Source organism: Podarcis vaucheri, assembly GCF_965113315.1.
Source record: "Podarcis vaucheri genome assembly, chromosome: Z".
Taxonomy (NCBI): domain Eukaryota; kingdom Metazoa; phylum Chordata; class Lepidosauria; order Squamata; family Lacertidae; genus Podarcis; species Podarcis vaucheri.
The window spans coordinates 4,210,497-4,447,501 of record NC_138758.1 but is presented as its reverse complement, the minus strand read 5'-3'; the positions used below and the strand labels follow the sequence as shown (position 1 = coordinate 4,447,501).

The 237,005-nt window shown below is 46.1% G+C and overlaps 4 protein-coding genes and 1 long non-coding RNA gene across 22 annotated transcripts; 4 read left to right on the top strand and 1 right to left on the bottom strand.

Moving 5' to 3' along the window:
• Positions 1-14,337: 14,337 nt before the first annotated feature.
• On the top strand, positions 14,338-124,842 carry DLG3 (discs large MAGUK scaffold protein 3). 13 transcript variants are annotated; one of them, XM_082207400.1, is made up of 24 exons: positions 14,338-14,454; positions 19,665-19,796; positions 24,188-24,306; positions 27,502-27,639; positions 65,753-65,806; positions 68,704-68,754; positions 69,462-69,586; positions 71,631-71,800; positions 73,338-73,474; positions 74,205-74,349; positions 75,994-76,153; positions 83,460-83,616; positions 84,375-84,477; positions 110,984-111,098; positions 114,445-114,621; positions 115,017-115,092; positions 118,009-118,054; positions 118,977-119,018; positions 119,754-119,804; positions 119,951-120,052; positions 120,403-120,575; positions 120,997-121,106; positions 121,645-121,736; positions 122,379-124,842. In XM_082207400.1, exons 1-24 carry the CDS (start codon positions 14,439-14,441, stop codon positions 122,483-122,485), a joined length of 2,598 nt encoding a protein of 865 aa, XP_082063526.1. In that variant the 5' UTR covers positions 14,338-14,438; the 3' UTR covers positions 122,486-124,842. The 13 variants fall into 13 exon arrangements, 12 of the variants coding, with proteins under 12 accessions (XP_082063526.1, XP_082063525.1, XP_082063529.1 ...); XM_082207393.1 differs by lacking the exon at positions 118,009-118,054 and adding an exon at positions 115,792-115,891 and having other exon boundaries at positions 14,339-14,454; XR_014215445.1 differs by lacking the exons at positions 118,009-118,054; positions 121,645-121,736; positions 122,379-124,842 and adding exons at positions 115,792-115,891; positions 121,214-121,638 and having other exon boundaries at positions 120,997-121,177.
• Positions 124,843-125,602: 760 nt separating this feature from the next.
• On the bottom strand, positions 125,603-169,007 carry TEX11 (testis expressed 11). Of its 5 annotated transcripts, XM_082207385.1 has the most exons (30): positions 168,902-168,984; positions 165,926-165,980; positions 165,016-165,125; positions 162,027-162,111; positions 160,811-160,890; positions 156,884-156,964; positions 156,660-156,779; positions 156,314-156,394; positions 156,069-156,154; positions 154,270-154,327; positions 154,054-154,149; positions 153,036-153,117; positions 152,461-152,539; positions 151,803-151,954; positions 150,868-150,953; positions 149,594-149,731; positions 146,856-146,958; positions 144,757-144,872; positions 140,661-140,746; positions 136,326-136,379; positions 134,764-134,804; positions 134,506-134,592; positions 133,662-133,732; positions 130,285-130,395; positions 129,711-129,783; positions 128,356-128,505; positions 127,722-127,827; positions 126,979-127,099; positions 126,374-126,547; positions 125,603-125,955 (listed from the first exon to the last, which is right to left on the bottom strand). In XM_082207385.1, exons 1-30 carry the CDS (start codon positions 168,917-168,919, stop codon positions 125,893-125,895), a joined length of 2,763 nt encoding a protein of 920 aa, XP_082063511.1. In that variant the 5' UTR covers positions 168,920-168,984; the 3' UTR covers positions 125,603-125,892. The 5 variants fall into 5 exon arrangements, with proteins under 5 accessions (XP_082063511.1, XP_082063513.1, XP_082063512.1 ...); XM_082207387.1 differs by lacking the exon at positions 149,594-149,731 and having other exon boundaries at positions 165,926-165,982; positions 168,901-169,007; XM_082207386.1 differs by lacking the exon at positions 156,884-156,964 and having other exon boundaries at positions 165,926-165,982; positions 168,901-169,007.
• On the top strand, positions 165,932-178,037 carry LOC309523572 (nuclear cap-binding protein subunit 2-like). The gene is made up of 5 exons (XM_082207503.1): positions 165,932-165,982; positions 168,901-169,343; positions 170,731-170,912; positions 173,730-173,868; positions 176,155-178,037. Exons 1-5 carry the CDS (start codon positions 165,952-165,954, stop codon positions 176,251-176,253), a joined length of 894 nt encoding a protein of 297 aa, XP_082063629.1. The 5' UTR covers positions 165,932-165,951; the 3' UTR covers positions 176,254-178,037.
• A 10,182-nt stretch (positions 178,038-188,219) lies between these two features.
• SLC7A3 (solute carrier family 7 member 3) lies at positions 188,220-218,527 on the top strand. Of its 2 annotated transcripts, XM_082207439.1 has the most exons (13): positions 188,275-188,342; positions 192,587-192,652; positions 207,072-207,481; positions 208,352-208,510; positions 209,440-209,617; positions 210,284-210,396; positions 211,249-211,471; positions 213,853-213,992; positions 214,482-214,584; positions 214,723-214,934; positions 215,807-215,973; positions 217,636-217,744; positions 217,880-218,527. In XM_082207439.1, exons 3-13 carry the CDS (start codon positions 207,112-207,114, stop codon positions 218,008-218,010), a joined length of 1,905 nt encoding a protein of 634 aa, XP_082063565.1. In that variant the 5' UTR covers positions 188,275-188,342; positions 192,587-192,652; positions 207,072-207,111; the 3' UTR covers positions 218,011-218,527. The 2 variants fall into 2 exon arrangements, with proteins under 2 accessions (XP_082063564.1, XP_082063565.1); XM_082207438.1 differs by lacking the exon at positions 192,587-192,652 and having other exon boundaries at positions 188,220-188,342.
• A 9,331-nt stretch (positions 218,528-227,858) lies between these two features.
• On the top strand, positions 227,859-229,703 carry LOC309524260. The gene is made up of 2 exons (XR_014215875.1): positions 227,859-228,195; positions 229,057-229,703. It is a non-coding gene; the product is annotated as an uncharacterized lncRNA (long non-coding RNA).
• The last annotated feature ends 7,302 nt before the right edge of the window (positions 229,704-237,005 follow it).

Here is a 237,005-nt window from a genome sequence, read left to right as displayed (position 1 = left end):
CCAACACTTTGAATTGTGCTCGGAAACGAACTGGGAGCCAATGTAGGTCTTTCAGGACCGGTGTTATATTGTCTCGGTGGCTACTCCCAGTCACCAGTCTAGCTGCCACATTCTGGATTAGTTGTAGTTTCCAGGTCACCTTCAAAGGTAGCCCCACATAGAGCGCATTGCAGTAGTCGAAGTGGGAGATAAGCAGAGCATGCACCACTCTGGCGAGACACTCTCTTGGGCAGGTTGGGTCTCAGCCTGTGTACCAGTTGGAGCTGGTAGACAGCTGCCCTGGACACAGAATTGACCTGTGCCTCCATAGATAGCTGTGAGTCCAGAATGACTCCCAGGCTGCGCACCTGGTCCTTCAGGGGCACAGTTGCCCCATTCAGGACCAAAACAAAACAAGAAACCCAAAAATTTGAAACTATTTTAAAACATTTAAAAACATGAAGTATTTTTGACATTTGCCCCAACCCCAGAGTTTGTTCCGGTGAGTCTGAGCTCTTCAGCACTCGCAGCACGGCAATGTCCCTCTGGTCTCCCAGGAGTCTTTGGAGCAGAGCAGAGTGAATCTGGTCCCCACCCCCTAGGCCAGGTGGAAAAGGGCCTTGCAGGGAGTGGTCTTCAGCACTCACAGCTGGGCAACGTACAGTGGAAGCACTACATTTCCACTTTAAACAGCCATGGATCCTCCCCCAAGTATTCTGGGAATTGTAGTTCATTAAGATACTGAGTGTTGGTAGGAGACCACCAAGGCCCCTCAGGGAGCTACAATTCCCAGAGCAGTTTAACAAATCAATGCCTCTTCCCAGGGAACTCTGGGAACTGTACCTCTGTGTGAGGACTAGGGGGTTTCCAAACAACTATTGGCACCCTTAACAAACTAGAGCTCCCAGGATTCTCTGGCAGAGGCCATGGCTGTTTAAAGTAGTACCATCAAGTTTTCAATGTATGGTATGAATGTGCCCATTCTCTCCTCTTCCTCTTTCTTCCTCTCTCTCTCCCTCTCTCTCTAAATGAAGACAGGGAATCTGGAGATTATAATCCATATTGGGAATAGAGAAGACCTGCCTCCCATGGCATTCCATCTCTGTGTCTATTCCACATGGTAGACCATTTGCTAGCTTATTACAAATAAAAAAGGAAGAATACATTTTCCTGTAACATTTTTATTCATATAATTTTTTCTAGGCCCTCTCTTCATCAAAAGGATTCTAGGGATATATATATATATATATATATATATATATATATATATATATATATATGCTTTCGTAGATTTTCACGGGTACAGGAATGCAGGTTTTGACCCACCCAGTGATATTCAGAATATCACTCATGAAATCACTCAAGATATCCCTCAAGTAATTAAGGAACAAAAGAAGAAAAGGCACACTAATCTAGGAACTTCCTCTCTGCCTAGAACGTTGGAGGCTATACACCACACCCCTCAACAGTATTTATAGGAACTCAAACACCAGATTCTGCTCTGTTCCAGTAACAAGAAGCCGAAAGCACCAGCCTGAAGATGACGAGTGAGACCTCGTCGAAACGTCGCCCAGACACCCCGACTCTTACACGGGAAGACACCCGAAGACACCAAAACCTGCAAATACATCCTGGACCTGACCAACCACTGCCTAACCAACACGTACTTCATCCACAATGGACAAAGATACAAACAGATAGAAGGAGCACCTATGGGATCACCCCTCTCACCGGTCATCGCAAATTTGTACATGGAACACTTTGAAACCAATGCTTTAGACAAGTCAGAACACAAACCCAAACTTTGGCTCAGATATGTTGACGACACCTTTGTAATTTGGCCACACGGGAAAGAAAAACTAGATAGCTTCCTCACACATCTCAACAGCCTACACCCCAAAATACAATTCACTATGGAAATAGAAGACAACAACCAACTCCCCTTTCTTGACGTCCTAATCTACAAAAAACCTGATGGCTCCCTAGGACACACTATCTACCGGAAAAAAACACACACCAACCGCTACTTACATGCACAATCACACCACCACCCTGCACAAATAAACTCCGTAGCCAAGACTCTCATCTCCAGAACCAAACGCCTGGCTGACAAAGACCACTTGACAACTGAGTTACAGAATCTCTCAAATGTGTTAATCGCCAATGGATACCAGAAAAACAGGGTTACGAAGCTAATCCAAAAAGAAACACCCCCCAAAAACCAAGACACAGAAGAAAACAATGGCATGGCCCTCCTTCCTTATATCAAGGGCACTACAGACAAAATCAGCAAAATCCTCCATAAACACAATATCAAAACAGCCTTCTGCACCAACCAAAAAATAGCCAATATCCTCAGAAACCCAAAAGACAAAATCCAGCTGGAAAACCAAGGGGTCTATGAAATACCCTGCAAAGTCTGCCCAGCCACGTACATTGGGCAAACAAACAGACGAATAAATGCACGTATCGCAGAACACAAGAATGCCGTCAAAAAAGAAGAAAAAACTTCCTCTCTTTTCCAACACATGAAAGAAACAGGACACGAAATTAATTTTGCAGATTCCAAATTGCTCTTTAACATGGAACATCACCACAAGAGAATAATCATGGAAGCCATCGAGATAGAGAAACACCCTCACAACATGAACAAGCGTGACGACACGTCCCGCCTGCCAGACATCTGGAAATTAGCCCTCCCCACAAAAACCGACACCAGAACCAGAGGCACACAGAACGCCGTCACCAATCAACCACACCAGACCCAAACCCAGACCCTCTCCACAGACATATTACAGACTCCATCCAGTAGCCAAACTATAGTGGCACCTCCGGATGCTGCACCCCCCTGCAATCCCTACACAGATCTGGCTGGCACAAGGCACAAAACCACAGCTCGCCCCTATACACGAAGCCAAGCCAGAGCACAACTAAATGCAGCACAGCCATCTTCTCAGAAAAACTCTTCACAAGCTCAAGAGGTCAAGACACGAAAGCTTTAGCAACTAATCTACACTTAATGACCCACCCAGTGGTATTCAGAATATCACTCATGAAATCACCCAAGATATCCCTCAAGTAATTAAGGAACAAAAGAAGAAAAGGCACACTAATCTAGGAACTTCCTCTCTGCCCAGAACGTTGGAGGCTATACACCACACCCCTCAACAGTATTTATAGGAACTCAAACACCAGACTCTGCTCTGTTCCAGTAACAAGAAGCCGAAAGCACCAGCCTGAAGATGACGAGTGAGACCTCGTCGAAACGTCGCACAGACACCCCGACTCTTACACGGGAAGACACCCGAAGACACCAAAACCTGCATTCCTGTACCCGTGAAAATCTACGAAAGCATATATATATATATATATATATATATATGAATGAAATTAACCTGTGTATCATAAGTGAGCATAGAAATGAAATACATCAAGGCAAAACAGAATGGAACTCAATTCAAAAATAATCCACTATCTAAAATGCCTAGGAAAACAGAAGGATCTTCACCTGGGCCAGTGCTTCTAATCCCAATGTATGCCTCTTTGTGAAGGTCATTCCAATGCTGGGATAGCCTACCACTACCAAAAGGATGTTCTTGGGATAGGGTCTTTCCAGAAGGCCTTGGAAGATGGGTAAACTGGCATGGGAAGAAGCTCTTTTTCCAGGCATAAATCAGCTCTAAAATAGACATATATATGCCAAATTTTGGTGTGCTTACTTAACCAAAACCATTTTTTAAAAAAGATAAAGGACCCCTGACAGTTAATTCCAGTTGCGAACGACTCTGGGGTTGTGGTGCTCATCTTACTTTACTGGCCGAGGGAGCCGATATTTGTCCACAGACAGTTTTTCTGGGTCATGCGGCCAGCATGATTAAGCCGCTTCTGGCGAAGCAGAGCAGCACATAGAAACACTGTTTACCTTCCCGCTGGAGTGGTACCTATTTATCTACTTGCACTTGATGTGCTTTCGAACTGCAGGAGCAGGGACCAAGCAACGGGAGTTCACCCTATCACAGGGTTTCGAACCGCTGACCTTCTGATCAGCAAGCCCTAGGCTCAGTGGTTTAGACCACAGCACCACCCACATCCAAAACCATGCTTAGCAGCTGCCAAAAACAGAACAATGAAGTTTCAATGGGCAGGGGGTTCCAAAGTATTCACTACCATGCTGAAGGATAAGCATCAGTCTGCTTAGCTGAACCAGCTGACTTCTCTCCCTCCTGTTAGGAAAAGGCTTTGTAGGTAGGCTAAGTTTGGGCTACCAATGTTCTCTTCATCCCTGCCCCCTATAATTATGTTGACAGATCTCCCCACTAACAACCAAAGCAAGGTTGGTGACAAAATAAAAGTGCTATTCTTGGAAGTTTCTCAAGCCAACCACCTGCCCTGAGGCTGAGAACAACCCAAGCTGCATCTCCTAAATTCCTGGGAGTGATAATCTGCCCTGTCCCAAAGGGTCATGATTGCTTCCTTCTACTACTTTGCATTTGTCTGTGATGATGACTAAAAGCTCCTAATGGAGAAGGCCTGCATGTTTCATGCAGCAGTTCCCTATTTTCTAAGGGGCAGAAATAACACTGTTGAGTATTAATGTGAGTTTGTTACATAGCTAGGCTGGAGATAAAGCCACTCAATGGGAAGGTTTCGGTAAATCTTTAACAAAAAGAGGGCCTGAAAGCAAAATGATTTCCTTAAAGCAGGAAGGAAGAGGTGTGTGGGTGGTGTATATTTTGCTTCAAAAATGTTGATTCAGCACCCAGCATCTCCGTGATTTCCACTGAATGCCAAATATTGATTCTGCTTCTGCTGTCAGAAATGTTTTTTTTTTTTAAAGAACAACACTTCTGCATCAGACCAATGATCAAACTTGGCCTGCAGCCTCTTATTATAATTGCCACCAAGATGTCCACGGAAAGACAAGAAGTATTTCATGAATGGGGGGCAGGATGTCCCTAAAAAAAAAAAAAAATTGTTGGTTGATTGGGTTGGGTAAAGGAAAAACATAAGATAAAATAAAAAGGAATTCTCTGGATGCCTAAGTACTTTTTTGGTACAAGTCCTCTTCAGCGAGAGAGCCATAGTAGAGATATAATATCACAAAACATGCAGCAAAGTAAAATATAGCCTGTTAGACCTTTAAAATATCCCCTTCTAGGTTACTTCCAAATTTTCCCACCTCCTTTAGCATAGAAAGAGACCACATGTTTGGTAAGTTAAAAATGGCTTACTTACAAACTTTTGAATGGTCAGATTCATGTGCTTTTCCATACAGCAGCAAGACAGGCAGCATAACTTAGGTTCAAAAAATGGTAAATGTTTTTAAATCATTTGTATAATAACACAAAGATGGATTGCTTACACCATGCAGTCTTAAGCTTGGAGAATCCAAGCACCTGGTAGACTGTGCTATTTTTTAAATATAAAAAAGAGGTGCCAGAACTTACCATGAACACCTCCCTTGTTCTCTTAGAATGGCAATGGCACCCACCTGAGAGGTGCCAGAACTGAGTTCTGGTGGGTTCGTGCTGAAAATAAGCCCTACTGGCTGGGGTCACATGATGGAATATGGGGGATTGAAGAGTTTGGTTTGCCTTTGTCCCAAGCTGGGGAGAATGACCTCCTTAAACCTGGTAGGACAGCTTACTTTATGGTCTTAACCCCTTCATGCATTAATTAGACTTCAGCATGTTGGTTATATGTATGAGGCTGATTTATCCCACAAAACCTTCACAGGAACCCTGTAAGATAAATTAGACTAGTTCCCAAACCTTTTCAGTCTCACCCCCCTTTGGTTCCATAAACTCACCCCCAATGCCCCATACCATACCTCATAAGAAGCATTATTCAGAATAGCATATTGCACAACCCAGTAAGGAAGTTAATAACGCAATAAAATTCAGAACCGTAACAACTGTTTGTTTATTAAAAATCTAATTAAAACTGTTTAGTTTAATTAAGTCAACAAAACTGATGAACTACACCAGTGATATTAGCTTTTCCTGCTACCCCCTTGCCTCATAGCACACATCCCTCCCCCAACTAATCCCACCACCTACTTTGGGAACCCCTGAGTTGGGCTAAGAGAGATTGACCTGCCCAAGGTCACCCAGACACCTTTGTGAGCGAGTGGGAATGAAACCTGTGTCTACTCAGTTTTAGTCTGCCAAGGTCCCATTTTGAACTTTGGCTGCGTTCACAAGGCAGTTAATTCCACTTCCCTGGTAGTTTCCTTGCTAAATTCCCACATTATACTGTATTTGAGATATGATATGATGTAAAAGCCACTTCTGGAAAAATTCATGGAAACTAGTGCTGCGTGCCACCCCTAATCTCCAAGTGGTGCAAGATTTCAGGGGTTCCAGAAGCTTACCCAGCATTCCTGTTTTCTTTTGGAATCAGATGCAGTGGGGACTATGTTGTCTTTCTAATATATGGTTTGTTTACACAAATACAGGGGCATAGTGGGGCGGGGGTGGGGGGAGCACGAACCAGGAGCCCCTACACAGGCACCTCCAGTGCAGCATGGCCCAGTGCTCCTCTCCATGGGCACCACTGCATTGGATGGGGGGGTGTCCATAAAGGGTTGCACCAGCTGGGTGGGCTTCCCCCTGAGAGGGCAGGCAGGCAATCAGCTCAGCATAGCCCTGCTTTGCTTTTATGGGGGTGGATTCGCTCTGGCAGCATTGGTGGCGAGGGTATGGGCTGGTGCGGCAGGCTCTTACACACACACACACACACACACACACAGTGTGTGCCCATATGCGCAGGACCACCAGCAACCAACACTATGCTGCTGCACATCTTTGCAACCTGAGCCTGCAATGGAGAGCTTCACAGCATTGATACCCAAAAGGGTGGTCTTGCTACTGCCTTGGATTCAAACAGAAATCAAACATTGCTCTGTTTCTCTTTGTCCCCAGCTTGCAGCTTTGCTTCTAGCTCACATCACTTCACTCTCAGCTCTCAACTTTGTCATAATCTTCCCATGAGTTGATGGAGGGGACTCCGCTCCACCTTCTTGCACAGAACCTTTTCCTTTGTTCCTTTTAGTGGTCTATCACCTCACCAGAAGCCAGCTTGGCTGTTCCAGGAATCTGAAGAGGACTCAGGCATTCATCCTAATCCTCCCCCCAAAACTCATAACATCAGTGTATGTTTAGCACTCATTTCCATATTGCTAGATTCTGGGGAGTAAATCTGCTTTCAGCCCCCTTAACCCAAAAAACTTTGGGAATAAAGCAACAAAGTAACAGTATACCAACATACTGTTGTTTCCTGCTCTTATCATGGGGATCTGATTTGATCCCAGAATCCCTTACGACGTCCCTATTTTCATCGGAGAAATGTTGGAGGGTATGGAGTCATCCGACCCCTGAGCTATCTGAAGGCAGCTGTGAATAGGCAATTTTTAAAATGTTTTATTTTATTTTTATGTGTGTTGGAAGCCATCCAGAGTGGCTGGGGAAACCCAGTCAGATGGGTGGAGTATCAATAGTAAAATAATAATAATAATAATAATAATAATAATAATAATAATAATAGAATAGGATGTCCCTATATTCATCAGAGAAACGTTGGAGGGTATGGCAATGTTGTCCAATGATGCTTGTTGTTGTACCACAACAGACCCACTGGTGTGAATAAGAGAGATGGGGACAGGGTGCAGATTTGAACCCAGCTCCCCCCCCGCTTCTGTCGTAATCTGGCCCTTTTACCTTTACGCCACAATAATTCTGAGTAAACTGTTGGTTTCTGCTCTCTTCACTGTGCAGCAAAGTGCTTGTCACAAGACAATGTTTACATTCCACAGTCAGAGCACTGTTGGGTTTTCACACGGGAATGGGAAGCTGGATGTGACGTACACTGGTTTCCTGTTTTTCACTGTTCTCTCGGTGTTCTTTATTCCGAGGAGAAGGATGGTTGCTTCTCTGCTCCAGCAGAGGCAAGATGCATGTTTGTAATTTCTCAACTCTGATCTGAAAATAAAGCAACATTAAAGCATGTGGCATGTACTGTTCATCATTCCGTTGTGCAAAGGACTCTGCAATATCAACATTTTGGTTATGGGCCCAGAAAGACGTAAATCAAACTGAGAAGCTGAGTCGGAATGCCGGCAGAGGTACAGAGGAACGGATCGCGTTATCTGCTCTGCGCGTCAAGTTTGATTGATGAAGGTATGTGCTCATGCTGCCCGGAGCAGCCTGGCAGCCTGCCAGTTTCTAATTTATGGTTTTATGGCTGGACTTTGTACTTTTAAAGCCGTTTTGCCGCGATATAGATAAAGGCACAAGCTCACAGGCTTGGATGACTGGGAAAGCGAAAGTACTTTTCACAAGTGCTTTTGGACGCTGCTGTAAGTGTTACGCAGCTTGGTTAAAACAGCAGAGATGGAAAATGCAAAGCTGGTTGATGCTTTTGGGATTCCTAAGCTCAATAAGAAAAATTACACGGAGTGGGTGCAGTATGCAGAGGCAATTCTGCGGAAAGAAGGTCTGTTTAATGTTATTACAGACAACCCCCCAGCTCCAATTACAGCTGAATGGGCAGCTAAGGATTCCAAAGCAAGGGGAACACTTACATTGATAGTATCCCCAGAAGAGCTCTGTCTGTTGCGTGGAAAGACCACAGCCAGAGAAATTTGGGACTCTTTAAGAGAGGCTCACTTGAGGACAGAAGCTGGTTCCTCAATGTACTACTATGCCAGGCTGCATGGCATGGCTCTTGCTGAAGGTGGAGATGTGCGTACACACCTGATGGAGATGCAGAATCTGAGACATGAGCTGCAACAGAGAGGACTCAACTTTCCAGAGGCTGTGTATTCCTTCATGATACTACATTCTTTGGGACCAAGTTGGGAGTCCGTTGCCACTCAGATTGCTGTTCAACCAACTGCTCAGCTCACAGTAGCCTATGTTACTGCCGTGATCCAGAATGAAGCAGATCGCCGGGGTGCTAGCTGCATGGGTAAGGGGGAGTCTTCACAGACGTCATCCCAGAGTGCAGTGGAACCACCAGAGGGCGCCAAAGCTTTGAAGGCAGTGAAATGCTACTCGTGTGGACGTCTAGGCCATATGAAGAGGGAATGCAAATATCCCAGGGCCAGGACAGAGCAGCGCAGCGGAAGTTCATCGCGTGGAAAAGGCCAAAGCAAAGGCAAAGGTCCGGTGTCCAGGACAACGCAGCACAAGGCAATGGTCTCACGCTTCACTCCAAAGGTCGCAAAGGTCCAGAAGACGTCTAGATCTTTCTTCGTTGTTGATTCAGCAGCTACCCACCACATGTGCAACGATAAGAGACTGTTCGTGTCTTTTACACCGCAGGAAGGTGCGATTCACCAGGCGGATGACCACACGATCCCCAGTCAAGGCTACGGAACTGTTGTTCTTCACAGTTTGGACTTATCGATACAGGATGTACTTTACGTTCCAGATGCCACACACAATCTTCTCAGTGTGATGCAGCTGAATGAACGGAACATTGACGTTTCCTTCAAGAACAAGAAATGCACCATCACAAAGAAAGACGATTATGTATTGCATGCTGAATGTGTTGATCGTTTGTTTGTTTTGTATTATGATGATGTTGTGCAGAATGATACTTGTTGCATTGCAGGTTCTAACAAAAGTTTGCATGCAGGATGTATTCATGATTTTCACAGGAAATTTGGTCATTTGCATTTTGAGGCAGTATCTAAAATGCCTGCCTTAGTTGAAGGTATGACTGTTAAACCCTGCAGGTACCACATGAAGTGCAAAGCATGCGCAGCAAACAAGGTGAAAATGGCTGCGAAAGGTAAGGTGTCTAGTAGGCAAGCTACAGAACCATACCAGATTGTTCATGCTGATTTAGTTGGTCCACTATCGCCCTCTTTGGGTGGCAATAGGTTCTTCATGGTTCTCATTGATGCATTTTCCAGGTATATTTATGTGTATAATCTCAAGCAGAAATCAGAGGCTTTTCCAAGGTTCAAGGAATTCTGTGCTTGGTTGGAAAATGTGCATGGTAAGAAGATAAAAATTCTTTTCACAGATCGCGGGGGAGAATTCACTTCTCAGCAGTTTGAAGCTTTTCTGACTGAGAAAGGAATTCAACACGATTTGTCCAGTCCTCGCTCGCCATGGCAGAATGGACTTTGCGAAAGGGCAAATCAAACATTGCTTCAAGGGTTAAAAACCTTGCTGCATGATACCAATCTTCCAGAGAGTTATTGGGCCAAATCTCTCTCGTGTTTTGTTTACAGTTACAATCGCAGGTTATCTTCAGCGATTGGTTGTACCCCCTATGAAAAGATGTTTGGTAAGAAACCGTACATCAAACACATGAAAATATTTGGTTCTGATATGTGGATTCATTCACCACAAAGCTCCAAGTTAGGCAAGCGTGGATTGCATGGTATCTTTCTAGGTTATCAAAAAGGTTCTTACAGAATAATGATGACTGACTCTAAGACAATTAAACTCACAAGAAGTGTTGAGTACAATGCCAAGTGGGGGGAGAATGTGGGAATTTTCCAATGTTATCCTGATGACAGTGATGAGACTGAGGATAAGCAACAACAACCCACACCCACTGATGAAGGTTCTGATTCTGAGTCTGAAACTGAATCGGATAATTCAGAGGATTTCAAGAGTGCGAAAGCCTCTATGCGACCCTCTGAAAGCTCTGATCAGGAATTGGAAGAACCATTGTTCACAATAGGTCACTTTTCTCCTAAGAAGGAAGAGGAGAGTGTTGAAGACCAAAGGCTAATTCGCAGGTCACAAAGAGCCACAAAAGGCAGACCTCCAAAGAGATTTGCTGATGAATATGCTAAGACAGCAGTAGCAGCTGTTAAAAGCTCCAAGAAGGTATTTGAACCTTCAAGTTTCCAAGAAATCCAAGATTTGGATTCTAAGGAAGCTGAGCCATGGTTAAATGCTATGAAGGCTGAGCTTGATTCCTTAGAAAGGAACAAAACTTGGGAGCTAGTTCCAGTAGTTCCAGGAATGAAACTGCTTGGAAGCAAATGGGTCTTCAAAGCAAAGACTGATCAAAATGGCAAGATAGTCAGACACAAAGCCAGATTGGTAGCCAGAGGTTTTGTACAGGTACCAGGTGAAGACTATCACGAGACCTACTCACCCACGGTGAGATATGAGAGCATTAGGCTTATGCTCAAGCTAGCTGCAGAGGAGAATCTACACATTAGTCACCACGATGTGAATACAGCATTTTTGTACGGATCTCTAGGTGAATCACTTTATATGCTTCCACCTGATGGCGTACAGGTAAAACAGGGATTTGTTTGTGCTCTAAAGAAGTCCCTTTATGGTCTCAAACAAAGTGCACGGTGTTGGCACACAAAACTCACTGAAGCATTGTTTTCTCTAGGTTTTCAGCAAGGGAAAGCTGATCCATGTGTATTTGTCAAAGAGGAGGGGCAAAAGAAGCTGTATTGTTTGTTTTATGTTGATGATATTTTATTCTTTTGGAAAGATGTCACAATGTACAATAACGCCCTAGCTCAACTGAAAGAGCACTTTGACATGAAAGATCTTGGTGAGGTAAACAACTACCTATCTCTGGAAATAGAGAAAGACCAAAGTGGTAACATTCTAGTACACCAGTCAAGGAAAATTGCTGATGTGTTAAGCAAACTAAACCTGATGGATGCTAACCCTGTAGACACACCGATGACAACAGGTTATCAGGTAGAAGACACTGAAGAAGCATTTTCTGACACTACACTGTACAGAAGTGTGCTAGGCAAGCTAAACTTCATTGCCAGATGTTCAAGACCTGACATTGCTGTTAGCTGTAATTTGCTAAGCAGACAAGTCAACAATCCTACTGTTAAGGATTGGAAAGCTCTGAAACGCATAGCACGCTATTTGAAAGGCACTATGCATTACAGACTGAGATTTAACAATCAGAAGTCTGGTGGTCTTGAGATTTTTGCAGATGCAAGTTTTGGAAGTGACACTACAGACAGGAAAAGTACGTCTGGAGTTTGCTACATGTACAATCAGGGTCTATTTGATTGGTCATGCAAGAAGCAAACAACAATTAGCTTAAGTACTTGTGAAGCTGAACTGAATGCACTGTCTTATTCACTTTAGGATTGTGAATGGTTGTTACAATTGTGCAAAGACATGAAAATTCCTGTCAAATGTCCAATCCAGGTTTACCAGGACAACAAAGCATGTTTGGCTTTGCTGAATTCGGAAGGTTGTAAGCAAAGCACGAAGCACTTGCAATTGAAGTTGCAACATGCTAGGGAACATATTCAGAAGGGACTCGTAACGGTGTCCTATATGCCAGGTAATGAAATTCCTGCTGATGTATTGTCCAAGATTGTATCAAGGGATCAACACTGTACCTATGTACAGAAGTTGGGTTTGTACTGATATTGTACGAACACGCTGCCCAGTGATGTTCACGGAAAGGGGGAGGATGTTGGTTTCTGCTCTCTTCACTGTGCAGCAAAGTGCTTGTCACAAGACAATGTTTACATTCCACAGTCAGAGCACTGTTGGGTTTTCACACGGGAATGGGAAGCTGGATGTGACGTACACTGGTTTCCTGTTTTTCACTGTTCTCTCGGTGTTCTTTATTCCGAGGAGAAGGATGGTTGCTTCTCTGCTCCAGCAGAGGCAAGATGCATGTTTGTAATTTCTCAACTCTGATCTGAAAATAAAGCAACATTAAAGCATGTGGCACGTACTGTTCATCATTCCGTTGTGCAAAGGACTCTGCAATATCAACATAAACTGGATACACCCCAATGCCTCACTAGCCTTTATTTTAAGTTTCCTGACTAATCTCCATTCAATATATATGGATAAATTGATTCCTATCCCCAAACTAACAAACAAAACCACCTTTAGAACACACAAATGCTTTTAAAAGTTATTTTGGCAACCGTTTCCATGGTAAAATTACAGGTGCCCCATGATACTCATCTGGCATTTGTAAGAAATCAATCTTTTAATGTGGTAGCCCTACATTAAATCCTATTTAAACACCCTAGGAGCCAACTCCTAGGGGCTAAGGTCCCTTTGTGCCCCCCCAATAAAATATTTTAGGGGGCTGCTTGGTCCCCCAGAGTTGATGGGCACTGTCATTCAAAGGGTGTGAATGTGCAGCGTCATGCGATCCATCTATTACGTGGGGCGGGGCGTAGCTGGGTCTATTTTATTGAAGTTGGCACCCCTGGTAAGTGCTACAAGCAACTCTCTAAAATGTTTGACTTTACCCCCGATGGTACACTCTTTCATTATATCTGAAGGCAGGCAGATGCCAGCAATAAGTGTGGCAGCACCCACACTTTAGAACTCCAGGCCGAGTGAAACATCCCCGTGGCAGTAGTGAAACATCCCCGTGGCAGTAGTGACATCAGGCGGCGAGCCACCTTCGTTGTACTCTTTCTGGCTTGTGCTAAAACATTTTCCGTTAGGCAATCCTATCCAGATACGCTGAATGTTGACACGTTTCAATCTGGTTTTTAGCTCACTGATTTAAAAGAACAAAACACCCGTATATTTAAAATAGTTGTTCTTAAATGTTTTTACTGATAATTTTTATTGTTGTATTCTTTTTGTAAGGTTTTGTGACAATCAAGCCTTACAATAAGACCTGAAAAATAAATATGATGCTTGTTTTTTCGCCCCAGGACACAGTCGCTCAACCTTCCCGCTCCCATTAAAGGTCCAGAGTAACGATGAGAAACGCGCGTCTACTTCCTCTTCGCCCCACCCCCTGCCTTCACCTTGGGACGCGCGCATTGCCATTGGACCGTGTCCATGCACGCGTGGCAAGGCCTGGGCGGCGCTTAGGCAAGCATCTGTTGATCGAATAGTGAGGGAAACACATGGCAGGTACTCGCTAAGCTTGGACACTGAAGGGGGAAAGTTTTGGGTGGTCACTTTTAGTTATCAAAGGGTGCTGGCAGCATCCTGGAGGTGGGACGAAACTGGACACGGCATGGGGTGCGTGTGTCCGGGGCCGGGGCTACGTTTCCTGGCTTCAGAGCCTCCGTCTCCACTGGCAAAGCATTTGCAGCTCTCGCATCCTCTGCAAAGCCCTGGGATCGAGGGGTGTTTTCCCGTCTCGTCCCGTAGGTTTGGTGTGCGTGGTATCCAGCGTCCGTGAGTCTCTTTGGGAAACGAATCGCAAAAGCGAACGTGGCTGCCCTTTTGGGGTGCGTTTGGAAGAGTGACATTTCCAGCCCTCTTGGAGAAAGGGTGGGCAGGGAACACCTCCATCGCTCTTTGGGCGCGTGAACCCCGCCGGCCGGCCGACTGTCCCGCCCAGAAAGTCGGAGCCCGGCCCCTTTGCCCTCCTCCGCCTCTTCCCCGCCCTCCGTCCCTCCGTCTGGACAGGGCGGCCCCTCAAGGCAACGCCACCCGCCCAGCCTCCTCCCCTCTTATCTCGGAGAGCGTAGTGGAGATAACGGCGGGGGCGCCCCCGCCCGGGCCATGACCAGCCGGAGAGGTAAGAGGGTGCCGGGGGGCGGCGAGTTGTCGTGCCCGGGCCCTGAGGCGGAAGGGGGCGGCTGTGGTGCGCACTGTTCTCTGTGCTCTCCCCCCCTCAAGGCCTCTGGACCCCTTCCGCGGCTAGAGAGTGAATGCCCATGAATGGGGCCGTGTCTTTCCCAAACTTATTGCAAGGCAGTAATTTCCTGCTGCCACCTGAGATGCCACCTTTTGATCTTCCTGGCAGGGCTGGTGTGAAGCTTTTCCCGGAGACAAAGTTGTGGGAAGCCCTTCTGGGGGGACCTGCCTGGCATCCTGTATGGGGTTGCCTCCAGAATTTCATTGACAGGGTTTCTGTGCATGTTAACAGCTGCACCTCAGGGAGAAGCATTTTCCAGCAGGGACAAAGTGCTGGAGTCAAAGGCCCAGAAGCCACTCTCTAACTTTGCTACCTGCTACTGCACAGTAATGTGATTTGCACACCCAGCCACGATTACAGCCATTGAAGGCCTTGGCTAAGAGACCCCGGGGAGGCTCAGACTTAAAAGCATCTGATCATGAGAAGCAAAACCCAATTCTTCCCTATATCTATTCAGTGAAAGTAGAACATTGCTGAAATCTTGGCATTGATAAAAAGACTGCTTATAAATTTATAACCTTTATCAAGTTTACAAAAGTATGGAATTAATGGAGACATTCACCACATTCATAGAGGAATCATTGTACTACAGCATATACAAAGTCAGAACAGTTTCTATCAAGCTCTTTAGGATGCAAACTTCTCAATTATACTATTAAAATCAGTAACTAAACTTACCAGTAAACTTACAATATCTCTGTTTGAGGGTTGAATAAAATAATTGGTTTACACAAGGTGGAATTGTTGGGTATAATTTTGAATAATGTTTTGAATAATTTTCTATAGCTGTTTCTTTTGCAGGTTATTATTAAAACTCCCCCCCTTTTTTTTTTGCAAGAGGCTGATGCCCTCTAGTTTATGAGGCTGTGGGCTCTAGCCTGCTCAGCTCATACGTAAATCAGGAACTGTGCACACGCATCCAGGTCTGGGATTGTCACTGCCACTGCAGTGCCCATCAGATTTGTGGACTACAACTCCCATAATCCCTGACCATTGGCCATGCTGTCTGGGGCAAATAGGCGTTGTAGTCCAAAATGTTTAGAGGGCAACACATTGGTTACTCCTGGGATAGAGTCCTGGATTGTAGGTGGTGAGATTCAAATCCCTGCTCAGCCCCAAAGGAATAAACCTTTGACCTGCCACTGCCTCTCAGCTGACCTGCCTTGCAAGGCTGTTGTGAGGATATAAAAGGGAGGTTGCTTAAAGAGTGGGGTAAATAATATACCGTATTTTTTGCTCTATAAAATTCACTTTTTCTCTCCTAAAAAGTAAGGGGAAATGTGTGTGCGTCTTATGGAGCAAATGCAGGCTGCGCAGCTATCCCAGAAGCCAGAACAGCAAGAGGGATTGCTGCTTTCACTGCGCAGCGATCCCTCTTGCTGTTCTGGCTTCTGAGATTCAGAATATTTTTTTTCTTGTTTTCCTCCTCCAAAAACACGCCTTGTGGTGTGGTGCGTCTTATAGAGCGAAAAATACGGTAATTAACAACTTCTTGCTGTGCTTCTCTATCCCTGGTCATGATCTGACTCAGTCCATTCTCCAAGCAGCCTTGGTCTCTTGTAAAAAAAAATATGTAATGGGCGGCTTAGATGCCCTTTATTTATTTCACAAAACTTACATACCGCTCAGCTGTGATAAAACCTTAGAGTGATTTACAAAAAGAAGAAACCCATAGGATTATCAGTAAAGAAAGAAAGAAAAAACAGTTGAAAATAAGTGTTTAAAACATTCAAAAAATAATTGAGATCAACAGCAAGTTAAAGAGCAGCTTAAAGCACATGTTAACATGTCTGGCTAAGCTTGCCTAAAGAAAAATGTTTTTTAGCAGGTGCCAAAAAAAGTACAGCGAAGGCACCTGCTTGATGTCAATAGGTAGGGAGTTCCAACCTGCAGGTGCTGTTGTGCAGAATGAGTATTATGTGGCACCTGCAACAGACCTAGTTCTCCAGATCGGTGCAGTCGAGTGGGCATTTGGTAGGGTAAGGCGATTTTTCTTAAAATAGAATGCCCACCCAGTGCCTGCATGGAACAGAGAAGCAGGGTCTGGGTGACTTAAGGTAAGGACGTGTGTTTCTGCACTTGGAAAACCCCTTATATTGCTCTGATCTCATGAAGCCTTCCAACAGTGTGAACTAGTGTCTTTTTAATTCTGAGGGTGGCACAGGAAGTGGGTGAACCCTTTTGCAAGGGTTCTGGGCAGAGAGGTTGTCCACCCCTACAGCAAACAGCAGATAGCTGCAGGTGAGTAATAAGTGCTTTCCTAGGATGCACTGTCCATTTATGGCAGGGGACACAATGTGGGTCCCAGCCTAAGAATATCAGAAGAGCCCTGCAACTAGACCTGGCCAAAGGCACATTTAGTCAAGTATCCTGTTCTCCCAGTAGCCAGAAGGATGCCCCGATAGGAAATCTGCAAGCAGGACCTGAGTGCAACAGCAGCGCTCTCCCTGCTTGTGATTCCTGGCAACTGGTATTTGCACTGTTCAAAATTAGCCAGTCACATTGTGCACCTGCCTTTCAACCACTTGTGACCAAGCGAAGATGCCTAGGTGCCAGGATGGCACCTGATATCTCCACCATCTGGGGATCATCGGATCTGGACTGCTTTCACACACTAATACCCCCATCCCATAGAGTTCTGTCAGTTATATTTTATTTGCACAATTGGGACGAATTCCTGGAACCAAAATGCCTATTTCTGTGCAGCCTGAGCAAGAGCAGTCACCATTAAGAAACAGAGATCGGAAAAAGCCAGTGTATATGTGGACTGTGCCTGGATCAAGTGATTCTTCTTCTGTAAGTTCTCCAAGCTCACTAGTCATATCAATCACAGTCAGTCCATCATTTGAAAAATAAGACTTTAGAGCCAGCTGCCCCCAAGATGGCAACTAGATATTCCATTTTGACGACTACAACATTGGTTTAAAGAGCCATTTGGCACCTAACTTATATATCTGAGTTTCTAACACAGTGAAGCATGCTGCCTCCAACCGTGAAGGCAGAGCTTAGCTGTGTTCGTTGTCCTCCACGCAAGTAAAGCACGATCCATAGCCCACTTGAGATTCCATAGCAGACAAATAATAATAATAATAAAAAATTTTATTTATATCCCGCCCTCCCCAGCCGAAGCCAGGCTCAGGGCGGCTAACAACACTCAATGCTTATGTGGCTGGCTTTGAAACAGAAAGGTTTGCAAACTCCTGTACTGGAAGAAGGAAATCTCCCAACATCTCCAGCTTTCTTCCTGAGGTGTGGTGGCATGTTGTGAGAAGTGATTGTCTCAGGGTCCTGAGCACTTGCAGACACAGCCCTCTTGTTCTGGGATCTGTACCCCCTGCTGGGAGCAAAAGAGCTACAAGGTCAGAGGATGGGCTCAGCTGCCCTCTTGTTTGACTCCTCCCAGGAGCTGGTACAGACGCCCTTTGTTTTAGGGCTGTCCCTCACAAAGGGAAGCCCCCCTCCATGCGCTGGTCTGGGGGAGAGATGCTTCTTGAGGGCAGCAGAACCCACAGGAGGCTAGGGAGGCATCTGAACTTAGCCGCTTGGTTGATCAGGATCTCTGAGAGCCCTTTTCTAGAGTTTTAAGAAGCTCTCTTGGTTTTTTTAGGGGGACAAAATAAAAGTGAGTGAGTGTTTCAAATTAAAAATGCCAAGTATATCAGAATGAGAGTAAATAGGGAGAGAACTCCAGCCCTCCTGTAGCCAGACAGCTTAGGCACTGGCTGGTGGTCCGAGGGGCTCAGAAGGGCCCTCCACCAGCCTGACCCAGCTGCTGCTGCTGCTTCTTTGGCAATCCCTCATAGCCGAGTAAGATTGTCTTCCCTAAACACGGTTTTAACAATGAGTTGGGAAGTGACTGTGGAGGCCAGTTCTGGACCCACATGTCCTTCCACAGTGGGGACACAGTGGAGTTTGAGTGTCTCCAAAGCCCATGGCACCTTTGGTCAAGGCTGTTCTCCAACTGGAGCACTTGCAGGTCAGTGTTTCCCAGTTGTCGGTGTTTATACTACATTTTTAAAGATTTGCCTTGAGAGAGTCTTTAAACCTCTTTTGTTCACCACCAGCATTACGCTTTCCATTTTTTAAGTTCGGAATAGAGTAGTTGCTTTGGAAGACGATAATCGGGCATCGGCACAACATGACCAGTCCAACGAAGCTGATGTTAAAGAATCATTGCTTCAACAGAGGTGATCTTTGCTTCACCCAGTACACTGACCCAGCTGCACTGCTGTTCTCCACCCTCCCCATGCATTTGAGAGGCAGTGTTGCCTTTGGATGGGAGTCAGTCTGAGCCCCCATCCACAGGGGGACTCCCTTCCACAGTCTGGTTAGGGCTGTGGATCTGTGGGCCAAAGCATTGTGTTTTGAATGACTTCCAAAGGGGGAAAGGCCATAACTAAGTGGTAGAGCCTCTGCTTGGCATGCAGAAGGTCCAGGTTTGGTTCCTGATGGCATCTACAGGGAGAGAACCCTGCCTGAAATCCAGTAAGTGCTGTCACAACCACACCATGCATTTAAAGCACTTTCAAAGGGCACTTAAAGCGTGTGGCTTTCCCTCAAGGAATCCTGGGAGGTGTAGCTTGTTAAGAGTGATGGGGACTGTAGTTTGGTGAGCAGTTAAACTACATTTCCCATGATTCTTGGGGGGTGGGGAGTTGTGTTCTTTAAATGTGCATTGAATGTACAGTGTGGATGCAATGTGGATCCATGGTCTGATTCTGTATAAGGCAGATAAACCAAATATACCAGCAGTATAAGACTTGGTCTAAGGAAATCCTGTTTGTTTGTTTGTTTGTTTGTTTGTTTTTAAACAAACAAACAAGCACACACTGGAACCAAGTTACAAACGTGGTTCATTGTAAGGTGGATATAAAACAGGGTTAGGTGAATTTGTGGAGAAGGGCAGCTGTTGGCTGTGACAGTGAGATGGAACCTTCCTTTCCAAAGGCAGTCTACCTCTGCCCACATAACAGGGGCAAACGATGTCAGCAGTGGGGCATGAGGGGGCGTGGCCTGCTGCCTAGTTAGGGCCGGCAGCACCTGCCTGTGTGCAGGCATTGTGCTTTATAGCTCTGGTCCTGTCTTGGCAGACACCCAGCGGGCTGTGGAGATCCTGGCAAGGTACCAGGGGAGTCTGCAGTCCCCGGCGGAGCGGCCTCTGCAAGTCTCCATCGAGAAAGTGGTTCACGTCTTCCAGAGCGAGCTCTTCCAGGCACTGCTAGGTAAGGGCGCCTTGCAGCTGTACAGAGCCAAAGCACCTGGGCATGCTTTGTGGGCAGATGGGCAGGGGGTGGAGGGCGGAGAGCAGTAGCTGTTTCTGCACCTCTTGCAGGTCTTCCCGTGCTAGAGCTGTTCATTATACAGGTGCTCGGATGAGCGGCTTCAGCGATTTGTACACATGATCACAGGGTTTTGCTACCTTCTGTCAAGCTGGCAGGAACTAGAGCGGGCTGTGCTGTCTGAGCAGAGCTTCCTATACAGCTGTTGATGATTTACCTGGCCATAGCCATGCCCCAAATCAAATTTGATTGGCAGGGGAAACATTGGTTCCTTCCCTCCCCCCAGCTGGACTATAGAGCAGCCTTTGCTGACCTGAGGTCCTCCAGCTGTGCTGAACTGCAACTTATTTGTTTATTTATTGCTCCATATACACCTTCCGTCTCTCTCCCTCCAAGGGCTTCTCCTGCCCTTCATTTAACCTCCACAGCAATCCTGTGAGGCTGGGTTAGCATGAGAGGCAGTGACTGGCCTAAGGTCATCCAGTGAAAGCTTCATGGCCAAGTGTGGGGATTTGCACCGTGGTTTCCAAGGACCTGGTCCAGTGCTCTGACCACTGCACCACCACTCGCTCCATCAGCCCCAGTGATGGGAGTTGTAGTCCAACACATCTGGAGGGACCCTGGTTGGCGCTTCCCACGGTTCCCCCACGCCCTCGGTTCAATAAACTTATCCCCAATGCCCTCACCCATCCCTCTAAGAACCATTATTCATAATAGCAGCTTGCACGACCCACTGCTGTTGGCATCCCTATGTCCTGAGAGACAGTGGGGTGTGCCTCTGGGGGTGAAGTCAAACTGCTGCATTAGCAACACCAAAGGGATCTCTTTGGGGGGCAAGCCTGGGCGGTGTGTCTGGAGGCCCTGAGCTGCTCAGATGACAAGACCCCTCTCAACCTCGTCAATCTGGTTCAAAGGAAAGCAGAGCAAGGTGTTTGACACCCACTTGGCTGCAGGAGTTGCCGGAAGGAGGCCTACAAGGCACCATCCAACCATCTTAGGGACACCACTCTGGATTTGTGTAGGGTTCACTCCTTAAGGAAAATAATAGCACAATAATATTTTTTAAAAAAGAGAATTAGTTGCATGTTTATTCAAAATCCAATTAAAGCAGTTGAGTTTAATTGATTCAGTGGTGCCAGCTTTGCAAATTCTGACAGTCAATTAGACCCTGCTCCCCACTTTCCTTTTAGCACCCCACTTTGTATTCCGCCTCCAGGGGGCAGTACCTCCCATTTTGGGAGCCACTACTCTGTAGCATCAAATGGCAGCTGCTCTATGTAGGACACAGAACATTGTTGGTCTATGTCCCTCTCCTGCCCTCTGGTAACAAATGCTTGAATTACCTGGGAAATTATTGATGCAACCCTCAAGCCCCACTTCCTCCTTGACTCCCCTTTTTTAGCCATATCCTCCTCCCCACCCCAGTCTTCTTAAAAAACAGTAACCAAGGGGAGTGTCCTAAGAGGTAGGGAAATAGGTAAGGTGCCATTCATGCTAATAATAGTGTTTGTTATCTTTCATTTTCAAGTGCTTTACACAATTTTAGCTACTGGTAGTACTATCAGCAGCCCTGTAGCATGTCTGTATGGTTGTGAATTCAGGGGGATTGGTCTGCATGATGCCCAAATCTCCTCTTAATTCCTGGGGTCCTGGATCTATCAAGGGTTACAATCTAATGGAGGATTCAATTGTTGGGCTAGTCAGGCAAGGGTCATAGTTGTCATCTAAGTACCTAAGTCTAACAAAGAAAATGGCTCTGTGCCAGAGAGCAGATGGGTGGCGTTAAGTTAGAAAGAGAAAAGCCAGAGTGGAGAGTTGTGTGAGAGAGAGCGCTGGAAGTTAGAAGCAGGTGTAAGCCAGAGAGGGAGAGCCGTGCTTGATTTCTCCTGGAATCCAAGGCTGTGATTGGGACAACAAAGACTTTCTTGGTTGTTAATGCTGTGAGCCCCTCCAGCGTAGGCTCAGGTTGTGTATATGTGTGAATAAGCCATATGTCATAAAGACACCACGGTCTCCACTGAACCTCATTCCTAGGAAACTGAGCCATGGATATACCGTATTTTTCGCTCTATAACACGCACCAGACCATAACACGCACGTAGTTTTTAGAGGAGGAAAACAAGAAAAAAAATATGCTAAATGAAATAGTAGATATATGATTTTTGTGGTTCATGCTGTGGCCACAGACATGTGATCTGACAGTGAGTTTGGAGTAGCCCAATGCAAAAATCCTGATCCATGCTTTGTAACCACGGAGGAGGGAAGGAAGGGGAACCATGGATCCTCTCTCTGCTCACGACTGCAGCAGATCCCCCCTGTCACCCACAGGCATTCGCTCCATAACACGCACAGACATTTCCCCTTACTTTCTAGGAGGAAAAAAGTGAGTGTTATGGTGCAAAAAATACGGTATATATCCTGGAACCCATGCTTTATAGAGTTTCCTAAAAACAAGGATAGCAATAAGCTCTGTTTCAGTTGTTGACTTTAAAAATTGGGGAGGTGGTGGGAGGAGATTTTGAAGAAGGTTTTGGTGGACCTGAGCCACATTTACACCATTCATTTAAAGCACTTTAAGAACTCATGGCTTCCCCCAAAGGATTATGGGAGCTGTAGTTTGTTAAGGGTGCTGGGAGTTTTCCAGAGATCCCCTATTCCCCTCAAAGCTACAATTCCACTATGTGTGGTTGGACCATCAATCCCTCTTCACGAGGGACTTGGGAACTGTAGCTTTGCAAGGGGAATAGGGGACCGCCTAAAACCAATCTTCACCCTTAACAAACTACAGCTCCCAGAGTATTTTAGGGGAAGCCATGGTTGTTTAAAGTGGTATTGCCATGCTTCAAATGTTTTGTGTGAATGTGACCCTAGAGCAGGGGGATGGACCTGCACCACTCCCCAATCGTTGGCCTAACATTCTGGGGAGAAAAGGGGCTGACCATTCCCAGAAAGAGGCACACCCTACTCCCCTAGTTTGCAATACTGCTCTAGGAGCACCAGTTGGCATAGCAATAAGAGCTGTCCAGAGCCTATGCCCCCTGGGCAGGATACATGAGGGGGAAGTTTGGGGGATACTAAATGGGATACTGTATGTGGGTTCCTATCCAGTTAATTATCAGGCCAAGGCTTGCTCTGATGGCGTTTCCAGGTGGGAGCCAACTGAAGGAGGGATTCAGCCCTGCCCAGCTCAGTGGGAGCAACCAGCACAAGAGAGCAGGGCATGTCTGGTCGTAGCAAAGCCACCAGCTGCTGCTGTTGCTGCTTCCACTCAGGAATGTGAGACCCCGGCCCTGCGCACAGAGGAAATGCCTGGGCCTCCACCTCCCCACTGCCTCCTCCTCCTCTCAGCTTTTCCTGGCTGAGCTTGGGTAGCTGCCAAGTTGCTCCCATTCTCCTTCAATAGGCACAGTAGTGGTGGTGACAGCAACACACCAGCCAACCGTGATAAGTGAGGGCACATGTCAGGTTCTCTGGGAAGCCCCTGCTTGCTGCCTAGTTGGCGTTTCCACGTGGACTCTGCTGCTCCAAGAAGATTATCAAAGGCAAATGTGGAAAGGCGGTTTCTGCACGTGCTGTGGAGGGAAACTTGGGGCAGGTGGGGCTCATCCACTTGGGAAGGTAGAAAATCCAGAAGGAGGACTACTCTGGTCCTAAACCTCCACTGCCTTGTGGAATATCTTCAGGAGAAGAAAAAGCTAAGAAGCAAACTCTACATAAATCCAGAGAGGAGTCCCTAAGATGGTCGCCTACTTCTGGCAACTCCAAGCTGGTGCCAAATGTCTTGCGCTGCTTTCCTTTGAACCACATCAGTGAGGCCGAGAAGGGAGTCTTGTCCTCTTTGCAGCCCAGGACCTCCAGACTCACCACCCAGGCTTGTGCCCTGGAGAGGTCACTTTGGTGCTGCTAATGCAACAGCTTGACTTCACCACCGGAGGTGCACTCCATTGTCTCTTGAGACAGATGGATGCCAGCAACAACTTAAAGGGCAACTTAAAGTGACCTCTTTTGCTGGCAACTCCTTCCTGTAGGGCAGGAATGATTCTGCCTTCCTCTGGCTCTGAGCAGAGCCCCAGGTCTTCCAGATGTGCAAGAGCTGGGAGTGGAAAAGAGAAGTTAGCAATGCATAGCTGTAACCATGGAGTTGGTTGTGTTGCTGCTGAACTTCCTGCCTTGTGGGCAAATCTCACTGAGCTTGCTGTTGCTCACCTTGCTGGCTATGCTGACACCCCTGACTCATTCACCCTGCCCAGGCCTTGAGTGTTAAGAATCTCCCAAGGCAGCTGGAGCAATTCTGTTTCCTTTTGCATCTACATCTTTCTCGGCCTGTTTTTCAGATATCCAAGAGTGTTATGAGCTGAACTTGCTCTCTGCTTGCAAGCAGGATGGGGCCATGGATCTGGAGAATGTGGGCGATGCCAGCAAGAATCATGACCGTAACAGATATGGCCTACAGGTGAGAGTGTGGGCTTCTGCTAAGGCCACCTTCAAGTTCCCCCCACCTCCATCCTCCAAGTCCAAGAGTTAGGGAACCCTTTGTGGAAAGACTGTGGTTTCATCATAGAGAATCTGTCTTCTCAGGTTCAACTCCTGCTATCTCCAGGTAGCACTGGGAGAGACCCCAGAGAGCCTCTGCCAATCAATGTTGACAATGCTGAGCTTGATGGTCTGACATAGCCTTCTCCTAGGTGTGCTGTTTAAAGAGCATTCATCCTGATAAACTTGAATAAATGTTTGTGGGTTGGTTAGACAGTGTCAGCTATTTAATAATTTTGATGTGTTTGCACAGAGGTTAGATTATATTGCATCAAGGGATTGTTATCCCACACTTTCCTGTCACTTTTATAAAAAGTCCAGTGGGGGGAGGAGAAGCAGGTTCACAGAGCACCAAACCAACTTTAATGGTGCAATCTGAACCCTCGGGTGCCTTTTTCAATTCCACCCGAAAACCAGCCTGGGACTGCCCAGCCTGGGATAAAGCAACTTCCTATGCCAACCTTCAGTCTCAGCGACTGCTTCATGGGGGCAGACCTACTGAGATGAGCTGCTGTGCTCATGCTCATTTGGCCTGACACTCCAATAAGTCTGTGCAGATCACATTTTTTTGCAAACGAAGTGTTCACTCCATCTTGCATGGTATTGTTTACTGCCTGCTTGCTCCTGACTACTAGATGGACCAGCCATCTAACACTGCATTAGATGGCTTCATTTGTTTCTGTACAATCACTGTTAAATGATGCAGGAGAGGTGTTCTAGAGGTGGGCTGGGTGAACATAAGTGCCCTCCTGGATTAGGCCAAAGGCCCCCCCTAGACCAGCATGGTGGTCAACCAGATGCCTTAATGGGAAGCCCGCAAGCAGATGGTGATAGCACTCTCTCCAGCTGCATTTCTCAGCAACTGGTATTCAGAGGCATCCGGCCTGTAGAGGGAGACAGTAGCCACCATTGGTAGCTTGGTGTTCCACTGGGTTTCACTTTTGTGCATTCTCACATCCCTTTCTCATAGCATTAGGAATTGTGGATATCCAAAGAAACTGAAGATTGGAAGGTTCAGGACAGGCAAAAGGAAGTACAACTTTGTGAAGTGCATAGTTGAACTTTGGTCCCACCTGAGTCAGTGACAGCCACCAATGTGGGTGGCTTTAAAAGAGGATGAGACAAATTCATGGAGAATAAGACTTATCAACGGCTTTTGCCTCCACGGCTGGAGGCAGCGTTGCTTCTGAATACCAGCTGCAGGAAACCACGTCAGGGGAGAGAGCTGCTCTTGTGTTTGGGGCTTGCACAATTTGCCACATTTTTTCTTAGAACCACATGAGGGTGCCTTGTATGCCTCCAACCAGCGACTCCTGCAGCTAAGCTGGTGCCAAACCTCTTGCTCTGCTTTCCTTTGGACCACATCAGAAAGGCAGAGAGGGAGGTCTTCTTGTCTGGGCAGCCCAGGACTTCCATACACACTGCCCAGGCTTGCACCCCAGGGAGGTCACTTTGGTGCTGCTAGCACAGCAATTTGACTTCTCCTCTCCATCAAGGTGCACTTTATTATCTCTCAAGACAAACAGATGCCAACAAGGTATGATCTCCCACCCAAAGCCAGGTTCAAAGGCATGCCATTAGAATTATAGAACAGGTTGCCTCTGAGCAAATTCTGTGCCTAGGAATTTGTTTTCAGTACCAGACCTGAACTAAGGTAGGATAAACAGCTTTTTTCTTGCTATGGCTACAGAATCCTTGCATATCTAGTGGGATGCAGGTGGCGCTGTGCTCTAAACCACTGAACCTCCTGAACTTGCAAACGGGGTGAGCTCCTGTTGCTGTGTCCCAGCTCCTGCCAATCTAGCAGTTCAAAAGCATACCAGTGCAAGTAGATAAATTAGTATCTACTTCTCGCTGAGGTGGGAAGGTATACGGTGTTTCCATGAGCTCTTCCACTCGTCATGGTATTCTGTGCACCAGAAGCAATGTAGTCATGCTGGGCACATGACTCAGAAAAGCTGTGTGCAGACAAATGCCAGCTCAACTCACCCTGAAAGTGGAGATGAGCGCCGCACCCCATAGTCGAATTCAGCTGGACTTAAGCATCCCGGTGTCCTTTACCTTAGCTTGCATATCTACTATAAATTACCCATAGACTTTCCAGCAGATCCCAAACTACTTTCTGCCTTTCCCTGCTGAAATTATGTCTGCCAGGTGAAGTGTGCATAAGGTTGTAACCTTAGGTTGCAGAATCTAGCTTTTCTTCCAAAAAGGTTGAATTCCCCTTCCATTTCCTTCAGGACAACCAATCTTCAGTTAAGAAAAAAAGCAAGTAAGAGGTGACTTTATAGAAATGTATAAGATTACACATGGCATGAAGAAAGAGGATAGAGAAAACTTTTTCTCCCTATCATGACACTAGACCTCATGGACACCTATGAAGCGGAATCTTGGAAGATTCAGGATGGATCTTCAGGATGGATCAGAAAGGACTTCTTCACGCAGCGTGTAGGTAAACTATGGAACTCCCTCCCAAAGGAGGCAGTAATAGCCACCAGCTTGGATGGCTTTTAAAGAGGACTGAACAGATTGATGGAGGAGAATGCTATCAATAGCCACAATTCCTATGCTCTGCCTTCATGGTCAGAGGCAGTAATATTTCTGAATGCCGGTCACTGAAACCACAGGAGGGCAGAGGGCTCTTGTTCTCGGGTCCTGCTTGTGGGTTTCCCATTGGGGCATCTGGTTGGCCACTGTGAGAACAGGACGATGCACTAACTGGGCCATTGGCCTGATCCAGAAGGGCTCTCCCAGTGGCCTTATACAGGTATGGAAGGAATATGAAACTGGTTATGCCTATTACAACTTCATCAATGCAGTGGGCGTAGGGGTCTCCTGTTGCATTTAACAGCGTGAGTGAAGGCGGCTTGCCCGTGAGGAGCCCACAGCTCAGCCCCGCAGCCATTCCTGTGGCTTGTGTCCTTGAAGAGCCTGGCTTCCCCCCAAATCTGTGACAGCTGCTGGTGTAACATGAGGGCAGCCAGCGCAAAGTCACTGGTGCGTCACGATAACATGTTTCTTTTTAATGCAGCGGAAGCTGCTTCCCTCACCATGGTTTCTGGGCTGCTGCCTGTGCCATCATTGTCTCTCTCTCTTTTCCTGTTTTACATTTCAGGGGAAGCTGCAAGGAGGAGAAGCCTGGGGCCAGGGCTCAGGGCAGGTACTGCGGCTGGTGAAAGTGAAAGAGAGCAGGACCGAGTTGCTGGCTCAAGTCTGCAGCCTGGTGGTGGGTGTCTGCAGCACCTTGCCCAAGGTGAGGTTCCTTATCATGCTGGGGCAGGGCAGGGCCCAAAGTCTTGGGCCACATTTCGTCCATATATTTAATGCTGTATCGTATCACTTTAAATCAGTCATGGCTTCCCCCAATGAATTCTGGTTGCTGTAGTCTGCTAAGGGTGCTGTAAGTTGTTAGGAGACCCCGTCCCCTTACACAGAGCTACCATTGCCAGGGCGGGCATGATAGAGTTTTGCATGGCAGGGAGAGAATGAATAGAGAAAAATTTGTCTCCCGCTCTCATAACACTAGAACTTGCGACTATCCAGTGAAGCTGAATGTTGGAAGATACAGGCAGATAAGCGAAAGTCCTCCTTTATGCAGTGCATAAACTATCCCTCTAGAGCTCCTGCAGAAACCGCCTTCTTGACCATTGGACCCATTATCAGTCTCATCCACTCATCCACCAGACCCTGTTTTTTTGCACGCAGATGAAGTCCCTAACTCACTGAGGGTTTAAAAAAAATTGTTGCTATTATTATTTTTAAAAAATCAGTTATAGAAAATAAAGTAATGAAAGAAGAAGAAGAAAAAAGAAAGGGGGAAAGTGCAAAAAATACATTAAGAAAGAGTATAATACACTAAATATACTCAGTTACATTTCCATACATTATTATGTAAATAAACAGATAATATGATTGTCCTAATACATACATGATAATTAATAACCCACTGTATCCTGTATAAACTTGTTCCTGATTTCAGTATATTTGTCCAAACAAAGACTTTGTCTGTAAGCAACCCGTTCATATGTTCTCATGTTATCAATCCATTGGGATCATATCTTTATTCTCCCAGTTCATCAATTCCAGTCTCTTGGCCACTGTTAGGGTGTGTAGAATCCATTTTTGTTGTCCAATTGTCAGCTTCTATACAATAGGTATATAATTGAAAAGAATATTTTCCTCCAAAAATTTCAAAATTGCCCCCACAGTCATATTTATATAGTCCACAATTTTCTCCGCAAACTTAGTGAGTATGGAGCACTGTAAAAACATGTGTTTCAAAGAGGCATTATCCTTATTACATCTCCACCTAACAACTACAAGTCTTAGACAAGTCTTTTTTATACAAACATAATGGAGCCAATAAATTCTAAATATTATTTTCTGTTGTGTAAGTCACAATTTAAGATCCATTGATACCATTGCTACAGAAGCTAAAATGTTTTCCCACTGATTAGGTGGTATTGGACAATCCAGTTCTTTATTCCAATCATTTCTTAAAATCTGTATATCAAATTTATTGATAATAAATATCTGTAGAAAGTGATCAGTGGTTTATTTTAGTTTCAAAAGATTTATCCAATTGTTCCAATATCTCCAGTGTTTCAGAAGTTGAGAAAGCTGCTAGTCCAAACATGGCTGGTAGAGGATGTTATAATGGCAAATATTGCCATTGGGCTTCATCTGATAGATGTTATTTATCTCTTACAACTCGTGTTCACTTGCATGATTCCTGTTCCTGACCTTGGACAAATGTGCAAATTGGTGCATTTCCCTTTCCTATTTCCAGATCTGACAGAATTATCTGACATCCCTAGTCTAGATAGACAAATAGCCTGACCAGGTGTAAGGCAGTTTTCTGTGCCTTAGAGGGAAGTGTAAGATGGAAGCGCTTCATCTTGGGGGGGGTGTTATCATGAAGACTCCTTGTGCTATCATGGGAGCACCAGCCGGCTTACTAAGGCTTGTGCCCTCACTTTTAGATCTCTCTGTGTTGGACCAATGAACTCCTGAGAGGAGAACAAATGTTTTGCACTGGTATCTTTGTGGTGATTCAGTTTCCTAGCAGAAAAATCCATGGAACATCCTTTTTTTTTTTTGCAACACAAATGGGAGAGAACCAGGGGGGCAGGGGATGTAGGCTGTCATATCCAAGGCTTGCGCAAGAGATGACCTTGACGGCTACTACTGTGGCTTCTCTGAGTTTTCCAGGCAGCCGTTATTTCTGGGGCATAGTGGAGAGAGAGGGGGTGCGTGTGTGTGTGTGTTCGTGTGTGAACTCTGTTTTCGCACAGAGACAATTGCGCCCAAGCTTCCTCCTCCCAGACCAGACTTTGGGATAACCATTTCCTGCTTCTCTCATGGCAGAGCTTCGCGGGCTGTTAGAAAGTGGAAGCATGCTGATATAATAGTGCCTCTGTAACATACAGTGTGTGTTCTGGAGCTGGGGGTGCTTAGTGGAAAGAGCTTTGAAGTTCCTTTGTTTCTGGGGTCAATGGCAGGAGCTAGGGGTTACTCTCACTGTTGTATTGTTAGTGTCTGGAAACAGGCCTTTGCTGTGACAGTGCAAAGGACCCACCTTAAGAAGGACATACTTTGACCTCCCACTGGAACACCACGGAATAAAGTGCACCTATGTGTGTTGGACCAGTGCCATCATGTGCAGTGTCTCCATGTCATGAAAAGGTGACTGTGGTAACAGAGCTGTTGTAACTGAGCAGGTGGTACCATATCACAGACCTCTGCAAAGTTTCTGGTGTTTGCTTACAACAGGGGTAGTGAACCTTGGGGGGAATGTGACTCTCCAGTCCTCTCTAGGTGGCCCTTGGGACTCTCCCCAGGCCACATGCCCTTTCCTGCCACAAACACCCCCTCAGCCACACCCTCCTCCTCAGCCATGCCTCTCAATAGCCTTGCTTTGAGGATATTTGCCTGACTGGAACGCATCGTTGAATTCTGATAATGCCTCTTGCTTGCCTCAATGGAGAATGGTCAGGGCTGTGTGAAGAAATTAGCCTACTGTGCAAAGGTAAATTTTATATGCGTTGCTGCACCCGTTTTTGCATCTGGCTCTGCCCACCACTGGGAGGTAGGCCTGTCAGAAGGGAATGTGGCCCCTGAGCTAAAAAAAAAGAAGTTCCCCGCTCCTTGCTTAGAGGAAGAACAACATGCCAGTTTAGATGGATGACAAGAGCAAGCCAGCAGTAACTCACACTAAGCAAACTAGATTTAACTATTCATTAGCAAAACAGGATCTGCACAGGAGTGTCAGGCCTAATGAGTACAGCAACTAAGGTCTTGTCCCCATGAAGCAGTTGCTGGGACTAAAAGTCCCCGCCCCCCCTACAGCCGGCTATGTCTCCTCCTTTCCAGGGTTTTCCCCAAGCAATCAGAGACTGTGCCTGCATGCAGCCAACCTCTCCTCTTCCCTTTTCATGCATCTCCTGGTTCTGGGAGACAAGTGGGGAGGGGGAGCTTGTCGCAGCAGGAGAGGGAGACACCCTTGCCTCTTCACCAGCCTGCCTCATCCCTGCCTCTTGGCTTCCCTCAGCCCACTCTCCTGCTTCAGCTTCTGCCTCTGATTCCGGACTTCTCTCTGCCACAGACTTTCCCAGCGCACTAAGATCTGCTGCCTCTTCCGCTTCTGACACATCCTCTTCCCAGTCTTCTCTCTCTGACCATTTATCTTCATCCCACCACCAGTCCCTGGGCTCTGAGCCTTCTTTCCTTGGGGGTTCCCCAGCTGGTTTCTTCCATCATTCCTCTGTGTCTAACTAGTGCATAAAAACTGAGGAGCCATCTAGATCAGCCCATGTTTTGTCCCATCTGGGGAGCACTGGTCTAGTCAAGCGGGGCCTAGTCACAGAACACCAGGAACACCAAGAACACCAGGTCACATATCACTAGCACAAGTTCCAGTTTTAAGAAGCAGAGTCAGCACAAGCATAGGTCAGAGTGCAGCTAGGCAAGATCAAAAGCAAGAGTGTAAGTCCAGCTAAACAAAGTCAGGGACAGCCCCAAGGCAAACAAACGAGGTGGGTAGCACCATGGAAAGCTCCAAGTGACAACAAAAGCAGACTTGAATGTTGGTCCAAGAACCATCAAACTCAAGTCCCATCTACACCAAGTCATTTAAAGCACTGTAGTTTGTCAAGGGCACTGGGAATTGTAGCTCTGTGACAGGCAAACTACAGTTCCTAGGATTTTTTTTTTTGGGGGGGAGCCATGTACTTTAAATATGTTTGGTGGAGATTTGACTTATCAATGGCTATTAGCCATGATGGCTATGCTCTGCCTCCTCAGTAAGTGGCAGAATAGCACTTGCTGGGAGAGTACTGTTTTGCTCAAGTCCTGCTTCTGACTTTCCCACTGGCATCTTGTGGGCCTGAGGATCCCCTCCGACCCTCCCTCCAAGGAGTGAGTTTTCAGAGCTTATGTGCCTTGTGCACCCATGTGCTCCCTAAACCCACTTCGGATAGTGGGCTGAACAGCTTTTCCCATGCTATCGCCCAACAGCTTGGAATCCCAAGCATTCTGTAACTCACAACCCAGCAGAAGAGGCTGCCGTTTTTTTGTTCCATGTGCCAATGCATCAAATCATCCCAGTGCACTTCAAGCATGAAAAAGGTTTTCTCCAGAAGGTCAAATTCACTAGTTAGTGACCATGCAAAGCCATTGTTGGAGTCTTAAAGGCCGTTTTGTGGATTTATCTGCTGTGGCTAATGGTCAGCGGTAGATCACTCCTTCCTGCATGTATTTACTTAATCCTTGAAGAAAAAAACTCTTAACGCTTTTACTGCCTTTCCTGGAGTTCCATTCATTAACCATGCATTTCACAAAGTAATGCTTTCTCTGCTAGCAGTTCTGTGGTTGCACTTGTCTTGAAGGTAGGTTTGAGCTGGATGGATCCTGAGGGATAAGCCCACCCTAAGCGAGGTTTTTCATCCAGGGACCAGAATTTTGGGGGTGCACAAGGCAAGAATCATTTCGAAATGCCATGCTTCCAAGGGAAGGGTCATGGCTCAAGTGTTAGACCACCTGCTTAGAATGCAGAAAGCCCCTGGTTCAGTCTCTGGCATCTCCAAGGTGGGCAGGCAGAGACCCCTGTCTGAAACCCTGGGGGAGCCACTTCCAATCAGTGTAGACCCTACTGAGCTAGATGGGCCCAGTGACCTTAAGTCAGCATAAGGCTGACGGTCTGTGTTTCCAATTGGGTTGGAAATCCCTGTTTCTCTGCCAGGTTGGTTTGGCTTTAGGGCAGGGGCAGAAGGAGCGCAATGGCTCTTCTGGTTCAATCTCTGCATTCTCCAGTTAAGCAAAGTTTCAGGTAGCTAATGACGAGGAAGACCCTTCCTTCCCGCCGGCCGGTTTAGGCAGTTCTAGCCTAGATGGGTGGATAAAACCCAGCTTCCTGTGTTCACCTGCGAAGAGGAAAAGGGCCGATCAGATCAGGGGGAGATGGGCATGTGAATTGGCCCAGGCGTCCTTGGGGGCGGGGGCAGAGGGGCTATACTAGGCCACAAGTGGATCCCCAAAGCGTTGCTGATTCACGTGGGCTTCTCTCCCCTCCTGACATGTTCCTGCTGCTGCCTAGCAACCCAGCTGCTGTCTGCATCAAGCCAGGAGACAGACTGCGGCTGGGCCCAATCTGTGTGCCTGGCCCGGATTTCTTTCTTTTGGGGAGGGGGTGGGGAGAGGAGAAAGGGTAGATTTGGAATCTGGGGCTGCTCTCTCTTAAGGCTTTGGAAGGAGACGAAAGCCCTCAGCTCACAAAGAATTACCATGCTGTGGTAAGCTCATCAAGTCCCCATGATCACACGGTGCTATTAATTAGAATTATTACTCCTATTAGCCACAGGGTTTTTCTTATTATTATGGGTAAGACTGCAGGCACAGTCCTCAAGGTCTTGCAATATTCTCACTTGAAGCAGAGGCATTTGAATATTGCTGTCGCCATTTATATATAAAATGAATTTTATATATAAATCTTTATTTCTTTATTTTATATGTACCAAAAAGCTTCAGGGGTGGGGAGCCACCAAGAGAACTCCCAAAACATCTCAGTGGAGGTGGTGCATGTTCAGAGGGCTCTGAATGCTGACTGTTAGGGGAAACAGGAGGGGAGGCATCATGGAATGGCATTACCAGAGTGGGAGACTCTCTACTGCAACATTTTGTTGCGGCTTCCACTTCTATATGTTAATATTGGGTTCCTCCAGGCGACATGTATATTGAGCGTTTGTCTGGATTTGCTTGCACAAAGCTTGCATGGAGGTTAGATGTTTCCAACTATTTACTGAGCATTCAGTCCGATTTGTTTGTGGGGAAGAGGTTTGATGACAATGCATCAAGCAACTATTCAAGTGCATTTTCCTCTACTGCACTTTCCTCATCACTTTCCTTCCTGCAAAAGGTCCAGTTTTCCAAGGGGAAATAGGTTTTGTTGCACAGGGCCATTGAATGAGCATTGATTGCTTCATCTAAATTTGCCTGGATGTGACTGAATCCCAAGATCACCACAGTCTGGAAGTGACCAGACGTGAGAGCTCCCCCTGGAGGCATTTACGAAAGCATTCTGCCATGCGCAGAATGATTTAAGAGTGGAGCAAAGTCCGAACCACATGCTCCTGCTGAATATTTATACAGTGGTGCCTTGCAAGACGAAAAGAATCCGTTCTGTGAGTCTCTTCATCTAGCGGTTTTTTCGTCTTGCGAAGCAAGCCCATTGACGGCTTAGCGGCTTAGCGCTATTAGCGGCTTTTAGCGGCTTTTAGTGGCTTAGCGGATAAGCGGCTTAGCGGCTTAGAAAGGGGGGGGAGGGGGAAAAACCCGCAGGAACTCGCAAGACATTGTCATCTTGCGAAGCAAGCCCATAGGAGATTCGTTTTGCGAAGCACCTCCAAAACGGAAAACTCTTTCGTCTAGCGAGTTTTCCATCTTGTGAGGCATTCGTCTTGCGGGGCACCACTGTATATAATATTACACACACACATATAAATATTATCACATAATCTTAATATAAAGTCGTAATATCACACTATCATAATAGGATATCACACAATCATACATAAAATCATTACACAGTCATATCATGTAATATGAGCATTAGTGAAGGAAACTAACCCCTTCCTATATCCAGCTACTCCAACAAATGTTGCTGGTGACCAGCATAAAATGGGAGATACTTCCTTTGCCTCTGCCTTTGCGTTGACCGGCCTAGGTGTGCAGGGTGCGTTGATGAAGGCTATGATATTCAGTGATGCTATTATGATATGATTGTGTATGTGATATTGTGATTGTGTGAAATTGTGACGTCGTGAGTGTGTGATCGTATGACATTATGATACTGCAAATGACTGTGTGATATTATGATCGTATGATATGACTGCATTATTTATGTGATTTATGATATTATCATATGAACTTGTAAACAGGGGTATTTGCAAGGGCATTTAGTGAGGGAGTTTGAGGTGGGGACCCAGAGTGCTGTCTAATGGCGCACGTAGGACCAAGATACAGCAATGTTTAAATGCCTCCAGGGAAATATGCTCCTGTTTGGAACTCTTAGTAACTTCTCTGCTTCAAGTGAGAATATCGTAAGACCTAGAGGACTGTGCCTGCAGCCCTACAAATAATAATAGTAAAAACCCTGGGTTTCTCAAAAACAAGTCATGCCAGACAAATCTCATTCCTTTTTTTTTAAATAGAGTTACAAGCTTGGTGGATCAGGGGAATGCTTTGGATGTAGGGCATCTTGATTTCAGTAAGGCATTTGGCAAAGTCCCTCATGATATTCTTGTGAAGCTGGTCAAATGTGGGCTGGATAAGGTATCTCTTAGGTGAATTTATAACTGGTTGGTTGACTGAACCCGAAGAGTTCCTCATCATCCTGGGGAAAAAGTGACAAGTGGGAATCTGCAGGGGACTGTCCACCCAACCCACACTGTGCCAGTGGCTGGTTGGCTATCTCTCTGCCTTCAGCTGAGTTGGTCTAGTATCCAAATGGTGGTCACAAAGGGCACAAGATAGGAGGTATTCTGTCCAACAGACATTTCAGTGAGCATGTTTGTGAGGCTGGGAAAGGGCTCCTCCCGCATCTCTGACTTGTGTGCATAGAGGAGGGAAGAAAATACCTTTATTCCCAAATCTGTTGACCCCGCCATGAAAATGAGGCTTGAAGCCATGGTTGTCTAACCCCTGCTGTGTTTTTTTTTTTTTTTTGTTTTTTTTTGCTGTCTACTGCCCCTCTTTGAGCTTTCTTGTCAGTTCCACCCCAGTGGCATGGGGGAGAAGTCTCAGATAGTGGCTTAGGAGAATAGGCCCCACCCCCAAAACCCCACAGCATTTCTGGCTTATTACATTTTCAAGCGTGTCAAGTAACACACAATATATCATCAAGCTTTGGGGACCCCTGGGCCAAATTGCAAGTTGGAGAAAGACATGGGCACCATCCCTGCTGCCCCCCATGCCAGCAATTACATGGAGAGGGGGAGTGCTTTGGGGTTTTTCAAGCCAAAGTTGTTTTTGGGTGGGGGGAGATTTGGGGGAGGGTGGCAGCTAGAGAAGAGGCAGTTATCTCTCTCCTCCTAACCCCCCCCCCCACACACCAAAAGTCAGCTCTTTACCACTGTAGATAGGTTTGGGGAAAGCCTTCTGTTGGCTACAGCAGGCCTCTGTTATTCTGGGCCATCATGCCGGGGCTTCAACTATATCACATCCAGCAGTTACGGTATGTTCTGTGCGCTCAGCAGAGCAGCCATGATGGATCAAGATGGATGACACTGCAGCATGTCTATGTCTCTCTTGTACAAGCTTGTTTGGTCCTTTGCGGCTGTAGCACTTGGGACTTTTTAGTGTATGTAAAAGGCAAGTAAGAGGCAACATGATAGAAGTTCATAAAAACAAAGCATGGCATGGAGAAAGCAGACAGACAGAGAAGAGTTTCCCTCCCTCTTTCATAACACTAGAACTCACAGACATCCAGTGAAGCTGAATATTGGCAGATTCAGGACTGATCAAAGAAAGTCCTCCTTCATGCAGTACAAAGTTAAGCCATGAACTCGTTTCCCCAAGAGACAGGGATGGCCACTAACCTGGACAGCTTCAAAAGAGAAATAGGCAAATTCATGTAGGATTAGAGGGCTATCAATGGCTACTGGCCATCATGGTTATGCCCTGCCTCCATAGTTGGAGGCAGGAATGTTTTCTAATACCAGCTCCTGGATCTGCAGGAGGGCAGTGTGCTCTTGTGCTCAGTTCCTGCTTGCCAGCTCTCCTTTGAAGCCCCCGGGTGGCCTCTGAGAGGAGGAATGCTGCATGCGGTGGGTCTTTGGGCTGATCCAACATCTTACAGTTGTGCACATATTTCCTGCTTCCGATAAGGTTCCAGGAGACCTTGACGTTCCAATCCGAGTTGCAGAAAACAGCCCTGTAGCCTAAACAAAGATCTGTGGCTTTTCTTACTCCCTATTCCACCAACTCTTGGATGAGTAAAAATTGAACCTCACTAGGATCCAGTGATCATTTTGGGCATTGATCAGATTTGGCATGGGATGCAGTGGTGTTGATTGTCATCACTGCTGCTATTCTATTCTGTTGCAAGTCGCCTGGAAATCTATGGGATCGAGTGACCAACAAGTCTAATACTAATGATATCAATAATATTAATATTTCTTACAAGCCTAACTTCAACAAGATTGAAGAGCAGTGAGGACAGCACTCTGTGGGTGCCATGGAAGGCTCATATGCCCCACATTATCAAGCCATGCAATGCACCACCTAGTGAATCCAGAGTAAAAAAATGGCCCAGCTGCATCCATGTTATCAGAGGGCCCTGGTCAGTGTCAGCAATGAACCGGTCCAGGCCTCCCTTGCTGCCTCCCTTACACCTGAGGAGCCTCATCTCAGTGGTAGGTGATGATAACGACCACTCCTTACGTGCATTTATGCCAAGAAATGGGGAGATGAGAGAGTAAGAGCAGGCCCTCTTTACACTGCTTTTCTGGAAATAACAGTACATAATGGTTGGGTGCTTCAATGGTAGCGCATCTCCTTTGCATGCAGAAAGGCTCAGATTCAATCCCTGGCAGCTCCAGGTGTGGCTGGGAGAAAACCCTTGTCTATAAACCTGAAGTGCTGCTGCCAGTCAGGGCAGGCAGTACTGGGCTAGATGGATCAATGACTTAAATGGCTATAAGGCAGCTGCTTATATTCACAGCTAACACAGATTTGCATTGTATTTTGGCAGGCAGTTATTGGGTGACAAATTAACTGCAGCTCTTGCTGTTTTATCCTAATGCTACCAGCCATGGGGAGCAGAGCTCCAGAGACATGTGTGTAGCCTACAAAAGCAGGTTGTTTTGTGAGAATCTGAAGTAGCCTTGCAACATTGGTTTTGCCCTGGACTAAATTTGCTGTGGTGCTAAGAAGTATGAAAAGTGACACCACAACTAAAAATACACTTTGGGGCTTAATTGCTAGGAGGAAACCCCCGTGTAGTGCAGGGCTTCTGTGCAGATGTTGTCCACTTCTTACTACCAGCTGCAAACTGCAGCTGGAAGCTGAACACATGTGAACATCTGCAAACCAACCAGAGATGCTCTTTCACACCACCAAGATGGAGCAGGCAAGCCCTGCTGGTGTCAACTTTGTATGCAGTTTGAGAGGAGTAGCTACAAAGGAATCTTAAAAATAGTGAGCAGTACGAAAACAGGTCAAACTCAAAATATGGTTATTTCATTTCTGCATGTGATTGTTGCCTACGTGTGGGGTGCTTCATGTACCTCACAGCTTCTGCATCCAGGCTATCACACCTTGTCGAATTTGTATGAGAAAGCTAAGAAAGCAATGCGGGTCAGTGGTTAAAGTGCTGCACCTAGGAGACTTAGGTGCAAACCTCCACTTAGCCGTGGGGCGTGGAACCCGCTTCGTAATCCGATGTGGGAATGTTGGGAAACGAATAGGACTGGAGAAGTTAGAAGCCCAAATTGACAGTTTTGTGACCCGAGTCCTTTAATTCTTCCTCAATCACATTTCTCCCATCTTCCTCCCCACCCCCACTCCCCACCACGTTCCTCAGGATGAGCAGGGAGCTTGCAGCTGCTGAGTTAAAATTAAACTTGTGTAGATTAGCAGCTTGGCCCAACGCCCTCACCTCCCTCTGCGCACCCTCCCTGCATCTCTCTGGCATCCTCATCTAGCCTCACCCTCCTCCTCACCATCACAGCCTTCGCATCCTCTGTGGGCTGAGGATTTCCTCCCCACTCCCCAAAACAACAACCACCCACGACTGATACCTATACCAGGACTCTCGAAATAACGCAAAAGCAACCGCAGGCTAGGCTAAAAGGGATTTTCCTTTTGTGGATCACCACAAAGGAAATGGAAGGCCAGTGTAATTAACTCCAAAGTAGAGAGAGAAACAGTGGTAACCTCCCCAGGGGTGGCACACTCAGAAGTGGCACAGTAGGCTTTAGCTGAGGGTGCTCCCCCATTCATTCACAGGAGCCTCCTGGGTTTTCCACAGTGAGGAGGTAGACTCAGTGAGCGAGGAGCACTTCCCCTACCCTGCACCTGAATAACTATCTCAGGTGTGGGGGAACTTTTCAGCTCTCCAGCAGGTGCCAGGGATGATGGGAGTTGCAGCTTAGCCACTTCTGGAGGGCTGGAATTTTCCCCATACCTAATCTATATGGTGCTTGGTGTCTGGCAGAAGAGTGGCGTTATTTGTGAGCCTAGGCCCCCTTCCTGGAGATTTCTGAATTCCTTTCCATCACATGGGAAACCAAGAGATTGGCTTTCTGGGGCCTCCTTGCAGCAGCAGAGCTTAGAGTTTGAATTGTGCTCTGCTGCTCCCTTTGATATACATATCCATGTCTGCTGGAGGGGTAACTCAGCCTGTCACAGCAAAAACAGCAAATGGTCTTGTGGCAGCTTCCAGCATACACAGTTTTGCAGGACTGTAATCACGAAATAGTAAATCTGTGTCATCTTTAAGGTGTGCCACAGTACTCTTTGTTGTTTTATTCACACCTGTGATATCAGGTGAAAATGCTGTTGCAATTCATTTTATTATCTATTTAAATAATTATGTGCTATCCTTCAGCAAAAATGATCACAGCGTGGTGGGGTTTTTTTTAAAGTGCTACGGAAACATAATAATCTGCAGTATATTTTGGAATACTGTTTGTTTGCCTCCTTGCTGTGCATTGGGACACTTGCAATAGTCAAATTTTGCATGATGGCTCCTGAGATCAAGGCGGAGGTTTTTGACTTAGTTTGGATGCAATTGGATGCCAGCTTGAATCAAAATGGCTAGCTAAACCTCCAAAAGTTGCACTGATCTTAAGCACTGATTGCAAAACTGCACTGGGGTTTTTGGGGGGTGGGGGGGCATTTCTTATAATTCCCAAGCAACGCTGGGTTTGAGGCTGGCACTAATACATAATAAACAGAAACGTTAAAGTAATTCTCATAAAATTGTATAATTAGCGACATCATAAAAATCCCCACTGCTGTTTTATGCAGCTTCTTCCTCCATGTATCCACATGGCACATTCAGGAATGTGTGTTGGTCCCTGGGCTGGACTGCGAGGCGGCTGTCAAATGCACAGCTATTGCTTCTGATGAGAAATGTACCCTTCATAACAGACTTATTAGAGGCTAAGCTGCACACATGGCATAGCTGGGGAAAGATTTAGCCAAACCTCCTTTTCCAAGGTAACAGTGGCAGAATATTTCTTCTGCAAGCAACAGAAAACCTAAAAATGGTTTCTAGGGCCTAGGTGCCTTTAAGAACTGTTGGCTGCTGCAATTCCAGTTCTCCTGCTGATTGGCTAGCGGGTGAGTGGGCAGGGAAGAGGAGGGAGCAGCCATTCAGAAATCTGCTGCATTACGTCCCTTATTTAAAGGAGAAAGAGCAGGGGGTGGCTGAAGGAACAGCCTAGCTCTCCATTGCTACTCTGCTCCCCTCCCATTCACTGTTGGCCTGGCTGCATTCCCAAAGGTCTGTGTGACATTGCCACACCAGTTTTATCATCCCAGAATACAGACAACAGCTTGCTGGGGAATGTTCTGGGGCTGTAGGGCTGCTCTGGGACTGCCCGGGGGAAGGGCCAATTTTCCCTAAAATTTTGAGTGGTGGATGAGCACATCCTCCAGAGACACCCACCGTTAGAGGCATACTGCCTCTCAGCACCAGCAGCTGGGAACCACAGGGAGGGAGAGTTGCTGTTGCACTCAGATTCCTGCTTGTTAGCTTTCCACAGACATCTAGATGGTTCACCACTATGAGCACAGGGTGTTAGACTAGGTGCCCACCCGCTTAGCCTGATCCAGAAGGGCTTTTCTTTTCTTTTCTTTTCTTACTTTCTTTTCTTAAGACAGGTGGCACCTTAAAGCCTCAGCCCATCACATTGGAAGCCTCTGGCTGGCTAAGCCTGTGAGGTGTCTGTTGCATTATATGAACATTGAGGATTTGCAGTAGTATTTCGCTTTCCCTCTAAGTTGAAACCCAGGAAGTTTTACAGTATCGCTTTCTACTCAAAGCATCTCTCTTGCAGCCATGTGTGTCAGTTTTGGGAGGGCACAGGAAGGTAACAGGCAAAGGCAAACTTAGGCTCCCTTGCACCCTTGGTGAGGTGCTATATCAGCCTCCTCCTCCCTTGTGCCCTTGAGAAGGAAAGAGCTCTGCCAAGGCACCCAAAGGAGCTTGGGCATCTTGCCTGGCCACCCAGAGCAGTGGAAGAATGGCCTGGGGAGCATGCAGGGGGGGGGCTCCTAGCCACTATAAGCCACAGTGGAGAGGTATGAATTTTGCACATCTGCTGCAGGCCTGCACCCTTGGTGGGGGCCAACCTAGGCTACCCTTAGGTACACCTCTGGTATCAGACCCTTCTTTGGGGGTAAGATTGTGAGCTAAGACAACTCACCTCCTTTCTGTCCTCTTTTTCCAGGTTTCATTCTTTCCACCCTTTGTGATTTGGCCCCTGTTTCCAAGCACCTTAAGAATGTGATGTATTGCCCAACAATCCAGCAGGGAAGGTCAAGCAACCCCCCCTCCCCCAACAGTACGGAAGCTGGTAGCTCTTTCCCTTGAAGCATGATATGGAAGCAGTAGCTTATGCGCAAGAGGAAACTGCTACAGAAGAGGGTTAGCTCTGTGGTAAAGCATGTTTTGCATGCAAAAGGTCCCAGGTTCAGTTCCCAGCATCTCCAGGCAGGGAACTGATTCTGCTGAGTGGGGCCCTGGGCTTGTGCCCCAGATTCCTGATCTGACACCACCAGTTCACCCCACCCCACCTCCACCACCACCCTTTCCATATTCTAAATGTGGGTCTAGGTTGAGCTGGATCAGGCATAGGCAGACTCGGCCCTCCAGATGTTTTGGAACTACAACTCCCATCATTCCTGACCACTGGTCCTGTTAGCTAGGGATTATGAGAGTTGTAGTCCCAAAACATCTGGAGGGCCGAGCTTGCCTATGCCTGAGCTGGATGGAAGAGGCAGTTGGAATAAAAGCCTTGGAGTTGGTCCTAGCTAATGTCCGAAAATGGTGCCTTTTCATTATTATTTTTTAATAAAATTTTTTTATTAAATTTTCCATAAAAAAACATTTTTACAAAATTATACATCCATTTTTAACTTAAACCCTTTTTTCCAGAACTTCCCTCAGGATGTCTGATAATTTTTCGTTTATTTTTTATCCTCATCTCACATTTCCCAATATTATATTGCACTCAAATACTCTTAATCACATCATATTTTTTAAACAATATTTCTAACAGTAATTTCACAGAGCTTCTTGAAAGCCAACGAACGTTATTTGCTCATCACAGAAATTTTTGATATACTCTGTAAATTTATTCCAGTCCTCGGAGAATCTCTGGTCACGTTGGTTCCTAATTCTCCCCGTCAATCTGTCCATTTCTGCGTATTCATCAGTTTCATCCTCCATTCTTCTTTCGTGGGCATCTCTTCCTGTTTCCATTTCTGTGCCAGCAAAATTCTGGCTGCTGTTACTGCATACAAAACTAATTTCACATCTTTTTTACTAATTTCATTATTCAGTATTCCCAACAAGAGAGCTTCTGGTTTTTTAACAAAAGTACCGTATTTTTTGCACCACAACACTCACTTTTCTCCTCCTAGAAAGTAAGGGGAAATGTCTGTCCGTGTTATGGAGGAAATGTCTACGGGTGGCATGCCTACGGATTTTCCTCCTCTAAAAACTACGTGCGTGTTATGGTCGGGTGCGTGTTATAGAGCGAAAAATACGGTATATTTCAGCATTTTGTTTAACTCATTATATATCCCAGAAGTTTTTTACCTTCTTCATTCCCACCACATATGGTAAAATGTTCCTTCTGTCTCCTTACACTTCCAACATTTATTACACACTTTATACATTTTACCCAGTTTTACTGGTGTTATATACCATCTATATAACATCTTCATAACATTTTCCTTAATCGTTGTACAAGCTGTAAACTTTAACCTATCCTTCCATAATTTAATGGTGCCTTTTCAAAGTCTTCATGGCTTAAGAGCACAGCTATTCTATGCAAAACCCAAACAGGTTTATGGCCATGCACAGCCAACCTAGTGAGATGCAGTGTCACCCAGTTTGCAAAGTAGAAACATCAATAAATCACACCTTAAATCAGGGGCTTGCAGAACTTTAGCTTAGATGTTTTGGGGCTTTTTAGTTTAAACAAAAGGCAAGTGAGAGGCAACATGATAGAAATGTGTAAAATGGTGCATGACATTGAGAAAGTGGAATAGAGAAAAGCATCTCCATCCCCATCATTTAGCCCGGACACTGAGGTCCACCTTGGAGGGTTTTCTGGTGGTTCCCTCACCAGGCCCTGTCAAATGTCAAGGTGATAAATAACTGTGTAACCTTTAGAAGACATCTGAAGGCAGCCCTGTATTGGGAAGTTTTTAATGTTTGACAGTGTGTGTGTGTGTGTGTGTGTTTATTCTGTTGGAAGCTCCCCAATCAGGTGAACAGGCTATAAGGAATCTGTTGTTGTTTTTATTATTATTATTAGAACTTGGGCTATCCAGTGAAGTAGAATGTTGGAAGTTTGAAGACAGACAAAAGGAAATCCTTCTTTACACAGTGCATAGTTAAACTATGGAACTCTCTCCCACGGGAGGCAGTGATGGCCACCAATTTGGGTGGTTTTTATAAGAGGATGAGAGAAATTGGTTCTACCTGCGCTCTCAGAGGCAGCAATGCTTCTGAATTCCAGTTGTTGCAGAGAATGTTGTTGCACTCAGGTCCTGCTTGTGCGCTTCCCATAGGCCTCTGTGAGCACAGGATGTTGGGCTAGATGTGCCATTGGTCTGATCCAGCCATGGGTGTAGCCAGGATTTGTTTTAGGGGGGCAAGCTTTATATGCTGGGTGGGCAAAACCAAGTTATCTGCAATTCAATTGTTCTGTTAGTTAAGTATTTATTTACTTAATTTAGGAGAGACAGCTGCCCCCCTGGCTACGCCCATGGATCCAGCTGGCTCTTCTTACAGTCTTAAAAGTTAATCACGCAGATCTCAGCTTTTGTGGGGTCAGCTTCCGACATTATGGGGTGGTGATTTGCTTCTTTCCCACTCACACCTACTAAGCGAGAAGAGGATTGGAGAAGAAATGCAAGCAGGTGGGCTGAAAATGGGTGGTGTTTCTCTGGTAGGTGGGGAAGAATATGCAGGGAGGTCTGTGCTGGGTGAAGAAATGCCACCTTTTTGACTACTAGCAGGCCTAGCTTTTTTGGGGGGGGGCAACTAAGCCCATAGATGCAACCTCTGGAGGGAACCGTGTTGCTAACCCTGGGTAAAAGGGTAGTTAAGGCTTGCAAGTCGGAATGGAGGAATGAACACTGTGTCCTGGCATAGGAGATCAGAATGCAATAGGGCAGGCCTAGGGATGTGGAAGCTTTAGATTGTTGAAGGGGGTGGGGGAGGGTGGACTAGTCTTAGTCCCAGGACTAGTTCTCTGCACAGATTTGTTTGTTCCATTAAATATTCTATATGTGACCACTGGATAGATGTTAGAGCATGGTGCTGATAACATCAAGGGCACAGGTTCGACCATTGTACGGGACAGCTGCATATTCCTGCATTGCAGGGGGCTGGACTAAAAATGACCCTCAGGTTCCCATCCAAAGCTGTGATTCTATGTATCCCACCTTCCTGCAAGGAGCCCAAGGCAAAGTAATAGTTCCCTTCCGCCATTTTGTCCCACAACAACGCTGGAAGGCAGGTCAGACTGGTCCAGATTCACCCAGCGAGCTGTCCCTGGGCTTCTGGTCTGACTGATCCCTACCTTGCATTGCAGTCCCGTAAACCCACTTGGAACCTAAGGTCCTAATATGCTTAAGAACCCAGCTTGGTGCAGGGGTTTAGAATTCACTATGAAGACCTGAGAAGTCAAATTCCCTCCCCCGGGGCAGTGACGGCAGAGCTGGCTGGGTGGCCTTGAGGCAGTAGCCTTATCTCAGGCTGACGTACCTCACAAGGCTGTAGTGAAGATAAAAGGCGTGCGGGGGTTGGTTGGAGAAGCGAGAAATGTCAAGCTAAGGGAAACCTCGGCGGGCTGCCTCTGTGCCTTTAAGGACCCCCCCATTAACATTCTCGGCGCTGCCGCGGTCCCGTGCTCTCATTGGCTGCGGCGCGCAGAACGGGGAGGCTGGCGAGCCAGGGATGCGCTCGCCTCCTTCCTTTCCCGTCTAGGGACCGAACGCAGCATCAGCACCGTCCTCAGCATCCTCGCCATCCTACGGCCCGGGTGAAGCCGCCGCTGCCTCGCAGCAGCGCCTGCCTTGGCGCCTGACCTCGCCTGGGCAGGAACGGGGCTTGCTTTGCCTGGGCGACCGATCCACGCAGCAGCGGCAGGCGACACGCAAGGGGAGGCTGCCGCTTCAGCGAAACCTCTCCTTTTTATTCCTCCGGCTTGACAGGGGCTGAAGGGCTGGGCGATGCGGCGATGCCGCCGCGATGATGCGCTGACGACGCTGCGCCTTCGGAACTAACCGGGGTGTGCGCGCTCGCTGCTTGCCCTCCCCCCGCGCCGCGAGGAGGAAGAGGAGGCGGAGGGGAGACGGTGGTGGCGGCGGTGGTGGGGGGCTCTCCCCCCATCCTCCCCTTTGTTTCTGGGTTGCTGCGCGTAGGCAGGCTCGGCTGGACGGCGACGCCAAGATGCACAAGCACCACCACTGCTGCCGGTGCCCGGAATGCTACGAGGTGACGAGGATGGCGGCTCTCCGGCGCATGGAGCCCCCCAGCTACGGCGAGTGGCAGCAGCAGGAGCAGCAGTACGCGGGCGGGTATGGGGGCTACGGCTCGCAGACCCTGCCCTCGCAGGCAGGGGGCGCCACCCCCACAGCCCGCGGCAAGGGCAAGCTCATCCCCACCTCCCGCTGCGACAACGCGCCCCCTGCGCCCCCGAAGCAGGGCCCGACCAAGAGCTGCGGAGGAGGTGGAGGTGGGACCCCCAAGATGAACGGAGGCAGCCCCGGCTGGTGGCCCGAGTGTACCTGCTCGAACCGCGACTGGTATGAACAGGTGGGTGACTCTTCGGAAGAGGAGAAAAAGGCAGGGCAAGGCGCTAGTCCGGAGAATGGCATCCCTGCCAGGCGGAAGGGGGCTTTTCTTTTGGGCACATGGCTTGCCCACGGCGCCACGGTTTGTGCTACCCTTACTAGCGTGCCCGGGAGGGCACCCGCACACCCAATCAGCTGCGGGCACCTCTTTGCCCCAGTGCTCCATGTCTATCTCCTTCTTATATAATCCAGCTGAGGCTCTTGCCCCCGTTCCCATCTCCCGGCTCCTTCTCCAAGAACCTGGAAGACACCCCCTCCCTTATTTGCCTCCTGCACCGGCAGCCACCCCCACCCCGCGCACACCCCAGCCAGCTGAGAAAATGGATGGAGCCCGCATGCTTTGCGAGGCAATAAAATGGAGGCTGGGTTTGTCCACCACCTTTCCTGAGCCTGCCACGGTCTCCGGGCTGTCATCACCACCTCCCACTCGAGGTCGTCTGGCTTCTGCCAGCCTCCGAGCGGGGGTCAGAATGTGCCAGGGCGGGTGAGCAGGTGGGCCAGGCAGATGCACTCCGATGACCCATCCGCCCCCGCTGTATTCTTCATCCCAAACCCACGCATCCACCTTGGCAACGGAGACCCCTGCTTTGCCTAATCCCATTTCTCCATGTTTTCTCCTGGCGTTTGTACCCTCAATGTGCCCCATTGCCATAGGTCTAAGTGCCTGGAGGACCACACTGGGGGAATGTGGTGTGTGTGTGTGTGTGTGTGTGTGTGTGTCGGGGGGGGGTGCCTTCTGCCTCCCCCTCTCCCGTTTAGCTGTCAGATGGATTTCAGGAAGTGCAAGCATCCCTCCCAAGATGGCAGTGATAAGATGCGCGCGGGTGGGGTGGGGGGGGATAGAGAGAGAATGATAACAGCTCTTCTGCTGATATTGCTGTCCAACCGAGCAGTGCTGGTCAAAGAACGCTGCCAAGAAAGAAAGAAAGAAAGAAAGAAAGAAAGAAAGAAAGAGCCAGATCTGATTGCCTAAAGAAACGTGCTCCCCCCCCCCCAGGCCATCCATCAGGCAGAGCGAGGGCTGGCCCTGGTCGTGCACGCTGCATGCACAGTACGCGACGCGAGGATGTGCGCTGCGCCTGAGCATGTGCTGGACCGGAGCAGGCAGAATTGCTCACTGGGGTGTAGTGCGTGTAGGCAGTGCGCTCTGCTAAGCTGCCTCAGACAAGGAAGGAGCGAGCGCCAAGCTTCTCTCTCCCTCTTTCTCCTCCTCTGCCGCGCCAGGCTGACAGTCAGTGGGGAGCAGAGCCCGGGGGCGGCTGCTGGTTGGTATTACCTGTAATTGCTTGCCAAGCATCAGAGAGAGAGAGAGAATGTGCGCGCGTGTTTGGGGAAGGGGTGTCGCTCCCTCCTAGGCAAAAAGGAAAGGTGGAGCTCTGCCCCTCACTGCCCCCTTTCTGCCACACGTGCTCAGAAGCGTGTGTGTGTGCGCGCGCGCGCAGGCGTGCATGCGCGGGAAGAAGGCTATTTCCAGGCTATGATGATGATGGTGATGATGATATGTGCTTACCCCCCGCCTGCTGGGAGCCTCTGACACAAAGCCAGAACCTCCACAAGTTCCTTTCTGCCCCGCTCAAAAGTCAAGCGTATGCGATGCTCCCAAACACCGCCTCCTCCTCCTCTGCAGCTATGCAGCCTTCCCACCCGCTCTCAGAAGGGGGGTGGGGGTGGACAACACCCCTCTGAGCACCGACTCCCCTCATGGACCCGGTTATCACCCAGGGCTCCCTTTTTCTGGCCTGTGGTTTGCAGCGGAGCAGCAGAGGCATGTGAGCGAAATCTCTCGCATATGCCGAGCTCTGAAAGCGCAGCGTGGCGGTCCTGAGGCCCACCTCTCGGGCGGCTCCTGCGCCCCACTGGAGTTGATGTCAGCAAGCCTTACTCATCTATCATCCCTGTAATGTGGGGTCGGGCAGGGAAGAAGAGGTATTTCATCTTCTGCAGTGTTACTTTTAAACATGCCCTCCCTTCTCTATCCATAGGAATATTCCCTCCCTCCCTTATCCTTAGGGAAATTCTGCAGTCGGGCATGCCAGGTTCTGCAAGCAGAATTAAGTTACGTAAAAAGCTGCCTTATGCGGAGTTAGACCATTAGTTCATCCAGTTCAGGATTGTCTACTCTGACTGGCAGTGACTCTCCAAGGTTTCAGGCTGGGGACATAAGAAGCACTACCTGGAGACTGAGGATTGAACGGGGGGGCATTCTGCATGCAGAGCAGATGCTCTACCACTGAGCTATTTACAGAAGTGATTCCAATGGGAAGAGAGCATGGCCTTATCACAGAGCTGACGCCACTGCACTTTCAGCCCCATCCAGCTCTGTGGGAGGAGGGGGGCAGGTTGCTGCTGCTAGGGAGTGGACAGGCACTTTGCCACTGTTGGCAAGCCAACCTGGAGGGGGGCACAGGTGATGTGACAGAAAGGGGAAGCAGACCCAAAAGAAAGCTGCTTGTGTGTGTGCATCTATGTTTGTCCTGGAATGTATGCGAGTCCAAGGCATTTGTAATAGCTTAATTAGGTATCTGTGCTTGATATCAATTAGCTCCCCCCCCCATTAATGTGTATGCATAGGTTTGTGCATGGGGTCCTAAATATGGGGCAACCATAGAAGGTTGGCAGTGAATGACAACTGTTAGGATCCCTGCCTGCTGCTTGGATCCCAGGAGGTGGGGTGGGGTGTCAGAGCACCAGGTGGAGATGGAACTGCTTTTGCCTCCCATCTCCTCCAACGTGGGTCTCTTTCTGAAATGCTGCTTTCAGCCAGATGTTGGCCCAGAGGTTCTGACATTTTTACCCACCTAAGGAGACAACTCAAATATGTTCATGATGCTACAGTATATTGTACCTCCATCCACAGAAGCAGTATACCTTATGAATACCATTTTCCTGGGGAGCAACAGCAGTAGAAAGCTATTGCCCTACTTGTGGGCTTCCCACCCTTAAGCACCTCAATAGGGACAAGTCCCTCTTGCTCAGCCCTTTAACACCTAAGGTGCATATTTTTAGAATCCCATCTTATTCTTGTGATTGTTCTGAATGATTTTTTAATGTTGCATTTTAAATCGTTGTCACCCATCTCGGTTAGCTCAGTTGGTTAGATCGTGGTGCTGATAACGCCAAGGTCACAGGTTTGAGCCCCGTATGGGTGCATATTCCTGCATTGCAGCGGATTGATGATCCATGGGGCCCCTTCCAACTCTATGATTCACACAATTTATTCTCGTGATTGCAATTTGTTTTGAATGGTTTTCAATGTTGCATTTTAAATTGTTGTGACCCACCTTGGGAATTTGGGGTGAAGGGTGGGTAAGTAATGATGATGGTGGTGATGATGATGGCAGCTTTGTCTACAGTGACTGACACCAGTTCTACCTGGGGGTTGAACCTGGGACCTTCTGCATGCAAAGCGGTGCTCTGTCACTGAGTTGGACTCTTCCCCTGAAAAACAAAGCAAGATTCCACTCTGCATGGTTCTGAAAAAAGGGTTGATTTAAACAGGTGCCTAGGAAGCTGCTACTGAGCCAGACCCTTGATCCATCTAGCTCCATACTGTCTACATGGACAGGGTTTCAGGCAAGGGTTTCCTTTCAGCCCTACCTGGAAATGCCAGGGATTGAAAATGGGGCCTTCTGCATGAGAAGCAGGTGCTCTGACACTATGTTGGTCTGGACTGGTCTAATCTAGTGGGGCTCTTCTTATGGTGGAAGTTAGACTATGCCTGCACTAATTTTAACACATTACTGTGGATGAAATAGTCTCATGTCCTTATATCAAAAACAGGCAGCCAAAATGTAAATAAGCTGAACTGGCTAGTAGCTGATCCTTAAGACTCTGGAGGGGGCACACCTTGACCTCGACTTGTGGACATGGGGCACAGGACACTGCCTTAAACTGAATCAAGCCATACCTAGCCCAGTGTTTTCTACACTGACTGGCAGCAACTCTCCAGGGTTTCAGACAGGCAAGATTTCCAGAAGGGACACCAGGAGCCTTGAAGATGCCCATCAACAACTAGCATCTAAACAGGAGACCTGGTTGCTGTTCTCCCCATTGTGACAAGGCACATTTATTTATTTTGGGGTTTTTTATGAATTTGCATCTATGTATAGAGGAGGAACATAGGAAGCTGTCTTATACAGAGCCAGACCGTCGGCCCAGCCAGCTCAGCATTCTCTATGCTAGACTGGCAGCAGCCCTCCAAAGTTTCAAGCAAGGGATATTCCCAGCTCTGACTGGAGAGGCTGGGGATTGAACCTGGGGCCTTCTGCATACCAAGCAGGTGCTCTGCTGCTGAGCTATGGCCCAGGGCATCTGAGAGGAACATAGGGAAGCTGCCTTGTGCTGTCAGACATTTGGTCCTCCTAGACCAGCTATTGGCAGTGGCTCTCCAGGGTTTTTGGAGGGGAGGAGGAACACCCCAGCCCAGCCTGGGGATGCCAAGAAATTAACCTGGGATTTTCTGCATGCAGAGCAAATGCTCTGCCACTGAGCAGCAGCCCTCCGTGTGTGTGTGTGTGTGTGTGTGTGTGTGTGTGTAGGCAATATCTAGGTTATAAAGTTTGATTTCCCAGGAGTGGTTGGGTGGGGTGGGGTGGAGAAGAGCTGTCCCCCCCATTCTTCTGGTTCCAGTTGTTTAGCTGGTGCTCCAGCTGCGAAGTTCTTCAGGGGCAAGAGAGCAAAGAGAGCCTTGGGTTGGGGGTGTCTCAGGACACCTGAAAGCGACCGGCCTCTGAGGTTGCCTGAGGCAAAAGGAGTGGGTGGCGAAGTTAGGAATGTGACTTCAAAAAAGAAAAGAAAATTGGGGCGGGTGGAGGCGGCATTGGGGGATAGGAGAGGTGGCAAGGCGGTTCCTGGGGTATTAGAGACGGATGCGCCAGTGGGGGGGGGGGGCAGCAATGGGCAGCCAAGGGCGGCAGAGCTCATTTCCATAGGAAAGTAACTGTGGGGAGGTGGGCGGGGTGGGAGAATGTGAAATTATGGGGACGGAGAAGCGCTGGAGGTGGGGAGGTTGGCAGGGGGAGGTTGCTATGGCTACTCCTGTTCTATTCGGGAGAGGAATTGAGTTTCATCCTGGCTCTGGGAGGCGGAGGCGGAGGAGGGAAGGGAGTTCTCAGAGGAGGATGTGGGAAGGAGGGAGCGCGGGGCGGGAAGGCGAATGGAGAAAGCAGCAGAGACTGGAGGTGGCGAGAGGTGGCGGGACGAAGCCCGAGTTTCCCGGCTGGCATGAGCGAAAGCCACGCGTTGGGCACGGAGCGGTGCGGGACGCCAGGCTGCTTTGGCGGCGGCACGGCGCGGGGGCAGGGGGCGGAGCAAGAAGCCCCGCAGCAGCCTGGGCGGAGTGGGAGCGAGACCTCTTTCTCTGGTGCGTCCAGCGTGCCTTGTGCCAGGCAGGGCGTCTGCCACGATGAGTTGGTTCTGGCAGTCACCGTGACGGAGGGTGGAAAAGCCCCCACAGCCTCTCCCGGCAAGCTATTTTTAGCGATGGTGGTTCGTTGAGCAGTGACAAAGGAATGTCGGTCCTGGGCCGCCCCTCCTCGCAGGCTTTTAAGCGCGCGCGTTGTGTCATCTTCGAACTCCTGATCGTGCCCCGGCCACGGGCCCCTTGCTGTCTAGGTCGTCTGCTTTGCTCCCCATAAGAGGCAGCGGTGGTCACCAGCTTGGATGACTTTTGGAGAAGGGGAAAGGATGGCCACCAACCTGGGCTTCTGTGTTCTCCTTTCAGGGGTGGAGGCAGAAAATGCTTCTGAATACCAGTTGCTCGAAACCCCAAAACAGGAGAGTTTGCTCTTGCTCTCAGGCCCTGTTTGCAGGCTTCCTCTCCCTGGCATCAGAGGTGTGTTGATAAGCTATGGGGCACTTCCTACCTGTAGGGTGCCACTGCACAGTTACTTGTGCTAAGTCGGCAGAGCATAGGAGGAGTATTTTTGGGGGGGGTGCTTCTTGCAGCCTTTGCACCCCCTGCTTCAACCATTCTCTTCTCTACCTGAGACAGAGATGGCAAACGTCTGTAGCTCTCCACGTGCTCCTGGAGATGAACTACCATAAGTCCCATAAGCAAGAATGGCCAAGGGTCAGGAAGGAAAGTGGAAATCCAGCAGTTTCTGGAGAGATACAGGTTTCCTAGCCAGGCTAAGAGCCTGTTCCCTAGCACACACAGAGTGAATGGACAGTCCCCACCTGCCTAACAGCAGCAGGTGTGGCTCTGTAGCTCCACCTCTTCTCTCCATGACACACCTGCTGTTCCATTTCTGTGATCACATAAAATATAACTTGCCCAGATTCTTACATGGGCAAGTTCTCACTACACCCCTCCCCTGAATCCTCACTTTAGCCCGTTCCAGCCTTAGCTGTGGGAATTGACCAAGGCCAGCCCAGTCATCACCATCATCATCTTCATGAACATCAATAATAATGTCTGCCCTTGTTTTGTGGAATAGTAGAGTGCTCTTGTGTTCAGGTGCAGCTTGTGGGCTTCCCACAGACATCTGGTTGGCCACTGTAAGATGATGCTAGACCAGGGGTCAGTCGTGGGCCGGTCCACTGTCCCTCAGACCATGTGGTGAACCGGACTATATTGGGGGGAGGGGCGTGAACGAATTCCTATGCCCCACAAATAACCCAGAGATGCATTTTAAATAAAAACTCACATTCCACTCATGTAAAAACACGCTGATTCCCGGACCGTCCGGGGGCCACATTGAGAAGGCTATTGGGCCACATCCGGCCCCTGGGCCTTAGTTAGGCTACCCCTGTGCTAGACTGAAAACAACTACTAAACTGATCCAGCAGGCTCTTATCTTTTAAACAGGAAACAACCAAAGATGTGTTTGTTTCAGTGGAATTTCCCATCTGGATGAATGGGTCTCTGCCATGGGTCTCTGTTTTGTTTCCGTCTTGTTTTGCTTTTAAAGGTACCTGTCGGTTTTGAACTCATAAAATCATTAATCGCTTTCTACACAACCGTCTTAAGATGTACAGTAAATGTAGCAAAAAGAGAGAGTTTAAAACACTAAAAAAGCAGATGCTGTTCATATTGTTATTTCATTCATGAATCACTTCCCATGAGAGATCTCATAGCGATTTGCAGTATAATAACATAGATAAAACAGTCATCGATAAAAACAGTTAAAGCAATTACTTGCATAATAGCAATTTTTTAAAAATTTAAAACAACAGCAGGACATACAGACGTAAAATCAATTTGAACTCAAAGCAGATGCTGGCAACTAGGATAAAGATTTTTGAAGGCTTTTTGAAAGAGAGGCATCTTTAGCCAAAAAGACAAAAGAGATGGTGGCGCCTGTCTAACATGCAGCAGCAGGGAGTTCCAAAAGGTATGTGTCACCACCCTAAAGACCTGATTCTGACACTGTGCAAAATTGATTTCCTTTTTAAAAAAATATTTTTTATTAAATTTTCAAATTGTAACAACAAATTTTCCCCAAATCTTAATTGAACAATTTATATATCCATATTTCTCCCCTCCCCCCTCTTTGGCTTCCCCTATATTTCCATATTGATTTATTAAACAAATTCTACACCCTGCTGGTTTAACCTCTTATATAGTTGTGAAAGTTTAGTCAAAACCTCCCAATGAGTCCAAATCTTTATACTGTCTTTTTATATAGTTTAGAAATGGTTCCGACTCCTTTTTGAAATTGATGTTGTCTCTCTCATGTATCCGCTCTGTCAGCTTAGCCAATTCCGCGTAGTCCATAAGCTTGGCTTGCCATTCTTCCTTTGTTGGCATTTTCTCTGTTTTCCATACTTGTGCTAGTAAAATTCTTGCTGCATTGTCTTATATCATGATCTAAAATTCCAAGCAGGAAAGAGTCTGGTTTTTGAACAAAGGTTTTTTAAAACATTTTTTTCAATTCATTATATATCATTTCCTGAAATTCTTTAACCTTCTTGCATTCCCACCATACATGAAAAAAGTACCATCTTTCTTTTTGCATCTCCAACATATCCTGTTTTGTACATTTTTGCAATTTTTTCCGGTGTGATATACCATCTATATATCATTTTGAAATAATTTTCTCTTAATAATATACAATCTGTGAACTTTAAATTTGTTTTCCATAATCTTTCCCATTCCTCCAACTGTGTATTATGCCCAACATCCTGAGCTCATTTTATTTGTGCCAATTTTACCATCTCATCTAAAGTCTCTCCATATAGCAAAATATTATATGCTTTCTTCAATAACTTGGAGTTTCCCTCCACAATTTCCTTTTGGAAGTTTGAAATAGTATAACTAAACCCTCTTTTGTTATCTTCTTAAAACTGCTCATTAATTTGTCTGTGATGCAACCAACTTTGTAAAGTATCTTTCAAGTTTTCATAACTTTTAAATTTCAAACCTTTCTCTTCTTCTACTAACAAATCTCTATGTGTTGGCCATATCTTACTCGGACGAAGCCCCAGGTGTTGCCATTTCCTCCGCGAAGCAGACCGGAAGCCTCCAAAATTGATTTCCTAATGGGATGCTATCTTCCGGCTGCCCTCTCCTGAAAGAGCCATTAAGCAACTGCCTCAAGCAGCAGATGTTGGGGAGGTGGCACAAGGTGTTTGGGGACAGAGCTGTTTGTACCTAGACCCCCTCCCCAAAGCTTACACGCTGCTTTCAGGTACAGTGGAGGATGCTGCCCCATCATCACCATTTCTGAACAAAGGCTCAACTGCAAGCATCCTGTAAGTGGAATGAGACAGGGTGCCGTAGTTATCACACACACACACAAAATTGATTTTAAGGTTAGCATTGATAGAATAATAAAAGAAAACCAAATACTAATTAACCAAACATAATTCAAAAATAAATAAATGGTGAGGAGCAGAAAGGGATAGAACAGGTCAGAACAATACATTTGGTAGAGAATTAAACTGAGCTTAATTAATTATAAGGAGACACTTATTATGCCAGAATTGGATAAAGAGGGTCCAAGGACTTCTTCTTTTCCAGCTGGAACTCACCGGAGCTCAGCTCCAGCACCTCTCAGGTAGGCGGCATTGCCGTTCTAAGAGAACAAGGGAAAAGATCATGGGGAGCTCCAGCATCTATTTTTCTAGAAAATAGCACTGACAGGGTCTATTATTTCAGTAAAGCTATTGTACATAGTTTTGTTGTTTTATGTCTGCTTTATCCCACACTCGAAGGATTTTCGCTTTTCTAGAACTGGTCGATATATATATATATATATATATATATATATATATATATCTCAGATGTCAATAAAATCTCTGTCAGTTGAAGATTGGCTTTTATTACTTCAGGCCAGAGCATTCCAACATTGTTTCAGAACTCTTGGGCAGGACTGCATCTTGCCTTTTGCTTCAGACAGCAAAACGTCTGGGGCCATCTCTGGATCCAATGCTCTAGAAACAAACACACCTTGGAATGAGGCAAGTCCATTCCATGGACTGTCAAAAACCCACTGGCAGTGTTGATACGGCTCATATCACCCAGGTTCCTCTTCCTCTCCGTGGGCCATAGCCGCCTCATCCTTGGAGAGCGTCTTGCAGGAGGTAGTGATGGCCAGCAGTTTGGGTAGCTTTAAAAGAGCATTAGACAAATTCATGCAGGTGAAGGAGGAGGCTATCACAGGTACTAAACACAATGGCTATTTCTGCCACCACTGTCAGAGGCATTATGCCTGTGAACACCAGTTGCTAGGAATCACATCTGGGAAGAACTTTGCTGCACTCCGGTCCTGCTTCAGATAGGTAGCTGTGTTGGTCTGCCATAGTCAAAATAAAAAAAAAATTCCTTCCAGTAGCACCTTAAAGACCAACTAAGTTAGTTCTTGGTATGAGCTTTCGTGTGCGTGCATACTTCTTCAGAATTGTGCATGCACATGAAAGCTCATACCAAGAACTAACTTAGTTGGTCTTTAAGGTGCTACTGGAAGGATTTTTTTTATTCCGGTCCTGCTTGTGAGCTTCCCATTGGGACCTGCTGGACAGTGTTCATTTGGTCTGGCAGATCTCTTTTTATTGACAGCTCTTCAAAACCTCAAGGCTTCAGAATATCTGGACAGGGTTGGGGCTTTGAAAAGATATGGTTTTTTTAAAAAAAAATCACACTTGTGATGTGTTCTAGAAAAGTTTATATTGCAATTGTAATATTCACCAGATCCACAAGAGGCAGAGCAATAGCAAATTGTTGATTTTTAACAGCTGAGGGGGGACTTGAGGCTGTTATTTGAGTTGGTGTCATGGGCTGGTTGGATGCAGAGGAATAGTGGGAGGAACCAGCTGGGGAACAACAAAGGCAAGTAGGCTCAGAGCCCAGGGAGTGGCGTTGGGAAGACAATAAGTGGTAAGAGGAAGAAGACAGGGAAGATGAGGTGTTGGAAGCTGAAGAGGTAACAGGGTTTAGTGAGCAGGGAGAATCTGTGCCAGAGAGAAGTCCAGAATCAGAGGCAGAAGTGGAGGCTGAAGAGGAGGGGGACCAAGAAGCAGAGATGAGTTAAGCTGGTGAAGAGACACAGGTGTCTCCCCCTCCTACGATGATGAGCTCCATCTTGTTTTCCAGAACCAGAAGAGACAGGAAAAGAGTGGCGGGAGAGGTTGGCTTCACGCACACAGGTGCCATTTCTGATTGCTTAGGGAAAGCCCTGAAGAGGAGAGGATTTAGACAGCTGGAAAGGATTTAGGAAGCAGGGACTTTCAGTCTCAGCAACTGATTTTCCTAGAGGAAGATCACCAGGAATGAGCTGCTCTGCTCATTAACTAAGTCTGTGGAGATCATGTTTTTGCTAATAAAGAGCTATCTCCATCTTTGAACTGTATGATTACTGACCAGCACTCTCTTGTGACAGTTGGTAACCTAAGGGAAGTTGATCGTGTCAGGGCCAGGACTGAATCCAGATCTTCAATTTCCAAAACTATGTCCATCCACAGACCTCACCATACAAGTGTCACACAACGTTTGTTCTGCGCTAGCAAAGATTGATCCTTCTCTCTGGAACTCCCTGCCTGTTGATATTAGGCAGGCACCTTTACCATGTGTTTCTCAGCGCAAACTCATTAGTTAACTCAGCCTTTGCCAACCTGTTGCCCTCTGATCTTTTGGACTGCAGCTCCCATAGCCCCCATCAAGTGCTGTCTTGATGAAGTCTGATAAATAATGTATTTGTGTAGGCTGTTCTGCAATCTTTGCTACAATTACTGGTCAATAGTCCTGTTTTTCTGGGTAAAATGCTTTTCGCTGAGAGTGTCTGCCATTAAAGCTACTTCTTTATAATCGATGGTTGTTTTGATGTTGGAATTTTGAACTAGGTAAATGTTTCTGAACCCAAAATAGGCATTGGTCACAGGCAGAGTGTTCCTGGACCTTCCTTCCTGCGTTTGCTTTCCCAGAAACATGCCTTGGTCTCCAGGTGGCACAATTAGGCACTTTGGCGTGGGTGAGAGCAGCAAATGGAGCATTCTAGGAAAGCCCGAGAGACCAGCTGGTTATTTGACATATCCCTTTGGAGTTGACCCTGGCTTTCTCTTTTATTTTTCTGCTGAGGCTCTGTAGTTCTTTTTCCTCCATGCATGGTTTTTGAAAGCTGCCACAGAGCACAGCATAATACATTTTTATTCCTTTTAGTGCTTTTGGAGGTCATGTGTTCCCAGCACAATTTCCTTTCTCAGAATCTTCTTCGGTATCTCTATATCCTGGTAAAAACACAGTGCCCTCCACCCTCAGCACCCTAACCAGCAATTAGTCTGCCGTGTGTCTTCTTGAACCTTGTTTGCGCTAATGCCCATTATTTTTCATTTTCATGTTTATCCTACTCTTCTTCCAACGAACTCAGGACTGTATGTACTGGGTGTGGGGCCAACTCTCCCATCATTGCCCAGCCAGCATGGCCACTGGTCAAGAATGAGTTTTAGGCAGCAAACACACCATGCATTTAAAGCGTGCACCCCTGACCATTGACTGTGAGGGCTGGGGCTGATGGGAGTTTGGAGTCCAGCAACATCTGGAGCTCACCAGGCGCTCTATCTTTGCTGTACCATTTTGTACATTTGGCAGCCTTCTCAGGGAGCTGTATGGTTCCTAGCTGGGATGGTTTAGTCAGTCGAGCATGAGGCTCTTAATCTCAGGGTTGTGGGTTTGAGCCCCACATTGGGCAAAAGATTCCTGCATTGCGATACCCTCCAATATTCTTCTGATGAAAATAAGGATGTCCTATTCCTTAACAACATCAATAATATTTATACCCCACCCATCTCACTGGGTTGTCCCAGCCACTCTGGGCAGCTTCCAACATATTTAAAAACATAAGAAAACATTAAACATTAAAAAACTTCCTTATACAGGGCTGCTTTCAGATGGCTTGCGGGTCTGATAACTCCATACCCTCCAACATCTCTCCTTAGGGACGTCCTAAGGAAAAGCAGGACATTCTGGGATCAAATCAGAAACTGGGACGGCTTCTGTAAATCCAGGACCGTCCCTGGAAAATAGGGACACCTGGAGGGTCTGTATTGCAGGGGGCTGGACTAGATGATCCTTATGGTCCCTTCCAACTCTACAATTCTAGGATTCTATTATGTACGCTACATCAGGGGTGGGGGGGACATTTTTCATCCCGAGGGCCGCATTTCCTCCTTGTCAATCTTCTGAGGGCCATTTGTCTGTAGTAGGGAGGGCCAGAATCAAAAGTGGGAGGAGCAAGGAATGCTTATTTCACCTTTACACATTAGTCTTGCATCTCAAAGCAATATCAGAGATGGGGGCCACATTCTAGCCAAGGGAAAATGCTCCGGCTGCAAACCAGGACCTGTGAAGGGTGTGGCCTGAGGAGAGTTCCAAGCATCAGATAAAGAGATATGAGGGGCTGCATTTTGCCCCTGGGTCTTAGGCACCTGCCCCCTATGCTGCTTTCCCTCAAGTGCCCCAGACTGCAAAGGGTCATTCCAAAACCTTAATCCTATTCTTTTGTTTAGATAGTGTTCCCCACCCTTCCCCCATTTCCCAGGTTTAGTGTCATTTGCAGATCCATGTTTTCATGGCTCCATCCCCTTTTGTTAAAACTGGCCTTGATACAGACCCAGCCATCTTTTCCTATTACACTAAGGATATTCATGGCCACTTTCTAGCCTAATCCTGTCAACAGTAAACCCTAGTGAATCCCAGAGAGATGTGCTTCCGAGAGAGAGAGAGAGAGAGAGAGAAGAAAACAGTGTGGAACCGTGACAGGATCTTAAAGAGCAGACTTGCTGGATCAGGCCAGTGTCCATCTGTCCAGTGTCCTACAGCCAGGTGCCTCTGGAAATTCCCCAGCAGGGTAAGGAGGTGATGGCCTTCTTCTCTTCTTGGCTGCCAGCATTTGGCAGTCAGGGCTACAATTGCTTCTCAGCATGAAGCTTCTGCTTGTTCCACTATTGTGGCAAAAAGCTGTGGAGAGATGCATTTACTCCGAGAGCTTCTGCCCTCTGCTGCTGTCCTGCCAGATTCACCTTTGATCATTCCTTGCCCCCCCCCCATACCTTTGCTCAACTCCCCCAGTCTGCTGTTGGTGTAACACAACTCTTCTTTGTGCAACTGGGGCTGGAACCGTGTTTCTGTTTCTGCCTCCTGGCTTTGGACGTCAGGTGACAGCAGAGAACCAGTCTGGTGCATCTTACTGATATATAAACAGACCCTCAGCCTTTGTTCTGTCACCTTTCTCATATATATCTCCCCTCTCCCCACCTTCCAAACGGAGCCAGTGTGAGGCAGTGGTTAGAGTGTTGGACTTGGACCAGGGTGGCCTGGGTTCCAATCCCATCCATGAACCATGAAGCTCACAGGTGACCTTGCACCATTCATTGTTTGACAACCCAAAAAATTGTCTCATACCTTTATCACTGTGCTCTGCAGGAGACGGTGTCCTGCAGATACCAGCTTATCAGGAGGTCTATTCCTTGCAGTATATGAATTGGGCTTTCCATTGTAACTTCCTCCACATTTTGGAACTGCCTCCATTGCCTTTTCATAGTCCCTCTTTCAACAAGTCTTCCAAGTGGTGCTTGCTATTGTGGCAGTTACCTCAATTAGTATCTGTCTTGGATTTGAAGTTGTTTTTATATGGGTCACTCTTTTAACTCTGTGGGTGGCCTTGGGTGGGAGTATAATGGTTTTAGATGCACTATTGAACTGATTTTATGTACGTACGTATGCATTTGCTTCATAAAATTTATATGCAAACAAAACAACAACAACCTTGAAACATACAAGTTTAAAATACTAAAACAGATTAAAATTTACACCAGCTTTTCTGGGTAGGCTTGACTAAACTTGGCTTTCCCCAGGAAGAAGGAAAGAATACAGTGAAGGCACCTGCTTGGTCTCAAGAGGTGGGGAGTTCCAGTGTGTAGGTGCTGCCACACCAAACAATTGAGTTCCTGCAAATGTAGAATGGGCTTTATGTAGCACTTGAAGTAGTGGCAACTCCGCTGACTGAAACCATTGAGTGGGTATGTGTGAGTCAAGGCGATCTTGTAGGTAAACTGGTCCCAAGTTGTTAAGGACTTAAAATACTAACGGTAACACCTTGAACTTGGCCCAGTAGCAAAACAGCAACCAGTGCAGATCTCTGAGCACAGGTGACAAGGCCTGACTTCTGTCAGCAATCATGCTGCAGCATTCTGCACTAACTCCAGCTTCTGGATCAAGCATGAGGGAAGCCCCATGTAGAATGCACTGCAGTAATCTAGTCTTGAGGTAACTAATGCATGAAGTACTGTAGATATGTTCGTGGCTGCCAAACCTGCTGTAGTTGGTAAAACTGTGGTACCTCTGGATGCGAACGGGATCCGTTCCGGAGCCCCATTCGCATCCTGAGCAGAATGCGACCCACATCTGCACTTGTCCGGGTCGCAATTTGCCGCTTCTGCGCATGCGTGTGACGTCATTGTGAGCGTCTGCGCATGTGCGAGCGGCAAAATGCAGAAGTAACCCCTTCCGTTACTTCCAGGTCGCTGTGGAACGCAACCTGAAAACACTCAACCTGAAGTGTCTTTAACCCGAGGTATGACTGTACTAGCCATTGATGCTACCTGAGCCCCCAGTGACTGAGCTGGATCCAGAGGTGCCCCAAACTACGAGCCTGTTCTCTCAGTGGCAGAGCAACCTCATCCAGGGTGGATAACTGACCAGTTTCTCAGACAGAGGAGCTACTCATCCCACAGTGCCTCCACCTTGCCAGGATCCAAGCTCAGCTTGTTTTTCTTCATCCATTTCCCCATTGTATCCAGGCTGCATGGCCCATCCTGATTCAGTTGTTATGGAGAAATAGAGCTGTGTGCCACCTGCATTTACCCCAAGCCCCTAATGATTGCTCACAACAGATATTAAATAGCACTGGAATTAAGATAGCGTCTCCACCCCCATTGTTCTGTCCGGACGCTGAGGTCCAGGTCCGAGGGCCTTCTGGCGGTTCCCTCATTGCGAGAAGCAAAGCTACAGGGAACCAGGCAGAGGGCCTTCTCGGTAGTGGCGCCCGCCCTGTGGAACGCCCTTCCAGCAGATGTCAAAGCGATAAACAACTACCTGACATTCAGAAGACATCTTAAGGCAGCCCTGTTCAGGGAAGTTTTTAACGTGTGATATTTTACTGTATTTTTGGTTTCTATGGAAGCCGCCCAGAGTGGCTGGGGAGGCCCAGCCAGATGTGCGGGGTATAAATAATAAATTATTATTATTATTATTATTATTATTATTATTATTATTATTATCCTGTGGCACCCCATAGCATAGCCACCAGGGGGCAGAAAGGCACTCTCTCAACACTGTATGATTGGAATCGCTGTAGTACGGTGCCCCCAAGTTCTCATTCCCTGGAACTGGTCCAGGAGAAAACCATGGTTGATGGTATCAAATGCTGACGAGAGATCAAGAAGCAGGAACAAGGTCACACTCCCATGTCTCACTCTCTGCAAAGGTCATCCATCAAGGCAACCAAGGTGGACTTAGTCCTGAACCCAGATTAGAATTGATCTAAATAATCTTGTGTCCTCCAAGAATGTATGCAATTGCTTTACATACGACTTTATTGTGTTTTAAAAGTGTTTTGAGTTGCTGCAATTCATACATGAAATAAACCATGGCAATAGCAATTACCTAACCAACATCTTAGGGATAAATTGGAGTTGAGGGTAGGGGTGTAGCTGTAAACACCACCCTTGAGCTCCTCGAAGGAAAGTCAGGATACAAATATAGTAAATAAATAATTTAGGTGGGTGGGTGGTGACTTGACAGAGCCTTTTTGGTTATGGCACCATATCTTTGGAAAGCTCTCCCAGGGAGACCTGCCTAGCATGTACTCTGATGCTTTTTAAGGCATCTGGACCTTTTAAAAATCTGGTCTTATCCTAACTCTAGTTTTAATGCTAGATACCCACTTCTCTTCTTGTTATATCTGGTTCCAGGTTTCTTTCTGTTCCTGGTTTTTTTCTTTCCTTTTTTACATTTGCCACCTGGGAAACATAAGAAGCTACCTTATGGCAGGTCAGCTTATTTGTCCATCTGCAACTGATATTATTGCCATTGTCATCTTAAATCTGGAAATGGTGGGGATTGAACCTGGGACCTTCACATTCCAAGCAAGGGTTCCGCCACAAAGCAATGGCCCTTGAAGTTTCTTTGAGAAAGAAAGGTGGTTATGCAATGTGTCAATTAAAGAAATAAATTAAGGTCCTCCCTCTGTGCCATCAGACCAGTGTCCCCCTATATGCTTAATGGTCTCTCAGTGGCCAGCTTCCAATTCACCAGCCCAATACAGGCCAACTGTTCAGAGATGCTGGGGACGGATGGCTTGGCCACATTGCTTACTGCTTCCCCTTCCTGATTCCTCTGCTTATCCCTCCCCTATTGTGTTTTTCTTGCCCCTTCTCTCATGGCCGGTTGCCCTCTGAAGCATCCCTCCACATTTTTTATGTGAGCTCAGAATCCCCTAGAAGCTTTCCCTGGTCTGCAACTTCTTCACAGCCGCACCAGGGACAATCTGCCCATTCGGCTGGAAACCAGGCTGGGATGGGGAGCTCTTCAGGGTCCTGAGTGCTGCCTTGAGCATCTCAGGGAGATTGAATGAGCAACAAGAATGGGAGGCAGTGGCCTGGATGGAAGGGATGTGACAAGGCCTTTCAGCAGCACGCGGCTCAGTCCTCGGGGACCAACCTGTTCACCCTTGGGCAGGGAAAATCTCTTCCGATAGCTGGAAGAATCCAGGGCAGTATTCATCAGCCAGCCTCTTGCCACCTGAATGGCAGTGGCCGTATTTCTCTCTCACACACCCAGCAGGCATGCGTACATCCTGGCTGTGTTCTCTGGAGGTGCCTTGGGCCTCTTCCACCCACTCCCCTTCTGTGCATGTTAAAACTCCATTGCCCTGGCTTTTGGCAATGTCGATCATGCCAAGATCAGGGGCAGCTTATTTTGTTCTCGGGAATGCTCTTGGTACCCCACAAAGCTGCTTTATATGGAGCCCAATTCAAGGTGCAGACAATAGAAACCACAATCTCCTTCCTTAATACCTTATTAGGTACTAATGCAAGTAGAGGCATCTCTCTTAATTGTTCCTTTTCAAAAATATTTTCCCATTTCTGCATTTTACAACATTTCAACAACAAAAATTAAATCGAAACAAATGTAAACTGCATTTTCTTTGACTCCCCCCCCCCGCAATTCCTTACTTTATATCATAATCTTACTGCATAACCCCTCTTAGTTGTTCCACTTCTCTCATAATCTTGGGGGGCGGGCTGCCTAGGAGAGGGAATGTCCTGCGGCAGCCCCTAAGATATGGATCTCCAATGCGCTTGGCACCTTCGCTAGGCATCTTGGGTGGGTGCTGAAGACTCACCTATTTCCCCTGGCTTTTGAGATGGATATCTTTAGGATCTACCTTTCTCTGTGGTTGTAAGGTGTTTCTGCAATATTTTAATATTGTGAAGTGTTTTTAATAATGTGTAACATGTAATTATTGTAACCCATCCAATTTAAGGTTAAAGGCAGGTTGTTAATAATAATAATAATAATAATAATAATAATAATAATAATAATAATAATAATGGCTTTGACAGGCAATGGCTCTCACAGTTAGAGAAAGGTCTTCTTCATCCCTTCCCAGCTGGTCCTGGAGGCTTGATCTTCTGCTTGCAAAGTGTAAAAGTGTATGCTCTTAACCACTGAGCAAGCCTCCCTCCTCCTCACTTACCTTCAGCAGGTTCTTGTGCTGAACAGCTCCCAATTGCTTAATCAGAAGAGAGATGTAGCCCTGGGTTGGGGTAGGGATTTTGTGAACAGGGGTTTACAATCCCAAGGGGTTTTTTGGTGGGCGGGCGGAGATCAGACTTGCATTGTACTCAACTACCTGTGGTTTTAAAAAGACCATGAACGTGTTTTAATATTTGCCAGATTTTTGATCCACCAGGTGTGGAGAGCTGGAAATTTTCTTTTCGTTTTTTAGAGTTACTAGTAAAAACTGGCGTGTGTCCTATTTATTATATACGTTTAGTATTTCAATAATGCATGTTTAAATGTGCTTTTAAATTGCTCTTTGAGCTGTTTTTTTTTGAAAAAAATTACAATTGCTTGGAATGTCTGGAAAGCAGGGCTAGAAATTCAGAAATAAATGCCAAATCATTTTTTATTTTTTGTTGTTGCAAAAACATTACCCTACAGTACAGGATTCAACTCTCTCTCTCTCTCTCTCTCTCTCTTTTCTAGGAGATACCTTACATTTGCTTTAGAAGGGGAGGAGGGTAAATTGGCTCAGCACATGCATTGCATGTGAAAGGTGTTATATCCAGCTACCTGCACCAGCAGTGCTTGTTGCAGTTATCATTATTATGATTGATTCAATAATTGATTGCCTTTCACACCCCATGTCTCAAGACAATGTACAAAATGCAGTAAAAAGCAGCATAAAAAGCAATTAAAAAACACAGAGCAGAGATCTTTTCATCCAGCCAAGGTGGCTTGTTGGAACAAAAATATATTCAGTTGTTTCTGGGAAATGTAGGAACGCTGTTCCATAGAACGGGGACATGTTTGCAGCCCTGCTCTGGGTTACAAGGACCTTTGGTAACAAGTCCAACCAGAATCACTGCCTGGGGCTGGAGAACTAGCAGTCAGAGTAAACCTGCCTTCTTCAACCTGGTGCCCTCCAGCTTTTTGGACTACAATTCCCATCATCCCCAGCCAGCATGACTGATGGGTGTGGTAGTCCAAAATGGCCAAGCTGGTTGGGGATGATGGGAGTTGTAGTCAGACAAATATCTGAAGGCCCTCAGTTGAAGAACCTGGGATAAGGCAGTTCCTTAGAATCCATATGCGGAAAGCTTTCGGTTGGTTCCTAAGAGGCAGGGTAATTGCTGGACTGGGGAAAAAAGGTGGATTGATTTCCTGCTGTTGCACAATAGAGAAGCTGGGGGAATTTGCTTCCTGGGGAGAACCGTAGATGGGAATGTGGCTTTTCTGGTGGGGGCAGATTGAGTGGTTGCAGGAAGCCATTCTGGGAAGGGAGGGCCTAGGTTGATTTGGTTGAAGGGATGTAGCTTAGTAGTGGATCACCTGCCTTCAAAAGTTCTCATATTCAATCCCTGGCAATTCCTGGTATGGCTGGGAGAGAACCCTCCCTGAAACTCTGGAGAGCTGCTGTCTGCTGGTGCAGATAACCATGGGCTAGATGGACCTGCAGCCGGGCTCAGTATAAGGCAGCACTTCCTGTCTTCTTATCATGGGAATTTAAATGAACAACTGTGGCTTTTTCTTTTTGTCTCTCTTTCAGGCCAGCCCCTCGCCCATTATTGTGAACACAGAAACCCTGGAGCCTGCCCTCTCTGTAAGTCTGCGTCTTTTCTTGTGCGGTTTGTGCCTTGTCCACAGGGTCCTACAATGTCCTGTGAAGGGAAGGAAGTTTCTCTTTCTTGCCAACAGTGGCATGGGGCTCATTGCCGAAGGTGAAATTAGGCTTTATTTCACCCAGGTCAAACACCCACTTCGGCACACACACCCAAGACACATTTGCCTACACCCACACAGGCTGCACTCGGGGCAAAAACCAGGCTAGTCCCCCCTTCCCCGTAGCTAAGGCACAGCTCATTGCACAAAACCTGTCTCACAACTCCAAGGCATGGAGAACTTAGCATTCCTGGGTGTGTCCTCCCATATCACTCCTAGATATGGAGTGACCACAGTGTGTCAAGAATCTGCGTTATGCATGTGTTAAAAGAAAATAAAAACGGGACTGGGCATTCCTGACAAATTCCACCTGGAAATTCTAGAATATTCTGTTTGCTGGCCACAGAAATCTGTTGCCTTTGGGACATAAAACTCTCAGCTTTTTCTCTGGTTTTGGTGAGTGAGATTAGGGATGGGCATTTTAGTTTCTCTCATTCTCATTTTTCCAATCTTGAGTTCAGTTCTCTGCATTCCACATCAGTTTAGAAACATTTTTAAAAGGAAATTATTAACACATTTTAGTAAGCATTTTTCCAAAAAAAATTGTATGTAGTTTTGCCTAATGTTCACATTTTTTTGTATAGCTGTTTCCCCTGACACAATGCATTTTTGTACATTATCTTCACTAATATATGCATTTTTATGCACGCTTTGCCCCAGTGTATGCATTTTTGGGTGCACCTTACTTGGCTAGAATACTGCGCTGCAAAATTTGGGAAAGTAGATGCCTGTGTTTCAGGATGCATATTTTTTTAAAAAAATCACAAATTTGTAAGGTTTGCCTTTAAACGTGAACTGAATCTAATTTCTCCCAGGTACACTTTGCATTTCAGTGCCCTTCAAAATTGCTCCTTTCCCCCACCTGCTTCTGCTGGTCCCTGGTCTCTTTCCTCCCCATCCCATCTGTCCCGGCCCTTCTCTGCTGATCTAGAAAGCAGAATAAGCGGTGCAAGTTGTGGTTATGTGCAGAATTTTTGTTTAGTTAATGCAGAAGCTGCATCGTGCTCCTCTCCCTGGCAGGGGAGGCATATTTGTGCAGAGCCTACAAAATTCAGAATTGGACTTTTCATGGCCATTTAGTCACCACAATCAGTAGTCCTTTGAGGATGTAATGATGCAACAAAATGGGCACCCCAAAAAGGAACTTGAAGTGGGAGTGAATTGGAATGGGGTTGTCAAAGGAGGGATTTAATAATCCAACTTGTTTCAACCCTAATGGCCCTTCTTTAGGGAAATTCAGATAAATCAAAACAAAACATTTAGATGTGCTGTCTCTTCTAATGTGTTGGATTAATAAATATCTCTTTTGTTTTTCCCCCTTAGCTTCCAGTGCATTTGAATATGTCCCATCCACTTCTTAGCTTCTTGTTGAGGCTGTTAGGATATTCTTCAGATCTCTCCCCTTCCTTGCTTCTGCTTAGCCTGCCTCTGATGTGATATATTAAGGGCTCACCCAGTGTTCTACTTTAAAATACAAGTGGGTCTGAGCACTGGGATTTTGGTTTTTTGTGTTTTTTCGCCCCGGAGCTTTGCACCTGCTCTTTACCACTGAATCTGAGCAAACAACAAATCTGTGGAAAATCTGAATTGTTGTTTATTCTGATTCAGTGTTAAATGGGGGGTTTTCCTGGGGAAAGTAATGTGTGTGGGGGGGGGAGTGCTCAGATGCAGCACTTCAAAGCACAGACCCGTGTCTAGAAAGTGTTAGGCAAAATGTAAGTGTGGATGAGCCCTTACAATTAGGACGTACAGTGGTACCTTGGTTTAATGACAGCTTAGTTTATGAACAACTTGGATTAAGAATGCTGCAAACTCGAAAGTAGGTGTTTTGGTTTGTGAACTTTGCCTTCGAAGCAGAACATGTTTTGCTTCCTGTTGAGTGTAAATTGAGTCCCGCACGACTATGTATGGGAAAGCACACCTTGGTTTAAGAACGCTTTGGTTTAAGAACGGACTTCCTGAACAGATTAAGTTCGTAAACCAAGGTACCACTGTATATTTGTGAAGGCAGGGAGCCTTGTGCCAGAAAATCCTGTGTCCCAGAAATTGTGTCTAATCACAATAATAACCCCAGATACTACTTACATAGGGGACGCGGGTGGCGCTGTGGGTAAAAGCCTCAGCGCCTAGGGCTTGCCGATCGAAAGGTCGGCGGTTCGAATCCCCGCGGCGGGGTGCGCTCCCGTTGCTCGGTCCCAGCGCCTGCCAACCTAGCAGTTCGAAAGCACCCCCGGGTGCAAGTAGATAAATAGGTACCGCTTACCAGCGGGAAGGTAAACGGCGTTCCATGTGCTGCGCTGGCTCGCCAGATGCAGCTTTGTCACGCTGGCCACGTGACCCGGAAGTGTCTCCGGACAGCGCTGGCCCCTGGCCTCTTGAGTGAGATGGGCGCACAAACCCCAGAGTCTGTCAAGACTGGCCCGTTCAGGCAGGGGTACCTTTACCTTTACCTTTACTACTTACATGCCAAGACAGGTTCTATATGGTTTACAAGTATAAAATCAATGATAAGCTATCCACACATAATTAAAGATCACAAAAAACAATTCCATAAAAAATATCAAAAACATCCATAATTAAAACTTGCAGTAAAAAAAGGCTTTTAAAAAGCACAACAATTAAAAAGGCAATTAAAAAAATTAGGTCAGGAAGTCCAAGTCTAGGGAAATGCTTCTGCAAACAGGTGTGTCTGCAAGGGTGAGTGGAACGCCAATACTGATTTGGGGCATCTCATATTTCAGCATCTGTTTGTTAAACTTTTCCTGTTTGTTTCCCCAGGTGAATGGCAGTGACGGGATGTTCAAGTATGAAGAGATTGTCCTGGAAAGGGTGAGTGAGAGCCAGTGGACTCTTGCCATGGATGTGGTGCCAGGGCTAGCGCTACTTGTCTCTGGACTGTATTGGGCTTTGTTAGTCCTCCCACACAGGCCCATGCATCCTGGCTCTGTAGGTACAAGCATGGGGAGCACAGAGAGAAAAGGGCAGCCTTTCCTCAACCTGGTGCTCTCCAGATATTTTGGACTGCAATTCCCATTAGATTGGATGGCTGACTATGGTTGATTGAAGTTGTAGTTCAAAACATTTGGACAACACCACGTTGGGGATGGCTGGGCAAGGGGATCTAACATGCGTGTTCCCTCTTTCCTCTTTCCACTGTTGTGGTCTTGGAAACCAGAGCTTATGGTATTGAGAACTGACCCAGCTATATGTGGTAGGACTGTGCTTTTCAACAGAGGCTAGGAGATTTTTTCATTTTCCACATCAGGATACCTGGCAGACTTCAAGTTTTACATTCATGTCCATTGTTATTTTCTGTTGAATGTTTTCAGTGCCCTTGAATTGCTGTATTGTTCTAATTATCGTTAGCATATAAGCTCAGCCTGGGTAGCTCAGTTGATTAGAGCATGGTGCTGATAACACCAAAGTTTCAGGTTGGATCCCTGCATTGCAAACGGTTGGACTAGATGATTATCAGGATCCCTTCCAACTCTATGATTCATCCCATTTATTTATTCCTTTTTTTTAACACTTGTCAGGGAAATTCTGGTCTTGGATTTAGCATTGCTGGAGGGATCGATAATCCACACATTCCTGATGATCCTGGCATTTTCATAACCAAGATCATCCCAGGTGGAGCAGCTGCCATGGATGGGCGTCTGGGGTGAGTGTCCTGCCATAGGGTGGATCTTGAGCCTTGTGGGGGGGTGCGGGCGGAGGGAAGCAGATACAGATAAGCAACCTAAAATGAGATGTTTGTTGATGAACTGTGTGTGCGTGCGTGCGTGCCGTAAAAACAAAACAAATTAAAAAGTGTGCTTTAGACTCTCTGTAGACACTCACAGCTATTCATTCAGCCATTTCCTGACTGTTAATGCACGGTCGTACCACTCAGACTATTTTTAGATTGTGTTTTTTGTATATGCATGTTTTGTTTCAGTGTACGCTTAACACAAAGTTGCCAACATGGCACCTGTGGGCTCAAGGGCGCCCATGAAACCTCTGAGCCTCCTCACTCACCTCATCCTTGGTCATGAGGTAGTGAGGATGGCTGCCTTTTTCTCTCCTGAGAAGCACATACAGCTGAAGGAGGAATTTGGAAGGGTGACGCTCTTCCCAACTTCCTATTTCAGCTCTATGTGCTTTTCAAGGTTCAAGTTAATTCCACTGGACCTGACTTTTGCCCAGATCCCTTGGAAAAGGGAAGTGTTTCCATGCATGTCCCCTCTCTTTCTCAGAGATGGTCCTCATCTAGGGAAGACGTAGAGAAGTGATCAGAAGTGGGGTGGCACCCACTGCAGCTGCTCAAAAGTCCAAAAGTGCCCATGGGCCCCATTTTAACATGTTGATTTAACCACTTTGAGATGCTTTTTCGTTCTTTCTTTCGATATTTTATTAGAATTTCACTTATAAAAAAGTGATGAAAACAAAAAAAAGGAAGGAAAACATGAATGGAAATAAAAAGAAAAAAAAATACTCAATTACATTTCCATACATTAATATACAAATGTTTATAGTATTATTATTATTCAAATACTAATTTTATTAGTAACTGCATATATTCAGTGTAAAGTCGTTCTAGATATCATTTTATTTATGCAAAGAAAGTCTGTGTCTATAAGCGGTCCATTCATATGTTTCTAATATTGTCATGTTGTCAAGTCATTGATTAAGGGGAATCATATTTCTATTCTTCCAGTTCATCAGTATTAGTCTCTTAGCAACCATTAGGGCACGTAGAGCCCATTTTTGCTGTCACATTGTCACTTTCCATACAGTAGGTATATAGTTCAAAATAATATTCACTTCTGAAAGTCTTAAATTTCTCCATAGCATCTTATTTATACAGTCCAGCACTCTTTCCTAAAACTTAGTAAGTATGTGGCATTCTAAAAACGTTTGTTTTCAAGAATCATTATCCATATTACATCTCTAGCAAAGGCCTACATTAGATAGCCCTTTCTTCTACAGGCATAAGGGAGTCCAATAAATTCCGAATAATATTTTCTGCTACATAAGTCTTAATATAATCGATACATCTGCTCCCAAAGCTAAAACAACTTCCCATTTTCTGGTTCATAGTCAACATTTGAATTCTTTATTCTAGTCTTTTTAAAAACTCTGCATATCAGAATTTATTTATTCATAATAAATATCCATAAAAAGTAATCCTGGCTTTTTACCTTCAAATGAATTATCCAATTGCTCCAATATTTCAGGGTTCTCTTAAGCCGAGAAGGCTCCCGGACCAAACAAGAGTTATTAAAAGGAGTTACAATTGCAGGTATTGCCATTGGGCCACAACTGGCAGATGATATTTTCTCTTAATGCACCATAAGTATAACGTTTGATTTCTTCATCTATCAGTTGGCCCAAGGTCAATGCCCATACCCCCATCCAGCTTTTCCATATTGCCATATTTTCCACCCCCACCACACCAATTTTAAAAACAGGATTTCTCCCAGAAAATTGATTGAATTTTACAAAGTAAAATGAGGACACAGCAGGAGGTAAGGGTGGAGGGTTTGGGGTGGTTGCTCACCTTGGGCCCTGCACCTGCCCATCTTAGAGCATTCTGCTGGGGAACCACTAAGGAGCGATTGAGGGCCGTTTTCTTTAAAATATTTATATACATACTTATGCTAGCCCTCCGGAGTTCTCCCCTCCCTCACCATCTCCTCTTTGGCTGTTCTGCCCCTGTGGCGCAGGGTGAACGACTGTGTCCTGAGAGTGAACGAGGTCGATGTTTCCGAGGTCGTGCACAGCAAGGCCGTGGAGGCCCTGAAGGAAGCGGGGCCTGTGGTGAGGCTCCTGGTGCGGAGAAGGCAGCCCCCACCAGAGACCATCATGGAGGTCAACCTGATGAAAGGACCCAAAGGTGACTGCCCTGGGTGTGGGCCCTGCTGGCAGTCATGTGCTAGCATGGATCTGGGGCTGTTGCTTCCCGGCTGGTGGATAAACCTGGAGGCCAGTGGTCTCTAGGCCCCTGCCGTGAAGTTGGGCTGCGGCCAGGAGCCAAGCAGGGGTCAGTGCTGGGTGGATCCAAACACCCAGGTCAGTTTGTCCCAGTTGTCCAGGGCAAAGAGGGGTGGTTGGAGCAAGAGCTGCTGAGGTTGAAGGCAAAGGGCCGTGGCTCAGTAGTGAAGCATCAGCTTTGCATACACAAGGTCTCAAGCCCAAGTAGGGTTGGGAGACATTTCCTGGCTCAAACCCTGGTGAGATCCTGCCAGGTAGCATAGTGACAATACCGGGCAAGAGGGATCCATGGTCCAACCCGGTGTAAGGCAGCTTCCTGTGGAAAGGCCCATGGCTTACTGCTGGAGTCCATGGTCTGTGCAGAAGGTCCCAGGTTCAATCCCCAACATCTCCAGGTAGCACTGGGGAGAGACTCCCTGCCTGCCTGCTGCTGGTTGATGTAGAGACAGTGCTGTACAAGAGGGCCTGACTCAGTATAAGGCAACCTCCTTATACTCAAAGAGAGTGAGGCTGGTCCAGGGAAAAACTAGAGGTTGCTCAAAGACACTGGCAGGGATCGTGCGGAAGTTGGTGCTCCTTCTGTGGTGAAGGAGCAGCAGTCCAGGGGCAGGTTCCATCTTACCTGTGCAATCAAGAGCCAGATTCTGCTGCTGAGAAGGAGGTCTCCAGCAGGCTGTCAACAGAGGCACAGACCATCTCTTGGGCCTCCAGAAGGTCATGGCCCTGACTCAGCTCCTTAGGGTTGGATATTGGCAAACTTCCTTTTGGTGTAGCAGGGTTCTGTGGCTTTTAGTAGGTGACAGAGCCCACCGGAGAGGAGGGGCCAGGGACACAGGTCCCAACACCCCTGTCCCTTGCTCCTTCTCAGCAAACCCTCCAACCCAATGCCTGCAACCTGCTCCTCTAAGAGTCTAGAATTCAGTGACCCAGAAACTCACTTTTTGTGCTCTCGCCCACCTATTGCTTACTAGTCTTTTTTTTTTTTAAGGAAAGGATAGAAATGTGAAAAACTGGGGAGGGATAATGGGCCTAGAGGCAGTAGCCTGGGAGGAAAAAAACAACACCCCAGAGATTTTATACCAGATTACATACCAGACTATAAAAATGGATTAAACAAATTAATGGAGCATCAAGCTATCAATGGCTACTAGCCAGGGTGACTGTGCTCTTCCTCCACAGTTGGAGGTGTTAGTGCTTCTGAATACCAGTTGCTGGAACCTGCAAGAGGAGAGATTGCTGCTGCACCCAGATCCTGCTTTCATGTTCCCACAGGCATCTGGGTTCCCACTGTGAGAACAGGATCCTGGACTTGACGGGCCCCTGGCCTAAGCCCACATCCAGGCTCTCCTAATGTTCTTACATGGCCCATGGCAGGCAGATCTCTCCACATCCCAGCGCAGCCATCGCAGAGCTCCCTAACCCCACCTCCTTCTCCCCAGGGTTGGGCTTCAGCATCGCCGGGGGTCTTGGGAACCAGCACATCCCTGGAGACAACAGCATTTACATCACCAAGATCATAGAAGGTGGTGCGGCTCAGAAAGATGGGCGGCTGCAGATTGGCGACCGACTGCTAGCAGTGAGCACCCGACTTGTTTTCTTCAAAGCGTTGGGATGGGTGACAGCATGGATGGCGTCAACTCTCGGTGCAAGGGAGCTGGGTGCTGGGCAGTGCCTGCCAATTGTGTGGCCACCCCAAAACATTTTGCGGCTTGGCATGGCTTCTTAGAAGCATCCGTTCGTTTACTGTGGGAAGGCAGCTAGAAGATCTGATCCTGGCAGGCCTCTGTTTAGGTTTTTCATTCACAATGGAACACTCATGCTCAGAGGCAGTCTATCTCTGCCGAACTGGGAATGTAAAACTGGGGAGACGTGCGGCCCTTCAGGCCCATCCAATTGTCGGCTGCAGGAAGCAGCATGGGCATAGCCTGGGGGGGCAGGTGCCCCTCCTAGTCAAGTAAATAAATAAAAACACTTAACCAATTGCATCACAGATAACTCAGTTCTGCCCTCACCCAACATAAAGTCTATCCCCCACAACATAAACCCTGGCTACGCCCATGGGAAGTAGGATACTGGAGTCGTTTTGTTATGTTTGTCATTGGCCATGATAGGGATGGAGCACCCAGGCTCAGAGGCAGTCAGACACTACTGCAGTTGGGCACTGTGGGATGCATCTGATTTAGCAAGGTTCTTCTCATTGGCCCATCTCAGTTGGCTCAGTCTGTCAGATCTGCAACACTTCTGGCCTATAGACAAGCCTCTGGCTGTTTTCTCTCTCCTGCCCCTGCCATACCCACTCTCTCCAGGTGAACAACACCAACCTGCAAGACGTCCGACATGAGGAGGCCGTGGCTGCACTGAAGAACACTTCGGACATGGTGTACCTGAAGGTGGCCAAGCCAGGCAGCTCCCACCTCAACGACATGTATGCGCCACCTGACTACGCCAGCAGTACGTACCTGCCCTCCCCTGCCTCCTGCTCCTGGGGTGGGAGTCAGAGCTCAGTGGAAGAGAAGCTATTTTGCATGTAGGATGTCATGAGCCCTGTGGAGGTGTTCTGAAGTGGGTGTTTGGATCAGAAAGAAGGGGGGGGAGCTGGGAACTGGTCGTCCTGTGCATGGTCCCAGTGGGTTGGGACAGGTTCTGTCAGGGCATCAGGAAGCCCCGGAGCTGGAGGAGGAGGTGGTTGTGGAACCAGAAAGTGTGGGATCAGTTCCCATGGAGAGTCCCAGCGGGATGTCAAAGTGTCAGGAGCAAGTCAGTAATAAATCACACAGAGTAAGTGAACTCTTTATTAGTAACAAGATCTGCTCAGGCCTAATGAGCACAGCAACTCTTCTTGGTAGGTCTTGCCCCGCTTTCCCACAGCTGCCTACGTCTCCCCCTTCCCAAGCAATCTGAGACTCCCAATGCCTTGTCTCTCTTTGCTCCACCCTCTTCATACCCCTGTGGGTTCTGGGAGACCAGGTGGGAGGGGAGGTAGTCACAGCAGGAGGGGGAGACACCCTGGCTTCTTCATCTTTGCCTCTTGGCCCTCCTCCTCTCCAGCCTCTGCTTCTGCCACACTCTCCCAGCTCACTAAGCCCTGTTACCTCTTCCCAGTCTTCTCCCTCTTCTCTCTCTGACCACTCATCCTTGTCCTACCTGAGCCTTCATCATTTGGAGGTTCCTCAACTGGTGCCTCCCACCATTCCTCTGTGTGCAACTAGTCTGTGACACAAGGGGAGGTTTTGCTTCTGTGCTGTCAGACACTTCCAGTAAGGCCGCTCCTGTACTGGGATTGTCTCTGGCCCCTCCTCCTATCAGCAAACCTTTGCCCTTAGAGGAGGTGCTGGACAGAACCAGCCCACCCATGAGGCAAGTTGAATCATTGCCTCAAGCAGCAGGAGCCATGGGGACAACAGATCCGGCCTCAGCTGCCAAAATGTATTGGGTCAGTTCTTGCACCAGAGAACATGTCAGGCGCTGAGTTACTGCTTCCCACCCCCCACACAGACCCAAGAGGAGAAGGCAAGGAAAAAGGTGGGGGGGGCAGATTTCATCCCACTCTTGACCTCACAGGCACCAGGGGGAATTTATACTCCTGGGGCACTGAGGGGGAGAAAGATGGGGTGCTCTCTGGAGTATCCCTTAGCCTAGAGGTGGAGAACATCTAGACCTCTCCATCTGGACTGTGGGATTCTAGCTAAGCCACACAACTGCTCTTCAGGACGTACCTCTCACCAGATCTGCTCAGCAGCCAGCTTGAATGCCTTTGCCTGCCTGGAACTTACCCATGAACTGTGGAAATACAGAATCATAGGATTGTAGAGTTGGAGGAATGTCTCTTCCTTGCCTGGATGGCAATAGAGATATGAGTGCATGGAAGCCTTTCACTTTTCTGGTGACTGCCATGTAACCTACTGCACAAAGGTCATTCTGCCAACTTTTCCCTTCTGGTCCATGGCTGCCATGTGGGCCTCAGAAGGCTCCCCACCTGGGGCCAGGGCCTTGGCTCTAAACAAGGGTCCCCACCCCACACCTCAGCCCTACCACAGCCCTGCCTCAGCCCCCTTTGTTCTGCCTCACTGATGCCTCTTCTTTGTGTCTCCTTAGCTTTCTCTGCCTTGGCTGACAATCACATAAGCCATAACCCTGGCCTGGGCTACCTTGGAGGAATGGAGAGCAAGCCAGCTTACCCTGCTCCACCCCAGGTCGCGCCTGCCCGCTACTCCCCTGTGCCACGCCATATGATTGGGGATGAAGACTTCACCAGGTGAGCAAGAACCCCCTTCCCCACCTCCTCTGCCTCTCCCTTGGAAGAACCTGGTAGTTCATCTCTAAAGAACATGGGTATAACTTCCTTTCCGATAGATATTTGTAGGGCCAGTTCCATTCCAGCTGATTTGGCAGCAAACGAGGCATGCAGAGTCCTGCCCCATTTGCTAACCTCCTTTTTCTTGTTGCTTCTCCCATGAGTTCAGGCAGCTGTGGAGCATGACTGGGGATGTGGGGTGACTGTATGACTTCCAGAAATGTGGGTCTCCAAAATGGAGAGTGTGGGGTGAGGTTCAGTATCCTTTACCACTGAGAAAAGAAAAATCAGAATCCTGCACCAGAAAAGGTGGATTCTGTGGACTGGGTGTATTATGCAAATTGAGCAAAGCTGCGTGATCTTCTGCTGCGTAATTGCCATGGAGGACAGACAAGGCATCAAAGTTCCAGCCCCAAAGTGCTGGAAGTCTTCTTCAACTGCTTCATCATCATGTTTGAAAAATGGGGATGTGGATGAGGAAAACAACTATTTTTCATGCTCCCAGTACTTAATGCACATTGCTGCAGCATCCCTCCCAAAAACCTTGCAAGTCAGGGCAGCCCTGTAACCTGCTTTCCCCCCAGCATTGTTGGAAATTGTTGGGGCAAAGGCCTGTACCGGTACTTTGAAAGTGCTGATGAATGGCTGGTTGCCGGGGTTTCCAAAGCCCCGTGTGGGGCTTTTGCAGGTGCCTGCAAACCTCCGTTTGGCTCATTTATGTCATCAGGTCTAAGGCAGGTAGGTGTGACTTGGCCGAAATAGCCTTGCAGCACAGGTGGGGAGTATTTGTGGGTCGTATTAGGTTTCCCACAGTTGGATTATGCAGATTACAGAGGTGATGTATTTGAGAACACTTTGCACAGTTGAGAAGGCACTTTTTAACTGCTAAACAGAATGATAGTGGTGATACTAGCCATGGTAGCTAAGCCCTTCCTCCATGGTCAGGGCCAATATTCCTTCTGAATATCAGTTCCCACAGCAGGGAAGAGTGCTGCTTTGCTCGGGGGTTTTCCACAGTCATCTGGTGGGCACTGTGAGAACTGGATGCTGAGCCACTGATCTTTTCTTATCTGCTTATGATAAGGGCAAAACTGTTTGTTTGCTAAAGTATTTACATGCTGCTTTCCCCAAAAAGCTCCAAGCAGTTTTACAGTACCAAAGGTACACCGGCCAACATTTTATTGCACCCCGCTGTGTTCCAGACACTGCTTTGTACCCAGAAGGGGACAGAGACTCTTCTTCTGAGGGCTAACAGTCCTCTAGAGGGGATGGGCAAGGCCATGAATGATTGTGAAGATAAGCAGGTGGGGACTCACTATGGAGAGTGGTTCAGTAAAGTGAGGACTTTCTCCTCAGTCTTAGCGCTCTCCTTGTACAACTCAGCGGAAGATGGAAACAAAAACAAATTTGTTGGCTCTGGGCTCTGCTTGTCACTGCTTCTGCCTCTGTTTGCTCTTGGCCTCCCTGTTTTCTGCCCTGCGATGTGCATCAGCCATTGCTGCTTATTCCATGACAGGGAAAAGCCCTGAGTGTTGGAGGGCATGACCTCCGTGACTCCAGATCCATTATTTTATTCCAAAGCCACATGACTGTACAGATTGCTATTGGCCACACGAGGGCACCGTGGAACTTCCTGGCCAGGAAGAAAAGGGGTCTGTGCCTTGTAGTGCCCCTCAGGAGCCTTGGTTTGGGTCAGGGATCCTGACCAGGAAGCAAGTGGGTTGTTTACAGCTTAGAGGTGGGAGAAACAAAAGATTCCCAAATCCAAGAATGTGAGAATGGAGGGGGGCTGGCCCCCAAAATGACCCTTTTGCTTGGTGGACCAACAATTCTGTGTGTACATGCACACGCACACATGCACACACACCCTAGACCCTGAGCAGGCTTCATTTCTGACAAGATCACCTTGCATTCAACCACCCAGATTAGAAGGTAGTGTGGTTATCTGTCTAGCACTAGAGAATTCTATCCCTTCAGTATTGTGCATTAATGACACTGGCTGGAGCCATATTGGGCCATCCAGCTCAATATTATCTATAGCAGGTATGGGGAACTTTTGACCTTCCAGATGTTGCTGAACTACAACTACTGCCATCTCTGCCCGTTGGCCATGCTTGCTGGGGCTGATGGGAGCTGCAATTCAGCAATATCTGCAGGACCAAAGGTGTACATGAAGCAGGAGTCAGTCTCCTGGATTTCAGGTGCTGTCTCACCCGACCGCACCTGGAGATGCGAGGGGAATGAACATGGGACCTTTTGCAAGCAAAGTGTGTGCTCTGTCACTCAGCTACAACCCTTCATGGCATTAGGAGTAGACTCAGTGAAATATACTCGGAGTCCTGCAGTGATTTCATGCTCTTTATTGCAGCTTGTAAAACAGTGATTGACTTGTCCCCCAAACCTCAGGCTTTTATATACATTATTTACACAATGAGTCCCATCTGATTGGCTGATTCTGCTTCCCTCCTGGAGCCTGGTTGGTCTTTTCCTGCAAGCCAATCAGTTGTTGCATTCTAGAATCCTACCTGCCTAATGTTCTAGGATCCAAGCTTAGTACATAACACCCCTCCCTGTTGCGCCCAGAAGGTTAGCATTCGTAGTCATTGAGGTATGCCAGTCACCTACATATGCATTGTGGTCTCAGGTGTCTTGGTAAGGGTTCCTGGTTCTGGCTCTTGTTCTGGGGCTGCTGGCTGTGATGGGGCCATTGGGCCGGGTGCCGCTGGTCCACTTGCTCATGGCTCTGGTTCCTGTGGCTGCTCGGCCTCAGGGGTTGCTTCTGGACTTCCTGGTTCTGCCTCCCTTACCCGCTCCTCCTGCTCTATGGGCCTCACCCCTCTGCTTCCCGGGGGGGGGGGACTGCGAGGAGGGCTGGACAGAGGAATCCCAAGGGGACACCCTTGGGATTCCTCTGTCCAGCCCTCCTCGCAGTCCCCCCCCCCGGGAATCGTCACTGTAGTTGATAGCAGTGGCAGCACCAGGCTTACCCAACCTGCGTTAGCACCTCATATGACATAGGGCCGGTCGCCCTGGTGACTGTGTCGGGTACCCATGCTGGGCCTCCCCCGAATTCTTTGCGTACACTGGGTTACGAGGCTGGAAGGTCCAGGGGTTCCTACCTTCCCTCACTGCTGCCTTGTCCTGGGCTCTATCAGGTTGAAGACGGTCCAGTCTTGTTGGGAGGTGCCGGCCCATGAGTAGTTCTGCTGGGCTCTGGCTGGTCGTTGTGCTGGGGGTGCTATGCTGGGCTAGGAGAAAATCAGCGAGGTGGTACTTCCAGTTCCCTTGTGTCATGTGGCGGAGGGCTTCCTTGGTGGTCTGCACCATGCGCTCTGCTTGGCCGTTGGTGGCGGTGTGGAACGGTGCCGATTGTGCGTGGCGGATGGCACTTTGTGTTGTGAAGGTCTGGAACTCCTCTGGCATGAATGCTGTTCCGTTGTCCAAGACGACGGTGTCGGGGAACCCGTGGGTCATGAACAGCCTACGTAGTATTCAGATGGCTGCAGCCGTGGAAGTCGACGGTACCAGGGCAACCTCCAGCCATTTGGAGTATGAGTCCACCACAACGAAGGATGTCCATCCCTGGATGGGGCCAGCGAAGTCCACTAGCAGTCGGGACCACGGCGCTCGGGCAGACTCCCAGAGTTGGAAGGGGGCCCTTGGGGGATCTGGGCAGGACCTCTGGCAGGTCTGGCAGTATTTAACCCAGGCCTCCATCTCCCCATCGATTCCCGGCCAACACACATAGCTCCTTGCAAGGGCCTTCATTCTCACTACCCCTGGGTGTGTTTCATGTAGGGCTTTCGTGAGGACCTTTTGGCGAAGAGGCTGGGGAACGACCACCCTGCTTCCCCATAACAGACACCCCTTGTGGGCTGACAGTTCATGTTTGCAGGCCGTATAGCCTGCAAATTCCGGTTCGGGGTTGCTACTGGGCCATCCCCGCTACACCCAGTCCAGGACCCGGGAGATGACCCTGCCCTTCATGGAGTGGCGTGCTACTTCCGGCGTCCGAATGGGGCGGTCAGGAAGCTGTTCCAGGCTCATGACCTCATGTACGGGTGCTGGGTCGGGGCCAGTCTCAGGTAGTAGCAGTCTGCTGAGGGCGTCCGCGTGGCCCATCGCCTTCCCGGGCCGGTGGGCCAGTGTATACTAGTAGCTGGTGAGGAAAATCAACCAGCTGAGGACGCGGGGTGACAGTACTTGAGGGGTCTGCTTCTCGGGGGCAAATAGGCCAAGCAGTGGCTTGCGGTTGGTCACCACTGTAAAGGGGCACCCATATAAGAAATTGTGGAATTTCTTTACTCCCTTCACAATTGCCAGGCCCTCTTTGTCTATTTGTGAATAGTTCCTCTCAGCTGTGGAGAGGGTCTGGGGAAAGTAAGCCACCGGCAGCTCTCTTCCATTCTGAAGTTGGTGACCTAGGACGGCACCGACACCATAGGGCAAGGCGTCGCATGCCAGCCCCACCAGCAACCTCTCATCAATGTGCGCTAGGACTGAGTTCGAGACGAGCAGATCTTTGACTGCTTGGAACGCGGTCTCCTGGTGCTGCCCCCACACCCATGGGGCCCACTTGTCTAACAGTCTGTGTAGGGGCTCCACTACCACTGCCTTGGTGGGGTATGAAGGTAAAAGTTCAATACAGTGGTGCCCCGCAAGACGAATGCCTCGCAAGACTGAAAACCTGCTAGACGAAAGGGTTTTCCGTTTTGGAGGTGCTTCGCAAAACGAATTTCCTATGGGCTTGCTTTGCAAGACAAAAATGTCTTTCGAGTTCCTGCGGGGTTTTTTCCCTCCCCCCCTTTTTCCCAAGCCGCTAAGCCGCTTATCAGCTGATCCTAAGCCGCTAAGCCGCTTAACAGCTGATCCGCTAAGCCGCTTGTCAGCTGATCCGCTAAGCCGCTAATAGCGCTAATCCGCTAATCCGCTAATAGGGTTGCTTCGCAAGACAAAAAAACCGCAAGCCGAAGAGACTCGCGGAACGGATTCTTTTTGTCTTGCGAGGCACCACTGTAGTCCCGAGAAGGCCTGGAGTTCCGCCTTATCCTTAGGTGCCGGGGCATCAAAATAGCCCGCACCTTGTCCCCGGTCGGGTGGACTCTGTCTGTGTCCACCGTAAATGCTAGAAAATTCACCTGTTGCGCTCCTAGCAGACAGTTTTCCCACTTCACCTTGAGGTCGACCATCTGGAAACGGTGCAGGATGGTGCGGAGTCGGTCCCTGAACTCCCCCAGCGATCAACACATCATCAAAGAAGGGTTGACACTGGGAATTCCTTTGAGGAGAGAGTCCATTAGATTTTGGAATATGCCTGGTGCCACACTGCCGCCAAATTGCAGTCACTTGACACGGAACGAGCCCCGTGTGTTACAATCGTCTGCCTCGGCGGTGGCCCTGTCCACTGATAATTGCTGATAGGCTTGGGCCAGGTCCAGCTTGTCAAAAATTTTAGACCCTGCCAGGGTGGCGAGAACATGGCTAACCACTGGCACCGGGTATGCATGAGCCATAAGGGCCTTGTTTATGCTACATTTGCTTCCCTCCTGGAGCCTGACTGGTCTTTTCCTGCAGGCCAATCAGTTGTTGCATTCTAGGATCCTACCTGCCTATTGTTCTAGGATCCAAGCTTAGTACATAACACTCAGAAAGGGCAGGAGCTTGCAGAACAATCCCCTAAAAACTCTATTTTCCACCTTTTCCATTTGTGTCTCACAAAGACCGCTAGGGAAGCAGGGGTTAATGGCGCCTGGCATGCTTTCTCCCAACACCATGGGCTTGCTGGAGTCTGGTTCATCTCAACCTTTTCATGATGGCTCTTGTAGCCCCCCCCCCCCCAAAGCAGAGGAGGGAGGGCTGGGAGAAGCTCAGATAAAATGCAGGCTGCTGCTGCTGCGCTCCCCAGTCTGCACACTCAGAGAAGCTGCCACTATGATCACCGTCAATGTCTCTTCCTCCATGTCTTATGGGAAACACCCTTTCCAGCAGCAACCCATTGCCAGGCACAAAAGAAGGACCAGGTACCAGGGCTCTCTGTTCTGTACTTCTTTTGGGGAGGGGTCTGTGAGGCCCCTTGCTGGGTGGGCAAGCAGGGGCATGGTCCAAGCCTTGGTCACAAGCCCTGGGGTCAGTTGGCTGCTCTTTGGACACAGTGCTGCTTCCAGAAATCCTCCTGGGGTACACCTGCCTCTTCCAGCCCAGGACTTGGCACCTGCACAGAGGGTCAAGGTAACAGAGCCCTAATATTGCACCTTCATTTGTCCAGAGAAAGGAAGAGGCAGAGCTAGTGAGCAATGGGGTTGTATGGGGGGCTTCCAGCTTTGAGGCTGCAAAGTGAAAGGGGTTGGGCTGGAAGTCTGCAGGCATCAGGGGGAGGGAGGAATGGGTCGTGTATCAGCAAAGGGGGCACTTCAAAGTTGGTCTTTGTTGATTTACATGCCAAAGGGGAGGATGGAATCTTGTTGCTTGCATTCTGCTTTCTATATATTTCCTACAAGGGCACTGGAAGGTCTCAGAAAGGGGTGGGGTGTTTTTCCAGCTCCCTTTTAGGCAGTCACTGGAGGGACTGCGAAGAGAAGCCACACCTTCCCTCCTTTATCTCTGGCACCTAAAGGAATCCTGCCTCACAATAGCCACTCAACAGCTATTCCTCCACCAACCTTCCTGAACCTTCAGGTCTTTACTTTGTTTCCTTCTGAGACCACCACCAGCAGCAGCAGCAGAATATATTCTGCAAAATATACGTCTTTGCATCATTTACACCAGACACAGAATTCACCTTTTCTTGGTGCAGAAGTGGGGACTAATCTTTCTGACTTATAGAATGCACATATCATAGCTGCCCAGGGATATAGGATCATGCATAAGACCAGCCAGTCAAGGCAGAGAAATGGTATCGGCGTCCCATGAGATGGAAAGGTAGGAAGATTCCTGGTATTGCACTCTTTCCAGTTCATTCTCCATACTGGCAATTTGTTTCTGCTCTGAAAAGTAAAATGTAACTCCGTTGGCCCATACACACACACGCGCGCGCGCGCGCACACACACACACACACACACACACTACTCTTATTGCCCTATTGAAGGTGTTGCCCTACGTTTTTGAGATTTTAGGTTATGGTTGCAGCTCTACCGATTGTTCAGAGAGGGTACCAGTTGTTGGGTGCCAACTGTGTGTTGCACGTGGGATGTTGAATAATGTTCAGGTGGGCCCTGACTCTGCCCCCGGCCATGTATCCTCTTCATGTTTGCCTTCTGTCCTTTACAGGGAGCCCCGGAAGATCACCTTACATAAAGGCTCCACAGGCCTGGGCTTCAACATTGTGGGGGGTGAAGATGGCGAGGGCATCTTCGTCTCCTTCATCCTGGCAGGGGGCCCAGCAGACCTGAGTGGGGAGCTGCGGCGTGGAGACCGCATCCTCTCGGTGAGTGGAACATGAGGCCCCTTTACTGGTGTTGCTCTGAGGTCTTATTTAATGCGAGGAGGTGGATTTGGAGAGTTCTCTGGGCTCTGGTACACAGTTGCTGCTGACCTCTGAACTGGGAAGCAAGCAGGTGGGAGCACCTGCCTCCCCCACCCCCCAACCTATCCTCCAGCCCTTCTCCAGGACTGGAGAGATTCTGCCCCAGGCACTAAGGTGTTAACCCACACAGAGCGGCTTTGCCCACACAGAGCAGCTCACCAGACCGGTCTGGCTTAGCCCAGCCCAGCGTTGTGGAAGCTTGCTTCCTCTTCACTCTGAGAAGAGGGAGGGAAAAAACCAACACGCATCCGAACCTCCCAGCTTGAGCTTCAATGGAGCCTGCGTGTGGGGCCCTGCAGCGTAACGCTTGCCCCTTAAATGCACCGAAAGTGTGCAGAGGCCAGGGAGGCCACCTCCAGGAAGAAACAACCAAGTTCGGCCAGGTCTGGTTTTCACTTCCTGAGAAGCTGTGGCGTTTGTCATGCAGCTGAGCACCTGAGACAAGTTGCTCCCAGCATTTTGGGTGCAGGAGGGGCCTGGGATGTGCAGCTATGGGGGATTGAGAGGGTTGGTGTGGGGCTGTGGCTGTTGCAGGGCGGGGGGAGGGGTGGAATGTTGCATGGTGGGAAATAAGTGTGCAGTGCCATCATAGGAGGAGCAGGTGGCACCAGCTTCCCCTTTTCAAGGTGAGTTGACAGAGGCGGGGTCTGTTTGTCCAGGTGAATGGCGTCAATCTCCGGAACGCGACCCATGAACAAGCGGCGGCTGCCTTGAAGAGGGCCGGGCAGACGGTCACCATTGTAGCCCAGTACAGGCCTGAAGGTAGGAAACTCCCAGGGGGGGACCCGCTCCAACCTGCTCCCCTTGAACCTTTCACGAGAACCAGGATCTCCCTTTGAGTTGTGTGCCCTGGTGCCAAGTCATATTCGGCCAAAGTTCTGAGAGGACAGCCAGGCTTCTGGGCTGGCAAACGCTGGGTGAGAATGCCTCAAAGTCAGGATTTGCTGGTTTATTTCATTCCTATCCCACCTTCCTTCCGAGGAGCTCAAGGTGGTGCACAGAACTTTATCCTTCCCAACATTTCCTCACAAGAACTCTGTGAGGTAGGTTAAGCTGAGAGGCAGGGAATAGCCCAAGGTCACCCAGGGAGTTTCATGACTGAGTGGGGATTGGAACCCTGGGCTCTTTAACATGGAGTCTCTCCAGTGCCCGAGATTTGTTGAAAGGAGGAACTGGCAAGATTGGCAGCGGGGATGTGGACGTTGGCCTTGGTAATCACACTGCTCGTTCCTAGGCTGGAAAAATAAGGTTGGATCTCTGTAGCTCAGGATGGGGAACTATTGGCACAGGTCCCAATTAATCCTTCATAACCATTTTCATAACCATTTGTGATACTGAAAAAGAGCAGGTAGAGGCACTGCTGCCTCAACTGCTTATCCGAGCCCCCTCCCCCCCCCCAAGCTCAGCCAGGTTGCCAGTCCCTGAAGAAAGCAGGGTTGAAATCACTTCTCTACAACTTTGCCTCGACTGCTTCCTGCAAGGATTTCTCCACAGGGAAGTCGATGGTGCAGAGCTGAACCAGCAGCCTTGAACTCCCTTGCCCATCAGTTCATGGGTGGGGACTTCTTCCACACAGTTTCTGCAGAGATCACTAGCTGTAACCGCACCACAAGGTTGGTGTTGCTGAACATCACTTCTGGCTCGCATTATTATTATTATTATTAAATTTATTTTTATTAAATATTTTCTTGGTTGACAAAAGTACATGTCTTTTTCAGGATGTACATTCTTTCTTATAAATTTGCTGTGAGACCTTACTGCTGAGTACCATATAATGTTGTGGGAAGAAGAGTGGGGAAACGAGGGGTGGGGGGGTGAGGCTCGTATTCTTTTGTATCGTGCACATGTGACATTTTGTGTTGGCGTCAGCTGGGTAGGTTCTCTTTCTATTCATTTATTACATTTCCTTGGTAGTGTAAGAGGTTGGGGGCCCAGGGTGTGGTTGGCACTGGCGGAGGAAGGGGAATGCGGGGGGAGCGCATCGCCCACAGCGGCGTGATCCCGGTAGGGTGCCATCGCGGCTGCCCCCTGCCCGCGCTGGGCACCACGCCCCCGCAGGTGGCGTGCCACACCCCCAGGGTGGCGCACCCCCACCCCCAGGACGCACACCAGCCACGCCCCCACCTGTTCTCTGCCCCCCTGGTGCTGGCGCATGAAGCTCCACCACTGGTGGTTGGTTGTCTGTCGTTGGCTGCAGGGGGGTTTGCTTGCATTTGTGACGGGGGCGGGGCTTGTTGAGTCAGGTAAGCCAGATTGATTCGTATGATTATTGTCGTCTTGTTGTGCTGTGTATGTGATAAAGGGGAGCCATACTGGGTTGAAGGCGTCCTCTTCTATTTGTCCCCATGTCAGTTTCAGTTTATTGGTTAGTTTTTCTAGTACAGTGGTACCTCGGTTTTTTAACGTCTCTGTTGACTAATGTTTCTGAACTCAGAACACCATAAACCCAGAAGTAAATGCTTCCGTTTTTGAACGCACCTTGGAAGTCGAACTTCTGAGGTGACTTTCTGTTTGGGTTTTCCGTTTTGAGGTTTCCGTATTCAGTTTTCATATGTTTTGGAACTCGAACGGTCTTCCGGAACAGATTACGTTCGAAAACCAAGGTACCACTGTAAGGCTGTTTCCCATACAATTTGATACCATTGGCTCATGTTTACTCCTGACAGATCTCTCCAGTGTCTGGCTATGAGGCTTCTGGCTGCTGAGAATAGGTGGGTTATGAGCTCTTTATAATGTGAGTGGGCATTATTAACTTGGATGATGTTGCATAGGGCCAGTTCTGGGGTGACTTCTAATACCTGTTTAGTTATTTTGCATATCTCTTGAAGGACTGCTATCCAGAAGGGTTGGATTTTAGGACATTGCCACCACATGTAGAGGTGCAGCCTCTCCAACATCTTAGTGAGATTCCTGAGCATATCAATGCCAGTTTCCGTGGTGTTAAGTACCACCTGTGAGTTTCAGAGTGAGTTTCCTTCTTTTGGCTGATATGGACAAAGGGAGGTTTAGACCACATTCTGGTCCATTGAGTGGGGCTAATTTCATATCCTGTGCCGTGCTCCCGTTGTTGTTTGATTGTGTCAAGGGGGTTTGTGGGATTTTGGAGCAGCATTTTGTATATTGCGGAAACAATCCCTTTGCCATGCCCCCCTGCTGTCAGGAGAATGTTTTCGCAGCTGATCAAGGGTCCAGTGGCTGCTGATTTTACTGCTGGATTGTTTAACTTGGCATGTAGTTGATGGTGTGCTAGCCAAGGTACTCGCGTGTCCCCTAGCTTGTCTTCTATTTCTTGTGTTTTTGTAGAAGTCTTTTAGACAGTGTAGGACTTTGGCTTGCCATATTTTAATCTGGAGGTTTTGTGCCGTGTGTTGGAATAGTGGGTAATAGGCCAGGGGGGTTAGTGGGGATGGGGACAGTATGCCTATTTTCCCCCTCCATGCTTTAAACGTGGACTGTGTGAACCTGCTCTGGCTTGCTTTTTAATCTTTTCCTGCCACCTTCTTTGAGTCAGGAACTTGAGAGGCTTCCTTCTGCAACTCTAGTTCCCTATCAGGCGTTCTGCAGTGGTTGCTTTGGGAAGCACATCTGCCCTTCCTCTTCAGCAGGAAGTGTCTGTGTGTTTAAGGAGTGAGATCTGAAAAGCAGAAGACCTGATCCAAAAACAGAAATGAAAATTGAAAAGTGGTGTATGGCCCACCCCTGCATGAGCCCTGCAAGGTGCGGGGCTGCAGGTTAAATAACTTAAGGAAAGCCTGGCTGCTGGTTGAGGCCAAAGGCCTTTCTAGTTATGCACCCTAGTCTCAAGTGGACAAACAGATCCCTGTTGGAAGACTGCAGACAGGACCAGAGGGCTCCGGTGACTTGTGATTCCGGTACTGAGGGGCATACTGCCTCCAACGATGGAGTGAAACACAAAGATCTCAGTTAATAGCCCCAGATAGCTTTATCTTTCATGGAATTGTTCATTCCTGTCTCTGTGACCCCTGTCTGGAGAATGTACTTGGTCCCTCGGGGTCTTTACAATTCAGCCATATAGAGGCCGGGCCACCCATTAAGCAAGGTGAGGCAACCGCCTCAGGTGGCAGGATCCACAGGGGCAGCAGATCTTGGTCTTTATTCTCCCCTTGTTCCCAGTGTAGACCTTCATTCGTCCCTTATTCCTTGGAGGGAGGTGTGTGCTATTTTGTGGTTCACCTCAGGTGCCAAAATGTCTTGTACCAGCCCTGAGCCATGTGTTTTGCAGATGTTGTGCCTGATCCTTTGCTCTTGCTTAGAGTTGAGTATCTGCACACACACACCCCGTTTACTTATGAGTTTTGGAACATAGCTGTCAACCGTCCCTTATTTGGCAGGAAACTCCCTTATCCCAGCACCGTTTCCCGCTGCTGTCCGAGATTGATGGTGTCCCTTAAATTTCCTGGGTTTCATGCTTGCCCAGCTCGGGAGGGAAGCAGCGGCTCAGGGTCCTCCGCCTCAAGAGAGCGCACTCACAAGCTGCCGCGTCTCCGTCTCTTCCTTTCCCCCCTTAGGGGCGCGTCGTGAGGAGATGGGTGGTGGCGGGCGGGCAGCCCCGCTCTTGAGAGACTTCCGCCGCGCTGCCAGGGGAAGCTGTAGGTGGCAGCGGGGGCTGCAGTGGCGGCGGCTGAGGAGGCAGCCTGAGGGAGGAGGAAGAGGAGGGGATGGGGAGGGACACAGAAGGGTGGCGCTTCAGCAGCCGCCGCAGCTCCGCAACCACCTCATACCGGGTTGGGGCAGCTTGGGCGAGAGTCTCTCTCCCTCTCTCTCAGGCAGGGAAGGGCCGATGGAACTCCTCACGCCAGGACGACGGCAGCCCCGATGTGCTGCTTAGCATACCCTCCAACCAGTGCAGCATCTTAATGTAGCGATTTCCCCCTCTGCATCCCTTTCATAACTCTATTTTTATAAATCATTTGTCCATCCATAGTTCAAATTTTTACTACAAGTTTTCTGTCAATCCTACCAATGTATGTAACTCTTTCCAATAGTGTTTCAAATAAATTATAAACTTTCCCCATTCCTTATTAAAGAGGTCCTCTTCCTGGTTTCTAATTCTGCCTGTAAGCTTTGCCACCTCTACGTCAGTTTTGTCTGCCACTCTTCTTTGGTGGGAGTTGTAGACCATCTTAGGATCATCTAGTCCAACCCCCTGCAAAACACAGTCAGTCGCAGCCAAAGCAGCACGGCTCCATGAGTGCGGGATTTCTGTATCCCTTATTTTGGCTGCTGGTCCCTTATTTTCAAATCTGTAAGTTGACAACTATGTTATGGAATTTGTGTTTTGGTATGAATAAATGGGATAAAAATGCTTTTGATAAACATGTGCGGTGGAAGGGGTGACACTATGAATAAGTAGTGCTTCACGTTGAAACTTTATTAACAGCACCAATAATTGGACTTTGGAGTCATATTGCACAGGAGGCAGCAAGGCCTGTTTTAATGATTCAGGGGATGGGGGGGGGGTTGGAGCTGCCATCTTTCCCCTGCCCCACCTTGATGGGTATTTCAGTGCTCAAACAGCTGTATAGCAGGAAGAAGCTCCACAGGTCAGGCTTTCCAGAGGCTTGCAAATGAATTGAATCCTGAGGGAAACTGCATCTCTCGCTTTATTTGCTTGCTGCCTAACAGTTGGACAGGAGCTGTGCAAAAAAAAAAAAAAGTGGCAACCATCTCCCATTAGCTTGTGTGTATGCCTAGGGCTTGTCGATCAGAAGGTCGGTGGTTCGAATCCCCGCGACAGAGTGAGCTCCCGTTGCTCGGTCCCTGCTCCTGCCCACCTAGCAGTTCGAAAGCACATCAGAGTGCAAGTAGATAAATAGGTACCGCTCCAGCGGGAAGGTAAACTACGTTTCCGTGCGCTGCTCTGGTTCACCAGAAGCGGCTTAGTCCTGCTGGCCACATGACCTGGAAGCTGTACGCCAGCTCCCTCAGCCAATAAAGCGAGATGAGCGCCGCAACCCCAGAATTGTTCGTGACTGGACTTAACTGTCAGGGGTCCTTTACCTCCCCCCCCTTTTTTTTTGCATTAATACGCATCCAATGTGGGGGGAAACGGTCTGCGGACACAGCATGCAACAGGGTTATTGGACGATAGGCGCTAGCAATTGCAGAGGCGCAGGCGGTCATTGGAGGAAATATATTGATTGACGTGGCAGGGGCGGTGCCAATCGGTGGGTCAGTAGACAGAGGTTGAGGTGAAGAAGCAGGGACTGTGACCTTAGCGCTAAGCGGAGTATCGGAAGTGGGACTTGGAGGAGGAGGGCGGGGCGGCTTTGCGGCGGGGTTGGGATTGGTTCCTGGAGGATCTCGGGACCGGCGGGCGGGACAGGTGTGAGGGGAGCGCGGGCTTGCGATTGGGCCGGGGGGGCAGGCCTCAGAGGGAGCTCGCGCGGCGATTGGGCGAAGGCTCGGCACACGGGAGGGCGGTGCCTGCATTGAGGGAGGGCCTCCCGCGACTGGACAGAGCGGGGAGGGCTGGGCCTCCAGTTGGACGAAGCCGGCTGCGGAGGCGGGGCTTCGGCGTTCCCGCCCTTCGCTTTGTGCGATAAGGGGCCAGGGTAGGGTGGGCTGGGCGGCGGGTGGGAGGAGCTGCCGCTGATGCGGGAAGGCGCCGCGGCAGGTAAAGGAGGATCCCTTTTTGAAAAAAGAAGCCCCGCTCCTGTTGTAAGTGAAAAAATAGACGGCGGGGGGGCGGGAGTGTGCGCCCCACAGGGTAGCCTGGGAGGCGAGTGACCGGCTGGCCCCCATCCCTGTCGGCGGCGGCGGCGGCGGCGGCGGGGGCTAGTGTTAGCGTTGAAACTGACCGCTCCTCCCGGACTGTGGCCAGATGGCCCCGGCGGTGGCTCGTTTATTCCCTTAAGTCTCCTTGAGGCGATGCGCCGGCGAGCTCCCTCAGGCTCAAGGGTGTGTGGGGTGTGTGTGTGTAAAATGATAATAATAATAATAATAATAATAATAATAATAATAATAATAATAATAATAATAATAAATAATAATAATGCTGTTCCTGTTAAGCCAGGCGTTTGCGGGAGGGAAGGGGGCGGGCGGCACATGCTGGCGAGGGATTCGAGCGCCCCTCCCCCTGCTCCGCCAAGGTGGATTTAATTACTTAACAGTCATTTTGCGGCGGACCCTGCCTTTCTTACTCCTCGGGAAGGTTGAGGCGGCGTATCTCTCCTTTTATCTCCGCCTCTCTCTCTCCCACCCCGCGCGGCTCTCGAAATGCTGCCCTAACAGCAGCCCTGCGAGGTAGGCTGAGCTGAAATAAAGGGCTCTCTCACCCGTGGCGCGAGTAGCCCCAGCAAATAAGGTGAGCGATTTGGACCCTGAAGTCCTCATTGGGGATGCTTAGCTGCAGCACTGCACTGATGGGTAGTTAAAATATATATATCTAAAATAAAAAGCATGGCTGTTGTGAATATGGTTACTCGCCCTCTGCCAGCTGGTGCCCCTAAAGGAGAATAGAAATCTACCTTGTGGCGAGTCAGACCATTGGTCTACCTGGCTCAGTTTTGCTTATTGTTATTAATTCAATTTGTATGCTGCCCTTCATCCGAAAATCCTAGGGCAATTCACAACACAGAAATACCAAATGAGAGCACCAGAACACATAATAAGATAAAAACAAGCCAATGCCCCCCTCCCACAAACACATTTAAAAGGCCACAGGACGTTAATCAGCCAAATGCCTGCTTGGCACTGAATGGCAGCTGCTGGTCACTGAGCTATGTTCTTTTCCTCCCAGGGAAGCGACAAATTGAGAGGGGGAAAACAAATTGGCTTGCTTGGGCCTGAGAGGCAGTCTCACCCTTCTGCCAGTCCCCTTTCAATCTGTGCTAAGACCCCCATGGCAGAATAGGTTGCCTGTAAGCATGGCAAGCTGGAGGGAGGGCAGGCTACAAAGGATTATAGGTGGCTAACTGAGGCTGGAGTTAAAAGAGCTTCTCTGTAAGAGAGGCCAGTGGCAGCCAGTAGGTATGATGGATGGTTCTACAGGTTTTCCTGTGTTTGGAAGTAGCACCCAATGGCAATGAGCTGAAGGAGCTTCTTAGGGGATCACTGCGCCCATGAATAGCCTTTGCATTGTCAGGAGCAGTGCCTCCTTTGTCTTGTGCCAGGCTCAAGATGTGTAGTGCACATAAAGGCAACAGGTGTCTCCTTTTCTTGGAAAGCAGTGACCTTGCAATTGGGATTAGTGTGTGGCCTGCGTCCAAGTGTGTGGGTGGTGTAGCCAGTGGTCGTGCTTGGTGCAAATTTGATGTGAGTTGTGGGACTTGGTAGTGTTTGAATGGTAGTTGTGCTATTCCCAAAGATAATTTGTTACACAGTACACAGTCTTTCCCTTCCAAAACCAGTGGCTATTCAATGCCTGTGATAAATATTTGGTTTTGAAGCTCAAGAACTGTCTAGGAGGAGGGACCCATTTACAGTATTTTGGGCAGAGCTGTGGTTGTTGGTTACCTGTCTTTAATTAGATCCTTGCTGAAAGATTGAGGGATACAAAGGCTGGTGGCAGTATCATTAGTTATATAGTATTTCACTGACCGAAGCCAGCCACTTTCAGATTGGAGTAAGTGGCTTGGGAGAAGGAGTTGCTGATCACAAAGAGAGAGATGGCCATATGAACACTGAACTTGTGCTTGAGAAGGATAAACCTCACACTGAATGCAACATTTTAAAAGTAGGATGTTGTGTATTTAATCCCCTCACAAAGTAGTAGCGGGTGGGGTGAGAGCAATCAGAGCTAGCTGTATTAGACTGAGTAGCAGCTGCTAAGGTGAGTAATCCAGAGATTCTCCAGAGAAAAACCTGAACAACTGGGATTTGCTGTTTCCTAGCTTTGCATGTTGCTGACCCCTAGCTGCACTTAGTTCAGGAACTTAAATAGTGCACAGCAAAAGGTGTTGCCTGACATGGCCTCACTTATTTTGTCACAGGTGTCTTCCTGTTTTGTGCATTATTTTCTCTAGGAAGGTTGTCTGTACATTGTAACTTGGTCATGGATATTTTCTGATCCTGTTCTATTCTACTACATTCCTCCTTAAAGAGGGTGTGGAAGAAATTCTACAAGTGCAGCAGGCATACCAGGTAAGGGAGATAGAAAAACTGAACAGGGAAGAGCTGCCAATTACAGCCATCCCTTGCTTCTGTATAGTGACTAGTCCATGATACGTGTTGCCTGTTAATGCAGAAAGGGAAGTTGGTTTGTACACTTGTATTTCAGGTTTCATTTGCAAAGTGAGATTTAGTAAAGTAACCTGAGCCACAATGTGGGTTGGGTGCTTGTGTTCAGCAAAAATGGAGCTGGAGATTTACAGCAGCTGCTAGCTAAATGTTAGAAATGCCATTTGGCTTTGAAGTGTTTGGCCTTACTGAACTGTATAATATGTTTAAATGACAGCTCCATTAGTATCCAGAGTCAGTGTGAAAAGGAGCTTTGTTATTTTTAATGTCATGCTGAAGAGCGTAGCACCAGAGACCTCTGAGAAAAGCCAGCAGCATCTGAAGGTATGCAAACATTTTGCTGTTCAGGGCCTTCTTAAGCTATGTTGCTCCCAGCATTGAACTTTTGGGCTAGTGGGAACCTGTCTAAAACCAAAAAGACACTGTGGTGGCCATGAATGTAAGAGACAGACTTCTGAGCTTGTGGAATTCTTCATTACTTTAGGGCAGATGGGCTTTGTAGCTGAGGGTCAACTGGGTGGTTAAATCAAAAGTTCTAAGGTGGCAACTTAAAAAACCCCAATTTTAGCACAGATCTGAATGTCTCCTTCCTGCAGTTACATGATACTGCATTTCTAAGGCAGTTTAACATGCACTTGTGTTAACACTCAACATATAAATAAGAGGAGCCCTCAAGCAGGGATTGGCATTACTGTGGGTAGAACAGAAAATAATGGGATTATAAGATAGCAGTGGAACGTCATGTACATTGGCAGTGTGTGAAGACTGGGCAGTGGAATATTTGGAATGCAGTTGAACACATTGAAGTAGTGGAGATATGAACTGACCCATAAGCTGTGTTCAGCCTTTAAAATACCGATGCCTGTATTTCTTAGCCTTTGAAGGGTGTGATCATGCAGTAAAAGAAAACAAACCCCTTACTGTCAGAACTTGCAGTTTTTTTTGTTCTGGTTTCTTTTCCCTGCTACAAGACTGAGTGAAGCCGTGCCTTTCAGTCTCAGGAAAGGGATCAAAGAGTGGTCTGAGCCTGGCAATGATGGTATACAGGTGAAACTCGAAAAATTAGAATATCGTGGAAAAGTTCATTTATTTCAGTAATTCAACTTAAAAGGTGAAACTAATACATGAGGTAGACTCGTGACATGCAAAACGAGATATGTCAAGCCTTTATTTGTTATAATTGTGATGATCATGGCGTGTAGCTGATGAAAACCCCAAATTAATAATCTCAGAAATTAAATATTGTGAAAAGGTGCAGTAGCTATTCAATCCATAGCACCTGCAATGGGTTCCTGAGCCTTTAAATGGTCTCTCAGTCTGGTTCAATAGGAAGCACAATCATGGGGAAGGCTGCTGACCTGACAGTTGTGCAAAAAGGCATCATTGAGACTCTCCATAAGGAGGGAAAGCCTCAAAAGGCAATTGCAGAAGAAATTGGATGTTCCCAAAGTGATGTATTGAAGCACATTAATGGAAAGTTATGTGGAAGGGGAAAGTGTGGAAGAAAAAGGTGCACAAGCAGCAGGGATGACCGTAGCCTGGAGAGGATTGTCAGGAAAAGACCATTCAAACATGTTGGGGACTTTCACAAGGAGTGGTCTGAGGCTGGAGTTAGTGCATCAAGAGCCACCACACACAGACGGATCCTGGAGATGGGCTTCAAATGTCATATTCCTCTTGTCAAGCCGCTCCTGAACAAGAAACAACACCAGAAGCGTCTTACCTGGACTAAAAAAAAAAAAGAATGGTCTGTTGCTCGGTGATCTCAAGTCCTCTTTTCTGATGAGAGCAACCTTTGCATCTCATTTGAAAACCAAGGACCCAGAGTCTGGAGGAATGGGGAGGCACACAATGCCAGATGCTTGAAGTCCATTGTGAAGTTTCCACAGTCTGTGTTGATTTGGGGAGCCCTGTCATCAGCTGGTGTTGGTCCACTGTGCTTCATTAAGTCCAGGGTCAACGCAACCGTCTACCAGGAGATTTTGGAGGACTTCATGCTTCCTTCCACAGACGAGCTTTATGGAGATACTGACTTCATTTTCCAGCAGGTCTTGGCACCTGCCTACACTACCAAAAGTACCAAAACCTGGTTCAGTGCCCATGGGATTACTGTGCTTGATTGGCCAGCAAACTCTATTGAGCATTGCCAAGAGAAAGATGAGAGACATGAGACCGAGCAATGCAGAAGAGCTGAAGGCTGCTGTTGAAGCATCCTGGTCTTCCATAACACCTCAGCAGTGCCACAGGCTGATAGCATCCATGCCACGCCGCAGTGAGGCAGTAATTGATGCAAAAGGGGCCCAAACCAAGTACTGAGTACATATGCATGCATCTCCTTCTCAGAGGTCCAATATTGCTCTATTTGCAATCCTTGTTTTGCTGATTTCATTTAATATTCTAATTTTCTGAGATTGTTAATTTGGGGTTTTCATCAGCTGTACGCCAAGATCATCACAATTATAACAAATACAGTGGTGCCCCGCAAGACGAATGCCTCGCAAGACGAGAAACTCGCTAGACGAAAGGGTTTTGCGGTTTTTGAGCTGCTTCGCAAGACGAATTTCCCTATGGGCTTGCTTCGCAAGACGAAAACGTCTTGTGTTTTTTGCAAGTTTGTTTCCTTTTTCTTAACACCGTTAATACAGTTGCGACTTGACTTCGAGGAGCAACTCATAGAACGCGGTGTGGTAGCCTTTTTTGAGGTTTTTGGCTATTTTTGAAGCTTTTCCAAAACTTTTCCGACACCGTGCTTCGCAAGACGAAAAATTCGCTAGACGAAAAAACTCGCGGAACGAATTAATTTCGTCTTGTGAGGCACCACTGTAAAGGCTTGGCATATCTCGCTTTGCATGTCATGAGTCTATCTCATGTATTAGTTTCACCTTTTAAGTTGGATTACTGAAATAGGTGAACTTTTCCACGGTATTCTAATTTTTCGAGTTTCATCTGTAATTACTGTGAAAAGCAAAACAAAAGTTCTCACTTGCTCCCAGTACCCTAAGCATATAACCAGAGAAATTAGTGTAGAAGGAACATCCTGATACCTCTGTGGGACTATCTGTTCTGCTAGATATGGCTAGCAAATCCCAAGCGAAAATAATTTTAAGTCGATAGTTTTTAGTCTAAACTTCTCAAAGAAGATGGGCAGGATACAAATATGTCTTCTAACATAAGAAGCTAACAGTTTTGCCTTTATAAAAAACAGTCTGTATAATTTTATCGCAGTGGGCAATTCATTTCAAGCATTGATGATGAAATGGTATACTGGAGGTAGGAGGTTTTCAATCTGCTCGCTTCTCAGGCTTGCATTTGTGGCAATTCTGCTGTGTGCAACCTGCAGCTAAAATGCTGTCAACTGCAGAAAGGAAGAGATTAACCCTCCCAGTCAAAATGCACCTCACTGTCAACTTGAGCTGAGTGAGTAAACTACTGTGGTTAGTGTGGGATGATGTATTCCTGGCTCTCACAAAAACCTTCATGCAGCTTGATGCTCAGCCTAATACTGAAGCTTTGCAGCCAGTTAGAGGTTAATATAGCAACTGCTTCCCTTACTAGCTGGCTTTACCATAGAAACAAATCCTGTAGGAGAGTGGGGGTTGGGTTTACAGCAAACAAAACCATCGTGTCAAAAACTAAGGCTCATTGTGCAAGTGTGGGGGTTGATATGTGGACAGTAGCCCCATTGATTCCAAGTCCAATAGCACTGGGGAACCTGAGGCTTTGAAGACCTTGGAACAAACAGATTTCTCCTGACTGGGTTGGGGTAATGACACCCAGGTTCTTGAACTCATTTTGAACTTTCAGAAGCATTTAGCATGCTTTTGGCCATGGATAGAAGATACCAGCACTGGGCTACTTTTTATTTCCCTGAAAGCATTTGATAAGAGTTAAATTTGCCTTTTGTTGAAAAAGGGTGCAATGCAAGTTTTCTGCCCTCTCTTCACCAAGGTTCACTGCTGTTTGGAAGGTTTATGATCTCTTTTACTGAAGTTCCAGCACCTGCATTTTGCTCATTTGAGAGGCTTCTACCTTGTTCACAGCCCAAAGTTATTGAGGCAACTTACAAAATGTTTTAAATACAATACAGTAAAACAGACAAGAGTTGCTAAGGATAATTAAAGGTGTATACAAGTTTCTCCTTGCCTGTTGAATCTCTGGATTTCAGTATCTCTCTGAAGAAATAATCCCAGTGCAGAAATTACTGCATACTCAGTCAGTTGTTAGCTCCTCACAGACCAAGTCTTTCACACCATGCTGCTGCTATCTCTCATAGTTTATGGCAGATGCAAGAGGCTGCAGGGGAGTAAAAGTGTTTACAAACCTCATTCCAAGCACAAACAAGAACAAAAAAATTTGCAGAAGGGGCCTAGAAGAGATTTAAGGGCCTCGGACATTAGAACACCAGATTGATGGGCTGGATGTAATGGACAGAAAGGACAGACATGGCCCAAAACCAGGAAGAAGGGACGTTGGATAAAAATTAGAGCTATCAAGGGAAATTCTTTTGCTAATTTTGGAATTAGTGCAACATCAATGAAATTTGAGGAAATATGCTGGAAAGGAACTAAATTGGCTTTAGTAGAAATGATTTTAAGGAGATATGTATGAATATGATGTAAACTTTGAAATTTTAAGATTTTTAAGATAAGATAAGGGTAAAGAGATTAAGGTAAATTGAATAACAGATTATATTAAAAGATGGAAAGGTTATCTTGATTAATAAAAGAGATTGTGAAGATTAATCATTTAAATTAAAATTGAGAAACATGGGAAGAATTTGCTGAAATAACGAATTAAACTAGAATACAAAAAGGGAGGTGCGAGGAGGTTCAAGAATTAAGCAAATGAAAAGTTGCCATTTGAGATTTGTATTTTTCTTCTTTTGGGTTTTTTTCTTTTTGTTTTATTTCTTGCTGTATATATTTTTTTCTGTGTGTCTTGTTTTGATGAAATTTTGAATAAATGTCATTTAAAAAAAATACAAGCCTCATTCCAGTCCTCAAGGTGCCACAGGATTTTAGCAGCTTGTGCAGTAGTTCAGAATGTGGACTTGATTTTATAGCTGTTGAGGCAATAGGTTTCCATGGGGGAAATGAAGGTGCGCCTTCTTTGAATTCTGTGGTTTTACATATGAAGACATAATAACAATCATCTGTTCCTTAGCAGGTCTTAAAATTAGGCAAACACAACCTCAGATGAACAACATACACTGTGTCATGATTTTTTTTTAACACATAAGGCCAAAATGGAAAAGCCACATGTGAAAAACAAAGTACACCTTATGATTCATTTGCTTATGATTCAATAGCTTTAGCAGCAATAACATGAAGTAATTGTTGTCTGTAGGCCTTTATCCGTCTCTCACATAGTTATGGAGGAATTTTGGACCATTCTTCTTTACAATGTTGCTTCAGTTCATTGAGGTTTGCTGGCATTTGTTTATGCACAGCTCTCTTAAGGTCCCGCACAGCATTTCAGTTGGGTTGAAGTCTGGATTTTGACTGGGCCATTGCAACACCTTGATTTTGTTCTTTTTCAGTCATTCTGTTGTAGATTTGCTGGTGTGCTTGGGATCCTTGTCCTGTTGCATGACCCAATTTCAGCTAAGCTTCAGCTGCTGGGCAGATGGCCACACAACTGACTGTAGAATACTTTGGTATACAGATAAGTTCATGGTCAAGTCAATGGTTGCAAAGTTCCCAGGTCCTGTGGCTGCAAAACAAGCCCAAATCATCACTCCTCCTCCACCGTGCTTGACAGTTGGTATGAGGCTCTTGTGCTGACAATCTGTGTTTGGTTTTTGCTAAATGTGGCACTGTGCATTATGGCCAAACATCTCCACTTTGGTCTCATCTGTCCAAAGGACATTGTTCCAGAAGTCTTGTGGTTTGTTCAGATGCAACTTTGCAAACCAAATCCATGCAGCCATGTTCTTTTTAGAGAGATGAGGCTTTCTCCTGGAAACCCTTCCAAGCAAACCATACTTGTTCAGTCTTTATCCAATTGTACTGTCATGAACTTTAACATCTAACATGATAACTGAGGCCTGTGGAGCTTGAGATATAACTCTTTTTTGCAATTTCTCTGAGCATTGCATGGCCTGACCTTGTGGTGAATTTTCTGGGACATCCACTTCTGAGAAGATCGGCAACTGTCTTGAATGTTTTCCACTTTTGAATAATCTTTCTCAGTGTAGAATCATGGACTTAAAATAGGGTTGAGATGACCTTAGAAGCATTCTGAGTTTCATGGGCCACAGCAATTGTTTCTCTAAGAGCCTTGTGTCAACTTTCCTCCTTGGCATTGTGTTAAAACACACCTGAATGCTCCAGACCAGCAAACCGATAAAACTTCAGCTTTTATAGAGGTGGGCATATTTGCTGATGATCAATTAAGCAAGGGCATTTGATTAGCAGCCCCTGTCTGCTGCTTAGCCTCTTAATTCCTTTGGAAACAGTAAGGGTGTACTTAGTTTTTCACACATGTTTTCTTCATCTTGGCTTTATTTCCGTTGAATAAATCATGACACAGTGTATGTCATGTGCTGTTGTTCATCTGAGGTTGTATTTACCTAATTTTAAGACCTGCTAAAGAACAAATGATTGCTATTATGTCCTGATATGTAAAACCACAGAATTCAAAGAGGGTGCACTTTCTTTTTCCCATGATTGTACATCACAAAAGCAATAAACAACTTTTTCCCACAGTGCTGACTTCTTTGCTCTGAAGGCAACCTGGTTTAGGTAAGTTTTTAATGTTTGACGGACTATTGTATTTTAATATTTTGCTGGAAGCCGCCCAGAGTGGCTGGGGAAGCCCAGCCAGATGTGTGGGGTATAAATAATAAATTATTATATTGGAGTATTAAGATTGGGAATGCTTGTAGGAAACATATATATACCTTAAAGCAGGGGTTGGCAAGGCTTACTGGGCATGGGCTGGATCACTCCCGCGGAGATCCTCCATGAGCCGGACCAGCACAGCGCGACTTCAGAAATCGCATCTGTGCATGTCCACGGTACCGGAAATCGCTTCTGCACATGCCCAGATGCCAAAAATTGCACCTGCACAAAAAACGATTCTTGGTGTCTGGGCATGCACAGAAGCGATTTCCAGGGCCATGGACATGCACAGACGCGATTTCCGGCATCTGGGCATGCGCAGAAGCGATTTCTGGAGCCATGGAAGAGAGTCCCTGCGCCATGCTGCGCCGGTTTAGCGCAGTGTGCAGGGACTCACTGAGCTGGAGGCTCGGTTCGGGGGTGGCTCATGGGCTGGTTAAGCGACCCTCATGGGCTGCTTCCAGCCCATGGGCCTTAGGTTACTGCCCTCTACCTTATAGTTTTGCAGTGGTATAAGTTTCCTGCTTGGCAGGGGGTTGGACTCGATGGCCCTTGTGGTCTCTTCCAACTCTATGATTCTATGATTCTAAGTCACAACTATCAAATTTTTAGAAGACATCTGAAGGCAACCCTGTTTAGGGAAGTTTTTAATGTTTGATGTTTTATCATGTTTTAAATATTCTGTTGGGAGCCACCCAGAGTGGCTGGGGAAACCCTGCCAGGTGGGCGGGGTATAAATAATAAATTATTATTATTACAAAAAGGGAATTGTAACTATCACCAGGTATAATGTAGGGGTGTGTGGATGTGAGTCTATATTCACACTGCAAAATTCCTAATCTTTAAACCGTTAACAATTACCAAATCAAAATAATCCTTGATGGTATTACCTGTTGCCTAACATACTACAGCCAAAGGTATAGATAACTGCAGGCTACTCACCATATATCAAGTTTCATCCGCCACCGTCATCCCAATGGAAACAAGGCTCTCACTACAGTACTGTAAGACAGAGTAGTTCCGCCTGGCCTTTGGCTTGGAGTTAGTTTTATTCCCTCCCCCTCTTTCTTTCTTTTTCCTTTCTCCTCCTGTGATGAGGCTGCATTTTAATTGTTTTAATGTTGTATTTTAATCTTGTTTTTAAGTTGTATTCATTCAACTAGTTTTTATTATTGTTTTTTAGCTGCCCTGATCCCCGCCATCGCTGGGGAGGGTGGGGTATAAATAAATTTTATTATTATTATTATTATTATTATTATTATTATTATTATTATTATTACTTACCTGTGTAGCTGACAGCTCCTTCTACCTAGAGATTGATTCCTTTCTGGCTTTTGAGGCTGACCTGTCTTCTTTGTTTATGTCTTTCATTTCACTGTGTTGTCTAATCCTTGCTCTTGGATCCAGTAGGATTGAGTTGGTTTTGCCCCTTTTTCCTGCTTGCCCTGTTTCCTGCCACTAGATTCTGTGAAGCTTTGAGAACAGGCACTGTTCTGTGCCTCAGGGCCTGGAAGTAAAGCACCTGCCAAACTGCAGAGCCTGAAGACTGGTTATTTAGCTCCAGATTTCTGTTTAACCATTCTGAATGGAATAAGGACCTTGGAGCCCTTGCTGAGTCTTTGTGGAAGCTGCTTTTAAGTTGCTGTGACTCTAAAAAGCTTAGTTGTCAGTTGCTAGCATGTATTAATGGGCCCAAGAGTCCCTCCTGGCTCATACACTCTTACTACTGTACCTGAAGGTTAATAGCCATGTCTGCCCAATTTTATGTGGCGCTTTTAAGAATATTGCTTGACACCTGAATTGGACCTACTGCTAGTAGTGACGTGTTTGGTAGAAAGAATCTCTGGGAGCTGCTGTGTTACCAGTAAGAGGCTTATGCTAAACTTGCCTGTGGTTAATGTTAAACCTACTTCCTCCCCCACCCTTCTCTTGGCTATTTCTTCTGAGTACAGGTGGTATTTTCTGTAGCAGGAATTACTCATGTGCCAGTTCGGAAGGAGAGTGATCAGTCTTAGTTTGGGTTTATGAATAGATAAACTAGGTAGCAATGGAGTCATTCAGGGACTGTTTTTCTGAACATGAACAAGGTAGCATATTTTCATCTCTGTTGAACTCATTTGCCTGTTGTAGGCTCTGCTAGATATCAGGGTAGTACCAAGTGGAAATTCTGTCCCATCTTAGCCCAGGTTAAGAGGATTTTCAAAACTTCATTTACTGTTCTGCTTGCTTCAGACCCAGCTGTATTCCACAGGTGCTAGAGCAGGAGTGGAACCTATGGCTATCTAGATATTGGATTAAAAATCCTGTCATTCCTGACCATTGAGCATGCTCACTGGCATGCTGGGAGTCCATCCGTATCTGGAGGCTCTGCATCTTAGCGGGTAATCAAGTTGGGATAATACACGTGCCACTTCTCTAGTGTACAGCCATTAACATTTTCTCTTCACTTATTGAAAGGTCCACTAACCAGTTCTATTACATTCTATAGTGCAGCTTTAGAATCCTACATGGTCTGCTGAAAAGGCCTTTGATAACGTCTCCTGCCTGTTTATGATAAAACTGTTAGAAAGGATGGGGTTTATAGAAACCATTATAAAAGGTATAAAAGATACAAATATAAAAGTATTATAAAAAATGTACAAACTGCTGTTGGAGTGGGAAACTAAAGAGGAATTTGTGAAATCGAGCATGATTAAGTGGGCACAAGATGTGGGTCACAATATTGATTATGAATTATGGGGAAAGTTGTGGAAAATAAATATTAATTTTACACCTTGTTATGCGATAAAAGAAAATATGATGAAAATGACCCACAGATGGTATTTGACACCCACCAGATTGGCGAAAATGTCTAAAAAAAGAAAAAAGTATATGTTGAAAGTGTAATGAAATTGAGGGATCTTTTATTCACATGTAGTGGTCCTGTAAAATCATTAAGGCATATTAGGAAATTATATATGATGGATTTTAAAAGATACTTAAAAAAACTCTTGGAGATGGTAACAATGGAGGTCCCCCAAAAAGAAAAGAGTGTACTACTATATGCCACTGCCACAGCTAGAATCTTATTGGCACAAAGGTGGAGAACAAGTCTAGTACCCACTAAGGAAGAATGGCATTGTAAGGTGTTTGAATATGCTGATCTGGCTGGTCTGACTAAGGGATAAAAGAAAATGTAGATGAGGAATGGACAATGTTTATTGACTATTTCAAGAACCAGTATAGACAAATACATAGCTTAGCAGGTCTTGAGTAAAACCAGCAGAGTTGAAATATTTGATAGATAACAAACGATGATTAAAAAGAGTTGGATTATGCAGAGTAGTAGAAAAGCAAAGGAACTAGGAAAAGGGTGGAAGGGAAGTCATATGATATATGTATACATGCTGTATTTGGTACGAAGTTGTAAGTGGGGGAGGGGAGGGGGTTAAATATGCTCTATGTTCCTGTTTTTGAAAATGCAAATAAAAAATAAATGGTGTGTTCCAACCATGGGGAAAAAATCCTGCATGGTCTACTACAGCAGTCTAATGGGGATTAACACAGCTAATGGTACAGAGACTAAATTACCTAAAGAGGTTTAGTATATTTCCAAACTTTGATCAATGCCTTTTCAATAATTCTTGGCAAACTTGAGCTGACAGGTTTACTTTTTTCAAACATTTGTTACTCTTTTTCTATCCAAGTAAATATAACTAGATGATGATTTAGCCAAACTTTATTATTTCCTAGTGTATTGTTGGGGTTAAAGTGTGGGACTAGGATTCAGGAGACACTGACTTAAAATTGCACTCAGCCATGAAGCTCTGTTGGTGACTTTCGTCCAGTAAATCACACTTTACTGGTTGTTGTAAGGATTAAATGTTATATGTGAGGAACAATGTATACTGCCTTGAGATCTTTGTATTAAGTACTGAATATAAATATAATAAATAAAACTCTTAGGAAAGATCAGCTGGGAGTATGTGAATAAAAGCCAAGGAATTGTTAAAAATTGCGCAATCGAAGTGGATAGTTACATAAGGTCAAGGGAACCTACCTAGTCACATTCTGCATTAGAAATAAGTAGCATAAATGCTAAACTTTGCATCTATTTTTTTGCAGTCGTGAGCCATAGCAAAAACATTTTCGGTCTAGATTTTTATATATTTTGCATCAGAACTTTTATTATATGTAGCACAAGCCTACTGACTAAGTTAGTGCTGAGTTGGAATTGTTTTAGTTTACAAGTTTTTGCCAAATAATTTTAGCGCATAATCTATAGAGGTCATTAGAAGCTGGAATTGACTTTGCAGAGTTCAGGTTATAATTTTGAGAAGAAATACTCCTACTTATTCTTGACATGGTTAAAACGGGTGCTTGACTGGGTACCCAGATGAGAATAAGGCTGTTCACCAAATTTGTGGCTGTGCAAGTGTGTGCATGCGCATGCATGCATGTGACTGCTTATGGCATGTTTTCATGCATGCACATGGTACAGGAGGAGATATGAGAAAAAACTGCTTTTTAGTAGCTTCTTCTTTACTCAATGAAAAGAGTTTTCAGTTTCTATGTTGCCTGTACGCTACATAGACAGGATTTCTGTTTTTCAATGAGCTGCAAAAAGAAATGCCAATATGATATTTACGGTTCTTGCTTTTGCAAACAGTGGTACCTCGGGTTAAGTACTTAATTCGTTCCGGAGGTCCGTTTTTAACCTGAATGTGTTCTTAACATGAAGCACCACTTTATCTAATGGGGCCTCCAGATACCGCCGCGCTGCTGGAGCATGATTTCTGTTCCCATCCTGAAGCAAAGTTCTTAACCCAAGGTACTATTTCTGGGTTCGCAGAGTCTGTAACATGAAGTGTATTATGTAACCTGAACCATATGTAACCCGAGGTACCACTGTACTAGATTGTTAGCCTGAGGGCAAGGACTGTAGTGATCTATAGACTGCTCTGGGAGGAGTTTTGTTTTATTTTGTTTTTGCTGAAGAGCAGGTTACAATTTCTTTAAATAAAATAAGATATTCATTTAGATTAAGGTCTGCTTAAATTGCTGAAGCACAGGAATTGATGGTTTAAAGCAGGGGTTGGCAAAAAAAAATTAGCTGCAGGCTGGTCTACCGTCCCTCAGACCTTGTGGCAGGCCGGAGAAGCGGCACCAGTGGGGGGAAGCTGGAAGAAGAGGCAAGGGGGGCAAGTAGTCCTCCTCCCCAGCCCCAGCCCCAGCCCCAGCCCCTGCGCTTACCTTCCCTGGGGCTGCTGCTTCTTGTTGGGTAGGCAGAGTGAGAAGAAGAAGAAGAGTTTGGACTTGATATCCCGCCTTTCACTCCCCTTCAGGAGTCTCAAAGCGGCTCACATTCTCCTTTCCCTTCCTCCCCCACAACAAACACTCTGTGAGGTGAGTGGGGCTGAGAGACGTCAAAGAAGTGTGACTGGCCCAAGGTCACCCAGCAGCTGCAGGTGGAGGAGCGGAGACGCGAACCCGGTTTCCCAGATTACGTGACTACCGCTCTTAACCACTACACCACACTGGCTCATCCGCTCTGCTCTCTAGCCCACAGGAGCACCAGGGTGGCGGCAGCAGAGGGAAGATGAGAGGCGTGAAAGGGCTGGCTCCGAAGAGGGGCTCCTTAAAATAGCACTCAGCCAGCTCAGCCCAGACCCCTTTCCTCCTCTAGGCAGGGCGGGGAGAAGTCAGGAGGAGGGAGGGTGGAAGCACCGCCATGGTGTGTGTGAGGAAGGCGGGGGGATGGAATGGCACAGGGGGGAAATGGCGCAGCCCAAATGAACAGAATCCCCACACCAATCCACGGACAGTCCGCGGACCAGATCCTGAAGGCAATTGGGCCTGATTCAACTCGTGGACCTTAGTTTGCTGACCCCTGGTTTAATGTAAATATTAAATATGACCAGGCTTTAAATAAGTTAGCATCAGTTGTTCGGGGCAGCAACTTTATGCCTGGATGAATAACTACTGAGGAAGAAGCAAGTGCAATGAAAGGAGGAATGTGGTAGAATTCTGGAGAGAAAGGTAGAGCCCAAAGTTATAGTGAGGGAAAGGGGCTGTCCTAGTGAAACCCAGGCCTTGCCTGCTTTACATCTCAGTAAGCCAAAATATGACTTAACATGACCACGCAAATGTGGTGGCTTTTCATTAGGACCTCACACTTACTGTAGCCAAGGTCTGTCCTACGATTGCAGATTGTGGTTAAGGAGGAGAGACCTTACCCACGATCCTGGGTTCAGATGTCATGCCAGACCAAACCTTGACTGCTGCCATCCTGCACTGACTTAAAAAGCCCAGAGAAGAGCAAAGTGGCCGCAGTTGCCTTCTTGGGAACCAGCGTGATCATGCATTCATGCTAAGCCATTATTAGCCATAGTTTTGGTGTGCCAAGGATATCCATGCTACCTCTTCCCTGTTGAGGAAAACCCCTCCATTTTAACAATGAAACCAATGGTAGGGTAAGATTCTGGGTGTGGTGGTGGTGGTGGGGTCAGTGAACCTTGCTATTTTCAAACACATTAATCTCATTAATCGCATTTGCACAGCTCTGATCAGAGTTTGTTCCCAAATAGTACTGTCCATTTGGTTTTGTTCCCATTCCTTTGTTTGTAGAGGTTTAGGGGCTGTTGTCCATGAGACTGCAAGCATTACATTGACTGTTCTGGTGTGCTTTGTCAATATTTGCTTTCCAGGAAAACTTGCTGGGGTCTCTGTAGCATGAGTGTTGCAAGGTACTTAAAAGATTTGTGGCATGGTCCATAGATACAAATTCACATAAAGTTTTCCTACAGTATATGTGCATGTACTGTATGTATATATATTCCAATTCAGATTTTAGAATTCAAGCCAACAAATTTCCAATCCAGATCTTCCAGATAAATAGATTAATTTATTTTGCACCCTATCTCAGATCATCACAACTTAGTTCCTGTTCAGTTCCTTTACCCCTAATTCATTTCCCAATAGATCCTTCTTGTCATCAGGATTGAGTCCCTTCCTTTCTAGGTAGTCACCTTGACATAATATCTTACCTGTGACACTTAAAAGATTTTGGGACCTGATCCACTATGCACCCAGCAGTACCACTTGTTCTGTAAATCTATGGACCAGTAGCACCATTCAGACTAGAAAAAGTGTATGTCAAAAGGTGCTATTTGATACCTTATGCAGAGCGTGGCTCACTTGCTTTGCATTTTATCCCTTCTTCCCCTTCCTTTGGGCTGCTTTACAGGCTAAATTTTAGTGAGTATATCCTGCAGACCCACACTGTGTACTTGCTAAAGCTGTAATGGTTTGAACTGGATATTAGGGTTTTTCTTCCTGTCACCTGACTGCCTGTTACTTGACTGCAGTCAAACATTCCAAGAATACCACTGTGCCAGCTTATTATAGTTTCATTTTGTAGCAAGGACTGCTTGCCCCCTAGCCCTGCATCAGTAGGTGGCAAATCTGTCACCATATCAAAATTTCTGTCTTTGGCCACCTTCTATAGCAGCAGGTATCTCCAAACACTAGTGCAAGTAGTCATCAGTGGCAAAGGCTGCTACCTAATAGTGTTGGACTAAGATCAGAGGGACCGGGTTCAAATCAGTCGTGCAGCTGATTAGGCAGAGTTGGGTCAGTATTGCACCTCATGGTGTGGTTGGCATTCTAAATGGATATGCTGCCCTGAGCTGCTTGGGGGAAAGATGAAATAGAAATATTATAAAATAATTTATTGTTTTGAAACAACATGCATACCTATCAAACTTCTTTATGATTTAAAAATATTTGGCAATATTTGACTAGTCATTTGAGCAGTTCCATTATTTGACCACTCAGATGGCCAGCCTAGTGGTTATAGACTCTTTTTTTCTACACATAGCACCAGCGTTCGACATTTTTCCAGGCACATTTTGCACTTGGCTGTCGGTCACTTGCAACCAAGTGAAGCTGCCCAAGCACCAGGATGGTGCCTGACGTCTCCACCGTCTGGAGGTGCCTGCCTGGGGAATCCTTGGATCTTGACTGTTTTGCACTCTAGCAGCACAACCTGTGGAATAGAATTTTATGTACAATTAGAATGAATTTCAGGAACCAAAAAGTCTTGTTGAAAAATAGGACTTTTGAGCCACCTGGCTCAAAAATGACAACTAGGTATTCTGTTATGGCAACTGTAACCACATTTGGCACCTAGCTTATATCTGAGTTTCTAATACTGTATAGCACATACTTTAAGCATATGTGGAAGTTTCAGTTGCAAGTTGTATTGTCTCCACAGAAATGCTTGTGGTTGACAAATATTCACAGTTGGTGGTGATTTCTGTGAGTTCCATGGAATGTCCCAGCAAACAGCCAGAAGTTCCTATTCTGGAGCTTGCATAACTGTAGAAACAATATTTTAGCCAGATAACATAAGACAGAGAGATGGATTAGGAAACAGCTGATCTAGATTGGTCAGAGGTATGCAACCAAGTTTGCAGTTTGGGAGTTCTCCTACAATCCGTACTATTCCTGGAGGATGCAGGTGGCATCACCACGCTTAGGAGTGACTTTTTCTTGTTTGGCCTGTACACACCATATGTTTTCTCAAAGCTACTTTGATGTTTTGAAAGCAGGAAGTGGAGGTTTCTTTGTACAGTGGTACCTCGGGTTACATACGCTTCAGGTTACTCCGCTAACCCAGAAATAATACCTCGGGTTAAGAACTTTGTTTCAGGATGAGAATAGAAATTGCACTGCTGCGGCACAGCCGCAGCAGGAGGCCCCATTAGCTAAAGTGGTGCTTTAGGTTAAGAACAGTTTCAGGTTAAGAACGGACCTCCGGAACGAATTACGTGCATAACCAGAGGTACCACTGTATGTGGATGCAGCTAGTTCTAGGTTGCTTGTAAACTGCTTGGAAAGATGCACTTCTCCTGTAATCAGAATAATTTGGGGGTTTTTTTTTGGTGTGAAGCACAAATAAGTTGATAATCTGCTTTTGATTTTGTATACAGTTGCTGTTTGCATCTTTTGACCTTCATATTTAAGGTTTTGAAGAAAATGCTAATGGTACATTTGAAGCAATATTTAGAAGAGAACTTTTAAGTGATTCATGTTGATTTTTATCTGTATTTCATTGATGCTTTCATTTTTGTATTGTATAGTCAACTTGCAACTTATGTGTGTTTAACTTATACACTTTCAACTATGCAGTTGGAGGCTGGCCGATTGAAATTGCACAAATTAAATGCACTGAAGGCATAGAGCTTCAAAGCCCTTTTTCCACAGGGTTTTCCTGGTGCAGAAAGAGTCTTGACTTACTGGGCTTTGGGAGGCTTTCAAGTTCTCCTGAGATCTGAGACAGCCCCGCAAGATCTTGTGAGAGCCTTCCAGAGCCCGGTAAACAGGGTGAACAACTCAGAATTCTCTCTGTTGCTTGGGGGATAAGACCCATTTGACATGCCAGTTCAAGAAAGTAAGATTGCTTACTCAGGGTGGTTCCAAGATGTATGTATGTTTGTTTATTAACTATATGCAATTTTGACTTTATGCACTATCCCTGGAACGTGACCTAAGCACAAGATGTGTGTCAACAGTATTACAGTTTGAATTCTGTGGAATGTATACTGTAATATAATAAAATACAATTTAAGAAACAAAAGCAGCAGTAAAAAATGCTGTTTAAAAAAAATCATACAGCACACAGCACATTAGAATTGTTACAGCAGGCAGAAAAATCTACATTTTCTGCTAAGGCCACCAACAATTATCAGTTGGTCTGGGAGGAGGGAGTTGGGGAACCCATGGTTTAGATAATCCCTAGAACCACTGCCAGAGTTAGAAAGCTTTTATTAAAAAAAAATAGTCAAAATTCTTAGGCTTTTGCCTGTGCCAGATAGCCAATTCTGTGAAGTTCCATGCACAAGAATCTTGGAAGCTGAATGGTCTAGCGCCTATATGCTGTTGGAGAATGACTGTGCCTCCCAGGAGCAGTGGGAAGCTGTCTCCTACTGCAGGCAGGGTAAGCTGTATAAAATTGGAATATATACAGCTTTCAGGTTCTGCACATCTCTAAAGGGGTATTTATTCTGCTAAATTAGCCCACTCTGAAGAAAACCCCTCACAATCTCTATTCAGCCCCTTACCAAAGTTCCCTGTACACTGAGTGTGTACCTGCTGCTACTACTACTTAACTTTTATTTAGCAACTATATATCCTAGGTACTTATATAGAACATAATTATTTTTCCTAGAAAAAGAGGATGCAGCGTTGAATTCAGAGCGCAAAGCCAAAGGCCCACCTCCCTTGAATACCTTGCTTAACTGTAATATATTGCTGTAGCCTGTTTTTTAGGGTGGTCTAAATAAAAAGGGTGAACAGGGTACATTAAATCTATTTAATATTGATAGCATCACCTATGTACTGCGTGCATATTGAGTACCTAGGTGCATATTGATGATTAAGAACATATGAAGAGCCTTCTGGAACAAGGTTTCATCCAGACTGTTTCCAGCAGTCGCCAGGTGTTTCTGAGAAAGCTCTTTACCAGAGCATGAGTTCAGCTGCCCTTCTTCTACTGGTGTTCAGACACTTGCTGCCTCTGAAAAGGGAGGTGTTATGAACCAGCTAATCTTTGGCCATCAGCACTTTCTGTAGCTGTGAATTCCATAAGTTAATTATGTATTGTATGAAAACAGTACTTTCTACAGTCTGTACTGAACTTGCTGTCAGTCATTTTTTGTTAGGTGACTGAGTTCTAGTATTGTGAGAGGAAGAAAAAACTCAATGTTCTCTTCATACCACCCACAATGTTTTAAACTGTCATGCGCCGCCTTAATTGTAAAGCTCCAAATCCGTTATCCTTTCTTCATTTGGTGTTCCATCCCCTCAATCACTTTAGTTGCCCTTTTGTGTAGTTTTTGAGTGCACAGATACAATTGTACCATGAATCTGATACTCAGTTGCTCAACATTCATCACGAAGGTTGGTCACTGTGAGCTGTCTCTCTAGCACATCTATATGTATTTTGCACTATTGAGCAGGAATGCCATGATCAGACTTATACAATCTGCAGCTTTCTAGGCCCAGATCTCAGTTGGCCATGGATAGCTAATGTGAACTGTCTTCACAATGTGCATTTTGGAGTTTCTTTCTGGTCCCTTGCAGATAAAATATATATTGTGCTTAATTGAATGGGGACACGAGGTGAGCAAAGGTGTTGTATGCCTGTTTCCTCCCTGAACTCACCAGCATCATTTTTCTTGCAGAGTACAGCCGTTTTGAGTCTAAGATCCATGACCTCAGAGAACAGATGATGAACAGCAGCATGAGTTCAGGATCTGGCTCTCTTCGGACAAGTGAAAAGCGGTCTCTCTATGTCCGGTAAGTAAAGTTGCCACCCTTTCTCATAGATGAATACATATTGGTCCTCCTGGACATTTCTTTGAGTGTGCTGTACTAGTAGAAGGTCTGTTTGATTTTTTTGGAAGTCTCCTTTTTCCAGGAAAAGGAGGTACCTTTGTTCTTTTAGACATCAAATATTTTACTGGCACATGTTGCCTTTTCATTGGTAGCAGTACCTTTCACGGCTGAAGCACATTCAGCAGTAGCTTGGCTGTGCTGGGAGAGTTTGCTACATGCCTAGAGTGTCATCCTTTAGGCCAAGACACTGTGTAGCTAAATTGAATATAGCCTTTGTCACCTCTCTGTGACACCATGCTATATTAGTCTGTATTTCCCATGTGTGTGTCCTGTGTGTGTTGCAGTGGTGGACCTTGGGCTTTTAAATTTCAATGGTGCCCTGTGTGACACCAAAATTTGGTGCCACCTCTCTGTTTCTCACCCTCTGTTGTTGTCATTGTTATGGTGCCATCTTGGCTCAGTGCCTAGTGCGAACAAACCACTCCCCTAAATCTGCCTCTGTATCTTGCTATCTGTAGAAGGAAAAGGAGTTGGTTTGCTATTGCCTTCTGGAAGGGAAGCCATTTTTAGATGAGAAAAGTATTACTATTAGGCAGGCAGCTTTGCTGTATTTTGGCACCTGCTTAAAAAAACAGGCAGGTAATTTTAACACATAATTTATTTTGTATGTTTGTTTTAAAACTGCTTGTTTTATTTATATTTTGTGATTTTTTTTGTAATAGGTCAGCTTGTTTTTAACTTTTTTATATTTATAATGAATATTTTATGTGAACAGGCTTTTTGTTGATTAAGTGATGTGTAAATCTTGTTAAATAAAATACAAAGTTGCTGAGGTCAGCAGGCTACCTATGATTTACCCTATGTGTGCAGTCTTCTGTGACTTGTCCGCTGCCACTTCTCTGTTTGTCACAGGATAACTGCTTTGAGCAGCTAATTGGACAGAACAGCTAGGTAGGGAGGGACAAGATGAGCCTGTAGCAGCAGAGCTATTCCTTTGTTTCTTTTCTCTTTGCTTGCCAACACTATGTCTGTAAGAGGCTAACAAATCTGTTGCCTCAGGAAGAGTTGTTGGGCACAAGGATTTCAGAGACTTGGGTCTTCCCTAACTTTGGGGGAGATACCAAACTTAAGCAATCTGATCCAGTTACGTAAAGCACAAGCCAGTTTTGTAGCTGAGAGTTGTTGGCTCATTGAAGTACATGGATGGTTTCAACTGGTTTGTTGCTCATTGCTGCTGGTGGATATGTCTTCTGGAGCTCCCCACCTTCATAGACACTTTCAGCTCACATAGTTTGCCTTTTTAAAGATAGATTGCCTGTGCTGTAAGGGCTTCTTGTTAACTGTTAAGCTAGCTTGTGTAACATTCTTGATTGCTCCTGTGATTGAGACAGCATTCTGCAAGTCCTTCCGGGTGGGGTAGTTTCGAGCAGGTTTTAACTGAAACTGTTGGAATGGTCTGTCATGCTGCAGGTAGTGGTAATTACTAGGCTTGTTGAAAAATTGTGTTGGGTTGCAAGACAGTCTCATAGTGCACATACGGACCCTGGCTGAGGTACTGCCTGGGTGCCTTACCCACTGCAGCAAATACCTTCCAGGAGAATGCTAAAGGTACTTGCAGGAGACCACAGCAGGTAGGAGTCTGCCTTTCAAAGAATACAGTATAGCAGAAAGTGGCCCCTTTAGTGGGGAGAAAGTGGAATTCTGGAAATGACAACACCCTAAAGATTGTTAAACTGTTGGGCAAGGTATAACCACTGAAGTCCTAGGACAGGGTGGCAAAGAACTTTGGAGCATCCTGCTTGGCAGAATAAATAGTCAGTTCCACCACTTTTGGAGAACACAAATAGAAAGTTGCAGACTTTGAAAGCCACAGATTTGTAGCTGTTAGAGAAACTCACTGATACAGTGGTACCTCGGGTTAAGTACTTAATTTGTTCCGGAGGTTCGTACTTAACCTGAAACTGTTCTTAACCTGAAGCACCACTTTAGCTAATGGGGCGTCCTGCTGCCGCTGCACCGCTGCTGCACGATTTCTGTTCTCATCCTGAAGCAAAGTTCTTAACCCGAGATAATATTTCTGGGTTAGCAGAGTCTGAAGCGTATGTAACCTGAAGCATATGTAGCCCAAGATACCACTGTACTTGAAATCCAGTGTTTCAGAGCAGCTTCTTTGAATTGGAGCTGTATTGCCCATGGCAGAGTCAACAAACTGTTAATGCACAGATTGTTTCTCAGCTGTTTACAAAACATAAAAAGCAATTGTACAACATTCTTAAGATACAGAATAATTAAATATATACATAATTCAGTGTCAATAGCTGGAGCCTATTTGATGGACTTGCTAAACAGTTTCAGCCATGTGCTTCTGTGGAAAGCCCTCTGACATAGCTTTGCTTGAATGCTACGTGTAGTGCTCAATGGAGGCACTTTGCAAATTGTTGCTTGGCTATGGCACTTCCTTCTTCCAAGTGGACTAGCTAACACTCTGACTGCTGAATATTATGGTTTTTCAAGATAATTAAAGTAAAAATCTTAATTTTAACACTGAGAACAGGCATGAAGTACTGTTCTAGGAACAGACATTGGGCCACAATTCCATTCCAGAAAGTTGGCCCATTCAGCTGTACTGCCCTTCTGAATTGGAGGAGTTAACCCACTGCTGCCTGCTTGTTTTCTCCAGCCAGCTACTCAGCTGCTGCACAAGAAAACCTGAATAATTGTGGGGCATAAATAGTTTTACTTGGTGTATGGATAAGGTGCCCAGTTACAAGAATCTTGTGTGAATGAGAGCTTATCAGAAACAAAGACCTGAGCGCAATGGAGATCTTACTGAAGGGAAGGCCTTAGCTCAGTGGTAGAGCCCACATTTTGTATGGAGATGGCCCCAAGTTTTCTTCCCAGCATCTCCAGGTTGGATTCAGAAAGACTCCTGCCTGAAACCCTGTAGTGCTGCAGCTTGGTTCCCAGGGCTTGGGAACCTTTTAAAGTCCCAGAGCCATGTTCCCTCATAAGGATGAGAGCCACATGCCAGTAGTGGGCAGGGCCAGAGAAAAGTAGCTCAGTGTCTCCTAGTCTAATACAGTAGGCTACATTCCAGCCACACAAGATGCATTCCAGCCAGGCAACGGCACTCAAGCAGGACATGAAGCATGACCAAGAAAGAATCCTGAGAACAATATGGAGAAGGGCTACATTTGGCCCCCAGTTCTGAGGTTCCTTGTGTAGACAGTATTGAACTAGGTGAATCAGTGATCTGACTTGCCAAAGGCGTCATCCTATACTCCTAATGTTCTTCATTCCTGTACAGAGCCCTTTTTGACTATGACCGAACTCGGGACAGCTGCTTGCCCAGTCAAGGACTGAGTTTTTCTTACGGGGACATCTTGCATGTGATCAATGCCTCAGATGATGAGTGGTGGCAGGCGAGGCTCGTGACCCCTCATGGAGAGAGCGAGCAAATTGGCGTCATTCCCAGCAAGAAAAGGTGAGTGTTCATTCTGTAATAAGAGCTAGTTTCCAGCTGATATTGCCCACCCTTGGCCAGCCTGCTATCTTTCAGGTGTGCCTGAAATAGCCTGCTAAAGGTAGCTAGTCAGGGAGGGGTGGCCTTTTGGGGGGCTCTTCACTGATTTATGGCAAGCAAAGTGAACATTTCTTCATGTCCCGCTGGGCAGGGAAGGTACTACCCATCACAGAATGGCTGCGGCTGTAAACTTTGCCCCATCTAATGTAGAACCGCAGACCTGGTAGGAAGAATGGCTAACCACTCATTGTGGTATGTCTGAGAAAGAAATGGGTCCTGGGGAGGGAACAAGGATCAGTGGTGTGCGGGGAGCCACACTTGAATGTAATAATATCTTTTTCTCTTGATGTAATCAGAGTGGAAAAGAAGGAAAGAGCACGGTTGAAAACTGTGAAGTTCCATGCCCGAACTGGAATGATAGAGTCCAATCGGGTAAGTGCTGTTCAAGGGGGGAGGGTTGGCACGCAGGAATGGTTGACGAGGTAACTTAATAAATGTAATCATGCACTGTCCAAGGTGGTACAACAGTTAATCTAGATCAGGGGTTGGTGGAATTATTTGAGCCTAAATTTGGTAGCTGGAGCATCCTTAAGAAAAACTTGTGGACTGGAACTCCTCAGACTTGATGTCCTCAGACATGAAGATAAAACCTAAAGCCCTGCCCCATTAGTCTTGCGGCATCCTGCTTTTGTTCCCCATGGCACAGGTTACATTACTGAATGCCAACGGCAGATGCACTAGAACTGGCTCAATGTTGTTGATGGAATACAGGAACTATGAATATATTGAGTGGTGGGGAAGCCACAGACAGGGAAGTGTTAGTGACCCTTCTGGTGATGAAAGGGTTGGGCCATAAGGGATACATCTTTGTTGCTGTGGAAATGCTGAATGGTTAGTCATCTTCCACCATCCCTAAACCCCATTTTTCTCTGCACGTAATTTTTCTCTTATTCCCGTTTACATGTAATTTCCATTATTTCATTTGAGGGGGTAGCTTCCCTGACACTGATCATCATTGCCTTTTCATTTTATTTTTTCTTGCATGCTTTAAACTCCATTGTTTGTTCTTTTTGTTCTTTTTGTTGTTTTTTTTCTTTCTTCCCCCTCCTTCCATCTCCATCTTCTTCACAGTCGATCAAAACGAAACGTAAAAAGAGTTTCCGCCTCTCTCGAAAGTTCCCATTTTACAAGAGCAAAGAGAACATGGCTCAGGAGAGCAGCGTACAGGACCGTAAGTAGCAGCTGCCCTGCTCAAATTCTGGCTTGGGAGGTTCCTGTGGCCAAGGAGCAGCATGCTGCTCACAAGAAATACTGTTCCAGCACCTGTGGCAGTGAGGCCTTGCTGGATTCGGCACTGCAATGGGGGCTGCACTATCCAGAAAGGCCTCAGCTTCCCCAAGGCCATGAACAGCCCCTTGGAGTGAGCATTGCTGTTCACCTGCCTGTGTTGAGAGATGATGCAAGTCCAAGAGGTGTTCTGTTCCCTGCTGTCGTCAAGTTGAAACAAGCACTGGTGTAGGAGAGGTTGCCAGTTGCTCCTGGTATCCCCAGTCACTGTTGCTTGCTCTCCCTTACCTGCACTAGTTATGCTTCCAGACCACCCTTGAAACTTGTGTCCTTTGATAGGGGATCTGCCAGCCTCTTGAGTATGCCACCTTTTCCTAACTTTCTGGTGACTGACCAACATTCTCCCTTCTCTACTGTCATAGGCCAAAAAGCCTGTATAGGGATACAGTAATGCAGCTTGCTCCAACCGGTGTTTTTGGAGAGCCCAGTCCTGTGGGTGAAATGCAGGGCTTTGGTTGCCAGCATACCTCCCTTCTCTGCCCTGTGATGCAAAATAGATTGAGCCAACAGGCAAAAAGATGTGCACCAGTGTAATACATAAAGGTTGCATCATTCGGGCTACTGAGGCACTCTCTAAAACAGCAATAGCCTTGTAAAGTACATGTGACTTAATGGAGAACACTCTCTTAATGCCATATATATGGGAACAGGTCACTGATGAAAGAACTGCCCTGTGTTTGCTGTCAGGCTCATGTGTGGCATAGTATGGCTTGGCTGCCACTGTGTCATGGGCTCTAATATTAACCTACCTTAATGCCTTCATACGAGGCAGAATTATACCAGGACAGATGATTTGTCATCTAGCCCAGTATTGTCTACTCTGACTGGCAGTGCTTTTCTAGTGACTTTCCTTTCACCTGCATCCTTTTTCTTTAAATGAGGAAATACAAGGACTTGAACTGGGACCTTCTGCATGTAAAACATACATACTGGCACGGGCCAGCGCGCCTTCTCTTGTCATTGACACTGCAAGAAAAGCAACAATCAAAAAGCTTGGTTGCAAATGCTGGGCTTGTGGGAGCCAGAGAGTGTATTGAAATGCCTGGAAAAGCTTCCAGTTCTGCAAGAGGTCTTCACAGTCTGTGCTTTGTGGAAGAGGGCTGATATCTGGGGCTAGCTCCTTCCTCTTGTATTGTTCATCTACAAACAGTTTCATGCTGATACCTGCAGTCAGCTGTAGAATTAAGAGTGGCAAGTGTGGATTGATGGGGAAAATGAATGAAATGGACAAAGCCATCTGTTTGTCAGTGTTTTTCTTGGACTTGTTGCTGGAGTCCATGCCTCTTGGTACCAGTTGCCCAGGAGAATTTTGGAAGAACAAGGGACCCAATTTGGTGACACTGACCTGGTTAGTCTGGTGGCTCAGAAACACAGGGTCTTATACTCTGCTTCTTCCACAGAGAGGTGACTGCTCTTTGCAGTTCTCTGTCAGTGATTCTGCTGAAGCACTCCTTTGTCTGGGTCATTCACTAAATCAAGGGTAGGAAACCTGTGGCTCTCCAGGTGTTGTTGAACTCTGAACTCCCGTCAACTGTAAGTGGCATAGCTAGTGGTCAGAGATGATGACAGTTGGGAGTTCAGCAGCGCCTGAAAAGTCACAAGTTGCCCATCTCTGGACTAGATCATCTAGTATTAAGCAGTATTAAGTAGGGCTCAGAAATACCCAGAGACATTGGTGCTAAAATGTGTTGGGAAACTGAATAGTCTTGGCCTTCGGGAGGTGGCTGAGCTAGAGCTTTGGGCAGGAAATTCTGAATGCCCAGAGGGTTTGGGGCAGAGAGGATCTTTGAAAGTGTTGGTCAGGAGCTTTAACTTCACTTGCTATTGCAGCTCTCTGCCATTCTGCACTCCTGTCACTAATGCTGTCCTGGCTCTGTCTCTCCTCTCCTCTTTTCTCCTCTCCTCCTCTCTCTTCTCTTCTCTTCTCTTCTCTTCTCTTCTCTTCTCTTCTCTTCTCTTCTCTTCTCTCCCCTCTCCCACTTCTGGCTGGCTGTGAATCAGGACTTCCCTGGGTTAAGTGACGATTATTATGGCGCAAAGAACCTGAGTAAGTGAAATTTCACTGCACATGATCACTTTTCATTGCTAGCATGTGTGTGACTGGAAACAAGCTTCTGCGCTTGGAGCAGCCACACCATCCCTGAGCCCAGTCAGACTATGGCCACTTCTGAACATCATGTGGGCCGTAGCCTGCTATGGAGCAAGAGAACTGAGCCCACTTCTAGCCTGGGGCCAGTGAATAGGCTTTGTAAACCTGTCCCTAAAATACAGCTCACCACTAGAGTGCAGTGAGGAGTACAGTAAACGGGCCAGGACTTCCTGATTACTTGCAAGCAAGTTCTAGGGAAGGATATTGGCAAGGCAGAAAGGAGGTCCTGGTGTTAGGAAAGAAGTGGATGAAGCCTTGCTTTCTGCCCTGTTGGCATTGTCTGAGAGCCCCTTTTCACCCATGCCATAGAAATGGGAATCCCTCAGCCAGCAGTATCTTAGGGCAGCCCTGTAGTTTTTTGTCTTGTCTTCACCTGCCTGCTCTGCCAGCACCTACCTTTCCTTTTCCCAACCCCCTCTTGTAACTCTCAGTGATAAGATTGTGCCTTAATGACTAGGAAAAGGAAGCAGACTAGAAACAGGATTGTATGTCTGAGCTTCTCCTGCCTGAGCTTGGGGTCCCCTGTGTACACCTGCTGGGGGTGGCAGGATATATGTGGTGTTGCACTTTTGTCTTGGCAAGAGATGCATGAATCTCTTTGCTTCTAGAGAGTAGGGGAGACAACATTTCCTCAAAGAATGCACCAAGTTACCATAAGCTGGGGACTTAGAGCATGTACTAACTATCTGTTCAGCTTGCCCTTGCATTGTTCTTCTCTCTCCCACCCCACCCCACCCCTGTTCTTGTCATCATCAGTTGGTGTTTGTCTTCTCTTGTTGCATCTGTTTGTACTGAATCAGGGTCTTTTTCTTGGTTGCAGAGAGCGTGACATCAAACACCAGTGACAGCGAGAGTAGTTCCAGTAAGTGTCCCTCCCCTTTGTCCCATACTTTCTGCATGCAAACCCTCAAGATCCTCTGCTTGCTTCACTCTGTGTTGGAGGACAAGACTTGTTTTCCCACCCCTTTCAGGGCTGTTTTAGAGCTAGGTCTCCAAACATGTGTTGGGGCAGAACTTAGAATAAATCTTCAACCATGTATTTGTATGTGTGGATGTAAGATGGATAGGTTCCACAAAGCCACAAACTCTGCATTTTCCTTTTAGTTCTAGGGCCGGAATGCTAAGTAGTTCCCATTCAGATACTGTCCCTATGGAGTTATGATACCATCTTGCAAATATTGGTGGAATCTAATGTTGCTAAAAGTTCAGTCTGATAACTGGGTAATCCTGAACTGGATGCAAAGATTATGCCCATTTCCCTTGGTACAGAGGCTGCTGCCTGCATTTATTTTGCAGGCTTTGGAATGTGTGCCTCTAGGGCACTTGCCCTTCAGGGCTGGGGATAGCATCCTTTGGAAGATGGCTTCTCTCAGAGGTTCTTCCCTCTAAAGTTGGAGCAGGGTGAGAAGCACATACTGTAGGGAAGGCAGTTCTTCTCACTAATCATTGTAGAGAAATGCAGCTTTGTACCTGAGAATTGTGTGTGTTTTGCCACTCTGCTCCTGCCACTTTTGGGTGGGTGGGAGGGAGGGAGGGAGGTTGTTGCTGCAAAGACATCTGCAGCACAGGCTGACTGTTTCCTCTCCATTTCTTTCAGAAGGGCAAGAGGACACAATTCTGTCATATGAACCTGTGACCCGGCAAGAAAGTAAGTTGGCAAAAGAAGAGCTTGCTGCACTACACTGAGTGGAAGCTCTCATGTTCCTCTGCTCTGCTTTTCCTGGGTAGTTTTTTCAGAATTGACTTGAGGCTACACTTTAAGGCTCCCTCATATCTTTGTTGCTATGTTTACAGTTCACTATGCGAGACCAGTGATCGTTCTGGGACCCACGAAAGACCGAGTCAATGATGATCTCATCTCAGAGTTCCCACACAAATTTGGCTCCTGTGTGCCACGTAAGTGCTGGTCCCCTGCAGGAAGAAGAGTGTTCTGGGATAGCCTAGCATGGGTTAATTCAAAGTGAAATGGAGAAACTTGCACCTGAGCAATGGCTCCAAGCCCTGCACCCTGTTTGAATACTTGAATGAGAAGGGATGGAGAGGGCTCAACATGGCAGCCAGGATTTTGCTGTTAGCTGGTCCTTCTTTTTTTCAACATACTGCAGATGCTGGGTTGTACAGCTGAAGTTAGCCATACCTGTTAATTTGCCTGAGAAGGTGGGGACTCTGAGCCCATAGTTGTGGACATTGCTCTCTGAGCAACAGAAAGGGCTGATGCATTCCAGATTTGCTATGTTCTATTCCAGACACTACCAGGCCTAGGCGTGAGAATGAGGTAGATGGGCAGGATTACCACTTTGTGGCATCCCGGGAGCAGATGGAGAAGGACATTCAAGACAGCAAGTTTATTGAGGCTGGGCAGTTCAATGACAATCTCTATGGGACCAGTATTCAGTCTGTGCGGGCTGTAGCAGAACGGGTAAGTAACTGTGTCCAGGACAACATGTGATAGCTGTGGCTGCAACCTGCTTCGGATTTCTGTCATAGCTTCCCAGGTACTGTTCATGAGTTCTCTCTGCCCTGTGACTGAGCCGCTAGCACAAAGTGCAATACATTCAAGTTAAATTATTGTGGGCTTGGGACACTTGAAAGCATCACTTTTAATTGGGAATAAAACACTGAGGCCCTTTTGGGACTGATGTTGCAGGTTCAGGAGGTTATTGCATGCAAGAGAGTGCCAGTCCTAGAGTGACCCAGACATGATCTGATTTTTGATGTAACTATACTCACCTACTGACCAGGGCGTGTGTTGTGATCTTAGAGTGGGATTTTTGTTTGTGGGGGCTTGTTGAAACTGCTTAGCAAAGGCTTGGTAATAACTGGCACCCTCGGTACTGCAGGGGAAGCACTGTATCCTTGATGTGTCTGGCAATGCCATCAAGAGGTTGCAGCAAGCACAACTGTATCCAATCGCCATTTTCATCAAGCCAAAATCCATCGAAGCACTCATGTGAGTAGTATGGCAGCTGTGAATATTTGTTATCCTGCCTGCTGTTGGAAGGTGTGTGTTTGTGTGTGTGTGTGTGTGTTTGTGTGTGTACACGCAGTGGGGAAAAGGCCTTGGGGATGCGGGGATGCCATGAAGAGAAAGTGGCTGCCTCTTCTGCACTTGGGTCAGCTTAGGGGGCACTGCATGCTCTATCAACACAGTGCTTGCCTGTTGGGATTCCAGAATCTCCTGTACCAGCCACCGATAGGCCCACCTTAGAAAGGAAAGCTTTCCACAAACAGCTATAATTCCTGATCACTGGGTGTTTCCTGCAAGGGCTAATGGGAATTGTAGACCAACATCACCTTCTGTTCAGGCTACCTATCCCTGAACTGAAGACTTACAGCTTCAAGCGACCGTTTCAATTGCAGCATTGCCAGTGGAACTGTACACAAGCCTATTTTTGGATTTTGCACTCTTACACAGTGGCCAGAAATGTGCCTGGGCTTGTGCCAGGTCTCATGTATTTGTACTGAGTCTCTTCCATTTGGGCTGGCAGGGAGATGAACCGGAGGCAGACATACGAACAAGCCAACAAGGTATTTGACAAAGCCATGAAACTGGAGCAGGAATTTGGAGAGTATTTTACAGGTGAGAATCTAGACTGTTCCTGAATGATGACATTCACACTCACATTTTTTGTGAAGAAAAATGTACAGGCAGCAACCATTTTAGGTTTGTCCAATTGGTGTGCAGGTCCTTCTGGACCTGGAAGAGGGCAGAATGGGGGCAAGGCAGGGCATGTGAGGCCTGGGAGCAGAACCCCCATGTGAAATGGTCAACCCCTGTACCTGTGCTCACCAAGGATTTTAAAAGGAGGAGACTTTAAGGCACAGGCTAGGCTAGGCTGGAAAAGTGTCAGGGCTGGCAATCCGTTGAAAAGGTTGCAGCAATCTCCTGCCATCTCCATCAGGTTTCTAGCAGGGTACAGGGTGTCCCTAGGAGGTTACAGCAGATGTTACATGGTGTGATTTAGAAAAGGTAATGCAAGATGAAATTCACATGTGTTGGTGTCTCCTGAAACCTGTTCTCACGCACAATTCAGAAGCACAGGGATAGAGATATTATTGGCTTCCAGCAATCTTTTGCTTGATGCCACAACTTAAGTTGGATGTTAGAATTTGAACTTGAGGAGGCAGTACAATTCCCTCCTCAGGTAGATAGAAAGGAGCTTGCCAAGTTTGATGTCTCTTCTACACTAGTAAATAACTGTTTTTGGTTTGTGTTTTCCAGCCATTGTACAAGGAGACTCTCTGGAAGAGATTTACAGTAAAATCAAACAGATAATAGAAGACCAATCTGGGCATTATATTTGGGTCCCATCCCCTGAGAAACTGTGAAGTCTCCACTTTCCAATCAACTTGTGAGAAGATCAGAGACCCCTCCCCCAGCCCCCTGCCCTTGGGGGCGGGGAGCATGAAGACCATCCCTGTCCCTTTTTTAGATGGTTGACAATTGAGTTTTCTAGTCCTGTTTTCTTTTTCTTGGGATGGACCAATCTCCTTCATCAAGTGACTGTCCCCACCCGTTCCTGCATGGACCTTCCTGTTGCTCCTTTAGAAATGGAGGCAAACCCCATTTGAGAGTTTTGTGTGTTTTTTTAATTAAAAAAAATTACTATCAAGAGTTAAAATAAAGAAGCAAGATGGGAGGTAGCAGATGAGGACTAGCTTAAAAGAGCCACCAAGGCAACAGATAAGGACACCGTCTGCCCCTGTAAACATGCTGAGGACTGGCAACCTGGGGCAGCTTTTGAGTGCAGTGTTCACCCAGCACTGTGATGGAAGGGAAAGGCAACAGAATGCATATAAAATTAAAAACATGAGGGGGGCTGCTTAAGTGGTACTTTGTTAGTGCAAGAATTATATTACTGTCATATCTCAGCCATGTGGCCTAGAAACCCTTTTGTGGCTGAGGGTGGATTTAAAGGTACCAAGTGTTTGGTTTCTTTGGGTGCTGCTGAGTGTTTTTTTGGAAATCCAATTTTGTAGGGAAGGCTGTGTTTGGAAAGAACTGCAACTGGCGCTGTGGTTGTGATGTGTGGAGCCCAGGACCACATGTGAAGCTTCAGCAGTTGATTTGAGCACCATAAAGCAAATTGAAAATGCTACCTATTGCACATTGTTTTATGTCACCTGATGTGTTTGCATGAGAGGTTTCTTCTGGGTTTTTTGGGTTTTTTTAAAGCTGGCGTTAAACCAAAATCATGTTTGTGTTGGTGTGTTGGCTTTTCATTATTCCCAGCTTTTGATTTTAATAATGAACTTAACGGGTATACAATCCAGTTTTTTAAGTTATTTTTTAAGATTGTTCCGTTGTAAATAGATTCCAGACTCAGACCCAACCTACAGACCATGTGGAATGAGCACACCAGCTGTTCTTTGTTGTGATGGGTCACTTCCCTGTAGGGAGACGGAACTCCATCCCACTGACTTTTTTCTGGTGGAATAACATTTTGAGATCCATACAGCGAAGCTGAAAGCAGCAGATGAAAATGGGAAGAGAATCTGCATCTTAGATGGATACAATATTCCAACCGCATTCAGAACAGACTTCTCTGGAAATCCTTATTCTAGCAGAATTTTGTCAAATTCTGGTTGTAACACTTGGAAGCCCTTCCTGACAAGTGCATCACCAGGGGCTCAGTGAAGAACACCATCCCTCTTATTTTGTATCTCTGTATAATTTCTGTTCCGAGATGAGCCCCCATTACCCCACATGGCCAACCTCAGCTTGCAGTTCTTCAAGACAGGAAAGGGTAGGTGGAATTCAGAATGCACGCTGTTGTGAGGCACAGACTGTTAGTTTTACATGTGCTGAGGCAGTTGCTTCCAGGAAGCCTTGATATATGCTCATCCTAATCATGTCCGTCAATGTGTAAGCTGTGTGGGTAAAAAAGTTTGTTTGCCCGCTGAGCAAGAAAATAAGCTGGATCATTATTGAGAGAAGTTTTCAAGCACTCCCTAGTTTGGTACAAGCCCATGCCTGTTATTCAAAAGGAGATTTGCTCGTTTTCCCAGTCTTGCCCCATCCAGCTCTCCAATCAGGCACTCATAGGCATCCGTTTTCCATGGAATGACAGCAATGGATGTTATGGGAGGAGACCCCAGTGTTACTGGTCCTAAGGGAGTGAGTAGGACTCGGCCTCAGATTGCAGCAGGGTGATGCTGCCCACTCCATAGCTGGTAGGTAGCTCTGTCATTCATTGTGATATTTGTGCACGGGCCTCATTGTTAAATATGGGTGAAAACTCATCCTGTGGAGATTCATTCTGGTAAGCAAGAAGCTGTTTCCACCGGCTGTGTTGCAAGAAACCAAGTGGAACTTTGGTAGCACTGGAGCTGCTGTTTGCTGGCAGGACTATGAAGAATAAAGATGAGGGAACTGTCATTTACAAGTTCCTGGTGGAGGGAGTTTGGACAAGGGGCTGCCACATGTGACTTCTACTCAGCCGGCACTGCAAGGCACATTCTTGAGAACTGGCCTGTACACAAAAGCAGCAGCTTCTGAGGTGGCCAGTCTCTAGGTTCTAACTCCTTTTCTTTTCTAATAGCCTGTCGCCTTGTCTTCTAGGCCCATGGAGAAAAGGCCTATGTACCCATGGCATAGCTGAAAGTATCAATCATGACACTAGTTGGTTTACCAGTGTTTCTTCCAAGGAGACATATATTTTTAATAAACAGAACGTTGCAATGAACTTGTCTGCTGAGGATTTATTCTGGGGCTATGGCTTGTCATCAATGTATTGGCTGCCACTGGCTCTGGGGGGCTAGTCTAGGGTAGTATACTTCTCACCTCAAATCCAGGAACACATACTTTCCTTTCTCATGCACTGCTCCCGTTGTGTTGCAAGTTCAAGGTAAATAAAAGTTGCTGTGTGTTAGACTGCCTCCTTGTGGGTCAACATGCAGACTATCAGATGGCCTACACTGGCAGCTAGAGGAACTGGAGGAGACCCCCTTCCAAGGGTGGCTTGATTTGCAGTCCTGCCTAGTGGTGTGAATGGAACCACCCACCCACTTGTAGGAAAAGGGTTGTTCAATACTTGTATAAATCTCTGTAGGCTGGTAGCAGAGGGACACACCTCAAGCAATGACAACAGTAGTTCCTACTATGTCCTATACAGATCCTGCATGGTTCTTGTCCTGGCTAGCACAGGGCAGTCAGTGACAAAATGAATAGTGGCCAGCTTACTGAAGGGATGAGGCAAAAACACAATTGTGTGTTACTTTCCCCTTTGTTTTGCACAGCTGCTACTGCTTTCTAGTTTGTGCCTTTTGAGTGTAGGAATGGGATGGCCAACATGACATACCTCTCACTACCCTCAACCCCAGCTAGCATGGCAGTGCTCCGGGGTGGTGGGGGCTGAAGGAAATTGCTGAGTACCCTGGTGTAGAAACTTCATGCTTCTACCAGGTGGATGGAAAGTTAAACCAATAAATAGGAAAACACAAATGTCATTGCAAGTGCTAAACTATTTTATTCATTGTACAACCCCACTCCAGACAAACATCTCTAACAAACTAGAAGGTGGTAGTTTATCTCACCTAACATGACACCATTGCTCAGCTGTATTATACGTGACACCATTGCTCAGCTGTATTCTATCTGCCCAAAGAGTTGTAGTATACTCCTATGTTCCAAGCTCTAACCATGAGCCAAAATATTTATCTGGTTTGGGCAACAAAATGACTGCTAAGTTGAGTACAGCACCAGCTGCCTTTGCTGTGGACTTGATTTCTCTCACTTATTTGGAGGGTCCCTTTGCTCCTGGAAGTCTGTCCATCAATACTTGGTAAAAGGCGGTCATCTGTGGGCAGAAATCACACAAAAAAAGCCAAATTAGTGTCATGCATTGAATGCTGGGGGTCTAATGCAGTTTGAGCCCCTTGTGACTCGATGGCCCTTGTGGTCTCTTCCAACTCTATGATTCTATGATTCTATTTAGGTCAAGCAGCTTTCTAGGAAAACTTTGGGGAAAACTTGACCCAAGATATTGTGTCTATCTGCCTATTCCCCCCATCCACCATTGGCAAATTCCTTAACCCAAGGTCCCTTCATGATTAACATGGCTGATCTCAGCTAGTGATTCCAGGATGTAAAAGAGACTACCTACCATTTAGCATATTGCATCCACTGCATGCTATGGTGTTTGCACCTGCTCATATAGGCCATCTCCCTGCATATTCTAGAACCACAGTTAAGCTGTTTCGTTCATCCTTCCATACCTTTCTCCTGTAGCTGGTACATATATCTCTCAGGTGATTCAAGAAGAACATTGCTACGCGACACCATTGCTCAGCTGTAACATATCTGGCCAAAGTGTTGTAGTACACTCCTATGTTCCAAGCTCTAACCATGAGCCAGAATATTTCTTCATCTGGATAACTGGACCGCAGCACCTGCCAGTAACCAGGAGAAAACAGCACTGATCAGGGTTTTCACGTTGAGGCTGTAGTTCTAGTAGAAACTGAAAGAATATGAGAGTTTGATGCAGCACAATAGCTTTTGAGGAAATCTTGGAGGATTTCTTGAGCACATATGTTGGCTACAGACAAATTGCGGTTCAGAAGGACCTGGGCTACAGCTCAGAACAGCTCAGCTCACAAGCCCCTACCCAACCACATGCAGCAGTGCATGTCAGTCACCCGAAACCTTTTAGATATTGAGGCCATATATCATTACTTAGACCTGGCAAGGTCTATAGTGCACAGGTGGCCACTTCTAGTGACTCCGGAAGAAAGTAAACCCTGACAGCTATGAATTCCCAGCCCAACTGCCATTACCAGGAAAGAAGCATGTGGAAATAATTTTGATGGCACTTCCTCCTCACCATGCTATCCAAAATCTTCAGAGCTTCTTCAAAGTAGCCCTGTGACTCCACCAGTGCATATGGATCTGCTCCAGGCCCATCAGATGGCAGAGTAAGCTGAATCAAGCTATGTATACATTTGCTGAATATCAGCAAAGAAAAGGGAAAGAGAATTCAATGCAAGCATGTGTAGAATGCCCTTCTGACTCATCTGCAAAGCAGTTGTCAGTTTGACACTCCTCCCCAAAGAAGCACACAGCAAAGTTTCTCCAAGGGGACAGTAGATTCCTTTCCAAACTTCCAACCTCTTCAAAGGGTGAAGTATAAACACCTGGGCAGAGCCCTTCACTACCCAGTGGTATCAATTGGGTCACTCAGATGGAGGAAGGAATGCAGGTGGGTTCCTTTGTTGGGAAGAATGTAAGGAAAGAGGCCTCATCAAGGACTTCACTTACAACACGTACCCCATCTCATTAAGAAAACAGCTGCGATAAGTGGTAGCAGGTACCCATTGGGACTTAAAGGGCAGGAAGGCAGGGAGACTTAACAGTTGGTGCGGCCAAAACCAATGACAGACAGAGGCAACTAACTCTAGTTTTGTCTGCATCATCTTCCCTGCTGAGTTCTATTTGAGCAACACGGGTTAAGTAGTAGAATGCTGGCAGTCAGTTCCCCTCCCTGGACTTGTAAACAAGGTTGCAAAGCAGATCGCACTGAGATTCCGCTGGCCAGGATGCATAGCCCTTAGTGTAGCTCATCCTTACCTGAAAGTGAGTCCATCAAAGGGTTCACATTTGCTAATAGTCAAAAGCTTTCTGAGGGCCTTCTTGGCGAGTGAAGGGTAGTAAGCCGGTGGAGCCATGGCCAACGCTGGAGAAAGGAAGGCAAGACAAGAGAGTCACTTTCAGAAGTGCAAAGCTCTGTTGCTATGCTATGTTACATCAGTCTGCCCGGTGAGGAAAATGCTGACTGCACAAGTCAAAAGCACAGGGGAAGCTGAAAATCTTTCCTGCTTCAAATGTTGCCGTTTACCTGAGCTGGTATCAAACAAATTCAACCACCTCTTTTGATCAGCTGGTGGCCACTGTAGCAATAATACTGCCATGGACAAAAGACTGCCAATCGGGTTGCGGGGAGCGGAATGCCAGATACTGGAAAGCGAACTGTCTGAGTGGCAGAAGCCTGTCTTTCTTCCACTACCACTAACTCTGGTCCAAAACTTCTACAAGGCAGGCTGCAGCTGAACTACTAACAGGAAAGCAAAAGAAATGGTTGTGGCAATATGAGGCCCGTGAATGCAATAGTTTGCCCCACAGAGATCCAAAAGATTAGTAATTCACTGGGCTGTGGAGCACACATGGTCCCACCAAGCAAATGAAATGCAAACATGGCTCTTACAGGCAATTGATTCCAGCATCTTAGTATCGATATTGGGCCTTTCCAAAATTGTATCCAGAAGACTGGTTACTTTCGGGTCACCGAGTTTTACTCTTGCCTCAAACTCGTACAGCAGAAGTAACGTATCTGATGGGTCTTCAGAAAAGTTGCCTTTTGAGTAGAAGGAGAGTCACATGTTAGCTGGTCGCTAAATCAGCTTGTGTACTGAGGTTGGCAGACCCCAAAATCGATAGACACTTAGCTGAAGGGGAATATAGATCCTTTGCCTTTGCTATACAGTCATACCCCGGGTTAAAGATGCTTCGGGTTAAAATGTTTTCAGGTAGCGTCCCACGGCAACCCGGAAGTACCGGAAAGGGTTACTTCCAGGTTTCGCCAGACACTCAAAATGACATCACGAGCATGCACAGGTTGCGTTCTGCTCAGGTTGCGAACGGGGCTCCGGAACGGATCCCGTACACAACCAGAGGTACCACTGTACTAGTTTCTGTGGGTAAGATACAAACCCGGGATACAAACTTGGCCCTGCTACGTAGTGGCAAAAGGTGACTGCTTCAGGCAGATGATTTGTCATTAAGCCCAATAAGCAGCCTGATATTTACACAAATATCTGAAATTTGGAAGCCAAGACTACACACCAAAATATTATTTTGAGTTTGACATGTCTTCTGTGAAGGGTAGTGAAGACAAAGGCTAGGAGCTTGTTTCGGTTCTAAGGCTAACAAGGTCCTTAGCATCAAGGTGTTTGCTTGCAAGTTTCCATCACGAATAGTTTCATCTGCTGTCTTAAACCAGGAATTTCATCCGCAGTCTGCCCCAGGAATTTTAAAGAGAGCACTGGATGTCTAGGGGTACAGGTAGTCCTCAAAGATGGTGACTACCATCTGAAGCAGGCTTGAACCTCTGAAAAGATCTCAGCTGCAGGGGCATTTTTGGTCTCCTCTCACCGTATGTCTCAGGGTCAAGCTTTTTTTTATTCCTTCCAGCTCTTCCACCAACCACCACATATGGCTTAACATTTGTAAGCAGCAACTATAAGTAGTATACTTACAACACTACGCTTGCAATCGACACTGACTTGGGCATAAATTGTATTCAGTTCAGTGGAACTGACTTCTGAGCAAATATGCCTAGGTTCCAAAAAACTTGTGCAGCAATAATTCCTACCTTCCCACCCAGCTCTCCGGCATCATGCTTTTGTTCTTTATTCTCCTGGGCTGCATGTGTTTCCTGCATCCCAAGAGAAGTCACTGTACCAGCATCTACCAAAGCAAGATGAGAGTCCCACCCACTTCTTTGGGCAGATATATATTGTGTCAACAGCAGCACTTTGTATTGCATAATCTCCAACTCACCAGTTTCTTTCAGATAAGTCCCGATATCCCAACAAGTCTCTATGTGTCCGAGGGCCTCCACCAGTAGTTCATTCTGATTTGAAAACAAATATATAATTGTGGGGGGGGGGACTCCACTTTTGAACCATAACAGTTGCACTATTCTCTGGGTTGGGGTGGGGTGTTGCATTCCGTACATAGGATTTTAGCTCCTTGACTTGCTCAAATGCAGCTGCAAAACTCTCCAGATAAATTCCAGAGGGGAGGAAGTGTGCAAGTTTGTGAAGTGGGAAGGGCAAGGAAGATGGCCTGGATATCCCATGGTGAAGTCCAGTTTACCCAGAGTCCTCCAAATTTGATTCTAATGTTTCTAATTGATGTTTGAAATTGCATAACTTATTGGAGGGAGGGGTTGGAGCCCTGCTTATGCTGCTATATGAAAAGTGGTATGATTTCCAAAGAGGAAGTGGGTGACTGTCCTCTCAGCATCGAATCAAACCACATCAAACAGAAACTCAGCTGTACCTTCGAGCTTGCATAAAGCTTTTGTCACAAAAGGGAGGGGTGTAGAATTCTTACTCCATCCAAACTCTACCTGGCCAGTAGAGCTGTTCCGTCCCATTTCAAGACCAATGGCAACAGCCATAAGCAGGCATAATCTCTGGTCAACCAGAATGGTTTTCTCAGCAGGACAAAGCCGAGCGAACTGCAACAGGAAACATTTAATAGAAATTGATTGTTGTCCCTTTTCTTTGGATGCCAGAGGGTTTTCTCTCCACAAACACACTCCAACTTTCCCTCCCTCTCTCCCTCCACACTGCAGAGCCCAAGTCTTCTACCTCTCTGCTCCCGCCAAATCTGATCCTCCTAGGTTCCTATGAAAGGCCTGGACAGAAGCAATAGGAGCTCTGGAGTGCAAAGTGCTTGAGGGGCATGCCCAAGCCCTTTCGGGTATTTACTGCAGCATTCATCTTCAAAGCTCACAACCAACTGTTGATGTTCTGAGCGAAACTGAAAATAGTTCAGCTAGCCCTTGTTTACATGGTGACAAAGAAAGCCTTCTAACAGTATCTTTCATGTTAAACATGGAAATCAAGGCAGGAAACCAAGCCTTATGAGGAGCGCTTGAAGGAGCTGGGTATGTTTAGCCTGCAAGAGAGGAGACTGGGAGGAGATATGGTAGCCATCTTCAAATATCTTAAGGGCTGCCACAGGGGCAAGCTTGTTTTCTCCTGCTCTGGAGGGTAGGACTCGAATCTATGGCTTCAAGTTTCAAGAAAGGAGATTCTGACTAAAAATTCAGGAAAAACTTTCTGACAGTAAGAGCTGTTTGGCAGTGGAAGAGGTGAGAGGTGGCGGGCTCTCCTTCACGGGAGGCTTTTGAACAGAGGCTGGGTGGCCTTCTGTCCTGGAGGCTTGAGCTGAGATTCCGGCATTGCAGGGGGGCTGGACTCTACAATTCTATGAAACATGTCTTGCTCCTGCCATAATAAGATCTTCCACCTCTTAGCCACAGGCAGTAGGCAGAGTTCCACTAAAGCACAGATAGGATGTTGAAGCAACTTGGTAAAAGGAAACTTGGTGATATTCCCACATTCTGTGGGGGAGAAGGCTCTGGGGTAATGTCACATGGTCAGTGAATGCTGCCCTAGGGAGGCTGAACTAACCTGGAACAGTTTCTCAAAGGTTAAGCCAGATGATCCACTTATTCCCTGGGAAACCCCCTTCTTCTGAACTCACTTTCAAAACAGGGTCTACTGATCTGAACAAATTCTCTCAAATTTGCAACATTTACCACCATCATGATAATCATTAATTGGGATGTTTGTGGTTTCCCCTAAACTTACCAGCCCATCCTAGCATCTCAACTATAGCCTGAAAGACTCTGAATGTTGCAGTGAAGATCACGCCTAGCAACCCACCTTTCTGAAATACATACTGTTACAAAGGTTGCAGCATGCCACCCCCAATCTGCCAAGTGGTAGCAAGGCTCCAGGGGGTTCTAGCTGCTCAGGCAGGGCAGTGTTTTCATTTAGAAACCTATGTGTCTTTAGGAAACATGGTTTATTGGGCATGTATTTACACCTCGGTCTACACTGGAGAGTTTAGGACATTAATCTCAAGAGGGGATCAATAAATAATAATTATAAGTATACCCCGCCCACCTGGCAGGGTTTCCCCAGCCACTCTGGGTGGCTCCCAAGAGATTAAAAACAGAATAAAACATCAAACATTAAAAACTTCCCTAAACAAGATGGTTCTGCCCTGCATGACCTCTGTCCAGAGTTCTGGCTCCACCCTTCTCCTTCCCAAATACACTTTCGAGAGAGAAAACCGAAGCCTTGTGTAAAACAACACCTTTTTCCTGTGGGCACAGCGTGCCTGCTCCCCTCTTTTCCTATGCCATAGAAGCTGAAATCCTAAATTTTTCTCTGGCCACAGTAACCCTGGGAACTCTCCCCTCTGTCCAATGCAGAAAGTATCTTGCCCTGGTGGTGGTTTCACTAATGAGCCACTATTTCTTAATAGCTACCCTCAACCAGCCTTGCCAGCATGGGCTAAGTCCAGAAATATCCACGTTTGGCAGAGTTTACTTACTCTAGCTTTCACTGATTCTACCAAAATCTATGATGATACACAAGTCCTCTACTCGGAAGCTGTTGGAACAAACCATTAAACTTATTTGGCAGCACTTATGTGCATTTAACCTGTGCTATTTCAACCATATACCAAGCCAGCAAGAGCTTCAAAGTTCACCCTGGGTATACTTGGGGATACCCAACACAAAAATAACTTTCAAGCTCACTGCTTTGCTGGGGGCGGGGGGGGGGGGCAAGGCTCACTCAGTGTACCAGCTCTGGGATGCTCTTGCGAGATCTTGCAGGGCAATCCAAGTTCCTGCTAGATCTCATGCAAACATCCCAAGGCTTTCAGAGATGGTGAGCTGAGATGACCTTGCCTGGCAAGCAAGGTGGAGAATTTAAGAGCTCTTTCAGTGCTGGGTCCACCTGGGTTACTGTGTATGCGTGGACCCTTTGGAACTGAACCCCCATGTAAAATGTGAGCAAACTGTTCAGAACTGCATCTGACCACAACTGAAAAAAGGATTTTTGGATTTGGATTCCAAGTGGATTTGCCAGATGGCTGGGATACTCTTGTCTGCCTGCTGCCCACACTGCTATAGCTCAACACGTTCCTTTACACTTCAACAGGACACAGCAACCTGACTTCACCAAAAGCTTCTCTACCTTAAATAGATCTCTGCTGGCAGTAAATCACAAGGCTGCTTCTACATCTACTGAATCCCCAGCTAACCAATATTTATTAGTGTTATCATCATCATCATCATTGTTATTTATTATTACAATTTATTACCCACCCTTCACCCTAAGGTCCCATGGCAGGTTGCACCAATTGGAACAACAACATGAGCATTAAAACACAATATTAAGCAATATTAAAAACAGTTTAAAACAAAATTGCAAAAAATAAGCTAGGTCCTAAAAATAAACGTCTAAGTGTCAAAACCCAGGGCGAAAAGGTTAAAGCAATCCTCAGAATGGAACAGAAGTGATTTTGATTTCCACCCCAGGCCACTAAGTTTAAACACAGTTGGCTCAACAAAATATTTTCCTATTAACAATTCCAGGTTGACATACTGAGTATTAGTGAAAGCTGTACAGTAGGACTTAAAGCTGGTAGGGCCTCTTCTCCCTATGTGATAGAGTTAATTATGGCTCAGTAAAATCAGTAACAGATTTGCAGCAATGGCAAACTTGCCAAATCACAGTAATCAACTGTTAGCTTTCTGGGACCCGGTTCAGTAACATGGCACACAATACATGACTGACACACTCAAATCTGGGAAGTACCAAGTGACATGCTCCGAAGAGCATTTTGTTTGCGGACTCTCGCTGAGCTGAAAATAAGACCATTCATTGCAGCACACAGAATGTTGGCAGAAGCACATACCTTGAATGAAATTAGAAATAAATCCTTTGTTAGTCTCAGGCAGCCCCCCGACATGGTAGCAAAGATCCAAGCTTAGAGAGCAAGTAAGAAAGAACAGGATTTAAAACACACCACAAAAATCAACAACTCTGCTTTATCTCTTCTGACAGGTTAAGCAGGCTCAGTATTAACTTCAAATATGATGTGACATGCATTTAGGATCAACTGGAAACAACTAGTAGTTTGGCATCAATATCTTATTTCAATAGGTGATCATTTTGTCAATTAAAACATTTGTGCCACAAAACAAGATTCTGACTATAAGCAAAAAACTCCACAGAGACCCCTTCAACTATATTGTTGCTATACAACCTATGTTGCCTTTCCCCCTTTTTGGTCTTTTTGAATCCCTCACTTCTACTGTGGAATTAATGTTCATGTGGCAAAAAGGTCATGTAAATCAGTTGCCATGAGTAACTGCTGAGCAAAATCACCTGGGTGCACACCTTAAATGTGCAAGAAAACCCACACCGTTCATTGTATGTAAGCAACAGATTTACTGCAATCTGTCATTGCTGTTCCTTATTTTTTGGTGACTGAAAGGGAGAGTTGTGACCCCTTTAAATGTATTTTATTTTCATTTTAAGTATCTGCCCCCAGAGGGAACTGTGATGCCTTTTGGTTAATGATAAGCTAAGTTTGGCTAAGACCACATCAGCAAAATCTTCCCACCCTATTCTCCTTAGCTTATAACCTTGTTGCTCTAAGTCTAGGATTTGGCCTCTAAACTGTTAAGAGAAGTGAGGGGAATTTCAATTCATCCCAGAAGGAGCTGCTTCCATGAAACCCTAAGACTACCACTTACCAGTCTTCCTGAACCATTGAACTTCACTGACTCTTGTTTCAAATGTCGTCATGTCCTTTCCGAATTCTTCATCATATCTATAGTATGCTGGAGCAGGAATATGCAAAATGATAAAGGAACTGGGACTTTAAAAAAATAATCTAAGCAAGCTTCTGTCATGGAATTGAACTAAACAAGATGTCTTTTTCCACCAGCACCCCAAATTATTTTGCACTTGCTAAGTGAGTGAGAAGTGCTATAACATAGCAAGCTACATACCTGCAGTCAAGTATTTTAGAAGGTTCTCCAAATCAGACGTTCTAAAAATGAAGTAGGGGAGGAAGTTATCCAAACTTGCTCTAAACAGTGCAATTAAGAGATAAAATGTGATATTGGACCTAATGTGAAGGCTCATTTTCGACAAGGAATGTCAGGTGCTTCTCTCTCCCACTTGCTCCATTAAGCAGGTCCTTATACAATTAAGTATCTTGACCTCAACTGGGAGAACAAGCTCACTCTAGTTTCAGAGAGGCAAACTGAAAATGCAAAAGCACATACCAGGAAAGAGCGGCCTAACGAGGGGAACAAAAGCCAATAAAAGGCAAAATAGAGGAGAAGGAAAAACCTCTAAACATAAAAATTTGAACAATGCTCCCACAGAATAGAAAAGCCAGAAAACAATTTAGCCCTGTGCCATCTTAACAGTGCAGACTAGAGTCCTTGAGATGCCAAATCTGCAGCCTAGAACAACAACAAACTCCTAGGGCAGGTAAGGTCCCGTCCATTCCCTGAAGTAAACAAACTTTCACAGTAGGTCCAATGTCACATCTTCCTGCAAGGAGGAGTGGATTCTTGAATGTGGTACTGAAAAGCTTACCAGACAGGCACCCATCTACTGAGACAGTGTAGGACTTGCCTGCTGAAGGAAGCCTCAGCAGATGCATGCACCCAGTTTTTAACGGGGCTTGACTGCCGAACCTTGGGAGCAACACTCCCATAACCTCCCTCAGGGGCTGCAGTCAGGGAGACAGCTCCCCCAGCCTCCCCAACAGAGAAATCTGCTGGAAAATGGAAGGCTACCAGGCCTCATAGCAGGCTGGGCCATCCTTCTCAGTAGATACGCTCTCACAAAGTATCCAGAAAACTTTATTTCTCCTTAACCAACAAGAATGACAGAAACCTTCTGTCATCCGACCTGCATAGGGAGTTAGGCAGGAAAGAACTGGAATGAGGTTGCCCTACAAATCAAGGAAAAGAGATCTAACAAACATAAGGACCCAGCCTCTTTCTCCAGTTCAACCAAAAGCTCTTTTCTTTCCTGGTCCCCCCAAGTCGCCTCTTCGTTCAAAATCCTCCTGTGGTTTGTGGGTTCTTCATCTAATCCTCTAAGCAGCCCAGTCCTGGCCTAGTGGATCAAGTGGCAGGAGGGACAGCCCATTTGAGGATCCCCTCCTCCCTTCAGGAAAATGTACTTTCTCGCAAAGTTCACCTCTCACTGTTAGGAAAATGGTGAAGAACTGCAAATGCATTAACAGTTCATATTACTGCATCTTCCCAACATCCTTGAGGAGCGCTGCAGTTACTGTAACTGCACAGGTGGAGAGCAAAGGCTGACAAACAGTGCCTTTGCTACTATCACTCCTCATCCGGAGTCCATGGCTGAGATGAAATTTTGAGTCCAGGTCCAAAAGGCAATACAACAGCAGAACTTCGAACTAATTCTCTTTTACTGGATTCTATCTTTACTTTGCAAATCAGTTCAAGCTGGTCACCTAACCTTCTTCACCTACACATTGTGCAAAGTGAGTAACAACAACTGGTAAGAATGAAGTGCAACTCACATTTCTTCTCCAGTCTTCCCATTGATTTTGTACATTATAAGTGGAACCAAACACCTGTAGGCAAAATAAATTACAGCAAATTATTCTTAGTAATCCTATTGACTCGAAGCATCAGCCTGCCCTCTGGAAAGGCCATGCCACCTCCATGCATCTCATCGTTATCATTTAATCTGCAATTCTGGGGTGCAGTCATACAGAAGATCCACTGCCTGAGCTCTAGGATTTGATGGAAGGTTTGAAACTATATTATGAGGTGTCCTGTCTTTGCTGGTTGCGGGATTTGATTTTGTTGAAAAATACAGATTTATTAGATCTGGAAGGACATGATAATAGGTTTGGGTGGCATGCATATTTATGGTATTATAATAATAATAATAATAATAATAATAATAATAATAATAATAATAATTTATTATTTATACCCCGCCCATCTGACTGAGTTTCCCCAGCCTCTGGGCGGCTTCCAATAGAGTGTTAAAAACAATACCGCATTAAATATTAAAAATGAAAGTACACAAAGGATTCCTCAACCACGTGATAAGGAAACCAATCCACAAGGTATGGGATAGATACAAAAACTTATTAGAGCGAAGAACACCATGGTGGCTCTCCCCACTGGAAGCAATTTCAGTTAAAAAAGTAAACATGAAAGGGTATTGGGCCACCCATAAAGAATTGCTGATAGAGGCAGATGGCCAATTAAAATTGAATAAGAGGAATATTAACAGATTGGCTACAGTATTACCAATTAAACAACGTTTTTAAAGTAGATTTTTAAAAAGAGGATTTATTACAGAAAGATCAAGATCTGAAAGTGATCTGCTGGAAAATAAGGTGAAAATATTATCAAAAATGTACAAACTATTGTTGGAATGGCATACAAAAGATGAAGACGTTAAGGCAGTGATGATACACTGTGCTAGAGATTTTGGGTATAAATATTCAGCTTTTATCTTGGGAATAGTTATGGAAAGAGGAAATAAAAATTACTTCATGCTGTTTGTTGGAAGAAAATTATACAGTGGTGCCTCGCAAGACGAAATGAATCTGTTCCGCGAGTCTCTTTGTCTTGTGGTTTTTTCGTCTTGCGAAGCAGGGCTGTTAGCGGTTTAGCGGCTATTAGCAGCTTAGCGGCTATTAACGGCTTAATGGCTTAACGGCTATTAACGGCTTAGCGGCTTTAAGAAAAAGGAAACAAACTCGCAAGAACTCGCAGGACGTTTCATCTTGCGAAGCAAGCCCATAGGGAAATTCGTCTTGCGAAGCGACTCAAAAAACGCAAAACCCTTTCGTCTAGCGAGTTTTTCATCTTGCGAGGCATTCGTCTTGCAGGGCACCACTGTATGAAAATGATGTACTATTGGTACATAACCAAGAAAGATTGCAAAAATGTATAAAACCAAATCAAATATGTGTTGGAAATGTACAGAGAGAGAAGGTACATTTTGCCATATGTGGTGGTCATGTCATAAGGTAAAAGACTTATCAGAAATGATTTATAATGAATTACCGTATTTTTTGCTCTATAAGACTCACTTTTTCCCTCCTAAAATGTAAGGAGAAATGTGTGTGCGTCTTATGGAGTGAATGCAGGCTGCGCAGCTATCCCAGAAGCCAGAACAGCAAGAGGGATTGTTGCTTTCGCTGCGCAGCGATCCCTCTTGCTGTTCTGGCTTCTGGGATTCAGATTCCCCCCCCCCCTTGTTTTCCTCCTCCAAAAACTAGGTGCGTCTTGTGATCTGGTGCGTCTTATAGAGCGAAAAATACGGTAAATGTTTAAAAATACATTAAGAAACCAGAAGCCATCCTTTTAGGTTTAATAGGTGAAGAAATACCAAGAGAAGACAAAAGACTTTTTTATGTATGCAACGGCGGCAGCGAGAATGTTACTAGCCCAAAAATGGAAAGAAGAAGAATTACCTACAAAGGAAGAATGGCAAATGAAATTGATGGAATACGCAGAAATGGAGAAATTGACAGGGAAGATCAGAAACCAAGAGGATCAAGTATTTGTCAAAGACTGGAGTAAATTTGTAGTTTACTTAAAAAACCATTGTAAACAGTTAAAATCATTGGGAGCATTGAAATTACATTTGTAATGTGAAATTGATTGTGAAAACTAGGGGTATACAATAGTTGGATAAAGCTTAAGATGCAGAAAACTTAAACTTTTAATATATGAACCCATGGGAGGGAGGGGATGAAGTCTGAAGGTTCAGAGAACCTTGAAATTTGATGTTTGAATTGGTGAGAGATAAGGCATTTAAAAATGTGAAAACCTAATAAAGAATGTTTAAATATTAAAAAAGGATTTGATGCTAACCTGCTAACATCGGCAGAATATGACATATGCTACCAGCATAACTGATCTGCTGGCAGAGCTTTCCCAATATACTGGAAGAATGTTCCAGTGGTGGAATGGCTGAAACATGTCAAGAAATGCGGGTGGGAGAAGGTAGCGCAGGGAGGAGCACACCCATGCCATAGCCTGCACCTTTTCTATCCATGACCCCTATTCAACAGTGGAACCTTTTAGCCCTCATTGCAGTAAATGCCCATCCCATCAGCTAAATGAGAAGGAGGGGTTTAAAAATAACCACGCAGAGTTTAGCATATGGGGAAGCTCACCTATGAAGGTGACCCGAAAACTACAGCTGATCCAGAATGTGGAAGCTGTACTGGTGACTGGGAGTGGCTGCCGAGACCATGTAACACCGGTCCTGAAAGACCTATATTGGCTCCCTGTACTTTTCCGAGCACAATTTAAAGTGTTGGTGGACAACCTTTAAAGCCCTAAATCACCTCTGGCCCGTAAACTTGAAGGAGCATCTCCAACACCACTTTAAGCCCAGATGCTGAGGTCCAGCACTGAGGGCCTTCTGGCGGTTCCCTCACTGCAAGAACTGAAGCTACGGGGAACCAGGCGGAGGGCCTTCTTGGTGGTGGCATCTTCCCTGTTGAATGTCCTCCCATCAGATGTCAAGGAGAAAAGTAACTATATAACTTTTAGAAGACATCTGAAGGCAGCCCTGCAAGGGGAAGCCTTTTAATGTGTAATGTTTTATTATGTTTTTATATATGTTGCAAGCCGCTCATAGTGGCTGGGTCAACCCTGTCAGATGGGCGGGGTACCAACCAACCAGCAAATTATTATTATTATTATTATTATTATTACTACTACTACTACAGCCCACTCAATCACGCAGCATGCTACTGCCAGTATATAAACCCCAGACAGGGAGACCAGAATTCAAGAGGTCCACTGAGGTGACTCAGCTGAGAGGGCTTATATCACAGGGCTGTATCTTCCTAGCCTCATGCTGTAAACACTTAGGTGCTCACATGGAACAATTCTGTAATAGGTAGGCATGGAGAAAGGGTACTTCACACACAAAGGGAGCACTTTGCGAGAAAACAACCTGGCCTCCCATCGCACAGGGGAATTTGAGCACTTTGCTAACCATTATGTGCCTAGGCTCCTAAGAGGTACTTCACCTCAGGGCTCCAGAACACAGAAACACAACACCAGGCTCTGTTTCAGCAACTAGGAATGCCAGGGCAGAGCACCTACATAAGCGTATAAGGGAAGGCAGAATGCATCCTGTAGGGCATAACTTCTGCAACTGTCCCCTCATCTCTCCCCCTTCCACATATTCCATATGTTTCTACCCTACTTGCCTATGGTTCAGACACTCCCCCCCCCCCCATTAGCAGGCAGCGGTACCTTTAAACTGTTGCTATTACGTGGTTATTTGCGTTTTCTGATAAGTGTTTTCCCCTTTTCGCCCAGGCTGAGCGTGCATTGGATTTGGTGGCCTTTTGGACAACGTAGCATCACGGTTATCTCTGGTCCCAGAGTAATATAAGTATGAGGTTGCTTGGTAAGAAGAGGCTGAGCATCTCTTCCCTGTTCAACTCCAGTGGGGCCCATTGGGACTCCTCGGGTGCAAGGCAGGGAGCCCAAGGCAATGACAGCCCAAGCCACCCCTTCCTTAGTTGTAAGAAGGCCGGTGAGGGCCGGGGTCAGGCTGAAGTGGATGGAGCCGTGGCCCACTGGCCCTAGCAGACTAGCTCCACTGGTGGAAGTGTTCATCTAATGGCAAACATCAGCAGTAAGCCTCCAGGAACCAACAGGCACACATTCAGAAGAACAAGAATCAGGGATATCTTTTAAGAATTGAATTCCTATCTGGGACACAAGTAAGGAATTTTAGCTATGAATCAGGACTGAGGGTTTTTCCACTCGGGCAACAACACTGGATCTATTGCATTTCAAATACTAAGAACATTTTAATGACAAAGGAAGTTAGTATAGTTCTGTATTTTGTTACTCACTTAAAATCTGCAGCTATTAATCCACAGTCATCCAAGTGCAGAGATAAACACTCCAAGGCCTTTATAGCTGCACAATGTTGCCTATTCTGCAGGTGGAGAATGACGTTAGTTAATCAGTGATATAACATATAAAGATAAAGAACATGTATCATTAGTTTGGTGTTACGCATAGCTTAAATACAAAAAAAAATTTTTCCCCTGTTTTGCCATGTCAAACAGCTGTCAGGTTACAAGAACCCCCAAATCATGGGGGACATTTCAATCAAAAGTACCGTATTTTTCATCCTATAGGGCGAAAAAAATTTCCACCCCAGGCGCGGGGCTGGGGCGGGGAAAGCCTGAGCTTCCCCCGACCCCAGAACAGGCTGCTATCCGTAAGCCTAGGTAGCCCGGCGGGAAGTCGCGCCAGTCTCCCCAGGCTTGCGGATATCTGCACGAAGTCACGCTGGGCTCCCACGGCTTGCAGATAGCTGCGCGAAGCTCAAAGCCTGGGGCATGCTGAGTTCAGCGCACCCCAGGCTTCAGGATGCAGGCAGCTCTCCGCAAGCCTTGGGAGAGCTGCGCGACTTCGCACAGCTCTCCCACGGCTTGCGGAGAGCTGCACGAAGCACGAAGCCTGCAGGCAGCTCTTGGCAAGCCGTGGGAGAGCTGCGCGAAGTCGCGCCAGGCTCCCACGGCTTGCGGATAGCTTCAGCAAAAGCCTGCATTCGCCCCATAGGACGCACACACATTTCCCCCTTCATTTTTGGAGGGGGGAAAAGTGCGTCCTATAGGGTCGAAAATACGGTATAAAACACAGAATGGAAGCCAGAATTCATTTAATACAAGCTGAAATGTGAGAAACTACAATATATCACATCAGACGGCAGGAGACTGGACTACTCCATTCGTTCTTTTGGAGGTCAGCTCCATTTGAAGCCTCCATCCATCCAAAGGCAGGCAGGCAGGCAGGCAGGCAGGCTTTCTGCCAGAAAGCAGCAGAAAGAGAGATGGGAAGCAGGGAGTTCTCTGCCAAATCTGCTGAGGGACCCTGGCCACAGCCACATAGTTTAAAGCACATGGCATAAAATATAGCTAATTATCACACAGAGTAACCCACTCAAATGAATGAGCAGAGCTAAGTTAAGCCCGTAAATTTCAGTGGATCTTCTCTGAGCAAAACTTAGTTGCATACTACCTATCACTTACTGCAATAAATTCCGGGAACTGCATTTTACCCTTCACACCGCTACAATTCCCAGGACCCTGACAAACGACCGTTCCCAGGATTCCTTGAGGGAGGCCATGTGCTTTAAACATATGATGCAAACATGATCCAGCTGTATTTGCCCCCCGCCCTCCTGGGATGCTTCTGTTCCAACTGCTTGTTATAACTTTAAAAACTGGATTTTTATTCTGTTTATTAAATCTGTACACTGCCCTTCATCTGCGGATCTCAGGGCAGTTCAAAACAAGCACAAAATATATAATAAAAACAAGAACAAAAAACCAACCAACCAACCTACTCATCTTCTTTTTTGGTGTCATATCTTTCAGATTGTGAGCAGGAACTGTTTTTTCTTATTATTATTCATCTTATATAAGCCACTCTAGGTGCCTTTTCGGCTGAACATCAGGATAAAAATGTTTTTAAACAACATCTTCATTGAACATATTTTAATTGAACCACCTCTTAACTGGAAGAGGAGTAATGAGATAGAAAATAACAGTAGGTGGCTGAATTCATTTTAAAAGGTTAAAAGTATCTCCATATTCATAAAAAACACATTTATGTTCCGGGCAGCTGTAGGCTATGACAAAAGCCTTTAAGTAGCCGCAATGCAACAACTCTCATCTTTTGGAAACTGCAAGAGCCCCGGGTGGAGGAGACAGGATAGCTAGACAAAGGCTGCCACCTTAAATACACTTGCTGGAGACTGAACGCAGGTGGGACTTGTTTCTCAACAAGCACCTGAGAATGCCACTCTTAAGACTGCATTAGACATGCTGGTTTAGAAGTGAATTCTTCTCATGTTTTATTTTCACTTTTTTCCTGCAAACAGTTTTTCTAAGCAACGGGATACAAAAGCAGCTTTGGTTGAAGGAAAAAAACACACAAGCAAACACCGATCCAAGGACAGCCAACTTTCATCCCCCCCTCCCCATAAAGATGTATTTGGTAGCAAGGAACAAAGCCCACTTCTGCTGAACTGCACCACACAATTGCAGACTGGAAATGAAGCAGCTGGTTTCTGAACTAACAGGTGGAAAGTTTCCAGGTTAGGGAGTGCACCTGCGGACTGCTGGGTGTTACCAGAGCTCCTTTCAGGGCATAAAAAGGAACAGATGGCTTGCCACCATTTTTAACTGAGGATGTGGAAGGAAGTGCCACAGCTCAGTGGTGGAGCAACTGCTCTGAGCTCAGCTTCAGTTCTCAGCATCTGCAGGTAAAGGCTACCTGAAAACTCTGGAAAGCCATTGCTGGTCAGTGAGGATAGACAACACTGAATTAGATTGGCCAATAGTCTGAGTTTGTGTAAATGCAACTTCCTAAGTGAATGCAAGTACCGTACTTTCCCGTATATAAGACGGGTTTTTTTTACTCTAAAATAATGTTTAAAAATGGGGGTCATCTTATACACGGATAGTGCATGGGGGGGACTGGTGATTGGTTGCAGCCATGAGCAGAGCAAGAACTTGTCAGTGGCGATTTGGTGGGTGATTGGTTGCTGCTGCAAGGGCTGCTTTGGATTGGCTGCTGCTGCTGTAATTGGGCGTGCAATTGCTGACTGCTGTTGGCTTCAGCGATGTGAGCGATTGTCAGCATTTGTCAGTTGAGTTAGTGATTTTCGGCATCCCCCCCCCCATTTTCTTAAATTTGAGTCCCCCAAAATAGGGGGCATCTTATACACTGGAGCATCTTATACACAGAAAAATATGGTACTTGCTGGGCATTCACATACAATCAAATGAATTTGCTGTCACAGTGCAAGACTGGAGTACCATAAATTCAAACATAGCAGAAATGAAATGTCTTGGCACAGTCTCTGGTAAGCAAAAGCAATTAAAAGTTCATCAAGTAAGGTCCTCTTATAAGGGCCACAGTCCCTGGAAGTTCATTTAAATGACTGCCTGGGGCAGAGCTTTACAGGTGGTGGCACCCACACTTTGTAAATACATTACCCCCATGAAACTAGGATGGTGGCAACAACCTGCTCTTTCATGAGCCTCCTGAAGACTTCTTAAAAGAAAAGAAAAGAAAAGAAAAGAATCAACAGGCTTTGTCCGGATAGCATTGCTGGAAATTGTCTATGCTGATCTCACAGACACAAGTTAACTCTGCCTTAACTCTGTATTTTAGTTTTATCTTATCTCTCTTTGTACACTACTGCAAAATTTTCATATGGTGGGAGGTGTATAAAACAAACAAAAAGATGCCCGTGTTACAGGGGATTGGACTAGATGACCCTTGTGGTCCCTTCCAATGCTACAATTCTGCAATCTAGGTAGCGCTGGGAGAGACATGGTTTTTTTGGTTTTTATGGAAGCCGCCCAGAGTGGCTGGGGAGGCCCAGCCAGATGGGCGGGGTATAAATAATAAATTATTATTATTATTATTATTAATGTAGGATGCTGCCTTATGCTGAGTCAGACTATTGGCCCATTGACCTCAATCTTGCCTATGCAGGTTGGCAGTGGCTCTCCAGGATTTCAGGCGCCCCAAACTTCAGGTGCCATTGCAGATTGAGCCAGGGACCTTCTGAATACAAAGCAGACACTCTGAGCTATGGCCGTCCCCAGGATATGTTAGTCTGTTTTGTGTACCTGATCTCAAGCAACCATGGAAGTATTTATTAAACCCATTTAATCTTGTAAGTGGGAGCTCTCCCACAGAAGTGAAAGGGGTCAAATGCCACACACTGATTTATGTGTGCATGCACACCAGCAAGGGCTACTAAGAACAAAGCCAGAGAAAGAAAACCAAATTTTCTAGACCCAATGCATTTCTCTGCAAAGTAGACCTGCGGAAGTTTAATAAAGAAAGACAAGATGCAGGTGCTTCACTTATACGAAAATCAGGATAGAAGCCCCCCAACTTTTTTTCTTTTTTTTTTACCTCTAAAGCAAACTGGGCAGCTAATTTCAGGAGGTTAGCCAAGCTTTGTTCTGACATCCAGGTCGTTGAGTCTGGGTCCGTTACGGCCCTTTCCATTTCATCAATTGCATGGGAAGCTTAAAAAAATGAAGAAGAAGGTGGAGGTGAGAGAACAGGGAAGACATTAATGATAGGCTGTATTAGTTCATACAAGAGTGGTTGTGCTTTCTCAGATCAGCAGCTGATTGTTCAAGGCATACAGGTGTCCTATCCTGAGGCAACAAAGTGCTCCTATAGTTGTGAAAGTAATTGGCTTGTCTGTCCACTGTGCTCATTACTATGGTTACTAAACCCCTAATCTGATCCCTTCAAAGGCCAGGCCTTCCATTTTTTTGCCAAATAATCCACAGATGGAGTGTGTTTAGCTCTATATGTATAACCAAAAGCAAGGACAAACCAGGACAGATCTGCATACGCTGAGCTATATGCATAGATGCAACCCATAGAAATAACAACTCTAATGTAACTGGAGATATCATGCATCTCACTACAGCACAGAGGACAGTGAGGTGAGCTCAGCAACGTCCAGGGGTAAACAGGCAGATCCACACCACATGTTTCAAGTACCTTCAACACACATTTGAAGCACATGACTTCAACCCAAAAATTCTGGGAACTGCAGCTTTCTCCTCATGGGGTATAATTCCCGGCACCTTTAACAAACCACAGTTCTCAGCAGGGCTTTTTTCAGCTGGAACTCACTGGAACTCAGTTCCATCACCTCTCAAGTGGGCACTGTTGCCCATTATAGGAAAACAAGGGAAGCACTCATGGTGAGTTCTGACATCTCCTTTTCTAGAAAAATAGCACTCGTTCTCAAGATGATATTATGGCCTTGGCTTTTGTAACGTGATTCTACTGTATGAACCAGCATGTTAAGAGCTTGGATATTCCTCACTCCGAAAAATTTCTCTGAGTGGCTTGCTAGTCGAATCAGTTTGGAGACTGTAGTAAGTGTAAAAGTTCTCAAAAAAGCAACTCTCATCCTTACACAAAGAAACAAACTTGGATTTAACATGGTATATTTGAAATTCCAAAATATACCATCCTGATTCCGAATAACTGTGGTCAAAACCACCGATGGTATACACACATAGGGATAATAGTTACAGTTAGCATTCATATAAATACTCCCAATAACTGCAACCAGGAAAGAAGCATGCTATCAATATAGGAAACCCTTATCTAATCATGACTATGTATCTCTTTTCTAAGGTAAGAGAGAGTTACTGGCATTCCCAGATGAGTGTCACTGACCGTGGCACTCAAAACAGAGAGCCAGTATGGTGCTGCAGTCATACAGTGATGTAATAGGACCTGGGAGACCTATAAAATGGGAAGAGGAAGAATCATGTAGGCTACCTTGAGCTCCTTAGAGGATATAAAGGGGATATAAATGCAGTAAGTGAGTCATAAAAACACACAATCTTGAAACCTCTGTAGCCCCCTTATCATTCTGCTAGATGACATGTTCTGACGTAACAGATTCCAAAGCCTCAGATCTCGTCACTATAATTGCCAGTGAATTCTGTCCCTCTGTAACATCAAGAATGCTAAGTCAAGTTGCTCGAGCATGCTATTATTCCATGAGATAATGTTGGGCAATCCCACTCACACTGACCATTCACTACTTCATTGCTAGGATGTGACATGGGCCTGTCTCTCTCCCCTTTAAGATGCTCTAGGTTTCAATTTCCATAGGCTCAAATCCACACTGTAAAAAGTGGGTGGTTGTGGCTTCACTACACCTGTTTGGCAGTCCTACATAGAAGGGAGGCAGAAAGCAGAGTTTCCTCTGCGTAACTTGCATACCCTTTTCAACAACAGAAATCTATTCCTGTAGAAGGCGGTATTGTTACAAATACAGCTGTGGACAAGGATAGAGAAGACAACGAGACAGCTTGCTGAAGTTAGAAGCTGTAATGTTTAATGAGTTTAAGGACAGAAAACTACAGAACCCAAAGTTCCCTACCCACTTTTACCTCTAAGTCCTCCTGGGCAAGATAGGAAATCCCAAAGCAGAAAATATAACTAAATATTCCACCACCTTCTGTTTTTACCTGCTGCCTCGTCGTTCTCCAAGATGGCAATTTTATAGAAATAAAAATAAGTGAATATGCAGTTGGGATGATGCCTCTCTGCTTCCTTCAATGCCTCCTTGGCCTGCAGACAGAGGGATTAGCAGGATTGCTATTAAGTATTAAAGCAAGGACAACTAACAACAATTAAACACACAGGATGCACAGAACACATTGATATTATTTACATCATTTCACAGAGAACTTAGGCCAAGAGCCACCAGCCTGGCATCCAGGAAGTCTTCTAGTGGTGGCCCTGGGCAGGTGCCCCAGGTTTCGAGCTTTCTTTTCTTTTCTTTTTATTTTTTAAGTCTCTAGCCCTCCTAGAAAGAAAGTTAGGCAGCAAAAAGTGCATGTCTCTTCCAAGTGATTTCTGTGAAATGAAAATGGTGTGTGGCTACCTCGTATATCTTTCCTGGCCCTGAGGAAATGTTTCCTGTTGCAGGGGATTGGACTAGATTACCCTCAGAGTCTCTTCCAACACTACAAGTATGATCCTATATTAGGCAGCACCAGTATCCGGGAGGGTGGGTGTCATCTACATAATAAGGACTAGCATGACATGGTTGACATCTAATAGTAAACATAAGGTTGTCTCTCTAATTTTGTATCATATGACAAAAGCAGTCATTTTGTGTTATGCCACGCCTCCTTTGTGGTAGCCATTTTGTGACTGGCACCCCGTACGCTCTCAAAATTCAAAATGTGCCCATATATTTGAAGCTGTTGGCAACCCTTGACTTGGGGGTTCAAAAACCAAAGGGAAAAACTATTATCATCATGAGGTTAGATTAACCGTGCAAGACAAAAAACTTACTGTTCTGTTGCTTCATTTAGGGTTACCTTTAGCCAGTTTTTGTTGTTGTTGTTAATAATAATATAACAAATAAATTTTAACTGTGCACAGTTTGAATGCATACATATGGCAAAAGTCTGTTACGTAGTATGAAATAATTAATAATATTTAGATTGGGCATGCCTGCTCAGTACAAAATCCCATTGAATTTATTAAAATGTGTCACTGCAGGCTTGCAGTTACTGGTCGAGGTTGAATTCTCATGTTGATAGGCATGGCTCTGAATAACTTGGGGTCCAGGATATCTTAAAAACCACCTGAGCCCTGATATTCCAGCCTGATAATTGAAGTCATCTAGGGCAGCACTGTTAAGTTGTCTCCCATGTTACAGAGGCCCAGCTGGCCTCATTCAGAAGTTGGGCATTTTGTCTCGCAAGTTCTATGCTAAAATATCTCTTGAGCAGCCAAGCCAGCTGCCTGAGTGATTGCTTTGTGTTGTTACTATGTTGCTATATACTGTCCTGATGTTTGGCAAGAGGGTGGCATGTAAATACTTTTGCAAATAAATAGAACAAGAGCGCAATCCAATGCTGTGCTGTGCACTGTGGGTTTCTAGCAAAAGGGGCTGACTCAGCTGCTGCAACTATGCAGGTGAAAAGAACAAGCAGGACATGAGAGCTTCCTATTAGAGGCTTTTGAGGTGGGGAGATGAATTGGAACCACGTGAGGAAGGGCCATGGACACAGCCTTGTTTCCTGAGTAGTCAAGTGCAAGTTTGCGACCACAGGTGAGGGTCGGAGGATGCCAAGAGCTTCTATGAGCAAGGCAGAACTGGCTGCAGCAGTTGCCTGGGCTGCAAATGATGTTCCTTTAGGTGTTTGCAGTATAGCCTTCTGTGCCTTTGCAACAGACCACATGGGTGATAGAACCATAGCTTCAGCTATCAACTACCAAACGAATATATGCAAGGAGAAACCTCATTTTTCAGATGAATTAATGTTAAACTGTAATAACCTAAACACAAGGAGGAATTTGGACAAGTACCCTTCCCTCTCTGAAGGCAAATGATTTCCATCACTGGGTGGTGATGACAAGACATGCAAAACTTGATTGCAGCCCTTGCTCCTAACAACCTTTTGTTGGGCTGGCATAACATACATCTCCAACATTAAATTAATAAAGAAAAAACATCCTTCTTGCGGGATGGGTTTTAATAGATAGGAGAGGATATATTAACTGCAATTTATCTCTTAGGGCACCCACGTGTGTGTGGGATGAAGAGAGTTTAAAAGTCCCACCCTTAGCAGCGAAATTAAAGGAATTGGCTGTCAGGCCTTCTTTTAATTAAGTCCAGCTGTGAAGCGAGCCGACTTCCTCTTTTCGTTTACCCCCCTTAAAAAAGAAATCAGACAACTGGAAGCTGCCTTAAAATATGATATACTTACTCATAGTCTTGCACTGGTTCTCAGCTACAGCAGCAGTAAAATACATATATTTACAGTAAAAGCAGTCTCAGGCATACTGCCTGGTCTGGAGCAAGTGGACATCTGTCCTCCTGCATAGCTGGTCAAAGAGCGGGATGGGGGAGTGGGGAAATACATCTTTGACTGTTCCCACTCAAGAGAGGAAGGGAAATGACGCCACGCACTCTACTAATTGCATTTCTATGGTCTGAGCGCCTGCCAATCAGCCACACAGCTCTGTGGCAGTCAGCCCCTAATCTTACTATGTAGCAAGAATAAGCAATGTTAGGTTTGGCTGCTACATCTCCCACATTTCGAAAGGAAGATTTGCCCGTACCCCCACCCCACAAAACACCCCAGGCCTGCTAATATTAAACAGAAGCAAATTTTAAGACTTTCCATAAGCTCATGGAGAAGGTTAAATTGGAAAAAAACATCAGCACCTGAGGCTGGAGAAATACCTTGAGAGGCTCTTTCAAGCGAAGAAAGCAAGCAGCTATATTCCTTTCCAAACATGCAATATTCTTCTCTATTTGTCTGCCTGAGCAGAGTTTGAATGAGTAAGTGTACCACTCAAGGGCTTCATAATACTTTTCTTCCTAGAAAATAAGCATTGTGTCTTAAACTGATTGTATTCTGTGAGTTCCAAGCTCATGGGTTGTGAACAAGTATGCAGTTGTTCTGTTCTTCATCAACAGGAGGTTGGAGTGCATGGTGACTTCTCAAAGCCAAGCGGGCTAGGATAACACTGATTATTTAGATCTCAGAGTTGAGGAACCACCTGCATTTTGAAAGGTATGTACTGCAATCCAGCACAACAATCCTTGCTGAAAACCACTATCACAGCCCTTGAAAAATACTGGCTTAGGAACCTCGAGTTGAAAAAAATGAAAGAGGCTGCATTTTATTTCATTTCATAACCAGTCCATGTCTGCTAAACTTATTCCTGTGCCTGTTTATTTTGAAAGCTCAGATACCCAAAATATTGGCAAAGTGCAAGGTGAGTGGGAAGGTGTTCCAAAGGAATGCTACATTCACGTTTCAACCCACAGACTGCTTGCATTCACCATACATAACCACATGTGGTAGTCAACTAATAATAATAATAATATTAATTTATATCCTGCCCTCCCTGGCCAGAACTGGGCTCAGGGCAGCTAACATCAAAAATATATAATACATTAAGACATAAAATTCAGCAATCGACTGAAATACAGCTTAAAATTGGATTAAAATCAAAATAAGATCAGATGGCTACCCGCAAATTATAACTATAACTATAGGGGTTGGGAACCTTAAGTACTCACCAGGCTCAGCTATTTGTACGAGCCAGTGAGAAGAGTTAGAGAGGCCACCTGTATGCAGGGTCTGTAAAAGGAGAGGGGTCAGACTGAGCCCTGACCAAAGGCCTGGCAGAACAGCTCCGTCTTGCAGGCCCTGCGGAAAGTCCGGCAGGGCCCTGGTCTCTTGCAACAGAGCGTTCCACCAGAAAAGGCCCTGGCTCTGGTAGAGGCCAGTCTAACCTCCTTGAGGCCCGGGACCTCCAAGATGTTATTGTTTGTGGACCATAAGGTCCTCCACAGGGCATACCAGGAGAGGCGGTCCTGTAGGTACAAGAATCCCAGATCGAATACAGCTTTAAAGGTTAGAACCAGCACCTTAAACCTGACCCTGTATTCCACTGGGAGCCAGTGCAAGAAGAAAACAAGAAGAAAAACTTTGCATGGCTCCAAACCTTATAGTACTTGGTAGCTCTCTCCCACAGAACATGGTGTAGGTGATCCAGTGTTTCAGGACGCAGAAACTTTCCTTGGTTGTGGTCTGAGGAGACAAAGTTCAGCACTTCACCAATTTTAGAGCATCAAACATATTTGCAAGGACAGGAGCAAAGTGCACTCTATTAAAAATCCTCAAAGCCAAACTAAAATGTGACCTTATCTAAAGCTGGACTCCTGGCATCTTACATAAAGCCTGGTTCTAAGAATGCTCAATCAAAGTTAAGTCCTACCTGTTACTTTCACCCAAGCAAATATGCTTAAGATAATCTTAAGGGCAATATATCCTGAACCAGTGTGGCCCATTCCTGACAGGACAGCCAGGGAAGAGGAGGACGACAGCGGGTCAGGGATTCAAAACCACCTTCCTCTGCCCCACTTTCCCCACAAACCCACCAGCTTACATTTGTCTAGAAGCCTAGGTCATTGTTAATAACTGGTCAGAGACAGAAACTAACTGGCCTTAACTGTTATCATATGGAGCTGCTGAAATTGATTTGTGGGCTCCCAGTTCCCGAAGTTCCTATATCTTGAACTGGAATGGCATGTGGGATGGCAAAAAGGAAGCAGCTGCCTGGGGGCTGCAACAAGGGGAAGGGGACCATTACTGAGCCTGAAGCCCCTTAAGGACCACCTGATCCCTTATACTCCCCTTCAGTCACTGAAATCCTCTGATGGGACACTTCTGGGGGTTGGCCTTCATCAGGGACTGAGCGTTTAGTGTGCAGGCCCTGCCCTGTAAAACTCCCTGCCAGTAGATGTTTGGCAGAAACCACCCCTTGCCTTCTCTCAGATACCTCTTAAAAACTGCCCCTTTTAGACAGGCCTGACCAATATGATTTTTTCTTTTTACTGAGTTACCACCAAGGAGCATCAAAAGAAAACTGGCACAGACCTGCAATAACACCTTCAATTATATTTTGGGCAAGCGACTCATTCGTTGTCTGTATCAGGAGTTCAATCTGAAGAAGACTGATTTTGCCAAAATCCGGGAATCCTTTAAATCTCTCAGCAAGTGAGTCCAAAAAGTCTAGCGCGATGGTCTGCCTAGATATGCAAAGAACATGCAAACAGGTTGGGCATATGGACTGCCAGTCACTGGCAACAAGAAAGGCAGGTAGCATTCATGAATTGAGTTTCCAATAGCAAAAGAACCTAGATTCCTATCCACCCACATTGCCCTCTAAAGGGAGAAAATTTCAGTCACTCTCTGATGCTCTCACACCAAAAGCTTCATGAAACACTGCCACCCTGACAACAGACCGTTTAGAACTGCATACACCAAATGTATGTACACCTGCAATAATACTAATTGCAGGCCTCAATCTGCTCACCCAAACATCTCTCCAAAACGGTTTGGGCACCTAAATGTGCCCAGATGAAAGAGCCATTGCCCCTTTATTTTCTCATCATTCCCAATACTCCTGTAATTTTTCTCTTAAGGAATTCTACCATGACAAGCCATGTCATAATTTGAGTTCCTTTGTCTTCCTTAGCGTCTAGTCTGCTTGATGAAAAACTACTACTGGTCAGGATCCCTTAGATAGCTGTACCTCTCATGCTCCAGAAGCAGTTTTGCTACATCCACAAAAAAGTCTAGGGTGAACCCATGACGCAGAAGTTCATCAATAGCTGGAGAGGGAAGGAAGTGGGAAGGTTAGTGTGTCACTGAAAGCAAAGGGTGGAGAGGAAGATAAAATCAGACAAACAGAAACATCAATATTGTTCAGGTTTTGATTTCCAAGTGCTAATCACAGAATCCAGATAGACAGGATTGTAGCTGATTTGATTAACTTGGGTGGGGTCTCAGAAAATACTGAATGTGCATAGTATAAAAACAAATATCCCTCCAAATCTATGAAAATGGCACTGAAGAAGGAAAATATTCACTTGGGTAAATATGGACTGAGAGTGCAAGCACATGTACTGTAAACAGCCATTTTTCTACTTTGCAGTTCATACTCTTTGTTAAAAACAGAAGAGGCTCATCAACTAAAACACCGTGCAGTATAAAATGAAGTTGCCTCTGTTGCCATAGATAAAACAGTCCTGGCACTTTCCCTCACAACTCAACCTTCCTTTACAGGCTTGATGCCACATGTGACTTATTTTGAACCAAGGATGGTACCTGCGCCAAGTTCTGCCTCTAGCACATCACCTTTCAGGAGAATCCTAATTTTCAAGAACAAACCAGCTGGATGCAAATCTTCCTGTAAATCAAGAGATCAAGACATTATTTTGACAGCCAAACTATTCTTCACCATATTCAGGATATTTTTAACTGGCTGCTGTCAGAGCTTAGCTTATTCATAACTCTGAAAGAATGTCAAGGCCCTCTCATCAGCACTCCCCAAAATATATATTCTAAATAATCTCCTAGAATAATTTTAAACATCCTTAGCAACAAGTCAGCCAGCACTGCGATTATAATTTCTCATCCCAGAGCCTCAAAACATATTCTTTATTTTTTTCAGAATTCTCATATGGAGAGTGGGAGAGGAGGAATTGCCTCTTTACTGTCTCCAATATCCCGTCTTCTTCTGAGATAGCAGAGACCCCAGGAGTATCAGCTGCCCGTCACACCAAAGATCATTTAAAGGGGTGAAGGAGGATGCTGTTCGCTCTCTGCATTCACACCATACATTAAAAACACCTGACTTCCCCCAAAAAATCCTGGGAACTGAAGTTTACCCCTACAAAGTTTACCCCTATGTTCCTGCTAAAATCATACAGCCATAATGGTTCAATATAACATAACTCTTAGGGTCAGTGACAAAATTTTCATTAAGATCAAACAATGTTCACAATGAAGTATACAAGCTTTCAAGTTACAGAGGACTCTTCTGCAGACTACCCAGGAGGGGAGTCAATGGAAAAACGAATGCTTCCAAATGTAAGTTTAATGGTGAACCCTTGTTTGCAGGTTGTTTGAGTCATAAGGTGAAGATAGAACAAAATTTTGTTTCAGACTGAAATGTAGAGTTTAGTGATAAAAGCAAAGAGGCTTGGGGAAAAGATACTGTTTCTGGAGTAGCTCCACTGACTGCAGCACTTAACTCTCAGCAGAAACAAATCCAATCCATATGCTTAGAGCACAAGCAACTCACTCAGTCCCATGTCTTTCAAACAGCTGTTTGCTCCCTCACCTCATTAGCCATGGTGACAGCCACAAGAGCTTTGTGTTCGTGACCTCTAATCCCCGAATCCAGATAGACATTACTTAGTAACCGCAGTACTTTAGCCTACAATTAAAAATAAATGAATATATAAGCTCAAAAGGCTGGCATAAATGAATCCGTTCTAACCCCAAAGGAAAACGGATTCCTCCATTGGGCTACATGTGGTTTACAAAGATTTCTCACCTGCATTGCTTTTCCATTGGAGTATTTCCTATCCATCTTTCCAATTTCGTAACTCTGGCTGTTGAAAAGGGGGAAACCGACAACAGACTAGCTGATTATTCATAGCATAGAAAAGACCCACTTGGCTATATTCACAGGAAATAGCATACTGTGTAAGAATAACTATATCCCGTCCACGGTACCAATTTTTCTCTTATTGTTTTACATGAAATGTTCCACAGTGAAGAAATTATACTGTAGATTATCCACTGCAAAGATGGTGAATTCAATGGGGTGTCATTTACTAATTGCCTGAAGATTCCCCAATGCTCTGAGTGGTAGGTGGTCCTCCTCTCCATGGAGGGCTCTTCAGTCATAGACCCATCTCCCCAATTTTGCTATCTGCTCCATCTTAAAAGTCCTCCATGAAATTTTAGTTGAAAGAAAAATCTAGGGCCCATGTATGAATAATCAGCTCACACGAAAGTGTTCAAGTCTTATTTCAAATGGCAAATTTGAAGCTGGCTGTCTACTCATAAATGAATATTGTCAGGAATAAGTGTCCTAGCCTGTCCCTGCCATCTCAAGGGACAAGTTAGAGCCTAGGTCAGCAAACGTACCAGCAAATAAGCAACCTAGTCAGCTGCTTAAAATCCAACATGAATTATATTTTGGGACAAGATGGGATTCAAGATTGTTCACCTCTTCCTCTACCAGAAATAAATTCATGATGGAGCTTTTCTGTGAACACTGTTTACTTTAAAAGATGTACAGTGGAACCTCATGTTACGGACAGGATCCATTCCGGGTTCCACACAGAACTGACGCAAGCCGAAATGCCGCGTCTGCGCACGCATGCGGCACAATTTAGCGCTGCTGCACATGCATGAGCGACAAAACCTGGAAGTAACTCATTCTGGTACTTCAGGGTTGCCGCGGGGCGCAACATGAAAACACGTAACCTGAAGCAGATGCAACATGAAGTGTGACTGTACTAGTGTAATCCCCTGTTCACTGGCCATGACAGGTCATGCGTTCCTCAACTTTGGTCTAATGTCTGCTTCCTTTAAGAAAAAAGCAGCTTTGGGAGGGTTCAATCTGGAGTGCAGCAGCAGAAGGAAAGAGTTGCTGTACCCTCTCGGGTCACTGCTTCTCTTCATCAAACCACCCAAGCTGCTGTCTCCACCTTCCAAATGCATGCTAACTTCCCTTGGAAAAATGCTCTCACAAGACTAGATTTTCTGAAATTGCAAACAACTTTTTAAACCACTAGATGGTGCCAAACGACACAATTCAAACCAACGCTTGTTTGCCTTTGGTATATCCGAGACAGGACATTCTATCTCTATAGCCTAGAAAAAAAGAAGAAGAAAATGCCTGCTTGTCCTTTTTGGGAGGAAAGGGCAGCATATGCTATCTACAGGTACCTTCTGTTGCAACATTTTAACGCTTGCGGAAACCATTTCTATTCAGTCAGGCTTATGCAGGTGGTTCAGAAGGCATGTTTCAATAAAAATTTATGATGTTAAGATTTAAATGGTTTTTAAGTGGTACCTCAGGTTACAGACGCTTCAGGTTACAGACTCTGCTAACCCAGAAACAGTACCTCGGGTTAAGAACTTTGCTTCAGGATGAGAACAGGATTCGCGTGGCAGCAGCAACGGGAGGCCCCATTCAGCTTAAGAACGGACCTCCAGAGCAAATTAAGTTCTTAACCTGAGGTGCCACTGTAAATCGTTCCAATTATTTAATCAATAGTGGTACATAAATATTTTTTATAAATATATACTGAATAAGCAAAAGACTACTCATGGAATTACCAGAGCCAAAAGGAGCTCTCTTCATATCTCTTCTGTGTGTATCCTTCCACACCAAAGTTATAGCACAGGCGGGAGAGGTAACAGGTCTGCAAATATACAAAACAAATGTACTGCTGTGTTAAAAGGCCAAGATGTGTGTGGAATAGTTGAAACATTTCCCCTAATTTTCAGTGAAGCACCACTGCAACAGAATAGAGTACAAATGCATTAAAAACTATTATAAAGACAGTCTCACGGATACTCACCTTTTGTGGCAGGCTCATCAGGAAGTTTTTGCACTGAAGAACACATGTGACTGCTTTCTGATGATTTCCTTCAGCAACTGCCTGAGAAAGCAAAAGAACAGGCCAGTAAACTGCCAGGTTGTGCCACAGGTCAATTTTAAATTGATGTTTCAAAATTCTAGAAAACTATGTTTGTATTGGAAACACGTTCACAGAAAGAGTGTGTCAAGTTCTATGAATTAAAAATGTTGGAAGCCAGTGAACTGCAGAAAGCACATCATATGAACAATACGAAGGAAGACAACACTCATTACATTGCCATAGCACTACCACAGCAGCTTGGCATTTATTTTTTGCACCAACGTACCGATTCAGCCTGGAAAGAGATAATTTTGAACATGCCCCTCTCTATATCAGATTTGTGTTCACAAATATCAGTCTCTCTAGGACTCCTCTTTTTCAGCAGAGCGTACAGTTGTTTCAGACTCTGCAAAATGAAGCAGGTAATATGCTTAAAAACAACCAACAAACCATGGTATTTGCTAAAAACACACCAAAAAAACATTATTGCACAGGAAGGCACAAACTTACATCCAAAGCAATCTCAAAAAATTCATTGGCAAGATCAGATTTTCCAACATTCGCATAGCCTTTCCCAGTCTTTGTAGCCATCTGGATCATAAAATAAATTCGTAAGTTTAAAACAAAACATGGACATTGGCCTCTATGGAATCCTACAAAACCAGTACATATTTTCAATAGAATAACAGAATCGAGAGACCTTTACAACAATTTGGCTGGTTTAAATTAGAGATCGCGATCCTGGCTTATGGCTTTTTGAGCTGAGACCAAGAATCAAACCTGCATGCTCACCCATCATGCATAGCCTCATGCCTCTGTGCACCTGCTTAAGTGCAACTGTCACATCCTTCCCGGACAGCACTACTGGGAGTGGGAAGGACTGCATTCTGAAATCATGGAGCATCGCTGCCATCCAGCGCTAGACAATGCAGAGCTAGATGGACCACTGGTCTGGCAGTGCAGGGCAAATTTTCTGGTATCTTGCCAGGCTCTAACCTGACTCAGGACGATTCAACCTCTTAAAAAGACCCAGACTTCCCAGGAGGAAAGAGCAGTCCAACTCCAGAACTGGTCCGAAAGGCCTCAATATCCATGGAGACACCTCACCAGGCCTTCCTCCAAAGGCTGTCCTGGAAGGACCCACAGGAAGGTTCCCTGACTCATATGCTTCTCAGCCTGAGTCTGAATCCCCTCCCAGCTCCAGACAGCATGCCAGGAAGGTCAGGTGGCCACTCAGTAAAGGACCCCCTACGTGGAAACTCAGAGGAACATAGCAGCTCATGAGCAAGGGGGTCCTTGGCAGTAAAGGGCTGCTCAAGAGCAGAATTAAATGCACTTGGTCCTGGATGGAGTTTGAGAGACCAGACTATGCAAGTTCTCAGTTGATGACTAGCAGCTGCTGAAGCAACACACACCTTTCAGCTCCCAGACTTTTCTAACCTGACTTCTTTGCTCTACCTCTTGACGGACCTCCAAACCTATGTGCGATGGCTCAAGTCTTCTGCACTCAGTTATGGACATTGGTTTATGACCTTTTGACGTTTGCTTCTCCTGGGCTTCCTGTTTTGGAGGCTCCTCTGGCTCTTGACAAGTGCTGTTGTTTTGGATCCCAGCCTGTGGCTAATCTTGCTGCACGCAACTACCCTGCCCACTGCTCAGGACCTGGGACTTCAATTTGGATGGAGGACTACTGCAATTTGTTTATACCAAACTAGGGAAGTGGTGCAGTACTGGTCTACTAATCAGGACATGAAGCCACACCCATTTCATATCCTAGAAAGTAAGCCAGGAAGAAACCAGTTCCCCATTTTGGGTGTAATGGGGAGCTGTGGTTTAAACAAGCCATAACAGAAGTGTCAAAAGCAGGTGCATGCAAGGAGGAGCAACAGGGGAGCATGTGAGCACAATGTCTATCATCGGGTTTATTACCTATAATTTATTAACTGTGGTAATAAAGTAGTTCATTAGCCATGTTAATAAAACTGATTGTTAAATGTGAGGTAGACCCTACCTGACATTCTGCTTCATAAAAAACTGCAAACAGCAAATACTTTAGAATTATTATAAAATATAGTGGTACCTTGGTTTACAACTTTAACCCATTCCGGAAGTCCAGTCTTAAACCAAAGTGGACTTAAACCAAGGTGTGCTTTTCCATAGAAAGTAATGGAAAATGGTTTAATCCTCTCCAGACAATGAAAAGCAACCCCTAAAACAGCAACTCAATACAGTGGTACCTTGGGTTAAGTACTTAATTCGTTCTGGAGGTCGTACTTAACCTGAAACTGTTCTTAACCTGAAGCACCACTTTAGCTAATGGGACCTCCTGCTGCTGCTGCTGCTGCACCGCCGGAGCATGATTTCTGTTCTCAACCTGAAGCAAAGTTCTTAACCTGAAGCACTATTTCTGGGTTATCGGAGTATGTAACCTGAAGCGTATGTAACCTGAAGCGTATGTAACCTGAGGTACCACTGTATGAATTTTACTATCTAATGAGACAATTGATCCATAAAATGAAAGCAATAAACCAGACTGCAATCTACTGTCCAGTATCAAAAACTGGCAGTGACCTACCCATTGCCATTGGAGGGACAAGACGGGAGGGGGGAGTTTAAGGGGTGTGTGGAAACACTCAAACTGGAGGAGCAAGGAGCGTGCATGGGGTGCTTGTGGGAAAGGAAGTGGCTAACTTGATGCAGGAGAGGGGCTTAAGTGGGGAGGGAAGGAAAAACACTGAAGAGATGAGAAGCATGCATGGGGGGGGGGGGAAGGCGGCTAACTCACTGAGGGGACACTTCTGCCCAATGCCCCAATCAGCACGATCTTTTGAGATCTCCCTCTTGTCAAAGCAGGTGAGCTGCAGATTGCTAAGGGGACGCTTCCCTCCCAAGCTTCTGTGGGGCTTGCACTCCTCCTGCAGCTGCAAGGGAGAGAGTTGTGAGCCTTCCAACCATATGGCTGGCGGGCAAAGCCTCTGTGGGGATTGCTCTCCTCCCGCAGAGGCTTGGGAGAGAGTTGTGAGCCCGCCAACCCTGCCACTGAGGGAGGAGAGCAATCCCCGCAGAAGCTTGGGAGGGAAGCTGCATGCCTGCCAGCCACATGGTTGGAAGGCTCACAACTCTCTCCCTCACAGCTGCAGGAAACACCGTGTTGACCCCCTTCTCCGCTGCCAGACAACGGAAGTGTGGCACCCAAAACAGAAGTGCAGCCACAAACGGAGTTCGTTCAGAATCCAAAAAAACCCACACAACCTGGAGCACTCATTTCCAGGTTATAATTGGTTGTAATCCAAAATGGTTGTATACTAGGCTGTTCGTAAACCAAGATACCACTGTAAAGGTAAAGGTAAAGGGACCCCTGACCGTTAGGTCCAGTCGTGGCCGACTCTGGGGTTGCGGCACTCATCTTGCTTTATTGGCCAAGGGAGCCGGTGTTTGTCCGCAAACAGCTTCCAGGTCATGTGGCGAGCATGACGAAGCCGCTTCTGGTGAACCAGAGCAGTGCACGGAAACGCCGTTTACTTCCGGGGCAGTACCTATTTATCTACTTGCACTCTGACGTGCTTTTGAACTGCTGGGTTGGCAGGAGCAGGGACCGAGCAACGGGAGCTCACCCCGTTGCGGGGATTGGAACCGCCAACCTTCTGATTGTCAAGCCCTAAGCTCTGTGGTTTAACCTACAGCGCCACCCACGTCCCTGAGATACCACTGTACCTGCATTTAAATATTTGAAACAAAACAACCAGGTATAAACAAGTGTGGATCCTGGCACTGGCAGAAAAAACTTACTGAACAATTAAGAATAAACAGAAACGATTATGAAGATGACTTTTGCAGCACAGGGCTTTGGATTAAATTACATATATTAGTAAGCAAAGAGGAAGGATCTCAATGACAGGAATTAATGGCTCCTTATGGACGGATACCTTGGTATAAGATGTTAAAGAAATAAAACTCCACTTGACTCCAGAGAGCTATTCAACCGGACTGGAGATTCAGATACCAATTGTTCCATAGTTCCATAGTTATGGAACAATACAGACAGTAAAACTATGTACTGAACATTTATGGTTGGGGAAGGGGCTGAGATTTGTACTCCATGATTGTATACATTATAAAAGAACAGGAGTGAAATACAAAACATCTAACCACACATTTTGGTACATCATTTGAGTCATTAATTATTACTGTTTAATCATTGCAAACGTTTTCTAAATAATGGATATGATATTTTCCCAGGCAAGTTTAAAGAAACTTTGAAACCCATTTCTTTGTGTCTAGCACCCTCTTAAGGTCCATGTAGCACCAACTGAAATCTATCAGTATAAGAAAAGAAAAGGCAACAGTTGCAACTTTATAGGCTATTTAGTTTTTCAACATTTTGGGAAGCTGAATGAAACTTTAGAGAGTAACAGTATGTTATTTAGTTGCAATTACCAAAATCTGCCTCCGGACTTTCTGCTCAGAAGGATCGTCTCCTTCAGAGGACTTCATCAGTTTGCAGGCCACGTGGAGCACTGTAAAACAATATGCACATGCTTAAACACCAGACTTATGTTAACTATTGCTGTCAACACCACTAAGTACACTAAACATGGAAGAGGTCAGCATATTTCCTTGCAAGTAGGGGATGGGGAAGAAATTTGATTCTGTTTGCACTTAAACATAGCCACACTTCAAAATCTGCACTTCTCTGAACTTTCTAATGCAATTATGCAACCAAGTAAAGTGTAACAAAAATGCATATACTGGGGTAAAATGCACATAAGCATGCATATACTGGGGCAAAAAAAAAAAGATACAAAAATGCATATATGGGGTAAATTGTGTCACAAAAATGTGAACATCTGGCAAAACTGCATACAAGAATGTTTATATTAGGAGAAACTCTAAGCTAGGGACGTCCAACTCCCAAGAGACTGTGATCTACTCACAGAATAAAAAACTGGCAGTGATATACCCATTGTCATAAAAAGACTGGCAGTGATCTACCCAAAGTTGTTGAGCTTTTTTAGGAAAGGCAAAGTTGGGGGCTTTTGGGGGCTTTTTTGTAAGGAGATCGCTGAGGGGCCAGAGATCAACCAGGATCTACCAGGAACACCAGTAGATCACAATCTACCTGTTGGACATGCCAGCTCTAAGCCTAAGAATCTGATGATTTGAAAGCTTAAAAAAAAAGGTATTCATGAACTGATGTGGAAATAAGCAGAGCTGAACTTAAAACTGGAAAAATAATAAACAGAGACCTGAGGCTGTCAGATTTGCACATCCTTACTAGCCAGTGAAACATGCTTCTTTCAGTACACCAGTCACCCTGCCCTAATTTAGGTCAGTCTCTAGGTGGCAATTAAAGAATAATAATCATAAAGTGTGCTTTCATTTAAAAATACAAAACCAGGCAGTGGTACCCATAGCAAGTCTGGAGTCCTTGTCATTTGCAGTACCCCTTCCCCCTTTTGAGTCCTTGTCATTTGCAGTACCCCTTCCCCCTTTTGAGTCCTTGTCATTTGCAGTACCCCTTCCCCCTTTTGAGTCCTTGTCATTTGCAGTACCCCTTCCCCCTTTTGAGACTTATACAAATTTCAAAGTAACAGGAAATATTTTACTCTTTTCAGTAAATGCTGAGTGTTTATGGCACAGATGTCATACATACACTGAACTTTCTGCACATCAGCCATAACACAGTTTTTATTTCTTGCCGTGGTCCAATTCCATAAACTGAGTGCAGTTTCTTCAACCTATGGGGGCGGAAATTGAAGCCTGTCAAAATCTATACAAGCCATTTGAAATGTTTTCTAGGAAAAGCATCCCAATTATCAGAGCTGTACAATCCTCCTTGAAACTGGAAAAAGGAGGAATGGGAGCTTGTCACACTGTTAAGCACATTATGGTATCCTTTTCCATACAAAGATTTGAGATGACGATGTAAGTGAATAAAAAAAAGAAGACACCATATGTTCTCCCTTCCGATAATCGCTCTCGATTATCACTTCTGTCACACACATGAACATACAGGCTGTGTCACATCAAGGTATTTTATCAGCCACAAACACATTCTACCCTAAAAAATATTGCATAACATGGGCTCGTGCATAAGGTTGGAACGAACTTTTCAAGGACACTTAGATCCCCAAGAGCCCACAACCAGGTGACTGCCCCTTCTGAGGTAACTTGAATGGGAACTTTTTGGTTTTGGTGCCCTATTTACAGAATGCTTTCTTCAGAGAGACCCTTTAGGAAACAACTCTTTTATCTTACAGTGGTGGATGTTGCCCACTAGGACACGAGCTGCAGGCAGAAGACAAACAGCAGATGGAGCCAGAGCTAATGACGGAACAGACAACTTGTTTCAATTTAGTCCCCATCCTCCTCCCTACTTAGTTCTGCTAGGTTATCAATGGGATGGCGGAGGAGGAGGAAGCCGACAGCTGGCAGCCCTTGGACTGGTTGGAAGTAGGAAGTCGAGGCTGGCAGAGAGTGGACTGTGGCTGGTGGGGTGGTACCTCGTTTGCCCTAGTGAATGAGCCTCTGCTACAGCTTCCAACCACAGGCAAATACATTTTTAAAATTTATCCAGGCATTTTAACAACACATTGTTACGAGTTTGGAAAGGGAGTCAGTCTGGATGATACCCCCTGTGCCTTCTCTCATCATCTTTAACTGCTTTCTTTTAGCTTTAATTTTCTCCTCTTTTTTATTATCACCATCATCATTTAAATTTGTATATCACCCTATACCAGTGGTGTCCAAACTTTTTTCAAAGAGGGCCAGATTTGATGAAGTGAAGGGCCAACCAAAGTTGTTGAACTTTTTTTATGATTTTACCCTAAAGTTGTTTTTTTAAGGATTTTTACTCTAGCAAATAAACTGCCACAGAGGCCAGATTAAACTGACTGTCAGGCCCCTGAAACGGACTTTAGACATGCCTGCCCTGTGCCTACAGGTCTCAGGGAAGTTCACATGTTTAAAATATGCTTGATATTTATTTCTGTATACAGTACTGTTTTTGCTGTTCTCCCAAGCTTTAATAAAAATTCAAATGCAAAAAAGATGCTTCCCGGTGCGGCCTCCAAACCTGTGGTGTTTTGTGCGAATGTGCCCATTGGGGAGCAGGGTTAGAATGCCTAAGAGCCAGCTTGCCAAACCCATTCCTTTGCTAAGGAAATGGTTTTGACTGACTAGTTAAGAACTACGATTAGCATAACCAAAGAAGTCACTCTGTGCCCACAGAACAAATGGGCAAGCCTTCCTAGCTACTAGGAAAACAAAACCAAGCCTTTCCTGATATCCAAAGAACAATAGCCAGAGATGTGAGTCTGAACTGAGCTGGAAGCTGTAGACACAAAGACATGCTTGATCTGTGCTTGACGCAAAGCTGCAACTAATGGAGAAGAAAGGTCTTTTGCAGTGTTCGTACTGTGACCCCCATCCTATGTAGAGGTTGCATATGTGAATAAAACCATATACCGTATTTTTCGCCCTATAGGACACACCGTCCCATAAGGTGCACCTAGTTTTTTTGGGGGGAAATAAAGGGGGGGAATTACCCCCCCCAGCCCCCAGAACAGGCAACTCTCCGCAAGCCACGGAAGCCCAGCGTTGGGCTCCCGCGCCTTGTGGAGAGCTGCGCCAAGCCTGGGCGCGCTGAGCTCAGCCCGTGCAGGCTTCAGCATGCACGCAACTCTCCGCAAGCCGCGGGAGCCCGGTGCTGGGCTCCCGCGCCTTGCGGAGAGCTACCCGAAGCCCCAGCGCAACCGCTCAGCGCGCCGGGTCTTCGGGATAAGAGGCAGCTCTGCGCAAGACGAGTGAGCCCTCCCGCGGCTTGCACACAGCTACCCGAAGCCCCGTCGCAACTGCACAGCGCGCCGGGGCTTCGGGATAAGAGGCAACTCTGTGCAAGCCGGGGGAGCCCGGGGGGGACTCCCGCGGGCTCCCAAGGCTTGCGGATAGCTTCCTGAAGCCTGCATTCACCCCATAGGACGCACACACATTTCCCCTTCATTTTTGGAGGGGGAAAGGTGCGTCCTATAGGGCGAAAAATACGGTATTCTAAAGACACCACAGTCTCTGCAGACCTCCATTCCAAGGATACTGAATGCTGGGGAAATGCCAGAACCCCTGAAATCTTTCTCTCTGGAGACTGGGGTGGCATGTAACAGTATTTTAGGTCTGTTTTAATGTTGTTGGTGTTTCTTCTGCTATCTGACTGTTTCTGACCACAGATGCATTTCCTAATACAGTGGTACCTCCAGTTACGAATGGGATCTGTTCCAGAGGCCTGACTGTATCCTGAAAATTTCATAACTGGAGGACTGCTTCCCGGTTTGCCAGAGCCGTAACCCGAAGATTCCGAAACCTGGAGGTAACGCAACACGAGGTACCACTGTATTGCTCATTGTTTCAGGCTGCAATCCTAAGTAACCCAATTACCTGTGAATAAGTCCCATTAAATTCAGTGGGACTTATTTTTGAGCAGGCCTTTAAAAGACTGTACTGTTCATTACTGAGTAAAAGCCGGGTATTAAAAATTTATCTAACAGTGAACATCAGACTACACCCAAATACCAATCAGATTTCTAGGAAGACAATTTTTCCCAACTTCCAGTCCAACTTGTTTTTAACAAAACAGTCTCTGTGTCTACCTTGACCTTCTGAATATTGGTAATGGATCCTTTAGTCACTGTCTCTGTCTTTCCGAGCAGAGTGTCTACATCCACTACAATCTCTTTTTTCATCAGTCCTTCAATTTGCTCTGAAAGAAAAATAACAAGTAAAATAAGATTACAAGTAGACTGAAGGCAGCTAGCTTATTTTTTGTCCACATCACTCCAGCAACAAATAGGGCTTTCCAAGGGAAGCTGAGCAGACAGATATCCTATATGGAACTTCTATTCAGGGTTGGCATCATAGGCTGACATTGTCTGGCACCTGCCAAAGCCCACACCCCAGTGTGGGAACCCCCTGGTTCTCCCCATCCTTGCTGTTCCTGCCTGTTTACCTGCATCCTCTGAGCATGCAAACAAGAAGGCACAGGCAGCCTCCATATGCCTTCCCCTTGTCATGATAAAAATGTGCCTTGCATCTTTAAATATTTTAGTAAGCTGGCAACCCTAACAAACATAAGCACTAGGACCAGCCTGTGTATTTGGTAACCTAGTGAGTTAATGCTTGTTAAGGACATTTGTGCTTATGACATATTCACGTATGCTTTTAAAAACATGCACTACACCCTTTTGCCCTTTCAGTTATTAAGTTACAGTAACCATGATGCCAAACTATGACAAGAACAACGAGAAGGCACAGCTGCCTTCACTTAACTTACCCTCTCCTTCCAAGCAGTGGTGTGGATTAGACTAAAATACAGAGTGCAACAGGGTGGCAGATGCAATCTGCTAAGGAAATCATCTGCAGAGGGGCAGACTGCTTCACTGAAATGAACAGCAGGAACGAAATAAAACAGCATGGAGGAAAGGGAAGCAATGGCTATTGCCCAGAGTATTTAACATTTTACCTGGACCTAAGATATTAGTTTTATGCAAATATTTTATATACCTTTTATTTCCATAACTGGGTCAATTATGTCCAATTCTTCCACGGAGAAAAACGGCTTTAAAAAAAAGGGGGGGAGAGAAGCATTTCAGTTTATATTCCTCAGTTATTCCCATCTACAGATTCTACTGCATTATTTCCTCCAGTGATTCACATTCACAACTACTACTAGATATGACTAGAAACCTGCAGTCCCAAAATAAATAAAAATGGCTGGTTAGTTCCAAGTCAGACTGTATCCATCTTCCTTTCCCCTGAAACCTTACTTCTCTGCCTATACCTCTCAGGTTCCTAATTCTCAGTCCCTAGCCTATTTTGCATCCTTTCAGCATTATTATTAATTTACACACCACCTTTTTCTTCCAAGGAACTCAAGGCGGTGTGTGTGGTCCTCCTGCTCCCCATTTCATCACCATAACCCTGTCTATGAGATGGTGCCTGGCCCAAGCTCACCCAGGGAGCTTTATGGCTAAGTAGGGATTCAAACCCCGGTCTCCCAGGTCATAGTCCAGCCCTCTTAACCATTGCATCACATGGGCTCTCATCTTTTGTTAGCTATTTTGCCTTTGGGCTCTTTAACGACTTTTGCTTCTTGGCACTTCTTTCTGGTCCAGTCTGTGCCAGACAACCAGGACTGCAGGATCCACATGAGGTTTCAATCCCAAGAGAAGCAAGCAACTCGGTCCACTCGCCTAAACTGCTCTGAAAACATTCTGAAAGCTTTGTTCCCTGTGAAGCTGAGAAGTTTCTGTGTGCCGTTAAGTGTAATGCAAAGTAGATTCACTGCACAAATATTAGGGCACTGATGCTATACACAAGGAGTGGGGTCCAATCATTTTAAGTGCGTAGGAATTTGGCCCCTGCAGTATCAGGCTTGTGCTCAGCGAATAATCAGGTGTGTAGCACGGAAGGCATTCCTAGAAGATACTCTGTAACGAGGGAGTCCTTATTTCCTCCTTGTAATACACCATGCTTTCCACAAGGAGCTCCCAAGAATCACATGACAGACTGTGTGTTGTTCTCCCCGCTCACCACTGTATTCCCACACCTCTGCAAGGCAGATTTGGCTGCAAAGTGTTGACTCGTCCAGGATAACCCACTATTAATGTGTGTTTGCCATCAGTGCTCTACCCAGTGAGCATCACAGCTGAATGGGGATGTTTTTAACTGTTATCTCCTTACTTTCACCCCAGCCCAGCAAACAGCACACCAAGCTGACTCTCTGGAGAGGGGGTCTAACAAATGCCTCAGAGCATGTGCAGTGTGCCTTTCGCTTCTGAAAAGTGTTTTAAAGTGTTTTTTTCATCTTCATTATGAGTTGCCTGGAATTCTCTACATGTAGAAGGAAGAAAAATGCTAAAGCATTAAGGAAGTGTGGGTTTTATAACAGGAAGGTAGGAAGTACCTTCTTTGCAAGGGCTTCACTAAGTCTCCTCCTCCTTAGGAACAGCTGGGAAAAACAGCACTGAAATTATTTATTTATTTATATTATTTTTTTAATGCATTAAATTTCACAGGATGAAATTACTGAAACTTTAATTTGTTGACTGAAACTACTGTAGCACTGAGTTTGTTGTTTTTGTCTGAGGGGCCAGTTTTCAATGGCTTACTTTGCTTTGTGGTTTTTCTCCCACCCATGCATGTTTAAAATTTATTATTACACCTGAGGAGCTAGGTTGCAAGCCCTTGCTTTGCATTTCTTCTCCCACCCATGCATTATATATTTTTTCATTACTATTTCTGAGGGGTCATTTTTCAAGCCCTTGCTTTTCAGTTCTTCTCCCACCCATGCATTTTATTTTATTTTTTATTACTATTTCTGGGGGCCATTTTCAAGCCCTTGCTTTGCAGTTTTTCTCCCACCCATAGTTTTTAATTTTTATTACTGTTTGAGGGGCCAGTTTGCAAGACCTTGCTTTGCATTTCTCCTCCTGCCCATGTAATTTATTTTTATTATGCCTGAGGAGCTAGTTTGCAAGCGTTTGCTTGGCAGTTTTTCTCCCACCCATGCATTTTATATATTTTTATTACTATTTCTAGGGGCCATTTTCAAGCCCTTGCTTTGCAGTTTTCCTCCCACCCATAGTTTTTAATTTTTATTACTGTTTGAGGGGCCAGTTTGCAAGACCTTGCTTTGCAATTCTACTCCCACCCATGCATTTTATATTTTTTATTACTATTTCTAGGGGCCATTTTCAAGCCCTTGCTTTGCAGTTTTCCTCCCACCCATAGTTTTTAATTTTTATTGTTTGAGGGGCCAGTTTGCAAGACCTTGCTTTGCAATTCTACTCCCACCCATGCATTTTATATTTTTTATTACTATTTCTAGGGGCCATTTTCAAGCCCTTGCTTTGCAGTTTTCCTCCCACCCATAGTTTTTAATTTTTATTGTTTGAGGGGCCAGTTTGCAAGCCCTTGCTTTGCAATTCTACTCCCACCCATGCATTTTATATTTTTTCTTTACTATTTCTGAGGGGCCATTTTCAAGCCCTTGCTTTTCAGTTTTTCTCCCACCCATGCATGCTTAAAATTTATTATTACACCTGAGGAGCTAGGTTGCAAGACCTTGCTTTGCATTTCTTCTCCCACCCATGCATTATATTTTTTTATTATGGTCTGAGGGGCCATTTTTTTTTTTATGGTCTGAGGGGCCATTTTCAAGCCCTTGCTTTTCAGTTTTCCGCTCACCCATAGTTTTTAATTTTTATTACTGTTTAAGGGGCCAGTTTGCAAGACGTTGCTTGGCAATTCTTCTCCTGCCCATGTACTTTATTTTATTTTTATTATGCCTGAGGAGCTAGTTTGCAAGCGTTGGCTTTGCAGTTCTTCTCCCACCCTCAAATTAATTTTTATTATTATTAACATTCTTCTTAATTATTCTTATTAGGGCTGCGACGCCTGAGGGGCTTTTCGAGAGCAGAGGCGGCAGCGAAGGGCACGCGAACGAAAGGGCGCGGCCCCGCGGGAGGGCTACTGTACCTCCATGTCGAACTCCATGTCTGACTCCGCCGACGAGCGACGCGCCCAGCACGCGGCAAGACCCGCCTCCCCGCTCGCTCCCTTCCCGCCTTCATTTTATACTTTCTACGCCACGTGCTTCCGGCGGGGGCGGGGGCGGAGGACCGGAAGAGAAGAGGAAGAGGAAGGAGGGCCTCTGCCGATGGGGGCGGGGGGGAGGGAGAGAGAACTACACCACCCGGCAGCCCTTGCGGCACGGCGGGCCCGCCCCTCTCTGCCATTGGCCGGCTTCTCTGCTGGGCGGCGAGGCGAGCCAGAGGGCTCCTCGGAAAACAAGGAAGGGTCTGTGGGCGCGACGGAGGAGGGGCGAGGAGGGATGTCGGGGCTGCTGAGCGCCACGCTGAGCGGCCTCAACAGCGACTCGTACTGCGAGTTCAGCACTTATCGGGACCAGCAGTTCAAGGTAGCGCCCGGGGCTCGCTCTGCACGCGCTCAGAGGCGCCCTTGCCCCGCGGGGGGGGCACCCCCGTCCAAGCCTCCCCCGCTCCCCCTGCCATGGGCGCAGAGCGCCGGGCTCCAACCGACGGGGCTATTCCAGCCATGCCTGGAGCTTTTTCTCCCGCTCCTTTCAGCACCATAGACAACAGCACCAATATCCTCTTGGGATTTCTCTCAGGGGTGGTTGTTGTTGTTTCTTCCCTTTTTCCCCTCCTTAAAAAACAACAACAAAAAACACGACCCCGTGTGCCTTTTTCTTTGTCCTCTGAAATCCACTGAGGGACGACGGTACGTACAGGGCCAGATTTAGATTTGATGAGGCCCTAAGCTACTGAAGGTAATGAGGCCCTTTATATGTCCAGCTGTCCTTATCGCTTTTTTGTGTTGAATATATGCTATATGTTACAGATAGGTAGCCGTGTTGGTCTGCCATAGTCAAAATAAAAAAATCCTTCCAGTAGCACCTTAAAGACCAACTAAGTTAGTTCTTGGTATGAGCTTTCGTGTGCATGCACACTTCTTCAGATACACTTCTGTTTCAGTGTATCTGAAGAAGTGTGCATGCACACGAAAGCTCATACCAAGAACTAACTTAGTTGGTCTTTAAGGTGCTACTGGAAGGAATTTTTTATTTATATATGCTATATGGTCATTGATGGACCTAACAGGTATCTAAAGCCATTTGCACATAACAAAATATGCAGAATGTAGGCCCCCTATATATAGAGATGAGCAAACCGGTGATATTTTAGGGAGCAGGCTAGCAGGTGGAGCCTATTACTTACAGAATAGGAGCCTACACAACAAAACACTGTTGCTGTATGTAGGTTTTATTTTATTTGTTTTTTATCTTACATTTTGGAAATGTACATCCAGGGGTTTTTTCTCCTTTAATTTTTTTGGGGGGCTCCAAGAGAGTGGGGCCCTGAGCTATAGCTTGTTTAGCTTATACGTAAATCCAGCACTGGGTATGTATGTATTTATTCCGCTTATGGTTCCCACAAAGCACCCTGAAGCAATCAACAAAAAAAGCACATTTCGGATCTGGTACAAAGGCTGATATGCATCTCCACCTGAAAGGCTCGTTGGAAAAGGAAGCTGTCCAACAGGCACCTTAGGGACAGTAGTGAATGTGTACTTTTTTAAAATAACAATAGATACTCTGTAAACAAAACCCCTTCTTCCAGCTTTATCTTGCCCATTTAATGTTTAAGCCATTGTGTATGCACTGTGCTGCATCTTGGTTTTGCACAACTCTTAAAACCTGATGGTGCTAAACAATGTAAAAAAGGAATATGTGGATTTTTAGGTGACATTATCTATGCTTCTCCATTTTTCTTTTCATTTCCCAGGGAAGTTGTTACCTGCAAGAAAAAACTCTGAAAAACTCCTGCACACTTTATGTGGGCAATCTCTCTTTCTACACCACAGAGGAACAAATTCATGAGCTCTTCTCCAAGTGTGGGGATGTGAAGCGCATAGTCATGGGTCTAGACAAAGTGAAGAAAACCCCCTGTGGCTTCTGCTTCGTGGAGTATCCTTACCTTCTATTAATTGAAGTAGACTGTGGGTGGTCTCACTAATGTTTTTTAAGCATCATGGGGCATGAAGCAATGTTGTGTTCTGGCCCCCACTTTTTTATTTCTATATTAATGACTTATTTAGGAGCCAGTGCAGATGGGAGGTGCTGCATGTTTATCATCATCATCATCATTTATTTGTGTGTTCTCTTTCCATACTTAAAACCATGTTCTATACTTGCAACACGAATTGATTTACCTAATTATCAACAGCAAAAATCGTTATAAACACTAAGAAAAACACATGGGAAAATAACAAATTTGAGCAATTTCCACATAAATTATGATATTAGAATCATAGTATCGTAGAGTTGGAAGGCACCCAAGGGTCATCTAGTCCAGCCCCCTGCAGTGCCAGAATCTCAGATAAAGCATCCAGGACACAGGGCCATCCAACCTCTTGCTTAAAAACCTCCAAAGAAGGAGAGTCCACCGCCTCTTGTGGGAGTCCGTTCCACTGTAGTTGGAATCTCCTTTCTTTGTAACTTGAAGGCATTGGTTTGAGTCCTACCTTCCAGAGCAGGAGAAAACAAGCATGTTCTCTCTTCCATGTGACAGCCTTTGAGATATTAGAAGATGGCTATCATATCTCCTCAGTCTCCTCTTTTCCAGGCTAAACATACCATGCTCCTCATAAGGCTTCGTTTCCAGACCCTTGATAATCTTGGTTGTCCTCCTCTGCACATGTTCCAGCTTGTCAGCATCCTTAAACCGTGGTGCCCAGAATGGGACACAGTATTCCAACTGTGGTCTGACTAAGGCAGAATAGAGTGCCCTTGATCTGGGCACTATACTTCTGTTGATGCAGCCTGGAATAGTATTAGCTTTTGTTGCTGCTGCATCACCCTGTTGACTCATGTTAAGCTTGTGGTCCACCAAGACTCCTAGATCCTTTGTCCCTATTGAAATTTATTTTGTTAGCTTGTACCCAGTTCTCCAATCTGTTAAGGTTATTTTGAATTCTTATTTTAAGATACAAATATTAATAGCAATAACAAAACTCTAAACAATACCCCATCTCTGAGACTGTCTTTGTAGCTGGAATCATTCAGGGCCCTATGCTTCCAAGCTAAGTGAGGAATGACAAGGAAGGCAAGAGAAGGTCTTCCAGGACTCATATCCAGGCTATTGGCTGTCTGTCCCCGTCAGCAGTCTAGCTCAGTGTTTCCCAACCACTGTTCTGCGGCACACTAGTGTGCCGCGAGATGTTGCCTGGTGTGCCGCGGGAAAAATTTAAAAATTTGAAAGATTTTTTTTTTTAAAGTCAAATTTTCGATTGGGGCACCGTCACTAGATGACCCCTGGGGTTCCCTCCCTCCCTCCCGCTCTGCGCCTCCCTCCTCCTCCTCCGGGGAGGCCCTTCCTGGCTCTCGGCCAAGGCTTGGCGGCTGCCACTCACTCACTCGCTCGCCCACCCGTCCCTCCATCCCTGCACCCGGCCTCTCCCCCTCCGTCCCCGGCGCGGGGGCTGCCGGGATCCGTAGTCCCCTCGCCCTTGGGCTCCGCGCCCGCACGGGGTGCGCAAACTACGTTTCCCAGCGTGGCCTGGCGGGCCGGGCGTTTTGTTTGAAGCGCTCTTCTCCCGGCCATGGAATGAGCGCAGCGGCGGCGACCGGGCAGGCAGGGGCTCTTCCACGCAGACCCCGCACAGCCTGCCTGCGCCCCCGCGGAGATCGGGTGGCAGGATGGAGCCCGGGGATCCCTGCGGAGGCGGAGGCTGCCCCCCAGGTAGGGCTGCGTCAGGGGTTTTTTATTTTTGCAATGCTGCATCCGCGCCGGAGGGGACGCATCGGACCACGGGGAGACCCCTTGGTGTGCGTGCAAGGCAATGCATGCGTGCAGGCGTTGCATGGAGTGCAGTGCAATGCAATGGCAACGCGGTGCCCTGCATGCATGCATGCAACTTCCACCGGCGCTCCGGACTTGGCAGGTGAGGGGGGTCCCCAGTGGGCGGCAGAGAGAGCCAGGAGGGCGAAGGGGAGCCGGGGGGGAGCAGCGCTGCTCCCCGAGCCGAGCCCGGGGGGAAACTTCGGCGTCGTTGCACCGGGTGTTGGAAGCGGAGGCTGGCGGGGGCCCCTCACCTGCAAAACCTGGTCGCCTCTCATATATTTCGTGCACTGCATTCATCGCCCGCTTTCTCCTCCAAGGAGCTCCCGGGGGCGCGCGTGGTTCTCCCTGTGTTATTCTCGCAACAACAGCCCTGCGAGGTGGGTCAGGCGAGTGGCCCAAGGGAGCACCCAGGGATTGTCCTGGCCAGGTGGGGTGATTTGAACCCTGCTCTCTGCCCGGTCTTCGTCCTCATTTAGCCCCCACATGTGCATGACTGTGCATGACTGAGGTTTTCCCTCCCTCCTCTTGGCTATGGTGTGAGTCTGTGCTGTTAATTAATGGGGTTCTGCCTTCGGAGAAGATGAGCCAGCCCTCAAGGAGGTGATTATGTAATTTGCTAGCAATTCATGTCCCTCCCGGCGTGACGCTGCGCGCTGACGTCACGGGGCTGTAATGGTGGTGTGCCTCGAGATTTTTTTCATGAAACAAGTGTGCCTTTGCCCAAAAAAGGTTGGGAAACACTGGTCTAGCTGCTGCATTCTACTCCATTAGGCAACTTCACATAGAGTGCATGGCATGGTTATTATGTTTACCTGCTAACTGAACTTGTGGAGGTTATGAGCTGTTTGATTTTCAGCTTGCCTGTTCTCCCCTTCATCGGCCTATAACCAGCTGGCATAAACCCTCTAGCAATATGAATTTTCTTTAAAGTAGCGTTCCAGATACTACATGAGAGCAGAAGCAGAGCATTCCATGCGGTTCATCAATGGAACCCGTCTGGACGACCGCATCATTCGAACAGACTGGGATGCTGGGTTTAAGGAAGGGCGGCAGTATGGCCGTGGGAAAACAGGTGGCCAGGTAAGGGTTGCTCATCCGTTAGAGTGCTCTACCAATCTGGAATGAAGTGGCAGCTGCACACCAAAGCCCACCCCCCACCCCCCACAAGGGCTGCAGGAATACACAGTTATGGGTCTCATTTTATGGGAAGGCAAAGATTTTATCTTCTGTATTCCTGGAGCACAAAGGTGAAAAACACACTTTCCCCCACCTTAGTGCAGGACTTCCATTCCCTTGCAACTCACCGAAACTGCCATAGCTTTCTCCAGAAGCATTCCAAGTTCATTTCTTATTGTATCCACCAGCATTCCTTTAGCATCATAAAGACCAAATCATTTGTTGGGAGCAGAAGCAGGCTTCATCAGAGCTCTGTATAGCTCTGGCTTTACATATGTTCAATTAGCATTGATGGGGCTGCTGGAATATTGCTGTTCTCTATCAAAAAGTGGCCTATCAGAGTTTTATTTGAGTTGGCCTACAACTGGTTTTACTCAAGCTTTAAAGGCTTCTCTGAGAATTTAGTATTTGACCTGATTTCATCTGGATATGTGCTCTGCCCAGGGTTCCCACACTACATTCTCAGGCTGGGGTTTGCTGGCTAAATGCCCTGCAAGAGCAAAGTCAATTTTCATTATAAAATATTAGAGTTGGAAGGGACCCAAGGGTCATCTAGTCCAAACCCCCCCCCCGCAATGCATGCATCTCAGCTCAAGCATCCATGACAGATGGCTATCCAACCTCTGCTTCAGAACCTCCAAAGAAGGAGAGTCCACCACCTCTTGTGGGAGTCCGTTCCACTGCTAAACAGCTCTTTCTGTCAGAAGGTTTTTCTGAACGTTTAGTCAGAATCCCTTTTCTTGCAACTTGAAGCCATTGGTTCAAGTCCTACCATCCAGAGCAGGATAAAACAAGCATACTCCCTCCTCCATGTGACAGCCCTTAATATATTTGAAGATGCTATCAGATCTACTCTCAGTCTCCTCTTTTCCAGGCTAAACAGACCCAGCTCCTTCAAGCTGTCCTCATAAGGCTTAGTTTCCAGACCCTTGATCATCTTGTTGTCCCTCCTCAGCACACTTTCCAGCTTGTCATCATTCTTCTTAAATTGTGGTGCCCAGAATTGGACACAGTATTCCAAGTGTGGTCTGACTAAGGCAGAATAGAGTGGTACTATTACTTCCCTAGATCTGGGGACTATACTTCTGTTGATGCAGCCTAGCTTTTTTGCTGCTACATCACTCTGTTGACTCATGTTAAGGTTGTGGTTCACCAAGACCCCTAGATCCTTTTCACATGTACTGCTAGTACGCCAGGTGTCCCCCATCCTATATTTGTGCATCTGGTTCTTCCTGCCTAAGTGCAGAACCTTACAGTTGTCCCTATAGAAATTCATTTTGTTAGCTTGCACCCAGTTCTCCAATCTGTTCAGGTCCTTTTCATTTCTGATTCTGACTTCTGCGGCATTAGCTACCCGTCCCAGTTTGGTGTCATCTGCAAATTTGATGAGCATCCCCTCAATTCCTTTGTCCAAGTCATTTATAAAATTGTCAGCGAGGCAATGGAGGAATTTGTCAGATCTTACACTCTTGGCAGAGCTTGAGTCCCAACAGATATCGGTGACGTTGAAGTCCTCCATGATTATTCTTTCTTTCCTTTTTGAATGTTTGGTAATCTGCTCTAGTAAGGCATCGTCCAAGTCTTCAGTCTGGCTTGACACCCACAGTAAGGTCACTGTTGTTTCTCCCTCCTATAATTTTTACCCATATACTCCCAATCTGCTTTCCATGCTCCAGGTCATGGATTTCTTCACAAGTGTACCCATCCTTTATATATAATGCTGCTACTCCTCCCTTCCTGTTTGGTCTATTCCTTTTGAACAGATTATGCCCCTCAGTTCCTACCTTCCAGTCATGAGTCTCATCCCACTAGGTTTCAGTAAAGGCTATCAGGCCATTATTGTTAGAAAGAGTCCTGTCAGAATGGACTTAAGACAAGACTTGGAGGCTGCAAACAAGGTGAGAAAAGCAAACTGAGTCTTCTAGGATAAATAGTTAACCCTGTGCTCTTTGGGAGAATCTCTAGGTGACCCAGCCGTGTTGGGCTATGAAGCAAAACCCACTAGTATCCCAATGTTCTTTTCCACCTAGAATACTGGCCACCATCAATCTGGTGGGCCTTGCCTCTGCTCTGGTCATATGAGGCCACTTAAAACACACACAACCCCCATGTCTGACATCAACATGCCCAGAATATTGGTCCTTGTATCTGTCTCTGTAAGACGTTTGCCTCATTTTTCTCCTCTTCCAGGTACGAGATGAGTACCGGACAGACTACGATGTGGGCAGAGGTGGCTTTGGCAAGATTGTTCAGCAGCAGAAGATGAACCAGCAGACAGTGATCTACTAATGGCTTCTTAGATTGGGTAGATAATAATAATGAATTAAATAAACCTGATCTCATAACATCTACAGTAGCCTGGAGTGATATGACTGGAGAGGGAAGAGCAATTTTAGAGGTCCTGTCTTAATTAGCTTTTAAGACACATCTCCTTATAATGCGCTGCATTGCCATTTCTGCACATGCATGGCAGCTAAGAGGGACCGGGGAGAGTCTGGGTTTGCCTTTGGAGTAACTTTGGAGAATCATGGATCTATGATTCATAGATCCACGGGTCCATGATTCTCAGGTCTATAAAAGGCCCCTTCCACATACCCAGTTCCTTGCTCTGGACTTGGCCTCAGTTGCTGGTGATGTTGATGTACAAGGTTTGTTGAGGCTCCTGAGTTCTACTGGGCAGCTGTCCTCATAAGATGCATTGAATTACTGGGAACAAAATAATTCCCTCCCATTTATGGGAAAAAGGGGGGGGAGACCAAAGTGTGGCACATTATGGCCCAGCTTCTTCTGTTGTCATAAATTTATGCCATAAATTTAAATGCATCTACCTTATTTTCATCCCTGGCACATCTTCACCAAGAAGGCAGCATTCTGCTTAGCTGCCATTTTGTTTCATTGATGTAACTCAATTTTTAGCCCTGTATTATTATTTTTACCCTCACCCCGAATTCCATTCGATTTGCTTTTCCTATTTGGAGGAGGGACCCAGACAACAAAAATCCCACACAATTTAAAAACAATTAAAGCAAATTAAAACAGTTCAAAATACATTAGAAATGACTCGGCCCCAGACACACTGATCAGATGTCTGGAAGCTGTGGCTGGATGGTTACGTGGGAGCCAGTTGAAGTTAAATCCTTTGAAGACAGAGGTCCTTTGGCTGGGTCAGGACGATATGGGGTTGGGACGGGCAACCCCCATCTCTTGTGGGAGCTCAATTAGTGCCAGCACCGTCCATTAAGAGTTTGGGTGTAATCTTCGACACCTCCCTTTCCGCGGAGGCGCAGATTGCAACTATAACAAAGGCGGCATTTTTTCATCTCCACCAAGCTAAGCAGTTGGCTACTTACCTCTCTCGCCCTGACCTAGCCACTGTGATCCACGCGACGGTCACCTCCAGACTGAATTATTGTAACTCGCTTTACGTGGGGCTGCCCTTGAGACTGACCCAGAAACTCCATCGGGTGCAGAATGCCACGGCGAGACTCCTTACAGGGTCCTCGCCACAGGATCACATTCACCGGTGCTATACCAGCTGCACTGGCTCCCGGTGGAGTACAGGATCAGGTTTAAGGTGCTGGTTTTAACCTTTAAAACCCTATATGGCCTAGGACCCTCGTACCTACGGGACCGCCTCTCCTGGTATGTCCCATGGAGGACCTTATGGTCTTCAAATAAAAACATCTTGGAGATCCCGGGCCACAGGGAGGTTAGGCTGGCCTCAACCAGAGCTAGGCCTTTTTCGGCCATTGCCCTGATCTGGTGGAACGCTCTGTCACAAGAGACTAGGGCCCTGCGGGACTTGACATCTTTCCACAGGGCCTGCAAGACAGAGCTGTTCCACCAGGCCTTTGGCCAAGGCACAGTCTGACCCGCCCCGCCCCCTTTCAGTAATCCTCATAGAACTCTAGCCCAATGGTTGCCATTAATTTGACTCTGAATTGATTTTAGAATGTATTTCAATTAATTGATTATGATTTTATGTAAACGGTGTTATTTTTACTGTTGCTAGCCACTCTGATCCTGGCTTCGGCTGGGGAGGATGGGATATAATTTTATTATTATTATTATTATTATTATTATTATTATTATTATATCATTCCTCTCATCCCAAGCCTTTGGCTAATTAAGCAATCTATGGCCTTTTAAATGGGAGGTAGGATATGGTGGGTGTGGGTGTTTTTATATACCGTATTTTTCGCTGTATAAGACGCACTAGACCATAAAACGCACCTAGTTTTTGGAGGAGGAAAACAAGAAAAAAAATATTCTGAATCCCAGAAGCCAGGACAGCAAGCAGGATCACAGCTCAGTGATCCCGCTTGCTGTCCTGGCTTATGGGATAGCTGCGTGCAGCCTCTCCCAGGCAGCGGCATAAATTCTCCCCCTGCCCGGGAGAGGCTGTGAGCGGCTAAAGCTCCCCCAAGAGCCACGCTCCCTTTAAAGAGCACATGGAGCGTGTGTGCGGCTCTTGGGGGCTTTTCCCCGAGGAGGGAGAAGGGCACACACTCCACGCAGCTCTTTAAAGGGAGCACTGAGCAGAGCCTCCCGCTGCATTTGCTTCACAAGACGCACACACTTTCCCCCTAACTTTTTAGGATGGGAAAAGTGCATCTTATAGTGCGAAAAATACAGTATGTAATGATTGGTCTATATGTTTGTGTTTTTATATAGTAAGCTGCCCTGTGATGCTAGGATAATGGGCAGTATAGAAATTTGGAAAAACAAATAAAATGATAAAATGAAATAAATATGAAATAATGAAAAATGTTTTCTTCATGCTGTGATTCATTTGGGTGGGGGCAGAAGACCAGGCTTGGCCCCACTATGAGGCACTACAAACTGTCTGTTTTGGCAAACTTCACTTAACTTTCGGACTCTGCTGCCAAAATGTCTTGCGCCTAGTCTACGGTAGGGCTGTCGCTAACCTAGCCCTTGTTCCCATCTCACCAATGCTTTTTCCAGCTGGTCTTTCAAGAGTGGCTCCCTTTAGCTGCAGTACCCTCACCTTGATCATTTCAAGGAGAAAAGGACTGGTTCTAGGCTATCTTCTTCTGCCCCAGACTAGGAAAGTGTTATTGTTTGCTGTCTTAGAAGTCTTGAGATCTCTAAGAGCATGCCAGGTTGCTGAATCCCTCTTAAGCCAACCTCCCCAACCGCTCCTGGACTCAGGAAGGGGAAAGGGTGGGTCTGCTGGCACCGATGAGCCTGGCAGCTGATGACAGCAGCCAAGAGCTTGCATCATTGGCGGTGCTGCAAAGCATCCCGGTTAACATAGTCGGGTGTTCACACTTTTCAGAGCAGCTGAGAGTTCCCTTGTGTTCTCCCAAATTGCAGCTCTGGATAAGCACACAAAGGTTAGAGCCCAGAGCTGTAGCATCCTGGCACAGAAGATGGGGGTACTCTCTGGTGGTGCTTTCCTCTGTGCTGGAGGCGGAGGGTCAGGCAGCAGCCACTCCTGTTAATGCTCTCAGTGTGGTCAACATTTTGTTTGTTTTACTGATCTCATTACACCAGCACCTTTTATTTTATTTTTTTACAGTAACTAGGTGCGCTGAAATGACCCTGGTGAAACTTTTACTGACATGCATGGGGCCATTGCTAGGGGAGCAGCTCAGGGGGTTTGAGTCCCAAGGCTTTTCTGCCACTTCCCAAAAACAATGGCAACTTTATTTTACATAGCAGCTAGAGATCCTGCAAAGCAGGGTGTTTGTGGGAGCACAGGCAACTGCCATCTCAGTCCACTCACGAGTCTGTGCTCTGAGGTGTACTTTTGCAATCTAGCAATGCCCCTAAATGAGACCAAGTGATCTGAAATTAATTTATTCATGACAGCACTGCTGTTAAAGGGGCAGGGAGCAGTTGAAAATGTTGGCAACACTGTTCCGGAAGTCCCGTAAGAGCCTACCTGCTGGATCAGCCCGTCTAGGGCAGCATCCTGCTCTCACACTGGCCAACCAGATCCCCAGTCGGAAGCCTTCCGCAAAGCCTGAGCACAACAGCGTTCTCTCCACTTGTGATTCTCAGCAACCTGTATTCGGAGACAGAAAACAACATTGGTGGCCTTCTCTCCCATGAAGTTATTTTAAAGCTTCATTAACATGTAACCCCTGAATTTTGGGTTCCTTCCAAACTGATGCCAAAGTTTCGTGCTGTGAATCATGCTTTGTGACGTCACCGCACACACCCCAAAACTGAGTAATTGGCACAGCAAACTGGGGTTACAAGTTAACATCCAAAAATCCAGCGAAACAAATGCAGAACTTTAGCCTCAGCTTGGAGCAGATCCAAAATTTTTGGGTTACACATTAATGAAGCTCTGTTTTAAAGCATCCCAAGTGGTGGCTATTACTGTTTCTTGTGGGAGCAAGTCTGTTTGTTTGTTTGTTTGTTTCATTTGTATACCCCTTCCCTTCAGCTGCAGATCTCAGGGCGGTTCACGGCATAAAAACACATTAATAAGAACAAGAACAAAAACCATTGACCGCCACCCCCTCCTACAAACATATTTAAAAGGATGTTAAATCAGCCCAAGGCCTGGTGGAAGTAGAACATTTTAGCCTGGCAACTAACTGTAACCTAACCATGCACCCTGTTGAAGAAGTATTTTCTTCTCCCATCTCCTCCTGGCTTGGTCCAAGCACCTTTCAGTGACTCACAGTGCTGAATCCCCTATGAGCTCCAAATATATATATATATATATTTTATATATATATATATATATATATATATATATATATATATATATATATATATATATATATATGCTTTCGTAGATTTTCACGGGTACAGGAATGCAGGTTTTGGTGTCTTCGGGTGTCTTCCCGTGTAAGAGTCGGGGTGTCTGGGCGACGTTTCGACGAGGTCTCACTCGTCATCTTCAGGCTGGTGCTTTCGGCTTCTTGTTACTGGAACAGAGCAGAATCTGGTGTTTGAGTTCCTATAAATACTGTTGAGGGGTGTGGTGTATAGCCTCCAACGTTCTGGGCAGAGAGGAAGTTCCTAGATTAGTGTGCCTTTTCTTCTTTTGTTCCTTAATTACTTGAGGGATATCTTGAGTGATTTCATGAGTGATATTCTGAATACCACTGGGTGGGTCATTAAGTGTAGATTAGTTGCTAAAGCTTTCGTGTCTTGACCTCTTGAGCTTGTGAAGAGTTTTTCTGAGAAGATGGCTGTGCTGCATTTAGTTGTGCTCTGGCTTGGCTTCGTGTATAGGGGCGAGCTGTGATTTTGTGCCTTGTGCCAGCCAGATCTGTGTAGGGATTGCAGGGGGGTGCAGCATCCGGAGGTGCCACTATAGTTTGGCTACTGGATGGAGTCTGTAATATGTCTGTGGAGAGGGTCTGGGTTTGGGTCTGGTGTGGTTGATTGGTGACGGCGTTCTGTGTGCCTCTGGTTCTGGTGTCGGTTTTTGTGGGGAGGGCTAATTTCCAGATGTCTGGCAGGCGGGACGTGTCGTCACGCTTGTTCATGTTGTGAGGGTGTTTCTCTATCTCGATGGCTTCCATGATTATTCTCTTGTGGTGATGTTCCATGTTAAAGAGCAATTTGGAATCTGCAAAATTAATTTCGTGTCCTGTTTCTTTCATGTGTTGGAAAAGAGAGGAAGTTTTTTCTTCTTTTTTGACGGCATTCTTGTGTTCTGCGATACGTGCATTTATTCGTCTGTTTGTTTGTCCAATGTACGTGGCTGGGTAGACTTTGCAGGGTATTTCATAGACCCCTTGGTTTTCCAGCTGGATTTTGTCTTTTGGGTTTCTGAGGATATTGGCTATTTTTTGGTTGGTGCAGAAGGCTGTTTTGATATTGTGTTTATGGAGGATTTTGCTAATTTTGTCTGTAGTGCCCTTGATATAAGGAAGGAGGGCCATGCCATTGTTTTCTTCTGTGTCTTGGTTTTTGGGGGGTGTTTCTTTTTGGATTAGCTTCGTAACCCTGTTTTTCTGGTATCCATTGGCGATTAACACATTTGAGAGATTCTGTAACTCAGTTGTCAAGTGGTCTTTGTCAGCCAGGCGTTTGGTTCTGGAGATGAGAGTCTTGGCTACGGAGTTTATTTGTGCAGGAAACACGGGAAAGAAAAACTAGATAGCTTCCTCACACATCTCAACAGCCTACACCCCAAAATACAATTCACTATGGAAATAGAAGACAACAACCAACTCCCCTTTCTTGACGTCCTAATCTACAAAAAACCTGATGGCTCCCTAGGACACACTATCTACCGGAAAAAAAACACACACCAACCGCTACTTACATGCACAATCACACCACCACCCTGCACAAATAAACTCCGTAGCCAAGACTCTCATCTCCAGAACCAAACGCCTGGCTGACAAAGACCACTTGACAACTGAGTTACAGAATCTCTCAAATGTGTTAATCGCCAATGGATACCAGAAAAACAGGGTTACGAAGCTAATCCAAAAAGAAACACCCCCCAAAAACCAAGACACAGAAGAAAACAATGGCATGGCCCTCCTTCCTTATATCAAGGGCACTACAGACAAAATTAGCAAAATCCTCCATAAACACAATATCAAAACAGCCTTCTGCACCAACCAAAAAATAGCCAATATCCTCAGAAACCCAAAAGACAAAATCCAGCTGGAAAACCAAGGGGTCTATGAAATACCCTGCAAAGTCTACCCAGCCACGTACATTGGACAAACAAACAGACGAATAAATGCACGTATCGCAGAACACAAGAATGCCGTCAAAAAAGAAGAAAAAACTTCCTCTCTTTTCCAACACATGAAAGAAACAGGACACGAAATTAATTTTGCAGATTCCAAATTGCTCTTTAACATGGAACATCACCACAAGAGAATAATCATGGAAGCCATCGAGATAGAGAAACACCCTCACAACATGAACAAGCGTGACGACACGTCCCGCCTGCCAGACATCTGGAAATTAGCCCTCCCCACAAAAACCGACACCAGAACCAGAGGCACACAGAACGCCGTCACCAATCAACCACACCAGACCCAAACCCAGACCCTCTCCACAGACATATTACAGACTCCATCCAGTAGCCAAACTATAGTGGCACCTCCGGATGCTGCACCCCCCTGCAATCCCTACACAGATCTGGCTGGCACAAGGCACAAAATCACAGCTCGCCCCTATACACGAAGCCAAGCCAGAGCACAACTAAATGCAGCACAGCCATCTTCTCAGAAAAACTCTTCACAAGCTCAAGAGGTCAAGACACGAAAGCTTTAGCAACTAATCTACACTTAATGACCCACCCAGTGGTATTCAGAATATCACTCATGAAATCACTCAAGATATCCCTCAAGTAATTAAGGAACAAAAGAAGAAAAGGCACACTAATCTAGGAACTTCCTCTCTGCCCAGAACGTTGGAGGCTATACACCACACCCCTCAACAGTATTTATAGGAACTCAAACACCAGATTCTGCTCTGTTCCAGTAACAAGAAGCCGAAAGCACCAGCCTGAAGATGACGAGTGAGACCTCGTCGAAACGTCGCCCAGACACCCCGACTCTTACATGGGAAGACACCCGAAGACACCAAAACCTGCATATATATATATATATATATATATATATATATATATATATATATATGCTTTCGTAGATTTTCACGGGTACAGGAATGCAGGTTTTGGTGTCTTCGGGTGTCTTCCCGTGTAAGAGTCGGGGTGTCTGTGCGACGTTTCGACGAGGTCTCACTCGTCATCTTCAGGCTGGTGCTTTCGGCTTCTTGTTACTGGAACAGAGCAGAGTCTGGTGTTTGAGTTCCTATAAATACAAAAACCGACACCAGAACCAGAGGCACACAGAACGCCGTCACCAATCAACCACACCAGACCCAAACCCAGACCCTCTCCACAGACATATTACAGACTCCATCCAGTAACCAAACTATAGTGGCACCTCCGGATGCTGCACCCCCCTGCAATCCCTACACAGATCTGGCTGGCACAAGGCACAAAACCATAGCTCGCCCCTATACACGAAGCCAAGCCAGAGCACAACTAAATGCAGCACAGCCATCTTCTCAGAAAAACTCTTCACAAGCTCAAGAGGTCAAGACACGAAAGCTTTAGCAACTAATCTACACTTAATGACCCACCCAGTGATATTCAGAACATCACTCATGAAATCACCCAAGATATCCCTCAAGTAATTAAGGAACAAAAGAAGAAAAGGCACACTAATCTAGGAACTTCCTCTCTGCCCAGAACGTTGGAGGCTATACACCACACCCCTCAACAGTATTTATAGGAACTCAAACACCAGACTCTGCTCTGTTCCAGTAACAAGAAGCCGAAAGCACCAGCCTGAAGATGACGAGTGAGACCTCGTCGAAACGTCGCACAGACACCCCGACTCTTACACGGGAAGACACCCGAAGACACCAAAACCTGCATATATATATATATATATATATATATATATAAAATTGTCCAGTAGCACCTTAGAGACCCACTAAGTTTGTTCTTGGTATAAGCTTTCGTGTGCATGCACACTTGCCAGCCCTTTGTAAAATGGATGGCACCTGGGGAAAGCTTAAGGAGGGCTGACACACCCACTGATTAAGAAAATAGTTGCCAACAGAGGCATCTTCCAGAGTACATCCCTTAGGGCACTGACGCCTATTATCATGCTGCATCTTGTGAGGCTAGCTAGACACCCTGCTATGCACTGCATCTGACCTGAAGCTCTTCTGGCAGAGGTGCTGAGAGTCTGAAATTGGAGCGCCAGAAGTCCCCCATCCCTGCCTAGAGCAGAGGTGGGTAACTTTGTGGTCCTCCAGATGTTACACCCATCAACCCTTGCCATTGGCTACATTGGCTGAGGTTGATGGAGAGTTGCAGTCCCAACAACATCTGGATCAGGGATAGGAATCCTTTGACATTCCAGAGCTTGTTGGACTGTGCCACCCATCAGCCCAGCTGGTTTGGTTCCCTGGATGTCCCTGGTGCTTAACTGCTAAGTAGCAGATGGACAGCAGCTCTGAGGTCAATAGCTGGTTCAAGAATGGATCTTGGGAGCAAGAAGGAAGAGTCTCCCACTCCTCTCAAGAGGAGAAAAACAGCAACACTTCTCTCAGCAGAAGAGGAAGCAGAGCCTGCACAATCCACAAGATATTCAGCACCGCCGTACTAACTGGAAGACACAATTGCCCTCACCACATCCTCCTGAAACAACAGGTCTTGGAGTGGTGGTGAGGTGTTTTAATGTGATTGAGCTAAGCCTATGAGGACAAGAGAGGGAAAGAAGCACCTACCTCTCTCTTCTACACATTTCCCCATCTGGAAGCAGCAAGATCCTAGCTCTGGTTTCCCCCAGAGCTTGGAAGTGAATGAATGAATAAATGAATGAATGAATGAATGAATGCATCCCCTCTAAAGCAAGAAAGGGAGAGTGAATTGCGGGAAGGAAACAGGCCTGCCTCATGCTGGGGAGCAGCTGACACAAGGCAAGGAGGAAGAAGCAGCCTCAGAGGTCAGAAGCATCCATCTAAAGAGGCTTATGTGCAGGGAACAACACATTGCTTCTTGACATTTTACTGCTGAAGGCTAATCCTGCGCATATTCCCTCGGAGTTAAGACTCACTGTTCATTTCAAAGGTATTGGGAACTGCCCTGCAAACTAATGCTGAAGGGTGATATATAAATCAGTCAGGAATGAAACGGCAGAGGTGTTGGGGGGAACACAGGATTTCTATAATTGCACGCAGAAGGCCCCAGGTTCAACCCCTGGTATCTCCAGTTATTAAAGGATCTTGTGAGGCGAGGCCGAGATGGAGAGGGAGAAGTGTTGAATCCATTGCCTGGTGGAGTAAATAAAGCAAGGCCAGCTGGGTCAATAGGTGTGGATTGGCACCAGGCAGCTCAGGCTCATTAATCTCTGGAGAATGGTAGCTCCTGGCAGAACATCTGTTTCCTATTCAAAAGGGTTCAGTTCCAGGTAGGGTTAAGAGTGATGCCCTGCCTGAAATCCTGGACAGCTGACAGCTGTCAGTGTAGGCAAATGATCAGACTCATAAGAGTCTGCTGGATCAGGCCAGCAACCCATCTCGTGTGCCATCCTGTTCTCACAGCAGCCAATCAGATGCCTGCGGGAAACCCACAAACGGGACCTGAGCACAAGTGCCCTCTGCCCTCCTGCATTCAGAAGCGTTGCTGCCTCTGGCCATGGAGGCTGAGCAAAGCCATCCTGGGTCTTAACCTTCCATGGCAATAACTTCAGGTAATAAGCAACAGGGCCTTTTTACTGCAGCCTAGTCCCCCCCCCCCCAGGGAAACATGCTCAGTGGTGTCATAGATGAAAGCTCTCCAGTCTCCACTTTGAGACCTGTAGGGAATTATTTGCTCCCCAATAACTAGGATTACTAGAAAAACCATGCAAGCAAGGTGTTCTTGTATAGATGTGTCTTCAGTGCTGGGAAAATACCCTAGGTAGCCCAGAACAGACCACAGAATCCAGAAACCAAATAGACGGACATTTATTTAGGCATTGCAAGGCCAGTGTGACACAACCTCAGGCAGCAAGTAGTGAGGCATGGCACACCAACTGCGAAAACAGTACAGTACAGGCATTTATACACTTACAAGCAAAGGGGCAGGCGTGTCCCTATATGGCAGTACTTCCTAATAGTAATAGTAATAGTAATAATTTATTTATACCCTGCCCATCTGGCTGGGTTTCCCGAGCCACTCTACTAGCTTATTGTGGCTTAATCACAAAGCATAGCAACTTTCTTATATTTCATTCCTTCCTTTGTCCTCAACAGTTATAGCAATAGATGCTTTGCGCATGTCACTCCGTCCTCGTCTCATGGCTCTCTTGTGCACACAGCCTTCATGTTCCAACCTTCCCCTGCTCAGCCCTTCTCACACGCATTTCGATTTTCCTCCTATAATTCCTGTAACTCCCAATAATTATCCAACAAGACCGTAGGCAGGCCTGTCTCTCCTGAAGTTTCCAGCAACTGGTATTCAGAAGCATCGCTGCCTCCGACTGTGGAGGTAGAGCACGGCCATCAGATTTAGTAGCCACTGAGAGCCTTTTCCTGCATGAATTTAAAGACAAGTTGGTGGGCATCTCATTCCTGGGTTAAATAGACTAAACGCATGGGCGTAGCCAGGATTTATATTGCTGGGGAGAAGAGGGGGCAGGATGTCATCATCCTCTGTCAGGCTCTGCCTAGCAGATCGGAATGAAATGTCTCAAACAACAGTTGTTTTAGTACTTTCTTTTGACCCCAAGTGCTCAGAAAAAAATCTGTCAAAATCTTCATTCATTTGAAAACTAGGAAATTAAATAAAAAATTAATATCAGGGGCTGCCTTTCATGCAGTTTACAAGTATATTTTGCAAAATTACTAAGAAAATGTCTTTTTCATCTTATTGTTTAAAAAATCTAAACTAAAACAAGTTTTCTTGGATTTGCTGAAAAACTTTTTCTGTGTACTTAAGCTTATTATGGTCAAAGGGTTAAAGCTCCAAACCTTTTTCCTGGTCTTTAGCAAACTTTCCTTTTACAATTTAACCCCCCCCCCCAATTATTAATTTAATGGGCACAGTCTAACCGCACAATATTATTTTACACACTGTATAAAAGAACACCATACCAGCTTAGCTGAGAGTTTGGCCCACTGAACAGGGCATTATTCTGAGTAGGCCTCTGTAGGATTTGTGCTGCGAGTATTCTGTAGGAATAGGAAACATTGGGGGAAGGTTTTTTAATGGAGGGATTTAGTGGAGAGAGACAGCGGTCATAGAATCATAGAGTCGGAAGGGACCATGAGGGTCATGTAGTCCAACCCATTGAAATCCTATGTGTGGTTCGATTCGAACCAACGACCTTGAGATTAAGAGTCTCATTACCAACTGAGCTATTTGTCAGGTGGAGCGCTGCTTTATGTTTCTGGAAGGAGAGGCAGCCAGTGAAGCTGTGGACAGAACTTGGCTCGGTCAGCAGAAGAGACTGAGACTCTCAAGGTCGTGGGTTCGTGCCCCACATTGGGCAAAAGATTCCTGTATTGCAGTGGGTTGGGCTAGATGACCCTGGATCCAATTCCAATTCTATGATTCAAACTGTTCCAAGGAAGGGGCAGGCTGTCTCGGACACGTGTCATTTTGCACGGTGGTGCTAGCGCTGCCCGCTTCATTCACACGATGCTGTTCGCTGGGCAGAGGTGCCACAAGCGCGCTCCTCTGCCATCTAGCGCCTTTTGCCTCGAGGAGGCGGGCGCAGCTTTGTCCCCCCCCCCATCGGCCCGCCCCCTCCGGTCCTCGCCACTTGATATTGCTGGCCGCCCGCCCTCGATTCTCCTTTCTGGGATTTGCTGGCTGCTGAGCTGCGGGAGGCGCCGGATCTGCGCTGCTTTGGCTGGTGAGAGGCGGGGACAGGGCAGTGGGGCGCGCTGGGCTGCTGGAAGCCGGGGAGGCCGCGGCTCATTCTCTTCCCCTCTCCTCACTCACTGACTGCCGAGTAGCTGCCTCTTTTGCAAGCGGAGTGCCGGGTTGCGTCAGCGCCTCCCTACCGGGAGCGCGCCGACCAGCCAGGCAGGAGTTCAACAGGTGTAGCTTCAGTTTCCCGCGAAGATTCGGGCGCTATAACTTTTTAGGGCTTCCTCCCGCCGCCACCTTTGCGCGGTGAAGCGCGCTCTGTCCATGCTCAGACACACACAGACACAAAACCCCGCTTCGTAGAGGCGCCGCGTGACCTTCCCCCTTCCCTGAAAGAAGGTTCCGCATCTGGAGCAAACTGCGCCCTGGTGCCCCGCAGGTGGGAGGGCGGTTTGGGTTAGCTTGCGGCTGCCCCCGTAAATATCTGTCTGCAGAGCAGAGGGGAGTGGGACGGCATCGAGCTCGCTCCGGGAGGTTGCATCATCCATCTTTTCCCTATAGTTTAGGGAGTAAGATCCGGTTGTGAGAAAGATCTGAGCACGCTTCTCTCTCATTCCACACCTTTTCCTGCCGACATCCTGGCTTGAGTTTTCCCTGAGCTGTTGTTGATGTTGGTTCCTACCCCAAGCAGCAGACATCCTTATTGGCGACCAGGGCTGCTGTCCTCACTCCAAATTCAACACCCCTGCCCTGCCCAAAACAACCCCTGCCCTTTGGAAAGGTGGGCAAGGCAGTTGTAGACAGACTGTATCTGTCCCCGTATCTTCTATGTATGTTTGTGTCTCGCCCTGCAAGAGTGAAGTTCAGGTTGGGGCGCTTTGGGATGAAAAATCAAATCAGATTCCTGAACATGGCAGAGGCAGCCGCTGTAAGGAGACTTGCCAGGAATTCGGAGAAGGGGAGAACAGTAGCCAAGACAGAGATCGTATCATTCCTGTAGCATTTTCATAACAACTGCCAACCCCTTCTATTGTGTTCACTCCAGATTACTCTGCCTTAGTTTGCTTTTTTTGTGAGGGTCTGATTTAACTGATTCTCCTAACCTGCCGAAATGCCCATCCCACCCCAAAATAATAATGGAACGCTGATATACCAGTCACCCAACTTTCCTGTCCATCAGTCTGATGCTGCCGGTACAATGTTATGTATGCATTTTTCATTGCATTAATTTCATACATGCACATTTTCTTGTTGGCTATCTTATCTATATCTTGCTTTTACACTTAAAACTCTACCTCTGTGCCTCTACAAAGAGAATACTGGGAAGACTCTGCCCGTTGACCAGAGGATAGAATCATAGAGTTGGAAGGGACCCTGAAGGTCATCCAGTCCAGCCCCCTGCAATGCAAGAATCTCTGCTACAGCATCCATGACAGATGGCCACCCAACCTCTGCTTAAAACCTCCAAAGAAGGAGAGCCCACAACCTACCTGAGGGAGACCGTTCCACTGTTGAACAGCTCCTAGTGGATCTCGGGGGTGGGGAGAGAATGCAAGCAAGCCCAGTGGTCGTTGGCTTGCCTCTATGGACCCTTCAGTCGTTGCTGGCTGCACAGCCGGACAACACCTTTGTGCGGAACCAACCATGTTGTCATAAAAGAATGGCAGGCTGTCACATCCTCCAGAACTCTTCATTGCAAAGAGTAGGAGGGGGCGGCAGTTGAGGAAAAACAAGAAAGCAAAAAACTACAGATTTGGGCGGGGTGTTGATTCAGACTGTCCAGGCCGTGGGAAATTCCTTGTCCAATTTCTGACTTTCAGCTGCTAAATTAAAAAAGAGTGTGGGTGCGGGAACTGAGCCCTGCCCAGAACAGCCCCTGGCATTATTCGGTGCTTTTGGCTGCAGCAGTTGCTTGGCTGAGTCCTGTCTCCGTAGAGAAGAGAAGGCAGTGCCTCCCTTTACTGCCTCTGGATTGTTGTAGCTCAGTGGGTAGAGCACAGTGCTGATAATGCCAAGGTTGCAAGTTCAGTTCCCAAATGCATTGCAGAAGCTTGGACTAGATCAGCAAACTTTTCCAGCAGGGGGTCAGTCCACTGTCCCTCAGACCTTGTGCGGGGCTGGACTGTATTTTTTGGGGGGGATGAACAAATTCCTATGCCCCACAAATAACCCAGAGATGCAACTGAAATAAAAGGGCACATTCTACTCATGTAAAAACACGCTGATTCCCCGACTGTCTGCAGGCCGGATTGAGAAGGCGATTGGGCCTTAGTTTGCCTTCCCATGGACTAGATGCTCCTCAGGGTCCCTTCCAGCCAGTGCCGGATTTATGTATAAGCTAAACAAGCAATAGCTTAAGGGCCCCACTCTCTTGGAGGCCCCCCAAAAAATAAAAGAAAAAAATGTACATTTACAAAATTTTAAGTTAGAGCTTAATAGTTATTTCACTATTAACATCCTTCTTAATTGTATTTCACTACAGTGGTACTTTGGTTTACCACCATAATCCATTTTGGAGGTCCATTTGTAAACCAAAACAGGTTGTAACCCAAGGCGCACTTTTGCCAATGGGGCCTCCAAAAAAAAATTGTTCATAATCCCCCCCCCAAAAGGGTTGTAATCCTTAAAAAGGTTGCAAACTGGGACATGCACTTCCAGGTTTGACGTGTTTGTAATCCAAAATGTATGCAAACCAAGGTACCACTGTATTAATATACTTCTTAATTGTATTTCAGGTCAACAATTACTTTGATAAAATACATATTTTGTTATGTGCAAATAACTTTAGATACCTATTAGGTCCATAAATTACCATATAGCATATACAGTGGTACCTCTGGTTGCGAACAGGAGCCGAGCAGAACGCAACCTGTGTCTGCGGGTCGCAATTTGCCACTTCTGTGCATGTGCGTGACATCATTTTAAGCATCTGTGCATGCGCGAGCTGCGAAACCCAGAAGTAACCCGTTCCACAACCTGAAAATATTTAACCTGAAGCAAACATAACAAGAGGTATGACTATATTCAACACAACAATTTGTTGTTGACAAAGGACAGCTGGACATATAAAGGGCCCCATTACCTCCAGTAGCTTAGGGCCTCATCAAACCTAAATCTGGCCCTGCTTCCAGCTCTACAATTCTACAGTCCTGTTATTCTAATCCACAGGTAACTCCCAGTATGAAACGTGCCCTCTTAAAACTGGTGCAGTTTTATACTGTGGGGAAAACATTAACAATACTCCTCACTTGAAGGAATATGCCTCTGAGCACCATTGCTTTTATGTAGGTCCTGTTTGTGGGCTTCCTGGGGTAATCTGGTCAGTCAAGAGGAGGAAAGTGCTGGATTTAGAGAGCTGTTAGCCTGATCCAGCAAGCTGCTCTCAGATTCTGGTGAAATCCTGCTTACTGAATGTGCTAGAGGCATGCTCTCCAGCAACTTCTGGACTCCAGCTCCTGCCAGCCCCAGCCAGTGTGGCCAGTGCTCAAGGATGGTGGGAGTCATGGTCCAGCACCATCCAAAGGGCAGCACATTTTCCCGTCTCTGCATTGGAGGGTAGCAGCTTCCAAAATCCCTTTGCAAAAAACAATTGCCCCCTTACTGGAGGCAATGCTAATATCTGTGTTCCTTAGATACACTTGGCCTTGCTGGGAAGTAGCAGGCCGGATCCCAATCCTGAGGCTATATTGAGAACAGGATGCATGAACAGGTCAGGGGCCTTCCAGGATGAGGAGTGGCTCAGTGGGGCATTGGAGAAGGTTTAAAGGGCGCTTGTGGTGCTAGCCTCAGGATCCCATCTCGTCTGTTTATCCTGCTATTGTTACCTGTGGCACTTAAAACTCCTAGGTCTTTTGAAATCAAGGAAGGGCGGGGAAAACCCTTTCATCCCTGTGTTTGAGCATGACTTCTGCTCAGGTTTGCACCCTGGGGGCTACTTCCTGCCTGTGCCTGCCATAGCTTGGTGACGAAGTATCTGTCTCGCATGCAGAAGGTCCAGTCTCCAGGCAAAGCTGAGAGAGCGCCTGCTCTGAAACCCCAGCGAGCTGTCACTGCAGATAGCTCCAAGCCAGATGGACTGTTGGTCTGACTCTACATAAGGCAGCTTCCGATGTTCCTCGGCAGTGTGGTAGTGGGGAGCAGAAGAGGGTCAGTTGGCAAGCAGGGGAAGAGGAACTGTAACTGTACCCAGCATTCCTCAGTCTATTTGTGCCCAGGAATCAGAGTACAGTACAGCAGACCTGCTCCCAGCTGCTTTCTGACTTGCCTTGCTGTTTCCCCTCTTCCTAGAATATATCTGTGGGGAAGAAGTGCTTGATATTAACTGAGCAGCAAGTAGCTTTTGAAAACAGCCAGGTGGGTACTTCCTTTTGCTCCCAATTCAGCTCTGCGAATGTTTCTCCTGTTTGTTCTTATCCCTATTGCATGACTTCCACCGATAATATCGGGATGAGCTGAGCACTTTCTTGGTTGCAGGAGGGGAGTCTGAGCCCGTGTTCACACACACACACACACACACACACACACACACACACACACACACACACCTCCTACTCAGTCAAGCAGGAATTTTTGTAAGCCTCTGAATGACACTAAGAACACTTCAGGAAATTGTGTGCAGTCCCAGCCAGGTGTGTGTTTGTGTCTTGGGTGCTTGGAGTGTTAAGTGCACCATCTCCCAGATTTTTTAATAACTTGTGAGATGAAAGAGCCAGTTGTACAGATGATACTCTTCTTCCTTCTAGCAAGGGAACAAGGGTGGTTTAGATCTTTTCTTTGGTCCTCTGCTTCAGATCTTTCTTGTGGAGCAGCTGACTTTAAAGCAGACCTCATTAGCACTGCATTATAGATTAGCTCCTGGAGGTTTCAGAAAGTTGGGCAAAGTGCTCTGAAATGCCTCAGAGCTGCGGTTGAGTAAATAGAGCCCTAGTGGGAAGGAATCCCTTCTGGAAATTGCTCCAGTTTGAAGGCTAGTAGACTAATCTCTTCCTGGTTTGGGTTTTTTAACATCTCTATGTTCTCTGCCTTCCTCAACATGAGGATGATGGGTGGCTTGAATTCCAGCTCCCATCAGCCCCCTGCTAACCTAGCAAAGAGCTGGGAATTATGGAAGTTAAAGTCAACATCTGTGATCTACAGAGCAAATTGAGGGGCGGGGTAATGGGTGAATGCAGTTCTTTGCCTTGAGGCACTTCTTGTTTAGTTGTTTAGTCGTGTCCGACTCTTCGTGACCCCCTGGACCAGAGCACGCCAGGCACTCCTGTTTTCCACTGCCTCCCACAGTTTGGTCAAATTGAGGCACATTTACAATCTTTTGAAACACAGTGGTACATGCTTAAACTTGGTTTTAGTTAGGCTTGAGAGCCAAGGATTTTCTCTCATCCATTCCTTAGGGTCTATAACATACTGTGTGTCATTTATGGCCTTCCTGAGCTGGAGTGTGGATCAGTTAGGTTGCTAAGCCAAGTGGCAAGGAGAATGCACTTTTACGAACATGGGAAACTGCCCTATGTTATTGCTCCACCTAGCTTGGTGTTGTCTGTACTGACTGGCAGTGTCTTTACAAGGCTTCAGGCAGAGGATTTTCTCCTTGCCACACTTGGTGATGCTGGCAGCTGATCCCAGGACCTTTTCCATGCCAAACACATGGCTCTGCCTCTGAGTTGCAGACCTTCCCCAAGGAGGGAAGTTCTGTGAGTGGGAGAAGAAAACCCAGCAACCTCTCTTAATCTCTCTGCAAGAGACATGACACCAGCTAGGACCAGCCAGTGGCACTGCGTGACTTGGGACCCACCCAAAGCACATTTCATTCCGTGCCCTGAGTTGCCTCCAAATGTAGTGTATCCTGTAGCTTAATAAGCCATGCAGAGGGCCGTGTGTGTGTGTGTGTGTGTGTGTGAGAGAGAGAGAGAGAGAGAGAGAGAGAGAGAGAGAGAGAGAGAGAGAATCCTTCGCAGACTTGTCGAGGCAAAGTTAAATGAGTTGAGCAGCTGCAACAGAAGGAAGAGGGCTTGCTTTTCATCTTCAGTGACTGGCTGATTCAGTTGGCTGCCTCTTCCAGCAGCTCCTTGTAACTGTCCAGGACTTTTGCCCTCATCAGTTCACGCTCAGATGACTCTTCCTCTGTGACTATCTCTCACTGAGAAAGAGGCCGCGGTAAAAGTGTAACTGCTCAGTGAATCATTCCTGCCCAAAATGGGAACCAGCAAATTGGCAGGGTGATGCCCCAGTCTGTCACGGGGAGTGTGGCTGTGCCTATCCTACAGGCTATTACTGGGCTGTTCTTTATCTGGTGTTTCCGACAGAGCTTCCAGAGCAGCAGGAAGGGTCTTGTCTGCAGGGTAGAGACTGCTGCTCTCCAGGGAAGAGATCGGCCTGAGGTTCTATACTCTTCTCTCAGAGTCTTTGCAGGGTGGAAGCCTAAGGCACCAGGAGTGGGAACCTGGGAGGGTGACTGGAATAAGCGACAATTGGCATATTGAGGGCCAGACCTGACACCTGTGGCCAGCTGCAGTGGGTGCAAGCCAAGCACCCCACGGGTTCAGGAGGGTCCCACACACTTCTCTCAGCCTTCCCCCAGTGGCCCATAGACAATGGCAGCAAATCTCTGCTCTCCCCTGCAGTGGCTGCCTGCCACTTTTACTGACCTGAAATGCAATGCCTTTGCCTATATAGCTAGGTGATTTTGGCATTGCATGGTGACCACCATGGAGAGGAGCCAAGCTTGGTTTTTATTCAAAAGTGCATTGCCACTGAAATGCTGCCCAGTGGAGAGTGGCTGGCAGGAGAGTCAGTGGGGTGGGGAGGTTTTGCATAGAGGTGGCCATGTTGGGGTGGCAGTTGTAATGGCAGCACTGTGCCAAGGAGCCCCTGAGATCTGGCATCAGCTCTGCAGCAAGGGCACTTTCAAGGCCTCAGCTCCTCTTGAACATGGCGATTTCCAGTGTTGCTCTTCCCACAGCCAGCTCTGCTTGTCCTTCTGAAGGTGTGTGTTGTTTCCTTAATAAGTTACGCCTCATGAACAGCAGCCATCATAAGGAGACCACCTCTCCGTGTCTGCGCCTCCCTGTTGGGACTCACGATGGGAGTAGCAGGTGGTGGAGCTCTTCAGGGGGTCTGGCATTGCTTGGGCTTGGCAATTACGTTTCCCTCTGGAGCAAACAGAGGGAAAAGGAGCAAGTGGGGGGGGGGGACTGAAAAACAAGCAAACAACCAAGACCTGTTTCTTGTATTTTGCAACTTTCATTATTGCACCTGTGTTTTTTTTTTTAATCAACACATCTTTTTATTGTGCAGGACTGAGTTACGGTCTCAAAAGTCCTCCTGATCAGGAGAACAAACAAGGAGATCTAAGAGCTGAAAATGCTAACTCCACAATAAACCAACTTTTCAGTTAAGCTTTTAATTTTAACCCATCCTGTCTTCAGGAGATTATAAGATAATGCATTTGGGAAGAAAACTCTGAAACGAACCATTAATTCTTGGTACCCGCAAGACACCCCTTAACCGATAACCCATGAATCGTGTTTGCTTGCCAAAGTCTAGATTATTGTCTTTGTCTCCATAGCTCATTAAAGTGCAGCTCCCACATTCAGGTGAAAATTGCCAACTATTTCTCCCTCTGTCTCTGTCTCTCTTTAAAGGAATGATGGTTTGTAGAATCATAGAATCATAGAATCATAGAGTTGGAAGAGACCACAAGGGCCATCGAGTCCCAACCCCCTGCCATGCTGTATTTCTGACAGCATCATGCCACTCAGGTGGCTTACCTACCTCTGGCCTGCTTTTGCTCCCCGAACCTTCAAAATATTTGGGCAAAATCCTCCCAATGCAGCTTATAGCAGAGCAAAGACATATAGATTGTAATAAAACCACAATCCAAAACTAAAAATAATTGCTATTACATTATTAATAATTTGTCAGGTTTTCCACGAAGGTGTCTGAAAGCGGTGTCTGAAACAAGTAGAAACAAGAAAATTATGAAATATTAAAAATAATTATTAAACATTGTATAAGCATTGGGGTAGTAAAACCGTAGCACTTAAAAACAACACAGGAACACTGCATATTAAAAAGCAGTGTTAGCAGGGAGGAAGTGTTCAGACTCTTGTTTAAAAGTCACTAGAGTCAAACCTTGGTTTCTGAACGCCTTCGTTATCATGCGTTTTGGCTCCCAAATGCCAAAAACCTGGAAGTAAATCTTCCGATTTTCAAACGTTTTTTGGAACCTGAATGTCCGACACAGTTCCGCTTGAGTGTGAGAAGCTCTTGCAACCAATTGGAAGCCACGCCTCAGTTGTTGAACATTTCGGAAGTCGAACACTCTTCCAGAACGGATTACGTTCAACAACCGAGGTTTGACTGTAACGTAGAAGCCATGCATACTTTGCTAGTGAAGGAGAGCCATATGCACCTGTCTCTAGTGGCCACAAGTTTCATGGCAGGCCCCCATGGTTAACCTTAAGGCCTGAACTGGTGTGAGTATCCAAATAACCTGGTCCCAAACCACTCAAGCCTTTAAAGGTGAACACCAGCACTTTAAAATGGGCCAAGAATCAGGACATGAACAGCAAGCCAGTGTAATAGGTGTTATGTGCTTTGAATAGCTAGTCCAGTCTTTGTCAGCCTGGTGCCCTCCAGATGTTTTGGACTTCAGGTGTGGCTGAGGCTAACATACTCTCCAACATTTCTCTGATGAAAATCAGGACATCCTGTTCAACAACTGTTGTTGTTGTTGTATTCAACAACTGTTGTTGTTGTTGTTGTTGTTGTTGTTGTTGTTGTTGTTGTTATACCTCGCCCATCTGACTGGGTTTCCCCAACCACTCTGGAAGGCTTCAAACACATATAACAACATAAAACATTAAACATTAAAAAAACCTTCCCTACACAGGTCTGCCTTCAGATGTCTTCTAAAAGTTGTATAGTTACTTATCTATCTCCTTGGCTTGGGAGGTGCATAATTGAGCCATACCCTCCAACATTTCTCCAATTGAAATAGGGACGTCCTAAGGAAAAGCAAGACATTCAATGAGAAACCAGGGCAGCTTCTGTAAATCCAGGACTGTCCCTGAAAAATAGGGACACTTGGAGAGTCTGGGCCAAGGAGAGTTATAGTCCTAGTTGTAGTTCTGTTGTGGCCCAACAAGCATCTGAGCAGCTGTATTTTGCACAAGGTGATTTAAAGAGCATCTGTCCAAGGCAGACTTGAATAGAATGTGTTGTGGTCATCTAGTGTGTGTGTAATGATGCAAGGACCACTTCCTCCAAATAGCTTTCTGTAATTCTAGAGAGCCGCCAGCAAAGGCTTTGCTTAAGGAATGGGTCTGGTATCCAATCTGTATGTTTCATATAGCTTTGTGAAGAACCCAGAATATGAATGGCATATTGTGTTTGTGTAGCTGGCAGCTTTGTTTTTTGGCTGCAGAACTAAATCAAGCTTGTTCTCTGGAGCATGGCTCCCTATTTGTAGCCCAGTGAAAAGATCTAAGTTGGTATGGAGATTTTGGCAACCCTGTTTCTAGGCTGCCCTGTGCATGGGCATGGGCTTGCAGGGTGGAGTGCTGTGCTGTCACCACCACCCAAATTAAAAATCAAAATCCCTGAACATAGAAAAGTAGGATATAAGGGGATTTCTTCAAATATGGGAGGTTCTGCCAGCAATCTAAAGTGATAACAGCACAGAAATAGATTTAGACCAACAGAGCAGCCTAACATTAGCCAGAGAGTGGGCATCTGATGCCAACAGGGAAAGGGAGGCACAGCTTCTGGCTCTTGCCAGTCACAGCCTTTTCTTGCTTTCTTACCCCAGGCTTCCTTTTCTTCGGCAGTAACCTAGGTTACGCTAGTTTTCAGCTGGAGCTGGGGCCAGGCAACCATGACCTTCTCTGGTGCTTCCTTCTGCTCAAGTAAAATTATTATCTATTAATAGGATCAGATGAGCATTGAAAGGCACAATTAACTTCCTTGCTCTGGCGGTGAAATGTGAGGTCAGTTGCTCTTCCGAGGAGGAAGCGTTTAATTATGTGTTTTGCCAACCCAACTGCCATCCTCCTAGATAAGCTAGGGCACTTCTGGGCACTGATTGCAGAGGGACAGCATTTTGCTTTGGCACCTTTTCTTGTTCTGCTCTGTCAACTCCATCCCTTCAACCAGAACTTGTATGATCACAGAAGCTGCAGTGGTGCCTTGATGTGAGCAAGGCTTCTCTGGGTAGGAGGCTGGTAGTTTAATGTTTTCAAAGTGGTGGGAAGTTATGAGGCAAAGCTCCTGGGTTTACTTCTCCTTTGTATGAGAGAGCACTGTGAGTTGTCTTGGATCCAACATCCAGCATGCATCGATGAAATCTTATATAATCAAAACCCATTGAAAAAGCCTGCAAACACCCTGTTCCACCCCCGTTCTGCCTTTTTAGAGATTTTTCAGTGATGTTTTTATGATGTCTACAGGTCACTTTGGGGTTCAGTGTGATGCACATATACACAGTCGCGCACATATTGAATGTGCGTAAACTGGGGGCTGTGTTGGGAAACTGTGTACGTGCAGCTACTCACACAGAGTCAATTAAGGTTTGGCAGACAGCCAGAAGGCAATCAGAAGGAGTAAGTCTGCCTGGTGATAACAGAGACATGGAGACCGCTCCCTGATTGGTCAAGCTCTCTCAAGGGAGTGATAATTAATGACCTACTAACTGGTAGTTCAGTGGTTCAGTGTGTCAGTGAGTGTAGGAGTTGTGAGTCGTGTCAGAGAGAGCTAGCAAAAGATCCGTGTTCTGTTCCTGTAAATAGTCCACTGTATATAATAAACACCTAACTACAAGTTCCTGGTTCCTTCTTCGTCTATTCTGTCTGCAGCCAAGTCGCCAATTGCTTCCGTGGATTCTGCATGTATTCTGCTAAGGTCCTGCAACTAGTTGGAAAGTTGCAAAACAACAAATAGGTTTTGCCGATAAGCTGCCTGTATGCTATTTGTATAAACGTTAAATGTTGTTAAAGATAGCTTATTAACTTTGCTCCATTAAACATAATTTGGTTTCCCCCCACAGCATTGCAGTTTGCATTGAAATGCAATTTGCAAAGGTGGTGATTAAAAAATAATAATTCACCAGTGAATGAAATGAAGATGATGGTGCTGCAATATGGTCACAAAATATGACTTAAAGATGCTGCACTTTGAAACCAAGTGTTGCGGGCAAAAATTTCTAAGCAGGTGGAGCATTCTGCAGATGGAATGATTTCCTGTTGCTGCTTTTCACGAGTGGCACTACTTCTTGAGGACTCTTTTCTTCCATCTTTGCCCTTTTCTGACTCTCTTCTTCACAGCCCTTTCTTTCATCCTCATTTTCATTTGGTCTCGTTCTCTGGATGGTGACTTGGCCCAGCTCTGTGCTACTGCTTTGCAACAAGGACCAGATTGAACCTGGAGAACTTGCCCCTTGAGATGCTCCTCCAGTTGAGTCCTTTCCACCCCAGCTTGCTGTGGGCAGGTGGGGAGATAAATGGCAGCCCGCCCTGTCTTCTGTAGCAAGCCCATTCAGGTTAAAGTGAGCAGGCTGCTGCATCTCTCCAAGGTTTGATGCTAACTCTTAATACGCTTGTTGTTTATAATCCTTTGCTTTGTAGGGAAGGGCCCCCTAACGATCCATAGTGGGCTCTCTGTCACACTTCCACCTGCCCCAAGGATCCACAAGGCACAACCACTGAATTAGAAACACCATGAATTAGAGACATCTCTCCATATGAACTGACCCAAACCTTGCACTTGTCATGTAAGGCACTTCTGTATGTCCCTGAGAGGTTCGGAGAGAACACAAGAACAGGCCTTTTCTGCAGTGGCTCCCCGACTGGGGAATGCTCTTCCCAGAGAGGCTCGCCTGGCACCATCATTACATGTCTTTAGATGGCAGGTGAAAATGTTCCTCTTTACCCAAGCCTAGGCTATTAAACAACTTATGGCCTCTTAAATGTTGGGGGGTGGGGAAGGAGATTGTTAGTATGACTATTTTATTATTATGCTTTGCATTATGTAATTATTATGCTCTGTAAAATGTGTTCTTAATGATGTACAGCACCCTGGGAGCTTTTGATAAAGGGTGGTATATAAATTGAATAAATAATAATAATAGAATAATAGGACTGAATAGTTGCAAGGTACCTCCAAGGGTCATCCAGTCCAACCCCCTGCAATGCAAGAATCTCCATGACAGAGGGCCATCCAGCTGCTTAAAAGCCTCCAAGGAAGGAGAGTCCACAACCTCCAGAGGGAGTCTGTTGCACTGTTGAACAGATCTTGCTGTCAGAGGCAGTAGCTTGCTGCTCCTCAGCAGTCTTCTGTGGCCTTCTGCTCTCCTTCCATGCCCACCAAACTCCATACCCAGCCAGTGAGTTTTGCATTATCAACTGCTTTTTCTCAATCAAACTAAAAGGCTTCCTTAAAAAAAGAATAATCCACCCCCACATTTATTTAATATTAAAACAAATCCTTAAAAATATGTAGGAACACTAAAAGGCTTCCTAAGCAGCTTAGCCAGCCTGTTCCCACATCTCTATTGAGGAATATGCTGCTAGGCAGTTTTGTCTGGTAGTTGTCCAGCCATCTCATGTCAGCTCCTGCTTGGATCCCCCCCCCCATCAAGCAGAGATTCCCATCCTTCATGACGGCAGCAAGTAGTGGCCTCCGGTCCTGGCTGACCAGCACTGGACTGTTTCTAGGGTAGTAGGATTCCTAGACCAGAGCACAGCAGGCAAGTTTGCTTTTTCTAGAAATGGTGCCATGATCACGGCAGCCTGGAACTGCTGAGTGTGTGTGAAGTCAAACGGTTACGTAAAGAAAAACAAACCAAAGCTGCTGGCTTTTGTAAGCTGTGTGCACTTGACTGTCTCCTGTTGCACTGGAGTGTGTGATTCTGGAGGTTTATGCTAGGGGGTTGCAGGGGGATGGGAGGACGAAGCTGTCCTTGTGTGTGTTTGTCCAGGGGTTCTTCCCCTCCCCATGCACAGTAATTTCTGGCCTTGGCTGAACAGGCACTTTGGTTTGTGGGAAGAAGCGGTCGCTGGTAGCCAGGGGGCAAAATCTTAATACTTCCACCTGCTGAGATCATTTCTGGGCACTGTTCCCACAACAGACCCAGGCTTGAAAAATGTGTTTCCTCACATAACTTTTTCCATTTTTATTCCGTTCTGCTGGAAATGGAAGTTTGTGTTCCTTTGGCTGATGGCGAACATCCATCAAGGTGACACTTCCCCTCCTGTTTGTCAGGAGCCAGGAGGGTGACACAAAGGACCAAAGCAATGTTATTGCAACTCCCACACTAACAATATGCTTCCTTAACATTTCGGCTTCAAAGGGTAAACTCTGGGTTCCATCAGAAGAACCCTGCAGTCCCCAATGGTGCTGTCTGTGGCCATGATCCGGATGTTAAGGAACTCAACAGGGAATTGTTAACCCACCAAGGGTTCATAGCAGACAGTTACACATATATCCTCATAGCCAGCTCCTCTTCCTGCTGCTCATTTGCTGGGTCAATGTTTGTTTGTTTGTTTGTTTGTTTGTTTAAAACAATTTTCACTAGTTTTTAAAATAAATACTAGAACCATTAAACACTTACCCACCAGTACATCTAATGGTGTTTGTTCTATCTATTGCCTTTAGACATAAGCTTCCAAATTCAATAATAGTCAAACGTATTACTTAGCGTAACCACTCCACTGAGAAGATTGAGCGGTTGGTATAACAAGGTCTTGATTTGGGTTGGGTCTTGTTTGCAGCTAGATCCCCTCTGTTCTTCTGAGTAGACCATTCCTCATGAGGGGACCTCTGGCGACAGAGCCATCTGGCAGCTCCTATGGAGGCTCCAGCATTCCAGAGGATAAAGGAGTTGTGGGCTTCCCATAGGCATCTGGTTGACCTTTCTGAAAATCGGATGCTGGATTAGATGGCCCACTGGGCAGATCCAGCAGCCAGGCCCTTCAACCAAGTCCACTGTAGCCTTTACTCCTGAGGCCTGGGGGGCAAATCACATCAAGGCAGGGCTTGGGATGTGGTCAGAGAGATTCCTACGAGGCCGAAGTGAAGCAACCATGTTGTGGGTTCCTTCACCCCCACAGCTGTATTAGGGCTTTCTGTGGGGCTCCAATCCTCTTCTTCTGAAAAGATGCTCCTGGGTTCTGAGATGTTAGCTGGCCAACTGCAGAGGGCATCTCTTTGTTGATCTTCTCTTTGTACCTTCTGCATGCCAGTTTCCTTCCATTGATGTAAAAAACTATTTCTGGGTTGGGAAACATTTTGCACATTTTCTGTGTCTCTAAAGGAGCAGGAAAGGGAAGGAAATAAACCAGAGATAGATCCAAAAATATTAGTACTGGCTTCACTGTTGCCAATATCTTTTTCATAGCTGGTTTTTGGCTGGTGTTGCACCTGTGATTCCTTCTGCCAACCACAGAACTGTTAATGGCACAGGACTTTCCTTTTAGTTACATGTTGCCAAATCCTGGTTTTTCTATGCTTTCACTTGTGGGTTCTCCAGGATGCTCATAAATAGCGCTTTTCCCTGTTAGCAAACAAAGCAGATGGTCTGCTAGCAGATGGAGATGGTCATTAGTCTTCATAGATCAATGCTGCAGAAAGAGGAAACGAGAGGGCCTCTGCTTTGCTCTGTCTCCCGACAGTGTAATCAGTCAGCTTGATAGACAGGCTGGGTAGATGGCATCTTTATTGATTCCTTGGGGCAGCACAGATGATGGAAATTCTGCAGTTGGCTGGTTATAGACAACAAGCAGGACCTGCAACAAAATGTTGCTGAGCTGCATCCCACTAAGCCGTTAGGTCAGAGCTGGTTAAATGTCAACATGGTTAGGCATCTGCTAGACTGGAGGTTCACATCCCAGCACGGGGTCCACTGGCAAGAAGCACCCTGGACCTGCTGCAATGTTGTAAACTCAATTGAGGGAGGGGTGTCAAGGGTGTCTTGCTTAAAGGGTCTCCAAAATCCAGAGCTGGCACTATGTTCAAGCAAGCCAGTTCCATTTCTCCCCTGCACACTCCTACTTTTCCTATTCTTAATTTGCAACTGATACGCAGTGTTCTAACTGCTCCTGGAAGCCACACTGTACATGCTTCATTCTCATCGGGCTCTTTCAGGTGTTGTAGAGAGTTGGCCCTTTTGTTTCCAAGTGTTGTACCTCTACATACCTTGAGGCTTGCTGACCTTCCTCTTTCTTCTTTTGTTTATGCTCAGCCTATTGATTTTGCAGGATAGGTTCTAATAGGTACGAGAGGATGTATTACCATAATTACAATTTATCCCTCCAGGTACCCACGTGTGTGGGTTGAATGGAGTTTTGAAATCCCACCATTGGCAGCAAAATTAAAAGCATAGGAATTAGGCTATAAAACCTTGCTTTGAGCAAGTCCAACAAACGCAGTAAGCTGGCTTCCCCCTTCTTCTCCCGCTTAACAAAGAATCAAAACGGTAAGTAAGTTGAAGATATTTTTTACTTCCTTAAAGGTTGTTTTCAGCAAACAGGAGGCAAAAATAAATCTAGGTTAGAAAATGCATAGTTGAATTCTAAAACAGAGTCTACACTCAGGGAGACATCCACCTCCATCGAAGACAGGGTGAAGGAGATATCCATCTTTCCATCAAAGAGAGAGTTACTGACAGGAAGGAGAAGGTTTTTTATTTCTCATTTCTTCCTGCCACTGGAAGCAGGGGAAATGACACCACACAGAGCTCTCTCTCCACTAAATGCATTCCTATGGTTTGAGTCTGCCTATCTAGAGATTTATAGCTCTGTGGTCATTAGCCCCTAGACTTACTAATTAACAAGAACAGGGGTGCCAACTTGAATAAAATATTGGGGGGGAGGTAAGCCCCGTCCCACACAATCCATCACAAGATGTGGTGCATCAACTTAGGGGGGGCAGCCTCCTCCAATATTTTATTGGGGAGGGTACTTAAGGGACCCTAGGAGCTGGCTCCCATGAACAAGAATATGCATTGTTAGTTTTTTGTTTTGCTTTTACTGCAAATCTCCCACAAGTTTGCTGTTAGAAGGATTACAGGGAGATGTTTCCCCTGCTATAAAGGTAGTTATTTGGGACTGAAGCAGTTGGTGTATACTCATACTTTGATGTTCCTACAAATGTTAAGACTGTGCACCCCTTGCTTGATAGCCTGTGATAGGTAAGAATTGCTGTTGGGCAAGCAGGCAGGGAAGCCTTTGAAGAGGAGCACAGTTTGGATCTTTACAGCAAATCAACTTAGGTGTGCTGCATTTCCATGGCAGAAACACTGGGAAATGGAGTGGAAATGCTTTGTGGGAATGGAGTGAGTTGAGAATTGGGGGTTTCACTTGTGCTGGTACTAAGACCGGGCAGTGTGGATGTCATTAGCCCAGCCTTGTAAAAATAACCACTCTTCTGTTTGCCTGCGATGAGACTGTTATGATTTGTCTGAGCCTAGTGCAAACTTTTCACAAAGAGCACAGATGAAATCCTTTTTATCTTTTGAAAAACAGACAAGGAAAACCTAGTTTGTGTTGAGCAAGCAGAGGATTGGCTGGTATCCTTCAATTTCTTCTGGGTCTCTTTGTTTTGGATTCCTGGGGGGAATTGCAGTATGGAGGGTGCCCCATTGTAGTATGGGAATTGTAGTATGGAGGGTGGTGGGAATTGTAGTATGGAGGGTGCCCCAGAGCTTTAATTCAAGTTCTCTCTCTGTCTGTCCTAGAGAAGCATCTGATACAGAAACTCCCTGTTCAGAATGCTGCTGGTGTTTTTAGTTCCGTACACTGTTTCTGATTTGGTTACATCAATTCTGGGAAGACCAAGAAGTGCCACATAGGACAGATGGGCTGATTGCTTGGTTATTTAATTTCTTATTCCACTTAATATGTTAAAAACATTTCTAAGTGGTGTACAGAAAACTGAAGCAACAACAGACAACTTAAACAAAATATTACAAAAATGCACAGGTAGATATAAAAATGTTACATTAATTAATACGAAGTTAGAAGTACTGTATATATAAGTCACTATTATTTCGTTGATATTGCTTACATTAATTTATTCAATTACATCAGGATCAATGAATTTATTTTTGTCAGTGACAGCCAACACCTTTTCTTCTTTTTCACTCTTACTAAATTTGCCATCAATCAATCAATCAATCAATCAATCCATAAGCATCATCTACAACTTCATTCCTTGCCTCCATGGGATCACTGTCTTAGCCCAAGCTCCACTGACATGGAGCTATTTCCCCCTCTGTGCTTGGTTAGGTGGGATTGAAACCACCTTGTGATTTCAGTACTTGTTAAGTTGCCTTCATTTATTTGTGAAATTTTGAGAGCTCTTTTTTTTAAAAAAAAGATGCTGTCTTTTGCATCTACACAGGACTTTTAACAGCAGATTCAGGAATGTGGGGTGCAAGTTTTGTTCTGTGCATCATGTGCCAGACTTAACGCTGACCCCAAGGTCTCATTCCGCCTGGCCCATAGCTGGATGTTCTGGACTAAAGTTTGTTATGTTGTCTGTTAATCAAAGTTGGTTTAAACTTTGGTTAATAGCTGAAGATATCTTCCTGCCTTTTTATCTTGTGTAAACACTATTAATCCGAAGAGCTGCCTTTTGCTAACCTTCATGGACACCTGCAGGGTATGTGGATTTAATGTGTAACCACCATCCCTCTGGCTTCTAAGCTAGCCTCTGGCATTTCCAACAGCAACATTTACCTTAAATACTCTGGGTTGAGACCCAATGGGGTTGCATCCAATGTTAGCCCTACTTGGAGTAGACCCATATAAATTAAAGGCCCATGTTTAACGCTAATGCCAAAATCACTAGGGTCTTGGAGGGCTGGATCATGCCCCTGAACTGAGAGTTAGCCACTGCTGCCCTAGACTTGAAAGCTATAGTCTAATCTAAGGTAAAGGCAAAGGGACCCCTGACCATTAGGTCCAGTCGTGGATGACTCTGGGGTTGCAGCGCTCATCTCGCTTTATTGGCCGAGGGAGCCGGCGTACAGCTTCCGGGTCATGTGGCCAGCATGACTATGCCGCTTCTGGTGAACCAGGGCAGCGCACGGAAACGCCATTTACCTTCCCGCCGGAGCGGTACCTATTTATCTACTTGCACTTTGACGTGCTTTCGAACTGCTAAGTCAGCAGGAGCAGGGACCAAGCAACGGGAGCTCACCCCATCGTGGGGATTCAAACCACCGACCTTCTGATTGGCAAGTCCTAGGCTCTGTGGTTTAACCCACAGTGCCACCCGCGTCCCACACAGTCTAACCTACTTGATTTGAAAAAGGGCCAGTGAAAATTCCTCAACTGTCCTTGGGTTACAGGTTACTTAGATTCTGGGGATCCGGGATGAAAATTGTGCTTTGGAACTGGCACTCCCTGATTGCTTGCTTCTGCCCCTCATAACAATTTTTATTTTATTTCAGTAACAATTCCTGCCTTACTTGCAGCTTATGAATAAATAAACACTGCCTTAAAACAAACATAGGTTGGCTTTAAAAAATGCTCAAGGTGCTGGCCCTGAATGGCTGAACTTGACCACAAAGGGAAGGAGGAGTGGAACACCATTATGGGGTTCTGCTGGGGAACAAGGAATTGCCTTATTCCAAGTGGTATAGGGCTCCAGCTTCCTCAGCTACATTTTTGCATTACCACTGGCATGGTTCTGTTACATCTTAAAATCCTTACCCACATTCTTGCTGGTGTTCATCCCATATTGCTGGCTCTAACACTGCAACATTCTCTTCTCTTAGATCCTTGGGAAGCATTGGACATTTTACACAATTGTCCAGAATGCTGGAGAAAACCATGGCAAGCTTCGGGAAGAAGCTGATCCGGCAGCGCACAGTGGACCTCAGCTCTGATGAGTCCCAGTTAGCTCGTTGCCTCTCCACCCTGGACCTGATAGCTCTTGGTGTGGGCAGCACCCTTGGGGCTGGTGTCTACGTTTTGTCTGGGGAGGTGGCCGTGGACGACGCAGGCCCTTCCATCGTGCTCTGCTTCTTCATAGCGGCTGTCTCATCAGTGTTAGCTGGTCTGTGCTACGCAGAGTTTGGAGCCCGAGTGCCCAAGGCTGGCTCTGCCTACCTCTACAGCTATGTCACAGTTGGGGAGATCTGGGCCTTCACCACAGGATGGAACCTCATTCTCTCCTATATGATAGGTATGTGCCGTTCGGCTCAGAGTAAAGGAGGTGACTTTGAATGAGTAGACAAGAATGATTTCACCCTGAGATCAGGTGCAAAGAAACAGGTTTGCCTGCAGCAATGCATCAAAGAAGCACCCTTCTCAGCGCCCAAACCCCTCAGGAGTAGGGGGCCACCTAGACTTACATTACTCATTACTTACAGATTCAAATAGCATAACAGTTCAGTCACAGTTGAGAAATAATTTTATGCATAGTTTATTTAAAATATTTTGGGGGCCATTTCCCCCCGACTGAACTATATCCAAAAGAATTTTACTAAAAATTGCTAAAATAGAGAGAGGAGGGATACAGTTCAGAAAGAATTAATATCAAAACAGCAGCACAGAATTAAAACTACTAAACAACAGAGGTTTAATTTGCCTCCTTAATGATGTTGTGGCTCCTTTACTACTCAGAGAGGGGTGATTCTCAAATGAAGCGTCAATTTTAAAAAAGCCACTGTCCGGTCACTACCCATCTAACCTTACCTAATAGAGACACCTGGTAGAGAACCTTCTCAGTTGGCATTGCTTCCTGGCCAGCAGTTACTATCAGCAGCCTCCTGAACCAACTTAACTTTCTTCAAAGGCAGCCCTGCAATACAGTGTATTGGAGTAGACTAAACTGAAGTTTACCAAACAAGAATAACAGTGGCCAGGCGATCTCTATCCAGAGAGGACAAGTAGCATTTTGCTTTCTTCTGGAACAAGTGGCTCATCTTGATGGTATGAGTTGTTCTCCCATATTCATCTCGGGCATCTCTCTGTGGTGCCCATTCACTCTGTATGTGGCTGGAAGCGGCTGAGGTTGTGTTTGTTAATGAAGGGCTCTCCTTTTGGTTTCCAGGGACAGCAAGCGTCGCTCGTGCCTGGAGCTCAACCTTTGACAACATCATTGGCGGCCACATCTCTAATTTCTTCCACAATCATACTGCCCTGCATGTGGAGAATGTGCTGGCTAAATATCCTGACTTCTTTGCTCTCTTTCTGGTTTTGCTGCTTACAGGTGAGGCAATCTCTACAGCAGTAAGGCTCTTCTTCCCCGGCAATAATCATAGAATTGTAGAGTTGGGGGGGGGGACATGAGGGCCATCTAGCTCAACCCTCTGCAATGTGGGAATCTCAACTAGATCACACATGACAGATGGGAGCATCGAGAAGATGGCCACCAATCTGTGAGGCAGGGTGAGGCAGCTGCTCTCACCATTTTATAGTTTCATGGTCCTTTTATTGTTTTACTTTATTGTTTTACTGCCTTATTTTATCATTTTATGGTTTTACTTCCTTGTTATCTCGGACGCCTTCCCACTGAGCTAGGAGGGCGACACGGCCCAGAAAGGTGTCGCTGACGCCGCCGCGGCCTCCACCACCACGGCAAAGGAGCTCAGCAAATTGGTCTCAATTACCTGCCTACCTTGGAAGTAGTCCCGCGGAGAACCCTCTTGCAATCCAACCTCGACTGCTTATAAACTTCTAAGGAAGGAGAGTTCACCACTTCCCAAGGGAGTCTGTTACACTGTTGAACAACTCTCACTGTCAGATTCTTCCTGATGTTTAGTCAGAATCTCTTTTCTTGTAACTTGAAGCCATTGGTTCAAGTGCTATCCACCAGAGCAGGAGAAAACAAACTTGCTCCATCTTCCAGGTTACAGCCCCCTCCTCAAGCAGCTTACTTGTCTTACCTCCAAAGAAGAATGAAAGAGGGAGAGAGCCTCAACAGATCTTAAATCAATGCAGAGGTGGAATCAGGGTTCTCCTGAAATATACCAATGACAGACTGTTTATGGAGCGCTGTATTTCGGAGCCCCATGAATAGGTTCTTCTGCCCTAGAACATGTTGTGAAGGTGATCATAATCGTTAACCCAGCAAGCCTGGAGGCCTGCTCCCAAGAGACTTGGCATAAATCTGTGCCCTCTTCTGTCACTCTCTTTCAGGTTTGCTGTCGTTTGGTGTGAGTGAATCTGCCCTAGTGAACAAAATCTTCACAGCTATCAACTTACTGGTCCTGAGCTTTGTCATCATTGCTGGCTTTGTGAAGGGAGATGTCAAGAACTGGACCTTATCCAAGGAAGATTATCAGAACCACACATGGAAACATGAGGGTGGAAGCAGGTAAGGGCCCTTCTCCCCTTGCATAACATCTGCCTGACCTTCTCCCCAAGCTTCTGTTAAGTTTAGGATGGGAGGCAGCAGCCAGTCCTGCTCTGTGGAGAATAGTATCTGGGTGCAGGTGGCTCCCAGTTTTTATTATGGTGCTGTGCAGCACATAGTTTTAGGGCAATGTGAATGGTTTCCCCTCTCTGGGCACTGAGCAGGCACCAAGCGGAGAGGGCATCCAGTAAGCACTTGTCCCACTATAGGGAAGGAGGCCTGAGGACTCTGACAGGGTCCTAGAGTCCTCCTTCCTCCTTCCCTTAGCCTAGTTAGTGCTTTTTCCAGCTTTGGGAAGGAGGGAGGAAGGCTTTATGACCCTGTCAAAGCCCTTGCACATTCTTCCTAAAACCCGACAGTGCAACAGCGGGGGCACCAAATTTTGGCCTAGCTCAGGGCACCATAGTACCAAAGTCCATCCCTGGCTAAAGCAGGGGTGAAGAGGAAAGGAAGCAGCAGCAGAGAGGAGCCAGTTTGGAGAGGCCCTCATGGTTCATGGATCAGCTGTTCTAGGGGGAGATTTAATTCATCAAGTATACATATTCCTGAGTGGCCCGTCAGGAGGTTGTTCTCCTACGTTTTGGCTTCCTTGAATGTTGCTGAAGTACATCTTTCTTTCTCTTGCAGCATTGGGCACTTTGGCAGTGGTGGCTTCTTTCCCTTTGGCTTCGAGGGGGTCCTCTCTGGGGCTGCCACGTGCTTCTATGCCTTTGTTGGATTTGACTGCATTGCAACCACAGGTAGAGTATCTGCATTTGAGGGGTGTGGCGAATAGGTGAGAAATTCCCTTCTGTATTTCCACATACCCTGGAGCACAGGCAGGTGTGCAATCAAGAGAGAGGGAAATGTCATGCTCAGCAACTGGGGGTGAGCTGCGTGCATCAACAGGGCCCTCTGGCATCTCTGCTCTTCTCCCAGGGCAAGGCTGAGCTGCTGTTCCGTACTGTGCTTTCAACAGGAAGTTTCTGCTTGTGATCTGGGGAAATAAGTCATTAGCAATGCAACTCCGTGCAACAGTGCACTGCCTTACCTGGAAGTTCCGAAGACCCACTTCACATGAGATAGTTCTCCTGCCTAGAGATGTTCTTTGCCTGAGTAGTAGATTTGCAGGGCAAGTAAACAACCCCTGCACTGTGCAGATACTGTACACATATTTTAAGTAATGTGGTGTGGTGTGAATTGTGTGTGCAGGGTGGGGGTCCAAGGCTGTGCCTGTCTTGGGTAAATGAGAGAGGAATTTGCTGGAATCTCATCTGAGTTGTTCTGTTCAGTCTGCATTTTAATGTGAGCCTAACTCATTCAAACAAGTTACATAAATCAAAACACAGCCTTTTCTAAATTTTGGTGGCAAAATTCTCCAGCAAAAAAAGGGGGGGAGTGCATATTAAGAGGAATTGCAGAGATGCAGTCATCAGGGCAAAACTGTGCACACAAAAAACATATATATGGGGACGAACGCGCATGAGAAATGTCGTGGCGACTTTAAGAAACAAGCACAAAATAATGTGGAAATGGGACAAACTGAATTTAAGATTAAGAGGTGAGAGAAACTGAAGTTGATAGTTTTCTTCTGTCTCGACCCCTTTCTCCAGGTGAGGAAGCTCGGAACCCTCAGCGCGCCATGCCCATCGGCATCATTGCCTCACTCCTGATCTGCTTTGTGGCTTACTTTGGGGTTTCTGCTTCCTTGACCTTGATGGTGCCTTACTACTTGGTGAACAAGGAGAGTCCCCTGCCTGATGCCTTCAAGGCTGTGGGGTGGGAGCCAGCCCGCTACGTCGTAGCTATTGGCTCACTCTGTGCCCTCTCCACCAGGTAAGGGATAAGGAAAAGCAGCATTCACTGAATTTTCTACTGCTGTTACATAGGAAACGTGAAGAGCTGTGTTAGCTCCAGTGTCTGATCCTCATAATATTGCATATGTGGACCCAGTATTATTATTATTATTATTATTATTATTATTATTATTATTATTATTAATGAATTAATTAAATTTGTATGCTGCCCTTCATTCATAGATCTCAGGGCAGTTCATGACATAAAAATACATAATAAAAATAAGAACGAACAAACAAAGAATCCCTGCTCCCACAACACATTTTAAAAGGGCATCAGATGTCAATCAGCCAAAGCCCTGGTTAAAGAGGAACGTTTTCGCCTGGTGCTTAAAGGTGTATAATGAAGGTGCCAGCTGAACCTCCCTGGGGAGAGCATTCCACAAGTGGGGATCCACTGCAGAAAAGGCCCGTTCTTGAGTTGCCACCCTCTGGACCTCTTGTGGAAGAGGCGCACGAGGAAAGGCATCAACTGATCTTCTCAGGGTCTGGGTTGGTTTGTAACAAGAGAGGCGGTCCTTGAGGTATTGCGAGTCTGAGTCATTTAAGACTTTCCAGGTCAAAACTTGAATTGGGCCCAGAAGCTAATTGGCAGCCAGTGCAGTTGGGCCAGGATCAGCATAATATACTCAAATCATCTTTCCCTGGTGAGCAATCCTGGCTACCAAATTCTGCACCAGCTGAATTTCCAAACCATCTTCAGATTCAGCTCTGCATACAATGCGTTTCAGTAATCTAACTTAGAGGTAACCAGACCACAGACAACAGAAGTTAGGCTCTCCTTGTCCAGATAGGGGTGTAGCTGGACCACTAGCTGAAGCTGATGGAAGGCACTCCATACCACCAAGGCCACCTGAGCCTCAAAGGACAGCAATGGGTCCAGAAGCACCCCACAAGCTGTGTAACTACTCCTTAAAAAGAAGTGTAACCCCATCAAGAGCAGGCAGCATCCCAGCCATCTGGTCTAGGGAACTATCCACTAACAGTATCTCAGTCATATCTGGATTGAGCTTCAGTTTATTGGCTCTCATCCAGTCCGTTACCAAGGCAAGACAATGGTCCAGCACTTCCACTGCCTCACCTGCAAATAATAGCCTTTGCCAGCCCTACCTGAAGAGCCCAGGGACTGAACCCAGGACCTTCTTCATACAAATTGTGTACTCTGTGGCATCCCTATTCCCTTCATCTGCCACAGTTTTCATCTTAGTTTAGTTGGTTTCAGTATTTAAATCCTACTATCCTACTGCTGGAAGAGTAGCTAACAAACAGAAGCTTGCCCAGTGGAGAAAATGCCAAAGAGCTGTAATCTATAAAACAAATAAAAGAGCAGATAAGATAAATCAAATCATCAGTGATACTTTAAAAGACCAGCTCTGGTTTTAAAGCAGGCAACACAAGGAGTCAAAAGGTTATTAAATGCCATTAAAGACTCAAGTGAAGTGGGCGCACTTTGCCTAGTAGCCTCAAGGGTCGTACCAAAGTGTGAGGCAAATGTGTCTCAGGATAGAGTTCCCTGAGCATGGGCACAACTACAGAGAAAGCCCTTGCCCCAGTAGCTGCTTACCTGTCAAGCGTAGGTCAGCAATCAAAGCAAAACACAGTGTCAGTGAAGTTAACTCTTTATTCAAGAAACCAAAACGGTGCAGACCTAGTAATCCTAGTAGGTCTTGGTAGGTCTTGCTCCAACAAGGCAGTTGCAAGGACTGAAGGTCCCCGCCATCTCCCAATACTTCCTAAGGCTCCTCCTCTCCAGGTTCTTTCCAAAGCAATTGGAAACTGCACCTCTGCACACCCCTCCTCTGCTTTGCCCTCTTCATGTCATTGCGTGTTCTAGGAGACCAGAGGGTAGAGGAGCTGGTCGCAGCAGGACTGCTCCCTCTAGCTTCCACTTCCACCTCAGAGTCTGAACTGCCCCCTGCCTGTTCCTGCTCACTAAACTCTGTTAACCCTTCAGCTTCTGACACCTCCTTCTGCCAGTCTGCTCCCTCTTTTCCCTCTGGCCAGCACCATCATCCCACCACCAGTTTCTGGCCTCGCCGTTGGGTGTACCTCAGCTGGAGCCTCCCACCACTCTGCATCCAGCCAATCCATGCATTATCTAAGCTTGGGACATAGCTGCCTCCATCCTGGAAGATGGTATGATGGATGTGGGAGTAGACAGTGTTTTGGACACCTTGTGCTTCAGGCTCCTTAAGTCAGGCCATCAACTTGATTTGAACCCAGAAGTAGACCATGAGGGTGACTTGTGCTAAGGTGGCCACAGGCTCCGTTCATGAGCTGTTGGCCATCTGCGTTCTCTTCATATGCAAGTTCTCAGATATGCCCAGGTCTTGATTTTATGTCTCTTCCTGCCCAATGCAGCTTGCTTGGTTCCATATTCCCAATGCCACGGGTGATCTATGCCATGGCTGAAGATGGACTACTCTTCAGGTTTCTGTACCGGGTCCACAGCCGAACCAAGACTCCCTTAGTGGCTACTGTTGTGTCAGGCATCATTGCTGGTATGGATATCTTAGTGGGTCTTTGTCCTTTCGCCCTCTACACTCCCATCACCATTACCACTCCTAGTGGTGCAGCAATAAATTGCTAGCAAATTTGAAAAGCTAAGCAGAGTCTAGTATAGTTTCAAGTTGGATGGGAGACTAAGTGTTGATATACTTGCAGTGCAGGGGATTGGACTACATGACACTTGGGGTCCCTTACAACTCTATGATTCTACCCAGTGTGGCGTAATGTTTAGAATGTTGGACTATGACCTGGAAGAGCAGGGTTAGAATCGCCATCCAGCCATGAAGCTCCCTGGGTGACCTTGAGCCAGTCAACATCTCTTAGCCTAATCTACCTCAAAGGTTTGTTGTGAGGATGAAATGGGGAGGAAGCATGAACCATGTACACCACCTTGAGATCCTTGGAATATGAAGGTGGTATATAAATGTAGTAAACAAATAAGCAAGCCAGCCCATGAGTCATGTGGGGCTATTATCTTGCAGGTCTAATGGCATTTCTCTTTGAGCTGAAGGACCTGGTTAACCTCATGTCCATTGGCACTCTGCTGGCGTACTCCTTGGTTGCTGTTTGTGTTCTCATCCTCAGGTGGGTGCTTCTTGGAGTGAGCAGCACTCCACACAGAGTTCTCCAAGCCATGTCTAGGCCTGGTGGATGCCCCTTTGCAGAAGGACTGACAGGGAATTACAGTTTCCTTTTACTTAACTCTTCTGCCTTTGCTGATAGATACCAGCCTGACCTGTTCGCTCCCTCCAAAGACCTGGAAATGCTTGAGATGAATGGAAGCGAAGAAGAGAAGGTGGTGATTAATCTCTCTCTCCGTGATGGCCATGTAGCCCTGAAAGACAAGTTCACCTGGAGGCGCCTTTTCTGCCCTTCCGGAGATGTTCCAACTTCCATCTCAGGGCGCATTGTCTACATCAGCAGCACAGTTGTCTGTAAGTGCTGGCATGTGCGGGGTCTAAACTGTGCACCTGGATGGCCAAAGCCGGAGTGCACCGCAGGGGTGATGCTGAGCCCCTGCTGCTTCCCAAGGCAGAGCTCCGGTTTGGCTGTGGAGATGGATGTGGGTGGGTGGGTTAGCTCAAAGCGTAAGTGCTGCATGTTCTGACTCTGATATTTCCAGTTAAAAGAGGAATGAGGAACCTGTGGCCCACCTATTGTTGGTGGCTAGAGCCGTGATTCTCAAAGGGTGTGGTATGCCACACTGATGGGATAGGAGAGGATAGCAAGTGTGGTGGGAAGATTCAAGGACAACCAACATTATATTTTGGGAATGATATATGTTCTTATGTGGCTGAATTGTTTTCTACTTTCTGGATGTCCCATATTATAAAGCAGTTGTGTTCTAAATCAAGTACTGCTGGGAGTTGTTTCTTTTTGTTTTCCAATTTATCAATAAAAAATTCAGTGTGATGCAAGCAAATTTTTATTCTGAAATTGTGGCCCAGAGGAAAAGGTTTGCGAACCAGTAGATTAGAGTTTAGGCAAGGACAAGGGAGAGCAGGGGCCAGATCCCCAGTAACCCGGGACCAGTCGCTGCCTCTCAGCCCTGGGTTGTGGTGAGAGTAAAATGGAGGGGGCACAACTATGTGTGCCACCTTGAGCTCCTTGGAGGAAAGGTGGGCTACAAATTGAATGAATGAATGAGCCTTCCATCTTCTCTGGCCCCCAACCATGCGATTTGGGGCTGATGTGAGTTCGTGTCCTGCTTCTAGAGGTCTCTGCTTTGAGGTAAAAGATTCTCAGGTGGAACGATGGGGCAGTTTTCAGCTCTATGAATCTGGCTTTTGGTGCTCATGTCTTGCAGCTCTGATGATCACCACTCTCTGTGGCATCTTGGCACAACAGTCGGCAGCTCTCATGCAATGCAGCATTGGCTGGGTCGTTGCCTGTGTGGTTCTCCTGGTTGTTTCACTCGTTGGCACCATCATCATCTGGAGGCAGCCAGAGAGCAAGACACGCCTCACTTTCAAAGTAAGAGTTCTGGCCAAAGGGCTGCCTTTGCTTGTGGGATTTGGGGGCACTTGCATGTGGCAGAGCTGGATTATCTCAAGCTGGCACATCAGCGCTTGCCAAACAATCTTCTGCCATTGCTGGATCTTTTGGGGGAGAGATAAGCCATCACATCTTTCTCCCATTTCAGAAGTAGTGTGTGTGTGTGTGTTTACTTCGTCTTTCCCTCCTGGACATGATTGCTTGATGGTTCATCTCTCTCTCCCTCTAAGGTTTGGGAGTATTGTGCCCACTACACTGCACTTAAGACTTTAGTTCAGCTTGCTTTACAGGACCCCTCTGGTTCTTGCTGGCCTTTGGCTAGGGTTAGGGGGAAGGTGATAGGGCTCAAGATGTCCCTTCCTTCAGGAAGTGCTATGTTCCTGCCTGCAGGAATAGACTAGGACTTTCTGTTCATTGTTAAATTACTGGAGATGGAAGGGCAGTCCCAGAGATCCATTGGATGATCCTTTGTTTGTTCCCTTCAAACATTGAACTCTGATGGGGGAAGGGGGGGGATTCCCAAGTACAGTACATTTGCATCTTACATGCAATTAACTTGTGTGATTTCAACCTTGTGTGGTTGAAGTCCACAAATTAATTTCACACAAGTTGGACAGTTTAAACGCTCCTTTGCACTGGGCTTTCTGATGCAAAAGAGCTTTTAAGCTCCCAGACTTGCTCACCAGGCTCTGGGAGGCTTTAAAGAACTCGTGGGAACTTGGACGGTCCAGTGAGGTCTTGTGAGAGCAGCCCAGAGCTTTAAAAACTCTCTGTCTTGTTTAGAAGATAAGGATGGTCATGCAGGGGCAGTTCAGCTGTATGCGTTTCTGCAGATATGTGCCATCCCCAGAACATAAACCCCATACAAGGCACAATTGTACTGTAGTATAGGGGGAAATGAAGAATTTGCAATCTCCTCTAGGGGAACTGAGTGACATCCCTTCTGCAATAGCATCTGTTATGAGAATCCTCTTCTTCCAATTGTGTAAAAAGCAATTATTTCCCCAACCTACCCCAGCAACTGCAACTATCCCTAGGGATAACTGCTGCTTGTTGTAGGTACCTGTTGACCTTTATCTATGATATCACTCATGACTTAGCATCACAACCTGCCCCCTCTATGCCAATGAAATTTTGCAAGTAACATTCTTCTACTTCCACAGCTCCCATCAATGCAATCTACTTGGATGCAGTCTTCCAGCTGAGTGCTCAGCCACTGTTAATTTAAAAGCAGCACCAGCCTCCTGCTTCATTCTGTAAAAGAGCAAGACAACAGTCTCCTTCTGCACAGCCTCACTATTTCAGGAACATGATGGAACTGATGGGAGGAAAGGATTTTCAGGAAAAGGATCTTTGGAAAATATTGAGAAAGCCATTATTTCTCCATGCTGCTTCTCCCCTCCCCTTAAATACAATTACTTGGAGACTGGAAATTTGTACTGGAGGCACAATATAGGAGTTGGTCTAAGACTGTGCTTCACCAGCCCCTGCTTTTAGGGCCCCCACCCCACTGCCTGGAAAGGCCCGATTGAAGACCAGGCTAAGCTTTAATCCTAATGGAAATTGTGGGTGGTAGCTAGTTTTTCGCAAAAGGCAAGGTGTTTTGCATCCTCTTGCATTGGGCCTGTTTGTCTTTTACAGGTCCCTGGCCTGCCACTGCTTCCCCTCTTCAGTATCTTGGTGAATATCTATCTCATGATGAAGCTGGATGCAGGTACCTGGGCCCGTTTTGCTGTCTGGATGGCAATAGGTAAGGAGCCACCCTGTCGGTGAAAGCTACCATAACAGGAAACAGTCCCAATCTCACTTGGTGATCCATTGCTTGGTTGCTAGGGAAGGCTGGCTGTGGATGCTTTGTGACCATTGGGCTCCATTTCTCTTCTAGGCTTTGCCATCTATTTTGGATATGGGATCCGCCACAGTGTACAAGGACAAGTCACTCCACAGTCTCAGATAGTGGCAAGCAAACCTCTCCAGCGGGCACCCTCCGACCTGAGCCAAGATAGAGATATCTGAGAAGAGGATCTGGTTCTTTCCTTGTCCCCACCTCCTACCCACCACAGGTCCCCTTGAGCTCTGTCTGCCTCCTATGCCACCTTAGGACAAGCAGATGGCAAGCTCTGGGGCAAATGGTCTCTCCAGCATGCTGTAGTATATCCAAGTCAACCGTGTCATCCTGTAGAGCAGGTGGGGAGAGGAAGCACCAGCAGGAAGTGGGGCAGACTCAAGGGAGAGCTGATTCTTCTGCTCTTGGGGGAAAGACAACCCTTGAGCAAAGAAGCTGCCCCTCCCTTCATGTCTGTGTTTATTCTCTTTGGGCCGTGTTAGCAAGAGGTTGCCTTTCTCACATGTAGATGTTTGTGAAAGTGTCAGCTTGTCTGCAGTCCAAAAACATGTCTCTAGACCCTGAAGCTATAAGTATTTGTTGCTGTCCTGTTCATTGTTTGTATAACGTCAAAACATTGATGTTTTGTACGATTAAAACTCCAAAGGACCATTTTTTTAAAAATTAAAATTTTTTTTTTGTTATGTTGGCCATACTTCATGTCAATTTACTTTCTTCTTAAGCTCTCTTTCAACACACCTAAAAGCTAAAATACATGGCTCCATAAAACACACAATTATTTTGGGGCTTCTGGCAATCTGGTCTTGGGCCATTCAGTAGTCCAATGTGATGGTGCGGCAGAAGCACTTGAATAGATTTTGTTCCACTGCAAAGGCACATCTTTCCTTTTGCCAACTGCTTTACCCAGGCTTGCTTCTTAGCCAGAGGCCACACTGGTAAAGCAAACTTGGTGTTGCTTTACAAGCAGAATAAACCACCCTCCCTTCCACTAGCACAAGTCAAACATTCTGCAGCACGAAGCAAGGGCCTGTTTCTTGATACTATAGCACTTTTAAATGATGGTGCATTGCATGGGATTACAAATAACAAGGCATAATTGAAATCTTTTTCTGCAATGGCCCTGCTCTTCACTCAGCACTTTCACATTTTTGCAACCCGTATGCATTTAGTATTTTATTGGGGGTGCTGGAATAATTCTACTCGTCATAAGGATGGGAAACATTTCTGCACTGAAGTTCACCTTATGAAGCCTGATTCCTAATCTCTCTCACTTTGCCCTGTCAAACACTTTCAAGCTTGTTTTGTGGGGTAGCAGCTCCCCCTGCCCCCTCCAGCTATTCCAATGATTCAAAGGCTGAATCGAATGCAAGGATCAGGATGCAAGTGCTCTGATTCAGGATGAGCCTGAATGGAAGACTAGTGCAGGTCTGTGGCGTAGCTTGGCCTGCATTCATGTACCTTCGTCTCCGTCAGCTGGACCAAGGTAGACTCTTTCGTTTTGTGGGCAAGTTGATAAAAATACAAGTTAAAAGATTAAGATACAACATTAAAACAATTAGGGAGCAATCTCTTCATAGGAGGATAAAGGAAAAAGAAAAAGGGGGAGGGGATCAAACTGATTCTGAGCCAAAGGCCAGGTGGAACAACTCTGTCTTACAGGTCCTGCAGAAAGAGATCATATCCCACAGGGCCCTGGTCTCAAGAGGCAGAGCATTCCACCAGGCCAGAGTCAGTGTTGAAAAGGCCCTGGCTCTGGTTGAGGCTAATCTAACTTACCGTATTTTTCTTTCTATAACACGCAGATTTTTTCTCCTAAAAAGGAAGGGGAAATGTCTGTGTGTGTTATGGAGCGAATGTGTGGTCCCTGGAGCCGAAAAATCGGGCAAAAATCAAACCGTGCTTCACAGAGAAGGGAAACCTGGAAAGAGGAAGTTTCTGCTTTCCTGCACTCTGCCTCAGGGTCTTACTGCCCACCCTCCTCTGTTTCGTTGCTGTGTTTGCTCAAACGGAACAAAGAGCAGGGAAAGCACCTCCCCTCCAGGCAAGAAGAGGGGAAAGCAGAGTGCCGTTCCTTCCTCTCTGTGCTCCGGTGCTGCTGAAAACATGCAGGTGGGAGACACACACACACACACACAGAGAGAGAGAGAGAGAGAGAGAGAGAGCTGGCTGGCTTGGGTTACGTTGGGGAAACTTTTGCCTTCCTTTCCTCCCTCCCGTTATACCCCACTCCTGCATTCTTAGCCCTTCTGTGTTTTTCCTTCCCTCCCCACTTAAAATGTGGTTAAAAAGCATGGATCCACATGGATCCTCAGGATTTTTGCACTGGGTCACCCCAAATTCACCATCAGAGCACATAGCATGTCCATGGCTACAGCCTGCCCCCCAAAAATCATGCACCCACTGTTGCCTGGGGCTGCAATGGTGCAAAAATGTGGTTAAAAAGCATGGATCCACATGGATCTTTGCATTGGGTCACCCCAAAAATCACCACCAGAGAACATAGCATGTCCATGGCTACAGCCTGCCCCCCCCCCAAATCACGCACCCACTGTTGTCTGGGGCTGCAATGGTGCAAAAACGTGGTTACAAAGCATGGATCCACATGGATCTTTGCATTGGGTCACCCCCAAATTCACCATCAGAGCACATAACATGTCCATGGCTACAGCCTGCCCCCCCAAAATCATGCACCCACTGTTGCTTGGGGCTGCAATGGTGCAAAAATGTGGCTAAAAAGCATGGATCCACATGGATCCTCAGGATCTTTGCATTAGGTCACCCCCAAATTCACCACCAGAGAACATAGCATGTCCATGGCTACAGCCTGCCCCCCCCCAAATCACGCACCCACTGTTGTCTGGGGCTGCAATGGTGCAAAAACATGATTACAAAGCATGGATCCACATGGATCCTCAGGATCTTTGCATTGGGTCAGCCCAAATTCACCATCAGATCACATGTCTGTGGCCACAGCATGAAGCACAAAAATGATACATCCACTGTTTCATTCAGAATGTTTTTTCCCTTGTTTTCCTCCTCTAAAAATGATGTGCGTGTTATGGTCAGGTGCGTGTTATAGAGCGAAAAATACGGTACTTAGGGCCCGGGACCTCTAGCGTGTTGCTATTTATGGACCTTGAGGCTCTCTGTGGGGCATACCGGGAGAGGCGGTCCCGTAAATACGAGGGTCCTAGGCCGTGAAGGGCTTTAAAAGTCAAAACCAGCACCTTAAATCTGACCCTGTACTCCACCGGGAGCCAGTGCAGCTTGAAAAGCACTGGGTGAATATGCTCCCATGGCAGAGACCCTGTGAGGAGCCTCACTGCAGCATTCTGTACCCGCTGGAGTTTCTGGGACAGCTTCAAGGGCAGCCCCGTGTAGAGCGAATTACAGTAGTCAAGCCTGGAGGTGACCTCCATGGATCACTGTGGCCAGGTCGGAGCGGGAAAGGTAAGGGACCAACTGCTTGATGCGGTGAAGGTGGAAAAATGTTCCCTTGACTGTTGCTGTAACCTGCGCCTCCATGGAAAGGGAGGCGTCAAGGATTACACCCAAACTCTTAACGGAAGGCAATGGCACTAACTGGGCCCCCGCAAGAGAAGGGAGTTGGTCCCTCATCTCCATACCATCCCAACCCAGCCAGAGGACCTCTGTCTTTGAAGGATTTAGTTTCAATTGGTTCCCACGAAACCATCCAGCCACAGCTTCCAAACATCTGGTCAGTGTGTCCAGGATCGAGTCGGTATGGCCATCTATCAGCAGATAGAGCTGAGTGTCGTCAGCATATTGGTGACAACCCAGCCCAAAGCTCCGGATAATCTGGGCAAGGAGGCACATAAAGATGTTTAAAAGCATCGGGGAGAGGATTTCGCCCTGTGGCACTCCACACACCAAGGAGTGGCGCAACGACAACTCCCTCCCTAGTGCCACCCTCTGTCCCCGACCAGAGATCAAAAGAGCACAGCCATTTACGGGCTATGCCCTGTATCCCCATGTTGGCGAGGCAGTGGTCCAAAAGATCTTGATCAACCATGTCAAAGGCTGCTGACAAATCTAAAAGGATCAGCAGTCCTGACTCGCCTCAATCCAGTTTTCTGCGGAGATCATCTGTTAGGGCAACCAGAGCCGTCTTGGCCCCAAAACGAGGACGGAATCCAGACTGAAATGGATCTAAAGCCGATGTTTCCTCCAGAAACCTACCAAGCTGTTCAGCAACTCCTCTCTCAATTACCTTACCCAGATATGGGAGATTTGAAACTGGGTGGTAATTGGATAGGGGGGAGCATGATCACATCTATGCCAGCACCAAAGATCAAATGCAGTGTGTGGCCTGCTTGATGAGTCGGGCCCATAACAAACTGGGAGAGCCCCAGTGTTGCCATGAAAGTCACTAGGTTCAGAGCCTGTGAGGAGGGGCGGCATCGACATGGACGTTGAAGTCTCCCAAAACCAATAGGTTTGGGAACTCCAAGGCCCAGCCTGCCACCATCTCCAGCAGGTCTGATAGGGTGGCTGCCGGTGCGCTAGGTGGTCGGTACACCAGCCAGACAGCCAAGTTCTCCTTGGTGCCCCACACGAGACCAACACATTCAATGCCGGAGATTGCCGGTGGTGGCAGAGACCTGAAAGAGCAATCCTCCCGGATTAACAACACTACTCCTCCCCCCCGACCCACAGTCTGCAATTGATGGAGGACAGAGAAACCTGGAGGTGTTATCTCATGTAGGGAGATTACTTCGCCTTCCCGTACCCAGGTCTCTGTCACGCAAGCCAGGTCAATCCCCTGCGACACAAAAAAGTCACCCATGGTGGCGGTTTTGTTGCCTATGGACCTGGCATTGCACAACACCAATGATGGAGGTGGGTAATCCCTGCTCTCCGTACCCTTGGGACGGGGCGTAGATTGGAAGGGGTTCGAGCATCACTGCATCTCAAAACCCTTCGCCGATAGCGATATGTAGCCCCACCGCCATTCTTCCCTAGCCCTTCAATAGTGGGAATCGCAGACCCCATACTAGCCTCCCCAATAGAGGGGCAAGATCTCCTCACTAACAAGTCATCTCTGGGCCAGGACTCTTGGGTCAGAATGGTATGGGGAAGAGGTGAAAGTTCGATAGGGAAATTATCCCTAGAAGATAAAACCCAACCAACCGCACCCTGTTCCCATAGAGTCGAATGCATCTCTCTGATGTTACACTATCGATGCACACTTTAATATAGGAGAGTATGGCATCTGTGTATCTATGCAGATCTTGATGTTCAAACACACTCCAATCAGTGCTCTCAAAACAATCCTGGAGCTGACTAAGAGCACCCTCTGGCCAAATTCTAACTGTTTTTATAACTGACTGAATTCTTCTCCTGAGAGGGATGTACTTCGGACATAGAAAAACTGAAGAATGAGCCTAAGTGGGGGAAGGGGATTGCCCTGTATGCCTGTTTCAAACTGGAATACGCGAGATCTAGAATATTCTGTCCTCTAGTGGGAAATTTCACAAACTGTTCAAACTTAGGAAAAACCGTCTTTAGGCAGGCTTGACTGAAGTCCCCTGCCACAACAAGGGCGCCCTCTGGGTGGATTTGCTGCTGCTCGGAGATGACGTCATATAGTTTAGAAAGTGCCGTACTGACATTAGCATCAGGTGGAATATAAACAGCTATAATAATTATGACAGTCACTTCTCTAGGCAGATAAAATGGCCGACATGTAACTGCCATCAATTCTAGATCTGTGGAGCAATACATGGAAGCTACTTTGCTGTTAATGCACCAACCATTGTGTATGTAAATACAGACTCCTCCACCCCTAGTTTTACCAGAATCACTGTTTCTATCAGAGCAATAAATTATTCGATTTATCAGCTCAACTACAGCATGCGGTACTGCCGAATGTAGCCAAAGGAGCATCTTTTATGTAGTTTGTTAATTTTTAGATAGATCTTAAGGGCCAGGAAGAGTGTTCACAAAGAGATGGTAAATACTGCCCATCCTTCCTTCCTTTATTGCTGTTTATGACCTCTGGGTTTGCTGAATGCATTCTTCCTTTTTAGTTCTGTTTTATTTACCCCAGAAGTATGCATGCTTAAATTAGTTTTGTAGTGTAACTTTGTCCCCACATGGGTTTTTTTGAAATGCTCAGAGGAAATCTGATTGGTTTTTACGAACACTGGGTAAAAAGTTCTTTTGTGAATAAAACGACCTGGGCCGGAGGGTGGACAGGAATTTTTATTATACGCACTCTTCCCAAAGTCTTGCTGGTTCAAGCCTCTGTGTGTATTTTATTATCAGACTCCAATCCTTCCTTTACTTTGGGAACGCCTCAAGTGGTGCCACGTGTGAGGCAAAGCTAAAAGAAAACTTCAGTGTGTGAGGCAAATCTAAAGGGGAACCGTGTGAGGCTTGTAAGAAAACCTCAGCATGTGAGGCAAAGCTAAAAGAAAACCTCAGTGTCTGCGGCACAGCAAAAGGAAACCTCTGCAAAGGGAAGCCCCCAGGATTGGACTCTCCTCGGAGCTAGCAACCTGCTGTCCCTCGGTCGCGGTGGATCATCTCCTGCAAAACAATTCCCGAACTTAGGATCTCATTCACTCAGAATGAGCCCCAAAGACACGTATCTATTACCCTTCAGGTGAGATCATGGGAAGCAAGCTTTCACATGTGCAAGAAAAGCATAGGAATAATTTGTTATTTTTGCTACCTCAGGCAGGGCATGATAAGCATTTAGCATCCCTAGTAGAAAAAATTGTTGTTAGAGATTGCTAGACTGTGCCTCCGGTTTCCAGAGGGGGTACTTATGACATTTAAGAAATGGAATGAGCTGGGAGATGCACTCCATAGACATTTTGAGGCATCTGTACAAGTCTTGCACACCTTGCATTTGTGTAGAGATGCAGTTGGAAAGCTCTCTAACCCTTTGCTCCAACCACCAGCTCTCTCTGTGAATGCTCCCACATTGTTGCAACCCATAGCTGCCTTTAAAAATACCATAATATTGTCTCCCCCCCCTCAGCCTCTAGATTTCCAGCCTCTCTCCTCTGAGGTTATGCCAAAGGTAATTCCATTGGCACATTCCTTTGCCAAAAAATTGCCTGGGTTGAATGTAAATTCCATGTCACCTACTTATTTAGTGGGCAATCCTCCGCAAGGGGCTCAGACCATAGTGCAAACATTGATTATTCCAAATATGGCAGAAGGAAGCAGTGAAGAAAAAATAGCTGATACCTTACCATTATTAGCAGTCTGTCCTGTTGTTCAGAATGCACAGGAACAGAGAGCCCATGAATCATTGCCCTTTGCAGTTTTTAAATAACTGAAGCGAAGTGTGACAGAAAATGGCTTGCATGGCATTCTTGATGGGCTAAGAGCAGCCAGTACTTTAATTCCAAACCTTGAAGCGTCTGAAGTCTTAATGAAACAATTGGCTAATGAAAATGAAAATGCTGAATGCAAGACTGCTCTTAAAGCGATGCACCAGAAGCCAGAAACAGAGATTGCTCAAATGATTAAGCCTTGCCAGAATATTGACACTGAGACTCACAAATCTCCCCTCTAGCAGCAGCTTTGTCTCCTTCAGTTCATCCTGCTAAAGACAGGCAATGCCACTGACAGGTGGCCTTCCAGCCTGGGTTAAATGGGAGAACAAAGACTGTTGTGCCAGCTGATTGTCAGTCTTCCACATTAGCAAAGACAGTTGCTTTTAACACACTGTCTCCTGTGGCAGCTCTGCACCATGCCACTATGGTGGTTTATAAAATTAAGACATAGCATACAGGTCCGATTCCACCTTAGACAGTGAGACTCATTCTTCATTGTTTATTGCAGACTGTTCCTTCTCCTTTCCTCCCTGAACTTAAAATTCCTAATGAATTTACTTTACAGCAGTAGTAGAATTTTGGGACACTCGTACGCGTGACTTTCCTTAATACATATTTTACCTACAGAACTCCATTTCCCCCCAGACACTGCTGACAGAATAGTGATTTTAGAGGGGCTGCACTCTAATTTGCCTAACACTGAATTTGATATTGCTGTTTTTTCAAGCAGTCTGTGTGTATTTTATTATCAGAGTCCAATCCTTCCTTTACTTCGGGAACACCTCACACGGAACTTCCTTCAACTTCAGTAAGGCCTAGCAGTGCTCTCATCCACCATTTCCATGCCTGTATAGCTCTAAACTGGAGTTCTCTAAGGCACCACGGCATCTGGAACATATTAATAGGCTGACCCAGGCTGGCTCGTGTTAATCTGCAAGCAGATGCCTGTATCTGCACCTGGAACATAAGTAGGGTCAAAGGGAGATTGGGAGCCAGAGATCTTGCTTCTCTTACAGGAGCCTCTCTTCCCCTTGTGGGGTTGTTGATGGGGTGTGAGCTTGCAAGGCTAAAAGGGAGCTGTTGTGGATTTACCCCTGCTAACTGCCCCCAATTAAATATAGTGGACCCACCGCACAGTACACCAATTAAATGAATTTCTGCAATTTACCATAGGCTATCTTGGGGGTGGGAGTGAGGGAAACTTAGTCAAGAAGTCTCGCACAGGAGTTGATCAAGCAAGAAAAGTTTTATTCACAAAAAAAGAGGTTGGTGAAACAAAGTTGGGTCAGGAGATGTGTTCTTTCAGGAAGAAGTTAACATTACCTAAACTAAATACAGTGGTACCTCAGGTTAAGTACTTAAATCGTTCCGGAGGTCCGTTCTTAACCTGAAACTGTTTTTAACCTGAAGCACCACTATAGCTAATGGGGCCTCCCGCTGCGCTGCGGCGTCGCAATTTCTGTTCTCATCCTGAAGCAAAGTTCTTAACCCAAGATAATATTTTTGGGTTAGTGGAGTCTGTAACCTGAAGCGGATGTAACCTGAAGCGGATGTAACCACTCTATAAAGGATATCACAGGCTTAAACACAGTTGTATATGCACAGCTTTTCTTACACTACAGTTACTAAAAAATCACTTTGTACACTTCAGGTACAGTAGGTGTTATGGGAATTATAAAGTCTAAGATATAAAATAAATGTTCATAAATGTACCAAGCAAATACAAAAGTATATAAACCATGTGTAGTGAAGTTGGGAAATCTTTGTATGCTGAAACTTTGGTTCATGCAGGAGTGAGGCATTGTGGGAGAGTAAAAACTGTGGAATCCTGGGGAATGTGTATCTGGCTCTTTAATTGTTCTTAGAAGTGTAAATCAAATTGCCTCCTGACTCTAGGCAGGATGCTATGTTATCTGTCCTAGTCTTGTATTCTTTAACACCCTTACATGGGTTTGGGATATACCATATTTTGTGTGCGTCCTATGGAGCGAATGCAGGCTCCTTGGCTTCAGCGATAGCAACGCGAAGCCTCCGAAGCGCAGAGGGAGCGCTCCCAGTCCCACCAGGAGATGCTGGGGACTGAACCTGATGCCTTCTGCATGCTAAGCAGTTGTTCTACCACTGAGCTATGGCCCTAGCTCACAATATTGCTGTCAGGATAAAATGGAGAAGGTGGAGGCTGAAGTGTGTATGCTCTGTGGAGGAAAGGTGGGATAGAAGTATAAGAAGGAATAAAGTATGGAAACTAGCCTCTAAGTGAAACAACTACAGTATATTTTTAACTTACTCTCCTAATAATTTGTATATAAATTATAAAAGTGGTATATAAATTTTGTTAAATAAAAAAAGAGGAAATGTTCAGACTTTCAAACAGTATGTTATGCCTGAGCCTTCATTGCTGAAACTCCCAACAGCATTTTCATGCTCACAAACACCTGATGAAGGAACCATTGTGACATAACCCATTCAAGCAGAGTCAAGGGGCAACAGGCTGTCAACAGTGGCAGTAGTTGGGGGCTCCCATCTATTCAAAAGCCACAGAAAGTCTTTTCCTACTGCCTGAGAAATTACTCCCTTATTTAACGTTCATAATTGCTGGATCGATTTAACAGGACTGGAGTTAACATTTGCTTGGATTTGGCACCATTGCTCGGGAACTGCCTGCTGCGTCCTCCGCTCTAAAGTCACCCTGGACTTTGGGCCTCCAGCACCTTCTTCAGCATGTCCAACCCATCTAAGAGGCGTATGATACTGGTGTTCCACTGGGTTAGGAAGAAGCCCCGGACAGAGAAGCCGTGCTCCACCATCTCGGCCAGACCTTCTGCCTCTGCACCGGCTTGCAACACTCCTCACATTTCACCCTACTTCACGAGGAGCAAGACACAACCCGCTCTGCTCAGGAGGTCCAGCAGACGCAAGGTGCTGTGGTTGTCGAATCTCACCGACCCCAAGTTTTTAAGATCTGTCATTAGCACCATTGGCCGGAAGAGAGCCCGCAGGCGTGGCAAGCAAAAGAAGACTCCAGCGGGAACAGGAAAAGGGGTGAGGGCTAGGCTAGAGGCAAGAAGGCTCCCAAGCTATTTGCGGGGTGGGATTGCTTTGGAAGATGCCTTCTCACAATCTCTACCCTTGAACCACGTAAGGACATAAGAAGTGCGTGCTGGATGAGGCCACATTGGCCTGTCTAGTCCAGTATCCTGTTCTCACAGTGGCCAACCAGAGGCCTGTGGAAACAAGAGCATTCTGTATTCCCTTCCTGCATCTTCCAGCAACTACTGTTCACAAACGTTACTGCCACTGACTGTGGAGGTAGAGCATAGCCATCGTGCCTAGTGGCCATGGATAGCCTTTCCTGCATAAAACCATCCAAGTTGGTGGCCGTCACAGCTTTCTGTGGGATTGAGCTTCCAGAGGGGTAGCTGAGCATGCCTGCTGCAGGAAAAACAGGCATTAAAAGCACATTTCTCCCAAAGAATCCTGGGAACTGCTGTTTGTAAAGGGTGCTACAAATTGTACCTGTGTGGTAGAAGGGTAATCTACAGTTCCCAGGATTCTTACAGGGGAGAAGTGATAATGCTTTTAATGTATGGTGTGTACACAGCTTCAAATTAGCTCCACCAGCTCTGTAATACTAGAGCAAAGATTATAATGCATATTGTTGTTGTTGTGCTTTTATAAGTCTGGAAGTCTGGAATAAACTCAGTCACCCCTCCCATCATTAATTGTTTCTACTAGATGGGGAGGGGTGTTGGATCTGCTTCCCTGCCTGGAAGAAAGGTGCAGGTCAGATGTGTGCCCAGACCTGGCCACGCTTCGCAAGAGAGGTGTGTTGGTTCAAGGTGGCCACACTGCCTGCAACTTGCACTCCTTCCTGACGTGTCTTCCCCAAACCCCTTCTTCCAGAGGCTGGGTTGAAGTTTTCCATCACGTGGAACACAAACTCGCGGAACTACCTTGAGGCTCAGGCAGTGGTGGAAACCCTCCTCAAGCATGAGACGCCAGAGAGCCTCTTGCAATACGAAGGGATCAAAGCAGCTGTGGAGTCTCTCCTACCGTACACGACACTTCCAGAGGCTGGGCCGGTTACTGCAGGCCTCCATGTTCCTTGATTTCATGTGACAAAACATGAAGTTGCCTGACACCGCCAAGTGGGACGAGGAGATGGACATGTGATGAGCTTTATTTATTTATTTATTTATTTTATTGAGGACAAATTAGAAAAAAATACAAATATACAAAGAAAGGAAAATACATGTAACCAATAAAAAATTAGAAAACATTTTACCTCTTCTCATATTTACAATTACCAGTATTTACATCTCTACAAAGCAATATTCACAATAAAGAAAAGAAATGAAAGGTAAAATATAAAAGAAAAGAACAAGAAGAAGATAAAGATAAAGAAAAGGAAGAAATAAGATCAAGAATGAGAATTTTAAAAGTAGATAAGTATTCACTATACACAGCCATTTCCAATCTATATTTATGTTCAATTATGTATTTTCATCTTATCCTTATCTATCTTAATTAAAATATTTTTAAAAGACTTCCACTGTTTGCCTCACACGTTTTTGGTAGTCCATTTGTCAAAACCTCTGTTCTTCATATTTTTCCTTTGGGTCTCCTTAATGTCTCGCTTCGTATTTTTTATATTACTCACAAGATTACTCTAAACAAAATCAGATTTTAGTAGCCGAGCCCTGGTTTTGTAAGTAATCATTTAAACACTCCCATTGCTTCATGACCATAGAAAGCAGCGCTTCCCCCCACCGCCAGCCCCACAAGCTCGGGGGGCAGTGGGAAGGTGGTGCACAGCCTTTGTGCTGCTCCCCGACCTGGTCTTTGAGGCTGGCGGTCTTTGAGCAGCGCCCCCCCCCCGCCAGCCCCAAAGAGCAGGTTGAAAGGAACCCGAAGCCTCTGGAGCCCAGCGGGAACTCCTGCCGCACTCCTGAGGCTTCTGGTTGCCTTCACTGAAGCCTGGAGAGCGAGAGGGGTCAGTGCACTCCGGAGGCTTCGGGTGAACGCTCCTTGAATGCGCAGAGCACACCTTGTTTTAGAGGGGGAGAACAAGAAAAAAAACTTCTCCCCCTCTCTGCGCAGTGCCCCTTCAGCAAAGCGGCAGGCGAAATGGAAGGGGCTCCGTTTCTCCTGCCGCTTCGAAGGGGCACTGCGCAGAGAGGGGGAGAAGTTTTCTTTTCTTGTTCTCCCCCTCTAAAACAAGGTGTGTCCTATGGTCCAGTGCATCCTATAGAGCGAAAAATACGGTAGTTCAGACTCCCGGGATGAGGTCGGTAGAGGGGCATGCTGTGTAAGTTCGCGTTTTGTAGTCCCCTCTCACTGGACCTCATCTGCCTGCATATCCTCAGCCAGGCGGACTGAGAGGGTTACCTGCCAAGGCCTATGCCAAGTTTCCCACTTCTGAAGCTCAATAAAGTTGTGGCCAATTTGAACCCATACTCTGGTCTCTTGTCTCATCATTTGGGGTAAAGGGGTAGGTACCACAGACAGGGTTTAGCGTGTGTGCCTGCAAACAAAGTTCAGTTGTGTGGGTCTTCTGACAATCAGGAGTTATTGTCTCATCATACAGCCATTGGCAAATTGGTAATTAACCCAAAGAAATGATTGGTTTCTAAACCTGTATTCCACGTGGGGTTCTCAAGGATAAAGATTTGGAGAATTCAGATGCAAATTGCAGACCATCTTGCCATGCAAGTCATCTTGCCATGCAGACCACCTTGCCCTGGTGTTCACCTGTGGGTGTTTGACCAGAAGAACGGATTTTGTGATTTTTTTTGCTAAGTTTTGAACTGTTGATTCTTTGTGTGTATGTTTTTAGTTAGTGATATTTTGCAACATTTTTATTTTCTTGTTTGTAACCTTTTAAAAAATGTGCAAGCTTTTATTCTTTGAGTAGCTTTTTCAATAAATTTGGGAAAGGACTTTTGCCTTTTGTATTTTGTGCCTTTTTCCGGAGAAGCTAAACCAGAGCCTGACCACTTGGTACACACTACCTGTTGGATTTCTGTCTGCGTCATGGTAAAGTGACACAGAGTTGGGCAACCCAGTGAATATTGAAGGGGAGTTCTCCTCCTTGGATTCCTTTCGGGGGTTGACCCGGATAAGGGGGTGGTGGCAGCTTACTACTGTTTTGACGTGTGCCTCACAACCCCTTCGTGCACCTACCCCTCTCTGCCAGGTCTTGCCGGAGCTTGGAGGACTGGTTGGGGGGGGTAGTGCATGCGATTGCTACACCATGTGCCTGAGACAGAACTGGAGAACAATCCTGCAGCCATTTTTACTCTCCCAAATTGACCTCAAATACTTCTCTGCAAGGGGGAAGGAAAGAGGAAAACCTCCTGTTGTCTCTTTGATCACAAATCCTGTCTTAAGGGTGTATCTGTGTATGAACAGGGTGAGCCTGTGACCTGGATTCAGGAACTGAGTATTTACCATCACAAAAGAATGACCAGACGGCCCATGTAAATGCAATCAGCAACCATTATCAGGTATCTGGCAGAAAGGATTTCTGCTGTAGACTGCCCTTCAGTGATATAATGTATTGGGGGGTGGCCTTGAGCTACAGGGTAGCAATTTCAAAATCTATATAAGAGCTTGCACACCAATGTTTTTTTTGGGGGGTGAGCACCCAGTTGAATAAAGATCAGGCTTACTAGCTGCTTTGCTTCTCAATGTTATCTGGTTGGCCTCTGTTATTTTTTCCAACCGATAGGAAACCTACATAAGGACTCTATATGAGCTCTTGGGTACCCATAAGGGAAAAGGAGCAGATTTTTCTTATAACAGTAGGTGTTCAGGTTTCTAGAATAGGTGGTAAAATGCTTAACTCAGTTCATGGGCCTAGCCAGGGGAGGAACGTGGCAGCTGCCCCCCGCCCCCAATCAAGTAAAACAGTAGAAATGCTTAACTAACTGACCAATCACTTCAGTTCTGCCCCCCCCCAACAAAAGTCCTGCCCCTCCAAAAAAATCCTGGCTACACCCATGACTCAGTTTCTGTTATTTCCCTCTTGTTTCTTCACTTAGTTAAGATAGTTTAATACTTTTGGCAGAGCACAGCTTCCTTCACCGCTTAATTCTTTGTTTCATGAGGGAAGGGCACTTTTGTCATTACCCTCTCTTAGCATTCCCACTCCTGAGGTATTCCAATTACTATAACAGACCCTTTTTGCTGGCCTGGGAGGCTTCTTTTCCTAGGTCAGGGGTCTGCAACCCGCAGCTCCCGAGCCGCATGTGGCTCTTTTACATCTTTGCTGCGGCTCCGGGGCGGATACTAGCAAGGGAAGGAGGCGCATTGTGCGCCCCGACACTCCTCACTGTGGCGGGCGCTGTACTGGCTGTGACGTCGCATGGGGGCGGTGCGTGCGTTAGTCACGCACCGTCCCGACGTCACCTTCCCGCCCGCTGTCAGATTGCGGCTCCGGAGATATATTTGTTTTAAATGTCGCAATGGTTTTGCGGCTCCCAGTTGTTGTTTTTTCTTCCGAAACGGGTCCAAGTGGCTCTTTTTGTCTTAAAGGTTGCAGACCCCTGTCCTAGAAGAACCCTCCCATCTTGACTGCAATGAGCCCCAGGGAGTCCCTGCTCCCCCAGCTCCTGCCTCCCCAGGCTCAGACTCAGCCCTCCAGGTAATTCCTGTCTGAATACTCTCCCAAGATGCTATCTAAGCTATGAAGCTTCTTCCTCTAGCGATAGATATTCTCCTCAGAGGTGGGGTTGCCACCTTTGTTGTGGCAATACAGGATAGTGCAGTGCGGATGGTGGAAGATTACTTTTTTCATCTGTTGCTGAAGTGACTTCAAAGCAAGTCATTACAATCTATTGCAATCTATTGTCACAACCTATGGAAGTTGTGACACACACACAAACACACACTCCATGAGTTTGTAAATCTGTCTGTGCTTGGCTTAAATGCATGACCTTTCACACACCCTTTCAAACACATGAATTTGGAGAGGACTTCACACACACACACACACACACACACACACACACACACACACAGTGTGTGTGTGTGTGTGTGTGTGTGTGTGTGTGTGAGAGAGAGAGAGAGAGAGAGAGAGAGAGAGAGAGAGAGAAGACCTAAAGTTATGGGACAAAACTGTATCAATACGAGATACAGCATTTTACATTGAAATACGAACAAATTCTGTGCCATACAGGACAGGTGGAAACCCTGCAAGTCAGAGCAGGTGTTAAACTCAAATTTGAACCAACTCTCTCAGACAAACCCTATCCTAATCCCTATCCCCCACCTCAAATCTAGCTCTATCTCTCAAACAAAACCCTGTCTCACTCCAGCTCTTTCCCTTCCCTAGCCCAGTCCAAAAAATTCTCCTCAGAAACGCCCCCCCCCCGCCCCCGCGGCTTGTTGTAGCCAATCAGAGAGAGGCTCCTGCCATCTGGTGGAATTCTGAGGCACTGCATTGCCAGACTGCTGTCTGTCACAGGAGCCCATGGAGATGACTTGGCCTATTTCAGGGATAATTAGTTTAAATGAGATTATTGGATGAGCAGAGTGTGACGCCTTGTGGAGTAATTCTGCCTATGCTGCCACCAGCAAAACAGAAAGCTAATAGAAATTATCGGCAGGGTGAAAGCAAACAGAGCTCAAGCCCCCAAGAATGGTTGTATGTACAGATATATTGATCATCTTCAAGGCCATCTTGACAGGGAAAAGGAGCATACAGTGGTGCCTCGCAAGACGAAAATAATCCGTTCCGCGAGTCTCTTCGTCTAGCGGTTTTTTCGTCTTGCGAAGCAACCCTATTAGCGGTTTAGCGGCTATTAAAGGCTTAGCGGCTAAAAGGCTATTAGTGGCTTAGAAAAAGGGGGGGGGAGCGAAAAAAATCACAAGACTCGCAAGACGTTTTCGTCTTGCGAAGCAAGCCCATAGGGAAATTCATCTTGCGAAGCGCATCGAAAAATGGAAAACCCTTTCGTCTAGTGGGTTTTTCGTCTTGCGAGGCATTCGTCTTGCGGGGCACCGCTGTAATGTGACACAGACTTGCAAAGTGATGCAGTTTCCCTTCCCTTCCTTATTTGCTGATGCCTTTGGGGAGGAGGAAGATCTTCAGCAAATCTGCTGCTGCTTTCTTTCTCCACTCCTCTTCCCTGCAAAGGGGCACCCAGTTCCCTACCGAGAACCTAAGAAGCCTTGAGAGTGTGTGCCATCACTTGCTGGAGCTCTCTGGTTGTTTGGGGATGCAGAAGGTTCTCTCATATCCCCAAATGCAGCAAAGGCAGATATTAAGACGGGACCTGGGTTTGGCTAGCGAACTACCCCAGAAATAAATTGGGAGCTCACAACCATGCTCTTGACTGATATTAGGATGGAGAGGGAAGGCATAGGAAGAAGGAGGAGGAGGAGGAGGAGGCTTGTCAACAGGGGGTCCCTACTCAGGACGCCTGGTGAACTTCAGCTTTCACTGTATTGCTTTCCAGAGTAGGGAGCCTTATCCTGCTGGGAAGAAAGCAAGAGGCGAACTCCAGAGAGAGCTCCCAGCTTAGAGGGTCCCTTGAGCATATTTGATGTGGTTGCCCGGAGCCCAGGGGTGCCACCTTGAATAAAATATTGCGGGGGATATACATAAACCCCATCCCACATGACACAGTGCACACACACCATTTGAATGGGAATGCCCATCAACTTTAGGGGGACCTGGCTCCTTCAAATGTTTTATTGTGGGGTCTGAAGCCCCCACGGCTCTTAGAAGTTGGCTTCTGCCAAGAGGCTCATGTCAGCAGCTGGCAAAAGTCCAGGCCATTGGTGAGATGGATGCCGGATCTTTATCTGCTGTCAACCCACTCTGCAAAATAAGCTAATCAAGAGCCTCTGGCTCCAAGCTGGGGGTGCATTTCTTTTTTTTTAAAATGGAAGGCACATGCTCACCCTCTTCCCCTACCCCCATAAGGTGCAATAAGCTCAGGTTTCATTTTAGTCCCTATTGGCAGCACTCTTGTGTTTGTGCTCCATTCCTCTTTCTAGCTCTCACAAATAAAAATACTAGGGACATATTTCTATAATGACTGGCAGCTGATATGAAAGCTCTAACTTGGGGCACCATGGCCTGAAGTTGGGACCTTCTTATGGGAGGCAGATGCTCTCCAACTTCATTTTGGCCCTTCTGCAGAATTATCTGAAGACCAAACTATGGATGATTTGTTACTGAAAACAAAATATAGATTATATTATTAGGCAGGCACACCAACACTGACAACTATGGAAGCAGCTCCCTTATCTTCTGGGGCAGCCTGGTTTCTCCTGCTTGAGCATGAGACTCTTAATCACAAAGTTGTGGGTTCAAGCACCACCTTGGGCAAAAAAAGTCCTGCATTTCAGGGGGCTGGACTAGATGACCCATGTGGCCCAACTTCACAATTATATTATTCTATGATTTAAAGCACAAGCCAGGTGCCTTCTGATATGAAGCAGGTTACTCCTCTTTGGACTACAAAAATAATCCTTGGAATTCCAGAAAAAGCTCAACAATTACACTTTTCTTTTGTGTATACACAAACACAGCATGTGCCTGTAGAAGGGGATATATAAAGATTGTATTGCATAAACCTGTTAATAGCTCTAGTCCTGACTAGGGCTGGGCGATATATCAATATATAATCCAACACCAGTTTGAAGTCTATATTGTGATATTGGTTTCATAATTTTTGACCTGGCAATATATTGCGAATCATGATGTGTATGTGTTTGCAATCAACAATCTTTATTGAGGTCAAAGACCAGACAGCAAAGTTAACAAAAACAAAATATGCCACAACCGTATAAAGAAGTGGATATAATTAAAAATTTCCTATAAATTTATTTACATTAAAAATAATACTTCTTCAGCTAAAATCTCTATTCCGGAGATTAAAATCAGTACTTATTCACCAGCAATCCTATCTTGTCCTCATTGCTATAAAACAGAATTTCGCAACAGGCTTGATGATATCCAGATCTTTATCGGCAAGAAGGTATTTAACATGTTTCCTCTGAACAGCCAGGTAATTTTCTTAATAATGGTAAAATTAGCTCTCTTTAGGTATCACGATACAGCTGGCAATATAGAAGAATGTGCCCAATGGATTAAATCTCTTTAGAGTTGCCTGGACATAATCTTTGTTCAACTGGGATGTCATGATATCTGTCCTCTAGTAGTGCTGAAGGGAGAGCATTAAAACAGGCTCTAGAAAATGGCCAATGATGCTTAGAGTTATCCAGTGCACATAAGTAATTTGCTGGATGGGATCTTTGGGGTTCATGTAGAGATTTATAGATTTTAGAAGATTGGGTAAATTCAGTTTGGAATTCTATGTCCCATATTTGTTCTTTGATTATATTTCTAGCCCTTCCCATTTCCAGATATTCAAGAGAAAGGCTGTAAAAGAACAGTTTTCTTGAACTGCTCTTCCACCATTTTGTTTGATAGTTATCAACCAGCATCAAGGGGAGCAGCCCAGTTGGGGTCTTATTAAGTCTTAGCCATGTGTACAGAGTAAATAGGCACACTTGGCTTCAGTCCTATATAGGCCCATCTCCAGTCACAGGGATGCATTATAGGGATTTGAAGAATTTACCTTACGAATCCTGATTGTATTTTTCCATAACAGTCCAAATTAGAGAGGGGGACTAGCTGTGCACCATATAATAATTGTGCCATAGGTTTTGCAGCAAATAGTTTGATAGCAGCTAGCACAAAATTTCCTCACTTTACTCAGTGGAATCTTAAAATTGCTACAGTACTTTTTTGGGGCCATATGTGTGTTTGCAAAAACCATGATGTGGGGAAAACCGTGAAGCTAGCCAATGCCTCTACATAACTCCATCCTTATTTC

Bases quoted from the DNA above. Each gene is read 5' to 3' on its own strand.
- SLC7A3 (XM_082207438.1), top strand. From the start codon at position 207,112: ATGCTGGAGAAAACCATGGCAAGCTTCGGGAAGAAGCTGATCCGGCAG. The intron at 215,974-217,635 runs GTAAGAGTTCTG...TGTCTTTTACAG, and splicing joins AGACACGCCTCACTTTCAAA to GTCCCTGGCCTGCCACTGCT. The intron at 217,745-217,879 runs GTAAGGAGCCAC...TTTCTCTTCTAG, and splicing joins TGCTGTCTGGATGGCAATAG to GCTTTGCCATCTATTTTGGA.
- DLG3 (XM_082207393.1), top strand. The intron at 73,475-74,204 runs GTGAGCACCCGA...CACTCTCTCCAG, and splicing joins TTGGCGACCGACTGCTAGCA to GTGAACAACACCAACCTGCA. The intron at 119,805-119,950 runs GTAAGTTGGCAA...CTATGTTTACAG, and splicing joins ACCTGTGACCCGGCAAGAAA to TTCACTATGCGAGACCAGTG.
- TEX11 (XM_082207385.1), bottom strand. The intron at 162,112-165,015 runs GTAGACACAGAG...CCGCCCCCATAG, and splicing joins CCAATATTCAGAAGGTCAAG to GTTGAAGAAACTGCACTCAG. The intron at 126,548-126,978 runs GTGAGGAGGAAG...GGTTACTGGCAG, and splicing joins TGAAGATTTTGGATAGCATG to GTGCTGCGGTCCAGTTATCC.
- LOC309523572 (XM_082207503.1), top strand. From the start codon at position 165,952: ATGTCCAATTCTTCCACGGAGAAAAACGGCT. The intron at 170,913-173,729 runs GTATCCTTACCT...GTAGCGTTCCAG, and splicing joins TGTGGCTTCTGCTTCGTGGA to ATACTACATGAGAGCAGAAG. The intron at 173,869-176,154 runs GTAAGGGTTGCT...CTCCTCTTCCAG, and splicing joins GTGGGAAAACAGGTGGCCAG to GTACGAGATGAGTACCGGAC.